Source organism: Pseudorasbora parva, chromosome 25, assembly GCF_024679245.1.
Source record: "Pseudorasbora parva isolate DD20220531a chromosome 25, ASM2467924v1, whole genome shotgun sequence".
Classification (NCBI taxonomy): domain Eukaryota; kingdom Metazoa; phylum Chordata; class Actinopteri; order Cypriniformes; family Gobionidae; genus Pseudorasbora; species Pseudorasbora parva.
The window spans coordinates 4,124,966-4,398,360 of NC_090196.1; the positions used below are offsets into that span (position 1 = coordinate 4,124,966).

The 273,395-nt window shown below is 39.5% G+C and overlaps 32 protein-coding genes, 1 long non-coding RNA gene and 2 pseudogenes across 35 annotated transcripts in view; 11 read left to right on the plus strand and 24 right to left on the minus strand.

Annotated features, from left to right (window-relative positions):
* Window positions 1-1,694: 1,694 nt before the first annotated feature.
* On the plus strand, window positions 1,695-2,130 carry LOC137065003 (histone H2A-like). Its single transcript, XM_067436571.1, has one exon. It carries the CDS (start codon window positions 1,729-1,731, stop codon window positions 2,113-2,115), a length of 387 nt encoding a protein of 128 aa, XP_067292672.1. The 5' UTR covers window positions 1,695-1,728; the 3' UTR covers window positions 2,116-2,130.
* Window positions 2,131-4,008: 1,878 nt separating this feature from the next.
* Window positions 4,009-4,574, plus strand: LOC137065000 (histone H3-like). The gene has a single exon (XM_067436569.1). The coding sequence runs from the start codon at window positions 4,062-4,064 to the stop codon at window positions 4,470-4,472; it is 411 nt and encodes a 136-aa protein (XP_067292670.1). The 5' UTR covers window positions 4,009-4,061; the 3' UTR covers window positions 4,473-4,574.
* A 4,755-nt stretch (window positions 4,575-9,329) lies between these two features.
* On the plus strand, window positions 9,330-9,651 carry LOC137065273 (histone H4). Its single transcript, XM_067436868.1, has one exon. The coding sequence runs from the start codon at window positions 9,340-9,342 to the stop codon at window positions 9,649-9,651; it is 312 nt and encodes a 103-aa protein (XP_067292969.1). The 5' UTR covers window positions 9,330-9,339.
* Window positions 9,652-10,668: 1,017 nt separating this feature from the next.
* LOC137065327 (histone H2B-like) lies at window positions 10,669-11,182 on the plus strand. Its single transcript, XM_067436944.1, has one exon. It carries the CDS (start codon window positions 10,719-10,721, stop codon window positions 11,091-11,093), a length of 375 nt encoding a protein of 124 aa, XP_067293045.1. The 5' UTR covers window positions 10,669-10,718; the 3' UTR covers window positions 11,094-11,182.
* Window positions 11,183-25,819: 14,637 nt separating this feature from the next.
* Window positions 25,820-26,309, minus strand: LOC137064860 (histone H2B-like). Its single transcript, XM_067436393.1, has one exon. The coding sequence runs from the start codon at window positions 26,257-26,259 to the stop codon at window positions 25,885-25,887; it is 375 nt and encodes a 124-aa protein (XP_067292494.1). The 5' UTR covers window positions 26,260-26,309; the 3' UTR covers window positions 25,820-25,884.
* An 883-nt stretch (window positions 26,310-27,192) lies between these two features.
* LOC137065192 (histone H4) lies at window positions 27,193-27,662 on the minus strand. Its single transcript, XM_067436778.1, has one exon. The coding sequence runs from the start codon at window positions 27,640-27,642 to the stop codon at window positions 27,331-27,333; it is 312 nt and encodes a 103-aa protein (XP_067292879.1). The 5' UTR covers window positions 27,643-27,662; the 3' UTR covers window positions 27,193-27,330.
* A 279-nt stretch (window positions 27,663-27,941) lies between these two features.
* LOC137064909 (histone H3-like) lies at window positions 27,942-28,782 on the minus strand. Its single transcript, XM_067436462.1, has one exon. The coding sequence runs from the start codon at window positions 28,756-28,758 to the stop codon at window positions 28,348-28,350; it is 411 nt and encodes a 136-aa protein (XP_067292563.1). The 5' UTR covers window positions 28,759-28,782; the 3' UTR covers window positions 27,942-28,347.
* Window positions 28,783-35,569: 6,787 nt separating this feature from the next.
* Window positions 35,570-43,473, minus strand: LOC137065242 (histone H2AX-like; annotated as a pseudogene).
* On the minus strand, window positions 37,493-38,145 carry LOC137064995 (histone H2B-like). Its single transcript, XM_067436557.1, has one exon. It carries the CDS (start codon window positions 38,125-38,127, stop codon window positions 37,753-37,755), a length of 375 nt encoding a protein of 124 aa, XP_067292658.1. The 5' UTR covers window positions 38,128-38,145; the 3' UTR covers window positions 37,493-37,752.
* LOC137065176 (histone H4) lies at window positions 38,647-39,366 on the minus strand. Its single transcript, XM_067436755.1, has one exon. It carries the CDS (start codon window positions 39,343-39,345, stop codon window positions 39,034-39,036), a length of 312 nt encoding a protein of 103 aa, XP_067292856.1. The 5' UTR covers window positions 39,346-39,366; the 3' UTR covers window positions 38,647-39,033.
* On the minus strand, window positions 41,372-41,908 carry LOC137064864 (histone H3). The gene has a single exon (XM_067436402.1). It carries the CDS (start codon window positions 41,879-41,881, stop codon window positions 41,471-41,473), a length of 411 nt encoding a protein of 136 aa, XP_067292503.1. The 5' UTR covers window positions 41,882-41,908; the 3' UTR covers window positions 41,372-41,470.
* Window positions 43,474-43,986: 513 nt separating the features above from the next.
* Window positions 43,987-44,763, minus strand: LOC137064853 (histone H1-like). The gene has a single exon (XM_067436384.1). The coding sequence runs from the start codon at window positions 44,711-44,713 to the stop codon at window positions 44,117-44,119; it is 597 nt and encodes a 198-aa protein (XP_067292485.1). The 5' UTR covers window positions 44,714-44,763; the 3' UTR covers window positions 43,987-44,116.
* Window positions 44,764-52,491: 7,728 nt separating this feature from the next.
* On the plus strand, window positions 52,492-53,211 carry LOC137065173 (histone H4). The gene has a single exon (XM_067436752.1). It carries the CDS (start codon window positions 52,513-52,515, stop codon window positions 52,822-52,824), a length of 312 nt encoding a protein of 103 aa, XP_067292853.1. The 5' UTR covers window positions 52,492-52,512; the 3' UTR covers window positions 52,825-53,211.
* Window positions 53,212-53,712: 501 nt separating this feature from the next.
* Window positions 53,713-54,365, plus strand: LOC137064994 (histone H2B-like). Its single transcript, XM_067436556.1, has one exon. The coding sequence runs from the start codon at window positions 53,731-53,733 to the stop codon at window positions 54,103-54,105; it is 375 nt and encodes a 124-aa protein (XP_067292657.1). The 5' UTR covers window positions 53,713-53,730; the 3' UTR covers window positions 54,106-54,365.
* Window positions 54,366-55,645: 1,280 nt separating this feature from the next.
* Window positions 55,646-56,289, plus strand: LOC137065001 (histone H2A-like). Its single transcript, XM_067436570.1, has one exon. It carries the CDS (start codon window positions 55,666-55,668, stop codon window positions 56,050-56,052), a length of 387 nt encoding a protein of 128 aa, XP_067292671.1. The 5' UTR covers window positions 55,646-55,665; the 3' UTR covers window positions 56,053-56,289.
* Window positions 56,290-63,078: 6,789 nt separating this feature from the next.
* On the plus strand, window positions 63,079-63,919 carry LOC137064912 (histone H3-like). The gene has a single exon (XM_067436467.1). It carries the CDS (start codon window positions 63,103-63,105, stop codon window positions 63,511-63,513), a length of 411 nt encoding a protein of 136 aa, XP_067292568.1. The 5' UTR covers window positions 63,079-63,102; the 3' UTR covers window positions 63,514-63,919.
* Window positions 63,920-64,198: 279 nt separating this feature from the next.
* LOC137065206 (histone H4) lies at window positions 64,199-64,669 on the plus strand. The gene has a single exon (XM_067436797.1). It carries the CDS (start codon window positions 64,219-64,221, stop codon window positions 64,528-64,530), a length of 312 nt encoding a protein of 103 aa, XP_067292898.1. The 5' UTR covers window positions 64,199-64,218; the 3' UTR covers window positions 64,531-64,669.
* An 879-nt stretch (window positions 64,670-65,548) lies between these two features.
* On the plus strand, window positions 65,549-66,038 carry LOC137064917 (histone H2B-like). The gene has a single exon (XM_067436472.1). It carries the CDS (start codon window positions 65,599-65,601, stop codon window positions 65,971-65,973), a length of 375 nt encoding a protein of 124 aa, XP_067292573.1. The 5' UTR covers window positions 65,549-65,598; the 3' UTR covers window positions 65,974-66,038.
* Window positions 66,039-80,775: 14,737 nt separating this feature from the next.
* On the minus strand, window positions 80,776-81,175 carry LOC137065172 (histone H2B-like). The gene has a single exon (XM_067436751.1). It carries the CDS (start codon window positions 81,148-81,150, stop codon window positions 80,776-80,778), a length of 375 nt encoding a protein of 124 aa, XP_067292852.1. The 5' UTR covers window positions 81,151-81,175.
* Window positions 81,176-82,154: 979 nt separating this feature from the next.
* LOC137065223 (histone H4) lies at window positions 82,155-82,661 on the minus strand. Its single transcript, XM_067436816.1, has one exon. It carries the CDS (start codon window positions 82,515-82,517, stop codon window positions 82,206-82,208), a length of 312 nt encoding a protein of 103 aa, XP_067292917.1. The 5' UTR covers window positions 82,518-82,661; the 3' UTR covers window positions 82,155-82,205.
* Window positions 82,662-97,339: 14,678 nt separating this feature from the next.
* LOC137064957 (histone H3-like) lies at window positions 97,340-97,924 on the minus strand. Its single transcript, XM_067436519.1, has one exon. It carries the CDS (start codon window positions 97,856-97,858, stop codon window positions 97,448-97,450), a length of 411 nt encoding a protein of 136 aa, XP_067292620.1. The 5' UTR covers window positions 97,859-97,924; the 3' UTR covers window positions 97,340-97,447.
* Window positions 97,925-99,454: 1,530 nt separating this feature from the next.
* On the minus strand, window positions 99,455-99,856 carry LOC137064744 (histone H2A-like). Its single transcript, XM_067436246.1, has one exon. It carries the CDS (start codon window positions 99,839-99,841, stop codon window positions 99,455-99,457), a length of 387 nt encoding a protein of 128 aa, XP_067292347.1. The 5' UTR covers window positions 99,842-99,856.
* An 822-nt stretch (window positions 99,857-100,678) lies between these two features.
* On the minus strand, window positions 100,679-101,316 carry LOC137064849 (histone H1-like). The gene has a single exon (XM_067436381.1). The coding sequence runs from the start codon at window positions 101,314-101,316 to the stop codon at window positions 100,702-100,704; it is 615 nt and encodes a 204-aa protein (XP_067292482.1). The 3' UTR covers window positions 100,679-100,701.
* Window positions 101,317-103,778: 2,462 nt separating this feature from the next.
* Window positions 103,779-104,279, minus strand: LOC137064779 (histone H2B-like). The gene has a single exon (XM_067436292.1). It carries the CDS (start codon window positions 104,237-104,239, stop codon window positions 103,865-103,867), a length of 375 nt encoding a protein of 124 aa, XP_067292393.1. The 5' UTR covers window positions 104,240-104,279; the 3' UTR covers window positions 103,779-103,864.
* An 899-nt stretch (window positions 104,280-105,178) lies between these two features.
* LOC137065200 (histone H4) lies at window positions 105,179-105,631 on the minus strand. Its single transcript, XM_067436790.1, has one exon. It carries the CDS (start codon window positions 105,622-105,624, stop codon window positions 105,313-105,315), a length of 312 nt encoding a protein of 103 aa, XP_067292891.1. The 5' UTR covers window positions 105,625-105,631; the 3' UTR covers window positions 105,179-105,312.
* Window positions 105,632-115,508: 9,877 nt separating this feature from the next.
* On the minus strand, window positions 115,509-116,827 carry LOC137064971 (histone H3-like). Its single transcript, XM_067436533.1, has one exon. The coding sequence runs from the start codon at window positions 116,781-116,783 to the stop codon at window positions 116,373-116,375; it is 411 nt and encodes a 136-aa protein (XP_067292634.1). The 5' UTR covers window positions 116,784-116,827; the 3' UTR covers window positions 115,509-116,372.
* A 1,312-nt stretch (window positions 116,828-118,139) lies between these two features.
* LOC137064972 (histone H2AX-like) lies at window positions 118,140-140,903 on the minus strand (annotated as a pseudogene).
* On the minus strand, window positions 119,342-120,187 carry LOC137064824 (histone H1-like). The gene has a single exon (XM_067436349.1). The coding sequence runs from the start codon at window positions 120,144-120,146 to the stop codon at window positions 119,532-119,534; it is 615 nt and encodes a 204-aa protein (XP_067292450.1). The 5' UTR covers window positions 120,147-120,187; the 3' UTR covers window positions 119,342-119,531.
* LOC137065457 (uncharacterized) lies at window positions 125,498-126,667 on the plus strand. Its single transcript, XR_010901647.1, has 4 exons — window positions 125,498-125,997; window positions 126,123-126,210; window positions 126,318-126,367; window positions 126,458-126,667. It is a non-coding gene; the product is annotated as an uncharacterized lncRNA (long non-coding RNA).
* Window positions 130,093-130,945, minus strand: LOC137065152 (histone H2B-like). The gene has a single exon (XM_067436725.1). The coding sequence runs from the start codon at window positions 130,943-130,945 to the stop codon at window positions 130,571-130,573; it is 375 nt and encodes a 124-aa protein (XP_067292826.1). The 3' UTR covers window positions 130,093-130,570.
* On the minus strand, window positions 131,942-132,309 carry LOC137065193 (histone H4). Its single transcript, XM_067436779.1, has one exon. The coding sequence runs from the start codon at window positions 132,303-132,305 to the stop codon at window positions 131,994-131,996; it is 312 nt and encodes a 103-aa protein (XP_067292880.1). The 5' UTR covers window positions 132,306-132,309; the 3' UTR covers window positions 131,942-131,993.
* Window positions 138,071-138,862, minus strand: LOC137064932 (histone H3-like). The gene has a single exon (XM_067436489.1). It carries the CDS (start codon window positions 138,860-138,862, stop codon window positions 138,452-138,454), a length of 411 nt encoding a protein of 136 aa, XP_067292590.1. The 3' UTR covers window positions 138,071-138,451.
* Window positions 140,904-141,365: 462 nt separating the features above from the next.
* Window positions 141,366-142,198, minus strand: LOC137064842 (histone H1-like). Its single transcript, XM_067436374.1, has one exon. It carries the CDS (start codon window positions 142,166-142,168, stop codon window positions 141,554-141,556), a length of 615 nt encoding a protein of 204 aa, XP_067292475.1. The 5' UTR covers window positions 142,169-142,198; the 3' UTR covers window positions 141,366-141,553.
* A 4,487-nt stretch (window positions 142,199-146,685) lies between these two features.
* On the minus strand, window positions 146,686-232,951 carry nup160 (nucleoporin 160). 2 transcript variants are annotated; one of them, XM_067437061.1, is made up of 35 exons: window positions 232,810-232,951; window positions 232,082-232,190; window positions 217,556-217,766; window positions 217,033-217,258; window positions 212,341-212,416; window positions 212,142-212,256; window positions 211,724-211,963; window positions 211,540-211,637; window positions 209,762-209,846; window positions 209,597-209,665; window positions 209,134-209,217; window positions 208,886-209,056; window positions 194,967-195,066; window positions 193,292-193,454; window positions 193,082-193,206; window positions 191,164-191,324; window positions 187,348-187,484; window positions 186,709-186,779; window positions 185,739-185,898; window positions 184,790-184,859; window positions 180,974-181,072; window positions 178,438-178,558; window positions 178,253-178,347; window positions 176,213-176,307; window positions 176,033-176,129; window positions 175,317-175,422; window positions 175,072-175,232; window positions 170,308-170,368; window positions 169,958-170,068; window positions 159,030-159,153; window positions 158,824-158,925; window positions 158,602-158,743; window positions 154,886-155,011; window positions 150,340-150,435; window positions 146,686-147,046 (listed from the first exon to the last, which is right to left on the minus strand). In XM_067437061.1, exons 1-35 carry the CDS (start codon window positions 232,898-232,900, stop codon window positions 146,963-146,965), a joined length of 4,182 nt encoding a protein of 1,393 aa, XP_067293162.1. In that variant the 5' UTR covers window positions 232,901-232,951; the 3' UTR covers window positions 146,686-146,962. The 2 variants fall into 2 exon arrangements, with proteins under 2 accessions (XP_067293162.1, XP_067293161.1); XM_067437060.1 differs by having other exon boundaries at window positions 232,082-232,193.
* Window positions 232,952-245,409: 12,458 nt separating this feature from the next.
* The window catches only part of frs2b (fibroblast growth factor receptor substrate 2b), a 45,038-nt gene continuing 17,052 nt past the window's right edge, over window positions 245,410-273,395 (minus strand). Inside the window, exons 1-6 of one of the 2 annotated variants that reach the window (XM_067436019.1) lie at window positions 270,720-270,951; window positions 269,809-269,897; window positions 269,510-269,696; window positions 261,091-261,249; window positions 254,725-254,894; window positions 245,410-246,971 (exon numbers count right to left, since the gene is read on the minus strand). In XM_067436019.1, the coding sequence (XP_067292120.1) occupies window positions 245,988-246,971; window positions 254,725-254,894; window positions 261,091-261,249; window positions 269,510-269,696; window positions 269,809-269,874 (1,566 nt within the window). In that variant the 5' untranslated portion in view covers window positions 269,875-269,897; window positions 270,720-270,951 and the 3' untranslated portion in view covers window positions 245,410-245,987. Of the gene's footprint in view, window positions 246,972-254,724; window positions 254,895-261,090; window positions 261,250-269,509; window positions 269,697-269,808; window positions 269,898-270,719; window positions 270,952-273,395 lie in introns of those variants that run through there. The other variant, XM_067436018.1, reaches the window with a different exon arrangement.

Here is a 273,395-nt window from a genome sequence, read left to right on the forward strand (position 1 = left end):
TTTGAACTGTTACCGTCAGGACGGCCACTCTGATCACTGGCCACTAGAACATCTAGGCATAGGAACAGTTTCTTCCCACAGGCCATTTCCCTCTTGAACAGTTAACCCCCCCCCCCCCCCAAGGCAAATGCCTGTAAGTGCAATTATTCCCACTTTTTAGTGCAATATCTCCTAAACTCAGGTGATTACTTATATTACTTATATTATTTATTATTTATATTTATTCTCTCCACCCAAATACTGTAAATGCTCATAATCTACGTCTTCTGACTAAACGTAACCGTGACCTTATACTGTTCATATTTTTATTCATATTTTTATTCTTAGAATTTTTTATTACCATGTTGTATTGTATTGTTTATGTGCACTGGAAGCTTCAGCACCAAAAAAAATTCCTTGTGTGTGAAAGCACACTTGGCAATAAAGCTCTTTCTGGTTCTGATTCTGATACTAGCAATACTAAGTTTCAAACATTGTCCAGAAAAGTACAAGAACATGCACAACTCATCCAGATGAGCTCGAACACAATCCTCATTCACATGCTGAAAACTGAGATGAATGAGAGATGGGGAGAAACAAATATGATGATTTATAGTTAAAACATAACACTTGAGTGATCATGTGTATTTATTAATGTCATCTGCTGGCCGGACATGAGAGTCACAGAGAGACTCGAATCCTCCGGATGATGTTCGTGTGCTTAAGCTGCCCAAAACAACAGCTGTATGAAAGCCTCCTCACGCCCTCGCTGATGCTGAATTCACTAAAGTCTCTTTCAGACTGTTTGCTGAACACATAGAAGACGTGTTTGGGCTTTTAGCAACTTTTACGCCACTAACTCTGAAAAAAGCAAAACTACAGATTTTATCATTCTGGAAAATAAAGCCAAGAAACTTGTGGCTATTTATGCTCACTCATGCAATCTAAAATAATATATGATAATACATATATTGAATCATTAAACCATATTTTATACATATAAAACATGATTTGATTAAAATGAACAGAAAGAGGTTCAGACATTGATGATCTCAGTCAGTGCAAATGGGATGTATAGCACAGAACAGACAGAATATATTCACTCGACACTGCTGGAGGACTGTGACACTACAAACAACCCCACCACACACAATAAAGGCAGAGATTGAACTCCAATATTACAATAGGAACATAAAACTACAGTATTAGAATATCAGTGTGCCCAGAATACACAGTGTTTGTGTGTGTGTGTGTGTGAAAGGTGTAGCACTTTTAGTAGAGACAGCGATTAATATCCATATTCCATGTTAAAGTGTGCAACGACCAGTAACACAAACTATTTGAAACGTTTCACTATTTTTGTTCAAATATTTTGTCTGCACAAATGATGTTTACACATATTAACTACACTCAGAAAAAACACAATTTTACATGAATATTAAGTGATATAATTCCACTAACAACTTTAATGCATTTATATGAATTTTCTATAAAATATTTCAGTAGTTTAATTTATTTTTCTATCTTATCTTAGTCACAAATATGAGTGCAGAATTTTTCCCGCTAGAAAAGGGGGCTGGGCTTTGGGGGGAAAATTCAGTGATTGGTTTAAATCTCTTCAGACTCTAAACCAATGAGCGACTGGCACTCTAGTATAAAGACTGTGTGTGGAGCCGTTGATGGTCATTTTCTTTAGCTCGCACATAGAGTTTCGACTGAGCAGCAGATTTTACCCCTTTAATAACGAAAATGAGCGGCAGAGGCAAAACCGGCGGCAAAGCCCGAGCAAAGGCTAAGACTCGCTCCTCCAGGGCGGGACTGCAGTTCCCCGTCGGCCGTGTTCACAGGCTTCTCCGCAAAGGAAACTACGCTCAGCGCGTCGGTGCCGGTGCTCCGGTTTATCTGGCGGCTGTGCTCGAGTATCTCACCGCTGAGATCCTGGAGTTGGCTGGAAACGCCGCTCGGGACAACAAGAAGACCCGCATCATCCCCCGTCACCTGCAGCTGGCGGTGCGCAACGACGAGGAGCTGAACAAACTCCTGGGCGGAGTGACCATCGCTCAGGGCGGCGTGCTGCCCAACATCCAGGCCGTGCTGCTGCCCAAGAAGACCGAGAAGCCCGCCAAATCCAAATAAAGGGATTCGATTTAAAACCCAAAGGCTCTTTTAAGAGCCACCCACTTTATCTGATAAAGAGTGCTTTTCTTTAAGCATTAATGAGCGGCTCAAAGTGGTTTTCTAACTTTGTGATGCCAAAGACCCCCAAATATGATTAACGTTTTTTAAGAGAACCCCTTCCTAAAATCAACATAAAAAATAACTTCGTTAAATGTTGGCTGTACCAAGTTTCTATAAATTTTTTTTACAATAAATGAGTAAATGATGTACTGCATTACAACCCCAGTAAGCCAGATAAAGGGGACTGTAAGTGAGAAAAACTCACTAGAAAGATTCTAGGCAAATGTGTATTATATATATATATATATATATATATATGTGAAACAGGAGAAAGTTTGGTAGACTTTGGTAGACTTTGATCAATTCTTGCTTTTTTTTTATTCTCTGAAATGTTCTGAGGATCCCTGGACTCCTGCCTTAAAGTCATCTCTTTGAAGGGGGGGCGACTAGCCTGACAAACCAGATTAAATTTGATGCCGCTATTGTGCGTCTAGATTTCTAGGCTAGGGGATAACCCATCACACTAGTAAAATCTATCATTACTTTGCATCTCAATCATGAGAGTCACAAAAGGTGTGCATTCTTAATATTATTTAATTTGACCTTTATTTAGCCAGAATAATCTCACTGAGATTAAAACTCTTTTTTCACAGGAGAGTCCTGGCCAAGAATGGGCAGCAATTACAAAAATAAACTTAGAAAGAATGAACAAGACAATTTTTAAAACCCTTAAAAACAATTGCACATCATTGAGTTTCATTATCTAGTGACCAAATAATAGATTTAAATTGTTCCATAGAAACTGGAGTTTGTATTTTCAATATCATCTGGAGTAGATTCCAAGCAGACGGTGATGCAAAAGCCCTTTTTCCCAGGTCAGTTCTAACCAATGGAACAGAAAGATTATAACACCTTTAAGACCGAAGGGAATATTTCACAACAATTTTCTGTTGAATAAGACAACCTAAATATGAAGGCAAAGGCAACAGCCCCAAAATGCTTTTGTAAATAATTAGATACCAATTAATTTTCCTTCTAATGGACAGTGAAGGCCAAGCTACTCTGTTATAGTGCAATGATGAGTTAAAGGTTTATAATCTGATATAAATCTTAGAGCGCTATGACAATCTGCATCCAAGGAAGAAAGATGAGAAGCAAGCTGATACACCACATTAATCAAGGACTGGCAAAAAAGCAGCAGACATAACCTCTTTTTAACATTAAATGAAAAACAAAACTTGTTTTTATAATAATACCCAAGCTTTATCTTTATTTTTTCTTTAACTTTAAGAGCCAAATGATAATGTTTCATCCACAATGATGCCAAGATATTTATACTCTTTCACTAACTTAATCACATTACCTTGAAAAGACATGATGATCCCCTAATGTGTCTGTTTGCCCCCCAATCTATTCTATTAAAATCTAATAAGGTATTGAATATTATAATAGATTATCTGAAATAACAATCACTATGTTAGCTTCAGGATAACAAATTGATTAATGTTACTCTGGCTGGGTCAGTAGCGGCTGGACGTTAACCCTAAATGTCTATTCTGGCTTCTGTGCTTTTATATGGACTGTAATGTGATTGTGTTCCAATCCGAGATCTGCACAAACACTGGGAATTAAGGCCAATATCTCGGAACAAATAAATACAACCATTTGGGTATAAGAGAAGATTTGTAGCGTACTCTTCCTTTGAGGTATTCAACAAAAGCAGCTCGAGCGGGAAACCCTCCGCGTTTGAAAATAGGAAACGCGCAGTCATTGGCTAGCCCTCGTGCGCAGACGTCACATATCAGCCAATCACAAGCCTCGGCATCCTCGCGTACAAAAGCAGGCGTGTAGCAGAAAAGCGGCATTTCAGCTCCAGCAGGACAGAGAGAACCTAAACTACAGCAATGGCAAGAACCAAGCAGACCGCTCGTAAATCCACCGGTGGCAAAGCCCCGAGGAAGCAGCTCGCCACTAAAGCCGCCCGTAAGAGCGCTCCGGCCACCGGCGGCGTCAAGAAGCCTCATCGCTACAGGCCCGGGACCGTGGCTTTGCGAGAGATCCGCCGTTATCAGAAGTCCACCGAGCTGCTGATCCGCAAACTGCCCTTCCAGCGGCTGGTGAGAGAAATCGCTCAGGACTTCAAGACGGATCTGCGCTTCCAGAGCTCCGCTGTCATGGCCCTGCAGGAGTCCAGCGAGGCTTATTTGGTCGGCCTGTTTGAGGACACCAACCTGTGCGCCATCCACGCCAAGAGAGTCACCATCATGCCCAAAGACATCCAGCTGGCCCGCCGCATCCGCGGAGAGCGCGCCTAAACCCGCATCTGCTTCAGCCGCTTCATCAAACCCCAAAGGCTCTTTTAAGAGCCACATAAATTACACTGTAGAGAGCTTTTCAAAGAAATGTTGAAAATAACGAAATTACAACTATGGGGTCCCAATGCATTAGGTGAATGGTTAATAGTTGAAACGGTAACGAGAATAATAAATTAAGTTTATAGAATGTGGTTCTGAATAGCATATGCTGTACATTTAATTAAACCCGCATCTGTTTCAGCCGCTTCATCAAACCCCAAAGGCTCTTTTAAGAGCCACATAAGTTACACTAAGTGAGACATTACCACTTTAAACGCTGAATATGAGAAGAAAGTTGCGTTACATTAACAATATTTCGGTCTTCATTGTCTAAATCACTTGTTTTAGAATATATGGCTTTAAAATATGGAAATGCCAGCATTATCAGGCGGTGCTTCTAATTATTATTTTTTCATCTTCATTCTCCACTCCCTAAAAGAGAGATGTTTTGTCAGCACTGATGGATGAAGACATGGGCTGTGTGCTGTGACATCTGCTCGTGTTCATGTCTTTTGCACTTCAATAAATCTGTTAAATGTTAGAACTTTATTCAGGAATTCCCCAATAAACATTACTAAAGCAAGATGCATTTTTTTAAAGAATGTAGACAAATATTTCTGATTTCAATCAGTAATAATACAAATGCAAACAAACACAACAAAAGGAACAGAGAAAAAAGTAGAGTATTTGATATTTTGTAGAAGAGAAGTCAGGTGGTTCAACACACTAGACTGTATAGGTCACCTGTGTTTTCTCTAATGAAGAAGCATCAATTAAACTACTGAGAAGTACATATGCTAAGCCAACATGTCCGTTTACAAATCAGTGGCCAATTTTAAACTACAATAAATGTTTTTCAACCATTTCACAACAGACTTGCTAAAAATCGTGAAGGCCCATCCCTAAACCAAGACTGGATGGATTAGAGCAAATTCCTGAAGTCTAAAAGTACGCTGAAAAACGATACAGACCCCATCAGGCTATGGCAGACGTGTCATTCAACCTATTGTAAGTCGATGTATCATCACAAGAGTCTTGAAAATATATTATGAAGGTTGAAAAGTTACCTAGTGCTGATTTAAACTACAATACATGTTTTTCAACCATTTATTTTATTAAAATGCAGATTGTGGTTTGAAAACGCCCCACTGATCTGGAAACCCCCACTAGTGTTCTGCAGAGATACACACCTGCATGATCTTGTGGTCATCAACTACACATCACTGTTAGTTCAATGTCACTGTCTCCACCCATGTGTGCTGCTGACTTTCATCAGTTTCAATGCTAATCCAACATACTTTAAACATTGAAATGCCAATCTCAACCAAAATAATGGTTTGGATCAAAACTCAACATTGTATCAATGCTACCATGCTGTCTGGGTAATGTTTAAACTGTATGCAATGTTTAATAGGAAGCCAGTGTAGTGTTGACATAACTGGGCTAATATGATCATACTTCCTGGTTCTAGTAAGAACTCGAGCTGCGGCGTTTTGGACCAGCTGGAGTTTGTTTATTAAGCGAGCAGGGCAACCACCCAGTAGAGCATTACAATAATCTAGCCTAGAGCTCATGAACGCATGTACTAACTGTTCAGGATTTGTCATTGAAAGCATGTGCTGTAATTTAGATATATTTTTAAGATGGTAGAATGCAGTTTTACAGATGCTAGAAACGTGGCTTTCAAATGAAAGATTGGTATCAAAGAGCACACCCAGGTTCCTGACTGACGACGAGGGGCTTGGCAGAGCAGTCATCGAGTGTTAGACTTCTAGGTTACTATTTGTGGAGCTTTTTTGTCCAATAATTAAAAATTCAGGTTTTTTTATGAATTAAGTTGCAGGAAATTACTAGTCCACCAATGTTTTATATCAGCTATGCATTCCGTTAATTTTGTGAATTGATAAGTTTCATCAGGGCGTGAAGAAATATAGAGCTGAGTATCGTCAAAACTAACGGCATATTTACTAATGATAAGGGAGAGCGCAAAGGTTCGTACTCAGAAGTGAGTGAAGAGACACCAGACTGGCGGGCGCAGGTTGATGTAAATATACATCCGTTTAGCAACGAGTGTATAATTGTGAATAAATCACTAGGAGCCGTCAAAGAACGGCAGTGAATCTGTGTGCAACCACCCCCACCAGAGTGAAGAGACACTAGAAGGGGCATGTCTAGTGTAAAACCGTAAGCCTGACTCTTCCATTCTTCCAATCCAGAAAGGAGTTTTTCTTATGCATGTCACATTCAAATCCAGACTCAAAGCATCTGTTTAGCTGTGCATTTACTGAATGAGCACTAAATTCGACTGATTGCACTGCAATTTATATATCCTCGTTTTTTTCTAAACTGTTTTATTGTTTCTTTCGTATGCATGCTATTTTTAAGCCTTTTGCATCTGTTATAATTATTTGTATTATTTTAACTCCTATGTAAAGCACTTTGAATTACCATTGTGTAAAAAAATCTGCTACATGAAATAAACTTGACTTTCCCCAGCATTAAAGGCAGACCCACAGAAGATCATTCATATTTCGACTCTTCTTCATGATAGAAATGCTCCGCCACTGCAATTTTCTTTATGTGGACATCAACTTATAAGATGTTAGAATCTAAAGATGTTAAACACAATTTAAACAACACAAATCAAAACGTGATTTTGTAAGATTTGTGATCAGGCTCTGAACAGATTACCCATTAAAAGTTCTTTCCGCCAATAGAATCGCTCTGGGGTCCTAAGCAGACTCTATTTCACAGGGGGATTTCTCATGACACTGGATTAGAAGAAAGAACATTATCGTATTTACTTCCACATTGCAAAATAAGGTGGATAACATTTCTCTAAGCGTTCCCCGAGGTTGTTTTTTTTCCTTCTTATTCCATTAATGTGTTTTGATTTGTATGATTGAAGCTATTTCATGAAATAAAAACGTATTTAAAAATCATTGGTTAGAATATAATGCAAACCATATAGGGTTAAATTTTGAGATATGTTTTCCTCTTGTAGTCTCTTTCTCGCTCTCTTGTCTTTGTCTCTTTTGCAAGAAATCACTTGAGTCAGTGATCCGGATGCCAAAGCTTAGACTTTAAGATAACAAAGCTGAAAAAATTTCACAATTAAAACCGCAACTCATTTTATACAGTTTTAACTCATTACCTTTTATCCAGGTGTTTGGCACTTTTTCATTTTCAAACAGTTTGAAAATATACAGCTGGTTTCTTTTCAACTCTTTTTCATTTGCTCATCCACAGTTGTGATCAAATCTTCAGCTACTCCCTAATAATGGCATGCGCTGTTTTGAAACTTTTGTAACATGCTGAAGGCCAAAGAAGAGATACTCTTATGGTGCAAATTTAGGTAAAGGGAGACAGTATAAATCAGAGGCCTGAAATCATGCATATTCAGCAAATATAGGCTACCTGACATGTCACATAAACATATAGTGTTATAAACAATGATTGAATGTCATTCAGTTTCTCTGTATATTATATAATTAATATAATTTGATTCTGCTAATATCGTCTTCGTTAAATTAGTCTAGGCTATTAAAACTTTTTTTATGCATGATTATGAAAAAAACATTATCTAGATTTTTTTTAAAGAATATTTTTATTACGTTAATATGATGCTAAAATTATTAATATGATGCTGTTAATATGATGCTAAAATTATTAATATGATGCTGTTAATATGATGCCAAAATTATTTAACTGTCCACATATGTGGACACCATGCAAGATGTAAAATGGGACACAAAGCCACAGATGACAATATGGAACATTGTGTTTTTATTATGGCACGTTATGGTATGTATTTCAGCCCAGTTATTAAAAACAATAATATATAAAATAATAACAATAAAACACATATTGTAGGAACTATAACAGTAGTTACATATATGCGGAAACCTAAAGCTGGGCTTTGCTGGCTCCTACTCCTCATCACTTCTGTCACTTCCGGTGTCCTCTGAGGTATTCTCTGTTATTCTGGACTGAGAGCTTGACCTGTGCTGTCCCTGTTTGGAAGGCAAAATGTAAATTGTCTCAATATATATGTGTAAAGTTGCCATTTAATGCAGTAAAATGTCATTTTTAATGGTTATTTAGGTGTCTGTTTTATTACAATATAAATCAAATCATAACATCTTTGCAAAAATAGAACAAATTATACTAGCAGGTGACACAGACCTTATACAATCTCACTCCACTGTTGCATGACATCCACATATGTGGACAGTTAGCTTTTGGTGTATACAAACTACATTTTAGTCTAAATTTTAGTTTAAAAATTCAACTTCAAAAAATAAAACTGTACATACTAATATTTTTTTTAATAATTTGTATTTATATTATTATACTAATATTAATATTATATATTATCTAGCTCAATTGACCTCCTTGTATAAAAGTTTTTCACAGATATGCCTGGGTCATTTGGCACATGGCTATCGCTGTCAGCCATCTTGGATTTAAGATGTCATCAAGCAATGAATATTTGGAAGACAAATCAGTAGCCACTGTTACAATACTGCTGTCAATCTACTGACACTGCCCTCAAGTGGTTTGGAGAAAATGACCATGCTAAATGACCCTAAATTGAGTTAAATTTACTGTCCCCGAAATGTGGACACCATGCATGAAAGGGTTAAGCAAAGGACAGGTGTCCTTAGATCAGTTTAGGGTTAAATCAATTGTTTTGTGTTGAAGGGGAGGAGCGTGTTGCGGCGCTGGTTTCTGTCAGGTCCTGTAAGCAAATATAACCGGCCTCCTTGTTGCGTTTTTTCTCTACACGGTAAAGTCTTTTGACATACAGAAGTGTGTTGACTTAATCATGTCTGGAAGAGGCAAAGGTGGTAAGGGACTCGGCAAAGGAGGCGCCAAGCGTCACCGTAAAGTTTTGCGCGATAACATCCAGGGAATCACCAAACCCGCCATCCGTCGTCTGGCTCGCCGCGGCGGTGTCAAGCGCATCTCCGGTCTGATCTACGAGGAGACCCGCGGAGTGTTGAAGGTGTTTCTGGAGAACGTTATCCGCGATGCCGTGACCTACACCGAGCACGCCAAGAGAAAGACCGTGACCGCCATGGATGTTGTGTACGCGCTGAAGCGACAGGGACGCACCCTGTACGGCTTCGGAGGTTAATCGCCTTGAATCAAGAGAAACTACAAACCCAACGGCTCTTTTAAGAGCCACCCACACTGTCGCATAAAGAGTCATATCACATCAATGCTGGGAATATGTATAATACAACTATAACTTTTCAAAACTGATCAATGCCCAATGAAACGCTTCATAAAATAGCGTTATCATAAATAGCCTTCCAGATATTTTACAAGGGATGGGTTGTATTTCAAAATCAGCTGCAGACAGAAACATGATGCAAGTGGTTCATTAAGTCTGTTTTAAATGCCCCATAATGTTCTTACAAAGAAATTGGCCCGGGTTCTTATGGTTTATTTATCATTTTACATAAACTACTGTTCTGAATAACAGAAATGTGTAAGTTATGCGAAGAATATATTGGCGCTCTATCAAATCATTATGCTGTTGAATTGCACTGAAATCAGCTTTTGGCTGATAGTTATATTTGAGTTCTAGTAATGTGTATTTCAGAGAAGATAACTGTCAATTGCAATTCAAAGTCATTTACAGAATTAAGAAAAAAAAATCTAATGTTAGTGGTAATATGTGATTGATTTTAAACGTTGTCTTAAAACCCACATTTTTAGCAGAGCTTTTGAGTGATTTGATTTGTTACTTGTTCGTTTTTAATATAAAGTGAGTTACAAATAAAATGTATTATTTATTAATAAAGGGGCTTTTGTGTAGGAGGGAATTTCTGGTACGAAATCAATTTTTAAAAAGGAATGTATTAATTTATTCTATAATATATATATATTCGGATTACATTATCTTGCAGAATATTAGTCTTCAAACTTTTATTTAAGTAAAAAGGCGGGAAATGAACAAAGGAAACGGAGTCTGTGCGGAGCATAGACCGTAAAAAAAAAAGTTGTCCTTCAAACATAAAGCGGTAGGCGGGGCTAATATTTGGCTGTCCATGATTGGCCCTCGTTCCTCTCGCGATACAAGGAGTTGTCCAATGACATTTTATGGCTTCGGCCCTTATCTCTTGCTAAATTAGCATAAAGCGGTGAATAAATGCCTCTGTGTCGCTCCAGAGCTCACATTGATTCTTCAGCATCATTATGCCTGAATCAGCGAAGTCCGCGCCTAAAAAGGGCTCCAAGAAGGCTGTCACCAAGACCGCCGCTAAGGGAGGAAAGAAGCGCAGAAAGTCCAGGAAGGAGAGCTACGCCATCTATGTGTACAAAGTTCTGAAGCAGGTTCATCCTGACACCGGCATCTCCTCCAAGGCGATGGGCATCATGAACTCTTTCGTCAACGACATCTTCGAGCGCATCGCCGGTGAGGCGTCTCGTCTGGCGCACTACAACAAGCGCTCCACCATCACTTCCAGAGAGATCCAGACCGCCGTGCGTCTGCTTCTGCCCGGAGAGCTGGCCAAACACGCCGTGTCCGAGGGCACAAAGGCCGTCACCAAATACACCAGCTCCAAGTGAGCTGTGCTCTGACCTTAACCACCCCAAAGGCTCTTTTAAGAGCCACACATGTTCTCGTCTAAAGAGCTTTTGTTTTATTCTGGTTTGATCACTTGAATTTGGAGTACCGTAATATGAATGCTGGCAATATTCTCAGCCCTCAACCGATTATTTAAGCCTAGTGCAGTATATGAACTAAAATATGGTGTCTGATTATATTTTTCAAAAAACAATTTAAAAGGGAAAAAGTCATTTGTGCAAGAAAAAGTTACCATGCTGTGTTGGTACTTTAAAGAAAAGTCTGTTTTGATCTGTAACTATTTTAATAAACTTTATTAAATAAAATTGTAATTGTTTTGCATACATGTACAGATAAACTAGGATAATTTAGGCATCATATTTATGAAAAGATGATGTATTCATCAATAATTACTTCATACTATTTATCAGTACTACAACTATACAGTTTAGAACATCATATTGATTATACATTAAAGGGGGGGTGAAACACTCAGTTTCAGTCAGTGTCATGTCAATCTTGAGTACCTATAGAGTAGCATTGCATCCTGCATATCTCCGAAAAGTCTTTATTTTTTTTAATAATTATATAAGAAAGATGCGCTGTTTCCGAGTCTTTCCGAAAAAAGCTAAATAATGGCGTGTGGTCGCTGCTGCTATTGTGTTGAGTCGAGTGCGTAGTAAAGCTGTGTCATCCCTAACAGCGGGAAAAACTTTATTCAAAATAAAAATATGGCTTTTAATCAGATACAGCCATACATCTATGATCCGGAATCAGACCCAGAGGCTGCAGTTGAACAGGAGCAGCAGCAAAAACGACTAGAGCAGGACGTCTCTATGTGGTACAAGTTATACACTAACTATATAATATGCTGAGCGGCTTGTGTTATTTACATATTTATACTTGAATTATATCGTCGTATTTTTGTCTTTGAAGGTGTACATGTGAGAAGTGCAGTTGTGCACGTGTGTGTGTGTGTTTACGCGTGGTTTGTGTAGACAGTAAGCGGACTGGTTTTGCACGGCAGGCTAAGTTAGTGTTTACATAGAAAGACATGGAATAGTAGCGCATTTGAATGAAGAAGCGTGCTTATTTAGTTCAACATATTTCCCCACTCTTTGTGTATTGTTGTTTGGAGTGCTTTTACAATACACAAACATAAAGTTACACATATAGTGGCCAGCTAAACAAATGTACACGCACTACACATCGCATGCTCCATTGATCAATTTCTATATAGTAATATATATAGTAACTATACGTGATCATGTTTGGGCTACTTGATGAGCATAGGCAAAAACACAGACATTTGAAGCAGTCTAACTCACCCTCTGCGGTTCTAACGTTGGGAGCTTTATCGTTGGGACTGCTCCATCATTCAGCATTAGGCGATTGGAAAATTCGGCGTCAAGCTGGGCCTTGTTTATGAAACAGTCGGCACCGAAATGCAGCGAACAGATATAAACATTCGCGCAACTCAGTTGCTGATCCGGAAAAGCAAATTCCATCCACTGTTGCCTTACCGCGGGGTTTTTGGGGAATCTGTGCAGGACTGTCTTGGTCTGGCAACCAAAAGCGCACTTTTTTGGTGACATTGTTAGTTGTGCACATCACCTGTGCAGCGCAGCCTACGAGCCAGCGCTTTGATGGGCGTAGCCTGTTACTTTCGCTCTCTCCCTCTCTCTCTCTCACGCGCTTCCGGTAGAATTGTCCCTAAGGCCCATACAAGGAAATTCCGCCCCCATTAACGTCAAAGGGGACGCATGATCGCAAAAAACTTGCCGAAACTTATGACTAACCGGAAGTAGTATTTTTGATAAAGAAATACTCCCATCAAACGTCCACCTTAACTTTTGAAACTTTGTCCATGTTTAGTATGGGATTCCAAGTCTTTAACAGTGTAAAAAGATCAGTATGCATGAAACAGCATTTCACCCCCCCTTTAAGACTAGCGCATACGCATTATAAATTAACCCAGAGATCGGTATGAATGACATTGCCATATTGGATCTGATCCAGCTACGTAATCGTGCTACAGGCTGCAGCAAGGGGTGTCTCATTTAAATTTGGATAATTCTTTATTTGGAATTATAATTTGGGAAAATTTGTATTGGTTTCAAAATTGGGTATTATTAGAAAGATAGGTTTTGGGGAGTGTCATGCAAAAAAGGAGTTTTGTCTGGTTTGGATTAGTGGTCTTGGACTGGAGAGGAGAGAGAAACCCAGCTGACAGTTGCACTTAAATTGCTCAGATGGTGTGGTTTAGACTGCATAAAAGCCATGAGAAACCCAGTGTTAGGCTGAAGAAGCGCTAAACGCTTTTTTGTTATTTTAGTTTGTTTTTGGTGCATCGAATGCGGGTAGACTGGTTAGCAGTTGAGCTGCAGGTTGGCGTACTGAAGACTAGGCTTGAGGATAATTAGTTGTTTAATTATTAGTTAGGTGCAGGGTGGCTTTACAAGAGTTCTGGCAGTGGAGGTGTGACCAGTTGGTTCGGCTGAGTATAACCTTATTTGTTTAAATGTTCTGCGGGTTGTAGTAAAATGGGCCGAAAGGGATTTGTTACAGGATTTTTTTAGTTGCACCTATGAATGAAAAATTAGGAGGTCTGTCAAAAGAACAATTGTTTAAAGTAGCTGAACATTTCGATTTTGAATTAGCTGTTCCAAAAAGTACAAAGGTAAAACTTCTTCTAAAGATTGGATTTTAACTGCAGAGACCCAGTCTGAAGAGGTGATACCTGAAGGTACTTCAACCCTTCATGCTTTATTAGCACCTGTTGGATTAACATTCGAGGAACAGTTAGAATTCCTTATTAAAAAAAAGAATGTGAATTAGATAGACAACTCCAATTACATTAATTAAAGATCCAGGAGCGAGAACAAGAACGTAAATTTGAATTGCTTCGAATGCAAACTAAAATGGATGAAGTGAAATTGGCACAGGATGCGGATTGTTTAAAATTAATTGGGCAAGGAAAGCTCAGTAGGGATAGTGCTGAACCTTTGGATGATCAGGAACTTTCGGGGGTGAGTGGAAATCGAATGTCGGGTTTACTAAAGATGATTAAACTCTTACCAAGATTCAGTGTTCGAGATCCAGATGTGTTCTTTTCTCTATTCGAAAGCTTGGCTGAGGATAGAGGTTGGAACGATGCAGAGCGTAGGCCTACACTCCTACTAAAAAGCGTTTTAGAAGGTAAAGCTCAGGAAGCCTTAATCTCGCTTTCCTCTGAAAATCGAAAGAACTAAATATCGTAAAAGAGGCGGTGTGAAGGGCAGAATTTGTCCCTGAAGTGGCGAAGTCATTTTAACAGGTGGTGTACATCACTGTGTGTAAAAACATTTGAAGGTCTTTCGAATCTGATAGTACCAGAACAGTTTAAAACATTATCCCCGAGCATGTCGCAATGTATGTAAACGAACATAAAGTGATGACCGCTGCTGTTCTTGCAGACAAATATGTTTTAATTCATAAAACTGCTGGTGATTTGTTCTATGAAAGTAATGTGGTGGCGGATACTTGGTCATGAGCTTTATTGCACGAGTAATCATATTGGTCCTTGTCTCCCGTTTTTCGCCCCGCCTCTGTGTTCTCAAGGCGTCTGAGGGCATGGAGAGGTGGAGATGAATGAGGGGTAGGTGGTGAAGGAGAGAGGGTAAGTGTAACCAATAATTTTATTTCCAAGTCTGACCGTATCCTGTGTTTGTTTGATGTCAACAGAGTACCTCTTTTTAGGGCCTCTGTTTTTTAGGAGGGAGGTGTGACGACTCATGGGCGAGTAGTACTTTTTGTCCAGAAGGGGTCTCTGGGTAAATGTTGTGTGTTTTCAGGTTGAGCGCTGTGACACAGGTTTGGAGAATTGACGGTGATTGACCATGTTGCTTATAAGAAGTTTGAGAGTTGACAAGAAAAGATATGATGTGTTAGGCCAAAAGGCTGGGAGCGTGATGTCTGCGGTCCTGGTAGCTTGGGCATCCTGTTGGCTCTCTCATCCTCTCCAGTCAAGGCTTGATGTGTTTTGTAACTTGTGTTATTTTAATCCTTACATTTAGTTATGTTTGTCTTCTTGATTAAACGGTTATTATTTTGCAATTTGGATTACATGTACGGCCTCTCCATTCATGTAGCTTCTCCTCGAGTCAAGGGGTTGTAACAGTTGCGTGCTAGTTGTATTTTAGCCTAATCTTGCCTGATACAAGATGTCTGCTCTCAACTGTCCGTGTCATTATTGTCTGATTCTCCAGATCTGGACTTCATTCAGGCACATCCACTCTCTGGTGTGGACTGTCTAGAAACCACGTGAAGTTAATAAACGTAATTTCGGGAGGAGTACGCCCATCTAATCTTTCAATTAATACCAAGGTATAAAACCAGCAGCTTACCTCTTCCCCTTTTTAGTTCCTGAAGCATCCCTCCTCCTCCCCTGCTCCTCCCTTTTGTACAATTTTGTATACCACATTGGTGTTGGTTGAGGAGAGATCCCTGACACGAGTGTAAAGCGCTTTGGGTGTACAGTAGTACATATGAAAGCGCTATATAAATGACTCATTCATTCATTATTTTATTCATTCAATTTGCCTGTTATAGGGGGGCAATCGGAGCTCGGGTAGAATATCCTCTCTGAGCCCCTCTATAGCAGACAGCAAGCCAAATCTGTTTACCACTTTCACTAAGATTATATGGGCACACAAACTCTGTTTTCTGTTTTAACATGTACAGAATGAGGCCTGGCATTGTCTTGCTTCCCAGGAAAGATGTCATCTTAATGCCATTATATGTCTCTATACAATATCAACATATACCTCCACTTCAGTGGTGCCTTCACACATATGGAAGTCTCCCCTGCCGTTTGCACCGTTCCACCTACAATCCATGACAGATATTTGCTCTTGCACCTGTTGCTGATGAAAGTCTGGGTGGTTCCTTTTGTCTTTGAGACTGAAAGATCAATGTTCTTTCATCAAAATAAGCTGACATGTGGACTTGTCTGACCACAGCTCACATTTACACTGTTTTAAATCATCTGACATGAGCTCGGGTCCATGAGCTTCTCTGCATTGATGTATAGCTTTTTGTATAACAGAGATTCAAGTGGCATGTCTTCATGCAGCGGCAGATTGTGTTGTTAGGGGTTAACAGCTTATGACCCAAGACAGGTAGTAAAAAATGAAGACCAAGAGTCTGGATTGTAATTAATTAAAAGAGAAATTTACTGCAGAAAAGTTTGCAGTTTCGTCAGCTTCAAGTCTCACAAGGAGTTCGTAGGCCGCGCTCCCTCTCCTATCGTCTCATTGCCTCACCCTATCGTACATGCAATTGTCCCAACAGTTATACTGTTTTCAAGGTCTATCCACATCATTACTGCAAGGTGGATGATTCTGATTGGTTCTAAAAACATGCAATGTAAGAAACGTTCCACACATAGAAAGGAGTTGCCCCTCACTGCAGACTGTAGCACGCTGATGTCTCGTATATTACGTATCGCATATCTTTAAAACGCATGCGCCATAACGTGGTGACAGCACATGCGTGTACTAGTTGGTAGGTTACCTAGCAACGGGGGGGAGAGGACGCTGGTGTTGATTGTTTGCCGCTTTTCCACCCAAATTAAGTAACATATAACGTTAGATTTAGATTTTATTATTTTTTTTTATTTCCATGACCAGTCAAACCCCTCAGAGATATTATTGTATCTCTGGACTTGTTGTTTTTGGATTTTACCGTCTCAGATGACTTCACTCGGCTGTTAACAGTTGGTAGCACTAACCGGCCAATGGCCTATTCTAGCTGTCTACATCATCAGCGGTCTTGCTCTCTAGAGGAGAGGACGTTGGCGTGTTTTGTTTCACCGCTACTCCGTTTTCTCTAATTGAAATCCCTCTACAGTGCAACAGTTGTTGTTGTTACATGTACTATCACTTTTATCAGATTTCCGTATCTGTTCATCACTGCCTGTTACTGTGAGGCTTTCACCTAAAGATACTGCCGATGATCGCAAGGTATTCATCCATAGTCACAGTTATTTGCTTGCTATGTCTGTTGACTTTCCTCTGTGCATCACGGGCATGGCTTACGGCTAACAAACCTTTTTCTACGACTGGCATTATGCTGAACTATTCAGCCATTGAGCTTAAGAAATTCAACAATTATACAATTCCATCGTGTACATCAGTCATTAAACAGCTTAGACTCCTTCACTGGCCCTGTTATATCCACAGAAGTTGCCGTCGAAAATTTGTTTTCTCCTGGTCTGATCATAACATCTCATCCATTTGGGCGTGTGCACCGTCGCATCTCGAACATGTCATCAGGGCACCATCACTCCTAGGACTAGTAGCGCTGGAGTTTCCATGACAACGCTACACACTGACTTGGATAGAAACCGGAGAAAACATGGCATGGATCTCAGTGTACTTCAGCCAATACAGAGACACTCTGCTGCATCGAATATCAAGATTGAACTTTTGAATGCACAATCCATCACAAACAAATCTTGCCTCATACATGATCATATTCTAGAAAAGTGTTTAGATATGATGTGCCTTACAGAAACCTGGCATCAACCAGATGTTTATTCTGTTTTAAATGAGACCTGTCCCCCTGGTTACTGCTATTTACAGAAAGCCCGCAGTACAGGGCATGGTGGTGGTCTGGCTGTCATCCACCGAAGTGATCTGATCTTGTCCCCTATAACCCTACCTGAGCTGTCTTCGTTTGAATGCTTAACATTTAAATGTAAGCACCCTTTTTCCACTACGATTTTCTACTACGATGCTTCTTATTTACCGGCCACCCAAACCAAACTCATCATTCATCCCAGAGATGATCTTCTTTCACCTTCTGTACAATGTCTGCTAATATCATTGTACTTGGAGATATGAATATTCATGTCAACTCTTCAACCTGCCATTTCACTGCAGAATTCCTCCAATTACTCGACTCTTTTAATCTGACACAACTTGTCGATGCCCCCACTCATACCAGAGGCCACACTCTTGATCTAGTCATTACAAATTCTGTTTATCAATCAATCAGTCAATCAACTTTATTTATATAGCGCTTTTACAATCACGATTGTGCCAAAGCAGCTTCACAGTGTCAAACAGGATAATATTGCAACAAAACTAGATTTAGCTGTACAGTCGTTCTGGAGAAAACAGTGATGTTATCAGCTTATTTTAATTTATCATATAGCGACAATGTTGGCAGATCAGTATTATAGTTTATAGAATGAAATATAACCTAGTTCATAAATTATTTGTATATTTAGTTTTAGTGTCCCCAACTGAGCAAGCCAAGCCAAAGGTGACAGTGGCAAGGAACCAAAACTCCATCAGGGCATGATGGAGAAAAATAAACCTCAGGAGAAACCAGACTCAGTCGGGGTGCCAGTTCTCCTATGGCCTATTATCAAACAGTGTATGATTATTATTCTGGCAGCCTTACAGGTCAGAAATCATATTAGATCGGAATATTCAAAATTGATTTTATTTATTACATTTAAATGTATTTATCTCAGTAATCTTCTGGTGTATGATATGGGAGTTTCTGATCATAAGGCCATCTCCATGAAGATGTCTTCACTGTCCAGTCCCATCAAGCCCAAATGCCAAATCTGCTTCAGAAATCTAAAAAACATTAACTTAAGGTCTATGGCATCCGATGTCCAGCATCACCTTTCTGTAGACCATCTACCACCCATGGACTCGGTGAACTATTATAATAACACCCTCAGAAGCATTCTGGATCTTCATGCCCTGGTCAAAACCAGAACAGTTACTTTCACCCGATCAGCTCCCTGGTATACCGGTGAACTACAGAAAATGAAGGCAGCTGGGCGTGCCATTGAGAGGAGATTCAAAGCCACAGGTCTCACTGTGCATAAGCTTGCTTTTCGGAAACACCAAAAGGATTACTCAAAGTCACTTATGGAGGCACGGCCAAATTTCTACTCAAATGTTATCAGAAATAGTCCCGGAGACTCCAAACAGCTGTTCTCCACCATAAATCATCTACTCAAACCACAAACCTCCTCACTTACTGAAACTACAGAAGAGCACTGTAATAACTTCCTGGACTTTTTCAAAACAAAAATAGACTCAATTCACTCTACCTTTCCTGGATCCTCACCACTGACTATCCCCTCACAGCCTGCAATTTTGGAGCACCTATAGATCACTTTCCAGAAATCACACAGGAAGAGGTTGAGAAGATAATTAAAAGGATGAAACCCACCACCTGTGCACTCGACCCTTTTCCTACAGCTCTAGTGAAAGTTAATACCTCTGTCCTAAGTCCTCTGATTTACCACTATAATAAACCACTCCCTCCAGTCTGGCAATGTTCCAACTGCTCTAAAAACTGCCATAATCAGACCTCTTAAAAAAAAAAAAAAAAAAAACTCCCTTGACCCAGATGTGCTTTCAAATTACAGGCCCATTTCCAATCTCCCATTCATCTCCAAAGTACTGGAAAAAGGATCATCTCAAATACAACAATCTTTTCAAAAAATTTCAGTCTGGTTTCCATTCTGCACACAGTACTGAAACAGCCCTGGTTAGAGGGCTCTCTCCACAACTCTCACCAATCTTAGTGTAAGATTTGACCCACAACTCAGCTTTGAAGCCGATATCAAAAGCCTCTGCAAGACATCTTTCTACCATCTCAGAAATATTGCTAAACTCCGTCCAACACTAACCTTAGGAGATGCTGAAAAGCTGGTCCATGCCTTTGTCTCCCCCAGACTGGATTACTGTAATGCACTTCTCATCGGGATCCCTAACAAAAGCTTGCAGAGACTGCAGTGTGTTCAGAATAGTGCAGCAAGGATCCTGTTGAGAGTTCGAAAATTCGATCACATCACACCCATTCTCCATTCACTTCACTGGCTTCCTGTTTCCACCAGGATTGAATATAAGGCCTCCCTTCTAACTCACCAGTGCATCTTTGGAAATGCCCCCTCCTATCTGAAAGAACACCTTCAATCAACTACAACTCGACTTCGTTCAACAAATTCAAACCTCCTTCATCTTCCCTAGACTAAGCTCAGCTTCTGTTCTGCTGCTCCTCAGATTTGGAATGCCCTACCCGACCATCTGAGGGCACCTCAAGCTCTTTAGACTTTTAAAAAAGGACTAAAAACTTTTCTTTTTGGAAGAGCTTATGTCTTTTAGCTATTTAATCTAATTTTATTTTCCCATTTTTAAATTACCTTAACTGTAGCACTTTGAGATTTTTTAACAAATGTAAAGTGCAATACAAATAAAATGTATTATTATTATTATTATTATTATTATTATTATTATTACTATTACTATCTGAGTTATGCGTGATGTCACATGTTTTGATGTCTTGTTTGACATCCCGCGTCTTTGAAATACATGAGAAAACTTGACATAATAGGTTAATAAAATGTTAAAGACGCTAAACTAATAATAAAAACGGCAAAACTGAGTACACATATCCTTGGTTTTGACCATACCATCTGAGGTAAAACAATATAATTATAAGGAATTACACAGCTGTGTACCTATTTTATTGAAACTAAGTGTAGTTTAGTTTACAAATCTTTATTGTCCATGCAGGTGGAAATTCATCTTCAGCCTCACAAAAATTATTCATTTGAATTCCCAATCGAATACATCAAACACATTAAGAAACTTGCAACAATTACATACCCCATGCATTGCAAACGTATAAACTAATTACACTAAGACCATAAATAAAATAAAAAAGTAATATCACTAAATAAATAACCAGCCTTAGTAAGATAATGTACATAGATCATTAATTTTATAAAATAATGGCAGATGGTACAAATGTGTTATTTTCACATTATGTTGTACCATTTAAGGAACAATTTTGTACCCCAATTCTGAAAAGAGCACACAATTGCACCTTATTAAAAGAATTCCCAATTAAAGCAGTTTTGATCCTATGTGGGCAAAAAAAAATACATCTTAAACTGGCTTACAGAATTTTATTTATAAACTTTCTGTTATAAAGATAATTACTTTAAATATATTGCAATCAACAACAACAGCAGGTGCAAGAATAGTTCATAGCACATACAAACTCATCAGACATTACTTAAATATAAACAGTTATAAAAGTTTTAAAACAGCAACTTATTCAATAAAATTGACAGGAATACAAGAAATACTGCAGAATCCTTACAAATAAAAAAAAATACAAGAACTAATATACAGCTAATTATTAGGCTATTTCATTGCTGCACATTGATGTCAATAACAAAGGGCATTTTCAGCAAGAATACCTACTGCTAATAAATAATTTGTCATCAACACTGTAGGTATCTAGTGCCTGGTAATCAACCTCCTCACCTGGTGAAAGGACAGTCCATTCACTTTCATATTTCACACAGTATGAATAATAATGATGACAGAAGGATTCTGGTATTAACAGCTTGCCACAAATCAACCAGTCTGTGTCCATGTTAAGAATGTACTTAATCTGAAAAAACAATGGAACTTCTTCTGCATGGAGGTGACCCCACAGTAAACTCATCTTTAACACAATATTTGACATCATTAATCTCTACTTCTGTTACTCGTTGAAGCTGTTTGCCTTCAAAATTGATACGGCTGTACTTTTCGTTCACACTTATTGAATGCTGGAGAGCTGAAGGCAAAGACTGAAAGGGTGTGTTCACACAACATCCAGCCACTTTCTCATATTCCCCCAACATATTAACAGAAGACAATTCCCAACATTGTCTATGCTGATGTCGGTTACTTAAAGTGGATGAAATGTTAATGATATTTTTACAAGCACTAGCGACCTGTTTGAAATATTGATGTTTGCCTTCAAACCTCAAACACCATGAAGAACGCAAAGGCCCATAGCACAGCATCAAACGAGAGTAATGGATTAGATAATGACATTTTGGAGTAAGAACATCACCAAACTCTTCAACTTTACATGACAAAAACTCAGAAACTAAGAGATCAAGAGTGGGAAGCCATTCTTTTTTTACAACTGGTGCCATTTTAATGTCAGAAATTTCACGACAAAGTAAGTAGTCAATAGCAAAGTAGCAAATGCCAATAGCTACAGCCCTCAGGGATTCTATGTGCTACCAAAAAGGGCAGTAGGCGAAATAAACACCATTTCTGTGTGGCAGACCCTACTACATTTGAGTTGTGTAGAAGTTTTTCAGAAAGAGGAACAGGCTTGTTTTTTAATCATTCTGTCCAAAAGTTTCCTCAGCTCCTCATTAAGCTCTTGTATGGTTATGACATTTTCTCTGTGAGCTTTACATAAAACAAACCGCAACACTAGAGGAACTACACCTTCTAAAAAGTCATGCATGTCAGGTGGAAGTGAGGTAGTAACATCAAAGTAGTCCAGTTTGTCAAAAGGACAGTCTCTGGTAACACCATAAATGGCTTTTGTGATTTTAACCCTGTCCCTATTCAGAATTAAAGAGATCATTAAAAAGCCAACCCTCAACTACAGGACAAGACGGGAAGTGATGAATCTCTTAAAATCTTGCTAGAGTTTTATAACAGGGTATGGGAAGAAGGCATTTTACCAAAAAGCTGGAAAGAAGCTCTAATAATTCCAATTAAAAAATCTGGTAAAGATCCAAGTATTCCTTTAAATTATAGGCCGATAGCATTAACTTCACATTTAGGTAAAATTATGGAAACAATGATTACAGATCATATGGAGAAATGGTAAACCGATTTTTTTTCCCCGTATCAGAATGGTTTTAGACATGGTAGGGGAACAATGGACTCAATTATGAATTTGGAATCAGATATTAGGAAATATTTGATAAATAAAGAAACTTTAATAGCAGCTTTTTTTTTTTTTTTTTTTTTTACATAGAAAAAGCTTATGATATGTTATGGAAGGAGGGATTGTTGATAAAAATAGATCAAATTGGAATAGAGGGAAAGTTATATAATTGGATTAAAGCGTTTTTAATTGAAGAAATTTTAAAGTAGAGATTGGGGAATGTATATCGAGGAAAGGAATAATTGAGAATGGAAGTCCTCAGGGTAGTGTCATAAGTCCTTGTTTGTGTCATAAGTCCTTTGTTGTTTATTATCATGATAAATGATGTGTTTGCAACAATAGACAAGAGTATAAATAAATCATTGTTTGCTGATGATGGAGCTTTGTGGGTTAGAGGTAGGAATGTAGAGTATATTGTTAATAGAATGCAATTAGTTTTAGAACATGTTGAGAGGTGGTCGTATAGATGGGGGTTTACATTTTCAGTGGAGAAAACCAAATATATTTTGTTTACAAATAAAATGTCAAGTATCGATTCAAAATTGAAATGATATAATAAAGAGATAGAACAAGTTAAAGATATACGATTTTTAGGTATGTGGTTTGATACAAAAGTTACATGGAAATGACATATTAAGAAGATGGAGGAAAAGTGTAAGAGGATTTTAAATGTAATGAGGTGTATTTCAGGGCGAGAATGGGGAGCTGATAGATTGGCATTAAAAACAATTTATTTGACAATGATAAGAGCAATGTTGGATTATGGATGTATGGCATATGGATCTGCATCTAAGGCACAGTTAGGAAAATTAGAAAAAATTCAATCACAAGCTTTGAGAATTTGTTGTGGAGCTTATAATTCCTCTCCAGTTCCAGCGTTACAGGTATGGGGGAGATGCCAATTCACTTAAGAAGGAAGCAGATGATACTGACATACTGGGCGAACCTAAAAGGACAGAAGGATAATCATCCAACAAAAGGTAGGCTTGAAGCATGTTGGGAACATGGGAAAAGGATGGTTAAAAGTTTTGGTTGGATCATTAAGGATTTAGTGGAGGATATGAAATTAAATAAGTACAGTGTTATTCCAGTAGTAATATTACCAATACCACCGTTATGGATTTTACCTCAACCAAATATAGACCTATTCTTATTGGAATCAAGACAAGATAAAGACCAGATGATGTTAGAAGCAGAGATGACAAAATAATATATTGGGACTAAATATGAACAATATATGCAGGTTTTTACAGATGCATCTAAGGATCCACAGAATGGACAGGGACAGCATACGTTATTCCAAGGTTGAAAATGGCAAAAGGGGAAAGGATATCAGATCCTGTTTCTGTGGTCAGAGGAGAGTTACTAACAATTATGGTAGCAATGATTAAAATAAATGAAATGGGACTAAATAAAACTTTAATATGCTCAGATTCAAGTTCAGCTTTTGATGTGTCTGGAAGCTCAAAAGTCAGAAAATAGACAAGATATAGTTTTGTTCATGATGCAGCAGACAAATAAGAAAGTTCAGTTTTTGTGGGTTCCGGCACATAATGGAGTGTCTGGAAATGAAGCAGCAGATAAATTAGCAAAACACACTATGGCAAATGAAACTATAGATAATCAAATTAGATATAGCAAATTAGAAGTCATATCAATAATAAAAAGGGACATATATAAAAACTGGCAATCTTATTGGGATAATGAGAAAAAAGGCAGACATTTACATTTAATACAACCATTGGTAGGTAGAGGAAGGAATTCAAGTGGGAGAAGGAAGGAAGACTGTATTATTTCTAGACTAAGATTGGGACATACAGGTCTTAATTCAACAATGCATATAATAGGAAAGCATCCCACAGGTTTATGTGAATGTGGAATTGGAGAAACAGTGGAACATGTACTTATTAATTGTAATAAATATACAGAGGAGGCATATAATGCCTCTGATTCATTACCTACAGTAGATGGAGGCAGTGCTCTTATTAAGAATGCGAACCGCCAATAAGCCCAAGAAGAAGAAGAAGAAGAAGAAGAAGAAGAAGAAGAAGAAGAAGAAGAAGAAGAAGAAGAAGAAGAAGAAGCAGCTCTCCATCATCTCCCATTCAGCCGAAACACAGTCAAGAATGAGAGGTCTCGGATTCTTCCTGAGTCATCATAATCATTTTCTTGAAAAAAAAAAAAAAACTGTTGATGTATATTTTGGCCAAATAATACAGAAAAGATGCTACAAATCCAGTTTTTTTAGATATCTCTTTATGAACGTAGGACTATATATTTAGGTACAGGTAGTGAAGCAATAAAGCACATCACCACCAGACATTTGTAGCAGGTGCTCACAGGACACTTATGCAAATAAGTTATAATAATAATAATTTAAAAAAAAAAAGATTAATCTTTTTTAATGTCTTTTTTGTGCTAACTTATTAAGAGTAGTACCAAGAGTATTGATCAGTATCAGTGAGAATAACTACACCCATCCCTAATAAGACAATAACATATTTTGATAATTGGTTATTGTTCATTGATTAATGAATGGAAATCTTACATTTCTATATTCATACTTTGTTAACACTTTACATTTTATATATTTAGAATTTAATAGGGGTTCGTATCGATTTGTATTAGTAGAAAGGTTTTACAGCAGAGAATGAAATGTTTAAGTGTATGAGTTTTGTGGATTTCAAGGTTCTGGACGAAGCACATCTATCTTCATTCCCCGGACTAAAGGTGAGAAATATATTCAAATAAAGGTGGACGAGGTATTTTGGTCGTTATGACGTAACGTACCCACCACGTTCCAGCGATATGTCATAACGTCAACACGAATTACAGGAATCACAGTTACGTCGCTGGAACGTTATTCGGTACGTCGCTATGACCCGGTCACTTCTTCACAACGTAAGTGTGTTAGCTGGAAAGGTCACTACAATCGTGTATGGTTCCGAAAACGGTTAATAGCTCTTTAAACGAGAACATGTGTGGCTCTTAAAAGAGCCTTTGGGGTGGTTAAGGTCAGAGCACAGCTCACTTGGAGCTGGTGTATTTGGTGACGGCCTTTGTGCCCTCGGACACGGCGTGTTTGGCCAGCTCTCCGGGCAGAAGCAGACGCACGGCGGTCTGGATCTCTCTGGAAGTGATGGTGGAGCGCTTGTTGTAGTGCGCCAGACGAGACGCCTCACCGGCGATGCGCTCGAAGATGTCGTTGACGAAAGAGTTCATGATGCCCATCGCCTTGGAGGAGATGCCGGTGTCAGGATGAACCTGCTTCAGCACTTTGTACACATAGATGGCGTAGCTCTCCTTCCTGGACTTTCTGCGCTTCTTTCCTCCCTTAGCGGCGGTCTTGGTGACGGCCTTCTTGGAGCCCTTCTTAGGCGCGGACTTCGCTGGTTCAGGCATAATGATGCTGAAGAATCAATGTGAGCTCGACGGGAGCGATTCAGAGGGATTTATTCACCGCCTTATGCTAATTTACAAAGAGATACGGGCCGAACCCATAAAATGTCATTGGACATTCGTTGCATCGCGAGAGGAACGAGGGCCAATCATGGACGGCCAAATTTTAGCCCCGCCTACCGCTTTATGTTTGAAGGACAACCACGCACAGACTCCGTTTTCTTTGTTCATTTCCCGCTTTTTTGCTTTAATAAAAGTTTGAAGACTAATATTCTGTAAGATAATGTTATAATATATATATTAGAATAAAGAAATAGATTCCTTTTTAAAAGTAGATTTTGTACCAGAAATTCCCTCCTACATAAAAGCCCCTTTATTAATAAATAATAATACGTTTTATTTGTAACGCACTTTATATTAAAACTGAAAAATGAACAAGTAACAAATCAAATCAATCAAAAGCTCTGCTAAAAGGGTGGTTTTTAAGACCATGTTTAAAAGCAACCACACATTACCACTAACATTACATTTTTCATTACATTTTTTTCCCTTCATAATTCTTTAAATCACTTTGAATTGCAATTGACAGTTATCTTCTCTGAAATACACATTAGAACTCAAATGTAACTATCAGCCAAAAGCTGATTTCAATGCAATTCTACGGCATAATGATTTGATAGAGCGCCAATATATTCTTCGCATAACTTACACATTTCTGTTATTCAGAACAGTAGTTTATGTAAAAGGATATATAACCATAAGAACCCGGGCCAATTTCTCTTTGTAGGAACATTATGGGGCATATAAAACAGGCTTAATGAACCACTTGTATTATGTTCCTGCAGCTGATTTTGAAATACAACACCTCCCTTGCAAAATATCTGGAAGGCTATTTATGATATTGGCACTCTATGAAGTGTTTGTTTCATTGGGCATTTATTTTTCAGTTCAAAAATATATATATGTATTTTACAAATTCCCAGCATTGATGAGATACGACTCTTTATGCGAGAGAGTGGGTGGCTCTTAAAAGACCCACCCGTTGGGTTTGTAGTTTCTCTTGATTTCAGGCGTTTAACCTCCGAAGCCGTACAGGGTGCGTCCCTGTCGCTTCAGCGCGTACACAACATCCATGGCGGTGACGGTCTTTCTCTTGGCGTGCTCGGTGTAGGTCACGGCATCGCGGATAACGTTCTCCAGGAACACCTTCAACACTCCGCGGGTCTCCTCGTAGATCAGACCGGAGATGCGCTTGACACCGCCGCGGCGAGCCAGACGACGGATGGCCGGTTTGGTGATTCCCTGGATGTTATCACGCAAAACTTTACGGTGACGCTTGGCGCCCCCTTTACCGAGTCCCTTACCACCTTTGCCTCTTCCAGACATGTTTACTAGAGCACTTCACTCGTTCTCAAGATAGAATTGAATAAACATTGGGCGTTCAATGGAAGCCTTTTACCTTTGCTTACAGGACCTGACAGAAACCACCACCGCGTCACATGTGATTCGGTTCAAACCCTGCCTTTCATATTCAAATTCAGGTTTCATAAAATAATTTTCACAAGTCATATAATTTACAGTCGTACTGGTTAATAATGAAAGTTACTTTTCCACAAACTCACCAACAAAGAGGGATGCGTTATATAACAATATTAAATTAAAATTATTAAATACACGGCCCGTGCTATGCCTGTGTTTGTGCATTTTAAGAGATTTAATTTACCTTTTAAGTAACGGAAATTCAGAAAACACCGACAAAATGTACGATTTAATGCTTAAAAAGCAGGATTGCAATTAGTTAGTTAACTGCAGCTATTAAAATGTTTCAATGTAATAAGACAGATTGCATTGATTTAGAACTGATTTTCAAATTAAATGTACAGCATATGCTATTCAGAACCACATTCTATGAACTTAATTTATTATTCTCGTCACCGTTTCAACTATTAACCATTCACCTAATGCATTGGGACCCCATAGTTGTAATTTCGTTATTTTCAACATTTCTTTGAAAAGCTCTCTACAGTGTAATTTATGTGGCTCTTAAAAGAGCCTTTGGTGTTTGATAAAGCGGCTGAAACAGATGCGGGTTTAGGCGCGCTCTCCGCGGATGCGGCGGGCCAGCTGGATGTCCTTGGGCATGATGGTGACTCTCTTGGCGTGGATGGCGCACAGGTTGGTGTCCTCAAACAGGCCGACCAAATAAGCCTCGCTAGACTCCTGCAGGGCCATGACAGCGGAGCTCTGGAAGCGCAGATCCGTCTTGAAGTCCTGAGCGATTTCTCTCACCAGCCGCTGGAAGGGCAGTTTGCGGATCAGCAGCTCGGTGGACTTCTGATAACGGCGGATCTCTCGCAGAGCCACGGTCCCGGGCCTGTAGCGATGGGGCTTCTTGACGCCGCCGGTGGCCGGAGCGCTCTTACGGGCGGCTTTAGTGGCGAGCTGCTTCCTCGGGGCTTTGCCACCGGTGGATTTACGAGCGGTCTGCTTGGTTCTTGCCATTGCTGTAGTTTGGTTCACTCTCAGTCCTTCTAGAGCTGAAAATAAATATTTGCTTCTAACATACACGCCTGTTTTTAAAGCAATTGGCTCGTAGTGTCGAGGGTGCAGAGACGTGTGATTGGCTGATATGTGACGTGCGTTTATGACTGCTAGCCAATGATTGCGGGTTTCCTCTTTTCAAACAAGCGGAGGGTTTCCCGCTCAATGTGCTTTGTTCTTAGCCTGGTTAAAACCAGACCGTTCTCATTAAAAGCTTGCAGGCCTATCCAATGTTATTGAAGCCACTAAGAGTTTTCATAAAACAGTATTATTGTTTTTCTCCACTTCCTGCGATAAAATGTGTTCAGTTCAGTGTTCAATACTAAAATGTGATAAAGACATCTTCAAAAGTTCAAAAACATTGCAGTTATGTTTGCATGTGCAGAATACAAAGTTTTTGCAGATTCCATTTCCCATTGTATTAACTGACCTACAAATCTGCATGCAGACACCCAACTTTGCACATTAATTTATAGATTTAACACCCAGTCCTGACCCAGGAGGAACATGTTCAATTCCAACCAGTTCCAACACACTTTCCTGGACGTTTCTAGACATTGCTTAGCTGGTTCAGCTGAGTTTAACTAGCCTAGCTAAACTTTGCGGGACATTTGCCTTGCCATTAGCGCTTTACATTACTTGAATGTGATTTATCAACAGCGAGTACATCTTAAAATACAAAGCTCATGACAAATAAAAGTTCCAGATGGACAAACATTAAATACATAAACCACTGTGAATATCTTAAAAGGAACTAGAGAGAAGCAAACGTTGAAGCAGGGTTTACGTTTTAATTAGTTGTACAGCTTGAAGTGTAAAGCTTGTTCTCATAGACAGATATGGGCCTGTTTATGAATTAAATTAATTTGCAATTTAATCTGGTGCAAGCAGGGAAATTGAGTATTAAAGACTTTCCATATTATCCTGTCCTCCCCTCTAGTGGACAGCATTAATTATTACGGCCTTCATTGCTCATCAGATAACGCCAGTCAATGGGAGTTTTTGGGAAATTAAGTCTGACCACCAGTTAGAAAAGATATATAAGCGAATCAGACCAGTCTCTGAAGGTCTGAACTGAGTTTGGTGAAGCATTGAAGTTCTCATGATATTAATAATAAATAATAATAATGGCTTACTCAGGCCAACATAATAGGTAAGAAAAACCAGAGGAACATCGCCCAATTCAGTATGTAATAAAATTGTAATAAAACTAAAAACATTTTAAAGGTATGCCGTGATCTTTAACCGGCATGATTTTAATTAATCCCAAACCCTTCTAATTTTGTCAGTATTAATTAATGTATGTTTACTGATTTTAGCTTCAGTCTTTTCTGTCTCTTTTCACATAAACTGAGTAGGCTATACCTGCTTTCATAAATATAATTATATTTCTATTCAATTTTCAAAATTATTTATACATCACACGCCTACCTGCCTGATGTAAATAAGACGAGAGTGGTAAATGTCACAGACATATTATCATGGCATAGTTCAGCCTACTATTGATTTTTATTTCCACTTCCCTTTTATCCAAGGAGACGGAACAATTTGCACAGTATTTTTTTTTTTTTTTTTTTAGTTTATGGGATATAGGCTACATCAGACCACTTCTTAAAAAACCCACATTAGACCCAGATGTTATTGACAACTACAGGCCCATCTCCAACCTCCCTTACCCCTCTAAGGAGCTAGAAAAAGTTGTTGCTGCACAGCTTCAGGTCCATTTTGAGCAAAACAATCTATATGAGAAATTTTAGTCTGGTTTCCGCTCAGGACACAGCACAGAAACAGCTTTGGTCAGGGTCACAAACGATCTAGGCCTACTGATGGCGGCAGATGCTGGTTCCCCATCCCTTCTCATCCTCCTGGAGCTAACTGCAGCTTTTGATACTGTTGATCATAACATCCTCCTTCACCGTGTACATTCCACCATCGGTCTCTCTGATTCGGTCCACAACTGGTTTTCTTCTTATCTCACTGGGAGAACTGAATATGTTGCTTTGGGAGAAGCTACATCCCTCTGTCACACAATGTCACTTGCGGTGTCCCTCAAGGCTCAGTGCTCGGCCCCACCCTGTTCATACTCTACATGCTCCCCATTGGCTGTGTCATCAGCCGACATGGGATTTCTTTTCACTGGTATGCTGATGACACTCAACTTTACCTCTAGTCCAGGCAAGGTGACTCATTTTGGAGCCAAAAATAGAACTAATTGTAAAAGATTTTTTTTCAGCTTAGATCGTTTCTATGAGGTGTCCAGAACAACATACTAAAAGCCAGTGGAGTGATTTTAGAATGGGGGTGATATGGTCGTATTTGTGCATCCCGTGAAGATCCTAGCAGCGCTGGCGTTTAGGATCTTATAAATAGCGTTTTACAACAGACTAATTGTAAAATAATATTTTCCAGCTTAGATCTTTTCTATGAGGTGTCCAGAACAACATACTAAAAGTCCTAAGAAATCCTAGTTGAGGAAATATGTTAAATTCTCATCATTCCGAGATGTGTGCTAGTAAGGCCAGACAACAATAGACCCCAATGGGGCTATTTTTTTTCCTTTACTCTTTTCAAAGTAAGACTTTATACAATGAAAGTGTCCATGAAAAGTAATTTTTTTTTGTATTACAAGTTTCTTTGAAAATGAATTTGAATATGTAAATGAGCTATACACTAATCGAATAAAGACTACCCAAAATATACCTGCATAGGCTCAATTTTTTCCTTTGCTTCTACCACAACAAAACTTTACCCAATGAAGGTCTACATAAAAAAGTAAAACATTTTGTATTAGAAGTTTCTTTAAAAATGAATTTGAATATGCAAATTAGCAATATACTAATCGAATATGCCCAAAATACTCCCTAAAAGGCTTATTTTTTTCCTTTACTCCTATCACAATCAAACCTCACACAGTGAAATTAAACATGCATGAAAAGTAACATTTTTGTTTTCCAAGTTTTTTGGGAAAATCTATTTTAAATATGCAAATGAGCTCAACGCTATGCCTAATTGACAAGGTACAAGTAGAAAAAACAGGGGCCGGCTTTAGTAAGTTAACCTATGCATAAACACAATACATTTGTAGTCCCTTGCCTCAAAAGACTTACACTCACCTAAAGGATTATTAGGAACCCCATACTAATACTGTGTTTGACCCCCCTTTTGCCTCCAGAACTGCCTTAATTATACTTGGCATTGATTCAACAAGGTGCTGAACTGAAAGCATTCTTTAGAAATGTTGGCCCATATTGATAGGATAGCATCTTGCAGTTGATGAGATTTATGGGATGTACATCCAGGGCACAAAGCTCCCGTTCCACCACATCCCAAAGATGCTCTATTGGGTCGAGATCTGGTGACTGTGGCGGCCATTTTAGTACAGTCAACTCATTGGCATGTTCAAGAAACCAATTTGAAATGATTCAAGCTTTGTGACATGGTGCATTATCCTGCTGAAAGTAGTCATCAGAGGAAGGGGACATGGTGTTTATAAAGGGATGGACATGGTCAGAAACAATGCTCAGGTAGGCCGTGGCATTTAATCGATGCCCAATTGGCACTAAGGAGCCTAAAGTGCGCCAAGAAAACATCCTCCACACCATTACACCACCACCACCACCAGCCTGCACAGTGGTAACAAGGCATGATGGATCCATGTTCTCATTCTATTTACGCCAAATTCTGACTCTACCATCCGAATGTCTCAACAGAAATCAAGATTCATCAGACCAGGCTACATTTTTCCAGTCTTCAACTGTCCAATTTTGGCGAGCTCGGGCAAATTGTAGCCTCTTTTTCCTATTTGTAGTGGAGATGAGTGGTACCCGGTGGGGTCTTCTGCTGTTGTAGCCCATCCGCCTCAAGGTTGTGCGTGTTGTGGCTTCACAAATGCTTTGCTGCATACCTCGGTTGTAACGAGTGGTTATTTCAGTCAAAGTTGCTCTTCTACCAGCTCTATTTATTCAGCCCATTCTCCTCTGACCTCGAGCATCAACAAGGCATGTTTTTCCCTTTTTACACCATTCTTTGTAAACCCTAGAAATGGTTGTGAGTTAAAATCCCAGTAACTGAGCAGACTATGAAATACTCAGACCGACCCGTCTGGCACCAACAACCATGCCACACTCAAAATTGCTTAAATCTCCTTTCTTTCCCATTCTGACATTCAGTTTGGAGTTCAGGAGATTGTCTTGACCAGGACCACACCCCTAAATGCACTGAAGCAACTGCCATGTGATTGGTTTGATTAGATAATTGCATTAATGAGAAATTGAACAGGTGTTCCTAATAATCATTTAGATGAGTGTATATTGACCGTAGGAATTGAATGCCCAATCTTGCCTCCAGTTTCTTTCTAAATTTTTTTTTTTTTTTTTTTTTTTGCAAACAAGCCTTACCTAATGACATTCCCCCACAGATATCATCAGAAGAAAGTCAGAATAGCCATATTAGTCATTAGTAACATGGTGAGATTAAATTTGGGGCTGGTAGATTAACAAATTATTGGTATTGTAGGTAAGATTATGAGATTACAGGCAGAAGTCATTCTTACCAACTAAATGATTCTCAGAAGACAGATGAAAACCCAGATAGGCACACTTTCCAGACATTCCAGCTCTTTAAAACAATTTTGCCATTTTGCAGTTAGCAAGTATTTTAGACCAGGCAGGCCACACATCAGACTTCAAATTATATTGAGCCTAATTTCATTGCTGGACAACACTTTGACATCTTTTTCAGGGAGAAATGGAGAAGTGTAAAAGATGTAATGAGTCATTCAGTGATGAAAACACATGGGTTGTAAGGACATACAGTATTCAATAAGTGTGGTGCTTGTGTGCATATTCAAAGTCATTTAAAAAGAAACTTGTTATACAAAAAAGTTACTTTTCATGTATACTTTTACTGTGTAAAGTTGTATTGTGGTTGGAGTAAAGGAGAAAAAAAGCCTATTTGGGTTTATTTGGGGCATATTTGATTAGTGTATAGCTCATTTGCATAGTATAATTCATTTTCAAAGAAACTTGTAAAACAAAACAAAAATTACTTTTCATGTGTACTTTCATTGTTTAAAGTTTAATTTTTGGTAGGAGTAAAGGAAAAAAAAATGTTTGTTGTCTGGCCTTACTAGCACACATCTCGGATTGATGAGAATTTAACATGTTTCCTCAACTAGGATTTCTTAGGACTTTTAGTATGTTGTTCTGGACACCTCATAGAAAAGATCTAAGCTGAAAAATATTCTTTTACAATTAGTCTGTTGTAAAACGCTATTTTGCCTGGACTACTCAGGACAAGTTCATCTCCCTCTTCTGACGTCACACCATCCACTTTGATCACTTGCCTAGATGAGATAAAGGTATGGATGAAGCAAAACTTTAATAATAATAATAATAATAATAATAATAATAATAATAATAATAATAATAATAATAATAATACATTTTATTTATAATGCACTTTATATTAAAAATCTGCAGAGGCTGCAGGGTATTCATAACAGCGCTGCTAAGATCTTCATGAGGATGCACAAATACGACCACCCCCATTCTAAAATCACTCCAATGGCTTCCTGTGTCGTTCATGATCGAGTATAAGATCTCTCTTCTTACCCACCAGTGCATCCATGGTGACACCCCTCCTATCTCAAGGAACTCCTCACCACACAAACTTCCACACACAACCTCCGCTCTATTTCTCTGTATCTTCTTGGAACTCCCTCGACCAAACTCTGTACTATGTGAGATCGGGCCTTCTGCTCTGCAGCAGTCTGTGGAATGCTCCCCTGACCCCACAGACTGTAAATGCTTTTAAGCGTGATCTTAAAACCCACCTTTCAGAGCTTTTAATTGATTTGTTACTTCTTAATTTTTCAGTTTTATTTACTTATTTATTTGTTGTTGAGTGTTTTAATTATGCAGCACTTTGAGATTTTGCTTAATATAAAGTGCATTATAAATAAAATGTATTATTATTATTATTATTATTATTATTATTACATCACGCTAAAATAATCTGTCATACTGTGGCTGACATTAATGGGGTCGCTTGCAAATCACAACAGCATGAATTACGTGACCAGCAACATATTTCTGCTTCAAATATTGTGCGTAGTTAACAGTGTGTGGTGGTTTCAGACGGTTTTTTTTTGTTTTGTTTTTGTCAGTTCCGCACTCATATTATGCTGTGTGAAGAAATCTTGTTGAAGGGATTTTATGATTAAAACAAGAACAGATATATGCTCACTTAATTTTGCATCTCAAGTAAATGTATCTTCATTTAAGTATGTTTATGTTTATTTTTTACAATGCATGCAATATTTTTAGAGCCCTGTGAAATCCATTTTCTTATTTTAATGGCTAAATTAAATTTCAAAAAGCATGTCTTTATATATATTTATATATATAATATATATATATATATATATATATATATATATATATATATATATGGACATATTGTGTTAATTTTTTCTTTTCAAATTTAGTTTTTACTGCTTTTGGGTGAACTGTTCATTCATGCGGAGCCCCTAAATGGACCTTTGCAAAAAAAAAAAAGTATATATATATATATATATATATATATACACATACAGACTTTCACATGCCCACAAGAAATGTATCATTCACTTGATGAGAAAATTAAAGAATTTAAATTATGCAAACTATCCTTTTACATGAAGCCCACGGACCCAGTACTTTGATTTGTTCATCCAAAGTTAGACAAATGCTGCATTAACTGGTAAATATACGTTTAATTTAATACCCCGACATTTAATTTAAAACATCATAAAACCTTAAATTGTAAATGGTGAAATTAAGACTGAAAATCTTAAGGCCAACAGAAATCCTGCTAGTTATTGTAATGTTTATAAGCAAGGGTGCAAATTATTGGTTTGATCAATTTATAATCCTCCCATGACCTTAAATATTAACAATGTGCCCTTAAGGAGATGAAATGGGTGGCTCTTAAAAGAGCCTTTGGGTTGTAAAAACAGTATATGATCTGTTTATTTGGATTTGGCGGGCTTCTCGGTCTTCTTGGGCAGCAGCACGGCCTGGATGTTGGGCAGCACGCCGCCCTGAGCGATGGTCACTCCGCCCAGGAGTTTGTTCAGCTCCTCATCGTTGCGCACCGCCAGCTGCAGGTGACGGGGGATGATGCGGGTCTTCTTGTTGTCCCGAGCGGCGTTTCCAGCCAACTCCAGGATCTCAGCGGTGAGATACTCGAGCACAGCCGCCAGATAAACCGGAGCACCGGCACCGACGCGCTGAGCGTAGTTGCCTTTACGAAGAAGCCTGTGAACACGGCCGACGGGGAACTGCAGTCCCGCTCTGGAGGAGCGAGTCTTAGCCTTTGCTCTGGCCTTGCCACCGGTTTTGCCTCTGCCGCTCATTTTCCAAACCAGATGCTCAGTCGAAAGCAAACGTGAATGAAACTAAAGTGCTTGTCTTCACGCGGTCTTTAAAGGAGAGTGCCAGTCGCTCATTGGTTTAGAATATGACTTGATTTCAACCAATCACTGAACTTCCCTCCAAATCCCAACCCCCCCTCCCCCTTCTAATTATTGCAACGAGTGTGACTGTTTATTTTAAAAGAAGAGATGAAACTATTTAAATATTAGTGGTAGATTCATTCATGGATTTCTAAATATTAATTTAACGATGTGTTTTTTTTCTGTGTGCACACATTTTATATGTAAAACATTTAATTCAAATTATTCTGAAATATTCTGAAATATCAGGACACAAATGTGCATAATGACATGACATGAGCTGATACCTTACCAGACTCTACCTTACACAGAAAACTTTATACCAATTATACTTTTTCAAGGGCACAGTCTTATCGCTCTCCCTGGGAGGGGAGCTTCTGATTGGTTCACAAAACTCGCAAAGTAAGCAATTTTCCACACATGGACAGATAGCAGGACATATCTCTAAAGTAGGTAGACTGGTCATCTCCCAGTAACTAGTTTTGCATCACTTGTGACATCATATGCCACTGACCAGCGTCTCCAAGTCTGGCTTCGTCTGCAGAAATGTAGATCTCCAACATAAGGCATGCATAGATGTGGCACACACACTCATAGAACTCGTCACGCAATAAGTCACGCACACAACTAAAACTCCAGTGAAAACTGGATTCTCTCAAGGTTGAGAACATCTTGACAAGGTTTTTAAGGATCATTGTTTTTTATTTTGTCTTGATGCAAATGACCCAAATACTGAAGCTTAATGTTGAACTAGATGCACATTTAGAAACTGTCCTTAACTTTGCAAATATTACCAGCAAATCAGATTTCTTACTAGATTATTAAAAGAACCCATTTGGAAATTAAAGTTAAGTATTGCGTGAAAATCATAGACGGTGAAAATGCATGTTTTAATCTGAACGTGTGACTTGGCAAGCCTGCAGTTTTGTTTTGTTTTTTGCCATTAAAGATGGATGAGCTGATTGCTTGGAAGACCAGAAGATATTTTAAAGAATGGGAGAAGTTAGGGTTTCCACTTTCTCATCAAATGTTATGCTAGTCTCACACTACTTTGCTTAAATATTTAAATAGCATTAAAAAAAAAAATCATAAAAAAAAAAAAAAAAAAAAATCAACATTTGTTGTTGTTAGGCTGTTTGTTTTTGTGACCAGATATATTGGGTATGGGTTATTCTGTGATATGGAGTAATTATGCATCTGTAAGATTTTGTATAATTTATTAGCAATTGTATATAATGACAAGCAGAATCAGATGTTTCTAATACATATCTCAAGTTTCACATTATTGGACATTAAGTATTTAAACGGTAACAGAATTATGATTTTGATCAAGCACCTTATTTAACAGACCATTAGTGCAACAAAAGCTATAAATACGTGGCAAACATTAAAAGCTCTTTAGCTGAGAAGATGCGTGGCTCTTAAAAGAGCCTTTGGGGTGGTTAAGGTCAGAGCACAGCTCACTTGGAGCTGGTGTATTTGGTGACGGCCTTTGTGCCCTCGGACACGGCGTGTTTGGCCAGCTCTCCGGGCAGCAGCAGACGCACGGCGGTCTGGATCTCTCTGGAAGTGATGGTGGAGCGCTTGTTGTAGTGCGCCAGACGAGACGCCTCACCGCCGATGCGCTCGAAGATGTCGTTGACGAAAGAGTTCATGATGCCCATCGCCTTGGAGGAGATGCCGGTGTCAGGATGAACCTGCTTCAGCACTTTGTACACATAGATGGCGTAGCTCTCCTTCCTGGACTTTCTGCGCTTCTTTCCTCCCTTAGCGGCGGTCTTGGTGACGGCCTTCTTGGAGCCTTTCTTAGGCGCGGACTTCGCTGGTTCAGGCATGACGCTGGAAATGAGTCAATGTGAGTCAGGAGCGATACAGAGGCATTTATTCACCGGCATATGCTAATTTACTATGAGATACCGGCTCTTCTGATTGCCTGTTTTCATTGGCCAATACCAAAAAATTGTATTTCATTGGACAACTCGTAGCATCACGAGAGGAAAGAGGGCCAATCACGGGCGGTTAATTGATAGCCCCACCTATCGTTTCATAGTTGAAGGACAACCTCTGCAGTCCGCACAGAATACTTTTCCTTTGTTCGTTTCCCGCTCTCATTACATTTTGAAGAAAAAAATAAAATTCTGCATCACAATGAAATCCCCTTAAAAATTGTTTCTTATACCTTAATTTATCTCATACACAAAATCCTCTTTCAGTCCTGACGTTTTATTTGTATCCAACAATTTGCATTTGTATTGTATTTGTGTCTGGTATGGCCATACGCGATTCCATTATGGTACAATGTCGCCTTGAGGCAACACACAGTTTTTTTGTTATTTACTCTAAAACGTTTGATGATGTTCTTGAAAATACTTCTTCTCTAACCAGTGAAGGTGACTCGTATTTTTGTGGGTGATTAACTGGACGGCAATGAGTTAAAATTTGCCTTTTTATTGGAGAAATTATGGAGCCATGTGACCTGCGCTGAAACAGCCTGCCGGTCAGTAACCCCCCTTTTTTTTGGTTAGTATTTGAGTTTAAATTCCCCGAAGGGTTTGACCAATAAATTGGGGTTATATATATGATTAAAAACAGTCTGAAATAGATTATGTTGACTGGAAGAAACACGTGGAGAATAACGTGATAAAACTACATCACCAGAATCAAAGCGCCAACTCTTTATGCGACAGTGTGGGTGGCTCTTAAAAGAGCCGTTGAGTTTGAAGTGTCTCGATTTCAGGCGTTTAACCTCCGAAGCCGTACAGGGTGCGTCCCTGTCGCTTCAGCGCGTACACAACATCCATGGCGGTGACGGTCTTTCTCTTGGCGTGCTCGGTATAGGTCACGGCATCGCGGATAACGTTCTCCAGAAACACCTTCAACACTCCGCGGGTCTCCTCGTAGATCAGACCGGAGATGCGCTTGACGCCGCCGCGGCGAGCCAGACGACGGATGGCCGGTTTGGTGATTCCCTGGATGTTATCGCGCAAAACTTTACGGTGACGCTTGGCGCCTCCTTTACCGAGTCCCTTACCACCTTTGCCTCTTCCAGACATGTTTACGTTAGTCAAAAGACAGCAACGAATAGAACAGACACGCTAGAGGGAGGCAATTTATATTTGCTTAAAGGACCTGACAGAAAGCAGCGTCGCGTCACAAGGCAAAACGCACTCCCCCTCCTCTCGAATGTAGTTCGAGCACAAAACAATGTGATATAACCAAAACCCTAATCCTGATATAACGGGTTTATATTTTAATAGAACGGACTTTAATATTAAAAACAGAAGTTGTATAAGATTCGTTTGACAAATATCATTTTATCACCGAGAAGGGGAATGATAACATTTAATAAATTCATTGCATCATAACAGGATAGTTGTGTGAAATTTCTGTTTTAATTAAGGGGGGGGGGGGGGGGGAATGTAAAAAGGAGTTATGATGGGAAATTGAATCGTCCTCATCTTTGTTCTCTCAATGGCACCCACAACTTTTGTAAAGGCTTTTTATAATAACACGAGATTACATTTAAACGTATAGACTTTGTACACATCTAGGGTTGCCACCTTCAATACAGAAAAATAAGGGACGCCTGCCGGTGGCCACACCCCTCTGGGCCACGATGACGACAGTCCCGATGGTGTGCCAGTGCAGTGGTCGTATATCATAACTTAAAACCTAATTTGTGTATATATATATATATATATATATATATATATATATATATATATATATATATATATATATATATATATATATATATATATATATATATATATATATATATCTTAAGATTGATACCAGTGGACATTATAATAGGATATCTGCTATTGAAATCAGTGTGAACAGATGCACTCAGTATAATACACAGCTATGACAATGAAAAACAAACTCAGCTGCTGTAACCTAGAGGGGAGTAGGATAAGAAATTGCTAATTAACTCGAGTAATTTTATAGTGTTGTGAACAAAGATTTTGACTAAAATATTTGTCATTGTTTGCAGTAACACCATCCAAACAGTGAAACCACACCTAAATAACTGTAAATGATATAATATCTACAATCATTTCTTATTTTAATAAAACACTACACAACATTTTTATTTTTGGTAAGTTAAGTAAATATATTTATGTATTATTCCGTTTTTATAGTCTATTGTTAATTCTATAGTATTGGATGATGCAATTATAATTTGTTAAGCATAACAAATAGTTGTTTATTTTATTCCTAAAAGGTCCTATTTTGATTATATATATATATATATATATATATATATATATATATATATATATATATATATATCATCTCTTATTAAAGTAATGCTTGTATCTGACTATAGCCTACAACTTAACCTTGATAAACAAATCATACCATAACATCATTAATGTAGCCAACATTATTAACATTATATCTTAATAGGCAGCATTTATGAAATCTAACGTTATCAATCAAAAAATTGAGGTGATAAAAAACAAAACAAAACATAACACTGTCTGCCTCAGGAGATGTTTGAGGTCTGAAGAACTGTGCGACAGTGCTTTGATTTCGGTGAGCTCTTGCATTTAGTGAATGTTGCTCTCCCGATGCATGCTGTCTCACATGTGACAGGCCAGCGTGCGCCACTGAAAACACTCGCCGACAAATAATTATTGTGCAACTGGCTTGGTATTCATTGCCGCGGACACTTTCCAGCCAAATATTTATTTCTTCCCACTCTCGTCTGTACCTCTGCATCCGCTTGCGTTTCTGCTCTGAAACTTTTACAGCTGGACGCGGAGGTATTTGGACCTGCCTCCGCCATCGTTTCAAATGGATTCTGCCCATATAGAAGAACCTATACCTCTTCTGGCTCTGATTGGCCGTGATTCACGACCCGTGAACCTGAAACAAACCAATCAAACAAACCAACGACGGCAGCGACCCAATTAGGGGCAGAATAGAACGTGTCTTCACACAATGCGGGTGGACCTATGTAAAATACGGGACAAATCGCGTCCCGTATTGCTTTGATACGGGACGCGTCATTTTTCCTGAAAATACGGGACGATTCCGTATTTCAAGGGACGGGTGGCAACCCTATACACATCTTTAGAGTTAACATTGAAATTGTCTCGTTCTGTGTAACTTTGGTGGCTCTTAAAAGAGCCTTTGGGGTTTGATGAAGCGGCTGAAACAGATGCGGGTTTAGGCGCGCTCTCCGCGGATGCGACGGGCCAGCTGGATGTCTTTGGGCATGATGGTGACTCTCTTGGCGTGGATGGCGCACAAGTTGGTGTCCTCAAACAGGCCGACCAAATAAGCCTCGCTGGCCTCCTGCAGGGCCATGACAGCGGAGCTCTGGAAGCGCAGATCCGTCTTGAAGTCCTGAGCGATTTCTCTCACCAGCCGCTGGAAGGGCAGTTTGCGGATCAGCAGCTCGGTGGACTTCTGATAACGGCGGATCTCTCGCAGAGCCACGGTCCCGGGCCTGTAGCGATGAGGCTTCTTGACGCCGCCGGTGGCCGGTGCGCTCTTACGGGCGGCTTTAGTGGCGAGCTGCTTCCTCGGGGCTTTGCCACCGGTGGATTTACGAGCGGTCTGCTTGGTTCTTGCCATTGCTGTCGTTTAGGTTTTCTCTCTCTCTCTGTCCTTGCTTGGCGCTTGAAATGCTGCTTTTAAAGCATTGGACCGCCACGCGCTCAATAGTGTTGAGGGTGCAGAGGCTTGTGATTGGCTGATGTGTGACGTGCGCTTTTGACTGCTAGCCAATGATTGTGCGTTTCCTCTTTTCAACCAAGCGGAGGTTTTCCCGCTCAATGTGCTTTGTTCTGTTTACTACTTTGCTCTTCAAACCAGACGGAATCAGCGCGCGCAGAATTCCGCAGAAAACTTCGCCGATTTCCGCAGATTGTAGTGTCCGTCATTTGAGAAGCACAATCTCACAAGGGATTGCCCGTGGTAGTAGGCTGCGCTTATTGATGTAAAAAAAAAAGAAAAGTGAGTGATATTTTAAAAATAAAAAGTCTAAAACAAAAAAAGACCATGGAGGAGTTAGGAAAACGTCACATATCTACAAAACAGCTTATTTATAGCTATTAATATAAGTTAATTGATTTACTTCGGTTGGTATTTATTTATTTTGCACTACTGTTGAATGATATGAAATTGTTTATTTAATGTTTTGTCTACAATACAATTGAGCAATATTGTATCGGTCTTTTTAATGGATGTAGCCTCCAATAAGAGATCAAGCGTTGTTCAAACAAACAAAACAAAAAAACTTGTTCTATTTGGATTAATTAAAAGTTAAGAATGGAATATTTTATAATTTATTTGTAATGCTTTGAGTTCCAATATTTTTAGTAACACGTTTAAAACCATTCCGCAGATTTTGATTATTAATTAGTATTAATTAATGTGTGCTGAATTATTAGTAATTCAGCACACACACACACACACAAAAAATCCATATTCCGTGTGGCCCCATAATCTCTACACTTGCGTTGTTTAATTGAATTGTTCTGAAATCAAAAATCATTATGGCAACAGTTTTGGGATACCGGAAGTGTATGAAATCGAGCCAAAAGTTGGGGGGAAGTAGGCGCTCGGTGGAGGAAGAACAGTTGCACATATGATTTCTCTAAAAGTCATTTTTCTAAGGTACTGCGTTTATGGGTTCACTTAATTAGGTGCTCTCTGAGATGATATGGGTGGCTCTTAAAAGAGCCTTTTGTTTTTCAGAAATCAAACTTAATTCAGCTTATTTAGATTTGGCGGGCTTCTCGGTCTTCTTGGGCAGCAGCACAGCCTGGATGTTGGGCAGCACACCGCCCTGAGCGATGGTCACTCCGCCCAGGAGTTTGTTCAGCTCCTCGTCGTTGCGCACCGCCAGCTGCAGGTGACGGGGGATGATGCGGGTCTTCTTGTTGTCCCGAGCGGCGTTTCCAGCCAACTCCAAGATCTCAGCGGTGAGATACTCGAGCACAGCCGCCAGATAAACCGGAGCACCGGCACCGACACGCTCGGCGTAGTTGCCTTTGCGGAGAAGCCTGTGCACACGGCCGACGGGGAACTGCAGTCCCGCCCTGGAGGAGCGAGTCTTAGCCTTTGCTCTGGCCTTGCCACCGGTTTTGCCTCTACCACTCATTTCTGAAAGTAGTCGCTAGAACTTCGTTAAACAGAATGAAAGCCGAGCCGCCACACACTGGCTTTAAAAGAGAGTGCCAGTCGCCCATTGGTTTAGAGTCTAATACGATTTCAACCAATCACTGAACTTCCCTCCAAAGCCCAACTCCCTCCATAGCGTATATTAAGTATACAAGTATATTAAGACAGACGTTTATACTATTAAAACATTTTATAGAAAATGTATATAAATGGATAACAGAATAAGAAAAGTGAATAAAAAAGGGGAAAGTAGATCCTAAATACTGATTCAACAATTCCCCCCTTTCAGCTTTGATGCTGTACAGTATTACGTTCCTATTGTAGTTTCATCAATGCCTTTATTGTGTGGGGTTATCTGTAACGTCACAGTTCTCCAGCAGTTTTGTGTTAAATATTCTATTTGTACTGTGATCACTGCCGAAACCATCATACGCCTTTTGGCAAATTGTATTAACTTCCGAAGTGTATTAAAATGGTTTAATCAACTTTTTCTATTCAATTTAGTTACTTTATATATAAAAGTATAGTATAATTGCTTCAGATAGCATGGGTATAAAGTTATGAGGTCAAAAGACACATCATGGCTCCTTTCTCAGAAGAGAAAATAATTTTCCCCGTTTTGCTCTTTAGTCAGAATTGGTGGGTGGCTCTTAAAAGAGCCGTTGAGGAACAAATAGTGGACGTTTATTTCTTTTTGGGAGCTGCCTTTTTAGGCTTGGCGGCTTTAGGCTTTGCCGTCTTGGGTTTAGCCGCCTTGGCTTTCTTGGGGCTCTTGGCTGCTTTCTTAGCGGCTGCTGGCTTTTTAGCCTTCTTGGGGCTCTTCGTCGCCTTCTTAGCGGCGGGCTTCTTGGCCTTCTTGGGCGATTTCTTGGCTGCAGGCTTCTTTGCCGCTGCGCTCTTGGGCTTCTTGGCGGCAGCGGGTTTCTTGGCCGCGGGCTTCTTCGCTTTAGGAGCCGCTTTCTTGGCTGGCTTCTTCTTGGTCTCGGCTTGCTGCTTGTTGAGCTTGAATGATCCCGAGGCGCCGGTCCCTTTGACCTGCACCAGGGTGCCTTTAGTCACCAGGCCCTTGATGGCGATCTTGACGCGGGAGTTGTTCTTCTCCACGTCGTAGCCGCTGGCGGCGAGAGCTTTCTTCAGGGCGGCGAGGGATACGCCGCTCCTCTCCTTGGACGCGGTCACAGTCTTGACGATGAGCTCACCGACGCCTGGACCTGCTTTCTTGGCTTTTGCAGCGGTCTTCTTCTTGGGCGCTTTGGCCGGGGCTGGGGCGGTTTCTGCCATCTTTCTCTGAACTGAACGGAACGGAATACAAGTCTTTCAACAAGGGCTGTTGTTCTGATTTCAGCAACGAATGACGGCACTCGCGCGGGGCTGTGGCCTTAAATAACGGGTGAGAACCTTATAGACTCAACCTGCCCGCTCGGTATCTGTGCGCCTCCACGAGCCTCTCACGCGTGTGTTTTCTTCTCTTACATTTGTTGTAAAACTGGAGCGGTAAAATAGTTTGTCGCAGTTAAAACAAAGTGGACACAAAGCAGAGGATCTGAGCTTTCATTACAGACTAAAACACGCCAGTAGTAAATGTGTATTTTGCCTCCATCGGATCAAACCCAAGGCGAGCTTCAGCCACGGGGAAAAGCTGCGTGTAAATTTGATGGTTATTTTAAGTGGAAAACTTGCTAAAAACCCAAACGTGTCCTCGGTGTGTCCAGCGAACAGTCTGAAATTTACTTTTATGAAATGATCATCAGCAAGGGCACGAGGAGGCTTTCATACAGCTGTTGTTTTGGGCAGCTTGAAGCACACGAACACCATCCGGAGGATCGGAGTCACTCTGTCACTCTCTCTGGACAACAGATGATCTGTCCTATACATAGCCTACATACATACATACATACATACATCTGATCACCCAAGTGTTAATGTTTTAACTTGTTAAATATACGTTTTCATAAGCTGATTTACATCATATCACGTAGGCTAAATACAAATAATCGTCATATTTGTTTCTCATTCAAAGCAAGGAATAGCAAGTGGCTCAAAAAAATAATTAATTACTTATTTTCCTCACTATTTTTTATTTCCTTCCTTTTGTACTCGAGCTTGTACTTTTCTGGATAATGTTTGAAACTTTTAATTGCTGTTTCTTATGTCATTTTCCTCATTTGCAAGTCTCTTTGGACAAAAGTGTCTCCTAAATAATTGTAAATGATAAAGCACCGGGCAATTTTTTGCTTTGTTTTAGTTTTGTTATATTTTTCTTTAGCCACCATTAAATGCTCATTCATAAAACTATATTTTTGATATATTTGCAGCTGTTGGGTTTTGATTTTAAAGATTACATAATAATAATAATAATAATAATAATAATAATAATAATAATAATAATAATAATAATAATAATAATGATAATAATAATAGTTTTGTTGGGTCTGTATTGTTCAGACATTTACAACTTACTCCTAAAATGTGTTTCTTGGATCTGAGAACATAAGGGGTTACAGGGGTTTTCTGACCCAGGAAAAGATTTTTCTTACTTTTATTCTTGTGAAAAGAAATGGGGTTCTCATGACACACAGTAACTATATGAAACATAATTGTCCTCATGTTTCACTCAGTGAGGAGATTTCAGTATAAGGATATTTTGTAGGCTATACTTTGATAATTGATGTGCTTACATATAATGTTTTATATAAAAAAGGTTAATCATCCAACAATTTATTTTTAATAGCATCTTAATAATGTAATATTTAAATTTCCCAAATACTTAAGCCTAATGTTGTACTAGATGCAATTGTTTAAGAAACTGTCCCAATTAATTAATATTACAATCCAGTCAGATTTCTTATTAAAAACAAGAATTAAATATTTTTATTATTATTATTATTATTATTATTATTATTATTATTATTGTTATTATTATTATTGTTATTATTATTATTATTATTATTGTGAAGGGGGGAGTGGGCCGACACCCTTGCCTCTTCATCATATGCATCTTCATCATATGCATCTTCATCATATGCATCTTATCCTTTTGAATGATTTTTAATAACCTCATGAATTAAATAATCAGTTATTATCCTTTCAAAATAATGAATTATTGACAATCAATTTTATTTGATCATTAATACATTTAACTATTATTTAATATGATTTTGACTCTATGTCTACTGTATGGTGTCTAATTTGCTTTCCAGAGACGGTCTGACAAAGACAGTCTGACCCCTATCTATGTGCCCTGACATAGATAGCCTGACCTCTATCTCTGGGTCCTGACCAACAGGGCCTTGGAGAAAGTTAGAACTTCCAAGAGGTGAATCCTGCCTGTTGTTAGTAACCCCAGAACAGGAAGGGGTGGGAGGATTTGAGTCTCCCAATTGTGATTTTCTTCCCATTTATATAGTGTGATTTTTCCCATTGATAAAAGTACATTTTTGTCTTTATATTTCTTTATAGAATGAGGTAGATGATATAACTCATACTTTTCTTTCTGGAGATTTGTTTGTCATGTGGTGTTGATATCTTGTCCTGTTGATAAGCTCACTGCTGCGCTAACCTTGGAGGAGAGATGTGCCCTAGAGTCTTGTGTGTGTGTGTGTTACATGTTCTGTGCAGGTCTATGGAATGGATTGGACCGCTTTTCTCACACCCTAGACCTCTTGGCGTCTTTCTAGGACTCCCCTGAAGTCAACACTACCCCAATCTTGGGATTGTCTGATGTATACATCCTGATTAACCCTTTAGAACCTAAAGCTAAAAAGGGGCGTTTTCACATATTTTGTTTTTTTGACTGTAGAATTATAACACAATGTGCTATCCTCAAGTGCAAGGTGTTATTTTTTTCAGAAGACAACTGGCTTTCAATAAATTACAGTTATTGACCCTCACTGTATATGGTAAGTTTGAAAATAGAATTTAAATAGACAAAAACTGCAAAAACGGGAATACATTTTACTGCTTTTTATTGAGAAAAAAATCAGAAACCCACTGAACGAAAGAATCTAACACTTTAAACTTGAAGAATAAACTATAATACATATATACAAGTCTTTTTGTGACACTGGGTTGCAGAGTTTTCACTCAGGAGCCTTTTTCTTTACCCCACGGCCCCTCTGAGGTGGTGTTGTGGAGGGCCGATTGCTTTTGTACAAGCCACACTGGGGGAAAACAAAACAAGCTTGTATTACAAACTCACAATATATGTATAAATGTATTTTCCATTATAAAATAATACATTAAAGCAAAATTGTAAAAAAACAAAATAAACACTTATAAATGCAACCAAATAACAATGACGTAATAATACAAAATAATTACTTACACACATGCCAACACACACATGTACACATCACACACATGTAAACACATACACATGCATGTAAACACATGAACACAGACAAACACATGAATGCCATGCATGCAAACACATTTGAACACACGCAAACACATGAATGTAGTGCATGTAAACACATGAACGACACATGCAACGCATACGCATACACACACACACACACACACACACACACACAATGATGCATGAAACAGGGATATTTTTAACTAAAACATTGAATCTATGCCTATTTCACCGACATTTCTCACAGTTTCAGCATAGAAAAGACAAGCTTCACTTACCAATCCATGTCTAGATCAAGGGTAGCAACAAATGCCTCCTCAACATCTGAATATGCAGTCTCTGGGTCAGAAGAGTCCCTCTCAGCCGCTTTCCAAGTGTCAAAGATAAACACAATAGCCTCCTATCTTGTATACACTGTCTTCACCATGCTTTTGTCCTTTTTTGATTGTGTTTTGGAATCTAAAAATCCGATAAAACTCTACCGCGCTCCGTATCTCCCTTCTATTCGCCCCTTCCCGCTCCCCCCCGAAAGCCGCGGTGATTTGCCGATGGAAAACATGACATTACCGTAATAAGCCGTGTATAGGCGGAAAGCGCAGGATGTCTACTTTCAGGAGCAATTTAAATTATTATGATAGTGCAAAGGGTTGAAGAGTTATGGTAACTTCAGTACAGCTTGGTTGGCTGTGTCGTCGACGACACGTTCGGTTTTAAAGGGTTAACAACAACAACATCTCCTATCTATTCTCGTGTGACACATTGTTTAGACTTTATGCCAATCAGTAATATTCCACGTGTTTGTAATGATGTAAATCATGCCCTTGAAATTAGTATAACTGGTGTGGTAATTTTTGTGTAGAGTAGAGTCTGGCCTGACACCGCCCTGAGAGACTCTGAAGCTGACTCTACTGATGAAACTGCAAACTATTCTTCAGTAAAATTCTCTCCGATGATTGAACATCCTGACTCCTGGTCTTCATTTCGCATATCTGGTCTATGGGTCAAAACTGTAACCCCTAACAATTGTTATTATTATTATTATTATTATTATTATTATTATTATTATTATTATTATTATTATTATTATTATTTTATTTTTTGTATGATCTTCATTGTGGTGCATAAGGTGCAGTCAATAGGCCTACACGTTATAGTAAAAAAGTGTTAAGTCATACAAAATATAGTAAGCCTGTTGGTCCACACAGATGTAAAGCATGAAAGACTTTAAGTTTAAAATTACTAAATTACAGAAAACAAGGAAAAGAAAAAGCACAGTCTAAATGCAAACAGGTCAGAGGCAGAAAGTTCTGTAATAAAACACATGCAGCCCCTGAAAACACTCACATATCACTGTCATTTCTGTGATAGTTCTCCTCTGGCCGACGAACAAACAGTGTATGATTATAATTCTGGCAACATTTAGGTCTTAAGTAATATTAGGTAAATAGATATTCATAAGATTATACGAATTTTGCGTACATAGAGAAAGTCTTAGATCTTTGATATCACCACTTTTGAAAAACAAAAGTGTTGTGTTCATAATTTTGTTTAGTGTAGTTTGATTGAACACAATTAAATGAAGTTGTGACAAAATTAGATGTTTAAATGTGTCATCTATGAACGGCCTGAATAATTTATTTGAGTGTGTAGTGACAAGCATAATCGTTTTTAAAGGGCATATTGCTGGTTTGAGACCTCCAGTGAGTCAATGTATTGAAAAATACTGTAGGAACAATATTTTCTTTACGCTATTAATGCTTTTGAAGTAATTTTTGTGAAATTGTTATACTTCCTTTAATTCTGACACACAATTAGGGACAGGAAGGATTAGACAGAACATTGATTAGAGGAGACAAATTGAGTTGTTGTGAGGAGAAACAGTGGAGAATAGGGCAGGTGTCTCGATGAGAAACCATAGACCCGTTTCCACCGAAGTTACCCAGAAAAATTTGTACCAGGAACTTTTTTCACGGATATTGTCCTCTGCAAATAAACGTAATAAACTCCATTGTTGATTTGAATACCAAACAACTCTTTGGCAGGCTACAAACTGGCTTGCGTGTATATGCTAGAAATAGAACCGACGCCTATTTTTACACAACATGCAAGCATGTTGGAAGCATTTCCAGGCAAAATATATCCATCCATCCATCCATCCATCCATCCATCCATCCATCCATCCATCCATCCATCCATCCATCCATCCATCCATCATCTTCCGCTTATCCGGGGCCGGGTCGCGGGGGCAACAGTCTAAGCAGAGACGCCCAGACTTCCTTCTCTCTGGCCACTTCTTCCAGCTCCTCTGGGGGTACCCCGAGGCGTTCCCAGGCCAGCCTGGAGACATAATCCCTCCAGCATGTCCTGGGTCTTCCCCGGGGCCTCCTCCCGGTGGGACATGCCAGGAACACCTTTCTGGGAAGGCGTCCAGGAGGCATCCGAAATAGATGCCCGAGCCACCTCAGCTGGCTCCTCTCGATGTGAAGGAGCAACGGCTCTACTCTGAGCTCTTCCCGAGTGACCGAGCTTCTCACCCTATCTCTAAGGGAGCGCCCAGCCACCCTGCGGAGAAAGCTCATTTCAGCCGCCTGTATCCGGGATCTTGTCCTTTCGGTCATGACCCACAGCTCATGACCATAGGTGAGAGTAGGAACGTAGATTGACCGGTAAATCGAGAGCTTCGCCTTACGGCTCAGTAGGGTTGCCACCCGTCCCTTGAAATACGGAATCGTCCCGTATTTTCAGGAAAAATGACGCGTCCCGTATCAAAGCAATACGGGACGCGATTTGTCCCGTATTTTACATAGGTCCACCCGCATTGTGTGAAGACACGTTCTATTCTGCCCCTAATTGGGTCGCTGCCGTCGTTGGTTTGTTTGATTGGTTTGTTTCAGGTTCACGGGTCGTGAATCACGGCCAATCAGAGCCAGAAGAGGTATAGGTTCTTCTATATGGGCAGAATCCATTTGAAACGATGGCGGAGGCAGGTCCAAATACCTCCGCGTCCAGCTGTAAAAGTTTCAGAGCAGAAACGCAAGCGGATGCAGAGGTACAGACGAGAGTGGGAAGAAATAAATATTTGGCTGGAAAGTGTCCGCGGCAATGAATACCAAGCCAGTTGCACAATAATTATTTGTCGGCGAGTGTTTTCAGTGGCGCACGCTGGCCTGTCACATGTGAGACAGCATGCATCGGGAGAGCAACATTCACTAAATGCAAGAGCTCACCGAAATCAAAGCACTGTCGCACAGTTCTTCAGACCTCAAACATCTCCTGAGGCAGACAGTGTTATGTTTTGTTTTGTTTTTTATCACCTCAATTTTTTGATTGATAACGTTAGATTTCATAAATGCTGCCTATTAAGATATAATGTTAATAATGTTGGCTACATTAATGATGTTATGGTATGATTTGTTTATCAAGGTTAAGTTGTAGGCTATAGTCAGATACAAGCATTACTTTAATAAGAGATGATATATATATATATATATATATATATATATATATATATATATATATATATATATAATCAAAATAGGACCTTTTAGGAATAAAATAAACAACTATTTGTTATGCTTAACAAATTATAATTGCATCATCCAATACTATAGAATTAACAATAGACTATAAAAACGGAATAATACATAAATATATTTACTTAACTTACCAAAAATAAAAATGTTGTGTAGTGTTTTATTAAAATAAGAAATGATTGTAGATATTATATCATTTACAGTTATTTAGGTGTGGTTTCACTGTTTGGATGGTGTTACTGCAAACAATGACAAATATTTTAGTCAAAATCTTTGTTCACAACACTATAAAATTACTCGAGTTAATTAGCAATTTCTTATCCTACTCCCCTCTAGGTTACAGCAGCTGAGTTTGTTTTTCATTGTCATAGCTGTGTATTATACTGAGTGCATCTGTTCACACTGATTTCAATAGCAGATATCCTATTATAATGTCCACTGGTATCAATCTTAAGATATATATATATATATATATATATATATATATATATATATATATATATATATATATATATATATATATATATATATATATATATATATATATATATATATATATACACAAATTAGGTTTTAAGTTATGATATACGACCACTGCACTGGCACACCATCGGGACTGTCGTCATCGTGGCCCAGAGGGGTGTGGCCACCGGCAGGCGTCCCTTATTTTTCTGTATTGAAGGTGGCAACCCTAGATGTGTACAAAGTCTATACGTTTAAATGTAATCTCGTGTTATTATAAAAAGCCTTTACAAAAGTTGTGGGTGCCATTGAGAGAACAAAGATGAGGACGATTCAATTTCCCATCATAACTCCTTTTTACATTCCCCCCCCCCCCCCCCCCTTAATTAAAACAGAAATTTCACACAACTATCCTGTTATGATGCAATGAATTTATTAAATGTTATCATTCCCCTTCTCGGTGATAAAATGATATTTGTCAAACGAATCTTATACAACTTCTGTTTTTAATATTAAAGTCCGTTCTATTAAAATATAAACCCGTTATATCAGGATTAGGGTTTTGGTTATATCACATTGTTTTGTGCTCGAACTACATTCGAGAGGAGGGGGAGTGCGTTTTGCCTTGTGACGCGACGCTGCTTTCTGTCAGGTCCTTTAAGCAAATATAAATTGCCTCCCTCTAGCGTGTCTGTTCTATTCGTTGCTGTCTTTTGACTAACGTAAACATGTCTGGAAGAGGCAAAGGTGGTAAGGGACTCGGTAAAGGAGGCGCCAAGCGTCACCGTAAAGTTTTGCGCGATAACATCCAGGGAATCACCAAACCGGCCATCCGTCGTCTGGCTCGCCGCGGCGGCGTCAAGCGCATCTCCGGTCTGATCTACGAGGAGACCCGCGGAGTGTTGAAGGTGTTTCTGGAGAACGTTATCCGCGATGCCGTGACCTATACCGAGCACGCCAAGAGAAAGACCGTCACCGCCATGGATGTTGTGTACGCGCTGAAGCGACAGGGACGCACCCTGTACGGCTTCGGAGGTTAAACGCCTGAAATCGAGACACTTCAAACTCAACGGCTCTTTTAAGAGCCACCCACACTGTCGCATAAAGAGTTGGCGCTTTGATTCTGGTGATGTAGTTTTATCACGTTATTCTCCACGTGTTTCTTCCAGTCAACATAATCTATTTCAGACTGTTTTTAATCATATATATAACCCCAATTTATTGGTCAAACCCTTCGGGGAATTTAAACTCAAATACTAACCAAAAAAAAGGGGGGTTACTGACCGGCAGGCTGTTTCAGCGCAGGTCACATGGCTCCATAATTTCTCCAATAAAAAGGCAAATTTTAACTCATTGCCGTCCAGTTAATCACCCACAAAAATACGAGTCACCTTCACTGGTTAGAGAAGAAGTATTTTCAAGAACATCATCAAACGTTTTAGAGTAAATAACAAAAAAACTGTGTGTTGCCTCAAGGCGACATTGTACCATAATGGAATCGCGTATGGCCATACCAGACACAAATACAATACAAATGCAAATTGTTGGATACAAATAAAACGTCAGGACTGAAAGAGGATTTTGTGTATGAGATAAATTAAGGTATAAGAAACAATTTTTAAGGGGATTTCATTGTGATGCAGAATTTTATTTTTTTCTTCAAAATGTAATGAGAGCGGGAAACGAACAAAGGAAAAGTATTCTGTGCGGACTGCAGAGGTTGTCCTTCAACTATGAAACGATAGGTGGGGCTATCAATTAACCGCCCGTGATTGGCCCTCTTTCCTCTCGTGATGCTACGAGTTGTCCAATGAAATACAATTTTTTGGTATTGGCCAATGAAAACAGGCAATCAGAAGAGCCGGTATCTCATAGTAAATTAGCATATGCCGGTGAATAAATGCCTCTGTATCGCTCCTGACTCACATTGACTCATTTCCAGCGTCATGCCTGAACCAGCGAAGTCCGCGCCTAAGAAAGGCTCCAAGAAGGCCGTCACCAAGACCGCCGCTAAGGGAGGAAAGAAGCGCAGAAAGTCCAGGAAGGAGAGCTACGCCATCTATGTGTACAAAGTGCTGAAGCAGGTTCATCCTGACACCGGCATCTCCTCCAAGGCGATGGGCATCATGAACTCTTTCGTCAACGACATCTTCGAGCGCATCGGCGGTGAGGCGTCTCGTCTGGCGCACTACAACAAGCGCTCCACCATCACTTCCAGAGAGATCCAGACCGCCGTGCGTCTGCTGCTGCCCGGAGAGCTGGCCAAACACGCCGTGTCCGAGGGCACAAAGGCCGTCACCAAATACACCAGCTCCAAGTGAGCTGTGCTCTGACCTTAACCACCCCAAAGGCTCTTTTAAGAGCCACGCATCTTCTCAGCTAAAGAGCTTTTAATGTTTGCCACGTATTTATAGCTTTTGTTGCACTAATGGTCTGTTAAATAAGGTGCTTGATCAAAATCATAATTCTGTTACCGTTTAAATACTTAATGTCCAATAATGTGAAACTTGAGATATGTATTAGAAACATCTGATTCTGCTTGTCATTATATACAATTGCTAATAAATTATACAAAATCTTACAGATGCATAATTACTCCATATCACAGAATAACCCATACCCAATATATCTGGTCACAAAAACAAACAGCCTAACAACAACAAATGTTGATTTTTTTTTTTTTTTTTTTTTATGATTTTTTTTTTTAATGCTATTTAAATATTTAAGCAAAGTAGTGTGAGACTAGCATAACATTTGATGAGAAAGTGGAAACCCTAACTTCTCCCATTCTTTAAAATATCTTCTGGTCTTCCAAGCAATCAGCTCATCCATCTTTAATGGCAAAAAACAAAACAAAACTGCAGGCTTGCCAAGTCACACGTTCAGATTAAAACATGCATTTTCACCGTCTATGATTTTCACGCAATACTTAACTTTAATTTCCAAATGGGTTCTTTTAATAATCTAGTAAGAAATCTGATTTGCTGGTAATATTTGCAAAGTTAAGGACAGTTTCTAAATGTGCATCTAGTTCAACATTAAGCTTCAGTATTTGGGTCATTTGCATCAAGACAAAATAAAAAACAATGATCCTTAAAAACCTTGTCAAGATGTTCTCAACCTTGAGAGAATCCAGTTTTCACTGGAGTTTTAGTTGTGTGCGTGACTTATTGCGTGACGAGTTCTATGAGTGTGTGTGCCACATCTATGCATGCCTTATGTTGGAGATCTACATTTCTGCAGACGAAGCCAGACTTGGAGACGCTGGTCAGTGGCATATGATGTCACAAGTGATGCAAAACTAGTTACTGGGAGATGACCAGTCTACCTACTTTAGAGATATGTCCTGCTATCTGTCCATGTGTGGAAAATTGCTTACTTTGCGAGTTTTGTGAACCAATCAGAAGCTCCCCTCCCAGGGAGAGCGATAAGACTGTGCCCTTGAAACAAGTATAATTGGTATAAAGTTTTCTGTGTAAGGTAGAGTCTGGTAAGGTATCAGCTCATGTCATGTCATTATGCACATTTGTGTCCTGATATTTCAGAATATTTCAGAATAATTTGAATTAAATGTTTTACATATAAAATGTGTGCACACAGAAAAAAAACACATCGTTAAATTAATATTTAGAAATCCATGAATGAATCTACCACTAATATTTAAATAGTTTCATCTCTTCTTTTAAAATAAACAGTCACACTCGTTGCAATAATTAGAAGGGGGAGGGGGGGTTGGGATTTGGAGGGAAGTTCAGTGATTGGTTGAAATCAAGTCATATTCTAAACCAATGAGCGACTGGCACTCTCCTTTAAAGACCGCGTGAAGACAAGCACTTTAGTTTCATTCACGTTTGCTTTCGACTGAGCATCTGGTTTGGAAAATGAGCGGCAGAGGCAAAACCGGTGGCAAGGCCAGAGCAAAGGCTAAGACTCGCTCCTCCAGAGCGGGACTGCAGTTCCCCGTCGGCCGTGTTCACAGGCTTCTTCGTAAAGGCAACTACGCTCAGCGCGTCGGTGCCGGTGCTCCGGTTTATCTGGCGGCTGTGCTCGAGTATCTCACCGCTGAGATCCTGGAGTTGGCTGGAAACGCCGCTCGGGACAACAAGAAGACCCGCATCATCCCCCGTCACCTGCAGCTGGCGGTGCGCAACGATGAGGAGCTGAACAAACTCCTGGGCGGAGTGACCATCGCTCAGGGCGGCGTGCTGCCCAACATCCAGGCCGTGCTGCTGCCCAAGAAGACCGAGAAGCCCGCCAAATCCAAATAAACAGATCATATACTGTTTTTACAACCCAAAGGCTCTTTTAAGAGCCACCCATTTCATCTCCTTAAGGGCACATTGTTAATATTTAAGGTCATGGGAGGATTATAAATTGATCAAACCAATAATTTGCACCCTTGCTTATAAACATTACAATAACTAGCAGGATTTCTGTTGGCCTTAAGATTTTCAGTCTTAATTTCACCATTTACAATTTAAGGTTTTATGATGTTTTAAATTAAATGTCGGGGTATTAAATTAAACGTATATTTACCAGTTAATGCAGCATTTGTCTAACTTTGGATGAACAAATCAAAGTACTGGGTCCGTGGGCTTCATGTAAAAGGATAGTTTGCATAATTTAAATTCTTTAATTTTCTCATCAAGTGAATGATACATTTCTTGTGGGCATGTGAAAGTCTGTATGTGTATATATATATATATATATATATATATATACTTTTTTTTTTTTGCAAAGGTCCATTTAGGGGCTCCGCATGAATGAACAGTTCACCCAAAAGCAGTAAAAACTAAATTTGAAAAGAAAAAATTAACACAATATGTCCATATATATATATATATATATATATATATATATATATATATATATTATATATATAAATATATATAAAGACATGCTTTTTGAAATTTAATTTAGCCATTAAAATAAGAAAATGGATTTCACAGGGCTCTAAAAATATTGCATGCATTGTAAAAAATAAACATAAACATACTTAAATGAAGATACATTTACTTGAGATGCAAAATTAAGTGAGCATATATCTGTTCTTGTTTTAATCATAAAATCCCTTCAACAAGATTTCTTCACACAGCATAATATGAGTGCGGAACTGACAAAAACAAAACAAAAAAAAACCGTCTGAAACCACCACACACTGTTAACTACGCACAATATTTGAAGCAGAAATATGTTGCTGGTCACGTAATTCATGCTGTTGTGATTTGCAAGCGACCCCATTAATGTCAGCCACAGTATGACAGATTATTTTAGCGTGATGTAATAATAATAATAATAATAATAATAATAATACATTTTATTTATAATGCACTTTATATTAAGCAAAATCTCAAAGTGCTGCATAATTAAAACACTCAACAACAAATAAATAAGTAAATAAAACTGAAAAATTAAGAAGTAACAAATCAATTAAAAGCTCTGAAAGGTGGGTTTTAAGATCACGCTTAAAAGCATTTACAGTCTGTGGGGTCAGGGGAGCATTCCACAGACTGCTGCAGAGCAGAAGGCCCGATCTCACATAGTACAGAGTTTGGTCGAGGGAGTTCCAAGAAGATACAGAGAAATAGAGCGGAGGTTGTGTGTGGAAGTTTGTGTGGTGAGGAGTTCCTTGAGATAGGAGGGGTGTCACCATGGATGCACTGGTGGGTAAGAAGAGAGATCTTATACTCGATCATGAACGACACAGGAAGCCATTGGAGTGATTTTAGAATGGGGGTGGTCGTATTTGTGCATCCTCATGAAGATCTTAGCAGCGCTGTTATGAATACCCTGCAGCCTCTGCAGATTTTTAATATAAAGTGCATTATAAATAAAATGTATTATTATTATTATTATTATTATTATTATTATTATTATTATTATTATTATTATTATTATTAAAGTTTTGCTTCATCCATACCTTTATCTCATCTAGGCAAGTGATCAAAGTGGATGGTGTGACGTCAGAAGAGGGAGATGAACTTGTCCTGAGTAGTCCAGGCAAAATAGCGTTTTACAACAGACTAATTGTAAAAGAATATTTTTCAGCTTAGATCTTTTCTATGAGGTGTCCAGAACAACATACTAAAAGTCCTAAGAAATCCTAGTTGAGGAAACATGTTAAATTCTCATCAATCCGAGATGTGTGCTAGTAAGGCCAGACAACAAACATTTTTTTTTCCTTTACTCCTACCAAAAATTAAACTTTAAACAATGAAAGTACACATGAAAAGTAATTTTTGTTTTGTTTTACAAGTTTCTTTGAAAATGAATTATACTATGCAAATGAGCTATACACTAATCAAATATGCCCCAAATAAACCCAAATAGGCTTTTTTTCTCCTTTACTCCAACCACAATACAACTTTACACAGTAAAAGTATACATGAAAAGTAACTTTTTTGTATAACAAGTTTCTTTTTAAATGACTTTGAATATGCACACAAGCACCACACTTATTGAATACTGTATGTCCTTACAACCCATGTGTTTTCATCACTGAATGACTCATTACATCTTTTACACTTCTCCATTTCTCCCTGAAAAAGATGTCAAAGTGTTGTCCAGCAATGAAATTAGGCTCAATATAATTTGAAGTCTGATGTGTGGCCTGCCTGGTCTAAAATACTTGCTAACTGCAAAATGGCAAAATTGTTTTAAAGAGCTGGAATGTCTGGAAAGTGTGCCTATCTGGGTTTTCATCTGTCTTCTGAGAATCATTTAGTTGGTAAGAATGACTTCTGCCTGTAATCTCATAATCTTACCTACAATACCAATAATTTGTTAATCTACCAGCCCCAAATTTAATCTCACCATGTTACTAATGACTAATATGGCTATTCTGACTTTCTTCTGATGATATCTGTGGGGGAATGTCATTAGGTAAGGCTTGTTTGCAAAAAAAAAAAAAAAAAAAAAAAATTAGAAAGAAACTGGAGGCAAGATTGGGCATTCAATTCCTACGGTCAATATACACTCATCTAAATGATTATTAGGAACACCTGTTCAATTTCTCATTAATGCAATTATCTAATCAAACCAATCACATGGCAGTTGCTTCAGTGCATTTAGGGGTGTGGTCCTGGTCAAGACAATCTCCTGAACTCCAAACTGAATGTCAGAATGGGAAAGAAAGGAGATTTAAGCAATTTTGAGTGTGGCATGGTTGTTGGTGCCAGACGGGTCGGTCTGAGTATTTCATAGTCTGCTCAGTTACTGGGATTTTAACTCACAACCATTTCTAGGGTTTACAAAGAATGGTGTAAAAAGGGAAAAACATGCCTTGTTGATGCTCGAGGTCAGAGGAGAATGGGCTGAATAAATAGAGCTGGTAGAAGAGCAACTTTGACTGAAATAACCACTCGTTACAACCGAGGTATGCAGCAAAGCATTTGTGAAGCCACAACACGCACAACCTTGAGGCGGATGGGCTACAACAGCAGAAGACCCCACCGGGTACCACTCATCTCCACTACAAATAGGAAAAAGAGGCTACAATTTGCCCGAGCTCGCCAAAATTGGACAGTTGAAGACTGGAAAAATGTAGCCTGGTCTGATGAATCTTGATTTCTGTTGAGACATTCGGATGGTAGAGTCAGAATTTGGCGTAAATAGAATGAGAACATGGATCCATCATGCCTTGTTACCACTGTGCAGGCTGGTGGTGGTGGTGGTGTAATGGTGTGGAGGATGTTTTCTTGGCGCACTTTAGGCTCCTTAGTGCCAATTGGGCATCGATTAAATGCCACGGCCTACCTGAGCATTGTTTCTGACCATGTCCATCCCTTTATAAACACCATGTCCCCTTCCTCTGATGACTACTTTCAGCAGGATAATGCACCATGTCACAAAGCTTGAATCATTTCAAATTGGTTTCTTGAACATGCCAATGAGTTGACTGTACTAAAATGGCCGCCACAGTCACCAGATCTCGACCCAATAGAGCATCTTTGGGATGTGGTGGAACGGGAGCTTTGTGCCCTGGATGTACATCCCATAAATCTCATCAACTGCAAGATGCTATCCTATCAATATGGGCCAACATTTCTAAAGAATGCTTTCAGTTCAGCACCTTGTTGAATCAATGCCAAGTATAATTAAGGCAGTTCTGGAGGCAAAAGGGGGGTCAAACACAGTATTAGTATGGGGTTCCTAATAATCCTTTAGGTGAGTGTAAGTCTTTTGAGGCAAGGGACTACAAATGTATTGTGTTTATGCATAGGTTAACTTACTAAAGCCGGCCCCTGTTTTTTCTACTTGTACCTTGTCAATTAGGCATAGCGTTGAGCTCATTTGCATATTTAAAATAGATTTTCCCAAAAAACTTGGAAAACAAAAATGTTACTTTTCATGCATGTTTAATTTCACTGTGTGAGGTTTGATTGTGATAGGAGTAAAGGAAAAAAATAAGCCTTTTAGGGAGTATTTTGGGCATATTCGATTAGTATATTGCTAATTTGCATATTCAAATTCATTTTTAAAGAAACTTCTAATACAAAATGTTTTACTTTTTTATGTAGACCTTCATTGGGTAAAGTTTTGTTGTGGTAGAAGCAAAGGAAAAAATTGAGCCTATGCAGGTATATTTTGGGTAGTCTTTATTCGATTAGTGTATAGCTCATTTACATATTCAAATTCATTTTCAAAGAAACTTGTAATACAAAAAAAAATTACTTTTCATGGACACTTTCATTGTATAAAGTCTTACTTTGAAAAGAGTAAAGGAAAAAAAATAGCCCCATTGGGGTCTATTGTTGTCTGGCCTTACTAGCACACATCTCGGAATGATGAGAATTTAACATATTTCCTCAACTAGGATTTCTTAGGACTTTTAGTATGTTGTTCTGGACACCTCATAGAAAAGATCTAAGCTGGAAAATATTATTTTACAATTAGTCTGTTGTAAAACGCTATTTATAAGATCCTAAACGCCAGCGCTGCTAGGATCTTCACGGGATGCACAAATACGACCATATCACCCCCATTCTAAAATCACTCCACTGGCTTTTAGTATGTTGTTCTGGACACCTCATAGAAACGATCTAAGCTGAAAAAAAATCTTTTACAATTAGTTCTATTTTTGGCTCCAAAATGAGTCACCTTGCCTGGACTAGAGGTAAAGTTGAGTGTCATCAGCATACCAGTGAAAAGAAATCCCATGTCGGCTGATGACACAGCCAATGGGGAGCATGTAGAGTATGAACAGGGTGGGGCCGAGCACTGAGCCTTGAGGGACACCGCAAGTGACATTGTGTGACAGAGGGATGTAGCTTCTCCCAAAGCAACATATTCAGTTCTCCCAGTGAGATAAGAAGAAAACCAGTTGTGGACCGAATCAGAGAGACCGATGGTGGAATGTACACGGTGAAGGAGGATGTTATGATCAACAGTATCAAAAGCTGCAGTTAGCTCCAGGAGGATGAGAAGGGATGGGGAACCAGCATCTGCCGCCATCAGTAGGCCTAGATCGTTTGTGACCCTGACCAAAGCTGTTTCTGTGCTGTGTCCTGAGCGGAAACCAGACTAAAATTTCTCATATAGATTGTTTTGCTCAAAATGGACCTGAAGCTGTGCAGCAACAACTTTTTCTAGCTCCTTAGAGGGGTAAGGGAGGTTGGAGATGGGCCTGTAGTTGTCAATAACATCTGGGTCTAATGTGGGTTTTTTAAGAAGTGGTCTGATGTAGCCTATATCCCATAAACTAAAAAAAAAAAAAAAAAAATACTGTGCAAATTGTTCCGTCTCCTTGGATAAAAGGGAAGTGGAAATAAAAATCAATAGTAGGCTGAACTATGCCATGATAATATGTCTGTGACATTTACCACTCTCGTCTTATTTACATCAGGCAGGTAGGCGTGTGATGTATAAATAATTTTGAAAATTGAATAGAAATATAATTATATTTATGAAAGCAGGTATAGCCTACTCAGTTTATGTGAAAAGAGACAGAAAAGACTGAAGCTAAAATCAGTAAACATACATTAATTAATACTGACAAAATTAGAAGGGTTTGGGATTAATTAAAATCATGCCGGTTAAAGATCACGGCATACCTTTAAAATGTTTTTAGTTTTATTACAATTTTATTACATACTGAATTGGGCGATGTTCCTCTGGTTTTTCTTACCTATTATGTTGGCCTGAGTAAGCCATTATTATTATTTATTATTAATATCATGAGAACTTCAATGCTTCACCAAACTCAGTTCAGACCTTCAGAGACTGGTCTGATTCGCTTATATATCTTTTCTAACTGGTGGTCAGACTTAATTTCCCAAAAACTCCCATTGACTGGCGTTATCTGATGAGCAATGAAGGCCGTAATAATTAATGCTGTCCACTAGAGGGGAGGACAGGATAATATGGAAAGTCTTTAATACTCAATTTCCCTGCTTGCACCAGATTAAATTGCAAATTAATTTAATTCATAAACAGGCCCATATCTGTCTATGAGAACAAGCTTTACACTTCAAGCTGTACAACTAATTAAAACGTAAACCCTGCTTCAACGTTTGCTTCTCTCTAGTTCCTTTTAAGATATTCACAGTGGTTTATGTATTTAATGTTTGTCCATCTGGAACTTTTATTTGTCATGAGCTTTGTATTTTAAGATGTACTCGCTGTTGATAAATCACATTCAAGTAATGTAAAGCGCTAATGGCAAGGCAAATGTCCCGCAAAGTTTAGCTAGGCTAGTTAAACTCAGCTGAACCAGCTAAGCAATGTCTAGAAACGTCCAGGAAAGTGTGTTGGAACTGGTTGGAATTGAACATGTTCCTCCTGGGTCAGGACTGGGTGTTAAATCTATAAATTAATGTGCAAAGTTGGGTGTCTGCATGCAGATTTGTAGGTCAGTTAATACAATGGGAAATGGAATCTGCAAAAACTTTGTATTCTGCACATGCAAACATAACTGCAATGTTTTTGAACTTTTGAAGATGTCTTTATCACATTTTAGTATTGAACACTGAACTGAACACATTTTATCGCAGGAAGTGGAGAAAAACAATAATACTGTTTTATGAAAACTCTTAGTGGCTTCAATAACATTGGATAGGCCTGCAAGCTTTTAATGAGAACGGTCTGGTTTTAACCAGGCTAAGAACAAAGCACATTGAGCGGGAAACCCTCCGCTTGTTTGAAAAGAGGAAACCCGCAATCATTGGCTAGCAGTCATAAACGCACGTCACATATCAGCCAATCACACGTCTCTGCACCCTCGACACTACGAGCCAATTGCTTTAAAAACAGGCGTGTATGTTAGAAGCAAATATTTATTTTCAGCTCTAGAAGGACTGAGAGTGAACCAAACTACAGCAATGGCAAGAACCAAGCAGACCGCTCGTAAATCCACCGGTGGCAAAGCCCCGAGGAAGCAGCTCGCCACTAAAGCCGCCCGTAAGAGCGCTCCGGCCACCGGCGGCGTCAAGAAGCCCCATCGCTACAGGCCCGGGACCGTGGCTCTGCGAGAGATCCGCCGTTATCAGAAGTCCACCGAGCTGCTGATCCGCAAACTGCCCTTCCAGCGGCTGGTGAGAGAAATCGCTCAGGACTTCAAGACGGATCTGCGCTTCCAGAGCTCCGCTGTCATGGCCCTGCAGGAGTCTAGCGAGGCTTATTTGGTCGGCCTGTTTGAGGACACCAACCTGTGCGCCATCCACGCCAAGAGAGTCACCATCATGCCCAAGGACATCCAGCTGGCCCGCCGCATCCGCGGAGAGCGCGCCTAAACCCGCATCTGTTTCAGCCGCTTTATCAAACACCAAAGGCTCTTTTAAGAGCCACATAAATTACACTGTAGAGAGCTTTTCAAAGAAATGTTGAAAATAACGAAATTACAACTATGGGGTCCCAATGCATTAGGTGAATGGTTAATAGTTGAAACGGTGACGAGAATAATAAATTAAGTTCATAGAATGTGGTTCTGAATAGCATATGCTGTACATTTAATTTGAAAATCAGTTCTAAATCAATGCAATCTGTCTTATTACATTGAAACATTTTAATAGCTGCAGTTAACTAACTAATTGCAATCCTGCTTTTTAAGCATTAAATCGTACATTTTGTCGGTGTTTTCTGAATTTCCGTTACTTAAAAGGTAAATTAAATCTCTTAAAATGCACAAACACAGGCATAGCACGGGCCGTGTATTTAATAATTTTAATTTAATATTGTTATATAACGCATCCCTCTTTGTTGGTGAGTTTGTGGAAAAGTAACTTTCATTATTAACCAGTACGACTGTAAATTATATGACTTGTGAAAATTATTTTATGAAACCTGAATTTGAATATGAAAGGCAGGGTTTGAACCGAATCACATGTGACGCGGTGGTGGTTTCTGTCAGGTCCTGTAAGCAAAGGTAAAAGGCTTCCATTGAACGCCCAATGTTTATTCAATTCTATCTTGAGAACGAGTGAAGTGCTCTAGTAAACATGTCTGGAAGAGGCAAAGGTGGTAAGGGACTCGGTAAAGGGGGCGCCAAGCGTCACCGTAAAGTTTTGCGTGATAACATCCAGGGAATCACCAAACCGGCCATCCGTCGTCTGGCTCGCCGCGGCGGTGTCAAGCGCATCTCCGGTCTGATCTACGAGGAGACCCGCGGAGTGTTGAAGGTGTTCCTGGAGAACGTTATCCGCGATGCCGTGACCTACACCGAGCACGCCAAGAGAAAGACCGTCACCGCCATGGATGTTGTGTACGCGCTGAAGCGACAGGGACGCACCCTGTACGGCTTCGGAGGTTAAACGCCTGAAATCAAGAGAAACTACAAACCCAACGGGTGGGTCTTTTAAGAGCCACCCACTCTCTCGCATAAAGAGTCGTATCTCATCAATGCTGGGAATTTGTAAAATACATATATATATTTTTGAACTGAAAAATAAATGCCCAATGAAACAAACACTTCATAGAGTGCCAATATCATAAATAGCCTTCCAGATATTTTGCAAGGGAGGTGTTGTATTTCAAAATCAGCTGCAGGAACATAATACAAGTGGTTCATTAAGCCTGTTTTATATGCCCCATAATGTTCCTACAAAGAGAAATTGGCCCGGGTTCTTATGGTTATATATCCTTTTACATAAACTACTGTTCTGAATAACAGAAATGTGTAAGTTATGCGAAGAATATATTGGCGCTCTATCAAATCATTATGCCGTAGAATTGCATTGAAATCAGCTTTTGGCTGATAGTTACATTTGAGTTCTAATGTGTATTTCAAAGATAACTGTCAATTGCAATTCAAAGTGATTTAAAGAATTATGAAGGGAAAAAAATGTAATGAAAAATGTAATGTTAGTGGTAATGTGTGGTTGCTTTTAAACATGGTCTTAAAAACCACCCTTTTAGCAGAGCTTTTGATTGATTTGATTTGTTACTTGTTCATTTTTCAGTTTTAATATAAAGTGCGTTACAAATAAAACGTATTATTATTTATTAATAAAGGGGCTTTTATGTAGGAGGGAATTTCTGGTACAAAATCTACTTTTAAAAAGGAATCTATTTCTTTATTCTAATATATATATTATAACATTATCTTACAGAATATTAGTCTTCAAACTTTTATTAAAGCAAAAAAGCGGGAAATGAACAAAGAAAACGGAGTCTGTGCGTGGTTGTCCTTCAAACATAAAGCGGTAGGCGGGGCTAAAATTTGGCCGTCCATGATTGGCCCTCGTTCCTCTCGCGATGCAACGAATGTCCAATGACATTTTATGGGTTCGGCCCGTATCTCTTTGTAAATTAGCATAAGGCGGTGAATAAATCCCTCTGAATCGCTCCCGTCGAGCTCACATTGATTCTTCAGCATCATTATGCCTGAACCAGCGAAGTCCGCGCCTAAGAAGGGCTCCAAGAAGGCCGTCACCAAGACCGCCGCTAAGGGAGGAAAGAAGCGCAGAAAGTCCAGGAAGGAGAGCTACGCCATCTATGTGTACAAAGTGCTGAAGCAGGTTCATCCTGACACCGGCATCTCCTCCAAGGCGATGGGCATCATGAACTCTTTCGTCAACGACATCTTCGAGCGCATCGCCGGTGAGGCGTCTCGTCTGGCGCACTACAACAAGCGCTCCACCATCACTTCCAGAGAGATCCAGACCGCCGTGCGTCTGCTTCTGCCCGGAGAGCTGGCCAAACACGCCGTGTCCGAGGGCACAAAGGCCGTCACCAAATACACCAGCTCCAAGTGAGCTGTGCTCTGACCTTAACCACCCCAAAGGCTCTTTTAAGAGCCACACATGTTCTCGTTTAAAGAGCTATTAACCGTTTTCGGAACCATACACGATTGTAGTGACCTTTCCAGCTAACACACTTACGTTGTGAAGAAGTGACCGGGTCATAGCGACGTACCGAATAACGTTCCAGCGACGTAACTGTGATTCCTGTAATTCGTGTTGACGTTATGACATATCGCTGGAACGTGGTGGGTACGTTACGTCATAACGACCAAAATACCTCGTCCACCTTTATTTGAATATATTTCTCACCTTTAGTCCGGGGAATGAAGATAGATGTGCTTCGTCCAGAACCTTGAAATCCACAAAACTCATACACTTAAACATTTCATTCTCTGCTGTAAAACCTTTCTACTAATACAAATCGATACGAACCCCTATTAAATTCTAAATATATAAAATGTAAAGTGTTAACAAAGTATGAATATAGAAATGTAAGATTTCCATTCATTAATCAATGAACAATAACCAATTATCAAAATATGTTATTGTCTTATTAGGGATGGGTGTAGTTATTCTCACTGATACTGATCAATACTCTTGGTACTACTCTTAATAAGTTAGCACAAAAAAGACATTAAAAAAGATTAATCTTTTTTTTTTAAAATTATTATTATTATAACTTATTTGCATAAGTGTCCTGTGAGCACCTGCTACAAATGTCTGGTGGTGATGTGCTTTATTGCTTCACTACCTGTACCTAAATATATAGTCCTACGTTCATAAAGAGATATCTAAAAAAAACTGGATTTGTAGCATCTTTTCTGTATTATTTGGCCAAAATATACATCAACAGTTTTTTTTTTTTTTTCAAGAAAATGATTATGATGACTCAGGAAGAATCCGAGACCTCTCATTCTTGACTGTGTTTCGGCTGAATGGGAGATGATGGAGAGCTGCTTCTTCTTCTTCTTCTTCTTCTTCTTCTTCTTCTTCTTCTTCTTCTTCTTCTTCTTCTTCTTCTTCTTCTTCTTCTTCTTGGGCTTATTGGCGGTTCGCATTCTTAATAAGAGCACTGCCTCCATCTACTGTAGGTAATGAATCAGAGGCATTATATGCCTCCTCTGTATATTTATTACAATTAATAAGTACATGTTCCACTGTTTCTCCAATTCCACATTCACATAAACCTGTGGGATGCTTTCCTATTATATGCATTGTTGAATTAAGACCTGTATGTCCCAATCTTAGTCTAGAAATAATACAGTCTTCCTTCCTTCTCCCACTTGAATTCCTTCCTCTACCTACCAATGGTTGTATTAAATGTAAATGTCTGCCTTTTTTCTCATTATCCCAATAAGATTGCCAGTTTTTATATAAACTCAGCAAAAAAAGAAACGTCCTCTGACTTTCAACTGTTTTTACTTTCAGTAAACTTAATGTGTGTAAATATTTGTATGAACACTAAAAGAGTCAACACCATAAGACATAAACTAAAAATGTTTTACAGACATGTGACTAACAGAAATAGAATAATGTGCCCCTGAATGAAGGGAGGCTCAAAATCAAAAGTACCAGTCAGTATCTGGTGTGGCCACCAGCTGCTTGAAGTACTGCAGTGCATCTCCTCCTCATGGACTGGACCAGATTTGTCAGTTCTTGTTGTGAGATGTTACCCCACTCTTCCACCAAGGCACTTGCAAGTTCCTGGACATTTCTGGGGGGAATGGCCCTAGCCCTCACCCTGCGATCCAACAGGTCCCAAACATGCTCAATGGGATTGAGATCCGGGCTCTTCGCTGGCCATGGCAGAACACTGACATTGCTGTCATGCAGAAACTCATGCACAGAATGAGCAGTATGGCTGGTGGCATTGTCCTGCTGGAGGATCATGTCCGGATGAGCATGCATAAAGGGTACCACATGAGGGAGGAGGATGTCTTCCCTGTACCGCAAGGCATTGAGATTGCCTGCAATGATAACAAGCTCAGTCCGATGGTGATGTGATATACCGCCCCAGACCATGACGGACCCCCCACCTCCAAATCGATCCCGCTCCAGAGTACAGGCCTCGGTGTAACGCTCATTCCTTCGACGATAAACACGAATCCGTCCATCACCCCTGGTGAGACAAAACCGTGACTCATCAGTGAAGAGCACTTTTTGCCACTCCTGTCTGGTCCAGCGAAGGTGGGTTTGTGCCCATAGGCGGCGTTGTTGCTGGTGATGTCTGGTAAGGACCTGCCTTACAACAGGCCTACAAGCCCTCAGTCCAGCCTCTCTCAGCCTATTACGGACAGTCTGAGCACTGATGGAGGGATTGTGTGTTCCTGGTGTGACTCGGGCAGTTGTTGTGGCCATCCTGTACCTGTCACGCAGGTGTGATATTCGGATGTACCGATCCTGTGCAGGTGTTGTTACACGTGGTCTTCCACTGCGAGGATGATCAGCTGTCCTTCCGGTCTCCCTGTAGCGCTGTCTTAGGCGTCTCACAGTGCGGACATGGCAATTTATTGCCCTAGCCACATCAGCAGTCCTCATGCCTCCCTGCAGCATGCCTAATGCACGTTCACGCAGATGAGCAGGGACCCTGGGCATCTTTCTTTGGGTGTTTTTCACAGTCAGTAGACAAGTCTCTTTAGTGTCCTGCGTTTTTAGAACTGTGACCCTAAATGCCTACTCTCTGTAAGCTGTTAAGGTCTTAACGACCATTCCACAGGTGCATGTTAATTAATTGATTATGGTTAATTGAACATGCATGGAAAACATTGTTTAAACCCTTTACAATGAAAATCTGTAAAGTTATTTGAATTTTTACCACATTATTGTTGAAATACACAGTCCTGAAAAAGGGACGTTTCTTTTTTTGCTGAGTTTATGTCCCTTTTTATTATTGATATGACTTCTAATTTGCTATATCTAATTTGATTATCTATAGTTTCATTTGCCATAGTGTGTTTTGCTAATTTATCTGCTGCTTCATTTCCAGACACTCCATTATGTGCCGGAACCCACAAAAACTGAACTTTCTTATTTGTCTGCTGCATCATGAACAAAACTATATCTTGTCTATTTTCTGACTTTTGAGCTTCCAGACACATCAAAAGCTGAACTTGAATCTGAGCATATTAAAGTTTTATTTAGTCCCATTTCATTTATTTTAATCATTGCTACCATAATTGTTAGTAACTCTCCTCTGACCACAGAAACAGGATCTGATATCCTTTCCCCTTTTGCCATTTTCAACCTTGGAATAACGTATGCTGTCCCTGTCCATTCTGTGGATCCTTAGATGCATCTGTAAAAACCTGCATATATTGTTCATATTTAGTCCCAATATATTATTTTGTCATCTCTGCTTCTAACATCATCTGGTCTTTATCTTGTCTTGATTCCAATAAGAATAGGTCTATATTTGGTTGAGGTAAAATCCATAACGGTGGTATTGGTAATATTACTACTGGAATAACACTGTACTTATTTAATTTCATATCCTCCACTAAATCCTTAATGATCCAACCAAAACTTTTAACCATCCTTTTCCCATGTTCCCAACATGCTTCAAGCCTACCTTTTGTTGGATGATTATCCTTCTGTCCTTTTAGGTTCGCCCAGTATGTCAGTATCATCTGCTTCCTTCTTAAGTGAATTGGCATCTCCCCCATACCTGTAACGCTGGAACTGGAGAGGAATTATAAGCTCCACAACAAATTCTCAAAGCTTGTGATTGAATTTTTTCTAATTTTCCTAACTGTGCCTTAGATGCAGATCCATATGCCATACATCCATAATCCAACATTGCTCTTATCATTGTCAAATAAATTGTTTTTAATGCCAATCTATCAGCTCCCCATTCTCGCCCTGAAATACACCTCATTACATTTAAAATCCTCTTACACTTTTCCTCCATCTTCTTAATATGTCATTTCCATGTAACTTTTGTATCAAACCACATACCTAAAAATCGTATATCTTTAACTTGTTCTATCTCTTTATTATATCATTTCAATTTTGAATCGATACTTGACATTTTATTTGTAAACAAAATATATTTGGTTTTCTCCACTGAAAATGTAAACCCCCATCTATACGACCACCTCTCAACATGTTCTAAAACTAATTGCATTCTATTAACAATATACTCTACATTCCTACCTCTAACCCACAAAGCTCCATCATCAGCAAACAATGATTTATTTATACTCTTGTCTATTGTTGCAAACACATCATTTATCATGATAATAAACAACAAAGGACTTATGACACAAACAAGGACTTATGACACTACCCTGAGGACTTCCATTCTCAATTATTCCTTTCCTCGATATACATTCCCCAATCTCTACTTTAAAATTTCTTCAATTAAAAACGCTTTAATCCAATTATATAACTTTCCCTCTATTCCAATTTGATCTATTTTTATCAACAATCCCTCCTTCCATAACATATCATAAGCTTTTTCTATGTAAAAAAAAAAAAAAAAAAAAAAGCTGCTATTAAAGTTTCTTTATTTATCAAATATTTCCTAATATCTGATTCCAAATTCATAATTGAGTCCATTGTTCCCCTACCATGTCTAAAACCATTCTGATACGGGGAAAAAAAATCGGTTTACCATTTCTCCATATGATCTGTAATCATTGTTTCCATAATTTTACCTAAATGTGAAGTTAATGCTATCGGCCTATAATTTAAAGGAATACTTGGATCTTTACCAGATTTTTTAATTGGAATTATTAGAGCTTCTTTCCAGCTTTTTGGTAAAATGCCTTCTTCCCATACCCTGTTATAAAACTCTAGCAAGATTTTAAGAGATTCATCACTTCCCGTCTTGTCCTGTAGTTGAGGGTTGGCTTTTTAATGATCTCTTTAATTCTGAATAGGGACAGGGTTAAAATCACAAAAGCCATTTATGGTGTTACCAGAGACTGTCCTTTTGACAAACTGGACTACTTTGATGTTACTACCTCACTTCCACCTGACATGCATGACTTTTTAGAAGGTGTAGTTCCTCTAGTGTTGCGGTTTGTTTTATGTAAAGCTCACAGAGAAAATGTCATAACCATACAAGAGCTTAATGAGGAGCTGAGGAAACTTTTGGACAGAATGATTAAAAAACAAGCCTGTTCCTCTTTCTGAAAAACTTCTACACAACTCAAATGTAGTAGGGTCTGCCACACAGAAATGGTGTTTATTTCGCCTACTGCCCTTTTTGGTAGCACATAGAATCCCTGAGGGCTGTAGCTATTGGCATTTGCTACTTTGCTATTGACTACTTACTTTGTCGTGAAATTTCTGACATTAAAATGGCACCAGTTGTAAAAAAAGAATGGCTTCCCACTCTTGATCTCTTAGTTTCTGAGTTTTTGTCATGTAAAGTTGAAGAGTTTGGTGATGTTCTTACTCCAAAATGTCATTATCTAATCCATTACTCTCGTTTGATGCTGTGCTATGGGCCTTTGCGTTCTTCATGGTGTTTGAGGTTTGAAGGCAAACATCAATATTTCAAACAGGTCGCTAGTGCTTGTAAAAATATCATTAACATTTCATCCACTTTAAGTAACCGACATCAGCATAGACAATGTTGGGAATTGTCTTCTGTTAATATGTTGGGGGAATATGAGAAAGTGGCTGGATGTTGTGTGAACACACCCTTTCAGTCTTTGCCTTCAGCTCTCCAGCATTCAATAAGTGTGAACGAAAAGTACAGCCGTATCAATTTTGAAGGCAAACAGCTTCAACGAGTAACAGAAGTAGAGATTAATGATGTCAAATATTGTGTTAAAGATGAGTTTACTGTGGGGTCACCTCCATGCAGAAGAAGTTCCATTGTTTTTTCAGATTAAGTACATTCTTAACATGGACACAGACTGGTTGATTTGTGGCAAGCTGTTAATACCAGAATCCTTCTGTCATCATTATTATTCATACTGTGTGAAATATGAAAGTGAATGGACTGTCCTTTCACCAGGTGAGGAGGTTGATTACCAGGCACTAGATACCTACAGTGTTGATGACAAATTATTTATTAGCAGTAGGTATTCTTGCTGAAAATGCCCTTTGTTATTGACATCAATGTGCAGCAATGAAATAGCCTAATAATTAGCTGTATATTAGTTCTTGTATTTTTTTTTATTTGTAAGGATTCTGCAGTATTTCTTGTATTCCTGTCAATTTTATTGAATAAGTTGCTGTTTTAAAACTTTTATAACTGTTTATATTTAAGTAATGTCTGATGAGTTTGTATGTGCTATGAACTATTCTTGCACCTGCTGTTGTTGTTGATTGCAATATATTTAAAGTAATTATCTTTATAACAGAAAGTTTATAAATAAAATTCTGTAAGCCAGTTTAAGATGTATTTTTTTTTGCCCACATAGGATCAAAACTGCTTTAATTGGGAATTCTTTTAATAAGGTGCAATTGTGTGCTCTTTTCAGAATTGGGGTACAAAATTGTTCCTTAAATGGTACAACATAATGTGAAAATAACACATTTGTACCATCTGCCATTATTTTATAAAATTAATGATCTATGTACATTATCTTACTAAGGCTGGTTATTTATTTAGTGATATTACTTTTTTATTTTATTTATGGTCTTAGTGTAATTAGTTTATACGTTTGCAATGCATGGGGTATGTAATTGTTGCAAGTTTCTTAATGTGTTTGATGTATTCGATTGGGAATTCAAATGAATAATTTTTGTGAGGCTGAAGATGAATTTCCACCTGCATGGACAATAAAGATTTGTAAACTAAACTACACTTAGTTTCAATAAAATAGGTACACAGCTGTGTAATTCCTTATAATTATATTGTTTTACCTCAGATGGTATGGTCAAAACCAAGGATATGTGTACTCAGTTTTGCCGTTTTTATTATTAGTTTAGCGTCTTTAACATTTTATTAACCTATTATGTCAAGTTTTCTCATGTATTTCAAAGACGCGGGATGTCAAACAAGACATCAAAACATGTGACATCACGCATAACTCAGATAGTAATAGTAATAATAATAATAATAATAATAATAATAATAATAATACATTTTATTTGTATTGCACTTTACATTTGTTAAAAAATCTCAAAGTGCTACAGTTAAGGTAATTTAAAAATGGGAAAATAAAATTAGATTAAATAGCTAAAAGACATAAGCTCTTCCAAAAAGAAAAGTTTTTAGTCCTTTTTTAAAAGTCTAAAGAGCTTGAGGTGCCCTCAGATGGTCGGGTAGGGCATTCCAAATCTGAGGAGCAGCAGAACAGAAGCTGAGCTTAGTCTAGGGAAGATGAAGGAGGTTTGAATTTGTTGAACGAAGTCGAGTTGTAGTTGATTGAAGGTGTTCTTTCAGATAGGAGGGGGCATTTCCAAAGATGCACTGGTGAGTTAGAAGGGAGGCCTTATATTCAATCCTGGTGGAAACAGGAAGCCAGTGAAGTGAATGGAGAATGGGTGTGATGTGATCGAATTTTCGAACTCTCAACAGGATCCTTGCTGCACTATTCTGAACACACTGCAGTCTCTGCAAGCTTTTGTTAGGGATCCCGATGAGAAGTGCATTACAGTAATCCAGTCTGGGGGAGACAAAGGCATGGACCAGCTTTTCAGCATCTCCTAAGGTTAGTGTTGGACGGAGTTTAGCAATATTTCTGAGATGGTAGAAAGATGTCTTGCAGAGGCTTTTGATATCGGCTTCAAAGCTGAGTTGTGGGTCAAATCTTACACTAAGATTGGTGAGAGTTGTGGAGAGAGCCCTCTAACCAGGGCTGTTTCAGTACTGTGTGCAGAATGGAAACCAGACTGAAATTTTTTGAAAAGATTGTTGTATTTGAGATGATCCTTTTTCCAGTACTTTGGAGATGAATGGGAGATTGGAAATGGGCCTGTAATTTGAAAGCACATCTGGGTCAAGGGAGTTTTTTTTTTTTTTTTTTTAAGAGGTCTGATTATGGCAGTTTTTAGAGCAGTTGGAACATTGCCAGACTGGAGGGAGTGGTTTATTATAGTGGTAAATCAGAGGACTTAGGACAGAGGTATTAACTTTCACTAGAGCTGTAGGAAAAGGGTCGAGTGCACAGGTGGTGGGTTTCATCCTTTTAATTATCTTCTCAACCTCTTCCTGTGTGATTTCTGGAAAGTGATCTATAGGTGCTCCAAAATTGCAGGCTGTGAGGGGATAGTCAGTGGTGAGGATCCAGGAAAGGTAGAGTGAATTGAGTCTATTTTTGTTTTGAAAAAGTCCAGGAAGTTATTACAGTGCTCTTCTGTAGTTTCAGTAAGTGAGGAGGTTTGTGGTTTGAGTAGATGATTTATGGTGGAGAACAGCTGTTTGGAGTCTCCGGGACTATTTCTGATAACATTTGAGTAGAAATTTGGCCGTGCCTCCATAAGTGACTTTGAGTAATCCTTTTGGTGTTTCCGAAAAGCAAGCTTATGCACAGTGAGACCTGTGGCTTTGAATCTCCTCTCAATGGCACGCCCAGCTGCCTTCATTTTCTGTAGTTCACCGGTATACCAGGGAGCTGATCGGGTGAAAGTAACTGTTCTGGTTTTGACCAGGGCATGAAGATCCAGAATGCTTCTGAGGGTGTTATTATAATAGTTCACCGAGTCCATGGGTGGTAGATGGTCTACAGAAAGGTGATGCTGGACATCGGATGCCATAGACCTTAAGTTAATGTTTTTTAGATTTCTGAAGCAGATTTGGCATTTGGGCTTGATGGGACTGGACAGTGAAGACATCTTCATGGAGATGGCCTTATGATCAGAAACTCCCATATCATACACCAGAAGATTACTGAGATAAATACATTTAAATGTAATAAATAAAATCAATTTTGAATATTCCGATCTAATATGATTTCTGACCTGTAAGGCTGCCAGAATAATAATCATACACTGTTTGATAATAGGCCATAGGAGAACTGGCACCCCGACTGAGTCTGGTTTCTCCTGAGGTTTATTTTTCTCCATCATGCCCTGATGGAGTTTTGGTTCCTTGCCACTGTCACCTTTGGCTTGGCTTGCTCAGTTGGGGACACTAAAACTAAATATACAAATAATTTATGAACTAGGTTATATTTCATTCTATAAACTATAATACTGATCTGCCAACATTGTCGCTATATGATAAATTAAAATAAGCTGATAACATCACTGTTTTCTCCAGAACGACTGTACAGCTAAATCTAGTTTTGTTGCAATATTATCCTGTTTGACACTGTGAAGCTGCTTTGGCACAATCGTGATTGTAAAAGCGCTATATAAATAAAGTTGATTGACTGATTGATTGATAAACAGAATTTGTAATGACTAGATCAAGAGTGTGGCCTCTGGTATGAGTGGGGGCATCGACAAGTTGTGTCAGATTAAAAGAGTCGAGTAATTGGAGGAATTCTGCAGTGAAATGGCAGGTTGAAGAGTTGACATGAATATTCATATCTCCAAGTACAATGATATTAGCAGACATTGTACAGAAGGTGAAAGAAGATCATCTCTGGGATGAATGATGAGTTTGGTTTGGGTGGCCGGTAAATAAGAAGCATCGTAGTGGAAAAAGGGTGCTTACATTTAAATGTTAAGCATTCAAACGAAGACAGCTCAGGTAGGGTTATAGGGGACAAGATCAGATCACTTCGGTGGATGACAGCCAGACCACCACCATGCCCTGTACTGCGGGCTTTCTGTAAATAGCAGTAACCAGGGGGACAGGTCTCATTTAAAACAGAATAAACATCTGGTTGATGCCAGGTTTCTGTAAGGCACATCATATCTAAACACTTTTCTAGAATATGATCATGTATGAGGCAAGATTTGTTTGTGATGGATTGTGCATTCAAAAGTTCAATCTTGATATTCGATGCAGCAGAGTGTCTCTGTATTGGCTGAAGTACACTGAGATCCATGCCATGTTTTCTCCGGTTTCTATCCAAGTCAGTGTGTAGCGTTGTCATGGAAACTCCAGCGCTACTAGTCCTAGGAGTGATGGTGCCCTGATGACATGTTCGAGATGCGACGGTGCACATGCCCAGACCAAATGGATGAGATGTTATGATCAGACCAGGAGAAAACAAATTTTCGACGGCAACTTCTGTGGATATAACGGGGCCAGTGAAGGAGTCTAAGCTGTTTAATGACTGATGTACACGATGGAATTGTAAAATTGTTGAATTTCTTAAGCTCAATGGCTGAATAGTTCAGCATAATGCCAGTCGTAGAAAAAGGTTTGTTAGCCGTAAGCCATGCCCGTGATGCACAGAGGAAAGTCAACAGACACAGCAAGCAGATAACTGTGACTATGGATGAATACCTCGCGATCATCGGCAGTATCTTTAGGTGAAAGCCTCACAGTAACAGGCAGTGATGAACAGATACGGAAATCTGATAAAAGTGATAGTACATGTAACAACAACAACTGTTGCACTGTAGAGGGTTTTCAATTAGAGAAAACGGAGTAGCGGTGAAACAAAACACGCCAACGTCCTCTCCTCTAGAGATCAAGACCGCTGATGATGTAGACAGCTAGAATAGGCCATTGGCCGGTTAGTGCTACCAACTGTTAACAGCCGAGTGAAGTCATCTGAGACGGTAAAATCCAAAAACAACAAGTCCAGAGATACAATAATATCTCTGAGGGGTTTGACTGGTCATGGAAATAAAAAAATAAAACAAAATCTAAATCTAACGTTATATGTTACTTAATTTGGATGGAAAAGCGGCAAACAATCAACACCAGCGTCCTCTCCCCCCCGTTGCTAGGTAACCTACCAACTAGTACACGCATGTGCTGTCACCACGTTATGGCGCATGCATTTTAAAGATATGCGATACGTAATATACGAGACATCAGCGCGCTACAGTCTGCAGTGAGGGGCAACTCCTTTCTATGTGTGGAACGTTTCTTACATTGCATGTTTTTAGAACCAATCAGAATCATCCACCTTGCAGTAATGATGTGGATAGACCTTGAAAACAGTATAACTGTTGGGACAATTGCATGTACGATAGGGTGAGGCAATGCGACGGTAGGAGAGGGAGCGCGGCCTACGAACTCCTTGTGAGACTTGAAGCTGACGAAACTGCAAACTTTTCTGCAGTAAATTTCTCTTTTAATTAATTACAATCCAGACTCTTGGTCTTCATTTTTTACTACCTGTCTTGGGTCATAAGCTGTTAACCCCTAACAACACAATCTGCCGCTGCATCAAGACATGCCACTTGAATCTCTGTTATACAAAAAGCTATACATCAATGCAGAGAAGCTACAGAGTTCATGGACCCGAGCTCATGTCAGATGATTTAAAACAGTGTAAATGTGAGCTGTGGTCAGACAAGTCCACATGTCAGCTTATTTTGATGAAAGAACATTGATCTTTCAGTCTCAAAGACAAAAGGAACCACCCAGACTTTCATCAGCAACAGGTGCAAGAGCAAATATCTGTCATGGATTGTAGGTGGAACGGTGCAAACGGCAGGGGAGACTTCCATATGTGTGAAGGCACCACTGAAGTGGACGTATATGTTGATATTGTATAGAGACATATAATGGCATTAAGATGACATCTTTCCTGGGAAGCAAGACAATGCCAGGCCTCATTCTGTACATGTTAAAACAGATTCACGAGTTTGTGTGCCCATATAATCTTAGTGAAAGTGGTAAACAGATTTGGCTTGCTGTCTGCTATAGAGGGGCTCGGAGAGGATATTCTACCCGAGCTCCGATTGCCCCCCTATAACAGGCAAATTGAATGAATAAAATAATGAATGAATGAGTCATTTATATAGCGCTTTCATATGTACTACTGTACACCCAAAGCGCTTTACACTCGTGTCAGGGATCTCTCCTCAACCAACACAAATGTGGTATACAAAATTGTACAAAAGGGAGGAGCAGGGGAGGAGGAGGGATGCTTCAGGAACTAAAAAGGGAAAGAGGTAAGCTGCTGGTTTTATACCTTGGTATTAATTGAAAGATTAGATGGGCGTACTCCTCCCGAAATTACGTTTATTAACTTCACGTGGTTTCTAGACAGTCCACACCAGAGAGTGGATGTGCCTGAATGAAGTCCAGATCTGGAGAATCAGACAATAATGACACGGACAGTTGAGAGCAGACATCTTGTATCAGGCAAGATTAGGCTAAAATACAACTAGCACGCAACTGTTACAACCCCTTGACTCGAGGAGAAGCTACATGAATGGAGAGGCCGTACATGTAATCCAAATTGCAAAATAATAACCGTTTAATCAAGAAGACAAACATAACTAAATGTAAGGATTAAAATAACACAAGTTACAAAACACATCAAGTCTTGACTGGAGAGGATGAGAGAGCCAACAGGATGCCCAAGCTACCAGGACCGCAGACATCACGCTCCCAGCCTTTTGGCCTAACACATCATATCTTTTCTTGTCAACTCTCAAACTTCTTATAAGCAGCATGGTCAATCACCGTCAATTCTCCAAACCTGTGTCACAGCGCTCAACCTGAAAACACACAACATTTACCCAGAGACCCCTTCTGGACAAAAACTACTCGCCCATGAGTCGTCACACCTCCCTCCTAAAAAACAGAGGCCCTAAAAAGAGGTACTCTTTTGACATCATACACCAAACAAACACAGGATACGGTCAGACTTGGAAATCAAATTATTGGTTACACTTACCCTCTCTCCTTCACCACCTACCCCTCATTCATCTCCACCTCTCCATGCCCTCAGACGCCTTGAGAACACAGAGGCGGGGCGAAAGAACGGGAGACAAGGACCAATATGATTACTCGTGCAATAAAGCTCATGACCAAGTATCCGCCACCACATTACTTTCATAGAACAAATCACCAGCAGTTTTATGAATTAAAACATATTTGTCTGCAAGAACAGCAGCGGTCATCACTTTATGTTCATTTACATACATTGCGACATGCTCGGGGATAATGTTTTAAACTGTTCTGGCACTATCAGATTCGAAAGACCTTCAAATGTTTTTACACACAGTGATGTACACCACCTGTTAAAATGACTTCGCCACTTCAGGGACAAATTCATATGCCCTTCACACCGCCTCTTTTACGATCTTTAGTTCTTTCGATTTTCAGAGGAAAGCGAGATTAAGGCTTCCTGAGCTTTACCTTCTAAAACGCTTTTTAGTAGGAGTGTAGGCCTACGCTCTGCATCGTTCCAACCTCTATCCTCAGCCAAGCTTTCGAACAGAGAAAAGAACACATCTGGATCTCGAACACTGAATCTTGGTAAGAGTTTAATCATCTGTAGTAAACCCGACATTCGATTTCCACTCACCCCCGAAAGTTCCTGATCATCCAAATCCTTGCCCAATTCATTTTAAACAATCCGCATCCTGTGCCAATTTCACTTCATCCATTTTAGTTTGCATTCGAAGCAATTCAAATTTACGTTCTTGTTCTCGCTCCTGGATCTTTAATTAATGTAATTGGAGTTGTCTATCTAATTCACATTCTTTGTTTTAATAAGGAATTCTAACTGTTCCTCGAATGTTAATCCAACAGGTGCTAATAACACATGAAGGGTTGAAGTACCTTCAGGTATCACCTCTTCAGACTGGGTCTCTGCAGTTAAGTTTTACCTTTGTACTTTTTGGAACAGCTAATTCAAAATCGAAATGTTCAGCTACTTTAAACAATTGTTCTTTTGACAGACCTCCTAATTTTTCATTCATAGGAGCAACTAAAAAAATCCTGTAACAAATCCATTTCGGCCCATTTTACTACAACCCACAGAACGTTTAAACAAATAAGGTTATACTCAGCCGAACCAACTGGTCACACCTCCACTGCCAGAACTCTTGTAAAGCCACCCTGCACCTAACTAATAATTAAACAACTAATTATCCTCAAGCCTAGTCTTCAGTACGCCAACCTGCAGCTCAACTGCTAACCAGTCTACCCGCATTCGATGCACCAAAAACAAACTAAAATAACAAAAAAGCGTTTAGCGCTTCTTCAGCCTAACACTGGGTTTCTCATGGCTTATGCAGTCTAAACCACACCATCTGAGCAATTTAAGTGCAACTGTCAGTCGGGTTTCTCTCTCCTCTCCAGTCCAAGACCACTAATCCAAACCAGACAAAACTCCTTTTTTGCATGACACTCCCCAAAACTTATCTTTCTAATAATACCCAATTTTGAAACCAATACAAATTTTCCCAAATTATAATTCCAAATAAAGAATTATCAAAATTTAAATGAGACACCCCTTGCTGCAGCCTGTAGCACGATTACGTAGCTGGATCAGATCCAATATGGCAATGACATTCATACCAATCTCTGGGTTAATTTATAATGCGTATGCGCTATAGTCTTAATGTATGGTCAATATGATGTTCTAAACTGTATAGTTGTAGTACTGATAAATAGTATGAAGTAATTATTGATGAATAAATCATCTTTTTATAAATATGATGCCTAAATTATCCTAGTTTCGCTGTACATGTATGCAAAACAATTACAATTCTATTTAATAAATAAGTTTATTAAAATAGTTAAAGATCAAAACAGACTTTTCTTTAAAGTATCAACACAGCATGGGAATTTTTTTACTTGCATAAGTGACTTTTTCCCTTTTAAATTATTTTTTCTAAAACAAAACATAATCAGACACCATATTTTAGTTCATATACTGCACTAGGCTTAAATAATTGGTTGAAGGTTGAGAATATTGCCAGCATTCATATTACGGTACTCCAAATTTAAGTGATCAAAACAGGATAAAACAAAAGCTCTTTAGACGAGAACATGTGTGGCTCTTAAAAGAGCCTTTGGGGAGGTTAAGGTCAGAACACAGCTCACTTGGAGCTGGTGTATTTGGTGACGGCCTTTGTGCCCTCGGACACGGCGTGTTTGGCCAGCTCTCCGGGCAGCAACAGACGCACGGCGGTCTGGATCTCTCTGGAAGTGATGGTGGAGCGCTTATTGTAGTGCGCCAGACGAGACGCCTCACCGCCGATGCGCTCGAAGATGTCGTTGACGAAAGAGTTCATGATGCCCATCGCCTTGGAGGAGATGCCGGTGTCAGGATGAACCTGCTTCAGCACTTTGTACACATAAATGGCGTAGCTCTCCTTCCTGGACTTTCTGCGCTTCTTTCCTCCCTTAGCGGCGGTCTTGGTGACGGCCTTCTTGGAGCCCTTCTTGGGCGCGGGCTTCGCTGGTTCAGGCATTATGATGCTGAAGAATCAATGTGAGCTCTGGAGCGATACAGAGGCATTTATTCACCGCCTTATGCTAATTTAGGAAGAGATAAGGGCCGAATCCATAAAATGTCATTGGACAACTCCTTGTATCGCGAGAGGAACGAGGGCCAATCATGGACGGCCAAATATTAGCCCCGCCTACCGCTTTATGTTTGAAGGACATCCCCGCACAGACTCCGTTTCCTTTGTTCATTTCCCGCCTTTTTACTTAAATAAAAGTTTGAAGACTAATATTCTGCAAGATAATGTAATCCGAATATATATATATATATATTATAGAATAAATTAATAGATTCCTTTTTAAAAATTGATTTCGTACCAGAAATTCCCTCCTACACAAAAGCCCTTTTATTAATAAATAATAATACATTTTATTTGTAACTCACTTTATATTAAAAACGAACAAGTAACAAATCAAATCACTCAAAAGCTCTGCTAAAAATGTGGGTTTTAAGACAACGTTTAAAATCAATCACACATTACCACTAACATTAGATTTTTTTTTTTTTCTTAATTCTGTAAATGACTTTGAATTGCAATAGACAGTTATCTTCTCTGAAATACACATTACTAGAACTCAAATGTAACTATCAGCCAAAAGCTGATTTCAGTGCAATTCTACAGCATAATGATTTGATAGAGTGCCAATATATTCTTCGCATAACTTACACATTTCTGTTATTCAGAACAGTAGTTTATGTAAAATGATAAATAACCCATAAGAACCCGGGCTAATTTCTTTGTAGGAACATTATGGGGCATTTAAAACAGACTAAATGAACCACTTGCATCATGTTTCTGCAGCTGATTTTGAAATACAACACCTCCCTTGTAAAATATCTGGAAGGCTATTTGTGATAATGCCATTTTATGAAGCGTTTCATTGGGCATTTATCAGTTTTAAAAAGTAATAGTTGTATTTTACATATTCCCAGCATTGATGTGATATGACTCTTTATGCGAGAAAGTGGGTGGCTCTTAAAAGAGCCGTTGGGTTTGTAGTTTCTCTTGATTTCAGGTGATTAACCTCCGAAACCGTACAGGGTGCGTCCCTGTCGCTTCAGCGCGTACACAACATCCATGGCGGTGACGGTCTTTCTCTTGGCGTGCTCGGTGTAGGTCACGGCATCGCGGATAACGTTCTCCAGGAACACCTTCAACACTCCGCGGGTCTCCTCGTAGATCAGACCGGAGATGCGCTTGACACCGCCGCGGCGAGCCAGACGACGGATGGCCGGTTTGGTGATTCCCTGGATGTTATCGCGCAAAACTTTACGGTGACGCTTGGCGCCTCCTTTGCCGAGTCCCTTACCGCCTTTGCCTCTTCCAGACATGATTGAGTCAACACACTTCTGTATGTCAAAAGACTTTACCGAATAGAGAAAAAGCGCAACAAGGAGGCCGGTTATATTTGCTTACAGGACCTGACAGAAACCAGCGCCGCAACACGCTCCTCCCCTTCAACACAAAACAATTGATTTAACCCTAAACTGATCTAAGGACACCTGTCCTTTGCTTAACCCTTTCATGCATGGTGTCCACATTTCGGGGACAGTAAATTTAACTCCATTTAGGGTCATTTAGCATGGTCATTTTCTCCAAACCACTAGAGGGCAGTGTCAGTAGATTGACAGCAGTATTGTAACAGTGGCTTCTGATTTGTATTCCAAATATTCATTGCTTGATGACATCTTAAATCCAAGATGTCTGACAGCGATAGCCATGTGCCAAATGACGCAGGCATATCTGTGAAAAACTTTTATACAAGGAGGTCAATTGAGCTAGATAAAAAAAAAGATATTATATATATATATATATATATATATATATATATATATATATATATATATATATATATATATATATATATAGATTAAAATGTAGTTTGTATACACCAAAAACTAACTGTCCACATATGTGGACGTCATGCAACAGTGGAGTCCGATTGTATAAGGTCTGTGTCACCTGCTAGTATAATTTGTTCTATTTTTGCAAAGATGTTATGATTTGATTTATATTGTAATAAAACAGACACCTAAATAACCATTAAAAAATGACATTTTACTGCATTAAATGGCAACTTTACACATATATATTGAGACAATTTACATTTTGCCTTCCAAACAGGGACAGCACAGGTCAAGCTCTCAGTCCAGAATAACAGAGAATACCTCAGAGGACACCGGAAGTGACAGAAATTCCCTCCTACACAAAAGCCCCTTTATTAATAAATAATAATACATTTTATTTGTAACACACTTTATATTAAAACTGAAAAATGAACAAGTAACAAATTAAATCAATCAAAAGCTCTGCTAAAGGGATGTTTTTTAAGACCACGTTTAAAAGCAACCACACATTACCACTAACATTACATTTTTCATTACTTTTTTTTCTTCCTAATTCTTTAAGAGGACATCGGAAGTGACAGAAGTGATGAGGAGTAGAAGCCAGCAAAGCCCAGCTTTAGGTTTCCGCATATATGTAACTACCGTTATAGTTCCTACAATATGTGTTTTATTGTTATTATTTTATATATTATTGTTTTTAATAACTGGGCTGAAATACATACCATAACATGCCATAATAAAAACACAATGTTCCATATTGTCATCTGTGGCTTTGTGTCCCATTTTACATCTTAGTTGCATGGTGTCCACATATGTGGACATTTAAATAATTTTTGGCATCATATTAACGGCATCATATTAATAATTTTAGCATCATATTAAAGTAATGAAAATAATCTTTAAAAAAATCTAGATAATGTTTTTTTCATAATTATGCATAAAAAAGTTTTAATAGCCTAGACTAATTTAACGAAGATGATATTAGCAGAATCAAATTATATTTATTATATAATATACAGAGAAACTGAATGACATGCAATCATTGTTTATAACACTATATGTTTATGTGACATGTCAGGTAGCCTATATTTGCTGAATATGCATGATTTCAGGCCTCTGATTTATACTGTCTCCCTTTACCTGAATTTGCACCATAAGAGTATCTCTTCTTTGGCCTTCAGCATGTTACAAAAGTTTCAAAACAGCGCATGCCATTATTAGGGAGTAGCTGAAGATTTGATCACAACTGTGGATGAGCAAATGAAAAAGAGTTGAAAAGAAACCAGCTGTATATTTTCAAACTGTTTGAAAATGAAAAAGTGCCAAACACCTGGATAAAAGGTAATGAGTTAAAAACTGTATAAAATGAGTTGCGATTTTAATTGTGAATTTTTTTCAGCTTTTTTATCTTAAAGTCTAAGCTTTGGCATCCGGATCACTGACTCAAGTGATTTCTTGCAAAGAGACAAAGACAAGAGAGAGAGAAAGAGACTACAAAAGGAAAACATATCTCAAAATTTAACCCTATATGGTTTGCATTATATTCTAACCGATGATTTTAAAATACGTTTTTATTTCATGAAATAGCTTCAATCAAACAAATCAAAACAAATAATTGGAAGAAGAAGAAAAAAACAACCTTGGGGAACGCTTAGAGAAATGTTATCCACTTTATTTTGCAATGTGGAAGTAAATACGATTGTGGCAAGGGGGGCGTGGTTCAGCGAGGTCTGCAGCGGGAGAGAGAGCCGCGGGACGAGCGGTAAGTGAGTGGGTTGGACGCAGATTAATAACACCTGTCTCTTGTTCCAGTAATGAGCGCGGAGACGGGATAAAACACCAGCGGAACCAGAGACCAGGGAGAGAGAGAGTCGGACTGTTGATGCGACCCACTAAGAGACACTGAGTTATCCGGAACCCGGAAGTTGCGTGACCCGGAAGTGAAACTGAGAATGAGCATATGAGAAAAAGACAAACGCTGAAGTGTGCACGTTGTGATTTGAGTTTGAAAATAAAGAGCATCAACAGTCCTGCCGACCCCCGTGTCCTCTTCCTTCCTTCTATACGAACTTTGCTACACTGGTGCCGAAACCCGGGAAGGAAGTAGGACCGAGCCGCCGCCATGCAGACGCCCTCCGCCACGCCATTTGCGGATATCATCAACTCCCTCGCGGTCCTCCACCAAGAACAACACCAGGCGATGCTGGACCTTCGGACGGAACAGGAGCGCCGCTTCGAGGCGACAGTCCAAGGCCAGCAAGAGGACCGCGAGCGGTTCCGGAGCTGGATGGATCGGGAGGTTCGCGCCGAGGCCGCCGGGCTGGCCAGCGCACCGGTCCACGTGCCCCTCCATAAAATGGGGCCAGAAGACGACCCGGAGGCCTTCGTAGATCTGTTTCAGAAGGCCGCGGAGGCCTGCGGGTGGCCCCGGACACAGTGGCCGGTGCGCCTCATCCCGCTACTATCAGGAGAAGCCCAGGCGGCCGCGCAACAACTACCGGTTGCGAACCTCCTGGACTACGACGATCTGAAGAGGGCCATCCTTCAGCGGGTCGGCCGGACCCCGGAACAACACAGACAGCGGTTCCGTTCCATGGAGTGGGGTGAGTCCGGCCGACCCTTCGCAATGGCCCAACAGCTCCGGGACGAGTGCCGCAGATGGCTGCTGGCCGGCGGAAGCGACGTGGACCATGTTGTCGATCTGGTGGTGCTGGAGCAGTTTATTGCTCGGCTCCCAAGGAAGACCGCCGAGTGGGTCCAGTGCCACCGGCCCACGTCGCTGGAGACGGCCATCAACTTGGCGGAGGACCACCTGGTGGCGTGCCCGGGGGTCGGCGAGCCCCCATTAACTTCTCCCTCTCTCTCTCCCCCCTCTCTCTCTCTCTCTCGCTCTGTCCCTCTCCCCAGGTCCCGCCCTCCAGGCCCTCCTCGCGTCCCCCCCAGAGGCCGGGGTGGGATGGGCCTCGGACCATCCGGGAGTTCGCGGGCTCCGCCCAGGGGGGCGGGGCCGCTGGGGGCTGGTAGTGACAATGGCTCTGGTTCCGCTCCCTTTCCGTGCTCATTCTCCAACCCACTCCCCGCCGCCGGGGCGGCGGGTAGGCCTGGGCTGGCCTGCTGGCGGTGCGGTGATCCGGATCATTTTGTGGACCGATGTCCGATGATGGACATCGGAACAATGATCCGGATCCCGAACGTCCAGCGGACCACCCCCGATCAGGCAGGAGAGTACCAAATTCCTGTGAGTATCAAGGGGGGTACATATCAGGCCTTGGTGGATTCAGGATGTAACCAAACCTCGATCCATCAAAGCCTGATGCAGCCTGGGGCATTGGATTCAAGCCGCATGGTTAAGGTGCGGTGTGTGCACGGGGATGTGGTGGAATATCCGGTTGTCCCGGTCACGATACAGTTTCGGGGGAAAAAGCATAGTATAGAGGTGGCGGTTAGTCCACACCTCCGGCATCCGCTAATTCTGGGGACAAATTGGCCCGCCTTTCCGGCTTTATTGGGGTCGTTATGCGCGGATGCCGCTTGGGAGAAAAAGGCGAGGAGGGGGGCGGCGCGAGTGCAGCTTGGGGAGACTGAGACGGGACCCTTGGGGACAGCTTCAGCGGAACCGAGCGGGATTGAGAGACTGATTCTCTCGGACCGCGATGACTTTCCGCTGGAGCAGTCACAAGATGAGACCCTCAAAAATGCCTTCCAGCAGGTCCGATCGATTGACGGTCAGTCTCTCCAACCTGCCTTGCCTGTCTCGTATCCATATTTTGCCATAATCAAGGATCGGTTGTATCGAGTGACCCAAGACACTCAGACAAAGGTAGATACAACCCAGCTGTTAGTACCAAAGAGCCGCCGGGAAATGCTTTTCCAGGCGGCTCACTCTAACCCCATGGCGGGCCACCTGGGACAGGCGGCCACGCTGAATCGTTTAATGACCCGATTTTTTTGGCCAGGCATTCATGACAATGTGCGCAGGTGGTGCGCGTCTTGTCCGGAATGTCAGTTGGTGAATCCACTGGCCGCCCCAAAAGCGCCATTGCGCCCCCTTCCATTAATGCAGGTCCCCTTCGAGAGAATTGCGATGGACCTCATCGGGCCATTAGAACGATCCGCACGCGGACATCGTTTTGCGCTAGTTATCGTGGACTACGCAACACGATATCCGGAAGCAGTGGCTCTCCGCAACATCTCGGCGAAGAGTGTTGCGGACGCACTGTTTCGTTTAATCTCCCGAGTGGGGATTCCGAAGGAAATCCTCACTGATCAAGGCACGGCGTTTATGTCACGCATGTTAAGCGAATTGTACGGATTATTGGGCATTAAATCCATTCGAACAAGCGTCTATCACCCACAAACAGACGGCTTGGTCGAACGATTTAATCGCACTCTTAAATCCATGATCCGTAAATTCGTACAGGAAGACGCCAAAAATTGGGATCGGTGGTTAGAACCCCTCTTATTTGCTGTGCGGGAGGTCCCGCAAGCCTCCACGGGGTTTTCCCCTTTCGAGCTTCTCTACGGACGGCAGCCCCGGGGGGTGCTGGACGTCCTACGAGAAACTTGGGAGGAGGGGCCTTCTTTGGCTAAGAACGAAATTCAGTATGTGCTGGACTTGCGAACAAAACTCCACACCTTGGGGCGGCTATCGAGGGAGAATTTGTTGCAAGCCCAGGACCGCCAGAGCCGGTCATATAACAGGGATACAAAACTACGCAAATTCACACCGGGAGAGAAAGTGCTCGTTCTACTCCCTACGTCGAGCTCAAAATTAATGTCAAAGTGGCAGGGGCCGTTTGAGGTCGCACGACAGGTAGGAGAGCTTGATTATGAAGTGATACGATCCGATAGGAACGGGGCCCGTCAAATATACCACCTCAACCTGCTAAAAAAATGGAATGAGGTGGAATCAGTGTTGTTGGCAACGGTGATCGGGGGAGAGGATGATCTCGGGCCAGAGGCGAGCATTAAAGCGCAATCAGACGCGCTGGCCCCTGGGGGAGATCACCTCTCACCGTTACAACTCACTGATTTATCAAAACTGCAGGCGGAGTTCGCTGACGTGTTCTCGCCCCTACCGGGACGTACCGACTTGATTCAGCACCATATCGAGACCGAGCCGGGCGTGGTAGTTCGCAGCCGGCCGTATCGCTTGCCTGAACACAAGAAAAAAGTAGTTCAGGAAGAATTAGGCGCAATGCTCGACATGGGAGTAATCGAGGAGTCCAACAGTGACTGGGCGAGCCCGATAGTTTTGGTCCCCAAAACAGACGGCTCGGTCAGGTTCTGTGTGGACTACCGCAAGGTGAACGCTGTGTCGAAATTCGACGCGTATCCAATGCCGCGGGTTGACGAGTTGCTTGATCGGTTAGGCACGGCTCGATTTTATTCGACACTGGACTTAACAAAGGGCTATTGGCAGATCCCCTTGTCTCCATTGTCCAAAGAAAAGACAGCTTTCACCACGCCGTTTGGATTACACCAATTTGTCACGCTTCCTTTCGGCTTGTTCGGGGCGCCCGCAACCTTCCAGCGACTCATGGATAGGATTTTGCGCCCCCATGCTGTATATGCTGCTGCGTACCTGGATGACATAGTGATTTATAGTCACGATTGGCAGCGGCATATGCAGCATGTGAGGGCGGTCCTGAGGTCGCTGAGGGGAGCGGGGCTCACGGCCAACCCAAAGAAGTGTGCGATTGGGCGGGTGGAAGTAAGGTATCTGGGCTTCCACTTGGGTCATGGTCAGGTGCGTCCCCAAATTGATAAGACTGCCGCAATTGCAACCTGTCCGAGGCCCAAGACCAAAAAGGAGGTAAGACAGTTTTTGCGGGCCGGACGGCTCCCCGGCCTGAGTCGGGCGGTGGGGGTATGTGGCAAGGGGGGCGTGGTTCAGCGAGGTCTGCAGCGGGAGAGAGAGCCGCGGGACGAGCGGTAAGTGAGTGGGTTGGACGCAGATTAATAACACCTGTCTCTTGTTCCAGTAATGAGCGCGGAGACGGGATAAAACACCAGCGGAACCAGAGACCAGGGAGAGAGAGAGTCGGACTGTTGATGCGACCCACTAAGAGACACTGAGTTATCCGGAACCCGGAAGTTGCGTGACCCGGAAGTGAAACTGAGAATGAGCATATGAGAAAAAGACAAACGCTGAAGTGTGCACGTTGTGATTTGAGTTTGAAAATAAAGAGCATCAACAGTCCTGCCGACCCCCGTGTCCTCTTCCTTCCTTCTATACGAACTTTGCTACAACGATAATGTTCTTTCTTCTAATCCAGTGTCATGAGAAATCCCCCTGTGAAATAGAGTCTGCTTAGGACCCCAGAGCGATTCTATTGGCGGAAAGAACTTTTAATGGGTAATCTGTTCAGAGCCTGATCACAAATATTACAAAATCACGTTTTGATTTGTGTTGTTTAAATTGTGTTTAACATCTTTAGATTCTAACATCTTATAAGTTGATGTCCACCATAGGCGTCGCTAGGCCCTTTTTAGGGGGGCTTCAGCCCCCCTAAACTTATGCCTCAGCCCCCCTAAAAAATATGTGATTAACCTTTAAAATATATGAAACTGGTGGCAGGCTTAGCTAGGCTTCGTCCCGTCTTTTAGTCTGTCTGTGTGTTGAGAACTTCAATTCGCTGCCGCAGCGGCGCCGAGCAGAGCCCACGTCAGAAGCAGAAGTGTGTGTGTGTGTGTGTGTGTGTGTGTGTGTGTGTGTGTGTGTGTGTGTGTGTAAATCTGAGCCTCATTGGTCTGTTACCGCTCCTCAATGTCAAAATATTTGAGAAAACCAATCAAATCAGAGTAGGCGGGCTTTATGTTCAAACAGAAACTGGCCATGAGCGCGAATTTTGAGACACCCCTCGCTGCAGCCTGTAGCAAGTAGCACGATGACGTTGCTGGATCAGATCCAATACGTACTGGATGGTGGATCGTTATGGCAACGTCATTCATACCGATCTCTGGGTTAATATAATGCGTATGCGCTAGTCTTGACATGTATGATCAATTTTGTATATAGATGATGTTCTATTGTGTAGTTGTATTACTGATAAATAGTATTATTGAAAAAGTAATTATTGATGAATAAATCATCTTTTCATGTGATGCCTAAATTACATAGTTTCGCTGTACATGCATGCAAAACAGTTACAATTGTATATTCTGATCTAGCTGTTGAGTGGAAGGAAAAATGAGTCAAGTAATTGTCTCTGTAATTTTAATCCTCAAGGTACAATGCAACACGATCTGTAAAGAGCTTAAAATACAGTAGCCTACACATTCAAGGGAAAATGCAAAACGCGTGTCCCGATGAGCATGTTATTAATCATTATTTTTGCGCGAGCGGTTTGAGTATTTATCTATCCAGCAAAACTCTTCTGTGCATTCAATGATGTCCCCAAAACTCTTCTGCGCATGCGTGTATGACGTCATCCAATTGTGAATGAAACCCCCGCGCATGCGCGTCCAGTACGCGTTGGATCAGATCCAGTACGTCATCGTGCTTCAGGCTGCAGCGAGGACTTCTTGGGAATTTTAGGAGCGCAACTCGACAACGAAAGCGGGAGAAATGTAAGCAGTTGAAATAAACATTTATGTTTGACAGCTGCTGCTTTAAGTTAGAAATGTTAAACAATAGACAAAAATATTCAGGCAAATGAATAATCATTTTTCTAATTTCATTATTCTGAGATGAAAATATGCTGTGTGAGTCATAATGTAGGCTAGCCTAGGCCTAATTAACGAACAAGAAATATTAACAAAGCCATTTCACCAGATTCGGCATATTGATAATGAATGTGTATATATTGTAAATTAATATAATTCCATTTGTAACCTTCAGTAAATTAAAAAAAATCTCAGTTTTTTTCAGTATTGGGCATATTAGTAATGAATCAGTTTATATAGTGAATTAATTTAATAAACTTAAACTTTAATAAACAGTACATTAACATGTCTAAGAAAATTATTCATAAAACATATAAATGTATGTTAATATGTAGGCCTAAACCATATTTTTACTTTCTTCGCTGACGAAAATGGAAAAACTAGTCTAGCCTATATCAGTCAAAGCTCAGCGTTGTGAGGGGAAGAGTCAGGGCAAGATAAAAACAGAGAAAGACAAATAATCTACTGCCCAGTGAAATGGTTTTCAAGCTATTGTTATCTAATTGTTTGGCCTTCAGAACATCTTAAAATGCACATATGTAGATCATAGAATTCAAATTTTCTTGGGGGACCATGCCCCTGAACCCCCCTAACATCTGGGATCTTGGTGATTATAAACCTGCCTACATTATTGGGTATGATTAATGCATGTATCCTACAATATGGCCATGCAATAAGGTATTAATATTAGTTTTATACGTAATAATTAACAGCCAATATCCTATGGGTATGCATGTTTGTAAGCTAGTTAATAGCACAATTTGGACCCCCAACCAAAGTGTGAATTGTTTTTCCATAGGCTACCCTAAATGGGGGCTAAGCCCCCCTAAAATGAAAATCCTAAAAACGCCCCTGATGTCCACATAAAGAAAATTGCAGTGGCCGAGCATTTCTATCGTGAAGAAGAGTCAAAATATGAATGATCTTCTGTGGGTCTGCCTTTAATGCTAGGGAAAGTCAAGTTTATTTCATAAAGCAGATTTTTTACACAATGGTAATTCAAAGTGCTTTACATAGGAGTTAAAATAATACAAATAATTACAACAGATGCAAAAGACTTAAGAATAACATGCATACGAAAGAAACAATAAAACAGTTTAGAAAAAGAGGATATATAAATTGCAGTGCAATCAGTCGAATTTAGTGCTCATTCAGTAAATGCACAGCTAAACAGATGTTTTGAGTCTGGATTTGAATGTGACATGCATAAGAAAAACTCCTATCTGGATTGGAAGAATGGAAGAGTCAGGCTTACGGTTTTACACTAGACATGCCCCTTCTAGTGTCTCTTCACTCTGGTTGCACACAGATTCACTGCCGTTCTTTGACGGCTCCTAGTGATTTATTCACAATTATACACTCGTTGCTAAACGGATGTATATTTACATCAACCTGCGCCCGCCAGTCTGGTGTCTCTTCACTCACTTCTGAGTACGAACCTTTGCGCTCTCCCTTATCATTAGTAAATATGCCGTAAGTTTTGACGATACTCAGCTCTATATTTCTTCAGGCCCTGATGAAACTTATCAATTCACAAAATTAACGGAATGCATAGCTGATATAAAACATTGGTTGACTTGTAATTTCCTGCAACTTAATTCAGAAAAAAACCTGAATTTTTAATTATTGGACAAAAAAGCTCCACAAATAGTAACCTAGAAGTCTAACACTCGATGACTGCTCTGCCAAGCCCTCGTCGTCAGTCAGAAACCTGGGTGTGCTCTTTGATACCAATCTTTCATTTGAAAGCCACGTTTCTAGCATCTGTAAAACTGCATTCTACCATCTTAAAATATATCCATAAAATATATACCATATATATACCATATATCTAAATTACAGCACATGCTTTCAATGACAAATCCTGAACAGTTAGTACATGCGTTCATGAGCTCTAGGCTAGATTATTGTAATGCTCTACTGGGTGGTTGCCCTGCTCGCTTAATAAACAAACTCCAGCTGGTCCAAAACGCAGCAGCTCGAGTTCTTACTAGAACCAGGAAGTATGATCATATTAGCCCAGTTCTGTCAACACTACACTGGCTTCCTATTAAACATTGCATACAGTTTAAAATCTTGGTAATTACTTACAAAGCACTAAATGGTTTATCTCCCCAGAACTTGAGTGAGCTCTTAAAACATTACCCAGACAGCATGGTAGCATTGATACAATGTTGAGTTTTGATCCAAACCATTATTTTGGTTGAGATTGACAATTTAATGTTTAAAGTATGTTGGATTAGTATTGAAACTGATGAAAGTCAACAGCACACATGGGTGGAGACAGTGACATTGAACTAACAGTGATGTGTAGTTGATGAGCACAAGATCATGCAGGTGTGTATCTCTGCAGAACACTAGTGGGGGTTTCCAGATCAGTGGGGCGTTTTCAAACCACAATCTGCATTTTAATAAAATAAATGGTTGAAAAACATGTATTGTAGTTTAAATCAGCACTAGGTAATTTTTCAACCTTCATAATATATTTTCAAGACTCTTGTGATGATACATCGACTTACAATAGGTTGAATGACACGTCTGCCATAGCTTAATGGGGGTCTGTATCGTTTTTCATCGTACTTTTAAACTTTGGGTTTTTCGTACTTTTAGACTTCAGGAATTTGCTCTAATCCATCTAATCTTGGTTTAGGGATGGGCCTTCACGATTTTTAGCAACCCAGATAGCATGGTGACAATGATTCAATGTTGAAATTCCATCAGAATCATCATTTTGGTTGAGGTTGAAATTTCAATGCTAAGTAATATTGGATCGATGTTGAAAATTCAATGCTAACACCACACTGGACCAATGTTGAAAATTCACTGCCAAATAATATTGGATCAATGTTGATAATTCCATGCTTTTCAGTGTTGAAAAGACAAACATTGAATCAATGCTGATGTTTGGTCATCTTAATTCTCCACCGGTGAGGCTTACGGTCAATCTATCTGTTACATTATTCAACATGTTAAAACAAATCCTAATCAATTGGCTACATTTGTGTGAATGTGAGCACATGTATTATCCTCAAAGGATACAATGAGTACACCAACGAGTGTGTGGATTAACAAAGAATACATAAATGTAAATTTTGTAATTGTAAGCCTTTCTTTAAATTTTTCTGGAAGAGTTAAAATTGTATGCATGTTTGATTTCTGACTCTTCCAATAAGAAAGCTGTAAAAACTATGAATCTTTTTAAAAGGTATATTATTTTCCTGCTTACTGGCATGTAATGTTGTCATTAATAACATTTCATGTTATTAAAATAAAAAATGTAAAAAACAAATAAAACAAAAACAAAGAACTTCTACCATAAATTTAGTCTATCAGTTTTAAATAAATAAAAATGTAGGCTATTATTATTATTTAAACCATGTAGAATGTACATGCATTTCATTATTTATCTAAAGAATACAGAGTTAATAAAGAATTTAGAATATGTGTCCCTATCAGGTCCCTATCGAATGCGCCACAATCCAATCCAGCAGGTGGCGGTAATGCACCTTCAAGACATCCACCAATCAACCAAAGCAAGCGCAGCTGAACCAAGGGGGTAATCTAGCGCTCGGAAAGCGTTCCACCCCTAGGGGCTGCCATTGCTAACCAAGCCATCACCTGCTGTTAGCATCCCATTGACTCCCATTCATTTTTGAGTCACTTTGACAGTGAATAACTTTACATCTGAGACGTTTAAAGACTCCATTTGTCCATTGTTTATTTCTAAAGAAACACGACAATGTATAAAAGGCTCCATTACCTTGTATCTTACACTATCGCCCCGCAGAAGCTGTTTTTGTAAAAATAGGCTAACGATTGCGTCATAACCAACGCGACCCTGTCGCACAGTTGAGAAATTACCGTATAGACCTGAGGAGACGCTCGCAGGCAATCTTTTACTGTCTATGAGACAATCGGGGGGACGTGGAGACATAAAGTCTGATAAAGTCAAGGGGGAAGAATGGGGAGAAGCCGATAGTGAGCCAAAAGCAACGGGAGAAAATATTTGAAACAACGTGATTCAGATTTCGCTTTCCACATCTACTAGAAGACTCACAGCTGTCAGACAGGAGGCTCACGTCACATCTACGTCGTCAAGCTCAGTCTGAGCCTGCGCAGTTCGCTCAGCCATCAGGAAGTGAGTGCTCCTAGGTTGACTTCATTCTTTCGCCGTTGACGTCAATGGGAACGCTCCGTCCATTTCTTTTACTGTCTATGAGCTGAACAGACTTCAATCGCGAAAAAGACACAGGACAACGACCATGTTTTTTAGAGGTAAGTGGCCTACAAAAATATATTTATAAAATTCATCTCAATTTTAATTTAGTGTTTTTATTCATCTTTATGTTTTACAACTTGTGTGCTTCTCCTCAGCGAGTTAGAGTGAACTGCAATGTTAATAATAGTCACATGAGCGCCCTCGTAAATTACACAACGAACGGCCAGGATAATCTTAATACATTGAGTTTCAGTTTGTTTTTCACCAAACCATATCATATTTGTATTCATTTTTTTTCCCTTAAGATTGGCATATACACTGTGAATTGCGTCCGAATTCTGACTTGTCAGAATTTCTGGCTTGTCAGTAATTGTGTTCGCCACTCGTGAGAGTATCTCACAGCTGAAGCAGAACTAGAACTGATTGACCTGTTAGCACGGTAAAGGGGAAATACAATCAGCTAGTAGCTCTGCTTCAGCTGTACGATATCATCACGAGAGCAGATCACTATTACATCATTACAGTTTAATCTTTAATGCAGCAAAAAAAAGAAAAAAGTGAGATCTTTAAGTTCTGTAGGCAGCTATATCAAACTACAGAAATTTAGTAAACAGTTGTGCCTCCATTTCGTGTTGTAAATGGAAAAAAAATCTCTTCCAAACCACCATGTAGCCTATACAGCTCCTCTTTTATTTTCTTAATTTAGCTATTTGGTCATTCATTTACTTGTTTCTTTTTCACACTTTATTTACTATTAAATACAATAATATTATTAGATAAAACACCGGATATAGTCACTTTGCTCTTTCATTCATTGTGCGTCTGCAGGTCCTTTAAAGTCTATTCTAAAATGCATTAAATAGTCCTGAATTTAATGTTACCGTTTTAACTGGGATATCAAGATTTTGATAAAATTTCAAGTTTCACTTAATTTTGTAGTAGGCTATATTTGTAATGTATAATTAATCACATTTCCAAATATTTAATAACTTCTTGTTGTTTTAGATGCTGTGAATGCTGATAAATGAGGCATCAGAGTTTATCTTTGCTGGGACGGTGCAGAACTGGCTCCATTACAACCTGAAAGGCTTCGGGACATTGCTCATGGTGGAACCCCCTGAGTTTGGAGTATTTCATTCTTTCTTCTACCTTCTTTCTTTCAGTAGTACTGTGTCATTTCTGTATTTATTGGCACGTTTACATTTGTATTTACTTCCATTTTGCAGATGCAGGTTGTCATGTTGTTCCAGGCTCTTCTCATTTGTGTTATAAATTCAGATGTAATTGTTTTAAGTCAATGTGAGATTTCCTGTTGTAACTTTGGGGGCATAAATAAATACATTTGCATGTAAACTGAAGGATGTTATTTACTTTGAGTGACTTTTTGATGCAAAATCATATCGACTGCAGCCACACATGGTCTCTGATTAAAATGAATAAAATAAAGAGACAAATTAACTGGCATAGAATCCTGCTGTACATAAAGCAAGATTGATCTATTTTTCATTGTTGAAATAACATTATTTCAGGGTGCAAACCTGATGAAAAATCAATGTTATATTTCAATATTGATTCAATGATATTTTGATTGATGCATTAACATTGATTCAACATTGATTCACTTAAATAAGTGGTTTAATTTTAGTTGGAAAACTATTGATTTTAAGCCCATCTTGATCTATTTTTCATCGTTGAAATAACATTATTTCAGGGTGCAAACCTGATGAAAAACCAACATTCTCAACATTGAGATCTCAACATTGATTCAATGATATTTTAGTTGATGCATTAACATTGATTCAACGCTGATTCACTGTTTGTCTGCTATCTGGGAAGTCTGTTGTAAAATGGTTGAAAAACATTTATTGTAGTTTAAAATTGGCCACTGATTGGTAAACGGACATGTTGGCTTAGCATATGTACTTCTCAGTAGTTTAATTGATGCTTCTTCATTAGAGAAAACACAGGTGACCTATACAGTCTAGTGTGTTGAACCACCTGACTTCTCTTCTACAAAATATCAAATACTCTACTTTTTTCTCTGTTCCTTTTTTTTGTTTGTTATTTGCATTTGTATTATTACTAATTGAAATCAGAAATATTTGTCTACATTCTTTAAAAAATGCATCTTGCTTTAGTAATGTTTATTGGGGAGTTCCTGAATAAAGTTCTAACATTTAACAGATTTATTGAAGTGCAAAAGACATGAACACGAGCAGATGTCACAGCACACAGCCCATGTCTTCATCCATCAGTGCTGACAAAACATCTCTCTTTTAGGGAGTGGAGAATGAAGATGAAAAAATAATAATTAGAAGCACCACCTGATAATGCTGGCATTTCCATATTTTTAAGCCATATAGTCTAAAACAAGTGATTTAGACACTGAAGACCGAAATATTGTTAATGTAACGCAACTTTCTACTCATATTCAGCGTTTAAAGTGGTAATGTCTCATTTAGTGTAACTTATGTGGCTCTTAAAAGAGCCTTTGGGGTTTGATAAAGCGGCTGAAGCAGATGCGGGTTTAGGCGCGCTCTCCGCGGATGCGGCGGGCCAGCTGGATGTCTTTGGGCATGATGGTGACCCTCTTGGCGTGGATGGCGCACAGGTTGGTGTCCTCAAACAGGCCGACCAAATAAGCCTCGCTGGACTCCTGCAGGGCCATGACAGCGGAGCTCTGGAAGCGCAGATCCGTCTTGAAGTCCTGAGCGATTTCTCTCACCAGTCGCTGGAAGGGCAGTTTGCGGATCAGCAGCTCGGTGGATTTCTGATAACGACGGATCTCTCGCAGAGCCACGGTCCCGGGCCTGTAGCGATGGGGCTTCTTGACGCCGCCGGTGGCCGGAGCGCTCTTACGGGCGGCTTTAGTGGCGAGCTGCTTCCTCGGGGCTTTGCCACCGGTGGATTTACGAGCGGTCTGCTTGGTTCTTGCCATTGCTGTAGTTTAGGTTCCCTCTGTCCTGCTGGAGCTGTAATGCCGCTTTTCTGCTACACGCCTGCTTTTGTACGCGAGGGTGCCGAGGCTTGTGATTGGCTGATATGTGACGTATGCGCATGAGTGCTAGCCAATGACTGCGCGTTTCCTATTTTCAAACGCGGAGGGTTTCCCGCTCGAGCTGCTTTTGTTGAATACCTCAAAGGAAGAGTAGGCTACAAATCTTCTCTTATACCCAAATGGTTGTATTTATTTGTTCCGAGATATTGGCCTTAATTCCCAGTGTTTGTGCAAATCTCGGATTGGAACACAATCACATTACAGTCCATATAAAAGCACAGAAGCCAGAATAGACATTTAGGGTTAACGTCCTGCCGCTACTGACCCAGCCAGAGTAAAATGAATCAATTTGTTATCCTGAAGCTAACATAGGGATTGTTATTTCAGATAATCTATTATAATATTCAATACCTTATTAGATTTTAATAAAGTAGGTTGGCAAACAGACACATTAGGGGATCATCATGTCTTTTCAAGGTAATGTGATTAAGTTAGTGAAAGAGTATAAATATCTTGGCATCATTGTTGATACATTATCATTTGGCTCTTAAAGTTAAAGAAAAAAATAAAGATAAAGTTTGGGTATTATTATAAGAACAAGTTTTGTTTTTCATTTAATGTTAAAAAGAGGTTAGTGTCTGCTGCTTTTTTGCCAGTCCTTGATTAATGTGGTGTATCAGCTTGCTTCTCATCTTTCTTCCCGGATGCAGTTTATCATAGCGCTCTAAGATTTATATCAGATTGTAAACCTTTAACTCATCATTGCACTATAACAGAGTAGCTTGGCCTTCACTGTCCATTAGAAGGAAAATTAATTGGTATCTAATTATTTACAAAAGCATTTTGGGGCTGTTGCCTTTGCCTTCATATTTAGGTTGTCTTATTCAACAGAAAATTGATGTGAAATATTCCCTTCGGTCTTAAAGTTGTTATAATCTTTCTGTTCCATTGGTTAGAACTGACCTGGGAAAAAGGGCTTTTGCATCACCGTCTGCTTGGAATCTACTCCAGATGACATTGAAAATACAAACTCCAGTTTCTATGGAACAATTTAAATCTATTATTTGGTCAATAGATAAGGAAACTCAATGTGCAATTGTTTTTAAGCATTTTAAAAATTGTCTTGTTCGTTCTTGTAAGTGCTGCCCATTCTTGGCCAGGACTCTCCTGTGAAAAAAAAGTTTTAATCTCAGTGAGATTATTCTGGCTAAATAAAGGTCAAATTAAATAATATTAAGAATGAACACCTTTTGTGACTCTCATGATTGAGATGCAAAGTAATGATAGATTTTACTAGTGTGATGGGTTATCCCCTAGCCTAGAAATCTAGACGCACCCTAGCGGCATCAAATTTAATCTGGTTTGTCAGGCTAGTCATCCCCCCTCTTAAAAAGTTAATCATATCTGGGGGTCTTTGGCATCACAAAGTTAGAAAACCACTTTGAGCCGCTCATTAATGCTTACAAAGAAAAGCACTCTTTATCAGATAAAGTGGGTGGCTCTTAAAAGAGCCTTTGGGGTTTCACTTGAATCCCTTTATTTGGATTTGGCGGGCTTCTCGGTTTTCTTGGGCAGCAGCACGGCCTGGATGTTGGGCAGCACGCCGCCCTGAGCGATGGTCACTCCGCCCAGGAGTTTGTTCAGCTCCTCGTCGTTGCGCACCGCCAGCTGCAGGTGACGGGGGATGATGCGGGTCTTCTTGTTGTCCCGAGCGGCGTTTCCAGCCAATTCCAGGATCTCAGCGGTGAGATACTCGAGCACAGCCGCCAGATAAACCGGAGCACCGGCACCGACACGCTGAGCGTAGTTGCCTTTGCGGAGAAGCCTGTGCACACGGCCGACGGGGAACTGCAATCCCGCCCTGGAGGAGCGAGTCTTAGCCTTTGCTCTGGCCTTGCCACCGGTTTTGCCTCTGCCGCTCATTTTTAAAATCAAATACTGAATACTGCTCAGTCGAAACTAGGAGAGAATGAAAACGCGTGTCTTCGCACTGTCTTTAAAGCAGAGTGCCAGTCGCTCATTGGTTTAGAGTCTGAAGAGATTTTAACCAATCACTGAACTTCCCTCCAAAGCCCAACCCCCTTCCTAGCGGGAATAATTATGCACACTTATTTGTGATTAATAAGAAAGTAAAATTAAATATTTGATAGAACATTAATATAAATGATTTACATTAAACATATGGCAAGGGAATTATAAACCTTAATATTAATTTATCAATGTGTGTTTTTTCTGTGCACAGTTAATATGTGTAAACATATTTGAACTAAAATTGTGAAGCAACTATTTAAACAAGCTTTTCAAATTATTTACTTCTCTATAAATGTTGGATTTGTACACTTTACCATGGGATATGGATATTAATCGCGGTCTCGCTTTCACACAGTATATTCTGGGCACATTGAGCTGATATTGTGCAGTTTTATGGTCGTTTTTTGTTGTAATATTGGAGTTGTATCACTGCTTTTATTGTGTGGGGTTGTTTGACTGTACTGTGAACCTCCAATTTGAACTTTAATCAGTGTCTGAAAACCTTTCTGTTAATTTTTAATCACTTAAATTAAAAATTTAAGTGTTTTATTTGTATAAAAATGGTTTAGCGATTCAAGACTTGTTTTATCTGGTGATTTATATTAGTATCCATTAGCGGCTACAGGTCAAGAAAAAGTTTCTCGACTTTTCCGTTAAAACTGATCAAATCAGGAGTTTTGCTCTTTTCAGAATTAGTGGGTGGCTCTTAAAAGAGCCGTTGAGGAATTAACGTTATTTGTTTGTACCAATGCTTATTTCTTTTTGGGAGCTGCCTTTTTAGGCTTGGCGGCTTTAGGCTTTGCCGTCTTGGGTTTAGCCGCCTTGGCTTTCTTGGGGCTCTTGGCTGCTTTCTTAGCGGCTGCTGGCTTCTTCGCCTTCTTGGGGCTCTTCGTCGCCTTCTTAGCGGCGGGCTTCGTGGCCTTCTTGGGTGATTTCTTGGCGGCTTTGGGCTTCTTTGCCGCTGCGCTCTTGGGCTTCTTGGCGGCGGCGGGTTTCTTGGCCGCGGGCTTCTTCGCTTTAGGAGCTGCTTTCTTGGCTGGCTTCTTCTTGGTCTCGGCTTGCTGCTTGTTGAGCTTGAATGAACCCGATGCGCCGGTCCCTTTGACCTGCACCAGGGTACCTTTAGTCACCAGGCCCTTGATGGCGATCTTGACGCGGGAGTTGTTCTTCTCCACGTCGTAGCCGCTGGCGGCGAGAGCTTTCTTCAGGGCGGCGAGGGACACGCCGCTCCGCTCCTTGGACGCGGATACAGTCTTGACAATGAGCTCACCGACGCCTGGACCTGCTTTCTTGGCCTTTGCAGCGGACTTCTTCTTGGGCGCTTTGGCTGGGGCGGCAGCAGCCGGTGCTGGGGCGGTTTCTGCCATCTTTCTCTGATCAGATCTAATGTCTTTCAAACGCTGTTCTGGTTTCAGAAATGAATGGCGCTCGCGCGGCGCTGCTCTCTTCAATGACTCATGAGAACCTTATAGACTCAACCTGCCCGCTCGGCGTCTGCGCGCCTCCACGAGCCTCTCAAGCGTGTTTTCTTCTCTCACATTTGTTGTAAAACTGAAGCGGTAAAATTGTTTGTCACAGTCAAATCAAAGTTAACACAAAGCAAAGGTTCAGAGCTCTCATTGGAAACTAAAACACGCGTGGAGGACATGTTTAGTTTGCCATCGACAGATCAAACCCAAGGTGAGCTTCAGCCGCGGGGAAAAGCCGCGTGTAAATTTGATGGATATTTTAAGTGGAAAAGTTGCTGAAAGCCCAAACGCGTCCTCTGTGTGTTCAGCAAACAGTCTGAAAGAGACTTTAATGAAATCAACATCAGCGAGGGCATGAGGAGGCTTTCATACAGCTGTTGTTTTGGGCAGCTTGAAGCACACGATCAGACAGACTGTCACTCTCATGCATGCCAGCAGATGATCTGTCCTTATAATAACAATAATCATCATCATAAATACACATCATCACTCAAGTGTTAAGGTAGAATGGAAAACTGTATTTACATTGGCAAGTTGAATATGAGTTCTTTACATGGAACTAACATATAATGAGCCTCAAACACCATTGTTTACTACTTCATATGTAAATCTTGTGCTTGGAAAAAAAGACCACTGAAAAACGGGCGAATCCCAACATAACACAGATTGTGATGTAAAAGTCGGGATCATTAATATTTACACCTCTCCACATTTGCATAACCAGCCCATGTTTAAGGCCAGGCAGCATTAACTGCAGAGAATCAACAGAAGTTCTCAGGCATTGTGAAGATGAGGACAAATCTTCTGTTCTGGGCTGTGTGGGGGATGTGAAAACTTTTCATATAGCCTTCTCACAGAAGAGAACAGAACAGTAAACAGGAATGCTTGATGTTTATTTTTAACAGGATACCGCACCAATTGAATTTAGCTGTTAGCAGGGACGTGCAGAGAGTTCTTCAGGGGCAGGGGCTCAAATGTAGAAAAGGGGCAATATGGTAGTATAGTTTGGATACTATTTTATGTTTTTGCAATAAGTGTCTTGCTCATCAAGCCTGCATTTATTTAATCAAAAATACAGAAAAAAAAGTAGTAGCCTAATACTGTGAAATATTATTACATGATGTTCTTTTTAACTTTTTAGTAATCAAAAAATCTTGAAAAGAGTATCACAGCAGGTTATAAAAAATATTAAACAGCACTGTTTCCAACATTGACATTAAATCATCATTTTAGAATGATTTCTGAAGGATCATGTGACACTGAAGACTGGAGTAATGATGATAAATTCAGCTTTGATCACAGGAATACATTATTTTAAATTATACCATGGTCTGTTTAAGTATTCGATTCTGATTGGCTGGAAGGTGTGCAGTGAAACCCTTTAATGTACAGGTAGTTCCAGTCAGTTTGATTACAGCTCAAAATTAATCCGCCACAGTTAAGCTTGCAAACAGTGACAGTATCAACCAAAGATATGTATATGTATTCAGGCAAGATTAGGCTAAAATACCACTAGCACGCAACTATAATAGCGTGTAATGTTATATATATATATATATATATATATATATATATATATATATATATATATATATATATATATATATATATCTGATCCTCTGTTACTTCATCTTCTACAGCAGTGGGCCTCAGTGATCCTTCTGGTGGGCCACAAGATAACTTAAAATTAATTCACATAAATTAATATAATTCATTAATGTTATTATGCAATTGTTATTTTGCATTATTTGCAAAAAGAATACTGAATGTTAATATATTTTGAATTTCTTTTGTTTAAAAATTAACAATGAAAAGTTGAAAAATAATAACACTATATAATACGTTCACACAGGTTTTTGTGAATAAAAAAGCATGGGGGGGGGGCACTTCTCTACAGCAAAAAACCTGATTGTTATATTATACAGCAACTTATCTTTCAATGATCATATTTAAGAAAAATAAACTGATCTTGAAACATTCATCCCTGACCTCTAGACTAGATTACTGTAATGCATTTCTAGCTGGGCCTGCATCCTCAATAATCAAGCTACAGTTAGGCTTATACTACAAGCTACTTATATTAGGTCCCTTTTACTCAAACTTGCATTTAATTTTTATCTGCACACACGGCTAATGAAACTAAAGGTTTAAAAATAGTTAAAGATCAAAACAGACTTTTCTTTAAAGTATCAACACAACATGGTAATTTTGTTCTTGCACAAATGATTTTTCCCTTTAAATTGGCTTTTGAAAATATATATAATCAGACACCATATTTTATTTACTGCACTAGGCTTAAATAATTGGTTGAGGGCTGAGAATATTGCCAGCATATTACGGTACTCCAAATTCAAGTGATCAAAACAGGATAAAACGAAAGCTCTTTAGACGAGAACATGTGTGGCTCTTAAAAGAGCCTTTGGGGTGGTTAAGGTCAGAGCACAGCTCACTTGGAGCTGGTGTATTTGGTGACGGCCTTTGTGCCCTCGGACACGGCGTGTTTGGCCAGCTCTCCGGGCAGCAGCAGACGCACGGCGGTCTGGATCTCTCTGGAAGTGATGGTGGAGCGCTTGTTGTAGTGCGCCAGACGAGACGCCTCACCAGCGATGCGCTCGAAGATGTCGTTGACGAAAGAGTTCATGATGCCCATCGCCTTGGAGGAGATACCGGTGTCAGGATGAACCTGCTTCAGCACTTTATACACATAGATGGCGTAACTCTCCTTCCTGGACTTTCTGCGCTTCTTTCCTCCCTTAGCGGCGGTCTTGGTGACGGCCTTCTTGGAGCCCTTCTTGGGCGCGGACTTCGCTGGTTCAGGCATAATGATGCTGAAGAATCAATGTGAGTTCTGGAGCGATACAGAGGGATTTATTCACCGCCGTATGCTAATTTAGCAAGAGATACGGGCCGAATCCATAAAATGTAATTGGACAACTCGTTGCATCGCGAGAGGAACGAGGGCCAATCATGGACGGCCAAATATTAGCCCCGCCTACCGCTTTTTGTTTGAAGGACAACGCCGTAGAGACTCCGTTTCCTTTGTTCATTTCCCGCTTTTTTGCTTTAATAAAAGTTTGAAGACTAATATTCTGCAAGATAATGTAATCCCAATATATGTATATATATATATATATATATAGAATAAAGTAATAGATTCCTTTTTAAAAATAGATTTTATACCAGAAATTCCCTCCTACACAAAAGCCCCTTTATTAATGAATAATAATACATTTTATTTGTAACGCACTTTATTTTAAAACTGAAAAATGAACAAGTAACAAATCAATCAAAGGCTCTGCTAAAAGGGTGGTTTTTAAGAACACGTTTAAAAGCAACCACACATTACCACTAACATTACATTTTTCATTACTTTTTTTTCTTCATAATTCTGTAAATCACTTTGAATTGCAATAGACAGTTATCTTCTCTGAAATACACATTACTAGAACTCAAATGTAACTATCAGCCAAAAGCTGATTTCAGTGCAATTCTACAGCATAATGATTTGATAGAGCGCCAATATATTCTTCGTATAACTTACACATTTCTGTTATTCAGAACAGTATTGTTTATGTAAAATGATAAATAACCCAGGCCAATTTCTCTTTGTAGAAACATTATGGGGCATATAAAACAGGCTTAATGAACCACTCGCATCATGTTTCTGCAGCTGATTTTGAAATACAACACCTCCCTTGTAAAATATCTGGAAGGTTATGTATGATATTGGCACTCTAAAGTGTTTGTTTCATTGGGCATTTATTTATCAGTTTAAAAATGCAATAATTGTATTTTACATATTCCCATCATTGATGTGACAAGACTCTTTATGCGACAGTGTGGGTGGCTCTTAAAAGAGCCGTTGGGTTTGAGGTTTCTTTTGATTTCCGGCGTTTAACCTCCGAAGCCGTACAGGGTGCGTCCCTGTCGCTTCAGCGCGTACACAACATCCATGGCGGTGACGGTCTTTCTCTTGGCGTGCTCGGTGTAGGTCACGGCATCGCGGATAACGTTCTCCAGGAACACCTTCAACACTCCGCGGGTCTCCTCGTAGATCAGACCGGAGATGCGCTTGACGCCACCTCGGCGAGCCAGACGACGGATGGCCGGTTTGGTGATTCCCTGGATGTTATCGCGCAAAACTTTACGGTGACGCTTAGCGCCTCCTTTACCGAGTCCCTTACCACCTTTGCCTCTTCCAGACATGATTATCTCAAAGTACTACAGTCAATGAAACGCTGAGTAGTACAAGGAGGCCGTTTATATTTGCTTACAGGACCTGACAGAAACCATCGCCGCGCAACACCCTCTTCCCCTCCTCACCTCCCCTTCAACAGAAAACAATTTCTCCAATAAGTCCTCGCTGCAGCCTGTAGCACGATGACGTTGCTGTATCAGATCCAATACGTACTGGATGGTGGATCGTTATGGCAATGTCATTCATACCGATCTGGGTTCATTTATAATGCGTATGCGCTGGTCTTAATGTATGATCATTATTGTATATAGATGATGTTCTAAACTGTGTAGTTGTAGTACTGATAAATAGTATGAAGTAATTGATTAATAAATCATCTTTTTATAAATGTGATGCTTAAATTATCCTAGCTTCGCTGTAAATGCATGCAAAACAGTTAATTTTATATATATTCTGATCGTACTTGCTGTTGAGTGGAAGGAAAAATGAGTCAAGTAATTGTCTCTGTAATTTTAATCCTCAATGCAACACGATCTGTAAAGAACTTTAAAATACCAGTAGCCTACACATTCAAGGAAAAATGCTAAACGTGTGTCCTGATGGCGTGAGCATGTTATTAATCGTTATTTTTGCGCGAGCGGTTTGAGTATTTATCTATCCAGCAAAACTCTCCTGTGCATTCAATGAATGCAAAACTCTTCTGCGCATGCGTATATGACGTCATCGAATTGTGAATGAAACCACCGCGCATTCGCGTCCACGCGTTGGATTTGATCCAGTACGGGCAGTGTCAGTAGATTGACAGCAGTATTGTAACGCCCGTTTCACACATACTCCGTCTGCAGTGCGTGTGCGGTGCGTGTTGCGTTGCGTGTGCGTTGCAGGAGCCCCACACCCTGTAGTGCTTTCACATATGCTGCGTTTGCAGTCCGCAACTGATCCGCTGTTGCACACCACAAACACAGCATTTATTCATTATTTTTTTATTTAAATCCAAACGTTTTTACTGAACATGCCTCGTCAGAATTCCAATTCTCTTTGTTTACTCTTTAATAGAAGTCAGGTTACGTAGCCTACTACATTTAAACAACATTTTATTAAATTCATTTATTCATATTTATATACTTTAGATTTAGCTCACACAAGTGGCAAAACATTTAAACATAGGTTATAGCCTTAAATCACAAACATTTTAAATTAGAAACTTAGTCTATTCAAAAACAGCCGACTCATCTTTTCTTTCGTTTTTACACCCTTTTAAAAGAAATCCTGCAGGTCAAAAAGAACTTTGCTTTTCACCTCCAAGAAAGTACGAGTGCTCTCCATTATGGCACTTTATTTTTTATTTTTACCTAAATGCCAGGTAAGGTGTCGTTTTGTTGCTTTACTTGAGGAGAAAAAAAGCCATGTGTTGTCTTTGAAACAAGAGTATATTTTAAATGATATGCATCTGTGGTGAAATTACTAGATTTTCGCGTCAGTACATGTTTATTTTAATGCGAACAATGTTCTATCGCTTTAATGCAGCAACGCAGCGCAGCAAAAAATAGACTCGGTACGAAAACGATCCGTGCACTGCTGCAGACGCAACGCTCCTGAAACGGACTGACGGACAGCATCCGCGTGCAGTGTGAAAGCTGTCATCCGTTAACATGGGTACGGAAAAAAATACGCACCGCACACGCACTGCAGACGGAGTATGTGTGAAACGGGCGTAACAGTGGCTACTGTAGCTGTGTTTCAGTTCGTTACATTTCGAAGGCTGCCTCCTCCGGAGGACATATCCTGTGTAGGATGCAGTATACGGAGTGTCCTTAATCAGAATTAAAGGAGACGTCCTTCGTAGGACACACAGGCAGGAAGTATCACTTTGTTATGCCAACACGTTCAGCCCATAGACCGTAAAAAAATATGGACGACTCGACATCATCCGTTTCCGTTTGGCAGATTTGAAGCTTTTAGGCGGCCTGCACGGCGCCAAGGGGGTAATCTTTTTGGTTGCTAGGCAACGTGGGGGAGAGGACGCTGGCGTCGTCTGTTCGCCGCTTCTCCACCCACAAATGATCATGTTAATGTACTATTAGATTTAGATTTTATTTTATTTCCTTATGTTTGTGACTAGTCTAACAGTCAGAGCTACAATTGGGGCTGTTGCTGATTGCTGGCAGCCACTGAGAGGACGTTGTTCCTCGTTTCGCCGTTTTCCACCGCTTCTAATGTTTACGTTTGAATTGCTGCGGTTGGTTGGTTCTGGTTTGGTGGACATTTGATGTTTCACTTTCTCGCCGCGACTGCTCACTGGTGGTCTCCCTTGGGCTTAAGCTGCATGGTGGCTGAAGTTTGCACCGGGCTAGCGTCATCTGGGCCATCGTAATCGGCGTCCGGCATGATGTTGGGATGTTCCGCTTCTCGGCTGCGCCGCTGTTCCGTCCTGCATTGCGGCCGTGGAGCGGCTTGGACTTCTGCGCCGACCCCGGTGTGTCCACAGAAGTGCCCGAAAAAATGTTCTGCCTCCTGCATGGTGCTGCGGCGATCCCCATCGTTTGAATCGTCATGAAGACCCATCATCTGGTCTTCAGCTGTCGTGCCTCGGCGATGTCATCGGGACACTGCCGCTGGGAGAAATCTGAAACATGGAGTGGCCCACAGTGTGCTGCGGAGCTAACAGAGACTTCCACCATTAGCTGTTTTCTGTTCACCATCAGCTCTGTTTCTGTTCACCATCAGCTATGTTTTCTGTTCTGTTTTCTGTGTTGGTTGATTGTTTGTAGTATTTTATATTTTTACTTGTTATTCATTTTTTGTTGTTATTCCCCCCCCCCCCCCCCCCCCCCCTTTGTTGCACTTTGAGATTCTTCGGAATGAAAAGTGCATTATAAATAAAATCTATTATTATTATTATTAATCTAGCGCTCGGAAAGCGTTCCACCCCTAGGGGCTGCCATTGCTAACCAAGCCATCACCTGCTGTTAGCATCCCATTGACGCCCATTCATTTTTGAGTCACTTTCACAGTGAATAACTTTACATCAGAGACGTTTAAAGGCTCCATTTGTCCACTGTTTATTTCTAAAGAAACACGACAATGTATAAAAGGCTCCATTACCTTGTATCTTAAACTATCGCCCCGCAGCAGCTGTTTTTGTAAAAATAGGCTAACGATTGCGTCATAACCAACGCGACTCTGTCGCACAGTTGAGAAATTACCGTATAGACCTGAGGAGACGCTCAGAGGCAATCTTCACTGTCTATGAGACAGTCGGGGGGACGTGGAGACATAAAGTCTGATAAAGTCAAGGGGGAAGAATGGGAAGAAGCCCATAGCGAGCCAAAAGCAATGGGAGAAAATATTTAAACAATGTGATTCAGCTTTCACTTTCCACATCTACTAGAAGACCTACAGCTGTCAGACAGGAGGCTCACGTCACATCTACACCGTCAAGCTCAGTCTGAGCCGGCGCAGTTCGCTCAGCCATCAGGAAGTGAGTGCCCCTAGGTTGACTTCATTATTTCGCCGTTGACGGTGTCATGACAAATCCTGTCCCCCTGTGAAATCGTGTCCGCTGGTAGCAGTTTTAAATGCCTGATCAAAAGTTGTTATACATGGTTCTGGACAATCAATTGTTTAAAAAAAACTAAATAATAAACAATGAATTCATTGCCATACTAAGTACACACGCAAAACATTTATTTGAAATATTAAATTGATTGCTATAATGGGAGCAAAAACATGTTCTGAATTATATACTTATATAAGCACTTATAGCTTCAGTTATATACTACTAATATATGAAACATATGCTTTGTAAGACATTAAAGACTATTTTAACACAATTTAAACAGCAAAAATCAAAACGCAATTGTGTAAGAATTGTAATCAGGCTCTGAACAGATTACCTATTAAAATTTCTTTCAGCCAATAGAATCGCTCTGGGGGTCCTTGCGGACACGATTTCACAGGGGGACAAGATTTGTCATGACACCAACAATGGGATCGCTTGGTCCATTTCTTTTACTGTCTATGCCACTGTCCGCACATCTTGGGACCGAGTCTGCGCAGTAGCGATTTCGGGACCGGAGTTGCGCAGTAGAGCGCAGGAAGTAGAGCAGGAAGTACAGCCCCGATATCAAAAGCCCGCCCACACTCTCGCAGATGCAGAACAATTAATAATGTTGGTGTGAAATAAACAGTTATGGAAATGTAGAAATTAAAGCTAAAGCTCCAATCTGCTCCTAAAAATCCTGAAAAAAGTCCGTTAGTGCCTCAGTGACAACTTCACTCAGAGAAGCCGTCAGTCTCAGCTGTCAATCATGACGTCACAACCCCGTTTTTATAGCATCAGATAACTAACTCAAACTAAACTTATTTTAAAAACGAACACTTGAAATGAAATCATCGTGATGATAACTGCTTTCAGTGACATAAACTAACTTTGGGGAAAAAATATTTGAAGTGTAATTTTATTATTTAGTTTGCCTCGCGTCCATTAGAGAACACAGAGGGGCGGCTATACTGGGACCGGTCACCGGGGGGCGATCGAGGCGCGAAAGCTTCAGTTAATGAGAGGGAGACTGCAGGTTTATTGGTTCAGCCTCGTTGCGCTCTCACGCCAGTTATATGAATGAAAATTATTTATAACTTGAAAATGTCTATGAAAAGTTTCTCTTGACAGCAATGCACTGCTCTAAACATTTAAAAACTACTAAACACGTGTAATCCTATTTACCACAACTATCTGTTTCAGGTAGCCTGATATAGCTTAAAAAACAAGTTTAAACTGCTTGCATTTAAATACCACATCTTGCATGTATATCTGGCGGTGGTGCCGTTTTTTCATATAATATAAAAAAAAATATGGCGGTTGTTAACGGTGACACAAAGAATTGTGGGTTATCTCAGCCGTGAAGGCTATACTCATACACACTCCGAAATCCTGTGAAAGAAGGACGCATTTGAAGGTTGTATTTGGAGAGTCCTACTCACTTTTTTGAAATGAGACGGCCTTATGACGTATGCAGCCTTCAAATGCGACCTCCGGAGGACGCAGCCTTCTGAAATGAGACACAGCTTAGCTGTGTCTCATTTCGTTAAATTTCGAAGGCTGTGTCCTCCGGAGGACACGTCCTGTGTAGGATGCAGTACGGAGTGTCCTCAATCAGAATTAAACGAGACATCCTGCGTAGGACACACAGGCAGGAAGTATCACGTTGCTATGCCAACACGTTCAACCTCGTTGTGTTATATGAATGAAAATTATTTATAACTTGGAAATGACTATAAAATGTTTCTTGTCTTGACAGCAATACTGTCCTATACGTTTAAAAAAAGTACTAAAAAGTTGTAATCCTGTTTACCACGATTAACTGTTTGAGGTAATAGAGTTTTAATAAAAAACAAAAACAAGCCCTTTAGGCGCCAGAGTTTTTAACCCTTTAGGCGCCAGAGTTTTTTTCCTAAAACTTTTGATTTTGACATCTTAATTTCAAAAGGCTATATTTTATAAGTGATAAAAGATAGAAACTTTCTGTAAATTAGAGAAATATTAATTAGGATCTAAGTTTATGTAGAGATTACATTTTCCCATCTAATTTACATATTATGACATCATAAAGTGGGGGCAATCTTGGATTATAGAATTTTCATGAAAAGCCACATGTTTAAATGATAAAATTCAGCACTTCTTTTCCCCCAAAATGTCCCTCACCTTCTGTGTGCTATATTGCACAGTACTGAATGTTCAGGTAAATAGTAAATAGTAAACAAACTGTGTAAATCATTACTAATAAATGCTCTGATAAAACAGCTCACCCGCACGTCAGCTCCGCTTTTGTTTACACTGATTCAATGCGCTCTTGCTCGTATATTTTGTATAGAATCATGATGTATGAGTATGAGTCAGTTTTTGAGTCAGGGATGAAGTACGACATGTCTACCATCTAGTGGAGTGAGGTTTAATTTGACACCCTATTTGACAAAATCGGCCGTTTTATTCAGTGACACATCTTGTCGAGTAACTCGACCGTGGCGCCTAGAGGGTTAAACTGCTTACATTTAAACACCACATCTACTCATGCATGTATATCTGACGGTGGTGCCGTTTTTTCATATAATATTTATTTTTTAAAGACGGTTTAACGCCGACGCAAACAATTGTGGGTTATCTCAGCCGTGAAGGCTACACCTCATGCACTCCAAAATCCTGTGAAAGAAATCCTTGTATAAATCCTTGTATAAGGTCTGTGTCACCTGCTAGTATAATCTGTTCTATTTTTGCAAAGATGCTATGATTGGATTTATATTGTAATAAAACAGACATTAAACAAATATATCAACCTAAATAACCATTAAAAAATGACATTTTACTGCATTAAATGGCAACTTTACACATATATATTGAGACAATTTACATTTTGCCTTCCAAACAGGGACAGCACAGGTCAAGCTCTCAGTCCAGAATAACAGAGAATACCTCAGAGGACACCGGAAGTGACAGAAATTCCCTCCTACACAAAAGCCCCTTTATTAATAAATAATAATACATTTTATTTGTAACACACTTTATATTAAAACTGAAAAATGAACAAGTAACAAATCAAATCAATCAAAAGCTCTGCTAAAAAGGTGTTTTTAAAGACCACGTTTAAAAGCAACCACACATTACCACTAACATTACATTTTTCATTACTTTTTTTTCTTCCTAATTCTTTAAGAGGACATCGGAAGTGACAGAAGTGATGAGGAGTAGAAGCCAGCAAAGCCCAGCTTTAGGTTTCCGCTACCGTTATAGTTCCTACAATATGTGTTTTATTGTTTTATTTTATATATTATTGTTTTTAATAACTGGGCTGAAATACATACCATAACGTGCCATAATAAAGACACAATGTTCCATATTGTCATCTGTGGCTTTGTGTCCCATTTTACATCTTAGTTGCATGGTGTCCACATATGTGGACAGTTAAAACATTTTTAAATAAAATACAATTTTGTAAAACTTAAAAAGAATTTTAATTTTAGCATCATATTAAAGTAATTGAAATAATCTTAAAAAATCAAGATATTGTTTTTTCATAATTCATGCATATAAAAAAACAAGTTTTAATAGATTAATTTAATGAAGACGATATTAGCAGAATAAAATTATATTAATTATATAATATACAGAGAAACTGAATGACATTCAATCATTGTTTATAACACTATATGTTTATGTGACATGTCAGGTAGCCTATATTTGCTGAATATGCATGATTTCAGGCCTCTGATTTATACTGTCTCCCTTTACCTGAATTTGCACCATAAGAGTATCTCTTCTTTGGCCTTCAGCATGTTACAAAAGTTTCAAAACAGCGCATGCCATTATTAGGGAGTAGCTGAAGATTTGATCACAACTGTGGATGAGCAAATGAAAAAGAGTTGAAAAGAAACCAGCTGTATATTTTCAAACTGTTTGAAAATGAAAAAGTGCCAAACACCTGGATAAAAGGTAATGAGTTAAAAACTGTATAAAATGAGTTGCGGTTTTAATTGTGAAATTTTTTCAGCTTTGTTATCTTAAAGTCTAAGCTTTGCATCCGGATCACTGACTCAAGTGATTTCTTGCAAAAGAGACAAAGACAAGAGAGCGAGAAAGAGACTACAACAGGAAAACGTATCTCAAAATTTAACCCTATATGGTTTGCATTATATTCTAACCAATGATTTTAAAATACGTTTTTATTTCATGAAATAGCTTCAATCATACAAATCAAAACACATTATTGGAATAAGAAGAAAAAAAAAACAACCTTGGGGAACGCTTAGAGAAATGTTATCCACTTTATTTTGCAATGTGGAAGTAAATACGATGTTCTTTCTTCTAATCCAGTGTCATGAGAAATCCCCCTGTGAAATAGAGTCTGCTTAGGACCCCAGAGCGATTCTATTGGCGGAAAGAACTTTTAATGGGTAATCTGTTCAGAGCCTAATCACAAATCTTACAAAATCACGTTTTGATTTGTGTTGTTTAAATTGTGTTTAACATCTTTAGATTCTAACATCTTATAAGTTGATGTCCACATAAAGAAAATTGCAGTGGCCGAGCATTTCTATCATGAAGAAGAGTCAAAATATGAATGATCTTCTGTGGGTCTGCCTTTAATGCTGGGGAAAGTCAAGTTTATTTCATAAAGCAGATTTTTTACACAATGGTAATTTAAAGTGCTTTAAATAGGAGTTAAAATAATACAAATAATTACAACAGATGCAAAAGACTTAAGAATAACATGCATACGAAAGAAACAATAAAACAGTTTGGAAAAAGAGGATATATAAATTGCACTGCAATCAGTCGAATTTAGTGCTCATTCAGTAAATGCACAGCTAAACAGATGTTTTGAGACTGGATTTGAATGTGACATGCATAAGAAAAACTCCTATCTGGATTGGAAGAATGGAAGAGTCAGGCTTACGGTTTTACACTAGACATGCCCCTTCTAGTGTCTCTTCACTCTGGTTGCACACAGATTCACTGCCTGTCTTTGACGGCTCGTAGTGACTTATTCACAATTATACACTTGTTGCTAAACGGATGTATATTTACATCAACCTGCGCCTGCCAGTCTGGTGTCTCTTCACTCACTTCTGAATACGAACCTTTGCGCTCTGCCTTATCATTAGTAAATATGCCGTTAGTTTTGACGATACACAGCTCTATATTTCTTCACGGCCCTGATGAAACTCATCAATTCACAAAATTAACGGAATGCATAGCTGATATAAAACATTGGTTGACTAGTAATTTCCTGACAAAAAAGCTCCACAAATAGTAACCTAGAATACTGTCTAACACTCGATGACTGCTCTGCCAAGCCCTCGTCGTCAATGAGGAACCTGGGTGTGCTCTTTGATACCAATCTTTCATTTGAAAGCCCTGCTTAATAAACAAACTCCAGCTGGTCCAAAACGCCGCAGCTCGAGTTCTTACTAGAACCAGGAAGTATGATCATATTAGCCCAGTTCTGTCAACGCTACACTGGCTTCCTATTAAACATCGCATACATTTTAAAGTCTTGCTAATGACTTACAAAGCATTAAATGGTTTAGGTAACTATTCGACCTTCATAATATATTTTCAAGACTCTTGTGATGATACATCGACTTACAATAGGTTGAATGACACGTCTGCCATAGCCTGATGGGGTCTGTATCGTTTTTAATCGTACTTTTAAACTTCAGGTTTCGGGTAGTAACCCGAGAACAAAAAGAACTACAAAATTCGACTGCTTTACGGCATATACGTCACTTCCACCAACACCCACACTTCCTTACATTCGGACGCGCGAGCCCAACTTTGTTCGTCGGATAATATAGTCATGTCCGAAGCAGCACAGGCAAATAAGAAAGAAAAGGTTTTGTTGGATGAAAGCAATAAGAGGAAACGAAAAAGTGATGGGATTAAAGGCCGGACGAGGATCAACATGTGACCAGCGTTTGCTCGTTGGCGTGAGCTGAAGGAGGCGTGCCCGACCGATGCTGTCCTGCTTGTTACGGTGATTACCGACCACTCAAACATTGAACTGAAGTATCATATAGATTCTGTAAGAAGGTAACCAATAGACTACTATAATGACGCTGGCTTGTAAACGTGAGCATCGTGATTATTTGGCGTTTGACGTGCTGAAGCATATGCCACTGACTGTACCTGGGATGAAGACATTTCACACGCACCGGCAGAAGAACACCTGCATGTGAACTCCTCCTGCAGTGTTCAGGAGAACTGTTAGTACTGCACCGACCCACGGAGACGCTTTTATGAAGTTATTTGGCCCGCCCCGCACCACTGTATATTTGTTTACAACCCGCCCCGCACCCGTAACGATTAAATAGACATCTGTGGGGTCTGTGGGTTATCGCCGCATCACTAGTTCAGGGCTATCAGGGTTGTCATGAGGACATTATTTTTTCCCAACTGTAGGGGGACCCCGAGAGCAAGTTACCCAGTGCTGCTTTAAAATTGGCCACTGTTTGGTAAACGGACATGTTGGCTTAGCATATGTACTTCTCAGTAGTTTAATTGCTTCTTCATTAGAGAAAACACAGGTGACCTATACAGTCTAGTGCACTGGTTCTCAAATGGGGGTACGTGAAGGCACTCCAGGGGGTACGCGATCGCAGTATAAGTAGATACCTCATTAGCGACTGTTCCGCCATTTTAGAACGGTCAAAACCGGTCGCGTTGAACCACCTGACTTCTCTTCTACAAAATATCAAATACTCTACTTTTTTCTCTGTTCCTGTATTTTGTGTGCTTGTTATTTGCATTTGTATTGTTACTGATTGAAATTAGAAATATTTGTCTACATTCTTTAAAAAAAATGTATCTTGCTGTAGTAATGTTTATTGGGGAATTCCTGAATAAAGCTCTAACATCATGTAACAGATTTATTGAAGTGCAAGAGACATGAACACGAGCAGATGTCACACAGCCCATGTCCTCATCCATCAGTGCTCGGCTCGCAGAGATCATTTCTCTTCTAATAGGAAGATGGAGACAAAAAAAAAAATAGAATCACCGCCATAATGCTGGCATTTATATTTTTACCCCCATATATTCTACAGTAAGTGACTTAGAGAATGAAAACCCACAAATTGTTAATGTAACGCAACTTTCTACTCATATTCAGCGTTTGAAGTGATAATATCTCAATTAGTGTAACTTATGTGGCTCTTAAAAGAGCCTTTGGGGTTTGATGAAGCGGCTGAAGCAGATGTGGGTTTAGGCGCGCTCTCCGCGGATGCGGCGGGCCAGCTGGATGTCTTTGGGCATGATGGTGACCCTCTTGGCGTGGATGGCGCACAGGTTGGTGTCCTCAAACAGGCCGACCAAATAAGCCTCGCTGGACTCCTGCAGGGCCATGACAGCGGAGCTCTGGAAGCGCAGATCCGTCTTGAAGTCCTGAGCGATTTCTCTCACCAGCCGCTGGAAGGGCAGTTTGCGGATCAGCAGCTCGGTGGACTTCTGATAACGGCGGATCTCTCGCAGAGCCACGGTCCCGGGCCTGTAGCGATGAGGCTTCTTGACGCCGCCGGTGGCCGGAGCGCTCTTACGGGCGGCTTTAGTGGCGAGCTGCTTCCTCGGGGCTTTGCCACCGGTGGATTTACGAGCGGTCTGCTTGGTTCTTGCCATTGCTGTAGTTTAGGTTCCCTCTGTCCTGCTGGAGCTGAAACGCCGCTCTTCTGCTACACGCCTGCTTTTATACGCGAGGGTGCCGAGGCTTGTGATTGGCTGATATGTGACGTCTGCGCATGAGGGCTAGCCAATGACTGCGCGTTTCTTATTTTCAAACGCGGAGGGTTTCCCGCTCAAGCTGCTTTTGTTGAATACCTCAATGGAAGAGTATGCTACAAATCTTCTCTTATACCCAAAATGGTTGTATTTATTTGTTCCGAGATATTGGCTTTAATTCCCAGTGTTTGTGCATATCTCAGATTAGAACACAATTACATTACAGTCCATATAAAAGCACAGAAGCCAGAATAGACATTTAGGGTGGCCGTCCAGCCGCTACTGACCCAGCCAGAGTAACATTAATCAATTTGTTATCAGCTTGCTTCTCATCTTTCTTCCTGGATGCAGTTTATCATAGCGCTCTAAGATTTATATCAGAAACCTTTAACTCATCATTGCACTATAACAGAGTAGCTTGGCCTTCACTGTCCATTAGAAGGAAAATTAATTGGTATCTAATTATTTACAAAAGCATTTTGGGGCTGTTGCCTTTGCCTTCATATTTAGGTTGTCTTATTCAACAGAAAATTGATGTGAAATATTCCCTTCGGTCTTAAAGTTGTTATAATCTTTCTGTTCCATTGGTTAGAACTGACCTGGGAAAAAGGGCTTTTGCATCACCTTCTGCTTGGAATCTACTCCAGATGACATTGAAAATACAAACTCCAGTTTCTATGGAACAATTTAAATCTATTATTCGGTCACTAGATAATGAAACTCAATGATGTGCAATTGTTTTTGTGTTTTAAAATTGTCTTGCTCGTTCTTGTAAGTTTGTGTTCATAATTGCTGCCCGTTCTTGGCCAGGACTCTCCTGTGAAAGAGTTTTAATCTCAGTAAGATTCTTCTAAAGGTCAAATAAAAATATAATCTACACCTTTTGTGACTCTCATGATTGTAGATGCAAAGCAATGAAACATTTTACTAGTGTAATGGGTCACCCCTCTCTTCAAAGAGATGACTTTAAGGCAGGGGTTTTCAAAAAAGCAAAAGTGGATCAAATCTACCAAACATTCTCCTGTTTCACTTGTCCATACTTTCCAGAATTATACATGTTTGCCTAGTATCTTTCTAGTGAGTTTCTCACTTACAGTCCCCTTTATCTTGCTTACTGGGGTTGTAATGCAGTACATCAGTTGCTCACATTTATTGTAAGAGTTGTTTATAGAAATAATCATTGGAAAAACACGTTTATATATGCAACATTTAACAAAAGGTTTTCCCCATGTTGATTTTAGGAAGGGGTTCACTTAAAAAACGTTAATTTTATTTGGGGATCCTTGGCATCAGTTTGAAAACCACTTTTTAAGGGGCTCAATATTAACAAAGAAAAGCACTCTTTATCAGATAAAGTGGGTGGCTCTTAAAAGAGCCTTTGGGTTTTAACTTGAATCCCTTTATTTGGATTTGGCGGGCTTCTCGGTCTTCTTGGGCAGCAGCACGGCCTGGATGTTGGGCAGCACGCCGCCCTGAGCGATGGTCACTCCGCCCAGGAGTTTGTTCAGCTCCTCGTCGTTGCGCACCGCCAGCTGCAGGTGACGGGGGATGATGCGGGTCTTCTTGTTGTCCCGAGCGGCGTTTCCAGCCAACTCCAGGATCTCAGCGGTGAGATACTCGAGCACAGCCGCCAGATAAACCGGAGCACCGGCACCGACGCGCTGAGCGTAGTTGCCTTTACGGAGAAGCCTGTGAACACGGCCGACGGGGAACTGCAGTCCCGCCCTGGAGGAGCGAGTCTTAGCCTTTGCTCTGGCCTTGCCACCGGTTTTACCTCTGCCGCTCATTTTTAAAATCAGATATTAATATCTGCTCAGTCGAAAATAAAAGAGAATGAAAGTGCGTGTCTTCACACTGTCTTTAAAGCAGAGTGCAAGTCGCTCATTGGTTTAGAGTCTGAAGAGATTTTAACCAATCACTGAACTTCCCTCCAAAGCCCAACCCCCTTCCTAGCGGGAATAATTATGCACACGTATTTGTGATTAATAAGAAAGTAAAATTAAATATTTGATAGAACATTAATATAAATGATTGACATTAAACAGATGGCAAGGGGATTATAAAACTTAATATTAATTTATCAATTTTTTCTGTGCACAGTTAATATGTGTAAACATATTTGAACTAAAATTGTGAAGCAACTATTTAAACAAGCTTTTCAAATTATTTACTTCTCTATAAATGTTGGATTTGTACACTTTAACATGGGATATGGATATTAATCGCGGTCTCGCTTTCACACTGTATATTCTGGGCACATTGAGCTGATATTGTGCAGTTTTATGGTCGTTTTTTGTTGTAATATTGGAGTTTTATCACTGCTTTTATTGTGTGGGGTTGTTTGACTGTACTGTGAACCTCCAATTTGAACTTTAATCAATGTCTGAAAACCGTTCTGTTCATTTTTAATCACTTAAATTAAAAATGTAAGTTTTTTATTTGTATACAAATGGTTTAGCGATTCAAGACTTGTTTTATCTGGTGATTTATATTAGTGTCCATTAGCGGCTACAGGTCAAGAAAAAGTTTCTCGACTTTTCCGTTAAAACTGATCAAATCAGTAAAATACAGGAGTTGCTATTTTCAGAATTAGTGGGTGGCTCTTAAAAGAGCCGTTGAGGAATTAACGTTATTTGTTTGTACCAATGCTTATTTCTTTTTAGGAGCTGCCTTTTTAGGCTTGGCGGCTTTAGGCTTTGCCGTCTTGGGTTTAGTCGCCTTGGCTTTCTTGGGGCTCTTGGCTGCTTTCTTAGCGGCTGCTGGCTTCTTCGCCTTCTTGGGGCTCTTCGTCGCCTTCTTAGCGGCGGGTTTCGTGGCCTTCTTGGGCGATTTCTTGGCGGCTTTGGGCTTCTTTGCCGCTGCGCTCTTGGGCTTCTTGGCGGCAGCGGGTTTCTTGGCCGCGGGCTTCTTCGCTTTAGGAGCCGCTTTCTTGGCTGGCTTCTTCTTGGTCTCGGCTTGCTGCTTGTTGAGCTTGAATGAACCCGAGGCGCCGGTCCCTTTGACCTGCACCAGGGTGCCTTTAGTCACCAGGCCCTTGATGGCGATCTTGACACGGGAGTTGTTCTTCTCCACGTCGTAGCCGCTGGCGGCAAGAGCTTTCTTCAGGGCGGCGAGGGACACGCCGCTCCTCTCCTTGGACGCGGATACTGTCTTGACGATGAGCTCACCGACGCCTGGACCTGCTTTCTTGGCCTTTGCAGCGGACTTCTTCTTGGGCGCTTTGGCTGGGGCGGCAGCAGCCGGTGCTGGGGCGGTTTCTGCCATCTTTCTCTGATCAGATTTAAAATCTTTCAAACGCTGTTCTGGTTTCAGAAATGAATGGCGCTCGCGCGGCGCTGCTCTCTTCAATGACTCATGAGAACCTTATAGACTCAACCTGCCCGCTCGGTGTCTGCGCGCCTCCACGAGCCTCTCAAGCGTGTTTTCTTCTCTCACATTTGTTGTAAAACTGAAGCGGTAAAATTGTTTATCACAGTCAAATCAAAGTTAACACAAAGCAAAGGTTCAGAGCTTTCATTGGAAACTAAACACGCGTAGAGGACATGTTTAGTTTGCCATCGACAGATCAAACCCAAGGTGAGCTTCAGCCGCGGGGAAAAGCCGCGTGTAAATTTGATGGATATTTTAAGTGGAAAAGTCGCTAAAAGCCCAAACGCGTCCTCTGTGTGTTCAGCAAACAGTCTGAAAGAGACTTTAATGAAATCAACATCAGCGAGGGCATGAGGAGGCTTTCATACAGCTGTTGTTTTGGGCAGCTTGAAGCACACGATCAGACAGTCTCTCTGTCACTCTCATGCATGCCAGCAGATGATCTGTCAACATAATAATAACAATAATCATCATCATAAATACACTTCATCACTCAAGTGTTAAGGTAGAATGGAAAACTGTATTTACATTGGCAAGTTGAATATGAGTTCTTTACATGGAACGAACATATAATGAGCCTCAAACACCATTGTTTACTACTTCATATGTAAATCTTATTGCTTGGAAAAAAAAGACCACTGAAAAACAGGCGAATCCCAACATAACACAGATTGTGATGTAACAGTTGGGATCATTAATATTTACACCTCTCCACATTTGCATAACCAGCCCATGTTTAAGGCCAGGCAGCATTAATGTGGACCTGCACAGAATCAACAGTTCTCAGGCATTGTGAAGATGAGGACAAATCTTCTGTTCTGGGCTGTGTGGGGGATGTGAAAACTTTTCATATAGCCTTCTCACAGAAGAGAACAGAACAGTAAACAGGAATGCTTGATGTTTATTTTTAACAGGATACCGCACCAATTGAATTTAGCTGTTAGCAGGGACGTGCAGAGAGTTCTTCAGGGGCAGGGGCTCAAATGTAGAAAAGGGGCAATATGGTAGTATAGTTTGGATACTATTTTATGTTTTTGCAATAAGTCTCTTGCTCATCAAGCCTGCATTTATTTAATCAAAAATACAGAAAAAAGTAGTAGCTTAATATTGTGAAATATTATTACATGATGTTCTTTTTAACTTTTTAGTAATCAAAAAATCTTGAAAAGAGTATAGACCCTTTTACAGCCCACGTGATCAAAGAGTTGCGCGCGCATTTTGGCAACGGAAGTGGTGTTGTTCCCTAGTGGTTCTAACGTGTGAGCAACTCCGAAAGTTTATCAAAACGGTTTCCCAGCATCAAAATGTATTCCCAGCATCTGGCTGTTGCGTTTTTGGTTGCACTAATCGCTATTCCACCAATGGGCTTAAGTTTTATAGAATTCTGACAGGATCACGGCCGTTTCAGAAGAACCGGCGGTACGCAGGCGATTAAATGCATTGATTGGAACGAGGACATAAAAATGCTCGCTTAAAAATAATAATTTGTAAAACATTTACTGCACTTGAAACTTAATTATTTATAATAAACCTCCGAACATTGGCTGCCACTGGTGTGTATAATGTACCCCCCACCCCCAGATTATCATATCAATAATCACAGTATTTATCAATTTCATTTGTAATGATTTTATTAATAGTTTAATTGCAAAATAACCATCTGAGAAATGTATGCAAGCAACATAGTTGCTATTAAAGTACTATAGCATTACAAAATTAAACTTTAAACAGAAGTGTCGACACGAATCAATAACATAAAATGTAAGGAAAAGGATAAATGTATGTCTGTGTGAAGGATAAGAATAAATATAGAACATTGTATTGGACATTCTGTACATGCCCACAGTCAACGTATTCATAAGCATCCAGTGATTTATATGCTTGTCTCGGGTGTACACGCTCGGTTTCTCGACTAAATACGTATATATCCGACCACTAAGTTATATCTGGCCATCTGTTAACGTCTTCTATCCACTCCACTATAGTACACGGAACTGGTAGCCGAATACCATTTGATAAAGTCAACTTTTTAAAATAACTTTCTCGGTTTGTGTTGCTTAATCCGCTCACGTAGCTTGACATGCTGCTGATTCTCGCCACAGTTTGTTGCCAAAATGCGCGCGCATACGTTGCTACGTCATCATTGTATACAAACAGTAAAAGGGTCTATCACAGCAGGTTATAAAAAATATTAAACAGCATTGTGTAACTTTTTTAGTTTATTCTTAGCTAAAATCACTTAGTTCTTTCAAAAAATATGTGCTCATTAATGTATATTTACTTCTTTCAAGTAATAAAGTATTCTCGTAAGTTTATAATATGCCATTGAAAATACATACGGGTGAGGGGTTCGAATGCTGGTCGCCATGTTGCCCCTCCATCTTGAAAGTACATTAGCCAAAGAGGGACATACCCATAAATTCAAGCTTCGCCTTTTGCGTTTTAACACTCGATGGCACCGTGTTGAATGTGAAGAGGGGGATTGCCATGTTAATCTTGGACTAAATCGGCCACCGTAGGAGTTGAAACGAAATCAGATTTGAGAGGAACAGAAACTAATATTCACTGGATGTTCATATACCTTTTCACTGCTAGATGGGGGAAAATATCACACAGTGTAGCTTTAATGCACGGCGAGGAGGAGGGTTTGAGAAGACAAAGACTCTCCAGCGATCACAGATGGAGAATTGCAGAGATTCTTTTAGTCTTACGGTCAGAAAACCTAAAAAAATATCAAACAACAACTACATCACCACATGTTGTTTGGGAGCAATAATAAAATCAAATAAATCTTGCTCATCCAGAAACACACTCTGGCATATTCAGTTGAACTTCAAAAGGGACATGGTTCTGTGGTCAGACAAAACTGTAAAAAGAGCTTTTTGGCAGAAATCCCACCCGATGAATTTGGTGCAAACAGGGATACAAAGTACCCCATGATGATGGTTAAAAATACAGCTGGATATTTATTGTTGTGGGTCTATTTTTTGTTGGAGGTCCTGGACATCTTAATCAGATACATGGTGGAAATCAGCCACCGTAGGAGTTAAAACGAAATCAGAATTGAGAGGAACAAAAACTATTATACACTCATATACCTTTTCACCGCTAGATGGGGAAAATATCACACAGTGTAGCTTTAAGCAGCACAAATGTTTCCAACATTGACATTAAATCATCATTTTAGAATGATTTCTGAAGGATTATGTGACACTAAAGATTGGAGTAATAGAGTGCCGAAGTCATGACGTCACTATAGGCCAAAACGCGGAAGTGAGTTAGCATTTTAGCACTTCCGGTTCCCTCGCTCTAAAGTCTATGGGGTTTTTTGAATGGGTTTTTGCTAAATCGCCTGAAAAAAGGTCTGTGGTTAACAAAGCCTCTAAATATTTTCACATTTTGATCCATGACAAAAAACACACTAGTTCTAACCTGCTTGTGATTTTTTTTTTTTACTTTATTGTGTCTTAAAAACGGCGGTTGCTAACAAGTTGCTTAAAGGGACCACATCCTTTGGACTTTAGACGTCATCGTGACAAACGGGAAATCTCACCAGCCCACGTTTCATTCACTTTAGAATTCTGTAAGTAAATGTTTAATAAAAATAAAAAACTAGCCTGCGTTTCAGCCTCACGTTCTTAGAAGTTTACCTTTCAGATAATATACATAAAGTTATATATTTAGTCCTTTCAAATAGTAGTGTTTCCAAATATTGCTGTACACAGAAATATATGATAGGTAACCGATTACCGGTTCTTCATTTCTGTGGAGACTGTAGTGTTTTGTTTTGTCCCGAGATGGAACCACAAGTCGTCGAATGAAAGCTGCGCTGTTCTACATGTCCAGATTTATAGTGGTTCTCTCCTCGATTATGATCAATCGTAAGGAAATAAGGAAAAGGACATACGATTGTAAATTGATACGGCTAAGTTATAGCTTACGTCGTTAGTGCTTCTGAGGTGGTAAAAACACGTTTTTTTACGGCGAATTAGCAAACATACAATCAAACATAATACAGTGAAAGATAATCTTCAAAGTCTATTTGGGGCACGATGATGAGGCATAATAGCCTAATCTTAATCACAAAGAAAATAATATTAAGATTTATATAAACTAACAAAACAATAAAAGAATAAATAAAACATTAACAAACGAGAAAACAAATCTCAGAGAGGCACGCATAAACTCAATTAGTTTCTAACATTTTTGGAAAAAAACGAATGGTCAATATTTCTCATGAAAAAGTGGATAAGTGTTCATACAAAGCGCACAACATAATGAGCGAACGTGTTTTTTAAATAAAGTTTGAGGAAGCTTGATGATGACCGGTGTCATGAAAAATCCTGTCCCCCTGTGAAATCGTGTCCGCAAGGACCCCCAGAGCGATTCTATTGGCTGAAAGAAATTTTAATAGGTAATCTGTTCAGAGCCTGATTACAATTCTTACACAATCGCGTTTTGATTTTTACTGTTTAAATTGTGTTAAAATAGTCTTTAATGTCTTACAAAGCATATGTTTTATATATTAGTAGTATATAACTGAAGCTATAAGTGCTTATATAAGTATATAATTCAGAACATGTTTTTGCTCCCATTACAGCAATCAATTTAATATTTCAAATAAATGTTTTGCGTGTGTACTTAGTGTGGCAATGAATTCATAGTTTATTAGTTTATTATTTAGTTATTTTTAAACAATTGATTGTCCAGAACCATGTATAACAACTTTTGATCAGGCATTTAAAACCGCTACCAGCGGACACGATTTCACAGGGGGACAGGATTTGTCATGACACCGGCTGTAGTCCGTTTATAGCCTACCATTAGCATTTTATATCTGACGGCTTTATTTAGGCTTTAAACGGTATACATTTTGGATTCAATTGCAAAGATTGTCTTGATAGACAAAACCTGTAAGGGTCATAACTCTTTGTTGAACACAGATCTTATTTTTTGATATTTTTTAAATCTAGTCTATGGGGAAAATGCATAGACAGTAAAAGAAATGGACCGAGCGTTCCCATTGACGTCTACGGCGAAAGAATGAAGTCAACCTAGGGGCACTCACTTCCTGATGGCTGAGTGAACTGCGCATCTTTCGCTTTCCACATCTTAGTAGATGTGGAAAGCGAAAGCTGAATCACGTTGTTTAAATATTTTCTCCCGTTGCTTTTGGCTCACTATGGGCTTCTCCCCATTCTTCCCCCTTGACTTTATCAGACTAGTCTCCAGGACATGTCTCCACGTCCCCCCGATTGTCTCATAGACAGTAAAAGATTGCCTGCGAGCGTCTCTTCAGGTCTATACGGTAATTTCTCAACTGTGCGACAGAGTCGCGTTGGTTATGACGCAATCGTTAGCCTATTTTTACAAAAACAGCTGCTGCGGGGCGATAGTGTAAGATACAAGGTAATGGAGCCTTTTATACATTGTCATGTTTCTTTAGAAATAAACAATGGACAAATGGAGTCTTTAAACGTCTCAGATGTAAAGTTATTCACTGTCAAAGTGACTCAAAAATGAATGGGAGTCAATGGGATGCTAACAGCAGGTGATGGCTTGGTTAGCAATGGCAGCCCCTAGGGGTGGAACGCTTTCCGAGCGCTAGATTACCCCCTTGGGAAAATGCATAGGCTTTTGATCGAGGGAACCCATGCGCCGCTAACTTCCGGGTTGGGCAACAAAATAACGGACACTTTTCCCACAGCGCTGAGCGAGTGCTACAAAGCAACGGACCCGTTTCCCTGTAAGTATCCTTTTCATAACTTCTCTAATAATAATCTATAGTTAAGCAACCTAGTCAAAAAACGTTATTTATGAGACATTTTATGTGAAAGAAGCTACATAAAAGCTGTTATTTGTTACTTGCAGTGAGTAAAAATGGAGTACAAGTTGTACCTACAAAAACAGACATTAGTTCCAACTGCTACTAAGAGAAGGTGGAGTGGTCATGTTAGAGGTATAAGTTAAAAAGTTGTTCTTCTTTAAGTTAAAATATATCAGTATGTTGTTTTATGGATCTGAGGCATTAACTTCTATTTATTTGACGGTCTGTTTTGCATTTAGATTTTAGGAAAAAAAACTACAAAACATGGCTGCAACATCCAGTATGTCAAGTAAGTAAAAGTAATGCACATATGACATACCACTAGATTTCTGCTTGTACAGAATACAAATTGGACACATCTGTCTGTCTGTGTGTTTAGGATGAAGAATCGGACAGTGAGAATTATGAACTGCAAAACTGTCCTATGACTCCACCTCAAGACCCCACAGTAAGATTGCGCACCATAAGCATTAGCAATTCTCATGCAGTTTGTTAGCAGTGACAATATTCTTTTTTTTCATGTTATCTTCCTAATCTTTGCTCTTTTGCATAAGAACAACACGTGACAGCGAAATGAGCAACAATGTAGAAAATGTGGCAAATTTGCTTTTGGTAAGATTTATAGTAATAATGATTTGTCATTTAGATAGTGAATCGATTTCAAATTCCCATTTATTCATTATAACTCACATACTCGAAAGTATTTACGATAATATATTATAGTATGTAAAGTATTGTTTTGATTTAATTTTATCTATAATATAATTGTTATAATTGTTTGTATGAGTATGAGAATAAAATTGATATGTTAACAAAATCATTTGAACTGGTAGTATTTTATTTTTCACAATTCTTGTAGATGGATGCTGCAGCAGGTGGTGATGCACAAGATTACAGTGGAGAGAACCCAAACTCAGTAAAAGAGAAGATCTACCCCAATGCTAAGATTAGTCATGAAGAATCCTTATTTTTATGTTATGCTCTTAGGCACACCACAACAAAATCTGCCCTTAGTGATTTACTAGACCTAATCAATTTGCATTGTCCAGAAGGAACTAATGGAGTACCCATTAGTTTATATAAATTTCTTAAAACATTTGATTGCAACTCTTTTGAAATGATGTACATCTGCCCCAAATGTCATCATTACTTTGGTAATGAGATCCCAGCTTGTTGTGCCTCATGTGGTTCTGAACCTGGGGATAAGAACTCACTGTTAAATCAGGTGACATTTTTATGAACGTATCGATTAGAAAACAATTGGAAGAAAAGATGTTAGATTCAACATTTAGAGCAGCGTTGGATTACAAATGGACTAGGGGCAAAAGCAGTCCAGACAGTGTCCAAGATATATTTGATGGTGCCATGTATAAATCTGTCGATCCCCTGAATGATCCAGACCAGTTGAACCTTTCACTTGGAATGTTGATGGTGTCCCCATTTTTAAATCATCTCCCTTCCACATTTGGCCAATCCAAATCATAATCAATGAACTCCCCCCAGATATGAGAAGCACGAAGCAGACATGTGCTGCTGGCTGGTTTGTGGTTTGGTCCTTCTAAGCCCAAAATGAATTCTTTTATGCAGCCATTTGTCAATGAGTGCATTCAGCTAGCAGGAAGGTCTAACAGTAATGCACACCGGATAAAGCTTGAATGTCCGTGTGTTTAATCTTGTCTGTGTGTGCGACTCAGTTGCTCGTTGCACTGTCCAAAATATTAAGCAATTTAATGGGGAACATGGATGTAACTGGTGTTATAAGAAGGGAGAAATTGTTGCCAAGGGAAATGGTTTCACTAGGGTATATAGTTCACAAAGTGGCGGTGATTCAAACACACGCACGCACAACCAGCATCTTGATGATGTGAGAACAGCAGTTAAAACAGGCACATGTGCTCGGGGAGTCAAAGGGCCATCACCTTTAATGCTTTTAACATTTTTTAATATCATACTAGGATTTTCTTTTGATTACATGCATGGGATTTTACTGGGTGTATGTAGGCAATTGACAACTCTATGGTTTGATACAAAGTACCATGGAGAGAGTTGGTATATGGGAAGAGAAATCATGGCCATTGACAAACGGCCCCTTGAAATCAAGCCACCAGTTAATATTACAAGACCTCCACGACCTATAAAGATACGCAAGTTCTGGAAGGCCTCAGAATACAGGAATTTTATTTTGTTTTATAGTCTTCCATGCCTGATTGGCATTTTACCACGCCAATTCCTTGAACACTTACTGTTACTTGTACAAGGAACGTATTGTCTGTTAAAACTAAAGATAATATTTCTTCAAATGACATAGATGCAGCTGAATATCTGCTGAAAACTTTTGTGAGCCGTTTTGAGAGATTGTATGGCAAATGTCATGTCAGTTTCAATGTGCACATTTTAGAGCATGCTGCACAATCTGTCAGAAACTGGGGTCCACTATGGTGCCAGAGTGCTTTTATTTTTGAAAGTCACAATGGCAACTTGCAAAAGCTCTTCCATGGCACACAGGCAGTTCCAGAGCAAATTGTCAATGCATTTTTTCTTTTTTAAAGTGTTCCAAGACTTTTGACAAGCGTTTACAACAATAGTATTAATCGACTAAGCAAGGACTTTGTTGAGCGGATGTTACATGGGTACAAACTTGCCAAAAACTGCATAATTAAAACAAATGTAATCTTCCTTGGTTCACCAGTCATAAGACCACCAACACCAAGAGAGGCATATCTTCTCAGCAAACATGGCATTAATGTTCACCAGTGTGTATTTTATGCAAGGGCTATAATTAATGGAAACAGATTTCATTCAAAAACAAGCACAACACTATCTAGAAGAATTAACCATGTAGTTCTTACAGAAAACGGGGCAGTGGCACTGGTGAGGTCATTTGTTGATGTGGGGCTTGACACAGGCTACACCTTTATCGATCCAGTAAGTACAGCCAAATTTAGCATGGTTAAAGACAGACAAACAGGGACTATTGTCTCAGGGATAGTTAAGGAGTGCTGTATTTCTAGTGATGTCAAATTAATGAAGTGCACTGAAATCAAAACAACTTGTGTTTACTTAAAAAATGTGTCTGGAGTACTTAATTTACTTTGCATTCAACCTAACAAATGGGAAGTTGACTGAATAGTCATGCATTTATAGTAATGTACTGTAGGGTACAGTAATTTCTACATATTTAGTCATTTCTAGCAAGTGTTTTGAGTTTGAGCATTTTGTTAATCTATTCAGTATGTATTAAAGTTTATAGGCCAGCTTAATTTTTTTTTTTTTTTTTTGAGTTGTGAAGGTATCAATTGTCCTTGTTGATTGGGCAGTTTAACCTTCAATGCATTTTTTTGAGATAGTTCAAAACTGTGGACTGGATTATAGACATGATTGTATTGTAAGACTTACGATAAACTAAGTTATTAATCTTGCAATGTGCTGTTTTCTTAAATGTTGATACAAATGAACAGAAATGTTACATGTGATACTGATGTAACATGAATGAGAGGAAAATTCTACAAAACAGTTAACTGATATGCTCCTTTTACAATAACTGCTTATATAGTCTATATAGTATGACTATGTAGTAAGTTAGTGAAGGTATGTAATAAATGTTGGAAATCCTTATGTGTGTGAATTTATATTTTAGATTGTGCAACAAGTGTGTATTCAATCAATCAATCTTGTAAATCCTGTAGGGCTCTTAAAATGTAAAACCTACAGGATTCCAACAGGTATGTAAAAAAAATGTCCTGCAGGAATGTAGGATTCATGCAGGACATAATGCAATTCTGCAGGACAAGTCAGTGGACAAACCTACAGGATATAAAAGAAATCCTACATTCCTGCAGGACATTATGCAACCCTTCAGGACAGTATGTGGACAATCCTACACGACTCCTGCAGGAATGTACCCTGCCCTGTAGGATTTTCATTTTGTCTTGCAGGATTCCTGCATGGTCCCTGCACAGTCCTTCAGGATTCCTGCTGGACATTTTTGTAAGGGTGGACGTCTTACACTTCTATACTCATAATTTGTTAACACTTTACATTTTATTTAGAATTTAATAGGGGTTCGTATCGATTTGTATTAGTAGAAAGGCTTTACAGCAGAGAATGAAATGTTTAAGTGTATGAGTTTTGTGGATTTCAAGGTTCTGGACGAAGCACATCTACCTTCATTCCCCGGACTAAAGGTGAGTAATATATTCAAATAAAGGTGGACGAGGTATTTTGGTCGTTATGACGTAACGTACCTACCACGTTCCAGCGATATGTCATAACGTCAACACGAATTACAGGAATCACAAAGTTACGTCGCTGGAACGTTATTCGGTACGTCTCTATGACGACTATGACCCGGTCACTTCGTCACAACATAAATGTGTTAGCTGGGAAGGTCACTACAATCGTTTATGGTTCCAAAAACGGTTAATAGCTCTTTAAACGAGAACATGTGTGGCTCTTAAAAGAGCCTTTGGGGTGGTTAAGGTCAGAGCACAGCTCATTTGGAGCTGGTGTATTTGGTGACGGCCTTTGTGCCCTCGGACACGGCGTGTTTGGCCAGCTCTCCGGGCAGCAGCAGACGCACGGCGGTCTGGATCTCTCTGGAAGTGATGGTGGAGCGCTTGTTGTAATGCGCCAGACGAGACGCCTCACCGCCGATGCGCTCGAAGATGTCGTTGACGAAAGAGTTCATGATGCCCATCGCCTTGGAGGAGATGCCGGTGTCAGGATGAACCTGCTTCAGCACTTTGTACACATAGATAGCGTAGCTCTCCTTCCTGGACTTTCTGCGCTTCTTTCCTCCCTTAGCGGCGGTCTTGGTGACGGCCTTCTTAGAACCCTTCTTGGGCGCGGACTTCGCTGGTTCTGGCATGACGCTGAAGAATCAATGTGAGTTCTGGAGCGATACAGAGGCATTTATTCACCGCCATATGCTAATTTAGCTAGAGATAAGGGCCGAATCCATAAAATGTCATTGGACAACCCGTTGTATCGCGAGAGGAACGAGGGCCAATCATGGACAGCCAAATATTAGCCCCGCCTACCGCTTTATGTTTGAAGGACAACGCCGTAGCGTAGACTCCGTTTCCTTTGTTCATTTCCCGCCTTTTTACTTTAATAAAAGTTTGAAGACTAATATTCTGCAAGATAATGTAATCTGAATATATATATTATAGAATAAATTAATAGATTCCTTTTTTTTAAAAAAAGATTTTGTACCAGAAATTCCCTCCTACACAAAAGCCCATTTATTAATAAATATTTTATTTGTCACTCACTTAACTCACTTTATATTAAAAATGAAAAAGTAACAAATTAAATCAATCAAAAGCTCTGCTAAAAATGTGGGTTTTAAGACAACGTTAAAAACATTACCACAAACATTAGAATTTTCTTTTCTTTTTCCTCTTAATTCTGTAAATTACTTTGGATTGCAATAGACAGTTATCTTCTCTGAAATACACATTACTAGAACTCAAATGTAACTATCAGCCAAAAGCTGATTTCAGTGCAATTCTACAGCATAATGGTTTGATAGAGCGCCAGTATATTCTTCTAACTTACACATTTCTGTTATTCAGAACAGTAGTTTATGTAAAATGATAATAACCCTTATGGGAACCCGGGCCAATTTCTCTTTGTAGGAACATTATGGGGCATATAAAACAGACTAAATGAACCACTTGCATCATGTTTCTGCAGCTGATTTTGAAATACAACACCTCCCGTGTAAAATATCTGGAAGGCTATATATGATAATGCCATTTTATGAAGCGATTCATTGGGCATTTATCGGTTTTAAAAAGTAATAGTTGTATTTTACATATTCCCAGCATTGATGTGATATGACTCTTTATGCGACAGTGTGGGTGGCTCTTAAAAGAGCCGTTGGGTTTGTAGTTTCTCTTGATTTCAGGCGTTTAACCTCCGAAGCCGTATAGGGTGCGTCCCTGTCGCTTCAGCGCGTACACAACATCCATGGCGGTGACGGTCTTTCTCTTGGCGTGCTCGGTGTAGGTCACGGCATCGCGGATAACGTTCTCCAGAAACACCTTCAACACTCCGCGGGTCTCCTCGTAGATCAGACCGGAGATGCGCTTGACACCGCCGCGGCGAGCCAGACGACGAATGGCGGGTTTGGTGATTCCCTGGATGTTATCGCGCAAAACTTTACGGTGACGCTTAGCGCCTCCTTTACCGAGTCCCTTACCACCTTTGCCTCTTCCAGACATGATTAAGTCAACACTTTACCGGTAAGACTTTACCGAATAGGGAAAGAGCGCAACAAGGAGGCCAGTTATATTTGCTTACAGGACCTGACAGAAACCAGTACCGCAACACGCTCCTCCCCTTCAACACAAAACAATTGATTTAACCCTAAACTGATCTAAGGACACCCGTCCTTTGCTTAACCCTTTCATGCATGGTGGGTGTCCACATTTCGGGGACAGTAAATTTAACTCCATTTTAGCAATAGTGTAACAGTGGCTACTGAATTGTATTCCAAATATTCATTGCTTGATGACATCTTAAATCCAAGATGGCTGACAGCGATAGCCATGTGCCAAATGACCCAGGCATATCTGTGAAAAACTTTTATACAAGAAGGTCAATTGAGCTAGATAATATATATATATATATATATATATATATATATATATATATATATATATATATATATATATATATATATATATATATATATTAGAATAATATTATACTAGTATAATATTTATATTTACATTTAATCATTTAGCAGACGCCTTTATCCAAAGCGACTTACAAAAAAGGGCAGAGTAATAGAAGCAACGAAACAGACAAGGCCAACAACCTGTAAGAGCTGTAAGAAATCTCAATTAATTAGCACAATAAACAACATTTTTTTTTTTTTTATATTAGTCTATTAATATACTGTCCACGTATGTGGACGTCATGCAACAGTGGAGTCCGATTGTATGTGAAGTGATGAGGAGTAGGAGCCAGCAAAGCCCAGCTTTAGGCTTCCACATATATGTAACTACCGTTATAGTTCCTACAATATTGTTATTATTTTATATATTATTGTTTTTAATAACTGGGCTGAAATACATACCATAACATGCCATAATAAAGACACAATGTTCCATATTGTCATCTGTGGCTTTGTGTCCCATTTTACATCTTAGTTGCATGGTGTCCACATATGTGGACAGTTAAATCATTTTGGATTTTAATTTTAGCATCACATTAAAGTAATAAAAAATAATCTTGTTTTTTCATAATTCATGCATAAAAAAGTTTTAATAGCCTAGATCAATTTAACGAAGACGATATTAGAAGAATCAAATTATATTAATTATATAATATACAGAGAAACTGAATGACATGCAATCATTGTTTATAACACTATATGTTTATGTGACATGTCAGGTAGCCTATATTTGCTGAATATGCATGATTTCAGGCCTCTGATTTATACTGTCTCCCTTTACCTGAATTTGCACCATAAGAGTATCTCTTCTTTGGCCTTCAGCATGTTACAAAAGTTTCAAAACAGCGCATGCCATTATTAGGGAGTAGCTGAAGATTTGATCACAACTGTGGATGAGCAAATGAAAAAGAGTTGAAAAGAAACCAGCTGTATATTTTCAAACTGTTTGAAAATGAAAAAGTGCCAAACACCTGGATAAAAGGTAATGAGTTAAAACTGTATAAAATGAGTTGCGGTTTTAATTGTGAAATTTTTTCAGCTTTTTTATCTTAAAGTCTAAGCTTTGCATCCGGATCACTGACTCAAGTGATTTCTTGCAAAAGAGACAAAGACAAGAGAGCGAGAAAGAGACTACAACAGGAAAACGTATCTCAAAATTTAACCCTATATGGTTTGCATTATATTCTAACCGATGATTTTAAAATACGTTTTTATTTCATGAAATAGCTTCAATCATACAAATCAAAACACATTATTGGAATAAGAAGAAAAAAAACAACCTTGGGGAACGCTTAGAGAAATGTTATCCACTTTATTTTGCAATGTGGAAGTAAATACGATGTTCTTTCTTCTAATCCAGTGTCATGAGAAATCCCCCTGTGAAATAGAGTCTGCTTAGGACCCCAGAGCGATTCTATTGGCGGAAAGAACTTTTAATGGGTAATCTGTTCAGAGCCTGATCACAAATCTTACAAAATCACGTTTTGATTTGTGTTGTTTAAATTGTGTTTAACATCTTTAGATTCTAACATCTTATAAGTTGATGTCCACATAAAGAAAATTGCAGTGGCCGAGCATTTCTATCGTGAAGAAGAGTCAAAATATGAATGATCTTCTGTGGGTCTGCCTTTAATGCTGGGAACAGTCAAGTTTATTTCATATAGCAGATTTTTTACACAATGGTAATTCAAAGTGCTTTACATAGGAGTTAAAATAATACAAATAATTACAACAGATGCAAAAGACTTAAGAATAACATGCATACGAAAGAAACAATAAAACAGTTTAGAAAAAGAGGATATATAAATTGCACTGCAATCAGTCGAATTTAGTGTTCATTTAGTAAATGCACAGCTAAACAGATGTTTTGAGTCTGGATTTGAATGTGACATGCATAAGAAAAACTCCTTTCTGGATTGGAAGAATGGAAGAGTCAGGCTTACGGTTTTACACTAGACATGCCCCTTCTAGTGTCTCTTCACTCTGGTTGCACACAGATTCACTGCCTGTCTTTGACGGCTCCTAGTGACTTATCCACAATTATACACTCGTTGCTAAACGGATGTATATTTACATCAACCTGCGCCCACCAGTCTGGTGTCTCTTCACTCACTTCTGAGTACGAACCTTTGCGCTCTCCCTTATCATTAGTAAATATGCCGTTAGTTTTGACGATACACAGCTCTATATTTCTTCACGCCCTGACGAAACTTATCAATTCACAAAATTAACGGAATGCATAGCTGATATAAAACATTGGTGGACTAGTAATTTCCTGCAACTTAATTCAGAAAAAAACCCTGAATTTTTAATTATTGGACAAAAAAGCTCCACAAATAGTAACCTAGAAGTCTAACACTCGATGACTGCTCTGCCAAGCCCTCGTCGTCAATCAGGAACCTGGGTGTGCTCTTTGATACCAATCTTTCATTTGAAAGCCACGTTTCTAGCATCTGTAAAACTGCATTCTACTGTAAGGGGTTAACAGCTTATGACCCAGGACCAGTAGTGAAGAAATTAAGACAAAGACTCAGGATTGCAGTTAATTAAAAGAAAAATGTACTTAAGAATAGTTTGCAGTTTCAAAAGCAGAAGCCAGCTTCAAGTCTCACAAGGAGTTCGTAGGCCGCGCTCCCGCTCTCACCGTCTCGTTGCCTCGCCCTATCGTACATACAATTGTCCCAACAGTTATACCGTTTTCAAGGTCTTATCCACGTCATTACTGCAATGTGGATGGTTCTGATTGGCTCAGAGACAATGCACAGTCATGGTAAATTTCCTCTCGAGTCAGTTAATCTGATGCACGTTTCCACTGACGTGTCACTTGTTGATGCTTTCACCCCAGAATTAGGCCCGTAGTGACCTTCCAGATCTGGAGCAGAATCCATATTTCATCTCTGGAAGCCGGGCTAAGTGAGCAACCGCTGTTACTGCACTCCTGACATGTTAGGGGTGTGTGATACCTCGAAAATCTAAACACACGACCTTGTTGCCAGTGTTTAGTGACACATCACACATCTCTAGGCCAGACCCTTAGTCACTCCTCAGAGACCAAATACAAACTTTAGAAAACAAGAAACTAAAACAAAATCATAACTGGATAGAATCATTTTAATAAAAAATAAAAAAAACATATTTCAGGCTTTAAACATAAAGATATAAAACTGTATTTCTTTGTGAAGAATCAACACAAGTGGGACACAATCATGAAGTGGAATGAAATTTTTATTGGATATTTCAAACTTTTTTAACAAATCAAAAACTGAAAAATTGGGCGTGCAAAATTATTCGGCCCCTTTACTTTCAGTGCAGCAAACTCTCTCCAGAAGTTCAGTGAGGATCTCTGGATGATCCAATGTTGACCTAAATGACTAATGATGATAAATAGAGTCCACCTGTATGTAATCAAGTCTCCGTATAAATGCACCGCACTGTGATAGTCTCAGAGGTCCGTTTAAAGCGCAAAGAGCATCATGAAGAACAAGGAACACACCAGGCAGGTCCGAGGACTGATCAGAGATGCAGCCAAGAGGCCCATGATTACTCTGGATGAACTACAGAGATCTACAGCTGAGGTGGGAGACTCTGTCCATAGGACAACAATCAGTCGTATACTGCACAAATCTGGCCTTTATGGAAGAGTGGCAAGAAGAATTTCGTTTAAAGTTTGCCACAAGCCACCTGGGAGACGCACCAAACGTGGAAGAAGGTGCTCTGGTCAGATGAAACCAAAATTGAACTTTTTGGCAACAATGCAAAATGTTATGTTTGGCGTAAAAGCAACACAGCTCATCACCCTGAACTCACACCATCCCCACTGTCAAACATGGTGGTGGCAGCATCATGGTTTGGGCCTGCTTTTCTTCAACAGGGACAGGGAAGATGGTTAAAATTGATGGGAAGATGGATGGAGCCAAATACAGGACCATTCTGGAAGAAAACCTGATGGAGTCTGCAAAAGACCTGAGACTGGGACGGAGATTTGTCTTCCAACAAGCCAATGATCCAAAACATAAAGCAAAATCTACAATCGAATGGTTCAAAAATAAACATATCCAGGTGTTAGAATGGCCAAGACAAAGTCCAGACCTGAATCCAATCGAGAATCTGTGGAAAGAACTGAAAACTGCTGTTCACAAACGCTCTCCATCCAACCTCACTGAGCTCCAGCTGTTCTGCAGGAGGAATGGGCAAACATTTCAGTCTCTCGATGTGCAAAACTGATAGAGACAAACCCCAAGCGACTTACAGCTGTAATCGCAGCAAAAACTGTCGCTACAAAGTATTAACTTAAGGGGGACGAATAATTTTGCACGCCCAATTTTTCAGTTTTTGATTTGTTTGAAAAAATAGTTTGAAATATCCAATAAATTTCGTTCCACTTCATGATTGTGTCCCACTTGTTGTTGATTCTTCACAAAAAAATAGTTTTATAACTTTATGTTTGAAGCCTGAAATGTGGCAAAAGATCGCAAAGTTTAAGGGGGCCGAATACTTTCGCAAGGCACTGTATTAGCCCGCTTCTGTCAATACTTCACTGGCTTCCTTATTAAACATCGCATACATTTTAAAATCTTGCTAATTACTTACAAAGCACTAAATGGTTTAGCTCCCCAGTACTTGAGCGAGCTCTTAAAACATTACCCAGACAGCATGGTAGCATTGATACAATGTTGAGTTTTGATCCAAACCATTATTTTGGTTGAGATTGATATTTCAATGTTTAAAGTATGTTGGATTAGCATTGAAACTGATGAAAGTCAACAGCACACATGGGTGGAGACAGTGACATTGAACTAACAGTGATGTGTAGTTGATGAGCACAAGATCATGCAGGTGTGTATCTCTGCAGAACACTAGTGGGGGTTTCCAGATCAGTGGGGCGTTTTTAAAACACAATCTGCATTTTAATCGCTTTCCCTGATTTGCTCTAATCCATCGGGGGCTTGTTTTAGGGATGGGCCTTCATGAGTTTAGCAAGTCTGTTGAAAAACATTTATTGTAGTTTAAAATTGGCCACTGATTGGTAAACGGACATGTTGGCTTAGCATATGTACTTCTCAGTAGTTTAATTGATGCATCTTCATTAGAGAAAACACAGGTGACCTATACAGTCTAGTGTGTTGAACCACCTTAATATCAAACAATATATCAAAAATATCAAAAAATCTACTTTATTATTTCTCTGTTCCTTTATTTTGTGTGCTTTTTATTTGCATTTGATTTGTAGCCTATTGTTACTGAAATTGGAAAAATTTGTCTACATTCTTTAAAAAAATGCATCTTGCTGTAGTAATGTTTATTGGGGAATTCCTGAAAAAAAGTTCTAATATCATGTAACAGATTTATTGAAGTACAAGAGACATGAACACGAGCAGATGTCACACAGCCCATGTCTTCATCCATCAGTGCTCGGCTCGCAGAGAACATTTCACTTCTAGGAGTGAAGGAAGATGAAGATAGACAAAAAAAAAGAGAAGCACCACCTGATAATGCTGGCATTTCCATATTTTTACACCATATATTCTACAATAAGTGATTTAGAGAATGAAAACCCAAAATTGTTAATGCAAAGCAAATTTCTACTCATATTCAGCGTTTAAAGTGGTAATGTCTCATTTAGTGTAACTTATGTGGCTCTTAAAAGAGCCTTTGGGGTTTGATGAAGCGGCTGAAACAGATGCGTGTTTAGGCGCGCTCTCCGCGGATGCGGCGGGCCAGCTGGATGTCTTTGGGCATGATGGTGACCCTCTTGGCGTGGATGGCGCACAGGTTGGTGTCCTCAAACAGGCCGACCAAATAAGCCTCGCTGGACTCCTGCAGGGCCATGACAGCGGAGCTCTGGAAGCGCAGATCCGTCTTAAAGTCCTGAGCGATTTCTCTCACCAGCCGCTGGAAGGGCAGTTTGCGGATCAGCAGCTCGGTGGACTTCTGATAACGGCGGATCTCTCGCAGAGCCACGGTCCCGGGCCTGTAGCGATGAGGCTTCTTGACGCCGCCGGTGGCCGGAGCGCTCTTACGAGCGGCTTTAGTGGCGAGCTGCTTCCTCGGGGCTTTGCCACCGGTGGATTTACGAGCGGTCTGCTTGGTTCTTGCCATTGCTGTAGTTTAGGTTCCTTCTGTCCTGCTGGAACTGAAATGCCGCTTTTCTGCTACACGCCTGCTTTTATACGCGAGGGTGCCGAGGCTTGTGATTGGCTGATATGTGACGTCTGCGCATGAGGGCTAGCCAATGACTGCGCGTTTCTTATTTTCAAACGCGGAGGGTTTCCCGCTCGAGCTGCTTTTGTTGAATACCTCAAAGGAAGAATACAACTCTTTCCTTATACCCAAATCGTTGTATTTATTGTTGTAATTCCCAGTGTTTGTGCAGATCTCGGATTGGAACACAATCACATTACAGTCCATATAAAAGCACAGAAGCCAGAATAGACATTTAGGGTTAACGTCCTGCCGCTACTGACCCAGCCAGAGTAACATTAATCAATTTGTTATCCTGAAGCTAACATAGTGATTGTTATTTCAGATAATCTATTATAATATTCAATACCTTATTAGATTTTAATAAAATAGATTGGGTGGCAAACAGACACATTAGGGGATCATCCTGTCTTTTTTGTGTCATCAAGGTACTGTGATTGAGTTTTGTGACAAGAGTTATGTGAAAAAGCTTGGGTTTTATTATTAGAACAAGTTTTGTTTTTCATTTAATGTTAAAAAGAGGTTAGTGTCTGCTGCTTTTTTGCCAGTCCTTGATTAATGTGGTGTATCAGTTTGCTTCTCATCTTTCTTCCTTGGATGCAGTTTATCATAGCGCTCTAAGATTTATATCAGATTGTAAACCTTTAACTCATCATTGCACTATAACAGAGTAGCTTGGCCTTCACTGTCCATTAGAAGGAAAATTAATTGGTATCTAATTATTTACAAAAGCATTTTGGGGCTGTTGCCTTTGCCTTCATATTTAGGTTGTCTTATTCATCAGAAAATTGATGTGAAATATTCCCTTCGGTCTTAAAGTTGTTATAATCTTTCTGTTCCATTGGTTAGAACTGACCTGGGAAAAAGGGCTTTTGCATCACCTTCTGCTTGGAATCTACTCCAGATGACATTGAAAATACAAACTCCAGTTTCTATGGAACAATTTAAATCTATTATTCGGTCACTAGATAAGGAGACTCAATGATGTGCAATTGTTTTTAAGCGTTTTAAAAATTGTCTTGCTCCTTCTTGTAAGTTTTTCGTAATTGCTGCCCATTCTTGGCCAGGACTCTCCTGTGAAAAAGAGTTTTAATCTCAAGGGTTTCAGTTTCAATCTTTAAGGCAGGTGTTTTCAAAAAAGCAAAAGTGGATAAAATCTACAAAACCTGTTTTACTTGTCCATACTTTCCAAAATTATACATGTTTGCCTAGTGAGTTTTTCTCACTTACAGTCCCCTTTATCTTGCTTACTGGGGTTGTAATACATTATGTCAGGTGCTCACATTTCTTGTAAGAGCTGTTTATAGAAATAATTATAATTGAAAAAACAAGTTTATATATCCAACATTTATCAAAAGGTTTTTCCCATGTTGATTTTAGGAAAGGATTCTCTTAAAAAACGTTAATCATATTTGGGCATCACAAAGTTTGAAAACCACTTTTTAAGGGGCTCAATATTAACAAAGAAGCACTCTTTATCAGATAAAGTGGGTGGCTCTTAAAAGAGCCTTTGGGTTTTAACTTGAATCCCTTTATTTGGATTTGGCGGGCTTCTCGGTCTTCTTGGGCAGCAGCACGGCCTGGATGTTGGGCAGCACGCCGCCCTGAGCGATGGTCACTCCGCCCAGGAGTTTGTTCAGCTCCTCGTCGTTGCGCACCGCCAGCTGCAGGTGACGGGGGATGATGCGGGTCTTCTTGTTGTCCCGAGCGGCGTTTCCAGCCAACTCCAGGATCTCAGCGGTGAGATACTCGAGCACAGCCGCCAGATAAACCGGAGCACCGGCACCGACGCGCTGAGCGTAGTTGCCTTTGCGGAGAAGCCTGTGAACACGGCCGACGGGGAACTGCAGTCCCGCCCTGGAGGAGCGAGTCTTAGCCTTTGCTCTGGCCTTGCCGCCGGTTTTGCCTCTGCCGCTCATTTTTAAAATCAGATACTGAAATCTGCTCAGTCGAAACTAAGACAGAATGAGAGTGCTTGTCTTCACACTGTCTTTAAAGCAGAGTGCCAGTCGCTCATTGGTTTAGAGTCTGAAGAGATTTTAACCAATCACTGAACTTCCCTCCAAAGCCCAACCCCCTTCCTAGCGGGAATAATCATAGACATCATATATCATATCTATATGATGTCTATGGGTATAATTATGCACACGTATTTGTGATTAATAAGAAAGTAAAATTAAATATTTGATAGAACATTAATATAAATGATTGACATTAAACAGATGGCAAGGGAATTATAAACCTTAATATTAACTTATCAGTGTTTTTTTCTGTGCGCAGTTAATATGTGTAATCATATTTGAACTAAAATTGTGAAGCAACTGTTTAAACAAGCTTTTCAAATGAAGTGTTTAAAATGAAGTGATAAGTGTTTTATTTGTATAAAAATGGTTTGGCGACTCAAGACTTGTTTTATCTGGTGATTTATATTAGTGTCCATTAGCGGCTACAGGTCAAGAAAAAGTTTCTCGACTTTTCCGTTAAAACTGATCAAATCAGTAAAATACAAGAGTTTTGCTCTTTTCAGAATTAGTGGGTGGCTCTTAAAAGAGCCGTTGAGGAATTTACGTTATTTGTTTGTACCAATGCTTATTTCTTTTTGGGAGCTGCCTTTTTAGGCTTGGCGGCTTTAGGCTTTGCCGTCTTGGGTTTAGCCGCCTTGGTTTTCTTGGGGCTCTTGGCTGCTTTCTTAGCGGCTGCTGGCTTCTTCGCCTTCTTGGGGCTCTTCGTCGCCTTCTTAGCGGCGGGTTTCGTGGCCTTCTTGGGCGATTTCTTGGCGGCTTTGGGCTTCTTTGCCGCTGCGCTCTTGGGCTTCTTGGCGGCAGCGGGTTTCTTGGCCGCGGGCTTCTTCGCTTTAGGAGCCGCTTTCTTGGCTGGCGTCTTCTTGGTCTCGGCTTGCTGCTTGTTGAGCTTGAATGATCCCGAGGCGCCGGTCCCTTTGACCTGCACCAGGGTGCCTTTAGTCACCAGGCCCTTGATGGCGATCTTGACGCGGGAGTTGTTCTTCTCCACGTCGTAGCCGCTGGCGGCGAGAGCTTTCTTCAGGGCGGCGAGGGACACGCCGCTCCTCTCCTTGGACGCGGATACTGTCTTGACGATGAGCTCACCGACGCCTGGACCTGCTTTCTTGGCCTTTGCAGCGGACTTCTTCTTGGGCGCTTTGGCCGGGGCGGCAGCAGCCGGTGCTGGGGCGGTTTCTGCCATCTTTCTCTGATCAGATCTAAAATCTTTCAAACGCTGTTCTGGTTTCAGAAATGAATGGCGCTCGCGCGGCGCTGCTCTCTTCACTGACTCATGAGAACCTTATAGACTCAACCTGCCCGCTCGGTGTCTGCGCGCCTCCACGAGCCTCTCGAGCGTGTTTTCTTCTCTCACATTTGTTGGAAAACTGAAGCGGTAAAATTGTTTGTCATAGTCAAATCAAAGTGAACACAAAGCAAAGGTTCAGAGCTTTCATTGGAAACTAAACACGCGTAGAGGACATGTTTAGTTTGCCATCGACAGATCAAACCCAAGGTGAGCTTCAGCCGCGGGGAAAAGCCGCGTGTAAATTTGACGGATATTTTAAGTGGAAAAGTTGCTAAAAGCCCAAACGCGTCCTCTGTGTGTTCAGCAAACAGTCTGAAAGAGACTTTAATGAATTCAGCATCAGCGAGGGCATGAGGAGGCTTTCATACAGCTGTTGTTTTGGGCAGCTTGAAGCACACGATCAGACAGTCTCTCTGTCACTCTCATGCATGCCAGCAGATGATCTGTCCTTATAATAACAATAATCATCATCATAAATACACTTCATCACTCAAGTGTTAAGGTAGAATGGAAAACTGTATTTACTTTAGCAAGTTGAATTTGAGTTCTTTACATGGAACGAACATATAATGAGCCTCAAACACCATTGTTTACTACTTCATATGTAAATCTTATTGCTTGGAAAAAAAGACCACTGAAAAACGGGCGAATCCCAACATAACACAGATTGTGATGTAACAGTCGGGATCATTAATATTTACACCTCTCCACATTTGCATAACCAGCCCATGTTTAAGGCCAGGCAGCATTAATGTGGACCTGCACAGAATCAACAGAAGTTCTCAGGCATTGTGAAGATGAGGACAAATCTTCTGTACTGGGCTGTGTGGGGGATGTGAAAACTTTTCATAAAGCCTTCTCACAGAAGAGAACAGAACAGTAAACAGGAATGCTTGATGTTTATTTTTAACAGGATACCGCACCAATTGAATTTAGCTGTTAGCAGGGACGTGCAGCTGTTAAAACACCAATAAACAAGTAGGCTGCCTTTTAGCAATCTCCATTTGAGATTGTCTGCTTAAAATGTCGTTCAGTCTGCCTGTGTTCTGTCACGACTCCCGAGCCGCTTGTGCTGTTTGCTAATTGCTAACTGCACTTTTTGTGTAAGCTACTGAAATGAGCCCTGCTGTGAAACAGCCAATCAGAGCAGAGCTCAACAATATTATCTGTATGATCTTCCAAATAAGGCAAAAACAGACCATTTTATTCTAGGGTTGTAAATGGACCTGTAAAACTGTATCTGGAATAGTTTTGCCCTTAAATAAGCCACATACCCTCTATGTAGATTTTAGAGAAAATTTTAGGGCACCTTTAATGTTTTAAAAAAATCACCATTTGTTTCTCCACATTAGAGTTGTCCAAATAATATATTTCAAAATCGAAATGACTCATATAGGTGGTTCGGAGTTGATTCTTTTATTTTGGGAGACAAATAGCTATTGTGCACTTTTGACTTTTCAACTTTGCAGAAGATTTACATTCACAAACAGTGATATTACACACTGCATGAACAGGAATAATCGAAGAACCATAATGGGGCTGTTTACTGAAAGCAATCATTGCAAACCCATTTGTCCTTTGTGTCAAAAGTCCAAGATTTGTCATGTTACACAATCCAGAGTAGACAGCACCACTGATTATAATGTTATATTTGCTCCTGTCACGTTGCGCCGCTAGCATTTTTTTTTTTTTTTTTACTGTGTACACAGCAGTTTTTGTTGCTGTTTTTTTAGTCAGGTTTTTGGCTACTCAGTGTGATTTTTTTCACATGATTATTGTCATCAATTACCCTGATTACTTCAAATGATTACTTTTGGGAAAGCATCTGTGCACCATGTAAAATGCCCTTTAGGGTTAAGCAAGTTTGTGATGTTTCCCCCTGTATATAAGCCAGTATATCATTTCATACTTGTATAATCCCTTATACCATGCATAAATTATATAACTGTATAACATGGCAAGCTTAGTGAACCCAACTCATGGCAAGGTTTATTCAATTTTCATTCTAGACCACCTTTAAAGAATCCAAAGGAGAAGAGTTGAGGTGAGTTAAATGATGCATTAATCAGTTCATCCTTAGTATTGTTTATAAATATGTTGGTATTAACAAAGTTTGTCACATGATCCTTCAGAAATCATTCTTTTATGCTGATTTGATGCTCAAGAAACATTTACTATTTAATATCAGTGTTAAAAACTGTTTGTGCAGCTAATTTTTTTGTGGAAACGATGATAGCCTAACATTCAAACATTTGTAGAATGATTTTTTTTTTGTTGAGCGAAATTAATATTTTAATTCATCATGTGATGAAGTGACATTTAAAATGTTACACACTATATTTATATTTAATAAATATTTTGTAAAAATATTTAATAAGAATCCTGAAAAATATAACTTCCACAAATATGAAGCAGCACAACCGTTTTCAACATTGATAATAATCAGAAAAGTTTGAGCATCAAATTGTAATGATTTCTAAAAGATCATGTGACTGGGGAAATATAATTCTGCTTTGCATCACAATGAATTACATTCAAAGGGCTCATTTTGAAAAGTGTGGTTCTGGGTAAGTGTGTGAGTGCTGGATAACTCCAATGTGGTGATATCCAAATTAAGTTTTGGTGGTTGCTGAGTAACATCACATGGTAATGCTGCCCTCTTCTATCTTATATTTTTCTCAGATGCAGAAACTGGCGAACGGTGGCGGTCTGTCGAATCAGCTTTGACCGCGACTCTGGAAGACTTGAGTTAAGCTTTTCTCTGAGAAAAGAACAAAGAACGGCACTGAAGTCATTCTGAAGAAGGGAAGATGTGTTCAGAGTTTTGCCGACCGGATACGGCGAATGTTTAATCTGTCAGCGAGCTCTGCTTCACCTTCGTTGCTCTGGTTGGTGTAGCGCTATCCTATCGCGTGCAGAGGGAGTTTGAAAGACAACCGTTTATCCGCCCCTCGGATTGAGCTGTCAATGGTGAGTTTCCAGACCAAACATCGGTAATTTCTTGCTTTCCGTTCGCCAATCGCTGCTTTCTAAAAAGCCGAAGGAAAAGTGTAAGGAGTAATAATGCATGTAGTCGGGTAAAGAAAACTAAAAGGTTTTGTTTCTGAAAGGAAGTAAAAGTTAAGACTTTGGTAAATTTAATTTAAGACCTAGGATGAAAATATGGGCGTTTTTAAGACTTTTTAAGGCCTTAAATTTAACTTCCTGAATTTTAGACTTTTTAAGACCCTGCGGGAACCCTGCATACAGGGCGATACGTCAGCCAACTTGCAATTCCTCTTTAAAGTCAGAGGCCGATCAGAAAGATTCACTATCTTCATGGGGACATACCTGTCAAGTATCCCGCTTTGGCCGGGAAAGTCCCGTATTTTACCCTTCTTTCCCGCCGTCCTCCCGCATTCGTATTTTCCTGTAAATCTCCCGTATTTTAACCTGCGTTATTAAAAAATAATAAAACCGGAGTAAAAAAAACAAAAAAACATTTCCGATCTGAGCTCTGTAACTAGCCTCGCGATAACTGCCATCTGCAGTAGCCTACAGGTGGCCGTTGTCGCAAGGTTATAATGTGTGAGGTCAGATGAGGACGGAAACAGAGACGGATGATGGACGTAACTAACGATAGAGACGGAAGACACCCAAACCCTCGTGTAAATACCGTGATCAATGGGACAGCAAATGTAATTTTCTGAAGAGGAGCAGGTGAAGGACAGTCACGTGTTTTGTAAGTTTTGTAACTGCGACTTCATGTGCGACAGCGGAAGATCTTTTAAAGTGACAGTATTCACTTATAATGACAATGTAAAGAACAAAAGTAATAGCTCACTTAATATGCTCTGCTCGAGTAAATAACTTCAGTACCTTTAATAAGGATTAATCTATATATAATTCATAACTTATGCAGTGCAAACTGATAACAATTTATGTATATTTCCCACTTGATAAGTTGTTATACAGGTAGGAAGAGCACAGGTACAAATAAAATGTATTATTATTATTATGGGTTTATGTGAGGATTTACATAACCACATTTACATTCTGCTTTGCAGACGCATATCTCTCAGCACCTGAACGTTTCGATCTGGCTCGCTGCTGCTGAATCTTCAGTTGTGTCTGGTGATCATCGAGGCGTTCCTGAATTTCAGTAGCGATAATCTCCTTTCTTTCCCATTCTGACATTCAGTTTGGAGTTCAGGAGATTGTCTTGACCAGGACCACACCCCTAAACGCATTGAAGCAGCTGCCATGTGATTGGTTGATTAGATAATTGCAAATTGAACAGGTGTTCCTAATAATCCTTTAGGTGAGTGTATATATTTGGCGCACTTACCAAATTATTTGCATCTTGATTTTTAAAATAAGCTCTGAAAAGAAAGTTAAGTCTGAAACATGTCAAGACATTACACATCTTAATTAAACATTTTTTTATTGGATTTCTAATTTAAACCACACCCGTTAAGTCAAGAGTACAACATACAAAGTTTAAGATATTTTTAACAGTGTCTTTATAAAAATATTTTTATTTTTTATCAAGCGACTGAATTGACACACATTATCAAATCATTGATGGAGTTTCCCCATACACTTTTTGCATGGGACATTGAGCAACTTAACAACTACATGCCATAAACTTCATTTTCATCTACATTACCCATACCAAGTACAGGTCCAAGAAGGAATTCTGAGCAGATATTAACGGGCCATAAGTCTATGTCTGCTGCTCTGATCCACCAGTCTGTGATATTCTTCTAGTTTATCTTTCAGATTCTTGTACATCTGTAGACAGAGAAGCCAGAGAACATCAATAAGCCATGCACGCAAAACGTCATCACACTTTGAAAATCTGCTGAGTACTGTAACTTGAAATCACAGATTAGACATATCTTCAATTGAATTTTCATAATTTTGTTGTTATATTTTTTGTTATGTCTTTTGAATTGACAAAGCTCATTTGCAACCAATTGGCCAGAGATTCTGGAATATTTTTCGTATAGGATCCCAAAGAAAGTATTTATTGTAAAGAGATAATTTTATGAGAAATCTGTTGTGCTAGACACATTGTATACATTAAACACACCAAATGTCAGACCACAAGTGCAGGGGTGGCACTAGGAGTGGCTTCTGAGGATTAAGACCTGAATGTTTTTAGTAAAAACTAAACTAACTATTATTTATGCTTTAACGGCAACATTACACACTAACTAAAGTTTGAAAGATGGAATCGCGAAGAACAGGACCTTTAAAAATAATTTCTAATGATATATTTTAATTACACCTTTGATGTTTTTAAAACTTAAGTCACCTTCATTGATTATGAAGCATGAAATAAAACTCCATCCATTTTGTCTACCTGATGGGGGACACTTAATATTCAACAATATTATTGATCTGACCAAACTGAACTATGAATATACAGTGGAAAGTGTTCAGACCCCCTTAAATTTTTCACTGTTATATTGCAGCCATTTGCTAAAATCATTTAAGTTTTTTCTCGATGTACACAAAGCACCCCATATTGACAGAAAAACACAGAATTGTTGATATTTTTGCAGATTTAAAAAAAAGAAGAAGGAAAAACTGAAATATCACATGGTCCTAAGTATTCAGAGCCTTTGCTGTGACACTCATATATTTAACTCAGGTGCTGTCCATTTCTTCTGATCATCCTTGAGATGGTTCTACACCTTCATTTAGTCCAGCTGTGTTTGATTATACTGATTGGACTTGATTAGGAAAGCCACACACCTGTCTATATTAGGGCTGTGTATTGTCAAGAATCTGGCGATATATTGTAATATATGGCAATATTGTAAGAGAGGCAATATGTTGGGATATTTCTTTTTCGTGTTTTTTTTTTTTAATTTTTTTAATAATTTAAAAGTACAAAGAACACAACCATATGCATTAAACACAAAGTATTTTATTTAATTAATACAGTATAATTTATATCACTAATCACTATTTTGTGCAATCTAATGTAAAGGTTCCCAGTATAGCAGTGGCTATTTAACAACAGAAGATACAGTCCCTTTCTTGACTGAATGACTTTGTTTTATATGTAATACAGTTAAGCTGTTATCTATAAAGCAGTCTATTGTATAAAGTGCTATTTTAAGTACTGAACTGCAGAGCTGGTGCATCCATATCCACATCGCTATTATCTTTCGTTCAGCTGCCACCGCTGTCAGTTTTGGTGTGTGTTTATTTTGTTACTGAGAGGAAAACGTGCAGTACATTCTATCAGACACTTCTCAGCAGCGCGTGGCGTCAGGATGTTAAGCGAGCTCTCAGTTTCAATGTGTTTCCCGAGTATTGGATTTTAACTTGGCCTATTGTGCAAACAAAATGATTCTTGTCGATTTCCTTAGTGGCTTCTTTTTAGCTGAAGCCAACATGAGTCCACACTTCAGCTCCGTATACTACAGGAGCGGAATAATGCTATCGTCTTGAGAGCGGAGTTTGCTTTTGCAAACACTAGCGATGCACTTTCACCTTGCGCTTCTCCGGCTGCGCGTCAGTTATATGTTATAGGATAACACTGCCATCTAGCGGTTGGGTGTTATACAGTCTGTGGTTTAAACCGAACACAAAGCCACAAATCGTGGATGTAAATAAATAAATATATAAATATTGATACAGTGTTTTTGAGAATCGATACAGTATCGCCAAACATATGGCGATGTGGTCAATTTCACATCCATTCAAGTGTATCGATATTTTCTTACACCCCTAGTCTATAGAAGACCTTACAGCTCAGAGCAAATGAGAATAGTGAGGTTGAAAGAACTGCCTGAAGAGCTCAGAGACAGAACTGTGGCAAGGCAAAAAAAAAAAATTCTGCTGCACTTTAGGTTCCTAATTGCACAGTGGCCTCCATAATCCTTAAATGGAAGATGTTTGGGACAACCAGAACCCTTATTTGAGCTGGCCGTCCAGCCAAACTGAGCTATCGGGGAGAAGAGCCTTGGTGAGAGAGGTAAAGAAGAACCCAAAGATCACTGTGACTGAGCTTCAGAGATGCAGTTGGGAGATGGGAGAAAGTTGCAGAAAGTCAACTAAATAACTGCAGCCCTCCACCAGTCGGGGCGTTTGAAGAAAATATCACCTGTCCAATACAGTCCCAACAGTGAAGCATGGTGGTGGCAGCATCATGCTGTGGGGGTGTTTTTCAGCTGCAAGGACAAGACAACTGGTTGCAATAGAGGGAAAGATAAATGCGTCCAAGTACAGGGATATCCTGGACGAAAACCTTCTGCAGAGTGCTCAAGACCTTTGTCTTGTTGGAAGGTGAACCTTCGGCCCAGTCTATGACCCTAAGCACACAGCTAAAATAATGAAGGAGTGGCTTCACAACAACTCCATGACTGTTCTAGAATGGCCCAGCCAGAGCCCTGACTTAAACCCAATTGAGCATCTCTGGAGGGACCTGAAAATGGCTATCCACCAACGTTTACCATCCAACCCGACAGAACTGGAGAGGATCTGCAAGGAGGAATGGCAGAAGATCCCAAAAACCAGGTGCGAAAAACTTGTTGCATCTTTCCCAAAAACACTCATGGCTGTATTAGATCAAAAGGGTGCTTCTACTAAATACTGGGCAAAGGGTCTGAATACTTAGGATCATGTGATATTTCAATTTTCAAAAAATGTCATAAATAAAAAGCGCAATGTAAATAAAGGTGACTTAGCGTAGGTAACATTTTAATGCAGGTATGGGTTAGATCACAGTCTTTACATTAAACGGGTCAAACACAGAATTAAATTAGTGCTGCTGTTGGACAACTAGTCATGGTGTTCTGCGTGTGCGAACCAAACAACAAAACAAGTTTTGCCAAACAAGAACAGTGCAGTACTTTGCCCATCACCATCTGAAACTATGTATATATTAAAATTGTGATAAACAGTTTCTATACCTATAAACCAACAACATTAAAAATCAATAGTTTAACATTTCCATCATTTTGTAATCACTTTTGTAATCTAACCCATCTCAATAGATGAAAACACCAATTCCTAAACTTTAGTCTAAACTCAGGCATTAAGAAAAATGTAAGTGAACAATGTTTCACCTTTTCATTGATCTGGCTTTCACTGAGGTTTCTTAAGAGCTGATCGATAGATGTATAAGGCAGCCACACCAGAGATGCTGTTGCTGAGAGCGGCCTCTGTAAGGAAATAAAAAGACAATAATATATACAGTAATATAAACAGTACTGTGCTAAAGTTTGAATCACATTGTATGTTTGACAAATTTGCACAAATTCCTTTGGCAAAGAATGCAATAATCCAGTGAGATTTGTATATATTGTGTATATACACCGATCAGACTTAACATTATGACACCTTCCTAATATTGTGTTGGTTCCCCTTTTGCTGCCAAAACAGCCCTGACCCATCAAGGCTCCACTAGACCCATGAAGGTGTGCTGTGGTATATCGCACCAAGATGTTAGCAACAGATCCATTTAGTCCTGTAAGTTGCGAAATGGGGCCTCTATGGATCGGACTTGCTTTTTCAGCACATCCCACAGATGCTCGATTGGATTGAGATCTGGGGAATTTGGAGGCCAAGTCAACACCTCAAACTTGTTGTTGTGCTCCTCAAACCTTTCGTGAACCATTTTTGCTTTGTGGCAGGAGCGCATTATCCTGCTGAAAGAGGCCACAGCCACCAGGGAATAACGTTTCCATGAAAGGGTGAACACGCTCTGCAACAATGCTTAGCTAGGTGGTGTGTGTCAAAGTAACATCCACACGGAAGGCAGGACCCAAGGTTTCCCTGCAGAACATTGCCCAAATCCTCACACTCCCTCCGCTGGCTTGCCTTCTTCCCATAGTGCATCCTGGTGCACTGTGTTAATTTTGTCAAATATTTTTTATTTGGTCTTAGTCCTGTGTCAAATGTGCTTTTTAGTTTTCAATACAGTTAGTCAACCTTTTTTGTTTAGTCAAGTGTTGGTCAACAAAATGCCTTGCATTTCAGACCCGAAGAACGACTGGAACGAGAAGACTCGGGAGATGAACTGCTTTTGCATTCAGCCTCTGGGGATTTGAACGAACGACTGGAACGAGAAGACTCGGAAGATGAACTAATCTCTTCTGTTTCCGGTACAGACTGCAAAGCCTTGCCTATATAGGGCTGTGCATACAGTCCCTGACAAAAGTCTTGTCGCTTATCTATTTTCTAGAAATACCTGATATTAACCTGACTTTTAATGAATTAATTGGTGTTAGAAATAGCTCATATGAAAAGCTAAAACCCTCCCAAATGATGTTTAATGCACTGAAATAAATAATGTTCACAGAAAAAATATTTATCATTTAATCAAGACAGAAAGGTCAAATTTTGGCAAGACAAAAGTTGTCGCCTATACAGAAATTGAACAAATTTACAGCAAATAAAAAAATATGTCAGCAAATTAAGTTGTGGTGCTGTGAGATCCAAATTTAATATCTTGTATGACTTCCATGAGCTTGAAGGACTGCATCCATGCGGTTTGGCAAGGATTCATACAATTTATTGATGAAGTCGTCAGGAATAGCTAAGAAAGCAGTCTTGCATGCCTCCCAGAGTTCATCAATAGTCTTTGGTTTAGTCTTCCATGCGTCCTCTTTCATCCTACCCCACATATGCTCAATGATGTTCATGTCTGGTGACTGGGCTGGCCAATCCTGGAGCATCTTGATCTGCTTCGCCTTGAGGAACTTTGATGTGGAGATGGAAGTATGCGATGGAGCACCATCCTGCTGCAGAATTTGGCCTCTTTTATGGTTGGGAATATAAGAGGTAGCTAAGATTTCTTGTGATTTTAGACTATTGATGTTGCCTTCCACCCTGCAGATCTTTCGCACACCCCCATACTGGATGTAACCCCAGACCATGATTTTTCCGCCACCAAACTTCACTGTTTTCTGGGTGAATCTCGGATCCATTCTGGCTCCAGTAGGTCTCCTGCAATATTTGCGGCGACTGTGGTGTAAAAACAGAAGATTCATCTGAAAAATCCACCTTCTGCCACTTTTCCTACATCCATCCTTTTAGCAGGCTGTGGGCCTTGGCAAATGCCACACGGTTTTTCAATTGTCTATTGTTTAGTGCTGGCTTCTGGGCACTGTTTCGACCATGGAGGCCATTTCGAGACAGAATCCGACAAACTGTTCTGGTTGACACAGGGACTTCAGGTGACCAGGTCTCGTGGAGCTCTGCTGCAGTGAATAATGGGCTGGCCTTGGATTTTCGAGCCAACAAATGGTCCTCTCGAGCAGTTGTCTTTTGGGGTCTGCCTGCCCTGGCTTGTCAAAAACGTCTCCAGTCTCTTCAAATCTTTTTTTTATCCTCTGTACTTGACGCTGAGACACATTGAAGGTGTCTGCCACATCAGCAGTGGATCTGGTCTTCAGACTCTTGATAATCAAAACTTTAGTCTCAGGGTGAATCTTAGGCATGTTTGCAGAGGTCTAGTTGCAGTTGATGTGAAGGTCTAGCGTACTGGGGTTCTTTTTGTACACACTTGAGACCTAATTGATCCATTATTAGTCACAGGTGAAGCTCATATGACAAGGTGACAACACTTATGTCTTTGCAAAAATTGACTCAATGGGCTTTACCAAGCTGTGAATATTAGAATACTTTTTGAAAGTTTAGTTTTTCACTGAAACATTATCACAAAAGCTGGTGGGATTAAAATGAGCCATTTCTAGTAAAAAAAATCTTGATTAGAAATATATTTCAGAGGCACTTTAGGTCAATTTGTACACAAGCGACAAGACTTTTGTCAGGGACTGTATATAGGGCTGGGACTTGATGAACGAATGACTTGAAGACTCGAGAAAACGAATCTTTTCTGTTTCCGGACACATGTATTACATATGAGGCTGTCATGGCCCAGATCAGACATGATGACAGAACTAACGGCTCAAACCAGAAGTCATGAGAAGTGTAGCCTAGCTACTAATCTTTCTGGAACAGACGTGATTAAATGTAACGTGACTAAAGAAAGAAAGATTTGGATCGGGAGGTGAGGCAAGCGCAATTAATTAATAATTTCTTTCTCAATGTTTGGCCATGACTGCATTAGCTTATAGTTTATCTTTGTATTCCAAAAGTACTAAAATGTGCTGGAAAAATGTAACATGTAACATTTTAAATGTCCCGTTCTTCGCGATTCCATCTTTTAAACTTTAGTTAGTGTGAAATGTTGCTGTTAGAGAATAAATAATACCTGTAAAATTATAAAGCTCAAAGTTCAATGCCAAGCGAGATATTTTATTTAACAGAAGTTCCCTTTCAAAGCCTACAGCGAGCGGCCGGTTTGGACTACACCGCTGCACTTCCTGCTGTGATGACGTCACTAGAACCTTTGTTGACTAACCCTCTGCCCACAAGAACACGCAAAATAGGGGTGTGGTCTTGCTGCTCTCCCACGTGGAGAAGAGCGCGCATTCAGCGCTTGCATTGCCCCGTTATGGTAAGAGGCGGGACCTTTCCGGGCAAAGTGCGCTAAGCTGCTGTCCAATCACAACACAGGAAGTGCTGGCCCAATCAGAACTCGTTACGTGTTTCTGAAGGAGGGACTTCATAGAACAAGGAAATCATCAGGCCGTTTATAGGACAGAGGAAACAGAGCTGTACAGATAAGTCAATTGTGTGAAAAATACAGTTTTTTTACACGCGAAACATGAACTCGTTATATTGCACACTGTAAACATAATCAAAGCTTCGAAAACACGCGAAGAACGGGACCTTTAATTAGATTCTGCTTAAATTAATGAAATGAACAAAATGACTTGGAAAAAAGATTTGTTAATTTTGCTGAAAGAGATTCAAAGATCCGAGTCAGTAAAATGATCCGAACTTCCCACCACTATTAGACGGTGATCGTTTTGAAGACAGAGAGTGCGCGGCTCTCTGCTCGTTCTCTGGCACTCAGTTAACGTGCACCCTGTCATGTTCATTTGTCATCTACATCAATTCATAAAATCACAATTACTCAAACAAGGCTTTGGCGGTACAACAATTTGTTTTGGCGGCCGCCAAAAAAATGTAATTTAGTAAAAACCCTGTATTTATAATTTTAGTCATTTTTACTCTAGTACCTAAAACTTTTCCCAGTAGCTTTGCAGGTAGGTTTCTTCAAGCATCTTGGGGACGTTGTTACATTTCTTCTGGATTTAGTCAGTCTAGTTTTTTTTCTGTTTCTTCATGTAATCATAGACAGACTCGATGGTGGGGAGATCAGGCTGTCGTCAGACTCCTTGTGAATACAAAAATCTCACTGGATTGGCTAATTAATCTAACAATTATTTAAAAGTGAAAACTGCAGGTGTTTAGAAAGTGAGCAGGAGCAGCATGCTTAACGCTAGCACCAATTCACCTTTTAAATATGTCCAACCTACTTGCACAAACTGCTATTTGGTTAATTGTATTATTCTTAGTAAAACATACACTGTGCAAATGTACGATTTGTAAGATTTTAAAAGCAAATTTACATCCATTATTTGCAATCTTATATGCAAAAAAAATGTCTACTACAGATTATAATGTTTTTGGTTAATAACTTCACCTGTCTAAAATGAATTCTCTACTTTTGTGAATCGTAGTAACAGGACTCCATACCTCTATACCAAAATACTGATGTCCCTTTCCAAGCAGAGCATCCACATACTCGAGCACAAGCTCAGCTGCACACTCCAGGTGATCATAGTTCAGATAGAGACGCAGCAGCGCTGCAGCATCAACTTCCTGAAAGAGAACCACAAACATCCTTTACATGTTATACTAAGAGAGAAGAGTGGAAATCACATCTGTAAAGTTAAATAAAGCAATACAGTGTTGATCTAGATTTTTGGAGGTAAAATGAGTGGAATGGTACTCTTGGATTTCCAAAAAGCTTTTGACACAGTAAATCACTTATTAAACAATTTATTTTCACTTTTCTAATATTTTCTTAATTTTTATTGAAAATAAATGCCTTTACGATCTGTTATGTGATTGGAAAAAGGAGTAGACTATTGACCCAACACTATTGAAACTGTAAATTAATCAGTATTTTCTGTCTTTTTGTCTGGTCCAACCAGACGTTTAGTAAACAAGGAGATATATTTGTACTTAATGTAAATTGCATCAACCCCAGTAAAATTTCTGGCCCTGAGAAAGGACCCACCCACATTTTTTTTGTTTCCGACACTCATGTTCAACGGTAATGGCTTTTTCTCAGTCTGTCTGTTGGATATAATGAGACAGGGGTAGCTGCAGCTTGGAGTAATGGGCGTGGCAAGAGGTAGGGGTGTGGTGAGAGGTTTCTCATTGGTCAAAGGAGCTTCCTCCTGGCGACTGCGTTGGCCAATCAGCAGTAACCATAGTTTTACTATAGTATGAATCAGTGGAGGAATGAGTTTTGACTTAGAACAAGCATTTGATGACAAATTCAACTTACGTTTTAAAAAACTTAATTGTAAAAATGACTACTGAATAAATGTTTTTTTGGATAAAATGTTGTTTGTTTTGCTTACTTGATTAATGTCACTTAAAAGTAGTTTATTAAACCGGTTTTACTTTATTTTATATTATATGGTGAGTGTTTGATCAAACACGTATATGTATGCCTTTATACAGCAAAAACATTTGAAATAATAAAAAAAACATATAAAAATAATATTACTTTTAGTTTGTATGTTGCCTATTTTAAATGAAAGTACAAAATATGGGTTTTGGAAAGAAAGTAAAATGTCATGAGGATCTAAATTCTAATAGGAATTTCTATTTTAAAGTCAGTCCAAAATGAAATAGAAAAAGGGCAATACAAAAATAAATGTTTAATATATTCAAGTGATGTGTTAAAAAAAGTGAATTTATCACAAACAGTATATGCATGTTTTTTTAATGATTGATCCTAAAAAAGTTGGGGTGGTGACGACGTTACGTTAGAAGGTTTCGAAGGTAACACTTTTGAATGTATTCTTAATATCATTATTGCTTTTTTACAGTGAACGAAATGTATTTTGTCTTGTGTAATTATAGTGATTCAGTTTATGGCTCGCTTTTATGCGGATCAGGAAAGCTTTTCACGTCCTGGTCATAGACTGTAAAAAGACCTCACGGCACGCCCCATACCAGGGTATATAGAGCAATCCTTAAGTTAAATGTACTACTTTTTAATACCTTTTTTACTACCTTCAGAATATGTTTTAAATCCATCACAACACTGAATTGCAAGTGTTAATCAGCGACCTTTCTATTATTTACACAGATTTTGACATATATAACATACAAAAAAGATTAGATTTAAAATTTAAAACGACACCAGGAGGAAATCTGTTATAAGTTATCATTCAGACACAGTAAAATAGATCTCAACATTCACAGAGGTTGGTTAAGGAGAAGCATTACTGCACACACATTTGATTTCAATTAATAATTGGTAATTCAGCAATTAAATTTAGTGGGTTTTTTTTCAACAACAAAACCTGAGCCAAATATTACATTTCTATAACTGTGATAAGTTGTTGAATTTAACAAAATACTAAAAACTAGTGATGTCAATCGATTAAAAACTTTAACTAGATTAATCACACATTTTTTCTGTGATTAATCGCAATAAAAAAGAAATGTTTTTGTACTTTTTAATATATTTTTTAATATAATAATTTCACAGTTAATCAAATTAATGTAGAAACAACATAAAGACAGTATATTTTAAATACTTGTTTAAATGGCATATTTTTATGAATGAAAGCCAGTATTACTGATATTAATACAGCTACTGATTTTTTTTATTTTTTACATTTATTATTAGGCTTCAAAAATATAACAGTTTTTAAATTAAGTAAACTTAAAACAATGCTAACATAAGCCCATAATAAATGTCATGTTTACTCCTGCCCTTCCTGTCTGAACAGTTAGGAAATGTGCAAAAATTTAATAAAGTTAGCAAAGTTATATGCAGTCTGCACTGCATAAACTATAAATTAAATAGTTAATCTTAAAGGTGAACTATGTAGTATTTTTGCAGTAAAATATTCAAAAACCACTAGGCCGGTGTTATATATTTTGTTCAGTTGAGTACCTACAATATCCCAGATGTTTCCAACTATTTGTAAATTGTGAGAAAATTGCTGTTTTAACTAAGGACAGGGACGTTTCAGCATTGCATTTGAGTCGCCTGTCAATTGCGTTATATCTGCGTTACCCTCGGTTTCGGCTTTTATTTGGCAGGAGCGCTTTACTCTTAGCAGTGTGAACAAGTGAACGCACGGAGTAACGTCATAACATCGTTTTGAACACACTTAAATGTATCTAATATGATAAACAGAGCTCCATTACCTCAAAATCATAACCGGAAGAGCGGATCAGTGCAGGCGCCCGGCAAATGAGTCCCATCCCGTCATAATAAAAGTCCCGGTATTCTCAAGGCGGGTATTTGTTTAACAATCGCTCCAGCAGCTTTGCTCAGGTCCATAACACTCGGTCCTGCTTAATAACCGCATGCATGAACGTGATTTCTGCCCGAGTCCTATTTTTCACCGGCTGTGATGAGAAGACCACATCTCCCAAGATGCTGCGCTCACACTTTGCATCATCAAACTACGCATTTGTTTTGCATAGGCGCCCTCCAGTGGACAAAAGCTGCATAGTGCACCTTTAATTAAAGCTACAAAAGTTATTTAGTCAAGAGCAGCGAGTCATTTTCTCTGTTCCCTTTGTTCTTTAACTTTACTGACAGGAAGCTTTATTGGCTGCTGTCCCTTTAAGAGCAGACAGACACGCGGATCTCACTGTCAATGGATCGCGCCTCATTCTCTCACAACTCTTTTTGTTCATTTTAGACTTTATATAAATAATTTAAGATGGCTCTTATGAGGATAGTCGTTGAAGATATGGCTTGAAGCAAGTCTAAAATAAAAGGTAAGCCAGCCCCTTCTGTTGAGCGCGCAGTGCTCTGAGATGATGCCGAGCGACCGCTGAATATGACGTCAGCATCAAACATACGCCGAGCCGGAGACGAAAGATCTTTGATTATGTGCCCAGATATGCTAAAGCCCATATTTAAACGAACTAACGCGAACGCAGATAGAATTTCAATAAGAATAGGACACCTGATAGTCTGAAAAAAAAATTAAAAAATAATACCTCTGAGACAACATTTAACACTTTTAATGGCCTTAAATTTGACAATTTGGATTTATCACTTTTTAATACTTTTTAAAACCCCGCGGACACCCTGCATACCTCGCGGCACGCCCCATTTCCTTTACGACCTCATGGCACGCCCATTGTTCCAGTCTGCAGTTACCTCTACTTGGACATAATGCTAAAAAAACAACCACCACCACCTTGTAGGCATTGACCAGCCAATCAGGCACTGGCACCCCGTGTGACAGCAGCTTGTTGATGACACAGCGATGATATTGAGCATTCTGTGAAGGATATTTCTCCAAATAATGAGCTAAAAGCCTCCAAGCTTCATCTGTTGCACTGTGGGGAGAAAAATTTAGTTTAGGAAGACTTGCAGCAGAGTTAATCATAATGATCAAGGTTAGAGTATTTTGACAAACCTGGACTCTTTAGTAGTAATGACAGTTGGCAGCTGATTGGCTGCGAGCCAGTTCCACACCTCTGTCTGGTCCTGATCACCTTTATATTGCAATTTGATACACCTACACACAGAGAAAAATCTGCACTTCAGAAATCTGGGGGAAAAAAAAGCTTTTTTCTTTTATTTATTTTTAGATGGCCAACCAAAGGATAGACCGTAACTTACTTGAATGTCAGTCCCTCAAAGACAGGTGTAAGGGATAAGTTAAAGGTCTGACATAGTGTCAAGGATGTGTCAAAAAGTCCTGTTTGAACAAGCAGAGTAACCATCTCTTGTGAAGATGCACCTCCTGTAGAAAGACATAACACTAAGATTAAATTAAACTTTTAAAATACAGTAGTTTACACTCTTGAGGTAAAATGTTAAGTTTGTGTGTACAAGACCACTATTAAAAGCAAGCAAGAAAAAAAAAAGCAAGCATAGTCACTCACTATAGTGAAACAAAGTGAAGGTTTTTTTAATTGTGCCATCAGGTAAATTCATACAATTGGCCACCCCTTTCTAGCCTGGCTCTGCCCTCCTACGTACTTCCACTCAGTTTTCATTTTCCTTCAGTACTGCTGTGTAGTCTTAGGTTTTCTCCAAACAAATTTTTACCGGTCCGGTCAGCGAACAGAGGGAGTGGCTGAGAACGATGACGTTGATGTCGAGTGGTAGTTTGAGATGTGTTCAGCAATGGCGGCGGAGAAAGATGCAAACTAAACCATTCATTGCATTGCGGCACCGCTGCCGAATATCCAGAAGTTAAAGCCGGAGCAATAACAGTCTTTGCTGGGGTTTGTTGGTGGCCATGGTGTTGTGGCCCTCCAACAGGGTAAATTCGGGAAAAGTTTGATTTTCCAGATCGCTTTGTTAGTGATGAAGGAGTTGGCTGAAGCTATTCGGACGGTATCTGTTTCTCGTGGGGTCGGAAGGTATTGCCATCATTTAAGTTACAGGGACTGGTCAGTTATTTTATTGCCGTCCGTCTCTCACCACCCGCGGAAAAATCCCCGGCCGAGTTACCGACTGCTTTTGACAAACACAAGGTCGTGTTGATGTAACAGCTGTCCGAATCCACATCTGCGTTGTCAACAATATACCACTTCAAAATTTACTGTTTGTAATCATTTTTGACCCCTGCAGAACACCATACGGTTGCTTTGCTGTTATTATGATGCATTTATAGACTTGTATTTCCTTAAAATGCTGGCAAGTATTTAGAAGAGCAAAATATTTCATCACCGCTCAAACAAATTAAAATAAAAGCACTTAAACATTTGAATTGGACCGTTATTTATAGCAGCATTTATTATCATACCAGGCATGTGACATTTTATTTACAGCATACAATGATGTCACGGACCACGTGAGCGGCGCGTTCCCGGTCACAAAACTCTCCTCTCCACCGTGGCGTGAATAAATCACAATCCGAATGCACGAGTTTTAGGTTTTATCCTATAGTTTTATTACTGAGGTAGAATGCACATGTGCACTTTTATTTTGTCGGATTTCCATGAGTGAAACAGGCGAAGGGCGCATGACATACGTCACAACCAAACGTTAGCGATAGGTTATGGCAGATCCAGAGTGGCTCAGGGCAGATCCAATAGTTTTAAACCTCAACAGGGTGCCCGCCTTCGCGGAAATAAACCCGTCAATGGAGAGTGGCCAGACTCTATGTACAAATGAAATGTATGAGAGTCTGGTAAAACCAGGCTAAACCCTTTCTCCATGTAGGATAAATATATTTTTTTAATTACAAAATCAGTTTTGTACTGTATTTTCCAGAATATAAGTCGCACTTTTGGCTGGTCCTGCGACTTATCGTCAGGTGCGACTTATATATCAAATTTAATTCATACTGACTGACAAGAATAAACATTTAGCTACGTCTACAGCCGCGAGAGATTGCTAGAGCAGCAGAAAGAAAGCTTGTAAGGGACTTACGAAAAGCAGAGGTTACTTTAACTGTAATGAAGAAAACAAAGATAATCCTGGACAGATGGTGCTTGAACAACACTCTGCTGGGAGAGGCTCAGCCACGCGAGACACGCTGCCAGTGTGAATCATAGACGGTGTGAATGCACAGCGAGCGGGCGCGCTGCTTTTGCCCAGCCAATGCTTGCGCGTGCATTGTGAAGATGGCGTTATATTCCAGTATAATGGGACTTATATATGTTTTTTCCCTCTTCAGGCCATCCTTAAAAATATTTGGTTTGCAGTAACAGTAAAATTTTTAAAAAAAAGGGTCGGTAGGTAGGTCTATATTTTTTTTTTTCAAATTTTAATACAAAAAAAAATGTACATTTTTGGTGATGGTGATTACATAGGTATGAATTTAAACAAATTGGCATATCTTGACATCACTGACTGGGTCTTCAAGCCGTGCCTTCGGGCGTGTAGGCTAATTGCAGGCTATATAGACCACAAACAAATTGAAATATTTGTCAAAAACATGTTTATTGCATAAATTTCAGGTGCATTCTTTAAGAAAAGGGTCCAACCACCAGCTAGCTGTCATTGACTCAAAGCTGTCAACCCTCCCTTTTTTTCCGGGTTTCTCACGTATTTTAGCTATTTTCCCGCTGTCTTCCCGTTTTAGTATTTTCCCGTGATATGTTTCTTATTTTTATGCTCGATTGTGTTAACTCAGAACACGCAACTATCTGTGTCTCTGAAGTGGCTTGCACTTCTTGCCAGACCAACGCATCTGGTGATATAGACTAGTGCATTTGAATATTAAAAAGCAAAAAGTTGTTTTTATGAATTCAATTAATTAAGTAGCTATAACCAGCTATTCAATCAAGAGCAGTGAGTGAGTCCTTATCTTTTGTTTGACAGACAGCAGTAAAGGCTACTGCCCCTTTAAGACCTAATACAGAGATATGCATCGTCTTTCTCAACTGTATAAAGTTCTCTTAAGGGATATAGACTGTCTGATGGATACTCATCAAGATCGACATGTTGACATACTTTTTGTGTGAGTTTATCCGTTCAAACGCAAGACTTGAAAGAACTCAATATTTGCGCGCTGCGAGACGTGCGCGCGCTGCGCACAGAGACAGATCTTCTCTCACTGCAGAGGGTTCTTCTCATTCGCGTCTTCTGGCGAATATACTGAGTGATGATGGCGAAAATGACTGGTCATACGGCAGCACTGGTCATACGGCAACACAGTTTACAAATATAGACCGTTTTGCCCACGTTTTCTTTTATTATCGCTGTTGTAGTGCACGTGTATCCATCGACAGAACCATACATAAAGCATTATTTCGTAAAGTTACAACCAGTGCCGCCGCTCGCACCACGCGCTGGGGTCGAGCAGAACACACGCTACCCATAGCAACGCGTTATGACAACGACATTTCAGACTGACAGAGACAAGATAAACGGCTTTTCTGCCATTTGTTACTGTTTTGTACACGTTGTTATATTAATTATAATTCAAAATCAGTTTTATTCGCCACAATATAGTAATGATAAATGTTGAGAGCGGCACTTTTGATTCATTTTCAAAAAGGGCAGGGGCTCAAACTAAGCCCTCCCTTCTGCAGTGCACTTGCCCGGTGTGTGTAACGTTTGTCCATGGTCCTGACTCCTGTCACACAATGCGGCGAAATCTCCGACAGGGCTTTAACAGTCTAACGTTACAGTGAATGAGAGTATGAGCCGAAACGAACGCACGTGCAGTCCATAGTGTGACATCCGTTAACCATAGTGTAAACATAGATGACGTCACGGGTTTTTCTATAAACGAAAGAACGTAGCCTTCGTTTGTATGGCCCAGGCAATTTATACATTTATAATACTTACTAAAATATAATTCATATTATTTTATTACTGTTGTATTAGTTGTTTGAAAAGTAAAAAAAGAAATTGGTCGGTCTTAAAGCCAATTTACAACCGGCAAGTCGGTCGGACTAAAAGGAAAAAAAAATAAAAAATTGAGTCGGCCCTAAATTGACAGGGTCGGTCGGGTTACGGCAAACAAGAATATTTTTAAGGATGGCCTCATGACGCATTTTTTGACTTATGTGACTTATACTAAGGAGTAACTAATAGTCTGGAAAATACGGTATGTATAGACAGGTAGGTGTCTGTGTCTGTGAACTGAAGAGAAGAAGCACAAACATGGAGCTGGGACTCATCAGGCATTATAAGACAAGACTCAGGGCTGTTATCTTGGGAAAGGAGGTTGCAAAAGTATATAATAGAAAAGTACCATTAATTGTGTTCAATGTGTATTAGAGATGAACATTTATTTCATTATGAGACTTAAGTTATTGTCATGTAGTGTGCAGTAATTTTGTAGTCCTGACAAATTATGAAATTAAGTCACTGCAACTACTTTTTTTATAATCAGTGGTCAAATAAGTGGTCAAATATTGAAGCTGAAGTCCTAAATACCTCTAATGATACATCATTTGTCAGGATTAAATAAGAATGTCATATATGCAGTAAACGTAAATAACAGTAATATTTACATGTTAACAGGCAGTTACTATACTACAATGTAGAGCTAACAAAGGAAAACAAATGTAATTGCAAATCACATTTGATTTGACCTCTATTTTTTCTTTTTTTTGAAGAGCCCCAGTTCCTGTTTGAGAGGTTCCTCGTATTACGTATGGGGAAAACTCCTTTTCTCGAGAATATGAAGCAAAACTTTATTAATAAAGGTATCCATGTAAAGCGTAGTGCCGCTGTACGGCCATAGCCCAGCGCGAGGAGCGCTCTGATTGGCCGGGCCGCGGCAACTGCAGGAACCTATGGTGAGGCGGCTGAGAGGAACGAACCAATGGGGGGCGTTCCAGAAAGCCTGCCGTAAAAGGTGCTTAAATTTGCATACAGGAGGCTATATAAGACCCTGATTCGCCATAGGTGTCAGATTTTATCTCCTTCAGCGACACCGTCGCTGACCTCCGGAAGAAGCACCGCCGTCGAACAAGCACCAGCGGAACCTGCAGCTGAGGACGATGGATTCCCTCTCCGCCTTCTCTGCCGTTCCAGCTACGCCATCCGGCGCCAGTTTCCTTTTATTCTCACTTCCTTCTAAAAGAGTGCGAGGCGTTGTTGCAAATGCCTCGCATTTCCTGCGGCTCGTGCAGAGCCCCTCTCCTCGGCGGCGACCGTCACATCATCTGTGAGACATGCCTCGAAAGGGACCATGCCCTGCTCGTGCTTTTCGGGCGACTGCACGCCGGATGATTCCCCGCGTGCCTCGCCTTCGCCGGTCACCTTCACTCAGGAGGAACAGCGCCCCTCTCATGCAGCGGCCTGTTCGGTTTCCTTCGGTGGCCCGTCGCCAGAGGAAGACGAGGACAGCCTCTACACAGCCGCTTGGGTAGCGAATGGTCAGTATCTGTCTCGGAGCCCCCCGCTTCGACGCAGACCGCCACAAGCTCCAAAACCAATGCTGACGCGGAGCTTATCCGCGTGCTCTCTAAGGCCGTGGAAGACCTCGGACTCGAGTGGTCCCAGCCCAAAGAGCCAACGCGCAGCAGACTGGACATGTGGTACCTAGAAAGCCGCCGCCTCTCTTCTCCTCAGAAGCCCGCACCTTTCTTCCCTGAGGTACACGACGAGCTTATTAAATCTTGGAAATCGCCCTACTCTGCTCGCGCGAGATCCGCCTTTTCCTCAGCGCTCTCTACCGTCGATGGCGCCAAGGAGAAAGGCTACGAGTCTCTTCCCCCCCTCGAAGAGGCTGTCGCCGCGCACCTCTGCCCGGCCTCCTCCAGAGGATGGCAGGCCAGGGCGCAGCACCCGTCCAAGCCCTGCTGCACCACCTCTGCTCTCGCTGGCCGATCATATGCCTCCGCTGGCCAGGCTTCCGCGGCCCTTCACACCATTGCTGTCCTTCAGGTGTTCCAGGCCAGACTTCTCCGCTCTTTGGACGAGTCTGTCCACGACTCCGAAGTTTTGAAGACCTTCGCAGCGCGACGGACTTGGCCCTTCGTGCTACTAAAGCCACCGCGCAAGCCATTGGAAAGATTATGGCTAACCTGACGGTCTTAGAGAGGCACCTTTGGCTGAATTTGACCGAGATGAAGGACGCAGATAAAGCCTCCTTCTTGGACGCTCCCATATTTACTACCGGTCTCTTTAGTCCGTCAGTCGTGGGCTTTGTGGAGCGTTTCACCGAAGTGCAAAAGGCTTCTCAGGCTATGCGGCACTTTCTACCCAAGCGCTCCAGCTCTTCTTCAAGCCGGGGATGCCCTCAAGGGGCTACTCGCTACAGTTCGCTCGCAGGCCCCGGCGCTTGCGCGTCGTGGTCGAGACCTCTGTGAAAAGCAGCGTCAGTCACGTGCTTCGCACCGAGATTTCGAAACTGTTAGAGAAGGGTGCGGTGGAGCCCGTTCCCCCATCCCGAAGCGAGTCGGGCTTCTACAGCTGATACGTTCTCGTTCTGAAGAAGGACGGAGGGCTCAGGCCCATCCTAGATCTAAGGCATTTAAACAAAGCTCTAATGTCTCGCTCTTTCAAAATGCTGACGGTGAAACAGATCCTCGCGCACATTCGCCCCAGGGACTGGTTTTTCACAATAGATCTGAAAGATGCGTACTTTCACGTTCTGGTAGCCCCCCACCACAGGCCATTCGTGAGATTCGCCTTCGAGGGGCAGGCTTATCAGTACACGGTCCTGCTATTCGGGTTATCCCTGGCGCCCCGCACGTTTACGAAATGTACGGACGCGGCATTAGCCCAGCTCAGGCTGAAAGGGATGCGGGTGCTCAACTACCTCGACGACTGGCTAGTGATAGCCCAGTCTCAAGCACAACTACTAACACACAGATCCTGGCTCCTCAACCACTTAGACTGTTTGGGTCTCAGGATCAATATCGCCAAGAGCTCGCTGTCCCCCACTCAAAAGATATCTTTTCTGGGCATAATTTTAGACTCGAGACTCATGAACGCGCGGCTAACGACACAGTGCGCGCTATTCGTCCAGAACATGGCGGCTTCATTCAAAGCCGGGTCTCGTGTTCCCCTGAAACATTTTCAGAGGATGCTCAGCCTTATGGCCTCGGCATCGTCAGTGCTCAGGCTGGGACTGTTACACATGCGTCCCCTCCAGCGTTGGCTACACGCCCGTGTCCCTCCTTACGCATGGAAATGGGGCCGTCTTCCCGTCAAAGTGAACCACAGCGGTGTCAAAGCTTTGGCTCCTTGGACGGGGACAGAGTGGTATCGGAGGGGCGTGCTTATGGGCACGGTTACGAAGATGAAACTGGTCTCGACAGATGCCTCCACTCGAGGGTGGGGAGCCCTACACGAGGGCAAGCCGATCTCTGGCCTATGGACAGAAAGAGAGAAACGGCTCCACATAAACTGTCTAGAGATGAAAGCGGTCGCCTTATCGCTGAGAGCTTTCCTTCCACATATAAAGAACCACCACGTCTTGGTTCGTACAGACAACATGTCGGTGGTAGCGTATATAAATCGCCAGGGCGGCCTGAGATCACATTCTCTTCACTGCATGGCGAAGCATCTCCTTTTATGGGCAGAGCACAACCTGAGCTCCCTGAGGGCGGCTCACATGCCAGGTATTCTGAATCTGGGTGCGGATATGTTACCCAGGGGACCCATTCCCCCAGGGGAATGGTCTCTTCACCCGCAAACGGTTCTCTTAATTTGGAACACCTTCGGCAGAGCGAAGGTGGATCTCTTCACCTCAGAAGACAGGGATGGAAATTAGCACCCGCCACCAGCCAAATGCGGGTGATTTTGAGTTGTGGCGGGTAAACTCGCTTCACCTACCGGCCACCGTGGCGGGTAAATAAAAATAGCATACTGTTTCCCCTCTTTATAAACTGTGTTCAGTGCATGCGAGTGCGGCCGTATGTCCGAATATGACCAGTCGTTTTCGCCGTCATTACCCGGATGTAGTGCCAGAAGACGCGAATAAGAACTCGTGCTCGCTGAGAGAAGATCCGTCACTGTCATCCGGAAGCGCGCACCTGTCTCACAGCGCGCAAATATTGAGTTCTCTTTCAAGTCATGTGCTTAAACAGACAAACTCACACAAAAAGTATGCCAACATGTTCATCTTGATGAGTATTCTAGCAGACATAGTCTGAATATGCCTTAAGTGAACTTTATACAGTCGTGAAAGATGACGCATATCCTTCTATTAGGTCTTAAAGGGGAAGTAGCCTTTACTGCTATGTTTAATGTCAAACAAAAGGACATCACTCACTGCTCTTGATTGAATAGCTTTTGTAAGTTTAGTAAGGATTAATCTTTCATTTAAACAGTTAAATATGCAGTTATTTTACATTTGATTACTTTATTCAATTTCTGTACCTTTCTGCAGGCCAGTAGACCTGTACATTATTATTTAATGTACACATGAGTGAGGTCGAGTTAAACATTTTAGTTTGAATTTTATTTTATACTGTGGGTTGTTGCAATGTGCTAAATAAATATTTGCATAATTTGTAATTGATTTATTATTTGAAACTTTAATATTAATTAATGCAATTGCAATGCCTTGATTTTTAGTAAAGTTACACAGTCATAGCATTAGCCATAAATGCAATGGATAATTGGCAAAAAAAATTTAGTGCTTTGGTTTCAGCCAATAATTTTTATATTGGTGCATCCCTACTGACAATGTTCTGCTCGGTATGTCGTCAACACGCTTCAGGAGATGCCAAAACTAGTAGTTTCATTGTTGGGACTAAAAACCTAAAACTGGCAGCCATAAAAGACCACAAATCATCCAAATGCCACATCCAGGTAAAAAAAAAAAAAAAAAAAAAAAAAGAGCACAGAGCCCTACTCATGTAATGAAATGTATATCAGTTAATGGTTTGTGTGTGTATTAGAGTGAAAGAAAAAATTTCAGTATTTCATTGAGATTTGAGATTAAATAAACAGCTTAAGTAGTGTAGAGCTTGTAGTATTAATTTTCACGTGCAGTTACACATTGTCGGTTATAAACAAGAAAGTGGCTGGTAAAAACATTGAGTGGCTGGTAGATTTTGAAATCCACCAGCCACAGTGGCCGGTGGACAAAAAAGTTAATTTCCATCCCTGTCAGAAGACAACACTCACTGCCCAATATTTTTCTCCAAACGCAGGGACGCCCTGGCCCAGTCTCCCGCTATATGCTTTCCCGCCGATCGCGATGCTGCCGCAAACCATCAAGAAAATCAGGGAGACAGCATCCACGGTGCTTTTGAACGTGGTTCTCTGATCTGATCCAGCTGTCAGACACAGCCCCATGGCCCATTCCGCTGAGGAAAGACCTCCTCACGCAGGCGAAGGGGAAGATCTGGCATCCCAGTCTCGAACTATGGGCCCTCCACATATGGCCCATCAACTGGTATCAGGAAACCTCTCTGACAGAGTTATGAACACTATTGTGGAAGCTAGAGCCCCCGCGACCAGGCGGCTCTATACTCTGAAGTGGTCGGTGTTTTCTAACTGGTGTGCCGTCCGAAATATCGACGCACGCTAATGCGAAACAGCAGAAGTGCTCGCTTTTCTCCAAGTGCTACTGGACGCGGATCGTTCCCCCTCCACGCTCAAAGTTTATGTCGCCGCCATAGCAGCTAACCACGCTCAGATTGCGGGACATTCACTAGGGAAAAGTGAGCTCATTGTACGTTTTCTTAAAGGGGCTAGGAGATTGAACCCCCCTCGCCCCCCTTCGGTCCCTATTTGGGACCTCGCAGTGGTTTTAGACGCTATGAAGGGTCCCCCCTTCGGGCCACTCCAGACCGCGACCAAAAAGCTTTTATCACTCAAAACCGCGTTTCTGCTGGCTCTGGCCTCGGTTAAACGTGTGAGTGACCTACACCCACTCTCAGTGAGCCTGTCCTGTCTCGAGTTCGGGCCCAACAACTCCAAAGTTGTTCTCAAACCGAGACATGGTTTTATATCCAAGTGCTTTCTAACCCTTTTTTCCATTACCCGCGTATCAGGGTGAACAGGACCTACTCTGCCCGGTCAGAGCTTTGAGTCTGTATCTGGAGCGCTCCTCCCCCTTCAGGCAGTCGGACCAGCTCTTTGTCTGCTTCGGCGGCCGCACTAAAGGTTGTGCTGTCACGAAGCAAAGACTCTCACACTGGATAGTGGACGCGATCTCGCTGGCATATGAGTCTAAAAACCTGACTTGCCCTATAGGCGTTAAAGCCCACTCCACTAGAGGCATGGCCTCATCTTGGGCTTGGTCGTGTGGCATTTCTTTGGAAGATATCTGTGCGGCGGCAGGCTGGGCCTCTCCGTCCACTTTTATCAGATTCTACAAATTGGAGGGTCCAGCTCTACAAGCAGGGCTTCTCTCCATCTAGGCTCTATCTTGACCCTGGCAAACAGATTGCCTTACGAGAGAGGAACGAGTATTACGTTCCGTGCCGTGTTTATGCTTCTCAGGTATCGCTTCAGTCGATCTTAAAACCTGACACCTATGGCGAATCAGGGTCTTATATAGCCTCCTGTATGCAAATATAAGCACCATTTACGGTGGGCTTTCTGGAACGCCCCCCATTGGTTCGTTCCTCTTAGCCGCCTCACCATAGGTTCCTGCAGTTGGCGCGGCCCGGCCAATCAGAACGCTCCTCGCGCTGGGCTATGGCCGTACAGCGGCACTACGCTTTACATGGATACCTTTATTAATAAAGTTTTGCTTCATATTCTCGAGAAAATGAGTTTTCTACGTTATAGCTAAAGAAACGTTTATTTGTAATATTTTAATGTTATTTTCTGTAGATTTAGTACTACGTTTTTTATTATTATTATTACTATTATTATTATCATTTTAATCTAGTATCATTTTAAAAACTATCGGTCAATTAATCGGTTATCAGCAAGCGTGGTCCAACCTAGCTATCGGTATAATCCACTATCGGTCAACCTCTAGTTAACTTTTTCATAAAATGTGCCAGAAAAAATAAACTATACAAATGACAGAATTTATGTTTGACATCTATTAAATTATATTGCCTTTAATAGATTTCTGAAAAAATCTATAGTAATATGTTAAAAAAAAAAAGACTTTCATGGGATGTACTTTGACAACACTAAAACAAACACTACACAAAGATCATGTATTTCATGTGTAAAATGAAGATGGCATACATATTAGATAAAAGTGCAATTACCTGCAATAGCTGCTGAGGGTGGGTCCTGTTGAGCCAATGTTAGACGACTCCGGGCAAGAACATATTCTTTCTCCAAGTCATTCAGCTCCAGAATGTCAATCTGTTGACTTACTGTGATCACATGAAAAACAACTATAAAATGTGTAGCTTGGGGGGAAAAACTGCTTTCTATAACAGCATAGTATAACAGCTTGTTATAATAACCTGATAGTCTTTTGGACTGATTCATTAAAAGAAATAATACAAGATACACACAAGTGTATCAACAATTTGATCATATTTAGATTTTAGAGGTGGAAAACAAGAGCAGAGTGAACACAACATTAGAGGTTGTGTTTGGGAGGAATTACCTGGACTGGCAGCAAATTCACCATCATAGCTCCTTTTTGGTGATGCGCCTGGTCGTTCATACTAGTCAAGACAACATTAAATTACGTTATAATATTGCACATTTTACAATGTTATATTTATATTATACATACAGTAATGTCCAAAAGTCTAGTCTAGATGATTCACAAAACATTTTTTCACATTTTTTGAAGGGATAGTTGACCCAAGGGTAAATAAAATGAAGAAGAAAAAAAATCATTTTTGGGTGAACTATTCCTTTAAGGTGGTAATCTAGATATTTTACTTTATTGTGCCAGTAGTGCATCGGTACATTTAGATTCAGACATTCCTGTAGTACTGTAATCATGAATTAATGTTTCTATGGATAAATCCTACAATAGATGTATGAATACACAGAGATCTAAATGCATCAAATTATTGGAATACCTAAAAAAACTTTTGAATTCATAATTGAGACAGTACCAACTTCTCCTAAATGCTTGGAACATCTTAAAATCTGAACAAATGTATCTAGGTGCAGTTTTAAAGAGACAGGGTGGTTTTACAAATTATTAGATTTAGGTAACTGAAGTTAATATCTAAAAGATGGCATTAATGACATTATTTTTTAAAACATCCTTAATTCACAATTTTTTTTAACACATGCCTAAAATATTTGCTCTGTGTTTATACAAGTTTTGGACACTTGGAACTACAATGGTTGTTATTTAGACAGGACAACTTGCTGTGATATTTTGTATCCAATGCAATGCAAATCCAACATTTTTATGTGAGCTCAAGTGTCCAAAAACTGCATGTGTATATATTAGGGCTGTCAAAATTAACGCGTTAATAACACGTTAACGCAAATTCATTTTAACAACACTAAATTTATTAATGCGTGATTAAAGGATGCAGCAGCAGACATTGATAGGGAAAGAAAAGGGTTAACAATAACATTACTCTGAAACAAGTGCAGTTATAGCCTACATAAGCTACCATATTTTCCGCTTTACTTTTATTAGACACCAGGTCGAAAGAAAAGTGCGTTTTTCTATTGAACGACAGATATATCGGTTTCCCAATATTTAAGCATTTTTCCATAGTCAGGTATCGGTTTTGTAATATCGGATTCACAGATAAAAGGCGCCATCTTGGGGACGTTTTGAAAGTTGCGCACAAGCGCGCCATTAAAGGACTGCGTCTGAGGGGAGATGAGTCACTCACAACAGTGTTCAAAGGTAAAATAACCTGCATCCCTTATTTAATAACTTTATTTAACATAACAGTAATGCACAAATGAGATGCACAAATAAGATGCTATGTAGTTATGTTAGTTTAAACTTAAAATAGGCGCTAAAAATAGAGACGAACTCACGAGTCAGTCAGGTAATCCGATCATGTCACAATAAAGAAAGATGTAACTTTACATGAATGAAATAAAACAGCTGTGAATGAGAGCATGTTGGAAATAAAAGTGCCAAACTTATTTCTCTCTCTCTCTGTTTTATGCTCATCTTGTGAAGTCACGTTCAGTTGTTTACTCACCGGTTGTTGCTCCAGCAAAGGCTAGTCACCGTATGTATCTTTACACAAGACTCGTTTAAAACTCCTTAAATTATATTAACGTCTGCTATTTAACATTTATATAATAAATATCTAAATAATACAGCTATGTGAAAGTGAATTATTAGTACTCTCCCCGTGAGACGTGTAAACGCAGAGATGAAAACAGCGCTCTCAGCATTTCATAATCTAGACAGACACAAACATTATTAATAATTCTGATAATGTGCCAGATGAGATGGACTCTGTCAGAAAAATAAACAAAACCGTGAATACATCATAGCTATTACATTGTTTGCATATTCCAGAGAATATTCACTATTTAGTCTATTAAACACATAAACCTTTTAAAACTAGTTTAAAGGTCCCGTTCTTCGCAATTCCATCTTTCAAACTTAAGTTAGTGTGTAATGTTGCTGTTAGAGCATAAATAATACCTGTAAAATTATAAAGCTCAAAGTTCAATGCCAAGCGAGATATTTTATTTAACAGAAGTTCCCTTTCAAAGCCTACAGCGAGCGGCCGGTTTGGACGACACCGCTGCACTTCCTGCTGTGATGACGTCACTAGAACCGTTTGTTGACTAAAGCTCCGCCCACAAGAACACGCAAAATAGGGGGCGTGGTCTCGCTGCTCTCCCACGTGGAGAAGAGCGCGCATTCAGCGCTTGCATCGCCCCGTTATGGTAAGAGGCGGGACCTTTCCGGGCAAAGTGCGCTAAGCTGCTGTCCAATCACAACACGGGAAGCACTGGCCCAATCAGAACTCGTTACGTGTTTCTGAAGGAGGGACTTCATAGAACAAGGAAATCATCAGGCCGTTTTAGGACAGAGGAAACAGCGCTGTACAGATAAGTCAATTGTGTGAAAAATACTGTTTTTTTTACACGCGAAAGATGAACTCATGTTATATTGCACACTGGAAACATAATCAAAGCTTCGAAAACACGCGAAGAACGGGACCTTTAAACTAAATGCTTACTTATGCGCACAGTTATGGGGAGTTGATAGACTCAACTCTCATTTATGTTCATTTATCATTAAAAAATCCATTTCTCCATTTGAAAACATTAGACTTTGTAAATTTACTTTGCCTGTTGTTAATATGAATGTATTTATAATTAAAAAGATGCAATATCATTAATGTTAAAAAGACTTAGCACTTTTTTTTAAAGCACTCTTTCTAACTATTTATTGATGTGGAAGTGTCTTTTGTTCTCTATGTAAGGGGTTGAAATTGCAAAAATCAGTGTTCGGTTCAATTCAGTTCGGTGCTGTTGCTATAATTGTAAAAAACAGAAACAACACAATACATAGACATGGGTTCTATATATCGGTTCTCGGCACATAAACATGCAAATATTCGGTATCGGTAAAAAAAAAAAAAAAAAATGTATCGGTCGATCACTCGTTTTTTCGCCGAGCACATTCTCTGCAGTCCGAGTGTGATGCACTGAAGATCGCTCTCACTCATATCTGAGGTAAATCATTAACACCATCACCACTTAGGGCGTTTTCACACCTGAAAGTCTGCACCAAGGTCTGAACCAAAGTTTGTGTTTGGACCAAGCCTGCAGTCTCCCTCTCATTTACTGAAGCTTTCGCGCCTCGATCGCCCCCCGGTGACCGGTCCCAGTATAGCCGCCCCTCTGTGTTCTCTAATGGACGCGAGGCAAACTAAATAATAAAATTACACTTCAAATATTTTTTCCCCAAAGTTAGTTTATGTCACTGAAGGCAGTTATCATCACGATGATTTCATTTCAAGTGTTCGTTTTTAAAATAAGTTTAATTTGAGTTAGTTATCTGACGCTTTAAAAACGGGGGGTGTGACGTCATGATTGACAGCTGAGACTGACGGCTTCTCTGAGTGAAGTTGTCACTGAGGCACTAACAGACTTTTTTCGGAATTTTTGGGAGCAGATTGGAGCTTTAGCTTTAATTTCTACATTTCCATAACTGTTTATTTCACACCAACATTATTAATTGTTCTGCATCTGCGAGAGTGTGGGCGGGCTTTTGATATCGCAGCTGTACTTCCTGCGCTCTACTGCGCAACTCTGGTCCCGAAATCCCTACTGCGCAGACTCGGTCCCAAGATGTTGATCTTAAAGGGGCCGCACTATATTCCAGCTCTTAAAGGGGCCGCACTATATTCCAGCTCTTAAAGGGGCAGCACTATATTCCAGCTCTTAAAGGGGCCGCACTATATTCCAGCTCTTAAAGGGGCCGCACTATATTCCAGCTCTTAAAGGGGCCGCACTATATTCCAGCTCTTAAAGGGGCAGCACTATATTCCAGCTCTTAAAGGGGCCGCACTATTTTCCAGCTCTTAAAGGGGCCGCACTATAGTCCAGCTCTTAAAGGGGCAGCACTATAGTCCAGCTCTTAAAGGGGCCGCACAATATTCCAGCTCTTAAAGGGGCCGCACTATATTCCAGCTCTTAAAGGGGCAGCACTATATTCCAGCTCTTAAAGGGGTCGCACTATAGTCCAGCTCTTAAAGGGGCAGCACTATATTCCAGCTCTTAAAGGGGCCGCACTATATTCCAGCTCTTAAAGGGGCAGCACTATATTCCAGCTCTTAAAGGGGCCGCACTATATTCCAGCTCTTAAAGGGGCCGCACTATATTCCAGCTCTTAAAGGGGCCGCACTATATTCCTACTGTTGGAATATGGACCTCCTCCAGGTATGGTGTGGTACTGGTGCGCTCTCAGGTCCGCATGACAGCTTTCACATTACAATTTTCATACGAACTGTGCTCTGTTCTGAATTAAACTGCCAGTGTAAAAACTACTTTTATTTATATTCTTAAAATGAGAGAAATCACTGCTTATTCTGAATTTTTAATCTTAGGCATAAGAGACATGAACAAGTTGTTTGAAAAACATCTGTGACCTTTGATACTTGTCTAGTCTTCATGCTCTGAGTATGTTTAAATACATAAATAATGCATATTTGTCCATACCCATGTTGATTAGAGTATTAAAAACTTAAAAACATTAATTATAGGTACATTTAGAACTGATAAAAATGTGTGATTCAATTGTGATTAATTGCGACTGAACTCATGATATGCGATTAATCGCGATTAAATATTTGAATCGATTGACAGCCCTAGTGAATATACTATTTTTTTAATTTATAACAAATAAAAAGTAGACTTCGAGCAATTCTAAGCACTCCATCCAAAGAATTAAAATGTTCCAGATGCTTACCGCTGCTCCAGATGAGGGCTGCACAATCCATGCATAGTCCGGATGAACGAGACGTAGGCAGTTGAGGGCAGCTAGGTAACAGTTCACCTGTTTCTGGAGACCACGGAGAGTTCGTACCTCACGGCCCAGACGCATGCCATACTCAAACATCACTGTACCGGCTTAAACACACAAACATTTTATTGTTAGCTGAATGACTAATTTCTGCCTAAATCCTTGAAATACCCCTGTACCACCTGTTTTACCTTTCCTATAGTTGTGACGATTGATATGAAAAGAATATAGAAGCTCATAGTAGTTGTGAGTCATGAGGTCCACAGCTCTTGCGCGGGACTCAATAATGCTGACCACCTGAAGAACACAAAGCACAAACAATGCAATGGCTTGCTAAAAAAACAAGTAGTAATTAAACGATTAAATCACACACTTTTCTTGAAATTAGGATATGGCATACACCATTTGTCTTGTTTAACACTTTCATTTTGTCATCATATCCTATCCAGCAAAGTAAACTGTGAGATTGAAAGGTGATTCTCACAAAACTGTACTTACTCCAAGTTCTTTACGGTAAATAGGTAGGTGTCTTTTTAAAAAAGGACAAAACTGTACTAGAGAGAAGTTGCTTCGTTTTATCCAGCCAAGAAACTTTTTTTTGTGTGTGTCATGTCCATATAGCGATGAGATCTTGATGCGTGAGAGCTTGAGCTCTTCAGAAACAAACGCAGAATACGAGAGCTGGTGTTTAAAAGCGATGAAACTAAAAATAAATAAATGAAAACACACTGGAGCAAATATTTCACTAAAACGCAGGCAAAATCAGCCAGGTTCTCTTTACATTAGCACTGTTTTGGAATGATTGTTTGAATTAACTGACTTACTGGATCATTGGCAACTTGCTGACCGGGCTAATGCAGTAATAAATAACTAGAAGGCACATGTATGAATAAGTATTCTGACCTACCTCATCATGTAAATTAACAAAAGAGAACTGAATAAGATCCCTGAGTTGAGCACGCTCACACAGAACCACCACCAGCTGTCGGAGACAGTCCAGCTGCCTGCAGACACACAAACACACAACAGAGAGCTCAAGTATTTTACATTGAACTGTGGATAACAAAATGAGGTCATTGCATAATACCTGCTAGAATCAGGGTTTTGTGTCAGTGCCTCATACGCCTGACTGTTGTGTCCAAGATCCAGATGATGCTTGAATATGCGAGTCCACAGAGCAGCCTACAATACATGCCAAAAGGAAGATGATAATGTTCTGTGTAATATATGTCTACAGGTCCTTCTCAAAAAATTAGCATTGTGATAAAGTTCATTATTTTCCATAATGTAATGATAAAAAATTAAACTTTCATATATTTTAGATTCATTGCACACCAACTGAAATATTTCAGGTCTTTATTGTTTTAATACTGATGATTTTGGCATACAGCTCATGAAAACCCAAAATTCCGGTCTCAAAAAATGAGCATATCATGAAAAGGTTCTCTAAACGAGCTATTAACCTAATCATCTGAATCAACTAATTAACTCTAAACACCTGCAAAAGATTCCTGAGACTTTTAAAAACTCCCAGCCTGGTTCATTACACAAAACCGCAATCATGGGTAAGACTGCCGACCTGACTGCTGTCCAGAAGGCCATCATTGACACCCTCAAGCGAGAGGGTAAGACACAGAAAGACATTTCTGAACGAATAGGCTGTTCCCAGAGTGCTGTATCAAGGCACCTCAGTGAGAAGTCTGTGGGAAGGAAAAAGTGTGGCAAAAAGGCTGCACAACGAGAAGAGGAGAGCGGACCCTGAGGAAAATTGTGGAGAAGGACCGACTCCAGACGTTGGGGGACCTGCGGAAGCAGTGGACTGAGTCTGGAGGAGAAACATCCAGAGCCGCCATTCACAGGCGTGAGCAGGAAATGGGCTACAGGTGCCGCATTCCCCAGGTCAAGACACTTTTGGGCTACAGAGAAGCAGCACTGGACTGTTGCTCAGTGGTCCAAAGTACTTTTTTCGGATGAAAGCAAATTTTGCATGTCGTTCGGAAATCAAGGTGCCAGAGTCTGGAGGAAGACTGGGGAGAAGGAAATGCCAAAATGCCTGAAGTCCAGTGTCAAGTCCCCACAGTCAGTGATGGTCTGGGGTCCATGTCAGCTGCTGGTGTTGGTCCACTGTGTTTTATCAAGGGCAGGGTCAATGCAGCGAGCTATCAGGAGATTTTGGAGCACTTCATGCTTCCATCTGCTGAAAAGCTTTATGGAGATGAAGATTTGGTTTTTCAGCACGACCTGGCACCTGCTCACAGAGCCAAAACCACTGGTAAATGGTTTACTGACCATGGTATTACTGTGCTCAATTGGCCTGCCAACTCTCCTGACCTGAACCCCATAGAGAATCTGTGGGATATTGTGAAGAGAGAGTTGAGAGACGCAAGACCCAACACTCTGGATGAGCTTAAGGCCGCTCTCGAAGCATCCTGGGCCTCCAGAACACCTCAGCAGTGCCACAGGCTGATCGCCTCCATGCCACGCCGCACTGAAGCAGTCATTTCTGCAAAAGGATTCCCAACCAAGTATTGAGTGCATAACTGAACATAATTATTTGAAGGTTGACTTTTCTCTTATTGATCAGAGGAAATAGGCTAATGTTTGAGACAGGAATTTTGGGTTTTCATGAGCTGTATGCCAAAATCGTCAGCATTAAAACAATAAAAGACCTGAAATATTTCAGTTGGTGTAAAATGAATCTAAAATATATGAAAGTTAAATTTTTATCATTCCATTATGGAAAATAATGAACTATCACAATATGCTAATTTTTTTTTAGAAGGACCTGTATATGTATACATTTCCCATACATTGTGATATACCACAATGTATGGGAAGCTGACATTTTGATTATAGATATTTTATAATGATTAAACCTCAACAGATTTTAAGTTAAAAATGATCAATCTAAAAGCAAAACGTGTATTTGTAAAGGTACTGTGAGTGGTAAGTGCTTCCACTAGTTTATTTTCAAAGGCTCTTTACATATAAATTATGAGGGGAAAGGTAGCTATGCATTTTAGGTTTCATCCAAACAATCCATCAGACAAAAACAACAAAAAAGTTACAACAGCAAATTACTTTTACATTACAAGAAATAATCACTCTCAACACACAAAGTTGTTACCTGACTTCTCTCATCATTGGCAGCTTCAGAAATAGCCAGCATTGCCAAATTTATCACAAGCTCAGGCAAACCAATGTCCTCCAATAGCCGTAAAACCTAAACAATTAAGCAATTACAATTATTACATCCCTATTCAGATGCTGAATCATTATTTTAACCTGGTCTGCGCATCTATCAAACACTTTCCTTGTTGTAATAAAGTAATCGTGGGGCAGTTGTGGCGGTCTCCTCATCTGAACCCGTGAGTTTCATTAAAAACTCTTCTTTATCCACCTCAGTGGCTGCTTCCTGGAAACACTGTAATGCCTAAAACCACAAAACACAAATCCACACATGACAAGACATCTGCAAATAGGATATCGTTTCACAACCATTTTATTTATTTTTGTTTATTTATTTGTAGTGGACTTACTAAAAAAAGGTAACGATTAGAAAAAGAGCCAAAAGGCTGTTTGCCTACTCTGGCATGCATCCATTGGCTTTTTACCAACTTCAGCTTCAGTAGCAAATTTAAGGACATCATTGTTTTCTGGTTTCATTACAGATTCGAAATGTTATTAAAACTATTCAACAAAATGTTTTGGTTTTATTTGCTAGAAAACAGCTGGAAAATAGCTACCTTCGAGAGTAGGGCTGAACGATATTCTGTTTTAACATCGACATCGTTATGTGCGCGTGTGCGATAGTCCCATCGCCGGAACATGTGATGTGAAGGGTCGTAGCCCATGGTGTATTAAGGGTGTACTCACACTAGGCACGGTTGCCATGAACCGGGCCAGAGTACGATTGTCCCCCCTCCCCCCACTCACATAGGAGGGTTTCAGCATTCGTGTCGGAGCACGCTTACGTCATTATGGTGCGACGGTTTCGGGATAAACAGGAAGAGCAGCGCTCTCTGAACACAATGGAGTCCATCGCTCTGTTTTCTTTGTGGATAATTTTGTGTCGTTTGGTCCACAGCCCTCTCACAGCCTGTTGTTAAACAGATGTGTCGCCTTAGTGGCGCGAAAATGTTCACGTAATCGTGCTGCTCGTATTATGAGGTTTGCAAGGTACCAGCTGAAGTGCAGCAAGGACTTTGCAGCTTTGATTACGGACTCCAGCACGGTTAGCGCTCACACTGCATGCGAACCGCGCCCGAGTCCAACTGATTCGTGCTCTGGCCCACCTCTTCCAAGCGAGGCAGGGCCGGCTAATCGAGCCACGCCCGGGCACGGTTCGGAGCACTCACACTAGTCAAACGAACCGCGCTTTGGTAGTCAAACGCACTCGGGCACGGTTCAAACTGGCTAGTGTGAGTACACCCTAAGAGAACGGTAACACACAGTAAACACGAGTTTGTTGCTGGAGTGACATGCACGTTACACGAGCCTGCACTGTGTTTGTTTCGCTGTGCTCACCGCTCACGGCCAAACATTCACTGCTAAAATGCGCGACAAAGAGGATCCGAAGAGGAAAAAAAAGGTTTGTACCAGAAATCATCTTTTTGGGACTATTTCGGCTACAAGAAGGAGGATGTTGAACAAAAAGAGGTACTTTGCATTGAGTGTCTTGTGGCCACAAAACAAGAAAACACTTGCCTGACAGACAAAAGCCGGATTAAAACGCCAATAACAAAAATAACTAGCGAATCACTAAAATGCAAGAATGATTGTGCATTAATATAGTGTAAGTGGCGATCGATAGTGGATAATAAATAATGAACTGACGATAATATGGTTGCGCTGTTGACGCTCGTGCAGCCTCTCGAGGAGAAATCACAACACTAGAGCGTTTTCCTGAATACCATCACGACTGAAAATGACACTGATTTCATTTGACAGCTCCATAAACAACTAACATTCATTTAGTCACTTACATTTTAGATGCAATATTGAGTGTTTTTGTTCTTTTTCAGCTGTGAAAATCGCTCACAGCAGATCCGTAACGCGTCTCACTCACAGCAACAAGCGTGAACTACCGGTATTCAGCGTTTGAATGAACGACTCAGTGACTCACTCATTAAGACGGTCACCTGCTGCCATCTACTGGAGGTTTAGTTTCATGTTTACACATACTTTCCAACATTTATTTATGTCACTTGTAATGAAGCTTGCTTATTAGTGAAATTATTCATATCATGGAATGGTAATTATTGACTTTACATTTACATTTACATTTAATCTTTTAGCAGACGCTTTTATCCAAAGCGACTTACAAAAAAGGGGAGAGTAAAAGAAGCAACGAAACAGACAAGGCCAACAACCTGTAAGAGCTGTAAGAAATCTCAATTAATTAGCACAATACACAACAATTTTTTTTTTTTTTTTTTTTTTTTAAAGACAGACAGAAGAAGACTTTCTTTTTCTTTTAAAGAAGACTTAATCCTGGATTGATGGCTCTCAATATCGCAATATATATCGTTGGGGGAAAAATATTGCAATGTAATTTCGCCCTACTGGAGAGTCAAGAAAATGTCCACTAAGTGAAATTACTTGCATTTACATGTATTGTAATTAGCAGATGATTATATCCAAAGTGACTTAAATTCAAGCTAGACATTCAGTGAATACATCCCCTGGGAATCGAATCCATGTTGTCAAATCCTGTTTGGTACTGAAAGTCCCTAGTGACAAGTTTAGTTGTACTATTATTTAATCCAAATACACAGATTTCCTTACAGAGGGAGCCCGGAGGCTGCGGTGCAAACAAAACATATCATTGGTCATTCAGGGATCTTACCTTTTGCCCCTCACCGCTGGACAGATAGCAATGACCCAAAACAAAACGATAGGACCCCACATTCACCTGGCACCAGGACCCAACTAACCGAACATATTCCTGTAGAGAGGCAGAACACAGCGTGTTACACATTTTTCTTATTTTTTGAAGAGCAATTGCATAACATATTCTGGACGTAGGCTACATATCCACATCAAGCTATGATCATCTGTTTACTATCAGTGAATTAAGAATAAATAGCCCAATCTGTACAGTCACATTTGTTAGTGGTTCACTAAAATTTTAGTACAGTAAAAATAAAATAAAAACACTTCACACTTCAGTGATAGAGCACTGCACTGTGTATCAGCTGCCAGTATCATATTTAATGCACCTTCGAAGCAATACCAACAGGAACTGATTAATAGTGTCCTCACTTAGGTTTGAATGCAAGGTTTTACTTTACCAGTCAAACATGTTCTGGTTTAGTAAATTGGTAGTGTGATTGATAGTGTGTGAAAGACAATCACTTTTTTGAACTACAGCCACAAACAAATGTGTGCCAAAAACAGGTATTTTGTTCCCTGCACTGTAGCTAAACCGGTCTTATGATTAGGAAGTCTAGAACGCTGGAAGTCAGAAACATGGCCTAATCATTTGTGTATCTGACTTGGTGTATTCCAATATGTCTGTTGTGCTGTTAAATAATTGAAAACTGTAGAGTTAAAAATTGAAGAGTATTTCAACATGTCAGTGGGACAATTACGGCACACATTAACCACTCAAAGACTGTACTTCTGCACGATACGAGAATTTCTTGGGTCAAGAAAGAGGGAGGAGGAAGTATATTGTAACCAGTGTTGGGAGTAACGCATTACAAAAGTAATACATTACAGTAACCTATTACTTTTTGCTGTAACGCAGTAGTGTAAGGCATTACTAATCAATTTTCAGTAATAATTTACTCGGTACATTTTCAGTAGCGCTTGCGTTACCCCCACCCCCCCAAAACAATACAATAAAACGAAAAAGGAAAAGGAAAAAAAGACGCGATACATTAAACGCATGAAAAATGCAAGTTATTACCTGTTCATGGTCATTCAATAGCTGCGTATGGTGTCCAGGTTAGTAATTAAATACTAAATGACAGCTTCTGATATATTTTTGTATAGCGATTTACTTCATTTTCCTTCAATTCAGTACTTCAATTCATCTCCCTCTTGCTGGTGTACTTTTGGATATTGTGTGACATAGTCCAGTGAAGGCGTACGTGTTTATTTTACAGAAGTGCCGCAGGCATGATTTCAGCCCCTGTGCTCGCGCTGGCCGGTGGAAAAGTGGCTAAAGAAGGTTTAAAGGCTCTGTCGTTTCAAAGAATATCACAACGACAAGCGCGTCGAAGGACGGACGAGAGACGAGGCGCGCCCTGCAGAGCCAAACTATAGGCCTAATGCCTATAAACAACACTTGGGTGAAGATGACAAAATAAGACTACTGCACACGTGACACCGTCGTTTAGATTTTTTTATAGTAATAAAGTAATTTAGTTCAGTTAGAGAACAGGCCGTTCAAATAAAAACGGAAGGTGTCCGCTAAGCATGAGCCGAACATGTGATCTTGAGCTGACAGATGATCGTGGAAGATTTGGTTTCAAAGTGAAATGTAAAAGCGCCTATTAAAGGGGGTTTGTCATTGTGTTGTGTATTTCATTATGAATAATAGGCTCATTCTAAATCAAAACTCAAATCTGCTTTGCCGCACAGAGCGCGCGTTTACTAACGAGCTGTCATTCACGGTGTGCGCGCACTGGCGCGTTTTCAGTTCATATGGAAGCTTAACTTTAGGAATTCATTGAAAGCACTTGCTTTGCATCCGCTCCCGTTATTAATGCCTGAGCGGTGGCATCACACTTTGATTAACCGGTGGGAAAATGTCCACACCGTCTCATCCCTACTGTACATTCGCGAGATGGATGTGCATTGCTTAGTTTATCAGAGATAAGGACAAGAACGTAGGCTAGTCAAATGCAACCTGTGTCTAAAAACGAAATAACTATGTTGCAACAATAAGAAAAGAACAAATGCGCACAGTCAAAACTGTTCTGTCTATGAACAGACCTAAGCTATTGCCAGATAATCACTTTACCTCTAAAATAATATACTTAGAGTTGGATCGTCATGATTTCTTGCATTGTCTTGAGCATTCACTTTTTTGCCAATTCTCTATAGCCTGGATAGCCCTTGCCATTATGCTTCATCATATTTCCTTCTACTGGATGTAGGCTACCAGAGAGCATTTTACATTTTATTTATTTATTTATTTATTTATTATATTACAGTTTGGAAGTAACTTGCACAACACTGATTGTAACAGTCTTACAGCCCGTTACCTGATTTCTGATAGGCTGCAATTACATTCCTCACTATTAGGGGCGATCTAGGGATGCAGGGGTGAGAAAGTTAAGTGATAAGTAGAGGAAGAGGAGAAGTCTACCTCTCAGGTAGCATGTCAACATGTCTTGTTGGCTGTTGTTTGAAAAGTCCTTGTTGGGAAACTTGTTTTCATGCTCAACTGTAAGTAACTTATTTTCTGTTTGTTGCTGAAGAAATGTATGTTTAGGCCATTTCATTTGTAAAAGAGTTTGACCTGTAATGCACATAATTAACAGAAGTTGTTTTGTATGTTTGTAGAAGGACTTTTTTTGTTCTCTATATGCTTAATGCATATTTTTGTCAGCTTTGCGGACCTGGAGGGGATTGTTACCACAGATAATGGCTATGAACTAAAGAATCTGCTCAGAGGAACCCTTCTGTGGAAATCATGGATTGCTTTTTCATTTGGAAATCTGTCATCGGAAATGTAACTGGACATCATAGAAACAGATAAGACATGATCTGACTCTTTAACTTTTCCACACGCCTCGCCTTACTCAATAGTATAGAGAGACTCTATAATCGTTGCTGAAGTAATATCTGAGATGCATACGTCATGTGCCTTTTTGTTTTCTTTTGGGTGCTTAGGAAAATAATCAATGTTTTGTTGGGGGGGATTATATTGGTGGGGGGTGGGGGGGTAATATAAAAATAAAGAGAGAGTATATGGCTGCCTTATTTACTAAGTGGTTTAAAATATGCGTTAATGTTTATGACTCTCCCTAAAATCAGATGTATAACCAGCATTAGCTCAAAGTAGCACGTGCAGTTATAATTTCACAAACTCTTATTATCTACTTCCTCTGATGCGTTTAAATGCACAGTATCCTTAATGTGACAACCTTTTATTATTAGTATAGCCTACAATCTTTTTTCTTACCGTGGTTGAAACACTGATTGAGGGAAATTAATTTGGTAAAAGAGAATTTTAAAGTTGACACTTTGCGTCATATTAAAAGTAACACAGCCTTTTGCGATTATTGGATGGCAAGCGCGCTATATGTTTAGTAAAGTTTTGTTAATGTTGCGCATCAACAGAAAAAAAAGCACAGATTTAAAGATTTTATTTTAAAACAGAAAAATTACTAGTGTCAATCTAGTGCTAGTGTCCACCCAGCTAACACGTCTAACTGTTGTAGCTTATCCACATTTTGAGCATGAAATAGACACTGCCCAATCAAAACATGCAATCGGAGAAGTACTAATTAAACGTCTTTGCGGTCACTTCCAAAACAAATTCGGCTTGAAACCGAAAATAGCTTTTCGGGTGAACATTTTCAGCAGCTAAAATGTTGCTGCATCCCTAATTTATACTACATTACAACAGTTCTTTTACTGTTGTATTTTTATGAAGACCATGTACAATCTAGGAAAACGTATGTATCAATTCATACTGGTTTCTCACCTGCAGTTGTGCATATTGGCAGTTTCCCATCAGGCATTCGGGAAAGAGGAAACTGGGATTGCTTGGCCATCTAGTGCAATGATGCAAGGCAAATACTGAACTCATAAATCACCCAGGTACTTTACAAACAAGAACTGGATATCAAGTCAACCATAAAATGAGGATTAATATTCGATACTTGCATCTCGCTGACTGACAGGCGAACGTGTGTGTGTGTGTGTGTGTGTGTGTGTGTGTGTGTGTGTGTGTGTGTGTGTGTGTGTGTGTGTGTGTGTGTGTGTGTGTGTGTGTGTGTGTGTGTGTGTGGGCATGTTTTTGGGACATATGATGACACAAATGTGTATAATGACATGGGTTTGACACAGGTATTACAGGAGAGGGTGAAATATCAGGACATTACCCATGTCCCCACTTTTCAAAAGGCTTATAAATCATACAGGGTTTTTTTTTAGAAAGTAAAAATGCAGAATGTGTCCTGTGATGGGTAGGTTTAGGGGCAGGGGCAGTGTAGGGGGATAGAAAATACAGTTTGTACAGTATAAAAACCATGTCAAAAAAACAAACGTGTGTGTGTGTGTGTGTGTGTGTGTGTGTGTGTGTGTGTGTGTGTGTTCGTTCTGAAGGGAACTAGGGGCATGTGGCTGTGTTAGACTCAGTGATGTCAAATTTCTTTTTACACAGTCATTTATGTCATAAGGGAGTGTAAACTCTCAGGACAAAACATCAAAACAGATCTGTGGAAGTTAATATAAAATTAAAAATTAAAACCGTTTAAAATTAAATAATAAAAAGTAAAACATTTAAAATTAAGAGTTCAGTATAAATTAAATATTGTAATTATCAGAAAAGTTTCGTATAGAGAACCATTAAATTTCACCATTATTGGTACATACTACTGAAATGTTGGCATCAACATTAGTGTCCAGCATACTACATATCAAGAGGATACAGAAACTGGCAGAGTAGTGTCAGGACACTGGAGATCATCTGAGGCCAGTGCAACATGGTTTGGTTGCTCTCCACATCCTGCTGGGAGAAGATCTGAGACATGATGGCTTTACGGGCCACGTTCTGGTAGAACAACTCCACAACAGTTTGAGGATTCAACACTAAAGAGAGAAACAACAGCGGAAGAAAAGTCAGCACTCATCATCGTTCATGAGCGGTGTTTCTATAATGTCAGGGCTCGACATTAACGCTGTCGACGATTTTTTGAAGGGACAAGGGAAAGAGAATTTTACTAGCCCGACGGACAAGAGCCTGATGAAAACAAAATAACTAGCGAATCACCAAAATGCAAGAATGATTGTGCATTAATTTAGTGTAAGTGGCGATCGATAGTGGTGGAAAATAATATATGATAAACTGACGATAAGGTCGCGCTAGACAACACTAGAGCGTTTCCTGAATACCATCAAGACTGAAAATGACACTGATTTCATTTGACAGTTCCATAAACAACTAATTAACAGTCACTTACATTTACATTCACTTAAAGTCACTTATGTTTTAGATGCAATTTGAGTGCTTTTGTTCGATTCCAGCAGCGAAAATCGTTCACAAACAGCAGAACCGTAACGCGAACGATTCAGTCTTCGAATGAATCGTTTGAATGAACGACTCAGTGACTCACTCATTAAGACTGACCTGCTGCCACCTACTGGAGGTTTAGTTTCATGTTTACACATACTTTCCAACATTTATTATGTGTCTATTCAAAACTATTGAACACTGGTGAGAATATTGCTTCAGAATAAATTATAGTTTCAACACACACACACAAAATTAAAAAAATATCGAACTTTTTTCCGGACAAGCAATTTTTTTACTCGGACAAGTGAATGAGCGATTTACTTGTCCGAAGGACAAGCACATGAACATGCTTAATGTCAAGCCCTGATTGTGGCGATTGATTTGACCTGATCTGTTAGAAGTAGAAGTCGTTGAGTCTGACAGCTCCAGAACAGACAGATGTTGAAGATCAGCATTTCTGAAGAAAAACAGATAATGCATGAACTAATGCCCTTAAAAAAAATACAGTGACAATCTGATAACAATCAGAGATAAACAGCATATGTAGTGACTATAAAAAGTATACAATATTATTATAAAGCATTTGCAGAGGCAGAAGGTCCAGATTCTTTTTACAAGATGTACTATATGTCTCAGGTGTCCCCAGAATGTGCCTGTGAAGTTTCAGATCAAAATTCTTAACAGATCATTTTGAAAATGGCAATTTTGGGGTTGAAGGACCACCCGAGAGGGCAGAGCCTCCACATCTTCACAGCTCATTCACAGCAGTGAACACGCAAATAAAAACTGAAACATGATATCGGTTTGTTTTAATGATCATCTCTATTGCAGACACGTTCATGTGGCAGTTCATCATCATGAAATAGCATCTGCATGCATTTTAAAGCCTTATCGCTCTTAGCTTAAACACACACGCTTCTGTCGTATGTGCACAGAGATAGATGCCAACACATCTGTAAATACAACTTATACAATATATTTGGATCTTATTTTTCTTGATTAGGCCATGAGGCGTGTGGACTTACAGTATGTCCAGTGGGACGGATGAGGATAGCGTCAGGCTCATCTGTTTGAGTAGGTGATACGTGCAAAGCAGATTAGAGCATCTAGGAATCAAGTCTTGCTGCAGCTGCAGTAACTGATTACCACCCGCAAGAAACACCTGCACACACAAACATTCAGCAAGAGTACAGAGATTAGGGTTGTCAAAAGGGCTGAAAAACACAATTAGAAACAGAATTGTTTTCTCTTTTAGGGGAAAAAAGATCAATGAACCCCAGATTTGTAAGTGTTTTTTTAACAATCAACTAGTGAAGAAATGCATATGAACAGCACCGTTACATTTAAGTCAGTTCCATTGTTTTACAGTTTTTTTGTTTGTTTGTTTAAAACCGTGCTCAGACTACAGGAGTTTTTATATCTTCCAGATTGTGAAATCTGGTTGCACCCATAAGGAGATTTTTTTTTATCTCAAATCCTCAACATGCACACACTACAAGATTTGAAAATTGTAGAGCATTACACACTGGATATTAGGATTATCATGTCAGGAGGAGCACCTCATGCGATTTCATTAAGGAAGCAGATGTAAACGTACATACTGACATCTCAACAGGCAATATTTACATTTGCTAGCAACTTTCTACACTCTCACAGTATGTTCAAAACCAAGACGATTTCTCCCCAGCTCTTCTCTTTGTCTGTACGGATGCATCATGTTTTCGAGGACAGGTTATACAAGCAGTGTTGTTGCAATACTTTCACACGCCGTTCAGCCATTGGGTTCCAATGAACCAATTTCAACTTTTAAAACTGCTATCACAAGACAAGCTGCTTGCAATTTAAGAAGTGCTCTCATTCACTTCTCTTATTTGCATATACAATGAGGAAAATAAGTATTTGAACACCCTGCTATTTTGCAAGTTCTCACACTTGGAAATCATGGAGGGGTCTGAAATTGTCATCGTAGGTAAATGTCCATGTCCACTGTAAGAGACATTTCTAAAAAAAAAAATCCAGAAATCACAAATGTATGATTTTTTAACTATTATTTGTAAGATACAGCTGCAAATAAGTATTTGAACAACTGATGAAATCAATGTTAAAGCTCCACTGTGTGATATTTTCCCCCATCTAGTGGTGTAAAGGTATATGACCATCCAGTGAATAATAGTTTCTGTTCCTCTCAATTTCGATTTCGTTTCAACTCCTACGGTGGCCGATTTAGTCATGGCTTCCGGTTCGACCTCTTCGGTGAGTGTTGCTTCAAGTGATGAGGTTACTTTTGAAAACTATTATAATTTGCAGTTATTTAATTTGCCAAATGATCTATGATCAAATTAATCTATGTCAAATAATAGTTTTACGTTTTCGTTATTTTTTACCAGTTCATTGCTAACATCAGCTATCAGGTTCCCAGACGAATGCAAGCTAATCTTAGTGAAGTAGCTTTTATCAGTGCTATCATTATTCTGTATATTGTACGACATCACTAGCGTAAGGCAAACAAATAATAAATTAAATTAAAATATTAATCTCATGTTATCCGTCATAGAACACGGATTTATGTTATAAGGTAAACAATACTTTTTCTTCATTGACGCGAGGAAAACTATCCTAGACGTCGTTCTAGTGTTATGCACAGCACACCATGATATAATTAGCCGAGCAACAATAAAACTTCCAATATACACAAATAGGCTGAATTAATATTACCTGTCGAGAAGAAAGCAGGCAACGTCGGCGTTCTTTTTAAAATCGTTGCTCCTCATGAGCTCTTTCCATCTTGGAAAGGCCACTCCAATTTTTACTTTTGTCTTGTTGATTTGCCCGTTGCGTTGCCGTCTTAATTCTCTTTTCCGCTTCCTTGCCGACTCTGATACATATCCCGCAATGTTACTAGGTCCCCGACCCGGGTCGAATTCGGTAATCAATTCCGGGACGTGGTTGCTTTCACACAGAAGGCGACCCGGCAATGCTCCGGGAATATTGCGGGTCCGTCGTGCAGTGTGAAAGGGGCTTAAGAGTGATCCTCCATCATCATATAGCAGCCTCAAGCAATCCTCCTCTTCACATTGGGCACGGTGCCATCGAGTGTTAAAACGCGAAAGGCGAAGCTTGAATTTACGGGCATGTCCCTCTTTGGCAAATGTACTTTCAAGATGGAGGAGCAACATGGCGACCGCCATCCGAACCCTCAACACGTATGTATTTTCAATGGCATATTATAAAATTACGAGAATACTTTATTACTTGAAAGGAGTAAATATACATTAATGAGCACATATATTTTTGAAAGAACTAAGTGATTTTAGCTAAGAATAAACTAAAAAAGTTACACAGTGTAGCTTTAATATTTGGTACAGTAGCCTTCGTTTGCAATTACAGAGGTCAAGCGTTTCCTGTAGTTTTTCTCCAGGTTTGCACACACTGCAGGAGGGATTTTGGCCCAATCCTCCACACAGATCTTCTCAAACAGGTTTCTGGCCTGTCACTGAGAAACACAGAGTTTGAGCTCCCTCCAAAGATTCACTATTGGGTTTAGGTCTGGAGACGGGCTAGGCCACACCAGAACCTTGATATGCTTCTTACAGAGCCACTCCTTGGTTATCCTGGCTGTGTGCTTCGGGTCATTGTCATGTTGGAAAACCCAGCCTCGACCCATCTTCAATGCTCTAACTGAAGGAAGGAGGATGTTGCCCAAAATCCTCTCCTTAGTACAGTGCAGTCGCCTTGTCCCATGTGCAGAAAAACACCCCCAAAGCATGATGCTACCACCCCCATGCTTCACAGTAGGGATGGTGTTCTTTGGATGGTACTCATGATTCTTCTTCCTCCAAACACGTTTAGTGGAACTATGACCAAAAAGTTATATTTTAGTCTGACCACATGACTTTCTCCCATGACTCCCCTGGATCATCCAAATGGTCATTGGCAAACTTAAGACGGGCCTGGACATGTGCTGGTTTAAGCAGGGGAACCTTCTGTGCCATGCATGATTTCAAACCATGACGTCTTAGTGTATTACCAACAGTAACCTTGGAAACGGTGGTCCTAGCTCTTTTAAGGTCATTGACCAGCTCCTCCCGTATAGATCTGGGCTTATTTCTTACCTTTCTTAGGATCTTTGAGACCCCACGAGGTAAGATCTTGCATGGAGCCCCAGTCCGAGGGAGATTGACAGTCATGTTTAGCTTCTTCCATTTTCTAATGATTGCTCCAACAGTGGACCTTTTTTCACCAAGCTGCTTGGTAATTTCCCTGTAGCCCTTTCCAGCCTTGTGGAGGTGTTCAATTTTGTCTCTAGTGTTTTTGGACAGCTATATTGGTTTTGGCCATGTAGTTGGATTCTTACTGATTGTATGGGGTGGACATGTGTCTTTATGCAGCTATTTACCTCAAACAGGTGCATCTAATTTAAGTGCATCTAATTTAGAAAACTAATAATGCGGTTCAACGAATCTTGCCACTTTGTGTTTTTCCGGCTACTCAACACCAGCAAATAACAATCAATGCTTCTTTTTTTATTTTTATCGAGTACTTGAATTAAATCAAGAAATCGTGACAACCCTAGCCATGGTTATTCATTTTGTTTTGCCTGTATGTTTTTTGGACTTTCAAAGTGATGGTACCCATTGACTTCATGTTCATTATATTAATCACCAAGGTTAAAAATCTAATTTACTGTTCTACTGAATAAAAAAAGTTACCTGCATCTTGGATGACCTGAGGGTGAGTAAATTAACAGAAAACTTTGGAATGAACTATCCCCAAATGACAAATTTAGGCTTTATAAAAACAGCCCTATCTGAGACACATGCTAAGTGTATATGTGTACTCACATTGCCTCCAATTCGCAGGTACAGTTGCTGCAGGATTAGCAGGTCTCTACAGAGCAGAGTTCGGGTCATGGCAGTCTGGCACACAGCTTGGCAGATCAGACTAGCGGCCACACTGCTGCCGTACAGCTGAGAGAGACTAATACGCACTCTCAGAGACTGACCTGCAACAAACATCACATCAGTGCTGATTAGAGAAATAATTCAGCCCAATTCAGTCATCTTTTAAATCACCCTTTTCCTACTTGGTCAGTCTTAATCATGAAAAACCAAAAGAACATAAATACACAAATACACAAAATACTAATAATTCTACAGCTGTTTGCCACACAATAAAATCAGATTGTGGCCAGGCTGCAGAAAATGACCACAAACGCTCAAGATGTATGTTAGAACTCAGAGCTTCACGATTATGACAAACATCATAATTGCCAACTTTTTCCCTTGATACTGTAATTGTGATAATACATATTTATTGATAGTTAATATTAGGGCTGGGACTTTAACGCGTTAATTAAGATTAATTAATTACGGGACTTTAACATGTTAATTAAGATTAATTACGCAAAAAATAAATAATTTTAACCACACATATTTTTGCACCGTGGAATATTTTTCGATGAATGAGTTTCGACGGACCGATTATACTGGAACACCAACTAGCGTTCACGAGTCACGACAGCAACAAACCAGTGTGAACATGAACGAAGAAGCTGATGAGACCGCTTTGCTTGGCCCCGTGGATGGGAAATTTTGTTTTAAAAAACGAAAGGATGGAAGCGTCGACAAGAGCATGGTTGTGTGCAAGCTATACAACAAGGAATTTGCGTATCACCACAGCACATCGAGCCTCAAATATCACAAATATGCTTCTGCTACACTTAATGGCAAACATTGCACTGGTCTGCTGGACTGAAATAAATAAACTATATTTTGTTGATTAAGCTTATGTATTCAGTCATTATTCAATGGTATAATAAAAATCCATGTAAAAAATTACTTCTCACTGTTCTCAGGTCAAATATTTATATGCAATTAAAATGCGATTAAAATGCGATTAATTAATTACAAAGCCTCTAATTAATTAGATTAATTTTTTTAATCAAGTCTCGGCCCTAGTTAATATATTACAACCACATTTATTTTGTATTAATAGAAAAAAAAAAAACTTTCTAAAACTATATGACTTTCTTTCATTGGCGGAACACAAAATATATAAATCCAAAACACCTTTTCTGTTCCACAGAAGAAAGAAATTCATAGTTTTTGAAAGACGATAGTTTTATTGGGCAAATACTGAGAATTTTCAATATTTGTGCAAACAATCCCTTTAAGTCTTTGTAGTGATGGCATGATAATGTTTTGTCTGAAGTTGATAAACACCTCCTCTGCTACAATTAAAGTGCCACAAAGCAGCCAAAAGACACACATTAACAACATAAATAGCAACATCCACTGAATAAAGGGATTTCAAGGGACACTGGGAAAGAAATGTGTCATTGGTTGATAGGTAAGTTACTGTTCCTTGCCCATAAATCACAGGTAAAGGAACACAATTCAACAGTTAATCAGTCATTTTGCCACTTGTGAAGTAATCAATGCAATCAAGGTTTGCGCCAAACGCTTTGACTATCAGATGCTCTGCAAAACTCAGTATGTTTCTGTAATTGATCTGGCATTTTTCTCAATCCAGTACACCAAGGTACCAAGGTAACCAGTACTGGTTTGCAAGGTTTTTATGGACTATCACTTTTTGTGGCCCATTCAAGAAAGTAAGTCATACATGTTTGCAATGACACAAAGTCAAGTGAATGACAGAATTAGAAATGATTTTTCTTCAATGACAAATATTCCTTTAAACATTTCAACAAATGAGACATCATTTACCACAGAACCCTTAAAAAGGTGTATTTAATAGTACCAGTGGGTCTGCTGTCCGTCTCTGCATCAGTCTCCAGGTCCAGTTCTCTGAGCAGCATGTTCATGGCTACAATGGGGTTAAATATGTCTTGCAGTTTGTTTTCAATGTCCTGAATCACATTCCCCCTGAAGAGAACATTTCACTTTAGACATTAAACTGATCAATTACTAATGTGATTGCATTAAAATAAGGAATTCAATTGATACTGACTCATTGGCAAAAAGACCCTCCAGTATTTTCTCTGACACTTTCTCTGGAGACAGAAGGTCATCAAGGGCTTTCTCCATCTCATAGGCCATGTCCTCTGGCAGAGACTCGTTCACCAGGCGCAGACACTGAACGAGCTGCAGGACATCACGGCTCACATCTAAATCTAATAAAAGATTACCCAGGCATTTGATTAGGGAAAAAAAAAGAAGGAAAACCTGCCAAACAAAACCCCTCCACAATAATTACAAATATATATTTTATAGGGCTGTCAAAATTAACATGTTAACGCAAATTAATTTTAACGGCACTAATTTTATTAACGCGCAATTAGTTCACATTTTCTGTTTGATCCGTTGCCCGTAGTTGGAGAAATTGAGATCAGCCATAGACGTAAAGAATGCAGCAGCAGACATTAATAGGGAAAGAAAAGGGTTAACTATAGTTAACATTACTCTGAAACAAGTGCAGTTATAGCCTACATAAGCTACCATATTTTCTGCTTAACTTTTATTAGACTCCAGGTCGAAATAAGTGTGTTTTTTCACCGAGCACATTCTCTGCAGTCCGAGTGTGATGCACTGAAGCTCACTCTCACTCATATCTGAGGTCGATCATTAACACCATCACCACTTACAGTACATGTGTTTTATTGAACTAAATACAATTTAGACATTACAATCAGTTAAAACGAATACGCAGCAGGTTACTTTTCTGAACAAGAGCGCTCCCGAGTCCATGTTTCTCCCAATGTTAGTGTGAATCGTGGCAGAGTTCGGCACAAACACAAAACACCAGCAGTTCAATAGTGAACGTGCATCTTTAAATGGGGCTGCACTATATTCCTACTCATGCAATAAGGACTTCCTCCAGGTATGGTGTGGTACTGGTGTGCTCACAGGTCCACATGAGGAGAGCCAATGAGAGGGAGCAAGATACAGGGCAGCGGGAGGTTCGGGGAGGAGTTATAGACCAGAATATCAGGATTTTAATAGATATATTTACAGTTCTATCAAACAGAAACCAGGCACAAACCTTTGCTTGACCAGCCGCGGCTCATTGCGAAATGATTTATTTACCTCAAACTCTCTTTGCAGAACACAATCCTTGCTCCCTGTGTCTCTCCAACATTTCCTCCGCCTAAATCTTTTTTCTTTTTCTCCTTTTAGCTGCTAATCAGCACACAGACAATTTGGATCGCAAACTTTCTGCAGTTTATCATTTATAATGAAAGAACTCCGGTCTGATGCACGTGTGATATTGCGTTGTTTACTTGTCACCTCACACGTTTGGTTGTGAAAACGTAATTTGCGCAATATAGAGAGTGAGGATTTTTTACTGATTCTTTCTATTGTAAAGTCAGTGATCCATCGTGCAGTGTGAACACAGCAGTGACTGAATGCTGGCCCAGATAATTGTGCGGTGAAAAGAGCAGTGACTCGACCGTTTTAAAAGCCTGCAGTCTGAACTCAGAATTAACCATCTCACATTTTGATGGTGCTTCAAGCTTGTGAAACACTGTTAGCAGCAATCCTTCCATGAAATACTGTATATGTATTAGAAAACGTAACAATTTACAGTTTATTTAGTAATTGTATAAGGCCATTTCATGATTTTAATCGTCATACAGTAACGGTGACTTTATGAAATGACAGTTGCTCAAACACTGCCCTTTTACCCTCAGCAATTGGAGTCTCCTCTTCAGAAAACAGGTATTCATCTGAGGAAAGGTAAAGATGGTCCACAGCAAAGCAGGGTAACAGGAAAGACACAAAACCCTGGAAAAGAAGGGTGAAAAGATTAACGTTCAACCAATACTGTCAATGCCGATATCTGACATTTTATAATTATCGACATTAGCATGTAGTTAGCAGAGGTGGAAAGAGTAACAAAATATTCTACTCAAGTAAAAGTACTGTTACTTCAATGAAATTTTACTTAAGTACAAGTAAAATTACTGGTCTAAAAATTTACTCAAGTAAAAGTAAAAAGTAGCTAATTTAAAATGTACTCAGAGTAAAAGTTACTTAGTTACTTTTTTAACAGTGGTGGTGGGGGAATCTCCCCTGTAGGGTTGTGATAGGATGAGATTTTCACGATATGACAACTATCTCAGAAAACATCAATTAAACATTTACTGTACCTATTATTAAATGATGGTTATTATCACTTGTTAAAATGATGTTAAATGAATGAAGAAGATTGGTCTTTATTTATTTGGTTGAACAAATGCTTTATTATAACAAACTTAAAACCATTTGTTTATTTTGTTTATCAAAACTTCAATAAAGCATGTCCAATAAACTAAATTCAATAAATTACTATGAATTAGATTAACAACTTATTTTTATCATTAATTTGTAAAAATGTTTAAGAATAATAGAGTCCATATGTAGTAGACGGAGCAGCTCATTCACAGAGAGAGAACAAGCAGATCATATATTCATATAGCAATGTTTTGTGCTTTAATGTTCACAGACCATGTCGCGATTTGATTTATTTCTAAGGCCTACAGCTCTACATTCGAGTTTTTCGTTCATCCACCAGTTTGCGTGTATTACACCAATTCTCCGTTATAATGTAAAGTTAATGTTCATGACTGGATTCCCTCTGCGTCACAAATCAATCGGCCTAAGTTATAAACATACCTTTATTTGCACAGAGGGATGTGCCCCCGAACATGTTCTATGTGTTTCTTCATTTGCATCCACATTTTGTGCACATTTGATATCCTCCAGGACAACACCACATAATTTTTTTCTATATCCAAAGTATTTCCATACTAGCCAGGAGTTCACGACGGCGTTTTGCTTTCACCTGGGTCTGCGTCACTGACGTCTGTCTTGTTCGCCTCCATCTGATATTTGCGCGCATGTTCTCTCCCGCGTCCCGCGCCCTCTATTCAATATAGTCATTTCCGGATCGCGGTCTTTTTCCTCCCCTCTTTGCATTAATGATTTATTTTTACTCAGTAACGGATGTGGTTTAAAATGTAGCGAAGTACAATACTTTAATCAAAATGTACTTAAGTAAAAGTAAAATTACAGATTTTTAAAACTACTTAAAAAAGTAGAAGTACACAGAAAAACTACTCAATTACAGTAACGCGAGTAAATGTAATTCGTTACTTTCCACCTCTGGTAGTTAGCATGTAGGTTTGTGGTCTGTTTGACCAGTAAAGGCCCCAATATCCTCACAGCATAGTTATTTTTGGTTCTTCGCTTGGGGGCTAAACGAAGTTCGAAATATGTGACCAGTGATATACTGTTAGCGAACAGCCAACGCCGCCCACACTGCTGAAAGCTGTGTTCAGATGAATATGTTAATATGTGCAGCACGCTTTTCTCTCAGTAACAAAAACAACAAAATGGAGAAAAAAACAAGCATTTTTTAAATAAAGCAATGTGGATATGTTCGCATGAGCTCTGATATTCGTCACTATATTTATATATAGCACTTTATACAACAGATTGCTCAAAACTAAGCAGCTTTATCATATTGAACATGAAAAACAGTGTCAGTGTCAAATGACGTCACAGTTCGTTCTTCAAATTCATTTTTGAAGTATATCGGGGCCTTAAAGGAGAACTCCTGGGAATTTTGAAGTTTATCTTGATCGCTATACCTTTGTGAGTACAGTATATAGAATAATAATAAGAAAAAACGGATTGGTGCTTGCAACACGGAGTTATTACAATTAATGCCCCCCTCAGCTAAAACGGCAGCTTTGGGGACATAAACGTAAAGGGTGTCTTTGTGCCTCTTAACAGACACAAAATGCAATTAAAATGTCTGAAGAGAGACTATCACGTCAGAAAGTGAGTAACTAAAGTAACTTGTGTGATCAGCGCTGATTTGAGACGTGAACCGTTTAGAACGATTCAGTCTGATTTGGTGAACTGGTTCACCCGGGTCACTAAAAGGAACCGGTTCAAAAGAATGATCCGTTTGTGAACCGGACATCACTGGCGTGATGATCCGATCGGGCTCACAAGTCAAGAAGAAGCTCGCGTTTGTGCCTTTCCGAATTGTGGCAACAGAATGCGAACATTTGCAGCGAACTTTGACAAGTGAATACTTTGACAAGGATGACTAACTTACACAGACACAACACAGCGGGCCGGTTGAAGAATAATGCCATTCCGGGGTTAAAGACGGGTGCAGCCACTGTGGAGGTAATGTAAACTTTATTTATCCTTCCATTTGGGCACACCCGGCTTGAGGAAAGATGTGCAGTAATAAAATAATCCCGCTTTACACACACAACGCTCTTCCCAACTGGACTATGTACTTTTTTCCAGCTAGACTGAGTTCCCACGGGACTCCCGCGAGACACAGCTAGCTGTCTTAAACACTATTTAGGTGAATTTAAACAATGGCTAAGTGGCTAAACGCATCTCGTTGTCGTGTGAGGGACCTGTTCATGTTGGACAGACATTTTAATTGCATTTTGTGTCTGTTAGAATGCACAAAGACACCCGTTACGGATATGCCCCCAAAGCTGCTGTTTTAGCTGAGGGGGGCTCTGGGCATTAACTTTAAACGCTCTGTGTTGCAAGCACCAATCTGGTTCGTTTTTTTTTCTACAGACCGTACTCAAAGATATAACGATCAAGATAAACTTAAAAATTCCCCGGAGTTCTCCTTTAAGTGTTAGAAAATGGACTTTTGATGTCACTGAGAACCACAGTGGAGCACAGATGATCACAAGCTCAAGATATTTAATTTTGAGCTTCCTTTTTTTTTACTGTCCAGTCTAATAAGTCACGCAACAACAAAAAAAAAAAGATTTATTGCATTTAAACAAATCTTTAAATATCTAAAAGATGTAATTCCACATTCCAGCTATTAGAGCTTCTGAATTTTACATTGAATCAGCCAGCATAAAAACGCCACTGATGCCATTTGAGGCATATGAAAGAAAAACTGTTAACCCTAGAACCTTGATGTACTATAAACGATTAGTAGCTATGCCATATTAAGTTACTAATCTTAATGCATTGAATTGTCATTCAACGCATACTCTCACGGGTCTTTGAGAAAATGTAATTCCCATGCACAGATGGACCAGCAATGCCGTTTCTAGGCATAGGCAAACTAGGCGGTCGCCTAGGGCGCCAACAGCTGGGGGGCGCCAGTGAGCCCCCACCCCAACAAGATTTTTTAGTTATTTCATATATATTTTATAGGGCTGTAACGATATGCGATATGAAATCGAAATCGCAATACGCAGGTCCACGAACCTGTATCGCGATGTGAGGAGGCAGAATCGCGACACACCCCTTCCAACTCCCAGAATTATCCTTCCTGTCCAGGTCCAACTTTTAAGTCAGCAGTATGGCAACATTTCAGCTACCCGGTGGAGAACAAGGATGGCAATCGTGTAGTTGACAAGACCCACACAATTTGCCGTAAGTGTTTCAAGAAGCTTCCCCAACCGGCTGGCAACGTGGTGTGAGCGTGACGCTTCTGTTGCGTGTCATCCGCGGGGCGGCTGCGTGGCGTTTTCTCTTTCTTTGCACACCAGAAGCATGTCTGACGCGGCGCTTCTGTTGGTATTGATGTACAGGAGGCCCTATACTTCATGTTAAATATATATTGCCTATTGGTACCGCAAAGAAAACGTCGGCAGTAGCCTATTGACCATACAGATATATGGTATTGACGGCAAAATAGGCTACAGAATACAGTACAGAATAAAACTGTTTTGTCCCCCCCATATCGCGGTTTGTATCGTACCCTGGGTCAAAAATCGTGATACGAACCGAATCGTGGGTTTGGTGTATCGTTACAGCCCTAATATTTTATTATTAATATTTCGTACTTTTGCTATTTCAAGGCATTATGATTAGTTGCGATTATTGGAGTGAAGTCGCCATGGTGATAGTGGCGCTGCTGTAATGAAATGAGATCATGTAGAGGGCGGCAGGGAATGTCGTCATCCGTGGCGTTGTAACGCTTGTGTCCGCGTGAAAAATGCGGCTAGCTCAATGTAACTGGAGAGTGGATGCAAACACGGAGGCGATTAACATCAAACAGATCGCACTTTATTCCCGCTGAACTCTCATCACAAACTCCCTTTCCGTCCACACCATTACTTAATAAAACAAAATAACTGACTGTTAGCAACAGAAAACAGAAAATAATCCCCACACATGGGAGCTCAAGACTCAGTGCGCACATACACAAAAGGCAGACTTCGTTTGCAGGGAGCGCGCGCAACTCTTAAAGGGGCCACACTATATTTCTACTCGTTACAGCGTGCTTTAGTTTCATCATCATGAAAAGGTCAAAGCCATCAGGGGCTCAGTATCATAAAAAGAAAAAAGAGGAAATATAAAAAAAGCGAAATATACAGGTATGTTAGCCTACTTATTGGTTACTTGTTCTCTACTAAGCTGGTCGCTCTATCATAACGTTAAGCAAAACACTACACTGAATATTAGTACTGGACGGACCACACGCCATGCTCATTTCAGGTGCAGAACATTGTAGCAGTTCATTTGAATAAAAAAAAACATTACATCAGAGATAGCGTTTAAATTGATCAAGTAGGCTAATACTGTCATAACCATGGGCGTCACTAGGCCCTTTTTTATGAACTTATGCCTCAGCCCCCCCTAAAAAAATATGTGATTTTACAGGCTTCGGCTACGGCTTCGCCCCGTCTTTTAGTCTTTGTGTCACTGCGTCCGCAGCAGCGCCGAGTGACATGGTTTTCAAGCTATTGTTATCTAATTTTTTAGCCTTCAGAACAACGTAAAATACACATATGTGGATCATAGAAATCAAAATTTTCTCGGGGGAGAAAGTACTGTTTATGGGCCAATCGAACATTTCACAAAGAACAAAAACAAAAGTAATATTTCTGCATTATAATATCGGACAGAGCATTACAACTTAAATGTGTGTTGTTTTGCAGCAATAAAGTTTTGTGAGCATCACTCAGGGAGTGTCCTGCACTGGCTGGAGATTCACATGAAATCCATATTCAAATACAGATTAAAGCTTTAAATAAATAAATAAAACAATTGTGTTACAGGTGATATTAATATCATCATTTTACAATTCTGACCAAAACTCTTGCGGTCTTCCAGTACGGTGCACACAGTGTTTCCCCTACAATGTATTCACAGTGGCGCAGCGCCACCACAGGATTTCAGCATGATCCGTTCTCCACATAAACAGTAATATTTTTAGGGAGAATCGACTTTTTTTCGGTCAACATTTACTCTGCTACATTTCCTACATAAAATGCATATTTTTACTCCGATACATTTTCCCAAAGCATTTTTGTTACTTACTGCAAAAAACATTTGGAAGACTGCAAGCGTGCAAACAAGTGCTCGCGCAAGTGAGCTTGCATCCGTTGCTATAGCGACTGACACGTCAGACTGCGCGCAGCAGAGCGGGACACTTCAAAAACGGATTTAAAACAGACAAACCGGTATGTACAGTACTCTTTACTATTACTATCAAGTAATTACTTTGTTGACTAGAGGCTGTAATAATGCAATTGAGGCTGATGCTAACATTAGTAACTGTTACCTGTAACTGACAAAAACATGCAAGTCTGACACAAACGTTTAATGCCATGTTTGTTACCATCTAATTTTATTTGCATTATTTTATATCCATCTGGACGCTTTTATCCTGCGAAGTGGCATATTTGAAGCAAGTGACATGCAGTGGTGGAGGAAGTACTGAATCTCAGTACTTAAGTAAATATGGCTCTGGTTATTTGTACTTTTACTTAAGTAAAAGTAGAAGTACCACATCGACAATCATACTAGAGTAAAAGTAAAAAAGTACCTGATTTTAAATGTACTTTTAGTATTAAAAGTAAAAGAACTTGCAAGACAATTTATTCACTTAATGTCTATATTCTAATAATTAAAAAGAAGAAAACAGTATGGTCTGTGGCGTTTTAATCAAGTTAGTTTTGGGTTAATGTCGGCTAATTGTGCGTATCATCTGTTGCCCAGTTTACATTCTGACTCACAATATCAGGGCGATCTGCAAAGTTAAAGATCAATATTCAGAAGAACATTTTCATCAGCTTCGATGTATTTAAATCTTCATATTTAAGAGGATTCATCTTAAATATAGGATATATTATATATATAGGAATATAGGACTGCAGCTTTCCTTTTATATTCTTAAATTTGATCAATAAATTAAATTAGAATAACGCTATATGGTTATTGAATTAAATAATTTACACTGACAAATTATAATTCCTTTTAATAATGTTATGAGATTGTTTTAACTAGGCCTATATATTTTTAATACAATAAGAAACGTTGGAAAGAATGTTTAAACATGAAACTAAACTACCAGTAGGTGGCGGCAGGTCTTAATGAGTGAGTCATTGGGTGCGTTTACATGCACACCAGTCGATAACTCCAAAAAATCAGCTTATTGAAATAACCAGTTTTCCCCGTCTACATGCAAACCAGTAAACGGACAACGCAAGTTAACCGCGTTTACATGACTATTTATAAACGGGGTTATTTCCTTGTAGTGCCGATTCATTCAAACGCTCCATTAACACACCATTGCTGTGAGATGCGTTGTGGTTCTGATGTGGAAATATAATCTGATCTTGGAAATATTTTCGCTGCTGTAATAGAACAAAAGCAGTTTATATTGCATCTAAAATGTAAGTGACTAATTTTAATTAATTGTTTATGGAACTGTCATGAAATTAGTGTCACATTTTCAGTGGTGATGGTATTCAGGAAAACAGCACTCTTGGTCGTGTCATGTGATGTTTTTTAAACTGTAGGCTATTATACGTTATTAATAGGGATGCACGATATTGGATTTTTGCCTATATCCGATATGCCGATATTTTTCAGCTCATTTAGGCCGATGCCGATACCGATGCCGATATATGTTTATTTTTTCCCTTTGTTTGGAAACAACACCATTTTGAGCAAAAACTATTTTTTTTTCATTCTGGTTTCAGATTTCTGAGGTCTCCTTACTAAAAGGATTCTTGTTGAAGATAAATAAATGTTAATAAAGTTCTTTTTATGATAAGAGTATATTAAAAGCTCTGAAAATAACAATAATAAAGTCAGTAATTTTTCACCCCAGGTGCAGCTGTAACCTTAATATTGTATTTTTGGATTTAACGTTTGTGCACATGAAGTGGGGGTGGCATGACATCCATTGATGCTGTCTTTTAATTCTACAATTATTGTAGAGCTCCTTGGATTATTTTTCATCATCCATTTCGTAAAATTTTATTACAGATTAATACACTGTATATAAAAGTATTTAATTTACAAGTGTCATGCTTGTGATTTATGACATCATTACTGATTTGTTTATTCAGAACAAGAAGTAACTTCAATATATTTGCGTATTCTACTTTTCAATGTATAACTGTAACAACAGCGCCCCCACTACATGTATAAATATATAGCGGTCTAGCTGGAGGGCACTAGGACCTGGAGGAGCTTCTGCTGCTGTGGAGGCTGCCGCACGTGCTAGAGAGTGGGGAGACGCGATTGGGCTTGTTTTGGGCTAGTTTTGTTGTGAAAACGTGGCAAATCTGCTGCTGATGGTCACGTCCTTCTGTACGTGCATTCAGAAATTCAAGGCAGCATTTAAAAACAGTCAATATAAATCACTGTACATGCAATGTATTTTCTTGTTTTCACTTGAAGAATGACTGCAGTGCTGACATGGTCTTATCGCTGTAGCACTCCTTGCACACGTGAGTTATTGCAGGCGCATATCAACACGTTATCATATCGGCAAGGCATATCGGCATAATGTTTTCATATCGACCGATGCCGATTTTTATATTTTAAGCGTTTATCGGCCAATTCCGATGTCGTGCCGATAATATCGTGCATCCCTAGTTATTAAATATAAAAACCTTCACATTTTGAATATTTACTGCAGTATGTTACTGAGTTTCTCTGTATGAGCGGCGTTGGTTTGTTTCCATTTCTCCTCAAGAGGCTGCGCGCTTCAGTCTAGAGCACAGGGTGTTAGAATAGATCAAGATATATCAGCATTTCCAAATATTAAAATCGGTATTCTGCAAGGCTCTATACTTGGACTGTTGCTGTTCAGTCTCTTTATAAATGACTTACCTATGCACTGCGCAGGGGCCAGCTGTCAACATTATGCAGATGATGCAGTTTTTTACATCGCTGCTAAGTCGCCAAAACAGGCTGCAGAGGCATTGTCTATGTGTCTCCTATTCAACACTGGCTTAGTCAAAATCAGTTAGTATTAAATGTTTCAAAAACAGTTTCTATGTGTTTTTCTATTAGGAAACATGACTTAAAAGGAAATTTTATTATTAATTTACAAAATGGAAAAATTGACTGTGTTACAGATTTTAAATATCTTGGATTGGTTTTAGATTCTCAGCTTAAATTTAATAAACATATAAAGAAAATTTCAAGAACAATACAAAGTAACCTTAATTGTTTTAAATTAATTAGAAATTACATTCCAAATCAGGCAGCACTGTTGTACATGCACGCTATGGTATTTTCTCATATTTCATATTGCGTAACAGCATGGGCACAGGCTGCTCCTACTTTAATTAAAAGTATAGGTTCATTATATAATCGTGCAATTAAAATCATAGACAAAAGAAGGATTCGATATCATCACCGTGCTATTCTTAAGAAATATAATTTAATGAGTTTTGATTATTGTATAAATGTATTAATCATTTAACGCCTGAACCGTTAAGTACATTTGTGGAGAAACTGAACAGCAGTAGAGTTACGAGAAGTAATACACAGCATGATTGTAAATTTCCATACTGCAGGACTAGTTTTGGTCAGACAGCTTTTTCTGTTAGAAGCTCTAAGCTCTGGAATTTATTGCCACCTGATATAAAAACTATTCCTGATTTTAAAATGTTTTCTTTCAGACTTAAGACATGGTTAAAGATAAATCAGAATTGTACTCACTTATAATATTGTGATTATATTGTGTATGTTTGGAAGTCATAGAGTATTATTGTTTGAGTTTTATTAATGTATGAATCAGTTTTTAGATACTTTTTTTGTATTTATTGTTTTTGATTGATAAAGGCCCTTCTAGGGACAAGTGTTGCAAATTCCGCCTTTGGCTATATACACTGTGATACAGACATCAGATTGTTTAGTTTAAATGATCTATGTTGGTGGTATCTGTCCCTATCAAATAAATTATAAAATAAAAATAAATAAATAAAATAAAACAGCGCAACCGTCAGTTCATACATTAGCCTATTATTATCCATTAAAACTGCACTATGTAGTATTTTTGCAGTAAAATATCCAAAAACCACTAGGCCAGTGTTATATTTTGTTCAGTTGAGTACCTACAATATCCCAGATGTTTCCAACTATTTATAAATTGTGAGAAAATTGCTATTTTAACTAAGGACCGGGACGTTTCAGCATAGCGTTTGAGGGAGTCGCCTGTCAATCGCGTCATATCTGCGCTACCCTCGGTTTCGGCTTTTATTTGGCATGAGCCCTTTACTCTTAGCAGTGTGAACAAGTGAACGCACGGAGTAACGTCATAACATCGTTTTAAACACACTTAAATGTATCTAATATGATAAACAGAGCTGCATTACCTCATAATCATGACCAGAAGAGCGGATCAGTGCAGGCGCCCGGCGAATGAGTCCCGTCCCGTCATAATAAAAGTCCCAGTACTCGCGAGGCGTGTTTGTATAACAATCGCTCCAGCGGTCGTGCTCAGGTCCATAACACTCGCTCCTGCTCTGCTTTAGACTACAGTAACGTTAATAACCGCATGCATGAACGTGATTTCTGCCCGAGTCCTATTTTCCACCGGCTGTGATGAGAAGACCACATGTCCCAAGATGCTGCGCTCAAACTTTGCGTCATCAAACTACGCATTTGGTTTGAATAGGCGACCTCCAGTGGACGGAAAGTTGCACCTTTAATTATCCGAACAAACCTTAATCTCGAGCCCTGAAACTGATCAGAAAATGTAACAAAACGTTGTAGAAATGTAGTGGAGTAGAAAGTAAAATATTTGCTGCAAAATGAAACAAAGTAAAAGTAAAAAGTATGCACTATTGATTCTACTTAAGTAAAGTACAGATACGTGAAAAATTTACTTAAGTAAAATAAAGTATTTGTATAAAGTTTGTTACATTCCAGCACTGGTGACATTAAGAATCAAACTGTATCCTCATGCAGCTAACAGAAACAAACATAAATCAGAAACTCATTCGTGTTTTTTTAACATCACTGTAGCATAGTTTGATTAGCCATCAAGTGTTCAACACTTGAAGCAAGTTTGTGAGCGTGACTTTTCACACAGAATAGGGTGATTTTAATCAGATCCATTAATCATTTAAGACATATTGACGTGATATCTGTATACCTACAGCTCCAGCCACTTCATGCAGTGTTTGTATTAGCATGTTTATGTTTCTGTTTGTATTTACTTTATTTCTAGTTGAAGACAAGAGCTGAGAAATAGGCTGCAAGTACAGCACCTGGCCATATGCATGTGTGTCAGCATTAATGCCCCAAATGAAGTGCTCACAGATTGGGTGTGGCTTTCGCCATTAAGATAACATTTTCAATAAATTGTAAATAATCTTTTTCTGGGTTGTGCCATTTCATTTTTCTCTTATCAATTTCTACCAATACTGTAAATGAAAGCTGCAAATTAACACCAAAGACATGAATAATCCTGTCTAAAATTATAAAATTACGGTTTCTATTTGTGACCAGTTCAAGGTACGTCCTGCTATAATCTCAAAATGTCCATTTCTATCCACAAAACTTGCCAGAAGTCATGGCAGAAGTCATGGTTATTTTTATTATTTATTCCAGAGGTGCATGCCCCCAGAATCCCCCAACCCCCCACGCAAAGTTTTTTTCAGTAAAAAAAACAAAGAACAAATGGCAATATGAAATATAAATACAACATAAATATATTAACATTGCTTCAAGTTTAGGTAGGCTACTATTTTTCCCCAGTTGTTGTTTGTTTAACATTAACACACATATAGGAGCGTTTATAGGCTATACTAACTGGAACTGGAGAACAATGCAATACAAAATAGACTTATAACACGAAAGCTGATTAATTGTCTGCTATATGATGCATGTTGGTCTCATTTGTAGTTAATACAGCGAACTATCTTTGGACTAGCATAAGAAAGAACTACAACACCTCTAAATAAACACACACTAAAGAGCTGCGGGAGCATTGCACTCATCATGATATATTATTTAACTATAGGCCTATATTAAAAATAAACTAAACATGTTGAAATTGTACCTCAGTATGCTTCTTCTCTGCATGTCTTAACATTTGCCATTACGCTATTATTTTTTTCTCCATGAAAGTTTCTCACTAAAAGTCAGGCAGCGCACGAGCCTCAACAGCATGACACTGATACCAATGATAAAATATCCAAAGTTCAATTGCGCTAAAAGTTATAAAATCAGAAGAATCATTCTCGGGATATGATGCTGCCATTTGTGTAACTTGCACGAACCCATTTAAACTCGTTAGGAAGCTGTTCAGCTCACGTTAGCTGTAGTGCGACTGGATTCTGCCACCGCACTTCTCTTGGATGATGACGCATAACTAACTTAACAGTGGGGGGAAATCTGCAGTTTGTCCAATGATAACAGTCACTGTGTCCGCCAGACTGGAGAAATTTTCCCAGCAATGTGACCAAAAATTAGCCTGACGTGGTCATACTCAAGTCTAGTCAGAGTCTGATGCTCCATTGGGCTGTGATTATGGGGTGTGTTTCAACCGAAACAAGGAAACACATCAATTGGACAGACCTACAACCAATCAGAGCAACGGAGCGACGCATTGTCAAACGTCAACAGTTCAACTGCACTGTGTTGCCAAGTCCGCATTTTTTCCGCGGGTTTTTTCTATGTCCGCGGGTTGAAGCGACTATTATGTGATATATAGACCCATGAGTGCGAATTTTAGCAGGCAACCTTGCTAAAATAACACACATTTTACCCCCCAAACACCTTTTTTTTCCCGGAGAACCCCCCTAGTAGTTGCAGCGTTTTGTTGTAAAAACTTGGCAACCCTGTCTGCACGCGCGCTGAAATCAGGCTGGAATACACGATCTTTGCCAGTGTTGTAAAATAATTTAATGATACTGAAGGGGGGATTTTGAAATCCACTGCCGCTTCAATATACCTGTATATATTTATATCCTAATTAACTTCATAATCAAAACCTTAATATTTATCTTCCTATATTATTATAATGATAGCTTATCATTATAGCTTTAGTTTCTTGTTTTCTAAAGTGTGTATTTGGTCTCTGAGGAGTGACTGAGGGTCTGGCCTAGAGATGTGTGATGTGTCACTAAACACTGGCAACATTGGATGGATTTTGGAGGTATCGCACACCCCTAACATGTCAGGAGTGCAGTAACAGCGTTTGCTCACTTAGCCCGGCTTCCAGATATGAAATATGGATTTGTCTTTCATTTAATTTATTATGTTTTATTCCTTTTATATTTCCTTTTACTAAAACACTAAAAAGTCAAGATGAATATTGCCTGTACTATTGTGTGTTCCTCTCACTAAAGGAAAGCACGTTATCAGTATGTTTTGGTAAGAACTGGTTAGAACTGGAGCCTAATCAGCTCCAACCTTGGAGAGACCGTGTATCTGTGTATGTGCGCAATATTCTATGCTACAGATCAGAATGGTGTACAATGGGCACCCTAAGAGATGGGTGGACTTGTTGTTCTGGGCAAGCTGGCGCCTGCTCCAGATCTGGAAGGTCACTACGGGCCTAATTCTGGGTGAAAGCATCAACAAGTGACACGTCAGTGGAAGCGTGCATCAGATTAACTGACTCGAGTGGAAATTTACCATGACTGTGCATTGTCTCTGAGCCAATCAGAACCATCCACATCGCAGTAATGACGTGGATAAGACCTTGAAAACGGTATAACTGTTGGGACAATTGTATGTACGATAGGGCGAGGCAACGAGACGGTGAGAGAGGGAGCGCGGCCTACGAACTCCTTGTGAGACTTGAAGCTGGCTTCTGCTTTTGAAACTGCAAACTATTCTAAGTAATTTTTTCTTTTAATTAATTGCAATCCTGACTCTGTCTTCATTTCTTCACTACTGGTCCTGGGTCATAAGCTGTTTACCCCTAACAATACCCAGAGAACTTACCCAACATGATCATTATTTCTGAGAGAAATTGTGAAGGTGAATGCAGATACGAACAAGCTCTCCGTTTAGGATTTGAACAAATATAACCCAAGCCCCTTTGATGACGTGCATGATTACGTTTCTGTTGATCATCTGTCCGTCATCGTCTAAAGCCCGCCCTGATGATTTCATTTTCAAGGCCAGACCGAATGGCCAGACCGAATTGCCCGACCTAAAAATGCTGTGGGCGGGGCTAAATTCAGCTGGCATCCAGGCTAACCAAAAATATTTAAGTGAATTAGAATTTAAAACTTTTTAAGGACCGGCTGTTACTAAAGAAGCACTAAGAGACAATTTTGATTTAATTTGACCTTCACACACACACAGACACTTCACTTCAACAAAATGAAGTAAGGCTGAGATCTGGTACCTTCTTGAGGATGCAGACCATGGCTGTGGAAGGGCTCACGTGCAGGGCGAGTGGTGTGGACAGAACGTCCTGGTACTGTAGGCAACACGCGTAAAACTTTGACCAGAACTCCACCTGCAGCAGACGGTAGTCTTCCTGACAGAACTCATACTCCGTCACACTGGACTGAAGCTGAACACAATGTTTGATGAGATGTTTAGTGGTAACACAAGAAATGAACACAAAGAGGTTAAACAGCACCACTTTACCTCATTTTCCACTGCGACAGTAACCTCTTTCTTCAGCTCCTCCCATGATAAGTCGGAATAACGCTCTGTACCTCGTTTGTAAATCTGTCCGAAAAGAATCAACTCTTCTTGATAAATGCCAGTATAAACAGCAGTTTTTCTGTCATCATGGTGAAATGAAGGTTTGGATCAGCAAGTAAGTTTCTTTGTTTTGGATGAGATCAGATTAAAATGAGAATCAGGCACCAACATTTCAGAGCGCTGTAATCTCTAATGTGTTGAGGTTAAAAACTGTACAATGTACAATACTTTCTCCTGTAATGCAAATTTCTTATTTGATCATTTAAACTTCCAAAACAGCATTTGGAGACCTTGAGTATTTTTTATATTTACTATTTAAATGAAATGGCCTCGGGACATTTTAACTGAATAGCCCTGCTCTACGACCCATTAAAATTGTATTAAAGTAAATTTAGATTTGTACCTGTAAAGCTTTAATGATGGCTGAGGCTGTGAAGCGCAGTGGTGAAAAAAGTACATCAAGATAGATTTCCTGTTTAAAAACAACATTGTTTTAGAAAGGAGCTCAAAATGGCACAATTTATGACACACCAGTTTCAGCGTTCACATTAGAACCAGATACACTTACCCGTGGGTCTTGGTCTTCACCAATGTGAACTTCCTCCTCTGGTGACGGCTGGACAAACACCTGGTTCCACATGCCTGTTGTATTACTACAATTTAAAACATAAGTGGCAAAATCAGACAAAATTAGCAAATATTATTATATATATATTTTATATGTACAGGTCCTTCTCAAAAAATTAGCATATTGTGATAAAGTTCATTATTTTCCATAATGTAATGATAAAAATTAAACTTCTTTATATATTTTAGATTCATTGCACACCAACTGAAATATTATATCTCAAAAAATTAGCATACTTCATCCGACCAATAAAAGTCAACCTTCAAATAATTATGTTCAGTTATGCACTCAATACTTGGTTGGGAATCCTTTTGCAGAAATGACTGCTTCAGTGCGGCGCGGCATGGAGGCGATCAGCCTGTGGCACTGCTGAGGTGTTATGAGGCCCAGGATGCTTCGAGAGCGGCCTTAAGCTCATCCAGAGTGTTGGGTCTTGCGTCTCTCAACTTTCTCTTCACAATATCCCACAGATTCTCTATGGGGTTCAGGTCAGGAGAGTTGGCAGGCCAATTGAGCACAGTAATACCATGGTCAGTAAACCATTTACCAGTGGTTTTGGCTCTGTGAGCAGGTGCCAGGTCGTGCTGAAAAACCAAATCTTCATCTCCATAAAGCTTTTCAGCAGATGGAAGCATGAAGTGCTCCAAAATCTCCTGATAGCGAGCTGCACTGACCCTGCCCTTGATAAAACACAGTGGACCAACACCAGCAGCTGACATGGCACCCCAGACCATCACTGACTGTGGGGACTTGACACTGGACTTCAGGCATTTTGGCATTTCCTTCTCCCCAGTCTTCCTCCAGACTCTGGCACCTTGATTTCTGAATGACATTTAATCCGAAAAAAGTACTTTGGACCACTGAGCCACAGTCCAGTGCTGCTTCTCTGTAGCCCAAAAGTGTCTTGACCTGGGGAATGCGGCACCTGTAGCCCATTTCCTGCACACGCCTGTGCACGGTGGCTCTGGATGTTTCTACTCCAGACTCAGTCCACTGCTTCCGCAGGTCCCCCAAGGTCTGGAGTCGGTCCTTCTCCACAATCTTCCTCAGGGTCCGCTCACCTCTTCTCGTTGTGCAGCGTTTTTTGCCACACTTTTTCCTTCCCACAGACTTCCCACTGAGGTGCCTTGATACAGCACTCTGGGAACAGCCTATTCGGTCAGAAATGTCTTTCTGTGTCTTCCCCTCTCGCTTGAGGGTGTCAATGATGGCCTTCTGGACAGCAGTCAGGTCGGCAGTCTTACCCATGATTGCGGTTTTGAGTAATGAACCAGGCTGGGAGTTTTTAAAAGCCTCAGGAATCTTTTGCAGGAGTTTAGAGTTAATTAGTTGATTCAGATGATTAGGTTAATAGCTCGTTTAGAGAACCTTTTCATGATATCCTTTTTTTTTGTGAGATAGGAATTTTGGGTTTTCATGAGCTGTATGCCAAAATCGTCAGTATTAAAACAATAAAAGACCTGAAATATTTCAGTTGGTGTGCAATGGATCTAAAATATATGAAAGTTTAATTTTTATCATTACATTTTGGAAAATAATGAACTTTATCACAATATGCTAATTTTTTTGAGAAGGATCTGTATATAAAGGATCACTTATACAAACAGTTTTTGACTGTTTTCTGGGGTTTGTTAGACTAATTGTGTACAAAATATTTTAATGAAATTATTTGGGGCGCAACGCACATCCCTAGTTAAAATTCAAACTATATTACTCACTGCTCAAAACTGATGTACTTCACCACAGTCTGGTTGTCATTATCCAGCCAAACAGCCCAAATATCAGTCCCCGTCAAGACAAAATCCACTAGTGTCTCCTGTTTCACACAAACACATACACTTAAGTACACATCCATCAGTGTAATCATTTGAAGCATTCAATGTTTACTGTATCGAACTCTACCTGTGTAGAAAAAAGCGTTGAGATGTGATCCAGACTGTAGCGATTGTTCTCACTGGCCACCAGCTGCAGCACACAGAACTGACTGCGTTTGGGTACCGCGAGGTAGATGGCGAGACACAGACCGATGGATGAGGAGAAGAAGAGACGAAGCTTATGAGCTTGTGCTGGAGAAGACTTTGCATCTCCACGACCCACGGGCATATACTCCAGCATATCAGTCACCAACAGACACATCTGATGCTGAGAGACAAAAAATGTATACATCAATGTGACTGGCAGGAAACTAGCTACTGGATTAAACTCAGTCGATTGTATCGACCAATCGCAACAGGCCTATTGCTGACATTTAAAGACACGGCAATTACATTTTGATACATGAATGAAGTTGGATGTATGGATAATCTGGAGCCAAACTGACCTTAAATGACCACATCCGCAGTTTATGATCTTGACACAGCGCGAATACAAAAGTGTCATCCTCTAGCTGGTGGAAAGCCAGACTGATGGCTAGATCAGACGTGCTCTGATCTCCCCTGTGGATTGGATTATCTGTTTAAACTCTTTCTGTTTGTGTGATTCAATTAACATTAGATTTTAATGCAAAAGCAGTAATGTACCTGATAGCAGTGGGCATCCAGCCGGCCAAACGCTGCATCATTGAACTCTGTTTTAACTCCAAAATTGACACAGTCCCTTTTTGAAACAGGAAGATAAATTATAAATTTGGTTGAAAAAATTACTCATCCTCAGGTTGTTAGACCCATAAGACTTCTGTAAATACAACAAATGAAAGTTTATGTAGGCATAAAAGCCTTAAAGCAGCACTAGGTAACTTTTCAACCTTCATAATATATTTTCAAGACTCTTGTGATGATACATCGACTTACAATAGGTTGAATGACACGTCTGCCATAGCCTGATGGGGTCTGTATCGTTTTTAATCGTACTTTTAAACTTCGGGGTTCGGGTAGTAACCCAATAACAAAAAGAACTACAAAATTCGACTGCTTTACGGCATATACGTCACTTCCACCAACACCCACACTTCCTTACATTCGGACGCGCGAGCCCAACTTTGTTCGTCGGATAATATACTCATGTCCGAAGCAGCAGAGACAAATAAGAAAGAAAAGGTTTTGCTGGAGGAAAGCAATAAGAGGAAACGGAAAAGTGATGGGATTAAAGGCCGGACGAGGATCAACATGTGACCAGCGTTTGCTCGTTGGCGTGAGCTGAAGGAGGCGTGCCCGACCGATGCTGTCCTGCTTGTTATGGTGATTACCGACCACTCAAACATTGAACTGAAGTATCATATAGATTCTGTAAAACGCTAACCAATAGACTACTATAATGACGCTGGCTTGTAAACGTGAGCATCGTGATTATTTGGCGTTTGAAAAAAATAAAACCCATGAAATTATATTCATATGACATGCTGAAGCATCTGCCACTGACTGTAACGTTACCTGTGATGAAGACATTTCACACGCGCCGCCAGAAGAACACCTGCATGTGAACTCCTCCTGCAGTGTTCAGGGGAACTGTTAGTGCTGCACCGACCCGCGGGACGCTTTTATGAAGTTATTTGGCCGCCCCGCACCACTGTATACATTTTTACAACCCGCCCCGCACCCGCGACCATTAAATAGACATACGGGGTCCGCGGGTTATGAGACGACCCGCGCATCATTAGTTCAGGGCTATCAGGGTTGTCATGTCAACAAATGCACGCGCGATGGCATCCCCTGGTGTAGGATTACAGAGCTTACGACAGTAGTTGAGGACATTATTTTTTCCTAACTGTAGGGGGACCTCGAGAGCAAAAGTTACCAAGTGCTGCTTTAAAGGGTTACTACAGCAATTAGCATATGGCTTTGTATCAGTAGAAACCCTGGAGTATATTCGAATGATTGTGAGAGACATTTCACCCAAAACAAATTAATTTATCTTTGTATTCCACAAACTCAGGTTTGGAATAGCTATGTTTCAATTGACCTGAGCATTTTGGGATGTTGCCTGTGAGCCCGTGTATATTTTCACAAATAATTTACCAATTATTAGACTCAGATATTCACAACTGGAAATTAAGAAACTAAAATGTTAACAAGCATGCATATTTAAGATATGTTATACTTTGCATAAAAATAGTAAACATTTTCAAACTTTAAGGACCCACAGACTGTATCAATGTATACAGGGTTAAGCGGCATTCACACTGCCAGCGACTTTGTCGTAGAGTTTAGATTCTCTGCCCGAGCCCGAACCTGACCCGAACCGACCCGCGGGCCGGGTCGGGCTGAGATTTCCCAGCACTATCATCGGGTCAGGTAGGGCCGGGCCCGCGATCAAGCTTTTTTAATCATTAACCTACTTTACTAGTCTAATTGGGTGGGCAGAAAGCTATGCTATAATCAGAAATTATATATACATATTTAGCAAAATAAGAACTTTGTGAAACAAATGTGTAGACTACAAAGTTGCACAAGTCAGGATTAGTGTAAAGATGCGTGTTAAACTCACAGCTCGAGCAGTGATAGAGCACAGCGTCTGAACAGAAACGCTCTGTGTCAAGAGTTGACAGTGAACAGTTGAAGAGTGAACACTGCACTTTGCTTAATTTAATATCTTCGAATCGTTTCATTTAAAAGTGGACATTTCAAGCTTCCTATATGCATATTTCTCATGTCTGTGAGGCGAGTAGCTGCTGAGTTTCGGTTTATTTATGACGCGCGCTCCAGTTCATGAGCAATGAAAGCGATCACTCCCACGACTTCACCTCGCGATTAATGTCTGCTATTTGCTTCTTATTTATTAAATCCAGGCAATTGGCCTAAGAAACCTTTTTTAAAATTAAGATACAATTTAAACAAAACGAAATAAATGCTTTCTACAAAACAAAACTTACTATTAAACTAAATATAACCACCAAAATCATTTCTGACCCACTCGCAACCTTCCGCATCTTTTCATTCATCATAATCAGATGAAATATGCAAAAATAATATTATAATATTTCAACATAAATATGAAGGAAAAAACACATTGTTTAATGGCAACAACAAAGTGAGCTACAGATAAATGTCTGAGCTGGATTTGAGCAAACATCAGTTTAGCGGTGAGCGGATCATGAGCGCGCGCCTGCGGATTATTGAGCGGAGTCAAGTCAACTTTATTTATACAGCGCTTTTACAATGATGATTGTTTCAAAGCAGCTTCACAGTGTTAAACATGAAAATATTGCAACAAAATGTTATTCGGCTGTACAGTCGCTGTGGAGAAAACTGAAAACTAAATGTAGTTTTATCATGAGCCTCACCAGTCCGCTTCGCTGCGCTTTGCTCATTACAGGCTCGTTCTCGTCAGAACGCCCACGTATTGAACAATGGTCGGGTTTAAATCGGTCTCAGGCTCATAATTACAGTTAATGTGTCGGGCCGGGCTCGGACAGAACGTGCACGGGCTCGGGTAGGGTCGGGCTTGATTTGAGCCCGATCTAACCTCTACTTTGTCGCTGCATCCTGGTGACTGGCTGGTGGGGAGATCGCACCCCCACTACTGGTTGACTAAGTAACACTTATGAATGACATTCACAACTTCACTCCTATAGGTTGTTTTCTCCCAAAAGTCTCTCTTCATTTGCATAAAGTTAAATATCTCAATTTCAGGGTATATACATCAATCCTTAAGTTAAATGTACTACTTTTTAATACCTTTTTTACTACCTTCAGAATATTTTTTAAAAACATCACAACACTGAATTGCAAGTGTTAATCAGCGACCTTTCTATTATTTACACAGATTTTGACATATATAACATACAAAAAAGAATAGATTTAGAATCGACACCAGGAGGAAATCTGTTAAGTTATCATTCAGACACCGTAAAACACATCTCAACATTCACAAAGGTTGGTTAAGGAGAAGCATTACTGCCCACATATTTGATTTACATTAATAATTGGTAATTCAGCAATTAAATTATTTAGTTGCTGAATTGTTGTATTCAGCAATTAAATAATATTTATTATTTATTTTTGTTCCAACAACAAAACCTGAGCCAAATATTACATTTCTATAACTGTGATAAGTTGTTGAATTTAACAAAATACTAAAAACTAGAGCTGTCAATCAATTAAAAACTTTGACTAGATTAAATCACACATTTTTTCTGTGATTAATCGCAATAAAAAAGAAATTTTTTGTACGTTTTTAATATATTTTTTAATATAATAATTTCACAGTTAATCAAATTAATGTAGAAACAACATAAAGACAGTATATTTTAAATACTTGTTTAAATGGCATCTTTTTATGAATGAAGGACAGTAGGCTATTACTGATAGGCCTATTAATTAGCTACTGATTTTTATTTTATTTTTACATTTATTATTAGGCTTTAAAAATATAACAGTTTTTAATTTAAGTAAACTTAAAACAATGCTAACATAAGCCCATAATAAATCCTGTCTTAACAGTTAGGAAATATACAGAAATGTAATAAAGTTATCAAAGTTATATGCAGTCTGCACTGCATAAACTATAAATTAAATAGTTAATCTTAATTAAAGCTACAAAAGTTATTTAGTCAAGAGCAGCGAGTCATTTTCTCTGTTCCCTTTGTTCTTTAACTTTACTGACAGGAAGCTTTATCGGCTGCTGTCCCTTTAAGAGCAGACAGACACGCGGATCTCACTGTCAATGGATCGCGCCTCATTCTCTCACAACTCTTTTTGTTCATTTTAGACTTTATATAAATCCTTTAAGATGGCTCTTATGAGGATAGTCGTTGAAGATATGCCTTGAAGCAAGTCTAAAATAAAAGGTAAGCCAGCCACTTCTGTTGAGCGCGCAGTGCTCTGAGATGATGCCGAACGACCGCTGAATATGACGTCAGCATCAAACACACGTTGAGAGAGACGGAGATGAAAGATCTTTGATGATATGCTGCTAAAGCCCATATTTAAACGAACTAACGCGAACGCAGATAGAATTTCAATCAGAATAGGACACCTGATAGTCTGAAAAAATAATACCTAATTGGGAAAAAAATAATACCTCTGAGACCACATTTAACACTTTTAATGGCCTTAAATTTGACATTTTTGATTTATCACTTTTTAATACTTTTTAAAACCCCGCGGACACCCTGAATTTTGTTGTGTCGCTGGACATGCCTACATCCTGTCACCAACGGTCACAATTGCCAGCTCTCCATTGAAATGAACGGGATCATGTCGCTTTGTCACTGCCTGTCGCTGGAAGTGTGAACACAGCTTTAGACAGATAGAGATTACTGTATAGATACAAACCATCTTGATCATGAGGAGGTAGCGTGACCATGATAATGCTGCCTGATGGTGAGGCAAGAGCAAACAGTGCTTCCCCCTGATGACTGATCCAGGCGGCAGATGTGGACGGAGCGGTCGACTGCGTTCCTTGAGCAAATGGGAGCACATAACTGTGGGCTGGTTCATTTAAATTCAGCTTCCCGATGTCCGTGAATATGGACTGCATCTGGAGTTCAGTGACCAGATCCTATAAGAGAAAAGATAATACAAATTACAGATCATATCCATCAGTAATATTACATTCAGTGGTTCAGTTGTGCAAAAACAAATTCCGTAAATGTGCGCTCTCGTTCGGATCAAGCTGACACGTTCAGTTTTTATTTGTACTGTATTTTATCACTATAAAACAAAATGGCTGGGAACTGAATTTCATATTATAACAAAAAATAAAATTTGGCTGTATCAGCAGAAAGAAAAAAAACATGTTGATTAAGTAGCAGTCAGGAACGGCCTACGAAAGCAGAGTAAAGGTCCTGTCACTTACGCTGCGGTACATGCGGGCGGGGTGCGGCAGCACCAGGCGATGGACTGATTGGCTGGTGACGATAAGAATAATGATGTTGTTAAGGGTCTCTTGTATAGAAACTCCTCCAGGCAGCAAGAGGCAGTGTGGGATACGCAAGCGGACAGCATTATTCAGGAGATTAGTGTCCAGCGACTGCTCAACAAACTGAACAGTGTCCCCTGAAGTGGACCTGGAAGACAGGAGACATCCTAATGTTTATATAGAAGGATAAACAAATGTAATTATTACACCAGAGGAAGTCAGTGATATTGGGACTGTATAAAATAAATGTACTTAATGTATTCATAACTTAACTTTCATAAACATGCACCCATTTATTTAAAAATGTTCCATTGTTAGAATCAGGGTAGAAAACATGCAGATTGTCTATTAACCTTTATATCATAATACAGGCCTGCACAATCAGTTGAAAATATCACGATTACAAACAATTACAACGGAAGTGATTAATTCAAATCATGCAACACTGTTTACATTTACTCCCATTGTGTCAGTTTTCTATGTACAACTTGTTTTTGGGCAGCGGCCGAATATTGTAATAAAACAAACACTAGGGCTGGGAATTGACATAGACTTCACAAATCCAACTGATTCCGATTCCCAAGCTGTTGAAAAATGCCCATGTATATATTTTATAGTTTTATTGATTAAATGTAAGAATTTGACACAAAAGATGATTCATACTAGGGATGGGACATTATGAAAAAATCCCCTCATGATTATAGTGACAAAACATTACACAATTATTAATATTATCACATGAGAAGTGTTCAAAAAGAACAGATGCTCACACTGAAATCATTTCAACAAGTGTTATATTTGAAAATCAACAAATAAAACGAATCAAGCAGCATTATGCACTTTAATCAAGATACCATTGTGGCATCTCCTTCCTGATAATGACCGTCGTCAATAGCAACAAATTATAACACGCATCTAGGGATGCGCGATATACCGGTACTGGAAAAATACCGGTATATATTTTATTTAAAACGGTACGATATCATGATTTGGCACATTTCGGTATATGCTGCTTTTCCGAAGTTCACCGCTAGATGGCAGCGCTCTGCCCAAACTGACCCGAAACAACCCGCAAATGTGACAACAACATAGACGGACAAAATGGATAAAACAGTTGAATCTCACTCAAGATGTCCAAAACAAATTAATAAAGAGAGGAGTAGAAGTGACATTTGTAATGACTTTGCTTATAAAACTGATGAAGAGCCATCAAACCTAGCCAAGAAGCATCTGTCACTATCCTGACTTTAGGAAATCTTAAGAGATTGACAGGTCAGTGGATCATTCAAACCATCTCATTTAGACATTTATTTTCTTTTAACACTGATCAACACACACACACAGCCTAACATAAGATCAAATATCACAATCTCCAGCGTTCGTTTCAACCAATGACATTTAGATCTCATTATATTTGCACGCATACTATTGCACTGTTTACATTCGCGTTAGACACAACCGACTGTGTTTATGTGAATACTCACTAAAGACGGACATTTGTACATAATTCTGTGTATTTGACTGTTTAAGGAAACTTAATGTGTAATGTCCGAGCGTGACTAAGTGACAGGCGTGTGTGTGTGTGTGTGTGTGTGTGTGTGTGTGTGTGTGTGTCGTTGTTATAAGCTCATGTCTCCTGTAACTGTTATTACGAAATGCTATAAAATCTCTTGCGTGTTCAAATGATTTCCGTTCTCCGTCCCGAGACGAGCGTGAAATGTTGAATCGGATTATGCAGATTGCTTTAGTGTAGTGAGATGTCTTTTGAAACCAGAAGCAATTAGCTAATTTTGAGAGATTTTTGCTGAAATTATTTCTCACAAGAAAGCTTTCAAATGACTGATTTGATGTGATAAGCTTTGCTGATTAATTTACTAATAAACATTTGTGGTAATTTTCCACTTTATAAACTCAAAACTTGCATAATTGTTCTCATTCGCGTGCAATATACCCGCGCTAATATCAGACCTTGTGGTATCGATTTAATATCGGTACTTCGGTATTAGATTGTGGTACCGTACCGAAGCCAAAATTGTGGTATCGAGCCATCCCTACACGCATCACAACCGCCGCGCTCTTATTTCATTCAAATGAAATTGCTGTCTTGCGTCTTTTTGATTGTATTGAAAATGATATTGGAGGACTTTACTATTTATACTACTACACTGTACAAAATGGATTTATAAACAGGTAAATATTAAATCTAAATTTAAAATTTAAATCTCAATTCAATGTCCCCGTTATTATTTATGTGGTAAAAAAGAATCTGTGTAATAAGTGTACAATGAATACAGGGCTCGACATTAACCATGCTCCGGTGCTCGGTCATTCACTTGTCTAAAAAATACTTGTACAAAATTTGCTTGTCTGGAAATAAAATAGATTTTTGTGTGTGTGTGTGTGTTTGTGCATGTTGTACATATAACTTATTCTGAAGCAATATTCTCACCAGTGTTCAATCGTTTTTTACATATTTTAAATCTGCATATTTGTGATATTTTTAAGTTTTATAAAGGGCATTTTTCCTCTAATCTTAAATAAATTATCTATTAATTACATTAAAATAAGACACTATAGGACTGTTACCAATCTAATTAAATAATTTACACTGAAAAAATTACAACTGCATTAAATAATGTTATGAGATTTGTATTTTTGAATAAACAAAAGAAATGTAAAAAAAGTATATGAAACTAAACCACCAGTAGGTGGCAGCAGATGAGTCTTTGATGAGCGAGTCATTGACTACGTTTACATGGACAACAATACTCCGATATTAATCTGATTAAGACAATACTCTGATTAAGAGGCTACCATGTAGACAGCGATTTCTAATTACCTTAATCTGATTAAAGTCATAATCTAACTACACATAAATCGGATTAAGACATGTGGAGTATGCCTATTTTAGTCGCATTATCAGAGACATGTACACACCTTAATCTAACTATTAATGTCGTGTCGGAGATTTCACCGCATTTTGTGACAGGACACATACCGTTACGCACACCAGGGGAGTGTAGAGGGGAGGCTTTGTGGGTTGGAGCCTCTGCCCTTTTTGAAAATTAATCAAAAGTGCCCCTTTCAACAATCACCGATAATATTGTGGCCAATAAAACAAAATTGGAATTATACTTAATATAACAACGTGTACAAAACAGTAACAAATGGTGGAAAAGTCGCGTTTATCTTTTACGGATCTGTCAGTGTGAAAAGTCGTTGCCATAAACCTCGTTGCTATGGGCGGTGTGTGTTTTACTTGACTGTTCATTGTGAACACTGCGTCCTCTCTCTCTATTTTTATTTTTGTTGTAATTATTATGCTCATTGTAAAAGTAAAATACAATAAGTTTGTGTCTGTAATCGCAAACCAGATGGGTCATTCAGTGAACTCCTGTGGCTCGACGGCAGGAAAAACAATCCAAAGAGTCTCGATTTTTAAACCTTTATCATAATTAATCAAAGCTATTATTCTAAATGTAGGCTGTCAATAAGGAGGAAAGAGGGGCAGTGTCTCTTCAAAAAAAACAAAAAGAGGCAATACATAATATTAAAAAAAATAAATCAACGTAGATATAAAACATTATAAAAACGCATGTTTTGTTATACTTCTTAATGTAAAGTTCCACTGTCCAACAGCGACACCCGCAGGTGAAGTTAGCGGGTTTACTGAGCCCATAAAATTAACACACCTGCCAAAGTCACGCTATGATTGGATGTTGGAGAACATAGCGTGGCATGGGGACGTAAGGACGTGCCATAATCGATCTATGTTCTATCACATGTAAAACGGGAACATGAACGGAGTACTCTAAAAGCAACTCATGTAAACACCTTAATCAGAATATTGTCTTATTTAGAATAAGGTCAATAATTAGATTACTGCTGTCCATGTAAACGTAGTCATTGAGTCATTAATTTAAACGATTCATTCAAACGACTGATTCATTTAAGAATGGGGCAGTTGTTTACAATCAGGTCATTGAATCTTTCATTCAACCCAATCATTCAGTAACACACACTGCTGCTGTGTTATGGTTCTGCTGTTTGGAGCTATTTTTGCTGCTTAAAGGTGCACTATGCAGCTTTCCGTCCACTGGAGGGCGCCTATTCTAAAACAAATCGTAGTTTGATGACGCAAAGTGTGAGCGCAGCATCTTGGGAGATGTGGTCTTCTCATCACAGCCGGTGGAAAATAGGACTCGGGCAGAAATCACGTTCATGCGGTTATTAACGTTACTGTAGTGAAGCAGAGCAGGACCGAGTGTTGTGGACCGGAGCACGGCCGCTGGAGCGATTGGTAAACAAATACCCGCCTCGCGAGTACCGGGACTTTTATTATCAGCAGTCACCAGGCGCCTGCACTGATCCGCTCTTCCGGTTATGATTATGAGGTAAAGCAGCTCTGTTTATCATATTAGATACATTTAAGTGTGTTTAAAATGATGTTATGACGTTACTCCATGCGTTCAGTTGCTCACACTGCTAAGAGTAAAGCGCTCCTGCCAAATAAAAGCCGAAACCGAGGGTAACGCAGATATGACGCGATTGACAGACGACTCCCTCAGACGCTATGCTGAAACGTCCCGGTCCTGAGTTAAAATAGCAATTTTCTCACAATTTACAAATAGTTGGAAACATTTCGGATATTGTAGGTACTCAACTGAACAAAATATATAACACCGGCCTAGTGGTTTTTGGATATTTTACTGCAAAAATACTACATAGTAGAGCTGCAACTAACGATTATTTTTTCTGTCGACTAATCTAACGATTATTTTTTCGATTAGTCGACTAATCTAACGATTAATTTTTTTACCCTTTGAAATTTTTCAACATTCTGTAGCACCCCCTCGCATAAGTTACGCTAGAGGTGTAACAGTACAGACTGCTCACAGTTCACTTTGTATCACGGTTTTAGGTTCACGTTTCAGTACAGTTCGGTATTTGCTATGTTCAGGGGGAAAAGGACTACTGTCAAATGAAAATAAAGAAAATAAGAACAGATAACTTAAATAGAAGCAGCAGCACAAATAAATACTATTGAGCAAAGATGAGAATAAAATAAACAATGCTTTTCAGGATTTTCAGGTAGGTCTAACATTAGTTTTTAGGTAGAGAAATGGAATTAAGTAATCAAAAGTAAAATAACCACACATTTAACTGTTTAAAATTAAAAAATAATCCTTATTAAACTTACAAAAGCTATTCAGTCAGGAGCAGTGAGTGATGTCTTTATCTTTTGTTTGACATTAAACAGACAGCAGTGAATGCTACTGCCCCTTTAAGACCCACGGATAGTCGTCGTATTTTCTGTATAAAGTTCACTTAAGGCATAGAGTAGGCTATGACATTTTGACATACTTTTTGTGAGTTTGTCCGTTTAAGCACAGGATGTGAAAGATAACTCAATATTTGCGCGCTTTGGGACGAGTGCACAAAGACAGATCTCCTCATTCGAGTCTCCTGGCTACAAGGGGGGGATGACGGTGAAAATGACTGCTCATATTCGGACGTACAGCAGCACTCGCATGCGTTTTATAAAGTTTACAAAGAGAGACCGTTTTGCCCACGTTTTTTCTTTTATTATCGCTGTTGTTGTAGTGTATACCTGAGGAGTCAGCACGTGTATCCATCGACAGAAACATACATACAGCATTATTTTCAAGTTACAACCCATATTAAAGATGCGTCATCAGGTGTGAGATGAACCGAAGTGTAAGTGCGTCCCCGCAACTTTTGCTCAGGATCCCGGTTGGGAAACACTGGTCTGTATTGATTGACACCGCGCTTGTTTGTTTAGAATTATATGAGCGCCGTGACCGCGCGCTGTCGCGTGATGAAGGCTTGTCGCAACTCTGTTATTCAACTGCTCTGGTTTTAAAAGCTATGTCATACTAAATGCGCCAAAATGCAATAAAACTTGTTTTACGGTCGAATGCAACGCGTGTGTGTGTGAGTGAGTAGACGCGCAAAAGGGCGGAGAGAGAAGTTAAGGAAATGCAGCTAAACGAATATGCGTGCGTCTTTTAAATAGCGTGAAAATGAATGAATGACGAATGTGGCGGCCGTTATTGATTATGTGGCAGTGCGCCACAAATTAGTCTATGTGTGGGAAACACTGTTTGGCCTCTGTTTAAAGTATTCCCATACTTTTGATATTCGCGGTCTAGGTTTTTGTGATAGAACCAGGAGCAGAAGCCAACATTACGCGAGATGAACGTCTGACACGACGCGTCGACGCATTTCACGAACGTCGACGTATTTCCGTAGTCGACGTCATCGATGACGTCGACGCGTCGTTGCAGCACTACTACATAGTGCACCTTTAAAACAAAATCACTCAATATTGCATCTAAAATGTAAGTGACTAAATGTTAATTAATTGTTTATGGAGCTGTCATATGAAATCAGTGTCATTTTCAGTAGTGATGGTCTTCAGGAAAACAGCACATTTGGGTGTGTGACGTTAAGGTGCCCTAGAATGTAACATTGAATTAATCTTGCCATAGTGAAAAAAATAAAAGTTCAATACATGGACATCACATACTGTGAGTCTCAAACACCATCTTCTATTGAACCGATAGTCATTTGACAAGGCTTAGTCAATTTGCTAAATAAATATACATTTTTGAGAACTGAAGTATGATTATTTTGCAGCGGGTGAGTAATAAACATGACACTGGCTATTTTGAGTGGCTTCTACATTACTTTGTTTGGCTAAATAAATCGACTTTTAAATCAATACTCACCTGTCAAACTGTAACGTTACTGTAAACAACATATTTACGCGCTACCCAGTTCAGTTTGTGATTTAAAGTTAAGAAGCTATCATTGTCAAATCATTGCTATGACGGACGGTATAGGTGTGTTAGCTGTCATTAATTAGCACTGGAGGGAAAGACAATCAGAGCTCAACATTAATATTCATGACCCTTCCAGATAAGGCAAAAACAGAGATTACATCCTAGGGACAATTTATAGGGTTGTAAATGGACCTGTACAACTGTATCTGGACAATTTTTCCCTTAAATAAACCACATACCCTCTAGGTAGATATCAGAGAACAATGTAACATATTGTTTCAACTCATTCTAGGGCACCTTTAACTGTCTCATGTTATAAATAGGGCTGGGCAAAAAAATCGATTTTTCGATTAATCGGTTTTTAAAATCTGGTCGATTCAGAATCGATTCTCAAAGGCCACGAATCGTTTTTTTTTTTTTTTTTTTTTAAATTTTTTTCCACTAACATTGAACATAAGCTTAACGTAAATCTAATTACTAGTCTTCTCCACTAGATCTCACCCATTTGCCTTGCGTGATCTTACAAAGGAGGAAGAGGCGCACATCATTTATCCATTCAGTGTTTAAATGGCAGCTTCCGGTGCGTTGTCGCCTTTATAATGCTGTGGTGAAATGCTGTAGTAATACTAAAAATCTGCGGAACCATTTGATGTGACAACACACACATACACACGAGCACACAACCGCTAAAAATAATCACATACACGCGAATGCTTGCCTTGCATTAGGATCAAACATCAGCAGTCACTTAAGCACACGTTAGCCATTATAGACATATTCAAATTATAGTCCATATACAGCGCAGGATCAATAATTCAAACCCTAATAGCTTAAATATTATAAACAGATTTCCTCAAATAATAGTTAGTCCACAGTCAACTTAAGTCAGCACGTTACGGTATTGTTGTCTGTTACCACGACAACTACTCAACCATAGACAAAAATAATAATGAACGCATTTCTCACGTATGAAAAGTAAATGCACACAAAGCTTGCCGTGTACTGAAAATTGCTATATAAACAATCATCCAATATCCTAGCTTTTTATGTTTTAGAATAAATATATCAAAACATCCATAAAATACTTCTCAGATAATTTTTTTTTAAATAAAGTTGCATCAAAATTGTATTTAACAATTGTATGGATTTGAAATGTAGAGATGCGTTCTGTTTTAATGTACTCATGTGTACCTAAAATAAAAAGAGTGTAATATACAGGCTAGTGGCTCTTCATTTCTTTTTAATTACCCATTTATGTTCACTGTTCTGTTTTATAAATACCTATAGAAGCCTAAATCGAATCGATTTGAGGACTTGTGAATCGAAATCGAATCGAATTGGAACACCTAAATCGATACCCAGCCCTAGTTATAAATATAAAAAATTCGCATTTTGAATATTTACATATATAATATATTTACCTCTGTGTGAGCGCCACACACTCGTTTTGATTTCTCCTCGAGAGGCTGTGCGAGGGTCAACAGTGTGTTGTTACCGTCTACTAACACTAAATTAATGCAGAATTATTCTTTCATTTTGGTGATTTGTTAGTGATTTTTTTGTTATTGGCGTTTTAATCAGGCTCATGTCAGTCGAGCAAGAAAAATTGTCTTTCACTTGTCCCTTCATGAAATCCACTTGTCAAGCATCAGTGTCGAGCCCTATAATCTAACTATGTTGCGTGCTGCGCCTGCACCAGACTGACGCTGACTGGACAGGATTTACCCTGAGATTCCAAAATCATGATAATCAAACACGGTTTTAATGATAATTACATTTTAAATGATAACACCAAGCATCAGTAAATTTAATCATGGTTTACACTGTAAAAAGTCAATCTGTGGGTTTGTAGATTTCATTAAATTTAATATGTAAACTTTATTTAACAAAATTAATTTCTTGTTTTTTTGACAGTTTTTTGCATTGAAATTATTTAAAAATTACTGGAATAAAATCTAATGTGGTTGTTAAGGATTTAGCTATTATTTTTGAATAATTTAAGATCGAGAGAATATTGAATTAATCCAACATGATACAAATGAGCTGTTTTCAATTTAGAAGCATTTCCTGTTAAAACGCATGCTTAATGCAGCTCACAGCACGAGGCACACATGCACTGGAGTTCCTCGATGCAGACTCATTTCTGACAAAGGTAAGGACTATGTAATTTATATTTGAAAAAGCTGTTGTAAATTGTCCAAGTTGTCTACTTGATGTAATATGAATGTCATTTTTAATATATAGGGCCTATAGGACCTTAAAGGTGCAATGTCGTTGCTGCTTATGTGTGGATCAAATTTAATCAAAAAATGGGTCTGGGATGACGTGGGTGAGTACATGAAATTTTATTTTGTGTGAACTAACCCTTTAATCTGGTTTTCTTCAGTACATTTTTCACATATTTAACTTATCTAAAATGTGCTGTTGGTTTTGATTGCTTGTCCAGGGTGTTGCTGTGCTATTGGCACTGTTTCAAGCATGTTTCTTAAATGTCACCGCCCTTAGAGGAGATATCATTAATTAATTTCTTTCTTTTAGGATGAACATTGTCCTGTTGATATGACGAGAGGTGGTCATTCGCTCCATGACAGAATTCCTTGGGGAACGTACAGGAGATCTCATCAAAGAATTCAACGTATGCAAACTTAATTTCAATATACCAAATGTGTGAATTTAAATAAATTATTGTTGGTTACTTAACCATAATAATGTTGACTGGACTTAACTTGTTTGATCAGTATTATAAGATACAAATAGAGTTCCAGATTTTCTCTTTTAATCAGTATTTCTTAGGTTTTGAGTCTCACTGCTGTTTATGATTGCAGGAAAATGAAGAACAGTCAGGAATTGAACAGCTTGTGATGGCAGTAATTGTGACCAGGACAGGAGCTAAAAGTGACAGTCCAAATGACACTGGAATTGTTATCGAATGCTTGGAAGTTCTACTAGGCCTTGAAGTTGCAGTTCTGATGGTAAAGTTCACACTGAGAATACAAAATTTGTGACTTGTTGGCAATAAAATGAGTTTGTAATTCATCTTTGATGTCTGTCTGTTATTCATACCTGCAATCAGATTTAATTAAATTATTTTAATTAATCCACTCATTAAAAATAATACCAACTTAAATTTGTGTTAAATCAAAACAATTCCATTAAGTAGTATCCATTATTAAAGTCAGGTTTTTGTCCAAGGAAACCAATATTTTTGCTTAAATTTTACTTAATTATTTTGTGTGATGTTTGCAGTTACTCATTTTGAATGGTTGATTTTTAATGTGCTCATTTGATTAATTCTAACTCAATTTTTAAGTGTTGTCGAATTTAATTAATAACATTGCTTGTAATCTGTTGCCACAATTTTATTGAGTAGATATAGGGTATTATTATTTACAGTGTATGGTGAAACCGGTAAACGTCCCATACTTAATACATACACAATTATTAATAAGGTTTTTAAAAAAATTGCTTTATAAATGGTAAAAGTCCCCATAATAGCTAGAAATAAATATATATCGGCCATGAAAAAAATCGTGATTGGTGCATCACTATTTATTAATCACTGACCCAGTCTACTAAAGGTTGACCGATTCATAGTTTTTTCCAATGAATCCACACTGATAGCTGATTGATGGAACAACCGGTCATCAGGAAAAACCCATGCTGATAGTTGTTCAGCGTAGCATCCTTTGCTGGATCTATTTGGGGAGGCTGGAGCGGCTGAGAAGGGTCTGCTGTCATACAGTATGAGAACGGCCCTTTTAGAGGCAAAATAAAAGCCAAGTTTCCACCCACTTTCTCCACTGTTTTGTTATCAATATATTACAAACAAAAAAAAGTGCACTTTGCTGTCTCCAGCCTGTTTTCATTCAGTGGGCCTTTTACTAGGGGTGCATCGATCAGATATTAGGATCGGATATCGGCCGCGATACTGACGACAAAGCTGGGGGTTTATAATCCAGGGTTTTTTTTTTTGTTGTTTTTTTAATCGCAGCAGAACCCTACGTCATTCGTCAGTTTCACGTGTGTCGCGTGCTCGAAGCAACATGGAGCGAGCCAGAGAGTCGGATGTGTAGAGATATTTTATGCTTGCCACGCCAACTAGTTCGTCTGTCGGCAATAATACTACCAATTTAATCCAGAAACACCATGTTAAGGAGCACGCTGCATTCCTGTTCAGTACAGTAAAACTAAAGGAGTGGACAATATAGCCCAGCACTATGCAAAGGATTCATTTAGTGTAAGTGACTGATAGTGGATATGGATAAAGGCTAATGTAATGAACTCTCGGTAACAACACGCTGTTGACGCTCGCACATCTTGAGGAGAAATCAAAAAAGAGCCGCTCACACATAGTAATTGCGGTAAACATTCAAAATGTTACCTTTTTGTCTTTCTAACATATGAAACAGTTAAACAACATCACACAACCAAATGTGCTGTTTTCCTCAATACCATCACGATTGAAAATGTCACCGATTTCCTATGACAGCTCCATAAACAATCATTAACATTAGTTACTTACATTTTAGATGCAATATTGAGTCTTTTTGTTCTATTTCAGCTGCGAAAATAGTTCCAAACAGCAGAACCGTAACACATCTCGCGTGTTCTGAATGAATGGGTTGAATCAATGATTCAATAACCTGTTCGTAAACGACTGCCTCATTCTTAAAGGAATCAGTCGTTTGAATGAATCGTTTGAATGAATGACTCAATGACTCGCTCATTAAGACTCACCTGCTGCCACCTACTGGTGGTTTAGTTTCATATATTTTTCAACATTTATTTTGTTTATTCAAAAATACAAATCACATAACATTATTTAATGCAGTTGTAATTTTTCTGGGTAAATAATTTAATTTGATTGGTAACATCCCTATAGTGTCTTATCTTAATTTAATGTACAGATCAAATTTAAGAATATAATAGGAAACCTGAAGCATAGCTTATTTAATAAGATATGGGGAAAATGCCCTTTATAAAGGTAAAATATCACAAATATGCAGATTTAAAATATGTTAAAGCTGTTTGAAGACTGAGAATATTGCTTCAGAAAATGTTATGTTTACAACACACACACACCTAACTTTTTTCCAGACAAGCACATTTTTTACTCGGACAATGACCATTTTACTTATCCGAAGGACAGACATGAGCATGCTTAATGTCGAGCCCTAAATTACATTTTAGATTTGAATTATTATTGAATTTGTCTTATTATCTTTATTTAGTAAAGTCTGGTGCCTTTAGTCTCTTCAAGGAAGGTGTACAGTTTATTTTTAATTTAACAATAATATTGGATCGGTATCGGCAGATATACAAAGCCCAGGCATCGGTATCGGGACTGAAAAAGTCGGATCGGTGCACCCCTACCTTTTACCGATAAAATTGCACGTAATGTGCAATGTACATAATCTGCCCTCAAGTCATTTCCACACACAATATCACAAATTATATCCTAGATTTCATGTCCCAGATATTTGTAAAATGTAGAGAGTAATGAGAAGATTGCAATATACTGCTTCCTATTTTCACAAATAATAGGCCTATTACTAAATTAGGGAATATTAATCAGAAGAGCAAAGTGGGAGTTTGTCATTGGACACAGACCTTCTCAACTGTCCTGCTTACAACCTTACAGCAACAACCTTTACCGTAAGCCTTGACGTGCAGCCAGTCACGGTTTGATGTGGCCAAGAACATGTCAGATCATTCAAACCAAACAAAGTTATTAAAGACAATTTTTTCCCTTAAATAAGCCACATACCCTCTATGTAGATATCAGAGAACAATTTAACACATTGTTTCAAATCATTCTAGGGCACCTTTAAAGTGGAAATCAAAAGTTGACTGACTGCTAGGGCTGAAACGATTCATCGAGTAACTCGAGTTAATCGAATCAAAAAAATCCTCGAGGCAAAATCATCTGCCTCGATGCTTCGCTTAGTCCATTTAACTACACACAGATGTTGCAGAAATACATTTTTTGTGTAAGGACTCGGAGTATGAGCGAATTGCGGTTATATCCGCGGTTCAGGTGCGTAAACATCCCAAACATTGCAGGTGGATGAGAGAAATCGTTAATATGTTGATTTTAATAAAGACGCAGAACTCTCATATCACGCTAAAACGCAATGAATGCGTGTCGTTCTTTAACTTTCGTTTTCAGCTCATGTCGAGATCAAAGACCGCAATGCGAGAGAGAGAGCGGGCGGGCATCAGCACTGGTAATATCATTTAATATCGCTGTTTTTAAATGAAGAAAACTGTGTGTTGAGCTTCAGGATGCGACGCTGAACAGTTTCATTTGCGGCAGTTCACGCGTCAGCTGAGGAGATACGAGCAACTCCAAACACATGAACTCGATGGACTTTGCAGCTTTGCACATGGATCACCGTCATTGTGATGTGTGTGAAATCTTCTATATATCCTACTTAATAATATCTTCGAAATGCACCATTAGATGTTCTTAATACTAGGCGCAACAAACATCAGAACAAGCTGTAACGCGCGCGCGCGCGCGCGTGTGTGTGTGTGTGTGTGTGTGTGTGTGATGTGCAGCGCTCGTGCTTTCAGAGCTCAGAGCTGCGTGCTTTCATTGAGTTGTGTAATTTAAATATCACACTTTAATCATATTTATAGCTACTAACTTAAAACAAGCTATGTTACAATGATGAATGATTAGCTCAAAAGATCAGCATGTGTGATGTACTGTAACTGAATTAAACATATCTCGCGTTTGATCACGTTCTAGCGGTTATTCCTCCGTGTGATGTACCGGTTGTCGACCCTGGTTTATGTAGCCTAAATGTAATTTTGCCAAAATAAGTTTTTTTGTTTTGTTTAGCAACCTTCTTCAGTGTAGCTAATATGTGACAATAGCATCGCGCTTAACACTGAGGATTTGAAGTTGTGACTACCGGGTGCGGGTGGATGGTTTGCTTCTAACAGCTGATTCGGTGACGATAGAGCTGAGCCGCACATCTCTTGTTCCAAGCTAACCTGTCCAATATGTTTTGCTTCAGTAAAGGAGTAAATAAGACAGTAAATGCTTATGTCATGCCTGAGCTGAAGCTGAAACATGAAAGTTAAGTTGCACAACATAAATACAATGTTTAGTTATTTATATTAATTATAGAATATTTATAGAATATTAGAATATTTATATTATATAGAATTTATAAAATATTTATATTGGCATTATTGTTATTTATCTACTATTTAGATTTATTGGTTGTAGGTTTAGTTTTAGATTGAACTATGTTTACCTTTTTAAAGTAATTTGAAATAGATTTTTATTTAATATAATATGGCAATTGTATGGATTAAAATTGTTTAGTTTCACAGTTATTAATGTATGCAATTTCAGCAATAAGACTTAATTTTTCTAAAAAGAAAACAAATTAGATGTTAATTTTAAGATACCCGTCTTATTGTCTCTTATTGCTCTTTAATAAAGAAAAAGTAAGTATTATCCGATTAATCGATCGATTAAGTGGTAGATTAATCGATTACAAAAAGAATCGATAGCTGCAGCCCTACTGACCGCATTTCCACTTTAACGTCGAGCCCTGTCATTCAACAAAAGTGAGGCTGAAAAGAATGGCATAAGCCTCAATAGCATCAAAGTGAGCTAGAATGAGTGCTAAGCTCTCACCAGTGGATGAATCTGTTGCTGGTGACTGAGAGGAGTTTGCCACTGTCCTCGTAAGAGAATCCACCAGCACTGTCTGCATACTTCACACCGCCAGAGGAGCTCCCAACCCCTGCTAGACACAACAAAACACACTTCAATGGGTGACACTTCAGTGGATGCATGTCTCAGTCGTGATCTTAACAAAACTTTTGCATATCAATTGTGCCGTTAATATAAATTAACGAGTGTTCAGTGTAACGTTACAAATGACAACAAAAGTGACACAAATCTGCTTCAAAATGTTTACACACAAATGTGTGTGTGTGTGTGTGTGTGTGTGTGTGTGTGTGTGTGTGTGTGTGTGTGTGTGTGTGTGTGTGTGTGTGTGTGTTCTGATGTCTAACATTAATAATTTGCATTGTAGCTAATGTAGTTAGTGCGAGTTTGGTCCTTCTGTAACGTTAGAAATAACCTGCTACCAACACGTTGTAACTTTAGCCCGTAACAAAACAAAAACTCTTTTTAAAAAAAAAGTCAGACACTGGCAGCAAATATCCCAACGTCCGATACAAACATATTGTATAGATATATAGGGGATTTATATTTGCTATATTGTGTCCCCAAGTCTGCTATCGCGTCACACGCGAGCTGCCAACACTAAAGCCATCATTTAATCGCTCAGCCTATTTTTAACGCACGTCTGACTGAAAATGCCGTGTCAAAAACAGTTTAACATTAAAAGGAGTTACCTAGGTTCAGTGTTATCTGTCTGAATCGTGAGACAGTCTCTCTTTCAAATCCGCAGATCTCAATGTAACTCCTCTCCAGAACACCCGCCATCTTCACGCGCAGCACATTGGGACTCACTGCGCGCTTCCGCCTTTCAAAACCTTAAAGGGCCAGTACACTACAGCCGCTCTGACTGAGAGCCGCGAAGCCATACAGCGCCACAGTACAGTCTGCTGGCGGGGCAGTTTACAACCATGATAATGTCAAGTATTTTATTAACACGATCTAATTTAAATTATATATTATTAGGGCCCAAGCCCTGAAAGGGCGCAGAGCCCTATTGTTCTTCTAAGGATTTTTTTTTTTTTTTTGTTATTAGGGCCCAAGCCCTGAAAGGGCGCAGAGCCCTATTGTTCTTCTAAGGATTATTATTATTATTATTATTATTTTAACCCGACTATTTGGGCATTTTCGAGGCGCTTCCCATGCTCGAAAACTCTTGAAACTTTGCACACGCATCAGAATGCGCGGCCATCAGGGCCGGGCTGAGGCTGGGACCCGGGCGTGGCAGGGGGGCTCGACGGCGCCCCCTAAAGTGGGGTCTGAAAACGGGGTCTATAAATAAAACACACTTTCACGTACATATATGAAACTCGGTACACATATAGAGCTCATCGGGCCGAACAACTTTCGTGCTCTAAGTTATGTGTCAGCCCAACAGGAAGTGAGCTATTATGGGTTGTTCGGAAAACGCATGCTGTGGAATTTGCGATACTCCTCCTAGACGATTCACCCGATCAGCACCAAACTCGGTCAGCATGAAGTCAAGACACTGAGAATACTAAATTGCGAGCGACTTTTTAATATCTCAAACGGTTAGGCTGTGGCGAAGAGACGAATTTATAGCGAGAAAAAGGAAACAGGAAGTGTGTTAAAACTTTTGCATACATTAATTCATTTTGATGAAACTTCAGCTGTGTGTTCGTTGTAAGAGGCCGATCACATGGATATGACTTTTGTGAGTCAAAGTTATAGCGCCACCAACTGGCAGCAGGAAGTGTCACTTTTGTCCAAAGTGGGGGGTTAGTTTTATCTGCAGTCACCAAACTCGGAATATATATTGTACTTTTCGAGCCGGACAACTTTCTAATTTACAGTCATTAGCTCTGACCAACAGGAAGTCAGATAATTTGGTTGGAAGATAACACAAAGTGGAAAGCGAGCTCTGAGTTTTTACCTTCTCCTCAAAAGCGATTCATTCAATCTCCTCCAAACTCGGACAACATGAAGTAAATATACAGAAGATGCTAAAATGCGAACGGTTATTGGATATCTCAAACGGTGTTCCCGTAGCAAAAGCCTAAAAAACACAAAATAAGCACACAAGTAATGGTTCATAAATAAGGCTATACTCCCACCTGCTGGTTATTCTATATATCACACTGTGTTTTTTTTTTTTTTTTTTTTCAACACTTATACTCTCCCTTAAATGACCAGTAGAGGGCAATATTGTATAAGTTTTCAAGCAAAAAACCTTGCCTGTGTGTGTGTGTGTGTGAATGGTTTTCTAGCCTGGTGGGGACTTAAACCTGAATGCACACAGACTCATGGGGACTTCCCAATGGGTACAAAAGCTTTTAAATCAGACAGAATGAGTTCTTTTGAGGAAAGTTTTGTGTGATGGGTAGGTTTAGGGGCAGGAGCAGTATAGGATGACAGAATATATGGTTTGTACAGCATAAAAACCATTACGTCTATGAGACCCCAGAAAGATAGTGAACCAGACATGAGTGTGTGTGTATGTGTGTGTGTTTGTGGGTGGGTGTGTGTGTTGTGGATGGGGGATGGTGGATGGGCTTAACTGATAAGAGTTGCCTGCAGCATACTTCAGCATTACTACTGTGTGTGTGTGTGTGTGTGTGTGTGTGTGTGTGTGTGTGTGTGTGTGTGTGTGTGTGTGTGTGTGTGTGTGTGTGTGTGTGTGTGTGTGTGTGTGTGTGTGTGTGTGTGTGTGTGTGTGTGTGTGTGAATGGTTTTCTAGCCTGGTGGGGACTTAAACCTGAATGCACACAGACTCATGGGGACTTCCCAATGGGTACAAAAGCTTATAAATCAGACAGAATGAGTTCTTTTGAGGAAAGTTTTGTGTGATGGGTAGGTTTAGGGGCAGGAGCAGTATAGGATGACAGAATATATGGTTTGTACAGCATAAAAACCATTACGTCTATGAGACCCCAGAAAGATAGTGAACCAGACATGAGTGTGTGTGTATGTGTGTGTGTTTGTGGGTGGGTGTGTGTGTTGTGGATGGGGGATGGTGGATGGGCTTAACTGATAAGAGTTGCCTGCAGCATACTTCAGCATTACTACTGTGTGTGTGTGTGTGTGTGTGTGTGTGTGTGTGTGTGTGTGTGTGTGTGTGTGTGTGTGTGTGTGTGCGTGCGTGTGTGTGTGTGTGTGTGTGTGTGTGTGTGTGTGTTTGTTCTTTTTTCTAGCCTGGTGGGGACTTCAACCTGAATGCACACAGACTCATGGGGACACGTGTCACTGATTTCTACAGTGTGTGTGTGTGTGTGTGTGTGTGTGTGTGTGTGTGTGTGTGTGTGTGTGTGTGTGTGTGTGTGTGTGTGTGTGTGTGTGTGTGTGTGTGTGTGAGAACCACTCTTCTGTCTAAAAAGATTACCTCCCAATGCTGTGCTTTGGCCTGCATTAAAGGATTAAACATTTTATTCTGGGTTTGAATAAAAAAAATAATGTATAAAACCAGTTTATTTGTAGGGCATTGACAATATTGTTTTATATAATTAGTTGAATAATTGTGTTAATACAAATAATTATTAATAGAAAAATATAAATATAAAAAACATTACTAACAAAAGAAAAAAAAACACATTTAATTGTCTTTTGGAACATTTCCCCACAGTTTAGACTTTACTATTATTGTTTTGCTGAAAATCATGTTTAATCTAAATCTCACTCTGCCTCTCTCTCTCTCTCTCTCTCTCTCTCTCTCTCTCTCTCTCTCTCTCTCTCTGTATGTGTATGTGTGTGTGTGTGTGTGTGTGTGTGTGTGTGTGTGTGTGTGTGTGTGTGTGTGTGTGTGTGTGTGTGTGTGTGTGTTTGTAGGGGGATGGTGCCAGCTTCATTTTGATTGTGAAAAGATTAGCTCATTGCTGTATGCTTTGGCAAGCATTAAAGGATAAAAAAATATATTATTCTGGGTTACAATAAAATTATAGAACCAGTTAATTTGTAACAATAGAAAAAACACATTTGAGTTTCCTTTTCAAACAATGAAGTTTGTGTAACCTAAAAATAAGCAGATTAATGCCTTTTATTTGTGGACGAAAATGAGAGCAAATGATATAGAATAACAAGAAGGTGGGAGTATAGCCTTAGTTATGAACCAGGTTGGATATGTCCTTAAGAACACCGTTTTGAAGATAAAACTATTGTTATTGCAAAACAGTGTTTCCAGACAGTGAAGAAAAAAAAAAAACTTTCTCCCACTGTTTAGATTATTATTTTTTTGTTTGTTTCAAATCTTGTTTCTTTCGGAATTAGACTCTGCCTCTCTGTCTGTCGTTCCCCTCCCCCCTCACTCTCCCTCTCTGAGTTTCACTCTGTTTGGGTTGTGTGTGTGTGTGTGTGTGTGTGTGTGTCACCTTGTCTCTTGATTGTCATAATTTAAACCTTCATATCACAAATAACTATCACTTTAGTGTGAAAAATAAGTTTAAAAAAAAACAAAAAATATACTATATCTTTAATTAAATACTGGCCTTTTGAACTTACAACATTTTGAGCTGCAAAATATACATTTGCACATAATTGAAAGTGACCCATTATATCCTAATACATAAAAAAAAAAAAATCTATATTTAAATTTCATAATAGGTGTGGCTTGTGGTCATAGGGGTACCAGCTGCTGTGATACATGTGGCATATTAGAGCAATTTTCAAATATTCTCCTGTTTAAATGCATATTGCCTGTCGTGCACATTCTCAGCGGTATAAAAACATGCTGCATGTTTTAGAGAGGTCGACTTTGACCAGTAAATATATTCAGATGACTTTGATATCGTTATTTTAAATTTAATTACATTTAAACATTTAAAAGTGGCTGTTAATAATACACTTCCATAAAATGTATGCAGGCATATTCCTCTTACCTGACACTGATATTAAAATAATTTTTGCGGTTTCTGTGATTTGGCTTTATTTTTTATTTTTTTTATTTTAAAAAAATATTGAATGCCACACATATTGAAATAAAAACAAATGCTGCATAAAATTGGTGAACAATCACAAGCTACGGTAGGTCAAAAACACATAAAGAGAAGTGTAAGGATAATACAACATCAGCATTTGGACAGTATTCTGCACTCATTTTGAAATTGACATTTGACATCATCTGACATGAAATTAATGAATAAAATGTAATTGATTTCAGAGATGTGAGTGTTGTGGTTCCTGGTCATAGCAGCACCAGTTGCTGCAGTTAATGAGGTGAATTCAAATGACTTTGACATAGTCCCTTTATTTATTTTTTCCCATATTAAATGCCTATTGGCTTGCTGTGCACAGTTAAGCTGATGCCACCGGGGTGGCGGTGCCCCCGGCTTGGGCCCGTCATCGCTGCTCGCAGCTTTAATTATTTATTATTTTTTTACGCGACTATTTGGGCATTTTTGGGGCCCTTCCCATGCTCGAAAACTCTTGAAACTTTGCACACGCATCAGAATGCGCGGCCATCAGGGCCGGGCCGAGGCTGGTACCCGGGCGTGGCAGGGGGGCTCGACAGCGCCCCCTAAAGTGGTGTCTGAAAACGGGGTCTATAAATCAAACACACTTGCACGTACATATATGAAACTCGGTACACATATAGAGCTCATCGGGCCGAACAACTTTCGTGCTCTAAGTTATGTGTCAGCCCAACAGGAAGTCAGCTATTATGGGTTGTTCGGAAAACGCATGCTGTGGAATTTGCGATACTCCTCCTAGACGATTCACCCGATCAGCACCAAACTCGGTCAGCATGAAGTCAAGACACTGAGGATGCTAAATTGCGAGCAACTTTTTGATATCTCAAACGGTTTGGCCGTGGCGAAGAGACGAATTTATGGCGAGAAAAGGGAAACAGGAAGTGTGTAATAACTTCTGCATACATTAATTCATTTTGATGAAACTTCAGCTGTGTGTTCGTTGTAAGAGGCCGATCACATGGATATGACTTTTGTGAGTCAAAGTTATAGCGCCACCAACTGGCAGCAGGAAGTGTCACTTTTGTCCAAAGAGGAGGGTTAGTTTTATCTACATTCACCAAACTCGGTATATATATAGTACTTTTCGAGCCGGACAACTTTCTAATTTACTGTCATTAGCTCTGACCAACAGGAAGTCAGATAATTTGGTTGGAAGATAACACAAAGTGGAAAGCGAGCTCTGAGATTTTACCTTCTCCTCAAAAGCGATTCATTCAATCTCCTCCAAACTCGGACAACATGAAGTAAATATACAGAAGATGCTAAAATGCGAACGGTTATTGGATATCTCAAACGGTGTTCCCGTAGCAAAAGCCTAAAAAACACAAAATAGGGACACACGTGCCTGGTTCATAAATAAGGCTATACTCCCACCTGCTGGTTATTCTATATATCACACTGGCTGTTTTTCTGTTTTTTTTTTCTGTTTTTTCAACACTTATGCTCTCCCTTTAATGACCAGTAGAGGGCAATATTGTATAAGTTTTCAAGCAAAAAACCTTGCCTCTGTGTGTGTGTGTGAATGGTTTTCTAACCTGGTGGGGACTTAAACCTGAAGGCACACAGACTCATTGGGACTTCCCAATGGGTACAAAAGCTTATAAATCAGACAGAATGAGTTCTTTTGAAGAAAGTTTTGTGTGATGGGTAGGTTTAGGGGCAGGAGCAGGATGACAGAATATATGGTTTGTACAGCATAAAAACCATTATATCTATGAGTCCCCAGAAAGATAGTGAACCAGACATGAGTGTGTGTGTATGTGTGTGTGTTTGTGGGTGGGTGTGTGTGTGTTGTGGATGGTGGATGGGCTTAACTGATAAGAGTTGCCTGCAGCATACTTCAGCATTACTACTGTGTGTGTGTGTTCGTGTGTGCGTGTGTGCGTGTGTGTGTGTTCTTTTTTCTAGCCTGGTGGGGACTTCAACCTGAATGCACACAGACTCATGGGGACACGTGTCACTGATTTCTACAGTGTGTGTGTGTGTGTGTGTGTGAGCCACTCTTCTGTCTAAAAAGATTACCTCTCAATGCTGTGCTCTGGCCTGCATTCATGGATAAAAAAAATTATTCTGGGTTTGAATAAAAAAATGAATGTATAAAACCAGTTTATTTGTAGGGCATTGACAATATTGTTTTATATAATTAGTTAAATAATTGTGTTAATACAAATAATTATTAATAAAAAATATAAATATAAAAAAACATTACTAACAAAAGAAAAAACCCATTTAATTGTCTTAAAAAAAAAAGTAGTGTGTGTAACTTAAAAAATGAGAAGATTAATGCCTTTTGTTTAAGGACAAAAATGAGAACCAATGAGCTACCGGCATATAGAATAACCAGAAGGTGGGAGTGTAGCCTTATTTAGTAACCAGGTTGGATATGTCCAAGGGAACACTGTTTTGAAGATTAAACTATTGTTGTTATTGCAGAACAGTGTTTTCAGACAGTGAAATAAAAACAATGATCTCTCACTGTTTAGATTTTGTGTCTGTCATTCCCCTCCCCCCTCACTCTCTCAGGATCACTCTATGTGTGTGTGTGTGTGTGTGTGTGTGTGTGTGTGTGTGTGTGTGTGTGTGTGTGTGTGTGTGTGCGTGGAGGGGGTCTCTCTCACTCTGTGTGTGTCGCCTTGTTTCTTGTTTTTTTCATAATTTAACCCTTTCATATCATAGGCTATATCAGCAATTTCTATCACTTTATTGTGAAAAATAAGTTTAAAAAATGTATTATATATATATATATATATATATATATATATATATATATATATATATATATATATATATATATATATATATATATATATATATATATATATATATATATATAAAACACTGGTCTTCTGAACTTACAATATTTTGAGCTGCAAAAAATGCATTTGCACATAATTGAAAGTGACCTATTATATCCTAATACTTTTAATTGTTTTCTATAACATAGGCTTTAAAGAAGGTCATGTGCTGTGTTTGCAAAGATCATGTATGACACCTCTTTAAACTAATTATTTATTGATAGAATTCAAATGGATTAAAAAAAATAATTTCACATGATCTTATAAAAGTGGCTGTTTATAATAAACTTCTATAAATTATATGCACGCATATTACTCTTACCTGACACTGATATTATAATCATTGTTGCTGTCTCTGTGATTTGGCTTAATTTATTTTTAAGAGAAGTGTAAGGATAATACAACTTCAGCATTTGGACAGTATTCTGCACTCATTTTGAAATTGACATTTGACATCATCTGACATAAAATTAATTAATAAAATGTAATTGATCTCAGAGATGTGAGTGTTGTGGTTCCTGGTCATAGCAGCACCAGTTGCTGCAGTTAATGAGGTGAATTCAAATGACTTTGACATAGTCCCATTATTTATTTTTTCCCATATTAAATGCCTATTGGCCTGCTGTGCACAGTTAAGCTGATGCCACCGGGGTGGCGGTGCCACCGGCTTGGGCCCGCCATCGCTGCTCGCAGCTTTAATTATCTTAGAAATTGTATTATTATATAAATTATTATACTATTTTAGGAATATTAAAAGGGCTTTAGCCTACTTAAATGATTAACAGAAAATAAGAACACTAAAAATAAAACACTGGATGATGATGCTGTGTCTATAAGAGGATATGCTCTATATAGAAATGACATAAGTATGGGGAGGTGTAGCTTTTTATGTTCAAAACCATATTTCAGGAAAAGTAAGGGATGATATCATGTGTAATGAAGTTGAGGTATGCTTCAAGTCAGTTTACCTTATGTTAAATCAATGTTAGTGGGTTGCTATTATAGGACACCAAGTTCAAATCATAAATGCTTTAGCTATGGGTGAGATGCCGAATAAGGTATGTGAATGGAATACAGAAGTTATTGTTTACAGGGGATTTTAATATTGACTGGCTTTTATATAATTGTTCTTTGAAACTTCAGTTGGCCACAATAACAGAGGAGGCATGTGGTTTAAAACAAATGGTGAGACAACCAATGACAATATTTACTAAGCACAAAAACTATTCTCGTCTCTTCATAAATGATTGTAGAGCCGCTGTAGTGAGATGGGCTTTGTAACGACGTCTTTAGTGCCTTTATGGGTCTTGAGAGAGGAAATGACATTGGTGTCAATGAAGGCCTTTCTGAGCCATCGGATTTACACACTAATATCTTCATCTGTGTGTGAAGATGAACGGAGGTCTGGCGGGTGTCCAACGACATGAGGGAAAGGAATTAATGAGAGAATTCTCATTTTTGGGTGAACTAACCCTTTAATCAAAATGTATGGCTAAATAGAAAAATAAATGAGGAGGTAAATACTTTGGTGTACATTAAATAGTGGGAAGACATTTCCTCAACCTACTTCGATGGACTGTGATGGTATTCTTATTACAAAAAAAAATGCACATTATTTTAATACTTATTTTGGTAGTAAGGTATATAAATTTAAGAAATAATTATAATATGGAACAGACAAAAACTTTTTTTAAGACCATTTTTAACATAAAAAATTCTAGGAGTAAACATTGTCATTTGGAGTTCAGTAGAAACTGTTACTAAGTTAATAAAGTCTACATGTAAGGATAAACAATCAGGGGTAGATAATACAGGGAGTGCAGAATTATTAGGCAAATGAGTATTGACCACATCATCCTCGTTATGCATGTTGTCTTACTCCAAGCTGTATAGGCTGGAAAGCCTACTACCAATTAAGCATATTAGGTGATGTGCATCTCTGTAATGAGAAGGGGTGTGGTCTAATGACATCAACACCCTATATCAGGTGCGCATAATTATTAGGCAACTTCCTTTCCTTTGGCAAAATGGGTCAAAAGAAGGACTTGACAGGCTCAGAAAAGTCAAAAATAGTGAGATATATTGCAAAGGGATGCAGCAGTCTTAAAATAGCCAAGCTTCTGAAGCGTGATCATCGAACAATCAAGCGTTTCATTCAAAATAGTCAACAGGGTCGCAAGAAGCGTGTGGAAAAACCAAGGCGCAAAATAACTGCCCGTGAACTGAGAAAAGTCAAGCGTGCAGCTGCCAAGATGCCACTTGCCACCAGTTTGGCCATATTTCAGAGCTGCAACATCACTGGAGTGCCCAAAAGCACAAGGTGTGCAATACTCAGAGACATGGCCAAGGTAAGAAAGGCAGAAAGTCGACCACCACTGAACAAGACACACAAGCTGAAACGTCAAGACTGGGCCAAGAAATATCTCAAGACTGATTTTTCTAAGGTTTTATGGACTGATGAAATGAGAGTGAGTCTTGATGGGCCAGATGGATGGGCCCGTGGCTGGGTTGGTAAAGGGCAGAGACCTCCAGTCCGACTCAGACGCCAGCAAGGTGGAGGTGGAGTACTGGTTTGGGCTGGTATCATCAAAGATGAGCTTGTGGGGCCTTTTGGGGTTGAGGATGGAGTCAAGCTCAACTCCCAGTCCTACTGCCAGTTTCTGGAAGACACCTTCTTCAAGCAGTGGTACAGGAAGAAGTCTGCATCCTTCAAGAAAAACATGATTTTCATGCAGGACAATGCTCCATCACACGCGTCCAAGTCCACAGCGTGGCTGGCAAGAAAGGGTATAAAAGAAGAAAATCTAATGATATGGCCTCCTTCACCTGATCTGAACCCCATTGAGAACCTGTGGTCCATCATCAAATGTGCGATTTACAAGGAGGGAAAACAGTACACCTCTCTGAACAGTGTCTGGGAGGCTGTGGTTGCTGCTGCACGCAATGCTGATGGTGAACAGATCAAAACACTGACAGAATCCATGGATGGCAGGCTTTTGAGTGTCCGCCAAGAAAGGTGGCTATATTGGTCACTGATTTGTTTTTGTTTGGTTTTTGAATGTCAGAAATGTATATTTGTGAATGTTGAGATGTTATATTGGTTTCACTGGTAAAAAGAAATAATTGAAATGGGTATAAATTTGTTTTTTGTTAAGTTGCCTAATAATTATGCACAGTAATAGTCACCTGCACACACAGATATCCCCCTAAAATAGCTAAAACTAAAACTTCCAAAAAATATTCAGCTTCGATATTAATGAGTTTTTTGTGTTCATTGAGAACATGGCTGTTGTTCAATAATAAAATTAATCCTCAAAAATACAACTAATAATTGTAATAATAATTATTGCTAATAATTCTGCACTCCCTGTATAGACGATAAACTGATTCGAATTGCCATCGATTAGGTTGCGGCTCCAATCTATAAGCCTTAGATGACTAACATTTCCACAGGCCTGGAAATTATTCCACTGCCTAAACTTTTTGGTGGCCCTATAATAGCCGTCCAGTAAATTACCAGCGCTAACTAAGTAAGATCTTAGAGAAGGCAGTATTTGATCAAATTCTCAGAGATTAATCTGATAACAAATGTTCAGCATTCTTACAGAAAGGGACAGCCTACATGTACAGCATACAAATGACAGGTGACTGGTATAGGGATTTGGATGATAGAATGTGGAACGGTTTTATTAGATTTTACAGCAGCATTTGATCTTATCGATCACAAGCTTCTTCTGGAAAAGTTGGAGTGTTATGGATTTATACCTTCAGCAGTTGCTTGGATGGAAAGTTATTTAGTAAACAGATCGCAAAGAGTATTTTTCAATGGAAGCTATTCAGAGAGAATATCACTGGAACGTGGAGTTCCTCAAGGGAGCTGTTTAACACTCATGTATTATATACCAATGATTTGCCTCTCAAAGTGCTAAATTAACAATATATGCATCTGCACCAACATCTGCTGAATTGACTGCCATCCCAAAAGAGGAGTTTGATACGTATTTGGTTCAAATCATTCTTTAAAGGGATACTCCACTGCTTTTTCATATGAAACTATGTTATTCCCTTATAACACTCTTGTGATGATAAATCGACTTACAATAGGTTGAATGACACGTCTGCCATAGCCTGATGGGGTCTGTATCGTTTTTAATCATACTTTTAAACTTCAGGTTTCGGGTAGTAACCCAATAACAAAATTCGACTGCTTTACGGCATATACGTCACTTCCACCAACACACACACTTCCTTAAATTCGGACGCGCGAGCCCAACTTTGTTCGTCGGATAATATACTCATGTCCGAAGCAGCAGAGACAAATAAGAAAGAAAAGGTTTTGTTGGAGGAAAGCAATAAGAGGAAACGAAAAAGTGATTAAAGGCAGGACGAGGATCAGCATGTGACCAGCGTTTGCTCGTCGGCGTGAGCTGAAGGAGGCGTGCCCGACCGATGCTGTCCTGCTTGTTATGGTGATTACCGACCACTCAAACATTGAACTGAAGTATCATATAGATTCTGTAAAACGCTAACCAATAGACTACTATAATGACGCTGGCTTGTAAACGTGAGCATCGTGATTATTTGGCGTTTGAAAAAAATAAAACCCATGAAATCATATTCATATGACATGCTGAAGCATCTGCCACTGACTGTACCTGGGATGAAGACATTTCACACGCGCCGCCAGAAGAACACCTGCATGTGAACTCCTCTTGCAGTGTTCAGGGGAACTGTTAGTGCTGCACCGACCCGCGGGACGCTTTTATGAAGTTATTTGGCCGCCCCGCACCACTGTATACATTTTTACAACCCGCCCCGCACCCGCGACCATTAAATAGACATACGGGGTCCGCGGGTTATGAGACGACCCACGCATCACTAGTTCAGGGCTATCAGGGTTGTCCTGTCAACAAATGCACGCGCGATGGCATCCCCTGGTGTAGGATTACAGAGCTTACGACAGTAGTTGAGGACATTATTTTTTCCCAACTGTAGGGGGACCCCGAGAGCAAAAGTAGCCAAGTGCTGCTTTAACTAAGACGAGTTGAGCGGGTTAAAATGGAACTATAATGTGTGGCGGAATAGCACTTCTGAGAGTACTTCGACTCAGCGCAGTAAACAGTCCCGGCTGAAAAATCTTCTCCTCCTATTGAGACTCCTCCTATTCTAACTTGATCTCTGTTTGGTACCATAGTGAATGAACTGGGTTTAGTGGGCTAAGCTAAATGCTATCAGATCATCACCGCACGTCAGAGAGATTAAGAGCACACACTGAGACGAGAGAGGGATGGATCAACTCGTTTTAGTTAAGGGAATAACAGTTTAATATGAAAAAGCAGTGCAAGGTAAATTTGGTTGATGCCAAAAAAAGATTTAAATGGGGATTTAGTCTTTTTAAATGTGGTGAAATTACACTTCTTTTGATTAACAGATTCTCTAATATTGTATGCAAGTGATGTGTTCTATTTTTCCTGGATAACTGTAAAAGGATATCCATCTCTGATCACACTACAGACACCGGAACATAAAACGCAAATGATATTCAGCAACACAGATCATATCTGGATATGAAAGGCATGTTTATGGCAGGTGTAAGGGGGGCCACAGTGCATGTATTATAATGTACAGCTTCAAAACTAAAAACCTCAATCAAACAAAATAGACTTTTATTGTGCCAAGTATTGAAATCTACTATACGAAGCCAAAAATTCAAAACGTAGTGTGTGAAGTTATCTTTAGATACAGATTTTAAAACAACTTAGTCACTTGATAAAGGGTAAATAAAGAAAAACAAACATATTATCAGTAATACTGATTTGTACCGTATGGAACGGACCTGTGGAATGTTGTCCAACCTTGTTATTAACATAATAAAACAAAAATAAACAGGCACTGAAAAACGAGTGTAAGAAAAGTAGTAGTATATTACCATAGGAATAAAATGAAGGTATATGGCGAGCTTCTCTGTTAATTTTCTCAAGCCAACATGAGACAGAGTGACGCTCTTTCAACTACATGAAATCCCTACAAGTGTTACAAACAATACAACATTCGTGATATTAAGTCCACCTGCCTTTGGAATAAATTTGGAAAGTTTTTGAAACAAACAGGAGTGTCTTCCCCGGTACCAGGGACAGGTCACATGGGCAGATCAACACTGTTATGGCGCGTTTTCCTGGAGGTACCATCGTAACGGGGCAGTGCTTTCTGGAGGCTTGACATGGCAGCCGTGCGCTCCACGTCTATGACTGCATAGAGCTCTGTCCTGCGGGTGGGCGTCTGGGGCAGAGGTGAAGTGGGGGTCTTTGGGGTCTGAGGGTTGCTAGAGTTCTCCGTCTCAGTCTCCACCTCGATGTAGTTCAGTCTGTGGGACTCTAAACAGGGGCGGCGGAAATCAAAGTTAAAGAAGGTCGGTGCGGAGCGGTCCCGCCAGCGGGCCGACTCTACCTTGTTAGCACTGAGGGGGGCGGTCACATTCTCCGTGTTGATGTAGTAGTGAGTGGGGTCGGGGCTGTACTGCCGGTGGTTGTGGAAACCGTTGATGGGATGCGACTGAAGCTCTGCAACCTCTTCCCCGTCCTCATCTTCGGAGCCACCCTTTGGGTGTTCTCGCAAAGGAGGCAAGGCTGGGAGGTTCTCATAGTCCAGCAAAGCTGTTCTTCGCTGGGCCGAGTTGTTGACGTTGGCCTCAGGAGTGAGAGGCGGCGGCCGAGTCCGGCGCCGAGAGACCGAACCATTAAAGTTCTCTGGAATGATCGAGACTTCGGGAGCGACTTCCTCAGATCTGTCACTGTCAATCGCATCTGTGCTGCTTGTGTTTTTAGGGTGGCAAATAACACTCCCATTTGAGTTCTGGGCTGAGCTACTCGCCCCTCCCTCTGCCCCAGCACACGGCTGTTCTGACAAACTGGCCTCTCTCTGCCTCTGTCTCTGCACAGGGGTCGGGCCCAACACAAACCGAGCACCTTCAGGCTCCAGCTGCACTCGAGGACCAGGATCAGGGGCCTCTTGAGGGATGGTTTCCTCTCCATCAGGAAGCGAGACATTCAGCACTGCAGGAACATCTGAAACACTTGGGCTGTGCTGCTCCAGCAGACCAGTGGTGTTCACATAGGTGTGTCCCTGAGGAGACGGAACAGAAGACATGCTTTAGTGACGACTGCATCTTTAGTGGCATGACATTTTTAAAGGAGCTGTATGTAAGAAATGTATTTCAATGAATCATAAAATGGCTCTGATATGTCACTAGACATTAAGAAATCATGTTCATTTCAAATACTTCTATCACTGACAACAGTAGTCCGGTCAGGATATTGTCATTATAAAGTTGCTGTTTTTGATCAGCTGATGTTGATGTTGACATGTTGTGTTTTGGCCTGAAGCTCCGCCCTCCACCTATCACGAAGTCAGTAGTGTTTCGGGTTGCCAGATCTGCTCTAGTTAGCACAGCTGAGCTACAAACGTTCCTGCTGATCCTGCAGCCAATCTGGGGGGGGGATACACCGCTCTACTGTCATCTGAAAGTGACTGCAGTACCAGTTTTGGCCACAATCTCACATACACTTCCTTTAATAAGAATAAATAGGGCAGGGCAATTTTTAAAATTTTCACATTTCATGTTTTTTTGTGCACGCACAAAAAAGCAAGTACAGAAGTGTGTTATCTTTTGCATCTTATGAATAATTATCATGCTTTAATATTTACATTGGTAAGGATTATAAGCACAGGCAATTGATAAACTTTAGTGACGATGCCACACTTGCACCATCTGGACAATGAAATCATGTGATCAGGCAGTCCTTAAAGGGTTAGTTCACCCAAAAATGAAAATTATTCAATGAATTACTCACCCTCATGCCGTTGGACACCCGTAAGACTTTCGTTCACCCTTCAGAACACAAATGAAGATATTTTTGTTGAAAGCTGAGAAAGGCTTCAGAAACGCCTCCATTGGCATTCAGTCCATTCCCACTGACCCACTCACAAGACCCATTAAAGGCACTAAAGACGACATTACAAAGTCCATCTCACTACAGCGGCTGTACAATCATTTTACCAAGCGACGAGAATAGTTTTTGTGCACAAAAAAAATCAAAATAACGACTTTATCCACCAAGTTATTGACGTGAACTCGACGCATGCGCGAGAATATGACGCAGCTCCACCGTTTGAATACATGACCCGGAAGAGGAGGAGCGCCGCTATCGCATGAGTTCACATCGAAGACCTACACGGAAGACAATAATCTTGGCGGATAAAGTCAGTATTGTGATTTTTTTTTTTGTGCACAAAAAAATCTAAATAATGATCTGGAACTCATGCGATAGCGGCGCTCCTTCTCTTCCGGGTTATGTATTGAACGGTGGAGCTGCGTCATATTCTCGCGCATGCGTCGAGTTCACATCAATAACTTGGTGTTTAAAGTTGTTATTTTGATTTTTTTTGCGCACAATAACTATTCTCGTCGCATTGTAAAATTATTGTAGAGCCGCTGTAGCGAGATGAACTTTGTATCGATGCCTTTAGTGCCTTTATGGGTCTTGTGATTGGGAATATACTGAATGCCAATGAAAAACAAAAATATCTTCATTTGTGTTCTGAAGATGAACGAAGGTCTTACGGGTGTCCAACGACATGAGGGAGAGTAATTAATGAAATAATTTTCATTAACTTTTTTCTTGAGGAGCACTTGTGCTCCTAATTTAAAAAAATTAGGAGCACAGTCAACAATTTAGGAGTACTTTCTAATCCATCAAACGCATTCCAATTATAACTTTCCCATTACAGGACGATATGTGTCCCTTTAAATTAATGTCCAGGGGCATTTTTACCATTATAAGAGCAATGTTTTCTAATCTTATTAAATGTATGCATCATCTGTCAATTTCTTAAATTAAAATAGAAAAGTTGTTTTTAAAATCTTAATTTAAACAATAAATTCAGTTAGAACAATTTCTAACAGTTTCCAATCAAATGAGATATGCATCAAAAGATCCATTTTTGCACTGCAGAGCTCTATCTGAAGTGGGATTTAGATACATTTACATGTGTAAATTATGTTGTATGAATGTTTAACATCTAAGGTTTTTTTTTTTTTGGAATTTAGAAATATGTTCAAAATAAACTTTAAAAGTTTAATAGTTTAAATAAAAAGTCCATGCAAAGTATAAATATGAAAGTAAAACCGCAGTAGGTGACGGGAATTCATCCAGTCAATAGTTCAAAACACAGGTTAATTTGAATCGAACCGCTTGGAGATGCGAATTAGTTCTGGACTGGTGTGGCTTTGATTTTCACTAAATACACAGTGTTGTGGCTAAAACGTTGTTACTTAATATCAACTTGTTTATTGGACTTTTGTACAAGATTAGTATCACATATGCAATCATACCAGTACTCGGACAGCAATTAAGCCGTGACTTTTGGCGCTCTGGCGCTTCATAAACAGAACCGCATGCGTCTTGCGCAAGAACATTGCAGCCGGATCTACTTCTCTCCGTTTGTGTCTATAGCGAGTCGCGCAGATACTGTGCTAATCCGCAGCGGGACACTTGTTTTATGTGTACCATAGTGATTCAGGATTTAGACAAAAACACGGTTTGGAAAAAAATCTTCATAATATACTTGCTCATTTTATACATTTAGTATTTTTTTTAAACAGCATGTGTGATAAAGATTGAACTCAAGAACTCAAGGGCTTTCTAAATGTATTATTATATTTTTTGATGGCATATTTGCCCCAAGCATCCGTTCATTTCTGAGCTTGTTTATGATAATCCAAATGTGGTATTTCCAGTTCATTTTGATTTGACTGTAAATCATCAGCACGAGGCATCTGGTAGCTAAAGTGCGCATGGCTGCGTCTTCAGACCCGTTTCACCAAACAATCGTTGTTTAAGTGTAGTCCGTCCGTCGCACACGTTTTTGCACTTCTTCTGCTGACTGAAGGCATGAAAAGCAGTTGATTGCAGTAGGAAACGTAGCCTAACAGTTTCTCAGTGTTGATGCACTTCGGGAGTTGTAGTTTTTATTCTAATTGTATTACACATCCATTCATGAGAATCGATCGGGTCACTCGCACCGGTGCGCCTAAATATTTTTTCACAGTCGCACGCAGTAATTTTCAGGCGTAAATGCGCCCAAAATGGGCGCTATGTAGAGCCCTGTTAACAGTGACTTGCTGCCGCCTACTGGCGGTTTTAAAGTATCTTTTCATGGTTTTAAATAATTTCTAATATTAGTATTAAACGTTATGTGTTTAAAACATCAAAACATTATGTATGCATAACTGCAGGCTATTAGTCACCTCTAAGCTCATTAAATATTCTGTGTAAATGCCACTTCTGTGTTAGAAAATGCTCATAAAAGGAAAAAATAGCTTTAAATGTTTTTGAAAAGATGATTTCTGTCACTGCTGACCTATAGGGATCTATAGGGAACAGTGCAGCGGTTATATCCTCATCTGTAAATGCTACTAATTCATGAGAGATCCATTTAGCATGAAAGCGCGTCCTGACAGTCTGTGTTAAACTTCACTGAACGAGCGCTGGTGCGGCGGGTGAGGGCATGCGCGTCAAACAGACAGAATACAGAGTCAAGAGGGGAACGATTAATATTTAACACAAAAACATTAATTTAGCTGAACTATCTGCTGATGGACGCTACATTTATTTTTAAAAGTCAACATGTTATTCAAGTATTTTGTGAGAGTAGTGACTGTACAGGAGTAAGAGCTAAAGTTGAATATAAATGTAAGACAATTCTACAGGATAAAGAAATGACAGCAACAAGTACTGTGTCCATGGAGAGTATGAGAGAGTGTGTGTATAAAAACCATTATGCCTATGGAATGTCCCCACAATTCACAAAAACAAACGTGTGTTGTGTTTGCTCCTGCAGAACATTCCTCTTATCTAGTAACACTGAGTTTGTGTTTTTGTTTTTCTTTAATATCATTTTAATGTAGGGATTTAAACTCTTTTTGCTTAGTAAGGTTTTTTTTTTTTGCACAATGTATAGCACAAACATACCCTTAGTAAAATGACCATGGTTCTATAGATAGTAAAACTATGTTTTTGTATAACCACACAAATACCATAAAATATGGATTTGAAGCCAAATTGTGGTTAATTTGTGGTTACCACTGAATAACTACAATAACCCTGTTATTTATTTATTTATTAATGAATATTATTATGTAGATATATTCACTATGTCTGTGTTCATAGCACTTAGTTGAAGGACAGCATTGGGCAGGATGTGGAATGGTGTCTTTTTCCAACAACAAAAAGGGGGGGCTCTTATCTGATTAATCAAAAAATTAATCGGCCAACTAATCGATTATCAATTAAAAATCATTAGTTGCAGCCATAAAATTCTGTTTCAAAATGTTTCCAAACATTATTTACATGTTCCCCATACTCCACAAAAATCCATTTTTATTTTTAATTTTAACGGTAGCCTATTCAGAAAGAAAAATGAAGAGAATAAGTAGACTATAAAATAAATAAATGATAGTGTCATTCATTCCCTGTCATTGTGAATGGGATTTGAGACTGGTTAGGGCTTTGAAAGGCAAAAGGAAATAAAACATTATTCATTAAAAAACATCCACTGTGTTTTGTTAAAGAGTTAGTTCACCCAAAAATGAAATGTATGTCATTAATGACTGCCCCTAATGTCGTTCGTCACCCGTAAGTAGAGGTTAGATCGGGCTCAAAAAATCAAGCCCGACCCTACCCGAGCCCGTGCACGTTGTGTCCGAGCCCGGCCCGGCACATTAACTGTAATTATGAGCCTGAGACCGATTTAAACCCGACCATTGTTCAATGCGTGGGCGTTTTGACGAGAACAAGCCTGTAATGAGCAAAGCGCAGCGAAGCGGACTGGTGAGGCTCATGATAAAACTAACATTAATAAACTTAAATGAGTTGATAACATCGCTGCTTTCTCCACAGCAACTGTACAGTCGAATCATATTTTGTTGCAGTATTGTCATGTTTAACACTGTGAAGCTGCTTTGAAACAATCATCATTGTAAAAGCGCTGTAGGCTATAAATAAAGCTGACTTGACTCCGCTCAATAATCCGCAGGCGCGCGCTCATGATCCGCTCACCGCTAAACTGATGTTTGCTCAAATCCAGCTCAGACATTTATCTGTAGCTTACTTTGTTGTTGCCATTAAACAATGTTGTTTTTCCTTCATATTTATGTTTAAATATTATAATATTATTTTTGCATATTTCATCTGATTATGATGAGTGAAAAGATGCGAGTGGGTCAGAAATGATTTTGGTGGTTATATTTAGTTTAATATTAAGTTTTGTTTTGTAGAAAGCATTTATTTCGTTTTGTTTAAATTGTATCTTAATTTTAAAAAAGGTTTCTTAGGCCAATTGCCTGGATTTAATAAATAAGAAGCAAATAGCAGACATTAATCGTGAGGTGAAGTCGTGGGAGTGATTGCTTTCATTGCTCATGAACTGGAGCGCGCGTCATAAATAAACCGAAACTCAGCAGCTACTCGCCTCACAGACATGAGAAATATGCGTATAGAAAGCTTGAAATGTCCACTTTTAAATGAAACGATTCGAAGATATTTAATTAAGCAAAGTGCAGTGTTCACTCTTCAACTGTTCACTGTCAACTCTTGACTCAGAGCGTTTCTGTTCAGACGCTGCGCTCTATCACTGCTCGAGCTGTGAGTTTAACACGCATCTTTACACTAATCCTGACTTGTGCAACTTTGTAGCCTACACATTTGTTTCTAAGCTGTTATATTAGTTCTTACTTTGCTAAAAAATATATATATAAATTCTGATAGCTAATAGCTTTCTGCCCACCCAATTAGACTAGTAGAGTAGTCTAATGATTAAAAAAACAAACGCTTGGCCCGGCCCTACTTGGCCCAAGGATAGTGCCGGGAAATCTCGGCCCGACCCGGCCCGTGGGTCGGTTCGGGCAGAGAATCTAAACTCTACCTGTAAGACCTCCGTTCATCTTCACACACAGTTTAAGATATTTTATATTTAGTCTGAGAGCGTATGCAAGTGTATGCACACTATACTGTCCATGTCCAGAAAGGGAATAAAAACATCATCACAGTAGTCCATATGAGACATCAGTGGGTTAATTAGAGTCTCTTGAAGCATCCAAAATACATTTGGGTCCAAAAATAACAAAAAGATGCGCTGTGATGAGCTGATCTTGAATTCTCCTGTTATGACATCATACCAGGAAAGGTTACCGCCCCTTCCTCTGCTTTGCCCGATCAGAGAAGTAGAGAATGAATCAGTTTATCAGTGGACATCAGCAGCACAGGCTTTACTATATGGATTCAACAGCACCGCCACAAACAGTGAGTAACAGTGTTCATTAATGCCTGATCTGGGATCAGTGAGTTTTGATGTGTAGCTAATCATTCAAGTTCACTCAGACTTTCTTTCTAAATCGTTTAAAACTGTCAGTCCTGCAGCTGGCCGTCTTGATGCATCAGTGAATCAAGCCAGTGTCTAAAACAATCAGCTTCACCTCGTTTCTGTTAGCAGCATGAAACAAATCTGTTATTTAAATGATTAAACTACAGAGAGCGATCAAAGAACACTCTTTATAATGTTCGGATCGGTCAATCACCCGTTTATACTCAACAGAAGCTCTTACTGTATTCATGTCGATGTCGTGTTTGTTGTTAGCTGTGGTGAAAGCATTTTGTGAGAGAAACAACGTTGCAAAGTTCACTTGTTTATTCAGAGCTCTGATACAAACAAAATAAACCTGCGGTCTCAATAACTCGGTAGAATAACACTTCCTCAGCTACCTTTCCCCAGCTCCGTTTCTCTCTGTCTCTCTCTCGACTGGCAGGCAGCGCTACAGCTGCTCATGTCTGACTAAACCACGCCCCCTCCACACTCATTTTAAATGTAAAAATGTCAGCCAATCACAGCAGTGGGTGTTTTTACTGAAGACTCACAGCAGACACGCCTCTTGAAACAGAGCATTCTAAACAGAGGGCTAATATCAGTATAGAAAAAATGCCTTTTATTTCTAAATTATGACATTTTTTAATGTAAAAACCATACTATCAATATAAGTACACCCCAGGAAACATTATAAAACAATAAAACAACCCATGCCATGGGACCTTTAGGCCCTGTCCACACGAAGCCAGCGCTTTCCCAATCCGATCTTTTTTTTTCCTCGTTTCAAGAAATATCTGCGTCCACACGAGATTACAAAAACGGGCTAAAAACATTGTAGTTTGCATGCCAGGCCAGTGTGTGGCGCTATAATTCTGCCACAGAAATACACTAAAAACGGAGAAGAAGAGTTGAGGCTAGACAGGGGTATAGCAGTGGTCGGAGGTGAGGCGAAATCTCACAACAAAATAACAATAAATACATTTGCTACTTACAGGTATGCAGATACGTTAATTAAATAATGCGATATTGATGTGCACATGCCCAGTGTCCGTAGTTGTATCCCTTACCTCTTTCACCGTGCTGGACGTAGTGTGAGGACATCATCGTTTCAGAAAATATACGGATTCGCTGTACACACGAAGACGGAAGATGAGCGTTTTCAGATTTATCCGCTTTGGGACCCGGTTTCGAAAAATATCGGATGCATGCTTCCCAAACGCCGGATCCGTGTGGACGAAACGCTGATACAGTACAAAATTTATACGTATACAGCTAAACGCGTCTCCGTGTGGACGGGGCCTTAAACTATGTTCTGAAGATGAACAGAGGCCTTCCAGGTGTTGAACGACATTAGGGTCAGTCATTAACGACTTAAATTTCATTTTTGGGTGAACTAAACCTTTAATAACTAAATTTCCCAGGTTATTGATAAAGATCATCCGCTATTTTCACCTACCCTTACAGCCTCTTCCACAGGTAAGAGAGGGTGTGTGGACTCCTCGCCCAGTGAGGGAAGGCATGCGCTCCCCACAGATGGATGCCGACTAGACGGGTGAGAGGACGCATCCCCCAATGAGGGATACCGTAAGCTACCATTTGGTAAGGTGGGGAGAATGTTGCCAGGAGCTAAAGCAAACAAACAAAACTGTATATTAGTTTTTGTTTATGAATTTACTTACACATAAACACTGCATTTGACATAGAAGTAAACAGGTCATATTCGCAGTGCAGTTCATTGACTTCCACTCACACAAGTGAGTCATGAGTACACTTTTACACACATACGTAATGCTAAAGTCTAAAGACATCTGCAACAGAGATTAAACTCAAACACAAATAACGGTCTATTAGACACGATATCGCTTACATTTACAGATGGTTCTGATAAAGCAAAAGAGGAAAAGCAGCGCTCAGATACAGCAACAGACATTAGAACCACTTTAGTGTCGAGTGTAGATGGTCTTTTCTGGCTGTTCGAACAGTCAGTAATCCAGTCGAATGTGTTTTTGGTTGAAAGTAGACAAGCTCAAAACATTTTAGACCCCGTTTTGACCTGTATTTAGTGCCGTCCACTTGTATACCAGGTGTAAACAGGGTAATGGAGTACTGTACTAATCAGCTGAACATTTGTATTTACACAGATGAGCATAAATTAAACAACACTTAAAAATACCATAGTACTTATTTTTTTGCGTGTTGCTTTATTCATGATATTTATTTTTACTTTACGATAATGAGAACTGGAATGTTACAATGCAAAAATCTTTTCAGTCTTAAAATACTTTTAATTAAATATACTCATTTTCCTTCTTTTTTTTTGGAGTGGGAGATATGACCTTACAGATGTTCATCAGAAGTTTGATGAGATTCTCACCTCAGCTTCACATTCACAGTCAGCTCCTAAAAGAACTATTACAACTTGCAAGATATTGGCAATATTGTGAATGTGATTTTTTTCTGTGTTAAGTAGAGCTGTAGATTAATCATTAAAGATTGAGATCACACGATCTTGTTCTTAAATCACAAACAAATAAATAAAATAAAATAAATAAATAAATAAATAAAACCGTTGACATCTATAAGGTATGAAACAGCTTCACAAGCAGTCTTTTCAACCTTCTGTCTTACAATAATGAAAACGATCACAGAATTATGGCTGCACACTTAATCACATTTCTAATAGTGATTACACATACGGATGCCACAACTACGTAATTGTTCAAAGGCACAATTACAAAAAATATGCATGGTATGATAATGTTATACTGAAGCTAACATTAAAACTAAGAAACAAAACAAAACAGGTCCACTTACATTATTGTGCATGCTTAAGACTTTTTTCCCTTCTTCTACAGGTCAAAGGTTTTTTTTTTACATAGTTGTAATTTTAGTTTTAGTAAAACATTATAATGTCATGCATCTTTTATTTAAAAAAAGAATCAAACCAATGTATAGTTGACATTTGAGGCTTAATGCTATAGAAAAGCAATACAAGATTTGTAGGAAGAATGTTTAACTTATTTTCATCTAAAAATATAGCATGCGGTTGCTTCGAACAATGTCAAAACATGTCAATTCAATGTAAATTGTGATAATTTACTAAATTATTAAATAATCGCAATTACAATTTCAAGGGAATAATCAACAATTATGATTTGTCATTATAGTGCAGCCCTACACAGAAGTAATGATATAAATATAGTTCAAGATAAACACTGATGTCTACGGTAGTTTTCAAAACAGAGTAAATCACCTTTTGAAAGTAGCATAAAGCTTCAAATAAAGATTATCAATTACACTGTTACGCCAGTAGGTGGCGTTTATTTAAAAAGTGTTTGTCATTGAATCACTCATTTAAAAGTTAAAAAAACACTGATTCATCCAGTAATGAAACTAGTGTAGCCTTTATGAATGAATTGTTGAAACAATAAAAGCAATTAAAAATTAAAAATAAAACGTATTCAATTTAATATTTTGAAAACAGACTGCAGCATTTAGTTATTTATTTAGCTGTCTATTCAGATTCAGTACCTCTATTTTAAAAAAATGGTGATTCTCAGTTTATCCAGAATCGTGCAGGTCTAGTAATTATATCCAAACCAACCATATTTTGAGTGTTTTATCCAACTCTGGTTAGGTGGAGGATGTTTCTGTTTGGGCTGTCAATTGATTCAAATATTTAATTGTGATTAATCGCACATTAGTATCAGTTCTAAATGTACCTTAAATTAATATGTTTCAAGTTTTTAAAACTCTAATCAACATGGGTGTGGACAAATACGCATTCTTTATGCAAATGTACATTTATTATTAGTGAAACCATACTCAGAGCATGAAGACTAGACATGTATCAAAGGTCACAGATGTTTTTCAAACAACTTGTTCATGTCTCTTAACCCTAAGCTTAAAAATTCAGAATAAGCAGTGACTTCTCTCCTTTTAAGAATATGAATAAAATTAGTGTTTTTACACTGGCAGTTTAATTCAGTACAGGGAACAGTTTGTATGAAAAACTGGTAATGTGAAAGCTGTCATGCGGACCTGAGAGCGCACCAGTACCACACCATACCTGGAGGAGGTCCATATTCCAACAGTAGGAATATAGTGCTGCCCCTTTAAGAGCTGGAATACAGTGCGGCCCCTTTAAGAGCTGGAATATAGTGCGGCCCCTTTAAGAGCTGGAATATAGTGAGGCCCCTTTAAGAGCTGGAATATAGTGCTGCCCCTTTAAGAGCTGGAATATAGTGAGGCCCCTTTAAGAGCTGGAATATAGTGCTGCCCCTTTAAGAGCTGGAATATAGTGCTGCCCCTTTAAGAGCTGGAATATAGTGAGGCCCCTTTAGGAGCTGGAATATAGTGCGGCCCCTTTAAGAGCTGCAATATAGTGCGGACCCTTTAAGAGCTGGAATATAGTGCGGCCCCTTTAAGAGCTGGAATATAGTGCGGCCCCTTTAAGAGCTGGAATACAGTGCAGCCCCTTTAAGAGCTGGAATATAGTGCTGCCCCTTTAAGAGCTGGAATATAGTGCAGCCCCTTTAAGAGCTGAAATATAGTGCTGCCCCTTTAAGAGCTGGAATATAGTGCTGCCCCTTTAAGAGCTGGAATATAGTGTAGCCCCTTTAAGAGCTGGAATATAGTGCTGCCCCTTTAAGAGCTGGAATATAGTGCTGCCCCTTTAAGAGCTGGAATATAGTGCTGCCCCTTTAAGAGCTGGAATATAGTGCTGCCCCTTTAAGAGCTGGAATATAGTGCAGCCCCTTTAAGAGCTGGAATATAGTGCAGCCCCTTTAAGAGCTGGAATATAGTGCTGCCCCTTTAAGAGCTGGAATATAGTGCAGCCCCTTTAAGAGCTGGAATATAGTGCTGCCCCTTTAAGAGCTGGAATATAGTGAGGCCCCTTTAGGAGCTGGAATATAGTGCGGCCCCTTTAAGAGCTGCAATATAGTGCGGACCCTTTAAGAGCTGGAATATAGTGCGGCCCCTTTAAGAGCTGGAATATAGTGCGGTCCCTTTAAGAGCTGGAATATAGTGCAGCCCCTTTAAGAGCTGGACTATAGTGCGGCCCCTTTAAGAGCTGGAATATAGTGCGGCCCCTTTAAGAGCTGCAATATAGTGTGGCCCCTTTAAGAGCTGGAATATAGTGCAGCCCCTATAAGAGCTGGAATATAGTGCAGCCCCTTTAAGAGCTGGAATATAGTGCAGCCCCTTTAAGAGCTGGAATATAGTGCAGCCCCTTTAAGAGCTGGAATATAGTGCGGCCCCTATAAGAGCTGGAATATAGTGCAGCCCCTTTAAGAGCTGGAATTTAGTGCGGCCCCTTTAAGAGCTGGAATATAGTGCTGCCCCTTTAAGAGCTGGAATATAGTGAGGCCCCTTTAAGAGCTGGGATATAGTGCTGCCCCTTTAAGAGCTGGAATATAGTGCGGCCCCTTTAAGAGCTGGAATATAGTGCTGCCCCATTAAGAGCTGGAATATAGTGTGGCCCCTTTAAGAGCTGGAATATAGTGTGGCCCCTTAAAGAGCTGGAATATAGTGCTGCCCCTTTAAGAGCTGGAATATAGTGCTGCCCCTTTAAGAGCTGGAATATAGTGCTGCCCCTTTAAGAGCTGGAATATAGTGCTGCCCCTTTAAGAGCTGGACTATAGTGTGGCCCCTTTAAGAGAGGCGCGTTCACTATTGAACTGCCAGTATTCGTTTTAACTGATTGTAATGTCTAAATTGAATTTAGTTCAATAAAACACATGTACTGTAAGTGGTGATGGTGTTAATGATCGACCTCAGATATGAGTGAGAGTGAGCTTTAGTGCATCACACTCAAACTCGGACTGCAGAGAATGTGCTCGGTGAAAAAACACACTTATTTCGACCTGGAGTCAAATAAAAGTTTACCAGATAGTTAAGTTTAACAAATATGGTAGCTTATGTAGTAGGGCTGGGACAACGCGTCGACGTCATCGATGACGTCGACGCAAAAAATACGTTGACGCAAAATATGCGCGTCGATTCGTCAGACTCAAAATAAAGATGGCGGCGCCGGAGAGTAGTAGCAACCATAGATGTACATAATAAAGTATATTATGTAATTAAGTATATTATATATTATGTATATCTATGGTAGCAACACGAGTGGCTCCTCAGACTTTCAGAAGTGCAAGGCTTGCGGGTTGGCGCGCGGCGCGCACGGAGCATCACAGGCATGCGCGCACGCGTTTTGTTGTCACGGCTACATAAACAAATTTCTGCACACAGGAAGACAGATGTTTTGGTAATATTTGATGTATTTTAATCACAAAAACAAACGTTTGCATCAAGTGAAAGCATCGGACACATTGGCTACGTTACCTACATAATAAGCTGTTTTAAATTTAAAATGTTCAATGTCTAATCGCGCTGATGTGACAGTGAGCAGTTTCATCCCAGGACTATTCCGGTTTTAAACGGAATATTGGCGCCCATAATGCACTCTACATGTAACTTTTTTCACTGTCATGCCGCGGATGCGCGTGGCGTTTCTGTTGCGGATCAGCCACGGGGCTGCGTGGCGTTTTCTCTGCCTTTGCACACTAGAAGCGTGTCTGACGCGGCGCTGCTGCTGCTATTGATGCGGAGGGAAGCCCTATTCTTAATGTTAAACATAAATAGCCTACTGATACAGCAAAGACAACGTCGGGAGTAGCCACATATCTATGGTATTGACGGCAAAATAGGCTACAGAATATCTCGTTCTGTATTGACAGTTGCAATATTTCAAAATCGATAATTGACGTTTTTTATTATTACAATTAGGCCTATTTATGTAAACCTAAAGACTTTCAAACATGAAAATGTAATTTAATAATATGTATTCGTGTCAAAATGATATATAAACATCTTTTCCTAATCTATTTGGCCCGGAGGAGACGCTCCCAACACACGTGAAAAATAGGCGCTCTTCTATTTCCAGCATGCACGCGTTTTCCGCGCGTCACAGTCAGTGTGCAAACGCCAACCTGTTAACATGGGAGCCGAAACAAAAACGGACACGCCACGCAGCCGAGACGCTCACACTTGCAGTGTGTCCCTGGATTTGATTAACCAACTTGTTGATATTTAATCGATGGGCATAGCCTGTAGGCTGAGTTGCATACATAGAAAAATCGTATAATATGTTTCTTTGTTGTAGGTTTATACTTATTTATTTGTGTGTGTGTGTGTGTGTGTGTGTGCGTGTGTGTGTGTAGCCTACTTTATGTTTTCAAGGTTTTATTGAATGCATTGCTCTTGTATAGTCTTACTTTGGAATTTTAAGAGCAATAAACATATATTGCAATGTTAAGGAATTCGTTTTTTCATTCAGATAATTAAATCAACATGTATAAATTGCTATTAGGCAATTAATGGGGAGATAATCGGGAATCGAATCGAATCGTAACCGAATCGGACAGGGAAAATTAATCGTTAGATTAATCGATGCATCGAAAAAATAATCGCTAGATTAATCGTTTAAAAAATAATCGTTTATCCCAGCCCTATTATGTAGGCTATAACTGCACTTGTTTCAGAGTAATGTTAACTATAGTTCTTTCCCTATTAATGTCTGCTGCTGCATTCTTTACATCTATGGCTGATCTTGATATCTCCAACTACGGGCCACGGATCAAACAGAAAATGTGCGCTGTGTTAATCCCGCGTTAATAAAATTAGTGTCGTTAAAATTCATTTGAGTTAAGGCGTTATTAATGTGTTAATTTTGACAGCCCTAGTTTCTGTTAATAAATGCTGATGAATGAATGAATGAATGAATGAATGAATGAATGAATGAATGAATGAAGTGCAGACATACTGGTTGGTGTGTGTGGTGTGAGAGGAAGGTCTGGTTCAGCTTGTGTGAGGGTGGGCTCAAACACCGGCTCCTCTACTACGCTGATGCTGTTATTATGCATGATGTCCTGCAGCATGTTGAAGATCTCTTCAGCACGGGAACACTTGAAGGCAAATATCCCTGCAGATCATGAACACAAACTGTTAAAAACACTTGCTGTGCTGCTGTAACACATGCCCAAAACAAGACACTAGCTGTTGAAAATGGTGGAATATAATAATGACAATAAACAATATCCTAATACATACACCTTAGAGCTGCACAATCTTGATTCAAACACCCACGCGATCTCATCAATAAAATAATGATTCGTCTGTCTATTTAAACGTGACAAAATCACACCAGAAGAAATTTGCGCTGCCATTGCTGCTGACCCAGAGAAAGCCGTAACTTGTCATGTATACAGGGTTCCCACTCTTTTTCAGCAATCTTTTTCCAGGACATTTTTATTTTTACTGTACTAATTAAAGACAAGGATCACGCTAAATATTGCTCTCTAAAACTTTAAAAGGTGTAATGTGATTTGCTATGACTTAATATGAGCCCTTAATCCAGAACTGCCCCGATATATATATATGCTGCATACAGTGAAATATTATTCGGATGTACATCATCTGTTCACTACGTGACTATATAGTGTTAAGTGTGATTTATTTCTGTGATCAAAGCTGAATTTATCTAATAAATGATCTAACTAATCATTCTCATATTAGGATTTGATGCTCAACAAACATTTATTATTATCAGTGTTGAAAACAGTTTTGTTGCTCATGATCATGCTGCTTCATTTTTGCAGAAACACCATACCATTCAAACATTTGTGGTAAAATGAAAAAAGAGAGAAATTAATACTTTTGTTGATCAGACATAGGCTACATTAAATTGATCACAAGTGATATTTGTAATATTACAAAAGATAATTTATTTAATAAATGCTGTCCATTGAACTTTCTCATCAAAGAATCCTGAAAAATAAAATGCATCATGGTTTCCACAATATTTTTAAGCAGCACAACTGTTTTCAACACAGATAATAATCAAAAATGTTTCTTGATTATGAAAACCTCATATGAGAGTGATTAGTGAAGGATCATGGGACACTGAAGAGTGGAGTAATGATGATAAATGCAGCTTTAATCAGGAATAAATCACACTTTACTATATTCACATAGAAAAGGCTGTTTTCATTTGTAATGGTATTTCACAATATTACTGTTTTAACTGTATTTTTGATTAAATAAATGCAGCTTTGGTGAGCAGAAGATAAACATTTCAAAAGCTGTCAGTTAGCACTGCATTATTCATATGATACTTTATTGTCAATAAATAGCCTACATTGAGATGGCTTGAAAAACACACATAAAGCATATATATTGTCGCAATCGTCTGATTGTCGTCGTCACGTTTCATCACTCATAACGATTGTTTTCCTTCAGCTGCAGCTCCAGCGTGACAGTAAGTTTCTACGAATCCACTTTTGGACTTTCTGTGAGCGCGCCCTCCTCATATTTAGATACGAATAAAACAACAGGTCATGCATGGATTATTTTTTGTCTCTAAATTTAAATCTGGATGTATTCACATTGGGTTCTATGTATAAATACACTTGCCATGACCTCAAGAAACGCGCAATCAATCGAGGTAGAGAAAGCTGTCTTTAGCGTCCCGCTTAACGTGCCCGCCCTCGCGCAGGTAACGGCGGTTCGAATCCCGCTCGGAGCAGGTCGAATAGGAGCGGTGAGACCCAGTAAACATGCGGGGGGATGAAAATACACATGAAAATAAAAGTGCGGAGGGCACGTCCCCCCCGTAATCTACGCCCATGCTTGAATTGAACACTAAGCTTGCTTACTTCCATCCGTCAGACTCGCGTGGCATCTCAATAGCCAGGCATCTCATTCAATGGCGACTCGAGCTCAGTGTGCTTCAAGATTCTGACTCAAGTGAGCTAAGATTCTGATTGGCCCAGAGAAATGTCAGTTAAAAGAATTATCCAAGTTTGTTTTGAATGTTTAGTCTACAGAACATGGCACAGGTCTAGTAGTCTGTGCACAATGCACACATTATTTTGACATCAGTATTTCTCATCTCGTCCCATGCTGGTTATCACCATGTCAATCAAAACAATTTTGGATTTAATCCTGCATTTAAACAATTCAGTCTTCTCCTAAACTTTGCAGTGTAATTACTTAACTGCATGAAAATAATAATTTATGTGTAAACACATTTTTACACAGTGTGTATATTGAAATTGAACAGGTGTTCCAAATAATCATTTAGGTGAGTATGTATGTATGTATAATTAATGTGTGTGTGTGTGTGTGTGTGTGTGTGTGTGTGTGTGTGTGTGTGTGTGTGTGTGTGTGTGTGTGTGTGTGTGTGTGTGTGTGTGTGTGTAAAAATGCTCATAATAGAAAAAAATACATTTAATTTTGTTTGTAAAAGATGATTTCTGTCACTGCTGTGAACTGACCACCACAAAGAATATGAAGAATATCAAAACATTTAGGAGTCAGCTGATCACCAGCACAATAACACACTCTGCAAAATATCGTCTAATTATCTTTATCAAGAAAATCCCAGGAAAAATGTATATAATTTTTTTTGTCAATATCGCACACCCCTTTTTCCAAGTCAAATTAGTCAACAATTGTCCAGGTTTTCCACAATGAGCGGGAACCCTGTGTATAGGTATGAAACGGCTTCAGACTTTTGTATTTAAACAAGTGAAGTATTTATGAGCGAGTCTTTGAATCATTCATGACTTTATAGGTTTTTCTTTGTTTAACAAATCGGATTTAACATTTTAAATAGACTGTAGCAATTAACATTTTGTCTCAAAACCTCTAGTAAATTAGGATGGTTTAGTTATTTGTTAGGAATCGTAGGAGAACATCTCGGGTAAGTCTCAATTTATCCAGAATGAATTGTGCACACTGATCTATATAATGACTGATTGCTCATTGCGCTCTAAACTGCCATCAGGCGGTGAAGCCACCGGAAGAGTTCAAGCGGCCATATTACTATTCCCTACTGACAGAGGACATCATTGACATACAGCCCAAACATTCATCTAAAATTCACACGATTTGAAATGCCTCTCACAGGGCTAATTTTACAATATATGTAAATGAATAGTTACACCAGACATGTTTATGGTCTTTTCGGAGAGGATAAAAGTCATATATTGAAATTGTTGATGTGGGTGTGTCTACTGTCTACCTGCTAACTGGCCAAACACAAAAAATATATTTCTTAATGTAAATAATTACGGAGGAAATATTAAACATTAAAATAAATCTGTGTTTAGCTGCAGAAATGTATTTGAATAGCCAGTACAAAAAATATGAATACAAGCATATCTTACTATATTGTGTTAAAGTGCAACTCATCACAGACAAATGAATCGGCATTTAGATACAGTTCCCAAACGTGCACCTAAATGTGGCAAGCAAGGATGAAAATGCAGGCAATATGCTAATGTTTCGCCTTGACGTCACAATGAAACAGCATTGGATATATTTTTTTAACGATTAGTTTAATTGATTTACAGTCGACTCTTACTTTTGAGGCAATAACTTTATATACGATGCACTATCAGATTTAAAACTTTGCAGGATGTTTTCATTCACTTAGAGCTATGTTGCACACTACATGAAAGGTCACTTTCCAAAATCCATAATAGGGGCACTTTAAAATTCAGTTTATCACGCATCATATCGGAAATGAATCAGTCAGCGTTATTTGTCTGAATAAGTTATGTGTGTATTTTATTTTCTGATTGAGCAACATCTATATCACACTCTTAAAGAAGGTGCAAATTCTATGCCGTTTTACTAGAATTACAGTTTCCATATATGTGTTATGTAGACTATGTTGTTGAATGAATTCTTAATTTAACCATCGTTTAAATCAGTGTCTCTCAAACTTTTTCTGCCATTCCCCACTTTGGAGGTAGGGAAGGGCTCCGAGCCCCACCTGTCCCCAATCACCCCAACAAAATGGTAATTATCTAGGCTTTTAAGTTTGCCTGTTAACATTTATTTTATTAACATCACATTTAAACCTTTCATGCGTACAGTCAAAATATTTTAGCTGACTAAAAGTGTCAGCTGACTAGAGTGTGAGTTTTATTTTAAGGCAACGTTATTTTAAAACGTTTCACCTTAATGTTTCTATGGCAATGCGTCATGTTTATCACGTGACTCACCACAACCAAAAAAACGCTGTATGACAGATGTATCGCTTTTATTACGTTATTGAACCGTTTGAACAAATGCACTGCAGTTCAGAGTCCTGTCAATTGGATTTACAGCACATATATTCATCAGCATCTCCTGGAATAAGTGACCGGTGAACTGGGAGAAGAATCGAGCAAACTTTATAGTTACTTACACTATGTGTATCTGATATGAATAAAACATGTCAGCCAATTATATTTGAATGGATTGTTATTGCTGCTTCCATAGCCACTAGTGTGTATTACAAACTCTAACATTAAATGTATTGTTTTACTTGTACTTGTGTATTTAAATGTTACCTATTAAATTAAACCTAAAATAAGTGGTTGAAAACTGCATGATGTATGAGCTGAGCGCGTCCGCATCTGGCTCAGTGCCAGCCGAAGCGCGTCCCACCGTTTAATTCTGGCAGTGATGTCACGTCATTGAACATTCTAAATCCCTTATGTGGGTCCGTACTCTCAGGGGCATAGACATAAAAATCCCATGTGGGACCGCTCAAAAGGTTAATAGAGATGGGCACAAAAAATTAACACATTTCCTCCTGTTTGTCGCGCCCCACTTGTCATGTCTCTATTCCCCACCAGTGGGGCGCGCCCCACACTTTGAGAAACGCTGGTTTAAATCATTAAAGGGTTACTTCAGCGATTAGCATATGGCTTTGTATCAGTAGAAACCCTGGAGTATAATCAAATGATTGTGATTCCCCCCTCATATCCCCCTGAGACAAGAGATTTATGCATTTTATTTCTGGGAAAAATCCTCCCGTGACGCAAATTGACGATATTTGCGTCATCTTTGGAATGTTTGTCCAGAGGCTAAAGACTACAGCCAGCAGAGGGAGACATTTCCGCATGTTTTACACCCGCCCATGAGAGATGGCGATCACACTCACAGCACACCTCGCAGCTACAGGCACTCATTAAAACGGATGCTGAGCAATGTAAGTGTTTTAACTTCTCAAATTAATTTCTATGAAAGTTAAGCTTCCAAAGGCATGAACTGAAACGTGCCAGACTGAACACACGTTGTGAATGTATGCCGCGAGTGTGGTCGCGATTACCTCAGCTCTCATCACGAGAGCTCATCAGCTCATTTATGACGTTAAATGTAATCTGACTCCTAATCTGAGTTAGTGCTGTGAGACTCACACGGCAACTCGATAGTTATATTGAACACACACGTTCAGTATTTAATTGTAGTGTCTGTTCTCTAACTCAGTCACAAGCTGTGTCTCATTTTGTTAAATGTCGAAGGCTGCGTCCTCTGGAGGACATGTCCTGTGTAGGATGCAGTACGGAGTGTCCTCAATCAGAATTAAACAAGACGTCCTGCGTAGGACACACAGGCAGGAAGTATCACGTTGCTATCCCAAGAAGTTCAGCCTCATTGCGCTCTCACGGCAGTTATATTAATGAAAATTATTTATAACTTGAAAATGACTATGAAATGTTTCTTGTCGACAGCAATGTACTGTTCTAAACGTTTAAAAAGCACTAACGCGTTGTAATCCTGTTAACCACAATCATCTGTTTGAGGTAATAGAGCTTAAAAATAAAAACAAGCTTAAACTTACATTTTAAACACCACACCTACGCTCGCATGTATATCTGCTGGTGGTGCCGTTTTTCATATAATATAAACAAATATTTATGACGGTTGTTAACCGTTAATTCTTGGCGACGCAAAGAATTATGGGTTATCTCCAGCCGCGAAGGCTACACCTCATGCACACTCCGAAATCCTCTGAAAGAAGGACGCATTCGAAGGTCGCATTTGACGTATGCACCCTTCAAATGCGACCTCCGGAGGACGCAGCCTTCTGAAATGAGACACAGCTACAGTAATCCAGTAGCGGTGGCGTTGGGAATGGCCTCACAGGGCAGTGAAGCATTCTGGGAATTGTAGTCTTTCATCCCCATGAGACAAAAATACATTTTCTGTCTTTTCTCAGTCTAGAAAGCACCAAATTCAAAAATAATTTCACATTTCTACTACATTAATGACCCAGTTTAAATACAGATTATTTATACAAATACATTTGCATTGTAAGAAAGTACAGAGACCCTTCAGATATAAAAACGGTGTCACTTCGGCAATGTTTTCTCAGTAAAATCATATAATTTCCTATTAATTCAGCAGAACGTGTGAGTTTACAAAGGAATACCAATATGGCGGCGCTGTGGCTACACTTTTTTTGACGTCATGAGCAATTCAGTTCTCTATATAGATCAGTGATCATGCAGCTCTAATACACCATACGATGGACAAACACAACACAAAACGTGGCATTATTCTGATACTTATCAGGAAAGCCAACATTTGCTAATCCTGCAAGAGGCTGCAGTGTTGAATCCAAATGTTGGGCGCACATCTTACCTGATCAAGCATGCAAACGCTCTCGAGCTCATCCTTTTGAAAGCATGGGTTCAAATGTTAACAGTCGTATATTAATAACCGTGCAAACAGACCTCATCTGGGATGCCTTCAAATGGCTGAAACGTCTGTACCAATAGTCTCACACTATGCATCTCTTATCAGCTTGTAATTACATTTAAAGGTGGGGTAAAGGTCATTTCAAAAATTCTTTAGTAAAAGTGTTTCAGGCCAAGTATCAAAACGAGCTCAAAGCCAATCAGCAGTAAGGGGCGTGTCTACTAATGACGGGGAGACGACAGCGCTCAGTGCACATTAGGGATGCACCGAATTTTCAACCACCGAGAATTTTCAGCCAAAAATGGCCCAAAAGCGCATTTTTGGTTTTAGTCCGAAAGACTTTTATCACCGAAACAATACGGCCGAAATGTTGTGATGACGCAAACAGAAACCGCGACCTGCACGTGCTTGGGTGCGTCTCATTCAGATCACTAGTTCAGTTGTCAGGGCACTGATAAGGGAGTCAGCCCATTGATTTATGTCCTGATCAGTGCCCTGACAACTGAACTAGGGATCTGACTGAGATGCAGGCCTTGTCTAAAGCAACATATCGGCGGTGTGGACGTATGTGGTTCATCTCACATCGGATCACGCATCTATAATATGGGTTGTAACTTGAAAATAATGCTTTGTTTATGTTTCTGTCGATGGATACACGTAACGTTACTGGCTCCTCAGTGATACACTAAAACAGCAGCGATAATAAAAGAAAAACGGGCAAAACGGTCTCTCTTTGTAAACTTTGTTCAATATATGCGAGTTCTGCCGTATGTCCAAATATGGCCAGTCATTTCTCCATCAACACTGTGTGTAGAGCCAGAAGATGCGAATGAGCTCGCGCACTCAACCCAAAGCGTGCACTCGTTTCACAGCGCACAAATATTGAGTTCTCTTTCAAGTCTTGTGCTTAAACGGACAAACTCACACAAGTAGTATGTTGGCATGTCCATCTTGATGAGTATCCAAGCAGACATAGCCTGAATATGCCTTAAGAGAAGTTTATACAGTCGACGTTTTCATGTCAAACATAAGATAAGGACATCACTCACTGCTCTTGATTGAATAGCTTTTGTAAGTTTAAAAAGTATTAATCTTTAATTTAAACAGTGAAATATGCTGTTATTTTACATTTGATTACTTTATTACCGTATTTTCCGGACTATAAGTCGCTCCAGAGTATAAGTCGCATCAGTCAAAAAATGCGTCATGAAGAAGAAAAAAAACATATATAAGTCGCACTGGACCATAAGTCGCATTAGGGCAGATCGGGAGCCGCGCGAGGATGCTCACTGTCTGTTTCAAGCGTCAGCTCACAAAATCTGTCCGCATATAATAATGATAATATATATATTTTAGCGATCAATATAACCCTCTAATCATGCATGTTCATGCTCGTGCTATCAAGTTGTTCATGAGAACTGTGTTTGTGTTTTTGGGATGGAAGGGATGACTTTTTCATTGAACTTTCGACCTGGATTACCATAGTAACACACATTGCTTTCACTTATTGATGACATCATACCCTCGGCCGGCTGGCACAGCAGATTCGGCCGTAGTCGTTGCCTGGGTTACGTATGTGTATTAAAATAGGGGGCGAGTTTGTTTTGGTGATTTCAAATATCTACATCGGTTCCCAGAAAGCACTTACCCCACCTTTAAGTGTGATGTGCCAGAGTGTACGGTATGGGAGATTTTAGCTTTACCTTGACCTGTCTGGCAACGACGGCCACTCTCAAATGAGAAGAGATTTGAATCGTAGCCATAGCGACGCAGACAGAGGTAAGGCCATTTGACAGCATCACATTTCCGTGTGCGTAGGACCAGCTCATCCTCCGTCAGCTCCATGATTCCTGCTCCCAGCTCATTCCCGTCATCATCCACATTCACCACCTGAACACATCGAAACAAACCAAACTCAACACAAACCGACTGGACTCCTCAAACAAGGCCAACCCACCACAAACAAGAGCATCATGATCCATGCATGCTGAAAAAAACTGACCTTAAATTTACTCTGGTGATTGTCAGGGATTGATTCTTTATCTGGACAGCTAAAACAGCTTCCCATGGCTTCTTCAGACCATTTGATACCTAAAGAACAACACAACATTCAGAACTGGCCTGAAGCACAAATCAAATGTTAAAAGGTAACTAAACACTAGAACAACTTTTTTTTGTTAATGATCTGCAAGACTGGTTCATTGATTTGAGTAAATGTTTTGACATTTGGGTATAAAGTGTTATAATTCTACAATATATGGTAGAATATATAACGTTTTAGTGCTGCCCTCTTAAGGCTGAACAGTGGCTACTGCAGTTGAATTTTCCTATTGAACGTTGTGGGCCATCATGACGCACGTTGGCTCTTCCAACGGCTCACTACCACACCCTATCAAATGTTTTCCCGATCACATGATGAGAACGGCTTCACTCCAGTATGAATGCTCAAGTTACATGAAGTAGTAACATTATGAAGGAAACACTTGCTATCAACAATGATGAAGAAAATATGAAGAAAATATGGGTAAATAATGCTTTCTGGATCATTAAAAAATGTTGGACTCCATTTTAATGGTTCAATTAAATTTTTAGTAATCAAAAAGCATGCCTAATTAAATAAAATAATGAAATCTATACAATTTAACACAAATTTATTAAAAGTTTACCAAAAAATACTTATCTAGGGCCCTATGTAATGTTTTCCCCCCATTCAATTCTGTTCTATTTTTTTCAGATCACACTCACAGCTCAGCTCAGCTACAGGCATTCATGTTTAAACGGTGCGGCTGGAGGAGCAAAGTGAGTCTTTCAACTTCTCAAACTAATTCCTATGAAAGTTAAGCTTTCAAAGGCATGAACTGAAAATGCTCCAGACTGAACATGCGCTGTGAATCTATGTGCAGTCACGTTTACCTCAGCTCTCATCACGAGATCATCACGAATGTATGTAATCTGATTCCTGCAGTTTGTGCTGTGTGACACTCCCTCAGCGGCTAAATCACATTGAACACACACGTTCAGTTTTGAATTGTAGTGTCTGTTCTCTAACTGAACTGATTTTATGAAGATGAATGCGGGGTGGGAAAGTGAAAGTGATCCAGTAATCCAGTAGCGGTGGCTTTGGGAATGGCCTCGTAGGGCAGCAAAGCATTCTGGGAATTGTAGTCTTTCATCCTAATGAGACAAAAATACATTTTCTGTCTTTTCTCAGTCTAGAAAGCACTAAATTAAAAATTATTTTACATTTCTACTACATTAATGACCCAGTTTAAATACAGATTCATCTTCCCAGCGCTGAAGTACCCCTTTAATAAACTTCACAAAAACAACTATACATATATATATATATGAATTTCAGGTAATCAAATGAAGACATAAAATATTAATTTAACATTTAATCATGAAATTAAACTTTTTGTGTCATGCACTTTTTGACAACATGCTGCACTGAGCTGCAATGAGCTTTAATGTTTAAATGAAGGAACCTGTTGACTTTTTGGGTCTTTAGCTTAATCACTGTATCCCTCAGAGTTTAATAAGTTTATACAGAACATTTTTATCTCTGTGCATCCCGTAAACCTGTCTGACGCACACAAACGGTTCCATCTAGTCTACTGCTCAATAAGTGACAAAATAATGCCAATATTTTCCTATTAACATGTTGTGATGTGTATAGTTACATCGTGTATTAAGATCGACAGAAAATGAAAAGTTGTGATTTTCTAGACCAATATGGCTAGGAACTATAGTCTCATTCCCGCGTAATAAATCAGGGAACTTTGCTGCCGTACCATGTGTGCAGCAGCGCAATTATATCACGCAGCTCCTGGAAAAAGGCTAACTTTCGTCAACCAGGGTATATGCAGGAATCCTGAAGTTAATTTCAATACCTTTTTAAGACTTTTTAAAGACCTTCTCAAAATATTTTAAGACCTCATCGCACTTCAAGTTCTAATCGGCAACAAACCTTTAATAAACAGTTGTAGTCGAATGTAGACTTAAAATCTCTATCGTAGGCCAATTTTGTATGGTTTATATTGCATATCTGTTTCGCGACGTATGGAGGGCGACACATTACCTAAATGCGCATTTCTCAAAATACATGACGTCACCCGTAGACGGCGCTCGCCAGGGATGGAAATTTACTTTTTTCAAAGTCTACCACTCAATGTTTTTACCAGCCACTTTTTTGTTTTTAACTGACAATGTGTAACTGCATGTGAAAATTAATACTACAAGCTCTACAATACTTAAGCAGTTTATTTAATCTCTCAAGTCTCAATGAAATACTGACATTTTCACGATGATTTGTGGACTTTTATGGCTTCCAGTTTTATGGTTTTTAGTCCCAAGAATGAAACTATTCGTTCTGGCATCTTTGAAGCGTGTTGACGACATACTGAGCAGAACATTGTCAGAATGGGATGCACCGAAATCAAAATTTTTGGCCGAAACCAAAAAAGAAGAAACCAAAGCCGAAAACCGAAAAATAAAATTAAAACTAGAATGTTTGACTCGACCTCACTCATGTGTTCATTAAATAATAATGCACAGGCCTACTGGCCTGCAGAAAGGTACAGAAATTGAATAAAATAATCAATGTAAAATAACTGCATATTTAACTGTTTAAATGAAAGATTAATCCTTATTAAATTTACAAAAGCTATTCAATCAAGAGCAGTGTTTAATGTCAAACTAAATCTAAGAACATCCCTCAGGCAGCAGTAAAGGCTACTGCGCCTTTAAGACCTGATGCAGGGATATGCTCGTCTTTCTCGACTGTGCATACTATACAGTTCACTAAAGGCATATTCAGACTATGTCTGCTAGGATACTCATCAAGATGGACATGTTGACACTTCTTGTGTGAGTTTGTCCGTTTAAGCGCAAGACTTGAAAGAGAACTCAATATTTGCGCGCTGTGAGACGAGGCGAGTCTCACAGCGAGTCTTCACGCGAGTGATGACGGAGAAAACGACTGGTTATATGCGCACATACGGCAGCACTCGGATGCATTGAACAAAGTTTACAAAGAGGTGAAACAGCTCGGTAGGTGAAGTGAGTTTACCCGCCACAACTCAAAATCAGCCGCGTCTGGCTGGTGGCGGTGCTAATGTCCATCCCTGGCGCTGCGCGCGCTCCGAGCCGATCTCAGACTGAGCGCCCCGTTGTTTTTTAATATTTATGGTGATGAAAATAAATATATTCATAAATACTTTTTGGAGTCAAACTCTTTTGACAAAGGTCGAACAAAATACTTTCAAAATTTAAGACTTTATAAAGCCGTGATAAGACTTTTTAATACTTTATAAGGGTCTTAATTTTCCCAAAATTGATTTATCACCTTTTAAGACTTTTCAAGACCCTGCGGATACCCTGTCAACATAACCAACGTGACAACCTGCTTGCATAGAGAGTGTGCTGGGGATTATTTTCAGCCGCTGCGTAAAGCATCATTGCGCCGCTGAACCTATGGTAGGCAGCAAAGTTCCTGGATTATTATGCAGGAATGAGAGCATAGATCTTTAATCAATTAATAGCTTAAATATCTGCTGTTGGACACTAAATATAAGCTTAAAAGTCAACATG

Coding starts and splice junctions, on each gene's coding strand:
- LOC137065003 (XM_067436571.1), top strand. CDS start 1,729: ATGAGCGGCAGAGGCAAAACCGGCGGCAAAGCCCGAGCAAAGGCTAAG.
- LOC137065000 (XM_067436569.1), top strand. CDS start 4,062: ATGGCAAGAACCAAGCAGACCGCTCGTAAATCCACCGGTGGCAAAGCC.
- LOC137065273 (XM_067436868.1), top strand. CDS start 9,340: ATGTCTGGAAGAGGCAAAGGTGGTAAGGGACTCGGCAAAGGAGGCGCC.
- LOC137065327 (XM_067436944.1), top strand. CDS start 10,719: ATGCCTGAATCAGCGAAGTCCGCGCCTAAAAAGGGCTCCAAGAAGGCT.
- LOC137064860 (XM_067436393.1), bottom strand. CDS start 26,259: ATGCCTGAACCAGCGAAGTCCGCGCCTAAGAAGGGCTCCAAGAAGGCC.
- LOC137065192 (XM_067436778.1), bottom strand. CDS start 27,642: ATGTCTGGAAGAGGCAAAGGTGGTAAGGGACTCGGTAAAGGGGGCGCC.
- LOC137064909 (XM_067436462.1), bottom strand. CDS start 28,758: ATGGCAAGAACCAAGCAGACCGCTCGTAAATCCACCGGTGGCAAAGCC.
- LOC137064995 (XM_067436557.1), bottom strand. CDS start 38,127: ATGCCTGAACCAGCGAAGTCCGCGCCTAAGAAAGGCTCCAAGAAGGCC.
- LOC137065176 (XM_067436755.1), bottom strand. CDS start 39,345: ATGTCTGGAAGAGGCAAAGGTGGTAAGGGACTCGGTAAAGGAGGCGCC.
- LOC137064864 (XM_067436402.1), bottom strand. CDS start 41,881: ATGGCAAGAACCAAGCAGACCGCTCGTAAATCCACCGGTGGCAAAGCC.
- LOC137064853 (XM_067436384.1), bottom strand. CDS start 44,713: ATGGCAGAAACCGCCCCAGCCCCGGCCAAAGCGCCCAAGAAGAAGACC.
- LOC137065173 (XM_067436752.1), top strand. CDS start 52,513: ATGTCTGGAAGAGGCAAAGGTGGTAAGGGACTCGGTAAAGGAGGCGCC.
- LOC137064994 (XM_067436556.1), top strand. CDS start 53,731: ATGCCTGAACCAGCGAAGTCCGCGCCTAAGAAAGGCTCCAAGAAGGCC.
- LOC137065001 (XM_067436570.1), top strand. CDS start 55,666: ATGAGCGGCAGAGGCAAAACCGGTGGCAAGGCCAGAGCAAAGGCTAAG.
- LOC137064912 (XM_067436467.1), top strand. CDS start 63,103: ATGGCAAGAACCAAGCAGACCGCTCGTAAATCCACCGGTGGCAAAGCC.
- LOC137065206 (XM_067436797.1), top strand. CDS start 64,219: ATGTCTGGAAGAGGCAAAGGTGGTAAGGGACTCGGTAAAGGGGGCGCC.
- LOC137064917 (XM_067436472.1), top strand. CDS start 65,599: ATGCCTGAACCAGCGAAGTCCGCGCCTAAGAAGGGCTCCAAGAAGGCC.
- LOC137065172 (XM_067436751.1), bottom strand. CDS start 81,150: ATGCCTGAACCAGCGAAGCCCGCGCCCAAGAAGGGCTCCAAGAAGGCC.
- LOC137065223 (XM_067436816.1), bottom strand. CDS start 82,517: ATGTCTGGAAGAGGCAAAGGCGGTAAGGGACTCGGCAAAGGAGGCGCC.
- LOC137064957 (XM_067436519.1), bottom strand. CDS start 97,858: ATGGCAAGAACCAAGCAGACCGCTCGTAAATCCACCGGTGGCAAAGCC.
- LOC137064744 (XM_067436246.1), bottom strand. CDS start 99,841: ATGAGCGGCAGAGGCAAAACCGGTGGCAAGGCCAGAGCAAAGGCTAAG.
- LOC137064849 (XM_067436381.1), bottom strand. CDS start 101,316: ATGGCAGAAACCGCCCCAGCACCGGCTGCTGCCGCCCCAGCCAAAGCG.
- LOC137064779 (XM_067436292.1), bottom strand. CDS start 104,239: ATGCCTGAACCAGCGAAGTCCGCGCCCAAGAAGGGCTCCAAGAAGGCC.
- LOC137065200 (XM_067436790.1), bottom strand. CDS start 105,624: ATGTCTGGAAGAGGCAAAGGTGGTAAGGGACTCGGTAAAGGAGGCGCT.
- LOC137064971 (XM_067436533.1), bottom strand. CDS start 116,783: ATGGCAAGAACCAAGCAGACCGCTCGTAAATCCACCGGTGGCAAAGCC.
- LOC137064824 (XM_067436349.1), bottom strand. CDS start 120,146: ATGGCAGAAACCGCCCCAGCACCGGCTGCTGCCGCCCCAGCCAAAGCG.
- LOC137065152 (XM_067436725.1), bottom strand. CDS start 130,945: ATGCCAGAACCAGCGAAGTCCGCGCCCAAGAAGGGTTCTAAGAAGGCC.
- LOC137065193 (XM_067436779.1), bottom strand. CDS start 132,305: ATGTCTGGAAGAGGCAAAGGTGGTAAGGGACTCGGTAAAGGAGGCGCT.
- LOC137064932 (XM_067436489.1), bottom strand. CDS start 138,862: ATGGCAAGAACCAAGCAGACCGCTCGTAAATCCACCGGTGGCAAAGCC.
- LOC137064842 (XM_067436374.1), bottom strand. CDS start 142,168: ATGGCAGAAACCGCCCCAGCACCGGCTGCTGCCGCCCCGGCCAAAGCG.
- nup160 (XM_067437060.1), bottom strand. CDS start 232,900: ATGGCGGGTGTTCTGGAGAGGAGTTACATTGAGATCTGCGGATTTGAA. Junction 232,194..232,809: donor ACAGATAACACTGAACCTAG/GTAACTCCTTTT, acceptor TGTTGTGTCTAG/CAGGGGTTGGGAGCTCCTCT. Junction 155,012..158,601: donor GGCTGGTCAATGCCTACAAG/GTGGTGGTGGTT, acceptor GTTCTCTTTCAG/GAAGTTGATGCTGCAGCGCT.